Genomic DNA, 288358 nt, shown 5'->3' with positions numbered 1-288358 from the left:
TTAGGGGCCACAGCAGGTTCATAAATATTTCAGATGGGCTACAGGACAGGAAGTGGGGGGGGTGACACTGTACCCAGGAACAGTGACACTGGCACCCACTTTGATTCCATATGCATCTCGACAGCTACTGCTGTGCAACAAGGGTCCCAGTGCACACTGCATGCTGGACACTAAAAGACAGATGAGCTTTGCTTCTGCATCCTTCCCTACTTCCATTCTAAGCACAGAGTAAGGTGGAGCTTCCATGTGTGTGCCCCAAGATCAGTCTTGCTGTAGGAGACAGCATGTGTATGATAGCCACCAGCAAAATATCTCCCTGCCCACACCCTTCTTCCTCTAATCAGCCTTGGTCACCTGACTTGGATGTGGCTGTAGGGAGCAGAGATAGGGACAATGTGGCCACTGGTCCTGTCAGACACAGGGACAGCTGTGTCTTTCCCTGCCAGCTGGCATGCTGAGATCTAAAGGCACAGACCACACACCCTCGGCAGTGATTAACAAAGGAATCGACTGATCTTGGACTTTGGAACACAGAGCTGAGAAAAGAACCAGGAAGCAGCTTCTGAGATGTCCCAAGCAGCCCTCAGATGCAGAGGCTCCATTAGAGGTGGGGAGAGTCGTCTCACCTCAGTGAGTGGAGCAGGGGAGGTCCTGGGCTCACACTGCACGTTCCTCACACCTGCACTCTGCAGATTTGCATGCCCTGAAGCCACCACCCACTGAAGACACTGATACCGTCCTACTTTCCTAGCTGCCTCTGAAACTTTTCTTGTTTTACCCTGCCTGGAGCTACCCTGGGCCCTAGGTAACCACAGATGTACTTCCTCTTGCCTTAGGTTAGCTCGGCTTTTAAGAACTTTGTAAAAGTGGGACCACATGGCCATCTACTGTGCAAGGCAGCTGTCAGTCAGCATGATGATATTGAGATTCATCCTTATTGGGCAGACTCATTTACGTTTCCTTTCTCTACCACCTTCTCTTTCTTCCTGCCTTCCCACTTCCTGGCCCTTCCATCTTTCTTTCTTTCTTTCTTTCCTAAGCATGGTCCTTTTAGAGAGCTTTGGTACAGTGTATTTATCCATTCATTTGGATACCTTGTGGACACCTGGGTTCTTTCTAGTGTAGTCTGTTACAGAGAAAGCTGCTGGGAGCATTCAGCATGTAAGTCTTCACATGGACAAAGCTGTCCTTCATCTTGGGCACATACCCAGGTGTGAAGTATCTTTATTCCCCATTCAGTTCCTGCAAACCATTCTAACCAGGAGTCAAGGGAAGGTCTATCATTATCTACCCACTCCAGTCCTGATACATTCCTTACATCACTGTGCGCTAACACCAGCCCTGATTCAAGCCTTGGCCCATGGTGCAGTGTAGTGCTTGGCTTCTGGGCTCTCCATTCTCTTCAGACAAAAGACAGACTTTCTGAACCATGAATGTCCACCTTCGGGAGCCTTTAGTGCTCTTTCTCGGCTTTCCAGAAAACACCCAGCTGTGCAGGGTGATGTTCACGACCTCCTGACACCTACAGGGTTTTGTCATCCAAGTATCTTTTTTTTTTTCCCAATTTTTTATTAGGTACTTTCTTCATTTACATTTCAAATGCTATCCCAAAAGTCCCCCATACCCTCCACCCCTCTCCTACCCATCCACTCCCACTTCTTGGCCCTGATGTTCCCCTGTACTGGGGCATATAAAGTTTGCAAGACCAAGGGGCCTTTCTTCCCAATGATGGCCAACTAGGCCATCTTCTGCTACATATGCAGCTAGAGACACGAGCTCTGGGGTTACTGGTTAGTTTATATTGTTGTTCCACCTATAGGATTGCAGACCCCTTTAGCTCCTTGGGTACTTTCTCTAGCTCCTCCATTGAGGGCCCTGAGTTCCATCCAATACCTAACTGTAAGCATCCACTTCTGTGTTTGCCAGGCACCAGCAAAGCCTCACAAGAGACAGCTATATCAGGATCCTTTCAGCAAAATCTTGCCGGAGTATGCAATGGTGTCTGCGTTTGGAGGCTGATTATGGGATGGATCCCCAGATATGGCAGTCTCTAGATGGTCCATCCTTTCGTCTCAGCTCTAAACTTTGTAACTCCTTCCATGGGTGTTTTGTTCCCAATTCTAAGAAGGGGCAAAGTGTCCACACTTTGGTCTTTGTTCTTCTTGAGTTTCATGTATTTTGCAAGTTATATCTTGGGTGTTCTAAGTTTCGGGGCTAATGTCCACTTATCAGTGAGTACATATCATTTGAGTTCTTTTATGATTGGGTTACCTCACTCAGGCTGATACCCTCCAGATCCATCCATTTGCCTAGGAATTTCATAAATTCATTGTTTTTAATAGCTGAGTAGTACTCCATTGTGTAAATGTACCACATTTTCTGTATCCATTCCTCTGTTGAGGGACATCTGGGTTCTTTCCATCTTCTGGCTATTATAAATAAGGCTGCTATGAACATAGTGGAACATGTGTCCTTATTACCAGTTGGAACATCTTCTGGATATATGCCCAGGAGAGGTATTGCTGGATCCTCCGGTAGTACTATGTCCAATTTTCTGAGGAACCGCCAGACTGATTTCCAGAGTGGTTGTACAAGCTTGCAATCCTACCAGCAATGGAGGAGTGCTCCTCTTTCTCCACATCCTTGCCAGCATCTGCTGCCACCTAAATTTTTGATCTTAGCCATTCTGACTGGTGTGAATCATCCAAGTATCTTTGTCCAGCACTGTGTGTCCAGCAGCTGGGATGTCCCACTGACAAGGCTCCCTCATGAACATGCTTGCCTGCTCTGAATTTGGCTTCAGAATTCTAACTAGGTAGCAGGTGTCCCCTGAGCCCATATAAAACCCTGTCTGGGTCTCACAAGCAATGCATAATCTATTTATGTGCCCCCCTTCCAATAGATTGGCTGCATTTATGGGGAGGTTTCTGCTTCACTCCTCCATCCAGACATAGACTAAGTCCCCCATTAAAACAGTTCTAGGCCTGGAGAGATGCTGCAGTGGGTAAGGCGCTTGCTACGAGGCCTGATATGTGCAGATGTGCACTCCTGTGTGTTCCTGTGTGGAGGCCAGAAGTCAACTTTGAATGTCCTCCTTTTAAAACACCTCCACCTTGCTTTTGGAGACAGGGATTCACTGAATCTGGCTCACTGACTAGCTAGACTAGCCGGCCAGCAAGCCCCAAGAACCTTGCTGTCTCTGCTCCCTAATACTGAGATTACAGATGTGCCCCACCATGCCTGGCCTTTTACATGCATGCTGGGGATCTGAACTCGGGGCCTCGTGATGATGCAGCAAGGATGTGGCTCTCTGAATCTTCTCAGGTAATTTTATTGTGAGAAAGTGCACAGAGAGCATTAGGCCAAGAGTAAACAGTCCCCACCACCCTGCCCTAGCTCCCCACCTTTTCCATTTTGTTTTGTCTTCTCAAGCCTCTCGTTGTACCCAACGTTGTGCTTCTTACAAGACCTAGATGATGCAAGGTGATGCTGTCTTTTTCTTGCTGTGTGTTCCATTGAGTAATACACTTGTTGTCCTAGGCACTCAGAAGGCTGAGATAGGATGACCTCCAGCTCACGGGTAGCCTGGGCTACAGACTGAGTTCCTGTCTCAAGAAAACCAACCAAACAACAGTGCATTTGCGCTCAGCTTTGTGACCACTAGCAAAGAACAGAAGAACGGGTTTTATTTAAAGCCCATTAGCTGTTATTCTTCACCAAGCACATGGTGCTGAGAATGTCACAGGCAGGACATCATTTTGCTTGCAATTCTTACTATTCCCATTTCACAGATGCTAGAGACCGTAGGAACCATGCCCCCAATCTCCAAGAGTCTTGGCACCTATTCCTGCACAGCCCCTGGGCATCATTTAACCAATGGCAGTCTGAAGCAGATCCTGAAGTACTCTGGCCTCTGGCCAGCAGAGCTCAACAGTGAGGGAAGCACAGGCCTCTGGAGCCCCGGGGCCAGGCGCTAAGAGCCGCTCTCCTTTGGAGACAGTGAGGCTGCACACAGCACTGCAGTAATGACATGGGAAGAACAGAAGCCAGAGGTGCCAGAGCAAGACGGGGCCCGCCACCTGTTTGGAAGAGACCCATGGAGTTACAGTCACACTTGCCATTCATCATAGATGTGCTGGGCCAGGGCCAGGGTGTTGTTGGACTGGTGACAGGCAGAGAGTGGGGGGAGGGGGGAGGCAGAAGGGGGAGGGAGGGGGAGGGAGAAGGGAAGGGGGAGGAGGAAGAGAGAGGAGAGAGAGAGAAGGAGAGAGAGAGTGTGTGTGTGTCTGTGTGTCTGTGTGTCTGTGTGTCTGTGTGTCTGTGTGTGCTGTGATGTAACAGGTCTGCTGGGCAGCAGGGCAACAGAGCAACTGCTTGTGCCAGCAGCTCTCTGCAGAAGGAGGCAGGAGGTAGCATGACCCTCCTCCTGCCCACTACCAAGTGGCAGTGCTGTTCACCTCGACCTTGGATCAGGTGGACTGGCAGACAGAGAGCTCTGTGCAGAAAGAAAGAAATGTGACCCAGACCAGTCAAAGAAAAGGAAAGGAAGCAAGGCTCCCCCTCCCTGATCCTTCCCTCCCTCCATTCTTTCTTCCCTGTGCGTACAGGGCATGCAAGTAGAAATGAAGCTGTCAGGATTTTAAAGTTTCTCTTCCACCATTTCACACATGCATATAAATGAATGTATTGGGTCACATTGGCCCTCGGTACCTTCCTTCTCTAGCCTCTTCCCTTTCTCTGGAATCCTTTTTTTTTTTTTTTCCCAAACAAGTCTCCCTTTTATTTTTATGGTTTTTGGGTTTTTGTTTTGTTTTGTTTTTAATGTGTGTGACCCACTGAGCTTAATTAGTGCTGTTTACAGGTACATAGGGACGTTCATTCCCTGGAGCTCAACAACTGACCAATGGCCACACCACGAAATAAAGTGACTCCTCCCCCGGGAGCAGTTTCCATGCCTGAGCCATGAAGGTAAGGAGGGGGCATGAGAAAGTGACCAGTGACTGTGTCACAGCTGGATCCAAGTGCTATGTATGCCTCGTATTATCTCACTGAACCCTCGTTGTTATCTAATAGATTAACACCATTACCCTTAGGAGGAGGGGGGAGAGGAGGGGAGATTGTGGAGGGGAAATTGGGGACGGAGATAACATTTGAAATGTAAATAAATAAAATAACCAATAATAATATAATATCACCATTACTCGTTCATTCATTCAAAAATTTGTGAGCATCTCCCAGCTGCCACAGTGGCTTTAGAGGTGAGGAAGCTGAGCCTGTGACTTCCCCATAATAGGATCCAGCCCCTGAGTTTTCTTTGCGGTCAGAAGGCAGGCTTTCAGGAGGCTGCAGAGCCCATCAGGGAACAAAGCCACCCAGTTTAATGTCCTTCATTTGGCCTCTCCAACCCTGCCCCTACAATCACATGGCCTGTGGCAGGTACAGCCTGGCTTTCAGGAACCTGGTCCTGTACTCTCTGCTACCCCAAGGTGCTGTTAGCAAGGTGCTGGGGAGCCAGGTCATCTTTGTGGCTTCTTAGTTCTGTGAACTAAAATAAAAGTTAATAGTCTTTAAATGAGAACTTATTTATTTTTAGTGTATTTTAAGTGTGGGGGTGTTTCGGCTGTAGGTCTGTCTATGCACCACAGGTGTGCCTGGTATGCACAGAGCAGAGGAGGGCATCAGATTGCCAGGGGCGGGAGTTACAGATAGTCATGAGCTGCCACGTAGGTGCTGGGAAAGCAGACAGTGCTCTTAACCACAAAGCTATCTTCCCAGACCCTAAAGAAGAGTTTAAAAAGCATAGTGCATGTGTGTGCTGTGTATATGTATACTCATGTGTGTGCATATAGAGTGTCTGTGTGCCTGAGGGATCTAGAAGGGAGCATCAGATCGCCTGGAGCTATAGTCAGAGGATGTTATGAGCTACCCTACTTGGATGCTAGGGACTGAACTTGGGTCTTGAGTGTTTTTAACCAGCGAGCCATCTCTCCAGCCCCTAAAGGAGACGTTTAAGAAGCAGCAACCACACCAAGAATTCAGGAGAGGTGCGAACTGGGTCCAGGGCCCCACTAACAAGATAGGATAGAGATAGACCCTGGGCTTGTACTGCCAAAGGGGAGGATGGGCAAGCACCTATGCCCGTGGAGGCTGCTGCTTTGACTGGCCTGCATGAGTTCGGCTGTCAGTCCTTGGTGGACTCTGAAAGAAGGCCAGTGGTTCTCTCTGAGGGTCCTGGGGCAGCTGGGGTGTGTCTCACTGAAGCCTGGGTGGTTCTCTCTGAGGGTCCTGGGGCAGCTGGGGTGTGTCTCACTGAAGTCTGGGTGGTTCTCTCTGAGGCGGGGGTGGGGGTGGGGTTGGGGGGATGGGGGGAGACTGGGAGGCAGCAGCCAGTTATGCTGGTACGGAGACAACACTCCATGGCACCTCTCTCACAGTGCTGAGAGAGTTCCTGTAAACAGCTTAGGAAGGGCCAAGCACAGTGCTCAAGAAGAGTTAACCATCAGTATTTTGGCACAAGGCCTGCTCCTGATTACATGTTCAATTTCTGCCCCCAGCTGTACAGTAAGAGGCACTTCTGGGGCTGGCATGACAGCTTAGTGGCTAAAGCGCTTGCTGCCAAGGGCCGTGGGAGTTAGGTCCTTGGGACCCACATGGTGGAAATCTTGCAAGCTGTCCTCTGACCTCTGCATATGCATTGTGGCTGACAACCTCCCAACCCCACCTCACCCCCAACACCTCAACACAACACACACACACACACACACACACACACACACACACCACACAGATGTTGAAAGAAAAAAAATCACCTGTGGGCAGAGCTGATGGCACCTTATCTTCAAGATTCTACAGACAGATGGGCAGATAAACAGACCACAGATCTCAGATCAGGGTAGGAAGGTCTTTCTGATGGTCACTGAGAGAGCCACCTGTTTGCTATATGGTACCCCCTCATGGCATTTGATGAGGACAGGTGTTTGAGGTGAGGGCAGACATCGATTTCTGCCTACCCAGTCTCTTCCTGGCCATGCTGATGTGCAAGGTAGAGGTGGAGTTCTGGAAGGTGTGGCTAGGCATGTTTCAGCACTGTTTACTAACGATAAGACACTGGAGACATCTCCTGGGTGTCCTCGGGTTCCAAGTCCCTCGTGCACCTGTGGAGAGTGGCCTCCCGAGCTAAAATCCTGACACTGAGTCCTCTGACTCACCCTTAACTGCACCGTGCCTCGGTTTCCCCAGTTGTAATGTGGAGGCAACACTCAACTCACCTCTCTCATGGGGCTGTGGTGAACCTTAAATGAGATAATCTCTGTGAACAGTTTAGGGGAGTGCCAAGCACAGTGCTCAATAAAAATTAATTATTATTATTTGGCACAGGGCCTGTTCCCGATTAGATGTTCAATTAACTTTTCTCTCCTCCCCAGCCCTGGGGACTTACCAGCTGGGAGGCTGCCTGGCCTGGAAGGTGAGCACTCCATTAGTCAGAGGCCGGAGTGGAGACTCCAAACCTGAGTGTCTCTTCCCTCCCTCCAGGGCAGCAACGTCCAGAGTCCCCACACAGCTGGCACGGCCCCAGCTCTGCCTCTGCCCTACCTTGACAACCTGCCTCCTTCTTGCCCAGCTGTCCTGTTGTGTCTGTGACAATCACAGATGGGAGGGGCACCTGCCCTGCCTCCCTCCCTCCCTCCCTTCCTCTTTCCCTCCCTGGGATCCTGATCTTCTCAGATCCAATATCTGTTCCACTCTGCTTTTGATGGGTTCTCGGCAAAGAGGACCACCTCAGCCCTGGCACACAGAAGATGCCCAGGGCAGTGGGGAACGGGGTCCTCTGACCCTCCACACTTCTGTCTCCTCTTTCATGTCTCCACTGTCCTTCTGTCCTGGAACAAGAGACTCCAGGTTGGGTCTGTGCAGCAAGTGGAGACAGACGACTCTGCATGTGGATGCTCCCTTCAGGCCCCTGGCTTCTTTTGGCTTTCACTGGATGATGATAAACCAGAGAATGAAATGGGGGTAATGAGTCAGGCAGGCCAACTGCTCTGCTCTCAGGATGGCTAGGGTGGAAGGGCTCTCAGGATGGCTAGGGTCCCTTCCTCAGCCAGGCAGCTGAGCCATGGCTGGCAGGAAGGTCGGTGCCTATAGGAAGGATAGCCACAGCTGGACCAGCAGGACTCTCCTGGTGGCTTTGGGATGAAGCTTGGGGCCTTCTACTGGCACAGCAAGCCTTTAAGACCCCAAATCTGTCTGCCATCTTTGATGACCCCCTGCTCTTCCCAGTGCATAGGCTGGGGCAGAGTTCCCACCCACTGCTGGCTGCTGGGTTCTGCACACAAAGGACTAAGCCCTCTGCCACAGATGTCAACAGGCAGCTTCTTTTCTTCCCAGCCATTGCCCAACATCTGTCTTAGAACATTTGTACCACACATGCCAGTGGATTCTCACTGACTGTCAAAGCCTTCTAATGCCCTCAGTCCACCTCAGACAAGTGTGTTCCAGCTCTGGCCAGGCCTCAGTGTCCAACTTTGTCATTCAGTTCTTGTGTTGAATTCCCTCCCACTTCAGAATCTCTGCCTTGAACGATGGCCCTATGGTGACCTTGATTTAATCTTTTTTCCCCCTCCCTCCACTCCTTTCTCCCTCCTTTCACCTCCTTCCCCTTCCCCACCTCAGAGAAGAGCAGGCTCCCCAGAGACATCAGTTAAACACAGCATAACAAGCTACAATAAGACCAGACACATACCATCATATCAAAGCTGGACAGGACAAATCAGCAGGAGAAAAGGGCCCCACAAGTAGGCAAAGGAATTGGGACAGGCCTCCACGCCATGTTTAGGAGTCCCACAGAAACACCAAGTTACCCAACTATAACATATATGCAGAGGACCTAGGCCAGACCTCTACAGTCTGTCTGCCTGACCTCTCCTTGCCTCAATCTCAAAGTCACCTCACTCAGCCACTTGTGCCAGTCCCTGACCCAAACTTACCCCCTTAGAAATTGATGGATAGGGATGGAGAGATGGCGTAGTGTTAAGCGCACTTGCTTCTCTTGCAGAGGACCTGAGTTGGGTTCCTGGCACCCACATGGCACCTCACAGTCACCTGTAACTGTAGCTTCAAGGGATCTGACACCCTCTTCTGGCCTCCTTGGGTTCCTACACACATGTGTTCATGGACACAGAGCACAGGGACACGTGTAAATAAAACTAAAGTAAATCCTTTTTGTTTGTTTTGGTTTTTTGAGACAGGGTTTCTCTGTATAGCCCTGGCTGTCCTGGAACTCACTCTGTAGACCAGGCTGGCCTCAAACTCAGAAATCTGCCTGCCTCTGCCTCTCGAGTGCTGGGATTAAAGGTGTGCGCCACCATGCCCGGCTAAGTAAATCCTTTTAAAATTGATGGAGAGAAAAACAGAGACAGAAAGAGATACACAGAGACAGAGAGATACATAGGGAGAGACACATACAGAGAGACAGAGACAGACAGAGACACACAGACATTCCCAGACTTCATCACGAAACCCAGGTGACTTCAAGTCTGGCTCTTTCTAGATCTTATCTCCAAATATCAACTGATCTCTAAGGTCCCAGAACCATCATTCAGGTTGTCTTTATACCAGGAGGGATCTTCTAGGGACCTTCATTCACTACTATGCTGGGACTTTCAGGCTACCCCACTGCCACCCTGACCCTTCATACTGGATTGGTTGCCCATCCTGTCACCTTGCACATCTGCCTTGGGTTTGGCTTGCTTTTCATCTATCCTAGTTCAGGCCTCACTTCATGCTGTCCTAGATTCAGACCCATGCTCCCTATAGAATGATCTTAACTATGTAGCATGCTCCAAAAGCCTATTGCTTGACCCTAAGCCCTACCCTGGACCCTGGACACTGGACCCTGGTTTCCTACCCTTGAAACTCCACTGTGCACAGCCAGCGCCTTCTCAGGGTGTCTTTCCTGTCCTGACACCTCATTTTCATCCCTCAGACCCCTTTTCTCCACAGTCCTGCCCCATAAGGCCAGTGAGCATGAACCTGTCTGTGTTCCCATCAGCCTCTGCTCCTCCATACCCAGACATCAGACGCACCCTGTTCTAAGGGCTCCTGGGCTAGCAATGGCCATGTATCTATCACACAGAGGCAAGCTAAGGCTGCTGACCCAGAATCTAGGCTATGGATGAAAACGGGTGTCCAGAGAGAAAGAGCAAGAGGTCAGACAGCAGAAAGAATTCTACCTCTCACAATTAGGAGCCTGAGAACGTGGTCAAACCTGCCCAGGGCAGCAGTTAGCGTTCCAATTAATTAGTGAACTCTGTCAAAGTACTTTGAACATGAAACACGCTATATAAACATTAAGTATTATTATTAAAAAGTAAGCAGTTCCCTAATATGCCAGGCTGGAGAGCCCCAGGCTGGTTTGAATAAAATGAATGAACACAGAAAATGAAGCAATTATAAGGTGATATTTTGGGATTTTAAAAAGGCTGGGGGCCCCAAATGGCAGTATTTTGTTGGGGGGGCCTTGGTGGGGGGCTCTGTTTCCTTTCTCCTCAGCTACTTCAGACAGAGGCCTAGCTCTTAGTCACAGAGGCACATGTAGACAGTCAGACAGCAGGTAGACTGTGAGGTGGTGGGACTGAGGGACGCAGTCACTGTCTAGGGAAGGCTCTGAGACTGGCAGGCTGCTTGGAGCTTTAGTGCCTATGTGTGGCTGTGCCCTGGACTCAGGTTTCATCTGCACATGAAATTGAAGGTACTCAAAGCTCTGGGTTCTACATCTCTCTACAACACCCCCCACCCCAATCCCCTATCTTGCCCACGAAGTACCATGGGAGGTAGTGGGAAGAGGTACTGTGGAGGGAGTCAGGCTTCAATCCTACCTCATCTTTAGAGTGAGGTGAGCCCAGATGCTCCCACCAGGAGACCCTAATTTCCCCCTCACAGAACCAAGGTTAAGAAATGCAAAGGAGACTCAGAAGCACATGGAAAATGATACAGACAAGTTGCTGGGGTGTCTCGTTCCCCAGGCTCCAATACTGATGCCGTGTCTCCAATGTCTTCCTTGTGTTCCAGAGTTTGGCTGTACAGTTGGAAGGCAAGAGTCAAACCCCAGGCCCCACTTGGGGTTGTGAGGCTGTAGCCTCAGCTCTGCTCACAGAAAGCAGTTGAAAATCCCAACCTGGGCGCTCCTGTGAAGCCTCTAGCCTGTGTGGAGCAGAAGTATGTAGCCCCAGTATAGACAACCTTACCTGAGCTGAGGGCCTGAGAGGCTGCCAAAGGCCCTTTCACAACTTCCTACCCAGGGCTCCACCTGAACACAAGAACATTCTTGAAGAATCTGGCTACATACAGTTTAAGAAAAGACAGATGGGGCTGAGAACCACAGTGAAGTCTTGACTCTCTGTCCTTACTTGGCAATGGCAGACAAGACACAATTCCCTGGATTGTGAGCCTGGAGTCCCAGGTCTACTCAGTTGATCTTCTTGGAACTTTGTACTTTATTAGTCTATTATCTCTGTAAAAGGGACACTTTGGGCCAGAGACTGATATAGTCTCTGACCTCACATGCAGTCAGCATGAATCTTGAATTAAGACAGAGATGGCCAGAATCCTGGCCTGGCCTGCTAGCTTCCTTTCTGGTCAGTACCAGTTATTCAGTGTTTCTAGCATATGGGGGGAGGGGGAGCTTGCTCTTGGGGAATGCTTCCCAGGAAGCCCACTGGGTGGGGCCATCAGGGCTCCATGACTCCTCAGGCAGCATTAATATGTCCTAAAATTGATGGCTCAGCTCACACAGCAATCTTAGCCTTTGTACATATATTTGCGTGTTCGTTTATACAGCCCAGGACGGCCTCTGTGCTGAATACTTTTATGTGAACTTGACCCTAAAGTCATCTGAAAGGAGGAAACCTTATGGAGAAAAATGCCTTCGTAAGATCCAGCTGTAAGGCATTTTCTTAATTAGTGATTGATAGGGGAGGGCCCAGCCCATGGTGGATGTGGCCATCCTTGGGGTGGTGGTCGTGGGTTCTATAAGAAAGCAGGCTGAGCAAGCCATGGGAAGTAAGACTCTGTAAAAAAAAAAAAAAAAAAAAAAGCACCCAACTGACTTAATGTAACAGTATGAGAAAGTTATATGCTAGGAACAACTCAGAGTTATTACAAGGAAAACCTATTCATGCTCACAGTCTCATTCAGCTTTTCTCCCACTTAAGTATGAACGGAGGCTGGCTTCCCAAATAGCAACAATTTAAGTGCATTCAGGGTGACATGGCCATAGACATCCACCTAGCATCGTATTGGAGGTTATGGCCCGTGAAAGCCAGCAAAAAAAAAAAAGAGAGGGGGGAGGGAGGGGGGAGGGAGGGAGGGAGGGAGGGAGGGAGGGAGGGAGGGAGGGAAATGATGTAAGGCCCAGAAGTAGAACTGTCTTTCTTAGATACAGTATGATCTCATATAATCTCATATGTAAAAGGGCCTAAAACACACCCACATGCATGTTTGCATTCTTAGAAGCTTAAACAAGCTGATCAGGGCCACAGAGGTAAGTCAGTGTTTCCCTTTTGTAATCAGTAAGTAAGATGAATATGGGAAAAAGAGAGCTGTCTTACTTATGGCAGTTGGTATATTCAGGAATCCATTTATCAGAAGCCGTCCAAGCCTGCTCACCACGGACTATACAGATCACTCAAGAGAGAAGCTAGGGATGAAACAAATGGGAGCAGTCCCTGCCCACGGATTGGCAGTCAGTGTGCTCACCGACTGACAGAGCTGTTCCCCTGAGAGTGGACTGCACGCTCAACTCTATCCTTATCCCTGTCCCAGGAGACAATAACACCCCCCACCCCCAGAAATTGGCGAATTAATTCTAAGGTGTATGTGGAAATGCAAAATTCCTATAACCAAACCGATCTGGAAAAGAAGAAAATCCAGAACGCCTTCATGCTTTCTGATTTCATTTTCCCCTTTTATTTTGTGTGTGTGTGTGTGTGTGTGTAATTCTGAGCACTCACACTACAGCAAACACGTGGAGATCAGAGGCCAATTCTCTAGAGTCAGTCCTTCTGGGGATTGAACGTAGTCAAGGCTAGCCCAGCCAGTAAAGTAGGTCCCAGGCCAGGCAGGGCTGCCTAATAGGATCCTGTCTCAAAACAACACAAAACACAAGCATCAACAAAACCTTTGTGAGCTGAGAGGAAGAGTTCTTAGATACAGAACAACCCAGCCCCGGAAAGAAATTGAACTCGGTCAGAATAAACCCCCTCGGTGCTTCAGGAGACACAATGAGAAAGGTGAGAAGACAAAACAGAAACTGGTAGACAGGATCAGCAAACGCTCAACCTACTCCAAGAGCTTTACAATGTAATGGCAGAAGGCAGACAACCAATTAGAAAAGAGGCGAAATCACGCTGCTTAGCTCAGTCAGCAGAGACTCTTAAAATAGGCAAAATATTTGAACATAAATTCACAGACAAGTGGCTTCACATGCATAATAGATCCTCAGCACCATTAGTCATGGGAGAAATGCAAATTAAACCCCTGCTGCAGTGACAACTCCACACTGGGGAGGGTGACAGTGATTTTAAAGATTTGCAATTCTAAATGTCTGTTGGAGCTCCAAAAACTTAACCCTTAAGTAACACTTGGGTATGCAGAGCCCTTTCTCCCCACCCCACTTCCCTTTCTCCCTCTTGCTCAGGCCCATAGATTCTTTATTACTTGTTTCTCATTACAGAGGGTTGTGAACCACCATGTGGTTGCTGGGATTTGAACTCATGACCTCCAGAAGAGCAGTTGGTGCTCTTAACCACTGAGCCATCTCTCCAGCCCACATGCTTTTAGTTAAATGACAGTATAAGGCTTCAGAAGCAGTCACTGGACAGTGGCTGAGTTAGTAGAGCATTTGCTTATCATTCACAGAGCCCTGGGTTTGAGCCCAAGAACCACTTAAAACCAGGTATGGCAGCATATGACTAGAAACCCAGTACTGGGAAGGTGGAAGCTGGAGATCAGAAGTTCAAGGCTACCCTCTGCTGTAGAGAGAGTTTGAGGTCAGTCTGATCCTGCCTTGAGAGTCAAAGTCTTGCAGAAGCTTGAAAAGCAATAAAACAAACAAACAAACAAAACCAACTCTCAACATCAATTCCAGGTAGCTACACATGTGCACTCACATACATGCCAACATATCACACTCACACACAAATACCAGAGGAAAAACATATTTCCTAACTATAAACACATGGACTCAAGAACTAGAGGCCATTGTACAGAAGAGTGTCCCTGGGGAACTAGAGGCCCACCTGGTCGACCTAGTGAGCGCTGCAAGGACCAAGGTCTCTCTGATCCTACAATTGGTCTCTACTTCAAAACAAGCCCGAAAGGCAAACCCATTGGGTCAGCAGCACCCTGAGGCTGGGAATGTGACTTGGGATGGACTGGAGTGAGTGTGAGGAGGTGACAGGGATGCTCTAGAACTGGACAGTGGTGATGCTTGCACAGAGCTTAGAGTTTCCCTGATCACTACAATAACAACTTAAGACAGGTGGATTTTATGTCATGGGAATTTTACTTCAATAACACTGTTTTAAATCTATATATTTATGTATGTATATATATGCATATATACATGTATGTAGATATGTGTGTATAAATTATATGTGTATATGTATATATACTAAAATAGTGTCAGAATGAAAACCTCTGTTCAGTTTGGGCAATGAGGTCACAAATGGTATCTTTTTTTTTTCTTTCTTTCTCTTTTCTATAGTTTCTGCCTGTTCTGGAGTAGATCTGCCATTCTTAACTATGGCCACAGATTGGGTCTCAAGTGTCCCCAGTGGCCTGCAGGCTACACACTTAGTCCTTAGCTCTATGTATCAAGTGACAAGGGCAGCTTTAAGAGTTGGTGGGGCCCAGTGGAGGCTTTAGATTCAGGGCTATGGGCTCAAAGGCTGAGGAATCCCAGTCTGACTGTGACCTCTTTTCCATCTCCCAGCTCCTGCCATGACAACCTCAAATCCTCAAAGCAGTCAAGGCCAAGGAGTTGTAGGCCCAAAGTATCTTTTTCCCTTTATAAATTAATTATCTGGGATATTTTATCATAGCAATGGAAAGCAGTAATACAAATCATCAGACTTACGGTAGTGTGTGTATGAATATGTGTGCTCGTGTGTGAGTGTATGTATCGTGTGTGTACGCATGTGTGTGTGCACATGTGTATGTATTGATGCATGTGTGTGTATGAATGCATTTGTGTGTACGCATATGTTTGTGTAGCAGGATGCAGGTGAGGTATGGCTTGTTTGTTTGTTTGCTTTGGTTGAGAGGCTGTAATAGCCAAGTTTCCAACAGGATGTGTCTCCAACAGGAAAAGCAAAGCCCATCACTCCCTCCCCCCACTGGCCTCTCTGGCCTCGGCGGAGGCGGAAGAGTAACAGACATCTGTCCCCAAAAATATCTCTTGCACTGCAAAATTACTGCGTCACCGGCAGAGATGGGGACAGCTGGTAAACTTATAAACAGTGAGAGGAACCTTAGAAGTAAAGAGAGAGGCCTTGACTCCTTTTTTAAAAATATGTTTTAAACAGATAGTGTAAACCTGGCACGACGGTGCATGCCTGTAACCTCAGCTTTAGGGAATCTGAGGCAGGAGGATTACGAGTTCAAAGACAGTCTGGGCCACATAGCTAGACTCTGTCCTAATATTATGTTGATTGTAGCTATTAAAGAAATAATTAGGCTGTGCAGTGACAACTGTTAAGACACACTGTTGGGGCTTTTACTCCATTCTGTTCTGCAGGCCCCGGAGCCGCTGCAGGGAGTCCTCTGGTGGGCTAGGAAGCTGCTGAGGCATATGGGCATATAGAGCCACAGCAGAAATGTGTCAGACATTGAGGGTTCCTGATTAAACTAACCTAACCAGATTCCCATCAAAGGTGGGCCTAGGTGACCAGACTACCTCTGTGGATATGGTCCAGAATGAGGATCCCATCAGATATCAAGAATGTTTGGAGGTCAAGGTTAGGGAGTGTCAGCACAGCAACTCATCGAAGCTCTTTACTAATACTGGATTTTACAAAGACATGCAGAGTTGGGCCTAGAAAAAGGCTTTTAGATCTTGGCTAAAGTTTGGCCCAGCAAAGTATCTCTGTCATGACAGGTCATCAAGGAGCATGTGTCAGGGACAGCTCAATACATTTTCATAGAACCCAGCTCACAGACTAGTGATTGTTTATGCCTTTAATCCCAGCTCTCAGGAGGCAGACACACAACTCTCTGTGAGTTGGAGGCCAGACTGGTCTACAGAGTGAGTGAGAACAGCCAGGGCTATCAGGGAAACTCTTGTCTTGAAAAATCAAATCAAAACAAAACAAACACACAGACACACAAACCCCTCAAACAAACAAGCAAACAAACAAAAAAAAAAACCCAAAAACAAAACAGCTCAGAAGTTAGAACCAGCCGGGCGTGGTGGCGCACGCCTGTAATCCCAGCACTTGGGAGGCAGAGGCAGGCGGATTTCTGAGTTCGAGGCCGGCCTGGTCTACAAAGTGAGTTCCAGGACAGCCAGGGCTATACAGAGAAACCCTAGTCTCGAAAACAAAAAAAAAAAAGAAGTCAGAACCAGAACACTCCACGTGCTCCCTTGGTACTCCCCGCTAAGCCACTAGCTTCTCCATCGTTAACCTCTCCTCCAGCTTTGTCCAGCACAGGTTTGAACTTGGCCACCTGAAGGTATGCAGTGAGGGCTGGAGAAATGGCTCAGCAGTTAGAGTACTTGCTGCTCTTGTAGAGGACTGGGGTTTGATTCCCAGTACCCACATAGCTGCTCACAACCACTTACAACTCCAGTTCTGGGGGGACTTGGCCTGAAGTGACTGCTAGTATCTCCTCAGGGCACAGGCCTGTTGACCTGGCATCTGCCTGGATGTGAAAGTCTGGGACCTGGAAAACTCAGAGGATTTGTAGCAGGTGTTCTTGGTCTCCCATACAGCAGAGAGAGAAGGCATAGAGTAGGGGCTCAGTCATGCTGAGCAAATGCAGATAGAGGCCCCACATTCTTTTCTGTACCCTGAAGAGACAATGCCAGACCCGAGGGCTATTGCCTGAGCTGGTAGTAAAAGTAATGGACCATGTGAGACTCTCCTAGTCCTCTAATGACAACCTTCGAAGTTGCTACAAAACCAGTCAGTAAGGAAATGGGGGACAACTGGCCCAAAGGCGTGGTGTTTCTCCCACCAGGGGAACAAGAGTCTTTAAAATGCCAGGTGAGTTTCCACCATACACCACAAACCAGAGAAAAGGATTGTGGGAGATCTCCCTAGATCTCCCTACAGTGGTGTTGAGTATAGGACTGTCTTCCAGAACTGTCCATAGGATTTCAAAAAGTTAATAAAAATAAGAGTAGCAGGTAGATTCAAGCCGTGCTTACCACTAAATTTTTAAAGGGGTCATGTCTCCTCCAAAATCGATGTTTGGTTTCCATGTCAACCTTCCGGTTCCACTACGATAGAGAACTGCCCGCTTTGGCAGTGGCTGCGCCGTGAGGGTGGGCTCCAGCACATGTTTCTCCACAGACTCATTCTTCTCTGGGACAACCGCACTATGCTCAAAGATATCCAAAAGTCCGAAAGGAGGCCTCCCAGCCAAGTTAGAAGAAGGTGGGCCCTCACGCGGCTTTGCCTAGGGGATCCAACCACCATCTTCTCCTAACTCTGAGATTCCGTTCAGCATCAGAACCTTTTGTGGCCGCTATTCTCCATCAAGCGGATGACACTTAGTGCATTGAGTTGTCACAAGGACCCATCAGGAAGAGGCCAGGTCTCTTTGGAAAGGCAGGAATTCCCTATTGATGCCATGGCTCTGGTAATTAATGGGAACTGACTAACGCAGAGCCCACCTTCCAAAAAAGCTGAGAGACAGAACTTGGGGCTTCCCTTCCAAACCTAGCCCTCTTTGGAAATTTACACCCCTAGCGACGCTCCATTGTGAAACACCAAGACTCCGATGTGGAAGAGAGGAAGACAAAGGGCAGACTCTGAATCAACCGGCAGGTGTCTGCCCTTCAGAGGCTCCACCGGAGGGTGGGCCCGTGACTCACCATAGATCCTTTTACTTTTCCTAGTGACCAATCTGATTTTCCCATTACACGGCAGTGATTCACCGAGTGCTGTCTTGGTTATGTAACTGGGGCTGTTTTGATCTGTTGGGGTGTCTCTATCTCCTTTTCTATGTCACCTCGGTGATGCTTCGGAGACGCTGTGTCTTACATAACTTGGTCCATGGTAACAAACAGTTGTTGAAATATCTTCCCTTTGAGAACAAAACAACGTGCTCCATCCATCTCCAGGAAATGAGCATCTGGATGGTGGACGAAGGCCCAGCTTAGACCCAGGAGACCCCTCAGTAGGCCTGGCTTGACTGAAGACACCATTTGTGTTCCCCATCTTCTCTGACCTTAGTTCTTCCATCTTCAGTGAAATGGACTATATAAAACCTAGGCGTCGGCCTGTAAACAATTTATAATGTTAATGTTTCTCAGAGTCTAGACAAGAGCTCCAGAGATGGGAAATTTGATGTTTTCCATCAAAGTCAAAGGTGGACATAGAGACTAAATTCTCAAGCAGACTTATTTTAAGATAATGTAGTAGGGAGGGAGAAACAACAGATTTCTGCTAGACTTCTTACAAATAAAATCATCTAGCCCACGGGAGGGTGGGAATGGAGTTCCCATCATTTCCTCCATTATTTTTGTGCTATAAATGACAAACTGAAGGCTCAAAATGCACCAATGTCATTCTGACCTTCACATTCACTGACTTGGCCAGACCAGGAGTAGTCTTCACCACTGGGTGTTGCACACATTCTTGCTTGGCTCATCGTCAACAGGAGAGCATGTCCTGAGGTTGGTCAAGTTCTAGTAGGTCCTTGGATCCATCCCTTATGTCAGAAAGGCTCAACAAGACCTTTTTATTTCGAGTCTGTGGCATTTACTAGGGTTCTTACGTGGACATCAGCATCTCCCATCTGTTCTGAAAAATTCTCATCGACATTGTCTTCTCACAGCACATTTGCTGTCTTCTCTCTTGCTTCTTTTTCCAGAATGTCAGTTAGGTGTGTTTAGACTATTTACTCTCTCTTTTTTTTTTTCTCTCAGATACTCTGATGACTTTCTTTTGGACTTCCTACACTGTTGTTTGACTAATTTCTTCTGGCCTATCTTCCAGTTCACTGATTTTTTCTTTGTCTGTATCTAATCAGCTATTAAACTCATCTATTAAATTCAGTGTTCAGTAACTATACTTATATTTATTTTTCTACATGATCTCAGGTGGGTGTGAAGGCACAGATCTGTGATCCCAACAGTCAAGAGACTGAGGAAGGTCTTGAGTTCGAGGCTAGCCTGGACTCATAGTAAGATCATGTTCAAACAAAACTAAACAAAACAAAAACAGCTCTATTTTATTATTATTATTATTATTATTATTATTATTATTGGTTTTTTGAGACAGGGTTTTTCAAAAGTGTGAGTCACCACCGCCCATCTTATTATTTTTTTTAAGATCAGTTTTTGTTAACTTTCTGTTACCTGGATACACTTTAAAGTTTGTGTTCTGTGGTGCGTGTCTTTAATCCCAGCACTTGGGGGGCAGAGGCAAGTAGAGCTCTCAGTTTCAGGCCAGCCTGGTCTACAGATCAAGTTCCACGACAGCCAGGGCTACACAGAAAAACCTTGTCTGAAACAAAACAAAACAAAACAAAACAAAACAAAACAAGCAAACAACAACAAAAACAAAAAGAGGAAGATAGGAAAAGAGAAAAGGTTGTATTCTGTCTTTTAACATAACAATTTTAGCTTTTGTTATTTCTGATTCTATTGTGTGAAATATCTGGGGCTCAGTTTGTTGCTTCTGCCTCAATACTCTTTCCACCTCTCTATCCCGTGCGCATATTTATTTTATGGCTGAGCTCTGCTTACTGTGGAGAGTGTGTAACAGGGCTGTCTTTGAGGCCAGGGTGACCATGACACCTGCCAGAACAGGAAAGCACTTGCTCCCACTGTGATCTTGGGACTGACTCCACTCTAGGATCTCCTTAATGTAAGCTTGACGTGTGTGGGACATTCAGGTAAAGTGAGCTGAGATGCCAGTCTGCACAGGGGACAGTGCTGTGAACATATTCCTGTAAAGATTTTTCTTCTTATTATTATTCCTTGGGGACAAAAAGATTAGGAAGATTTGCATCTGGCTCCCACTAACCCAGCAGCATTCTGCCATAATGGCCAGAAGGCCTTCTAGCCAATGACTTTCTAGTCAATGGCTCCAGGGTTAGTTTTCTTCATCTGAGCATGAGATAAATGTACTGCCAGTGCACAAACCCTGAAAGCTCCTTGAAATGAGATGCATGACACTCTGCTAGAACCATCAGACATGAATGATGCTCTCTTGGATTAAATACCGCAGAACCAGAAAAGCTTCAAGCCAACATTTGGAGGCACAGAATGAAGTGGTTAGAGATGCCCCTCTGAGTAGAAAAGCATCTAAACAGGAACTTAGCGTGACATTAAAAAGAAGTCTGGAGCCAGCACGATGCCTGTGGGCTGAAGGTGGAGAGAACCGACTGCTTAAGGTTGTCCTCTGACCTCCACGAGTACACTGTGACACGTGTGTGCACACACATACACAGATACAGAGATAAATAAAATATAGTGCAAAATAGCAGGGAACTCAGAGGTAAAAGTCAGGAATGTTGGGACAGATGCTCAGCATGTCCTTGGGAAGAGGCTGGGGTTTGGGATTCTTTCTTGTTTTTTTTTTTTTTTGTTTGTTTGTTTATTGGGGTTGAGAGGTGGGTATCATGTAGCCTAGGCTGGCTTCCAACTCAAGGCTGTTCTTGATTGCTGATCCTCCTGCCTCCATCTTCCAAGGGCTGGAATACACAGGCATGTGACATCATGCCCAGTGTCTGGGTCATTTTAAATGTGTCTTACCACCACTGCACTTTCCATCTCACAGTTACGAATGGCCACTGTGTACTCCAGACACCACATCCAAGTCTAACGCAGGACCTAGAAGTACTAGTCACCTTTGTCTTACACAGATGTCCCCCAGTAGCAAACCGTTTTAAAGAGTCTTATTGTCCAAGATTTGAATGTGTGACTGGCCAGGTTATATGGAATCCCGAAGAAATAAAAATACCTTTGAAAGGTGGATTCACACTGAATGTAGACTCAACTCAGAGTTAATCTGCACTGGGCACACTCCTACTCTACTGCAGCAGTCAGGATTCTGCTGGAAAGGGAAACCACCAAGAGGACACAGTTGGAAGCTGACTGAGCCCACCTTAGCCCCCAGCAACGCAGCACCGAGTCAGCTGACTCTTCTTAGCTTGCAGAGCTCCTCTCAATTCTCCCTCCCTCTCCCCCGTCTGTCAAAGGAGATTGTCTAAAAAGGCTTCTTCTTGGATGCAGATGAAAGCATGTAGGCAAACACAGCATGAAGTTCCCAGGCCAAACTTCTGGGTGATGAAACCATCAGCTTTTCCTCTCTCGGTGCCAGAGAGAGGCGTCGTCGGTGATACTGGAGTGAGAGGAGGTTCCACCCTGTGGGCAGGATCACACCCATGACACCTGTGCTCCACTAGGAGCATCAGATGGGGCTGGGTCCAAGCGGACGCACCTGCCCTACTTCGATGATGAATTCTGGTAGGTACTGTACGGTCTTACCCTTCCTTCCAGGTAGAGAAAGTGCTTGGCCTGTCTTCTTCAGGATTAATGGCTGTCACTACCAAAGTCATTTTGGCAGTTCCTCAGGAATCTGAGAATCGATCTACCTTAAGATCCAGCTATATCACTCTGAGGCACACAGCCAAAGGACTACCACAGAGACACTTGCTCATCTGTGTTCATTGCTGCTCTGCACAACAGCCTAGATATCCATAAGCTGGTGAGTGGATAAAGAGAATGTGGTACATTACACAAGGGGATATTATTCAGCTATTAAGAAAAACAAAATCAGGGGCTGAAGAGTTGGCTCAGTGGTTAAGACTGCTCTATTGAAGGTGCTGAGTTCACATCCCAGCAACCACATGGTGGCTCACAACAATCTGTAATAAGATCTGATGTCCTCTTCTGGGATGTCTGAAGACAGTTACAGTGTACTTACATATAATAAATAAATCTTTAAAGAAAGAAAGAAAGAAAGAGAGAGAGAGAGAGAAAGGAAGAAAGGAAGGAAGGAAGGAAGGAAGGAAGGAAGGAAGGAAGGAAGGAAGGAAGGAAGGAAGGAAAAGAAAATCATGGAATTTACACATAAATGGATGGAGTTAAAAAAACTTATCCTGAATAAGGTGGCTCAGACTAAAAAAAGATAAATACTTCATGTTTCCTCTTATATTCAGATATTAGCTTGGTTTTGTTTGGTTTGGTTTGGTTTGAGACGATTTCTCTGTGCAGCATTGGCAGTCCTAGAACTCGCTCTGTAGATCAGGCTGGCCTTGAACTCATAGAGATTTGCCTGCCTCTGCCTTCCAAGTGTTGGGACTAAAGGTGTGCGCCATCACTGCCTGGTGTGGATTTTTGCTTTTAAATTTTTGACATGCATGTTAAAATTCAACCATCCACAAAGGTTAGGTACCTAGTAAGGGACCAGGGGAGGAGAGTATCTCCCAAGGAAGGAGAAATGAAATATGTTGTTATGGTGAGACAAAGGGGAAACTAGAATAGGAGGATTAAATGAGGAGAGGATGGGAGAGAAGAGTAAAGGAGGTGATGTGGGGAGGAACAACTAACACTATAGGCCATGTGGAAACTTAATAGTATAGACGCTTCCTAATAGATATATATGTATGCACACGCATGCACACGCATGCACACGCATGCACACACATGGTATATATGTGATAGATATCTATATGATATATATGTGTGGTGTGATATATGGTATATATGTGATATATGTGATAAATATACACGTGTGTGTGTGTGTGTGTGTGTGTGTGTGTGTGTGTGTGTATACCAGTAACAAACCCTGTAGCCTACAACACTGACCTGTCTGCAAGTATATACTGGTGCAAAGTGGTTCAAATGTTATGGGAGTAACCAATCACTTTCTGATGGTATTTAAGGCCCACTGTATAAAAAGGAACCCATACCTAACACTGATAAAGTGGACAAGAACCTGAGACTTGATAGGTCACAGACCTAGGGGAAACCTACTGCTATTGTTCACCTAAAGAAACATAGCAATAAAATATTCCCAATCACATTGCTATACCATTGCATAGATTGGTGCATTTAGGCAACCCTCATTGGAGAAGTTTCTTCTTGCACTAGATGGAAATTAACACTGAGATCCACAATTAGACAATGTGCAGAGAGTGAGAGACTCCAGCCATAAATAGAATGTTTTTGCCAAACCCCTCTGGTCAAGGCTCAGGAATCTATACTGAAGAGGAGGTGGAAAGAGGGTAAGATCCAGAGCTTGTGGCTGACTCCAAGGAAACTGTCTTCTAGACACAACAGTGATGGACATACGCACTCACAGAGACTGTGGCAGCACACACACGAACCTGTAGAAATTCAAGGCAGATAGGGTCCCACCAATGAGGGGCTCCCACTCCAAACCAAGATGCTGTTTTTCATTGATACCTGCTGGCAGAGAAAACATCCATTTTCTTCAGTGAAGCTACAACTCTACCTAAAAGGTTACCTCGCATCCACATGAGGCATGACCTGGCTTGCGTTCTTCTGTGAAGGCTTCTAATCTCTGTGGACATCAATCTTTTGTGGGCTCTTCTGAGCATGCACTCTGGATACATCTGAAGCACCCTGTCCGTACTGATGATCCAGCTTTCCTATTAGGTTGTAACCCACACCAGGGCTGGAACTAAACCTGTCCTGGTCAGTGTGTAGAGCAACACGGCATGCCCACAGGAGCCTCAGACACATATGTGTTAAACAAATGGAGGGATTAAAAAAACCAAGTCCACTGAATGGGAGAGGAGCTCACAGCCTAGGAAAAGGCTCATGCTATAAAATAAACAGATGAAAGAGATGTCGGACCAGTAAGATGATGGCTCAGCAGGTAAAGGTACTTATCGTTAAGTGCACTCAACAAACTGGAGGATCTGTGGTCCATCCCCACAGCCTGTGGAAAGAAAGAACCCATTCCCACAAGTTGTCCTCTGCCACATGGATACAGATATACATACACAGACATACACATGGAGACATACATACACACAGATGTATACACACAGAGAGACACATACAGACATATAGGCACAGAGAGAGTCACAGACACACACACACACACACACATACACACACACACACAGTGTAACAAAAACAAATCAAATCAATAGGAATTTTAAAAAAAGAAATACACATAAATAAGTGAAGGAGGGGCACAAATTATAAATGCAAATGAGAAAATTCTAGAATAAAAACTTCACACACAGGAAAATACTGGGAAAAAAGGAAGGACACATCAGGACACTATCCATAATTATTACGAATTAACTACAAGAGTTTAATATTTAAATCCTTCCTCCTAATTGGCGCTGGAGAAAAGGTTCAGTGGGCAAAAGTAATTTGTGAGTTCACGAGTGCCAGGACTTGAGTTCTGATTCCAGTGCTGGTGAAGCCTTGGTCGTGGTCACGGGTACCTGCAACCACAGCCCTAGAGAAGGTGGAGAGGAGAGAGGCTGGGGTCTGCTGGCTGCCAGCCCAGCTCTGGTTTCAGTGAAAGACCCTGACCCTAAAGAATTTGTGGGACACCAATAGAGCCAGACATCTCTGGGCATCCTCTGGCCTCTGTACATATGTGGATAGGTACATGTGCCTGCACACACAGGTACACTGTACACCATGTACACATATTTTACACACACTTAACTAGTCATCTCTAATCACAGCAGGACCCAGATAGTGGAAGTCACTAAAGCTCTCTGCCTTTGTGACAGGGAAACCCCAACAGGGTGCTTAAGCTTGAGCAGGTTCCCAGAAAGGAGCGCTCTATAGACTGGGGATGACAGATGAGCAGGTGGGGCCAGGCAGGCAGAGGGTTTGATCTGAGGGAGGGCCAGGCCCGAGGCATAGTGGGATGGGAGGCAGCCAATGCAAAGTCCTCGGGCTAGAGGCCTTGCAAAGGATGGAAACAGAATTCTGTCGGTCTGGAGCACTGGGGGAATGGGGTATTCAAGCCAGAGTGGATGTTAGTGGATCTCTGTTCTGTTTTGTTTCGTTGAGCTTCATTCTTGCCGTGTAGCTCAGGTCAGCCAGTTCTCATGCTTCAGCTGAGATTACAGTTGTGTGCCACCACCCTCAGAGCTGATGGATTCTGATGTGGGCTGAGCAGATATGTGGAGGAAGAAATGGAGGCAGGAGGCCAGGGAGGACAAGCTGCAGAAAGATCCCTTCAAACCAAAAAGGTGAGACTGGGAGGAACAGCTCACACTGGGCTGCGGCGCATGAGGGACAGAGGTAGCAACGACACCACATCTAGGCTCAGGAGAAGCCATATCCCATGCAGGGACAGGAGGGAGAAGTGTGGTCCTGAGCATAGAGAACCTGAGGTAGAGCAGCTTCAGGAGGGGTCCTCCTGCCAGATGAAAGACCCCGTGGTTGGGGCTGAGGAGACTGTGGGCTTAGGGCTTGGGAGCCATCATGAGGCAGGGGCCACTAAGCTGTGCAGGGCACAGGATGGGTAGACACTGAACTGTGAACCTGGGTGTGCGGACACTAAAGATGCTAGAAAGGGAAGAGTAGCTAAGGACAGAGGCAAGTAGGTGTGACCTTGGTGGGGAAACTGACAGGAGGTGAGTTGGGTAGGTGAGGTGCAAGGCTGAATCCAGCCCGTGCCTTGTCTTTGGACAAGGTTTAGGAAGCTCAGGCCTATCCAAGAGTGACATTAGTTGGGTCACCATGGTCACCACAGTCTATTGATTATTAGAGCTTTTGCTTTTGCCCTTTTTATGAGTACCTGCTGCATGCCTGACACTGTGCAGCCTTCTGTACACACAGTCTTTTGTGAACCACAACCTTGTTAGAAGAGCATCATTGGCTTGTGTGTGAGAGAGAGAGAGGGAGGGGGAGGAGGAGAGAGAGAGGGAGGGGGAGGGGGAGAGGAGGAGGGGGAAGGGGAGAGGGAGAGAGAGAGTGATTCCTAAGGGGCAAAAGCTAAGTTTGTGGCTCCCATTTCCACCATTCCCAGGAGCCATCCCAAATCTTGGCTACAAAGAAGGAAATGGTCCTAGATATTGGCTTGGGCCACCCCTTTACCCTCAGTCTGCAAACACAATGATTGAGGCCAGCTCTGTCTTATTCCAATTCCAGAAAGTGAGGCACTAAATGGTCCTCCAATGATGGTGGGGTGACCAATGGGATGCAGTAGGCAGGTCCTACAAAGGTGAGATTGGAAGGTCCAGGAGGATACCAGGCAAGTGGCCCCAAGCGGCGGCCCCAAGCAGGGGGTGCCAGGTAAATAGCCACTTTAAGGTCTGTTCTGCATGGGACAGCAGTTGTTTTTCCTTCATAGCACTCAACTGGGGCTCACAAAATACTAGACAGTCAAGCTGCTAGCTAGCTTCTTACCCTCCATGCTATGGTTTCTCTGAATCTTGTGAGGTGCTTGCTCCATGCTGATAGGAACAGGTTGCTGGCCTGTCTGAAGTGCCAGTGGCTCACACTTACAACGACTGTGAACTGTGGGGATCTGGGCCTTTGAACTGTGGGGAGCTGGGCCTGACCCAGAATCACATAGAGTGTCAGGATCCCAAGGAGGGTGCCTCTCTCTCTGTCACTCATGAGCTAGTGTGACTGAGGCACAGGCGATCGCATGGGTCAGTAACAATCCAAGTGGCAGAACGGACAGGAGTCTGTGCCCACAGGACAAGAACACCAACCTGTCTAAATTTTCCATGGGAGATTCCCCAGCATCCTACAAAGACTCTTATTTTTTTCAGCATCTCATCATTTAGCCTCATCTACCATTAAGCTCCCGAGTACATGCATTCATCCCTTTGACAAAAGGAAATGTCTTTGCCCAAGGTCATTGAGGAGCAAGCACTGTAACATAGGTAGGTCTTCGGATTCTTTGTCCCACCTCTTCCCTTGTATCCCATAACCAGCCTGAGCACCTGCAGAGTCCTGGTCATCTTGGGATGGGCTTTGCAAAGTACACAGACCCGTCAGAAGCCTTCTCTGTTTGACAAGCTGAGGCCTGTCCAAGAAGACACCATTGTGTACCGTAGACAGTGTGCAATTGGGATGGATGTTACGGACACAGCTGCTGTAGTAGCCACAGGTTCCTGAGCTGTGGGGTCTTCCTCCCTCACCCCCCACTTCTCCCAGGACCCAGGCTCCTAATTTGGCCACAAAAGCCAAGTTCAGCTCCAAGCACAGACCTTTGAAGACACAGTTCCTCCTAAAACCTCGGAGAAGCCAATTATAGTGGCGGGAGCGGTAATCACTGTAATAAAGGTAATGAGCGGATTTATTATAGCTGACTATGGGCTTTTTTTTTTCCTTGAGAAAGAAAAGAATTTACTGATATTAAAGCCTGATTTAAGTTTTCATTCAAACCCCTGAGAAATGGCTCAGGTTCTGGGTTCCTTCTCAAGACGAAGGCTGGTGAGAAATGAAACAAATAAATCGAGTGAGACGCTTATCTTCCAAAGCGAAGCTGGTGGATCAGGAGGCAGAAGACGCTGGGCAAACTTGGGAAGAGCAGATATGGGGGCCACCAGACCAGCACTCACTGTGTGTACTTGCTACTCAGCCCCTGGGAGCCTTGGCTTCTTCATCCATAGAATGGGGATAATAATACTAACGCTTCGGGGTTTGTAGGAAAATTAAATGAAGCTACATTACATTAAGTTTAATTAAAGTATGTGTACATGTCTGGCAAGCCGGAGACAATCCATAAATATTAGCAGCCTTCCCTAATAGCAGGGATGTTCTGTGGAAAGAGCCCAGGGCTTTAAATGCTCACTGTAGAGGGTGTGTATGCATGTGTGTGTGTCTGAGAGAGAGAGAGAGAGAGAGAGAGAGACACACAGAGAGACAGAGAGAGAGAGAGAGAGAGAGAGACAGAGACAGAGACAGAGACAGAGACAGAGACAGAGACAGAGACAGAGACAGAAACAGAAACAGAGACAGAGAACTTGAGTGTAGAAGTCAGAGGACAACTTGTGACACTTGGTTCCCTCCTTCCACCAAGTGGAACCAGAAATCAACCTCAGGTCACCAGGCTTGGTGGCAGGTGCCTTTACCTGCTGCCTCATCTCGCTGACCCAGTTTTTTTTTTTTTTTTTTTTTTTTTTTTTGTCTCTTGCCTATAAAAGCCTAGAGGTAAACACACCAGAGCTCCTGCTGTGTGTGCACAATCTGCTGGGGACCCAGGACTCTCCATACATGCCATTCTGCCAAGATCAGCAGGAAGCTGCCACCTCAAGGTCTCCTGTGACTGCAAATCTCCAGCAACCACATCCTATTTGCAGCCAGCAGGAAGGAGTAAGGTGTGTGGTGGGGCTTTCCAATTCTCTCTGAAGGGATGTTCCGAAGTTAGACATGTGCTGTCCTGCAAAGCTTTGGATTGAGTCGGCCACGTGCTCTTCTGAAGTATCGAGGCACTCTGAGGAGTGTGGTGTCTATTCCAGGAGCCACATGACCAGTTACGCTTGCGATCTTCTTTCTGAGGAAGAGACTATCGCTGGGGGAAAGCAGGCTGCCTTGGCCCCAGTGGCCCATGTGACAGACTGACACGTGGGTGGATGGGACAACAGGCATGGAATCCCTCAGAGCACCCAATCCTCAAAGCGCTCAGCCAGACTTCAACCCCTCTATCCTAGGCAGGCCTGTCTTCCAAAGAGTTCCTTCCTATGAGCCTCGGTGCTTCCAAATCTCTTGGTTTTGCCTTGCTTGAGCCAGCCAGGTTTTTAACCACTTAACATTTAAATTAAAAAATAAAAAAAACTGGGCAGTGGTGGCACACACCTTTAATCCCAGCACTTGGGAGGCAGAGGCAGGCAGATTTCTGAGTGCGAGGTCAGCCTGGTCTACAAAGTGAGTTCCAGGACAGCCAAGGCTACACAGAGAAACCCTTGTCTCGAAAAACCAAAGAAGAAAGAAAGAGAGAGAGAAAGAGAGAGAGAGAGAGAGAGAGAGAGAGAGAGAGAGAGAGAGAGAAAGAAGGAAAGAAAGAAAGAGAGAGAGAGAGAGAAAGAAAGAAAGAAAGAAAGAAAGAAAGAAAGAAAGAAAGAAAGAAAGAAAGAAAGAAAGAAAGAAAGAAAGAAAGAAAGAAAGAACTAGCAGCTTTGCTTTTGGATAATGTTTGTTGATGTGGAGCAATTTCATCATAATTATCAGCTTTCTTTTTAAGGAAGTCAATACACAAAGCAGTAGGTGACCCACTATGGCAATTTTGTTGTTACTTTGTTTGTTTGTTTGTTTTAGACTAGGTCTTACTATGTAACCCTGGCTGGCCTGGAACTGTCATAAAGACCAGGCTGGCCTTAAACTCACAGTGAGCCTCCTGCCTCTGCCTCCTGAGTACTAGGATTAAAGGATTCAGGCCTGACCCTGTAGTTGCTTCCACGTGCTGTGAAGACTCTGAAGATGGACATCTACCCTGGTTCCTTCCCTGAGTGATCATCGGGAATCTTTGTCTCCTTCCTCTCACCTTTGGTTTCTGCGTTTCTCAGGAGCCCCGATCCTTCCACAGTCATAACAAACAATACAAATTGTAAAGATCCCACGTGCATAGGCCCAGCACATGGTGAGGCAGGTGGGCTGAGCCTGGAAACCTACACTTCTTCACCCCAGGCTCGCTTTTAAGTTTGAGTCAGGCAGAAAATGAAGATCACAGCTGTAGATCCTGGGAGGCCTGGAGAATGTGGGCTGCCAGGTCCCCTGAGCTAAGGAGGAAATGGTCTAAATGAGCCACAGCAGGCTGGATGTGACCCTGTGACACTGAACAGTTCCTCCTCAGAGCTCTGCTTTCCTCTCTCCATTGGCTTGGGGTGGATGTGGGTGAGGGTGTTATCGTCCCAGGGGAAGACAGAGCTCAGAAAAGGTAGCTAGGCAGAGGGTAAAGGGCAGGAGGGCTAGGTTCTGGTCCCAGCTTCCGGTTTCAGTCTTTCTAAACGGTCAATGGAGAGTTGGATCTCAGAGCTCTTAGGCTAGAAGTGCAAAGGTTGTCTACTCAGCACACAAATCCACTGACCCTCCAGGCCAGGTTCATTCTGGGGAGACCTTCCTTTAATCAGAACAGTTACTGTCTCCTTTCAAATGTACTGGTAGCCAATCTTGCCCCAATTCTGCATACCTAGAGTCTTTACCATTGAGCTATGGAAGGGGCAAACTTGTGGTGTGTGTGTGTGTGTGTGTGTGTGTGTGTGTGAGTGAGTTGGCCTCTGGTTGAGGAGGTGAAGGGTTGGGAGTGGGCAAGCTGGTGGGAAAGGTTGCAGGAGAGAAGCTAGGCACTCAGTCATCTCCCCTCCTACTCCTTTTCTTCTTCTCCATGGTTTTTTGAGTCAGGGTCTCCTCTGTAGCCCAGGCTGGCCTGAAACTCACAGCAGTCCTCCCTCCTCAGCTTCTCAGGTACTGGGATTACAGGCATGAACCTCCTGCCTCTTCCTCCCCTTTCTTTGCTCTCTTCTTCCTGCCCCCCCCTATTCCCCCACCTCTGTTAAAAGATGCTCTGGTTCACAATTTCCCCCATCTTCCTCCTGGGGTGGGACTCTGTTCTCCTCCCTGATCTGGGCCTTGCAGCTCGGAGCCTTGGGCAGACCCTGCCTCCCCGGTCCTGAAGCAGCCTGCCCCCTTATTGGACACTGCCTGCCTTGTCTTCCAGGCACCCTTCTCAGCAGGCCTCTAATTTACTCAACTGCTCCCGAGACTCCCGCTCTCCTGTAATCACAGGATGACTCCCCACACAGGCTCCCAGGAGTCTTTCTGTCTCCTTTCTTCTCAAGTCCCTGAGGGCCCTCTGAGCTACAGCATCAGCAGGCCTCACTCAGGCTCCTTCACTGGGTCCTGATGAGGCTTCTCCCAATAGACCCTGACCCCATTGGACACAGCTATTCTAGGAACCTAGTGGAGATAGTAATTTTGTGTTCATAATTTTGTGTGTGTGTGTGTGTGTGTGTGTGTGTATGTATGTTTAAAACTGGGCTTTGGAAACAGAATAAACCTCAGGACCAGAAAACCTGGATCCACCCTGTCTCCTGTTCCTAGCATCTGTCACAAAGCAGTTCCTGAGACTGGTGTCCGGTGTTCAGTGTTCCTGCTAAGAAGCCAAATGTGGGAGTCAGAGCCTAGGATGATACAGGATATTCTGGGGAATATTTGAATTCAAAGGAGCCTTTCTTGACTCTTGATGAGCCTGGAGCAGGGGTGAGTCCCAGAAAATTCAACAGCCGCTAAAGCTGCCCAGAGCCAGTGAATGAAATTTACAGACCACAGAAAAAGTGTTTTGAAAATTTTTGGTCCCCACATACAGGGTGCCCTCAAGATGCTAGTAGTCTGGGTCTGTCTGTGGGACTGATGGCAGAAACTGGGGTGAAGCATGGGGAGGGGTCCGTGCCGCTGGCTCATCCATGAGCTGTCCAGCTGCTTCCTGTCAGGATTCCTCAGGCTTTCGCTGTAGCTTCCAGGCAGGGATGTGAGATAACAAGGAACCAGTTCTCTCTGCATCCTGGCCTCTAGCAAGGACATTCCAGAGCTGCTGCTTTAGGGTCCCTTGGCCTACTGGACCAGTTTCTATCTCCTGTTGTCCTCAAGGCCACAATCCCCTAACCTTGCTTTTTCTCCCCTCCCCCTACAGCAGCCCTAATAGAAGCTTTAGATGAAACCACACACACACACACACACACACACACACACACACACACACACACACACACAGCCCAGGGTCACACTCCATTTAGCTTCTCCTTTATCTATCCCTTAAGTGACACAGGAGCCCCCTCCCTCCAAGCTGCTGTTTGCAGCTACACAAGGTACACCGTGTTATTCCCTCCCACCTTGTTATTCACTCTCTTGATATTTGACAGAGGAAGATATTTCTTGCAAAGTGTCTGATTTCCAGAAGGTGAAAGAGCAAATCTGGATGGATGCTTTCTAGTCTCGTCGTGGATGTGGATCGACAGGCGGGCTGCTTGCCACCCTCAGAACTGGGCTTAAGGGCTCTATGAAGAGGCCACAGTGGCAGGTGTCACATCAGCTGGTCATTTAGAATCATCCTTAAACCAGGTCTAGATTTCTCCCCAGTATACACATGTATCCCACCCAAAGACCAGCTGAAGTCGTGACCCCTTAACACCTTGGAATGCAACCTTGTCTGTAAATGAAGTCATTACAGACTACCTGGAACATACCAGAGCCCTAATCCAGTATGATCTGTGTAGGAAGGAAGGAGAGCCAAGCACACGAGAGGCCTTGAGTGAAGGAGCAGAAGTCTCAGGGGACACTGAAACACACCAAATATCTCTGGTGCCAGCAGGAACTAGAAGACACAGGAAGAACATGCACGCAAGAGCACACATAGATTTCCAAGGGAATATGGCCCTGCCACACAGTGGTACCTCCATCGTCCACAGCTGAAAGACAATGCATTTTGTCATTTAAGTCATCGGACTATGGCACTTTGTTCTGGAAGCCCCCAGAAAGCTAATATACAAGTGGCTATTGTGACCTTCTTTGGGATACAGGTTTAGATCTAGGGAGTGTGAGCCTCTTGCTCGTTCAAATCACCTAGGACCTCAGTGCCTCTCTAGCCCAGCTTTCCCCTTCCCAGGGAGTAGCCAGTGTCTGTAGCTCCCTCACTCCTGTCACTGTCAGCTCTGTGAGGGGCTCACATTCAGGGAACACTGTTATTCTTGGGCTCCCCACAGCTGACATCCAGCCATGGATACATCTTTCAAATGTAGATAGGTGTTCTCTGATGAGTGCATGACTTTGCTCAGTCCCTCTTAGCACCCGTGGTTCCTCCTTTCCAGGGGGTTGGCCTCAGGCCTCCAGAGCCTTCTTGGCACCATCACTGGCTTTGCTGGACCACTGAAACTCCAAATGTCAGGAGGTCTGTGCCAGAAAAAAAAAAAAAAAAAGCCTGCTGCTGTGTAAGTCACAAACCTGAGAGACTTTGATTATGGGTGTTCAGGAAGTGGCACAAGACAGCCAGAAGGAAGTAGAAATGTGCTGGTTTGGGGGAACTGGCAGGGCTGAGTTCTGTTCCACGTGTATCAGTGGCTCTCAGGTTGTACTCAGCCTTGCCTTACATTCCTCTCTCTCTCTCTCCTAGAGCAACAGCAGTGGCCCCAGTTACTCCGTTTAGAGTGTAAGTTTCAAGAAAGAATGACTCAACATCTTCTTTAATAAATCCATCACACTTGCCAGGTGCCAGGAGGCGTGAGTTGATAATTGCTATCTATATGAGTTGATAATTGTTATCTATATCGGTAAATAAAGGCATTCAAGAATCTATTAAGTTATGTCTGGAATGCCAGGTATATGAGCTTGCCAATCACCAGACAAACCCCTCACCTTGAACGTGGAAAGAACACAGTACCTCTGGCAGGCCTTCTGGAAACCTCAGCCCCGGATGCCTCTGACCTCCTCTTCCCCTCCAGTCTCTCATTCCCCCATTCTACCTTGAGGATGGCCTTAGAAACTAAAATCCATCCCTCACACACACACAAGATGAGTCATAAAAATCAGCACCTTTCCCCACAGACAACAGTGACATCTAGAAATAGGCTGGAGATGTAGAGCAGAGGCAGGGGTGCCTAGTGTTTCCTTCCCAGCCCTCAGGATACAGCTGACACAGCCATAGGAACTCTGCTGTCTACACTCTGAAATTTGTGAATGTCATTGACCCAAGGTCCTGTCTTTTATTTTGTAATGGACTTTCAAGTTCTATAGCTGGTGCTAACTAGACTGGGTTGGGGGTGGAGGTCCTCACTATATCTAGAACTATCATCACAGCCCTGTATGTCATCTGGAAGGACATAGATTCCTGGAAAAGGATATCCAAGGGACCAGAATCACCCCGAATGGGATGACTTGGAATTCAAGGTCATGCAAAGTTCCATCCCTGGCACAGGCAGTAGTTAAGGTTACAGGTAGGGCATAGCTCAGTCTTTGAGAAACAGAATAACCATAAACAGGAATGAACCTAATTTGTTTTTACTCTAAGATGGCTTTTAAGCCTAAGATGGAGGTAGGCTGGTTCTTCCCTTCCTGTCGCCCAAGCTCCTTCCCTGTGGCTTAGCTGGGATGATTGATGTGTAATGGTTACTTTTCTATTGGTAGATCACCATGACCAAGTTAACTTATCGAAGGAAGAGTCAATTGGGCTTATGGTTCCAAAGGGACAAGAGTCCATCACCAACATGGTGGGGAAGAAGCAGGGCAGTAGGCTAGGCATGGTGGCTGGAGCTGTTCAGACCTCACATCCTAAACCATAAGCAGAAAGCAGGACGTGCACACCGGGAATAGAACGAAGAGGAGGACATGGCAAGTCTTAGGTTGAGAAGGATTTTATTGTATATGTGGGGGAGAGGACAGCCCGAGGCATCTGGAAGAGTTCAGAGCAGGAAGAGAAGACAGTAGACTAGAAATGACCATTTGAGTGAACTGAGCTATTGGGGTTGGGGGTGGGGTGGGAGGGGGAAGCAAGAAAGGAAGCAAGGAAGAGAAGAAAGATGAGAGAAAGCCAAGAGGACCAAGAGAGTGCCAAGGGAATCAAGAAATGGCAGGGTTATATAAGAAAGAGAAGCTGGGGGTTAGGATGGGGAGGGAAGCTCCTGGGCTTAAGAGGTTTAGGGTGGAGGGTCAGGAGAGGGGAGAAGAGCCAAAGGTACTGAGCCGGTGGCCATTGTGTGCTTCGGTATGCTAATAGGCACCATAGCTAGCCATTTTTTCCAGGGTTTCTTTGAGATCTGACAGAAATGGCAGAAACCTCAATGCCTAGGCCCTAGCATCCTTCCCCCAGCAAGGTCACACTTCCCAAGCCTCCACAAACAGAAGCCCCAATTGGGAACCAAACACTCAAACCCCACAGACTGTGGGGACATTTATCACCCAAACCAGGATTAAGTGTATAAGCCATCTGCCTACCCCTGTGAGCTTCTTCTGAAAACAGATGTGTGAACCTGCTTGTAAGCTTGTTTGTCTTTTTCTCGTTGCCTGCTCTGACAGGCTCCTTTGCACGGCTCCAGGTAGAGATAATCAGATGACTGACAGAGGAAAGGTGTTTTTTCCTCTGTGAAGTTATGCTTACATACCTGTAGTACCTGCATGTAGCCTCCCTCAGCCCTGAAGCAGGCTGATCCAGACTATGACCTTGCTGCCACTGAGAAGGAAATTACCTAAGGTGGAGCCTTCCAACCTAGATGGCTCTTTTGTTCTGCCACCTGCCACTGTTCTCTCCAAGACACTGCTACCTGCTGAAAAGCATCTGATACATTCCAGAGGAACATCCTATTCTGCACATCACCTACAGACTGGCTCCCAACACCAAGAATGGACTGGCGGGGGATGGGCCTTCCCCTTTTGTAAGTAGACTCTCGTAGTAAACTGGAGAGCCTTGAACAGAATCATGTCTTGGCTCCATTAACCTCTTGCCATCTAGGTCTCTTTCAGCCCCAGCCTGCCTCCCTGATGTACCTGGTCCTTGTAAGCTGCAGGCCAGCATACAACAGATTGGTGCCTGGGCCAGGGACCATGGGAACGGAGGGAAAACACTGAGGGAATCACTGTCTTGTACGGAGCTCCAAGGGAAGGAAAGAATCAGATCATATCGGGCACGGTGAGCAACAGGTATTTATGCTAGCGCTAGCTTTAAACTTCATTTTTTTAAAAAAGGGTTGCTGGAGGTGCGGAAGGATACGGGCTAAGTTTGGAATAGTGCTAACCCGGGGCTTTTTCCACTTAGGATTTGACAGCAAAATATGTGTGGGACTAGAAACTGTGAATCACACGGTTGTCCGCAGCTTTTAAAAGCTGTTTCAGGCGAGAGGAATAGGGTTTAAAATGATGAAACAGGCGGTTGTCCGCAGTCGAGAACTGTATCAGGCTAGAGGAATAGGGCTTAAAATGATGGAATAAAATATATAGAGGAAAATGGATTTTGAAACTGTCCCAGAGGCAGAGAGAATTCGGGGGACGCCCTGCTTTATTCTCTCTGGCTCTACAGCAGAAGTTCTCTGCCCTCTTTGTGTTGTCTAATGTCTGGTGCACTGGTCCGTCTACCTGTTCAATTCATGTGTGTTCATGTCTAGTCGTCTGAATGACTGAAGGTTCAGTGTTTGGTGTTGAAAAATAAAAGATGGCTGGTATAGACAAAGCCAAGAGTGGCTTTGATTGTCTGGCAGAGGATCAGGCACAGCAGGAGGGCTCCTGCTGGAAAAACTGTTTTTTACAAAAGGAGTTTGCAGCCTCTTGGTTTTGGGGCGAAAAAGATGATAGATAATTTTTTTCCTAAGAAAATTCTCTGCAATCGTGATAAATGTGTTTAGCAAATGACAAAGTACTTTTTATCTTATAATTATAGCTAGAAAAATTAAAATTCTCTGATTGGTCTAAGTGTAGCTGTTTCGTTTGGCTTTTTACTGGTCTTAGAGGTGTAATATGCTCTTCGTGTCTTCATCGTAGAGTATTAGCTTATAAGTTATGATCAAAAAGGCGTAACACTGGTTACTAGAAAGTTGGCTTTAAATTGGTAATCAGGTTTGGAGTCTTTCAAACCCGTGGCATAAAGCAGGCCAAAAAACTAGGCCTCTAAGGATACTTCTAGTTGAGATAATATTTAATGTGATTCTTATCCTAGAAAGTAAATTTGAAGATAATTTTTAAAGCAATATCTCTTTAATGAAGCATTAAAGCTTGCACTGTCATGCATTCATAGGTATAAATTGATAGCCAAACTTCCTAACATGATAGTAAGGCTTCTAATATTGATTCTAAAGGTGATAAATTGTTTTGAAATTGGGTTTTGCTTTCCCAAAGTTGTAGTTATGGTCTAATATTGTAAAAGAAACTTAGTAATTCTAAAATCGGTCCTCATGGCAAGAGGAACTAAGCTCAGTGCAGCTTCTGCTTGGTTTGTGTGACTTTCTTTTGTCTTGCAAATGGTGCCTAGGGAAGCTCTGGAAACTTGCCTCCAGGGGAAATTTCTTTTAGCTGAAAGAACACTATTGCAGATCTACCCAGATGTTATTCTAATAAAGTTTAAATTCTAAGTTTATAAAAAGGGTCAATCAGGCTGTAGAATTTATCAGGATATTGTGATTTGACTTGCCTACTTCATGTAAAGTTATTGTAGATTTAAGAGTTTGTTTTTTTCCTTTACATTCTGATAATTGTAAAGAATTTTGCTGCTAATGAACTGGAATCACTGGTAATCACTGGAAAATATTGCTGTAGGTATGGCTAACACAGCTTTACACTATATAAGAAAAATGTTTATCATTTCTGCTTATATACAAGAAGCTAAGAGTTTGAATCTTTCAGTGTATATTGTTTCCTAAGTGAAAAGTATCTTATTCACTAATGCCTCTCAAGGGCGAGGCTGAGGTGGCGTTCACCTCAAAGCATAGTTTCAGCATCCTATTAAGCCGCTGTGGTGCTAACAGAATTATAAGATAAATTCATATAGTTTGGGGAACTATAACAAAAATCGTGTCTTAAAAACCTGACTAAGTGTCTGTTTCTTGTTCCAAACAGCAATCAAATTGGTTATTACAGAATATTAATAATTGATCTATTGCATACCATCATTTAAAATAAAATTGACAATCAATATCCCAAAGATAAGTTAAAAAATTGTTTTTATGCATGCTTTTGTTTCTTCTATAAGTTCATGCATGCATGCATCCCAATTATTGTGTTTAAAAACAACCCCTCTATGGGAAATAAGTAGATGTGAATTAGATCACACCCCAATTCTTTTGAGCTTCCCCCTGCTTCAGCACAGATAATTTAGTTGTGTGCTGTAGATGGTGTTTTAAAATGCTGAACAATCAAACCTTAATTTGTATATTAATAGTCAATGTTATATCTCAGAGCTCACAATTGCTTAAGATTAATTAAGCATCCCTCAGATGCTATTAATTCTCAAATTTGCGATTGCTTATGCATATACAACTCATAAGAAAATAAATCTGTCCTTTTAAGAAGGCTGTTTTTAGACATTTAATAAATTGTTTTAGATTACCTAGACATCTTAAAGCAATGCCATGCTGGATTTATATCTCAGACAGTCTGTAGGTCCTACATATAAGATAGATTGGATATATAATCTCATTCTTAATATACTCAAAACAGTTATGGTTTAAGATAATATTTTAATATTCCTAGAAATTGTGCATATCAAATTATAAAAAATTCTTTGCTATTAGTGTCCTCAGTTACTACTTGTTTCCACATAATAGTGTTAATTCTTGAGGACTTATACTTAATAAATTGCTACAAATAAATGCTCTTATTTCTGATTTAATAAATAAATTATACTCATGTGACTATTAATAACTTTTCAAGCTTTCTAGTTACAACCGCTCTTCAAGAGAAACAATTGAAAGTGCTATTAGTCACTGCCCATGTTACATTAAAACTGACTATAACAGTCAAGTATTTGAGATGTTTTGTCAACAAATAGTCATAGAGACTCCTGGCCTCTCAGCTCAGTTAGCAGAACTGACAGCAGTACTGAATGTCTTTGAATCTGTAAGTGGTGCTTTTAATATTTTTACTGATAGTTTATATGTTGCACAATCAATTCCCTTATTGCAGACTTGTGGTACATTTAACTTTTAATATGCCAGCAGGATCTCTGTTTGCACAATTGCAAAACATCATTCTTGCCCGAAAACATTCGTTTTATATTGGTCATATATGAGCTCATTCTGGTCTTCCTGGACCTTTAGCTGCAGGCAATGATTACATCGACAGGGCTCTGGTAGCAGAGGCTTTAATTTCAGATCCTGTTGCTTTGGCTAGACGTGACCGTGATAAGTTTCATCTCTCTAGCCATACCTTAAGGCTCAGACACAATATCACTAAAGAGCAGGCAAGAATGATTGTAAAACAATGTTCTAAATGTATTACATTTTCTCCAGTGCCACATTTAGGAGTTAATCCATGAGGTTTTATGCCTAATCATATTTGGCAAATGGATGTAACTCATTATGCAGAAGTTGGAAAATTAAAATACATACATGTTAGTATTAACACCTGTTCAGGATTTCTTTTTGCTTCTCTACATATGGGAGAGGCCTCTAGAAATGTAATTGATCATTTTTTGCAAGCCTTTAATGCTATGGGATTGCCTAAACTCATTAAGACAGATAATGAGCCATCCTATAATAGCAACAATTTTACTTCATTTTGTAAAGAATTTGGTATCAAACATAAAACTGGAATTCCTTATAACCCCATGGGACAAGGAATTGTCGAACGTGCTCATGGCACTCTGAAAAACTGGCTTTTAAAAATGAAACAGGGGCAGTTATACCCCCCAAGGTCACCAAAAGCACATCTTGCTTTTGTCTTGTTTTAAATTTCCTGCAAACTGATGTTAAAAGTCAGTCTGCAGCAGATCGCCACTGGCATCCTGTTACTTCCAGTTCTTATGCCATGGTTAAATGGCGGGACCCATTAACTAATATGTGGAATGGTCCAGACCCCGTTTTAATCTGGGGAAGAGGTTCTGTATGTGTTTTTTCACAAAAAGAAGACGGAGTATGATGTCTGCCTTAAAGACTGGTTTGTCAAGTGGACACAGATCCTGAATCTTCTAGTAAGTATGATTTTAACCTCCTTGATGGCTGAAATTCCTTTTTACCCGAAAAAGTTAATTTGGAATACAGCCTCCATTTCCAGAGAATCTCTGGCCTTTTTGCTAATTCTAAAAGCCAGCTCCCCCACACCTGGAGGCTAGAGCCTGAGCTAGATTGTTGCTAATTTGCAACTGAATAAAGTACCTGAGCTTCCACCAAGAAGCTTTTATATTGTTGCTTTTCACTGCCCCACCTTTATTTCCGCAAGCAGGTCAGCCACTCCATTCAGCCTGACTACAGCAGATGTAAAACCTCGCCTCCAACAGGCAGGTGGCAGTTATTAATTTTCATCAAGAAGAAATCGAAGTACATATTGTGGCTTTGGTCTGATTTGGGAATAAGGCGTGCTATGAGGGCCAGTTAGTCAATGACGGGCAACCAGATCCGAAATCATGCCAATCTAAGATAGGGGTACATGCAAAAGGTCGTGGCTGTTGATAATACACCACAGAGCCATGTTTGTGTGAAATATTACACAAACTAGCTGCACATAGCCTCCTATGACGAAACTGGATGGTTTGAGAAGATCTGAGATCCTAAGGCAGGCACGGCAGCCAGCCACCATAATTCCCAGGCAGGACTATGGAGCATAAATAAATTTTATGCCTCGGTCTGGCTATTTTTATTATATAATCAGGGAGGAATTGTAGCTTCCCTCAGCTCTGAAGTAGGCTGATCCAGACTTTGACCTTGCTACCACGGAGAAAGAAATTACCTAAGGTGGAGCCTTCCAACCTAGATAGCTCTTTTGTTCTGCCACCTGCCACTGCTCTCTCCAAGACACTGCTACCTGCTGAGAAGCACTTGATACATTCCAGAGGAACATCCTATTCTGCACATCACCTACAGGCTGGCTCCCAACACCAAGAATGGACTGGCGGGGGATGGGCCTTTCCCTTTTATAAGTAGACTCTCATAGTAAACTGGAGAGCCTTGAACAGAATCATGTCTTGGCTCCATTAACCTCTTGCCGTCTAAGTCTCTTTCAGCCCCAGCCTGCCTCCCTGATGTACCTGGTCCTTGTAAGCTGCAGGCCAGCATACAACACCTGCAAAAAAAGGTGCCAAGGGCAAAAACAAAGCCATTGCCTGGGGGACAGATAAAGTGAGGTAAATGTGCAGTCTGTCACGTATGCAGGCAGGGGTAGTCCCAGGGGAATATGGGAGTGGGACACCACAATTTATTGTTGCCTTCACTTACAGATGCAGTCTCCATTTTCTTTCTACTGCTGTGATAAAGACCACGACCAAAAGCAATTTGGAGAAGAGAGGGTTTATGTGTGTAACACATCTGAATCTCTGTCCGTCACAGAAGGAAGCCAAGGCAGGATTCTGGAGGCAAACGCTGATGCAAAGACCACAGGGGAATGCTGCTTACTGGCTTGTTCCTTCTGGCTTGCTTTCTTAAACACCTCAGGACCATCAACAGCTCAGGTGTGGCACAGCCCAGAATAGGCTAGACCTTCCCACATCAATTATTAATTAAAAAAACAAACAACCCCCAAAACAATGTCCCATAGACTTGCCCATAGAGTAATGTGATAGAGGTATTTTCTCAGTTGAGGTTCCCTCTTCCTGGATGATCCTAGCTTGTGTCCAGAGGACAAAAGATGATCAGTAAACAGAGACAGGGATGGAATCCTAGAGTCTGAGATATAAGAAGACAGTGGGTTAAGCATCCTAAATATCTGTCTCTCATCTCATTTCCAGCCAGCACATTACACAGGGAGTAGGAGAGGGTGGGGACTGAGGTCAATCGTTCTGGAGCTAAGACAATTCCGTCTGGCAGGCGGTCAGCGTGGTTCTGAGACCTGGGATGCCTGCATTGCTCCTTATCCTCTTTCATTCTGCGATGTCTGGGGTTGGGCATGTCTTTATTTTTATGTATGTGTTCCATTGTGTGTCTGTGCACCATGCACATGCAGGTACCCATGTAGTTCAGAAGAAAGAGTCAGATCTCCTGGAACTAGAGTTACAAGTGATTGTGGACCACCTGACATGGGTGCTGGGAACCAAATGCAGGTCTACTGCAAGGGTAACCACCCACTGTTAACTAATGAGCCATCCTTCCAGTCCCTCAAACACCATGTCTTCTTCCTCTTCTTCCTCCCCTTCTTCCTCCTCTTCTTTAAGAAAAAAAAAAATTAGGTGTGATGGTGTATGCCTTTAAGCCCAGCACACAGGAAGTAGAGGCAGATGAATCTTTTCGAGTTTGAGGCCAGCCTGATCTATACAGTGAGTACTAGGATAGCCAGGTCTATGTAGAGAAACACCGTCTCAAAAAGCCCCTCCCAACACACCAAAATAAATAAATAGAAACTTTACTTTTATGTGTATGTTGTTGAACTTTTGTGTGTGTCTGTGTACCACCTGTGCACCTGGTTACTCTCAGAGGCCAGAAAATGGTGTCAGATCTCCCAAGATACTAGAGTCATAGAAGATTGTGAGCTGCCATGTGAGTGCTGGGAGTGGAACCCAGGCCCCCTCCCTGTAAGAGCGACCAGTGCTCTTAATCATGGAGCCTTCTCTCCAGCCCCTCTCAAACACTTCTTGAAAGGCTGAGTCAAGTCCGTACGCAGCTGTCAACCTTACAGTCCTCCAGGGGCATGTGGACCGGGAGGGGTTAACTCAGAGCAAACAAACCATTGCCTGCTGGCAGTAGCAGGTCTGCAGTGATTCCTTTTTTACATTATGGAATGCAAGTGCCTTTCTGATTAAGGATATGAATATGGCCTCTCCATCCCTGCCATCCTCATAAACAGCCAAACGGTCATTCAGAGGCGTCAAGGTCAGGACAGGCCTCTTGCAGGCATGCAGACATCCACCTACTCTGTAGACAGAAGGCTCCATCCTCTTGACTCTTTGGGCTCAGATGGCAGTGACTCACTACATGGGCAAGCTTGAAGTCAGAGAAATGGAAAAGACAAAGAAAAAGGAAGAGAGGTGGAACCTGCCTGATCAGGTACAAGCTGCATTTGCCTAATTGTGTCTAGCTGAGCCACTACAGCAAGAACTCCACAACCAATGAGGACATTAAGAATGACAGGCTCAGTCGGGCGTGGTGATGCACGCCTTTAATCCCAGCACTCAGAAGGCAGAGGCAGGCGGATTTCTGAGTTTGAAGCCAGCCTGGTCTACAGAGTGAGTTCCAGGACAGCCAAGGCTACACAGAGAAACTGTGTCTCAAAAAAACCAAAAAAGAAACAAAAAAGAAAAGAAAAGAAAGAAAGAAAGAAAGAAAGAAAGAAAGAAAGAAAGAAAGAAAGAAAGAAAGAAAGAAAGAAAGAAAGAAAGAAAGAAAGAAAGAAAAAAGAATGACAGGCTCAGGGCTGAAGAGATGGCTCAGTGGGTAAGAGCACTGACTGCTCTTCCAAAGGTCCTGAGTTCAAGTTCCAGCAACCACATGGTGGCTCACAACCACCCGTAATGAGACCTGACACCTTCTTCTGGTGTGTCTGAAGTCAGCTACATTATTCTTATGTATAATAATAAATAAATCTTTTTTTAAAATGACAGGCTCCACTTCCTGGCAGCTCTCACCTCAGCAACGCACCCACCATCAATACTCAAAACCTCCATATCCCAGGATCCATCTTACCCAACTTATACAATTCTGCATTCCTCATGTCTGTCGCTCTGCATTCTCACCCCAGCACGGGAGGCATCTCACTGGCCAGTGCCCGGGGGAGTGAGCCTCTAAACCCTACAGATTCCTTGGGTTAAAGAGTGTCATTCATGGTGGGCTCTTGGGACCACAGCTAACAGTTACTAACGAGGTAATTTTCTTAGAAAATTAAGCTAACTGGGAACTCAGGGAGAGAACTGGTGACACCAGAAGCCAGTGTGTCATTAGAAGGTTTTTTTTTGGTGTTTGAGCCATAAGAGGTCAAACCAATTTGGAATGTGAGGTAAGGTTGGTAGCTGAGTTCAACAATACCTGTGAGTATGTAATGGAATCTCTGTAAAACCCAGACATCGAGGCTCTGGCCAGAGGTTCAAGCATCCTTGAGTAACAATCGTCTTTGCACATCTCATTCTTTAGTTTAATGAGGCCCTGAGGACAGAAGCTTCCCTTTGGGAGCCTACTCGTTCCTCCCCAGTCTCTTTCCTTGATCAGTTCTAATTTGTACCCATTTGATACAAAACTAAAACCAACCCAAGGGGGGGTAGGGAGAACAAACAAGGCCAGGAGGTGACTTAGTAGGTAAAGGAGTGGCCTTGCAAGCCCAACCACCGAGATTAGTCTCTGGAAAGGGTAATGGTGGAGGGAGAGGACCAGTCCCAGGAGGTGGTTTTCTGACCTCCACTTGCACACAGTAGCATGTACCCACACACCCACATCCTACATCACCACAATAACTAAAGTTAAACTAACCCTTCAGGATAACAGTGCTTTCCTGAGTTCTGTGAATCATTCTAAGGGATTATAGAAACTGAGGGAGTCTGTGGAGACTTTTACAATTAGTCAGCTGGACTAAAGTGACATGGCCTGAGACCTCTGGTGTGGAACTAAGGCCATGGCTGACCCTGTGCGGTCTATCCTTAGCTTTGGGGTTGACTGACTCTAGGTAGCACCTCCTCTCTGGAGGCCTCCTCTTTGCCTCACTCCGAAACAATGCTGACCTCTCTCATTGGTCTCATGCCTCCTGGCTCTTCCTTGCTATATTTTTTCCACCTATTGAGAGAGAAATTGTCTTAACACTCACAGAGCCTGGTACTCCTGGCCTCCTCTGAATAACTCCTGTTACCCTCTGGGTAAAGTCAAAACTGCTCTGCGCAAGAAGAGCTGCCCTCTGACCTTTCTCTTCCTCCAGGCCACCTCAGCCTTGACTCCACTCTTTGCTGGTAGTTTCCTGAACCTTGTTGATTGATACAACATAGGTCCTAGCTCCACTTTGACCTTCAAAATTTAGCAACAGGCTTCACTTCCTCCAGGAAGTTTATCTTTAACCCTTTCCCTATGAGTCAGGACCAACCTAAAGTCACTTCCCTTGCCCCAGCTCCTCCAACCCCCAACTATTCTTGTATCCAGTGATGGAATTTTTGTTTGCCCTTAGATGGCTGAACTGTGGGCTTCTCAAGGGCAAGGGTGCTATCATCCAACCTTGTGATTTCACCCGGACACGTTCAAGAAGTGGACGGACCCATGAGTCATCCTCTCTTAAGGATCCTCCATGATTCAGTTTCTTTCTTAACAAAGTAAGATTTACAAATGTTTATCACATGGATTATTGCCAGTACCCTCTGGGACATAGGTCAAGTTAACATCGCACGAAGAAGACACAGACTCCCACCCACACCTGTCCCTTTGATTCATCATGTGACATTTATCATCACCTGTGTCCTGTGAAGAAGATTCACTATGGGGATATTAGATTATATTAGCTCATTGTAACCAAAGCAATTAAAATAGAGAAGAGGACAGCCCTGGCTGAGAGTTGGCTCTGGGATAAAGGTACCTGCTATCAATCCCCAGGATGCACAAGGTCAAAGGAGAGAGCCAACTCCCTACAGGTTGTCTCAGAACCTCTAAAAAGATGGCATGGCATGGCACCTGGTGCATATGGGGATCTTCATACACAGAGACACATACACTCACAGACACACAGATACACACACTCTCTCACACATACAGACACACATTCTCTTACAGAGACACACACAGATATACACATTCTCTCACATACACACACACTCTCTCACACACAGAAACACACTCACAAACACACACACACAGACATACACACACAGACACACACACACACACTCTTACAGAGACACACTCACAGACACACACTCTCACACACACTCACAGACACACACACTCATACACACACACACACACTCTCACACACACAGACACATGTAGACATACACACATACACAGACAGACATACATACAGACACACATACACATAGACACACATATACACAGACACACTCTCACACACAGATACACACGCACACATTGTCTTACAGAGGCACACTTACAGACACACACTTTCACACACACACAGACATACACACTTACAAATATACACACACATACACACACACACTCCACGCAAAATGTTTCTAAAAATAAAGCAAGATGACTAGCTGGTAAATTTAAATGTAAAAGACGAAGTTCAGAGTGCTTTCAAGTTGACTAACACATTCACATGCCAGAAAAGATGTTCTAGCTCGGGGGAACCCTCTGACCTCGCTGATGAACCTCCTCATCTGGTTGTGCTTCAGCATCCTCTGTGATAAATGGTGACGTGACAGGAAGCAATGCTTCCCTGAGCCCCGAGAGTCCCGAGAGCCCACCACAGCTGAGGGGTGGGGACTGGGGCCATAGGTGCTGTCAGCTGGGTAGGAGAGCTGACTCTGGTGACCCCATGTATGGCTGGCAAGTGACCTGAGAGGGTAGTCATTGTTGGAGTGAGGCCTTCCATTTCTGAAGTCTGGGGCCAACTGCAGGCAGATAGTGTCAGGATTGGATTAAATTGCCTGACATTAAATTGGTGTCAAGAATTGATTGTTGGTGAGAACAGACACAACTCAGGGGAGTAGGTAAGCTGAGCTGTGACTCACAGAGACCGTGCAGAGTAAAGCGGACTCGACCTCTATGTCGAATATGGCTTCATAGCTGCTCAGCTTGTTAAGGAGTTGCCTGGCTCTCAGTAGGTGCCGTGCTCAGGATGAAAACTCGTGGAGCCACTTCTATTAAGAGACTGGAGCATCTGAATCCGTGACAAACCTCAGCGTGGCTGCTGATGCCTGAAGCTCTTCATAAACTCTTAAGCACTTAACAAAAATTGTTAAGAAATTTGTTTGGTTAGTTTTCGGCTTTGTTTCACTTTAGTAGAAAATGTCTAAGAGACAATAACAGCAGGCAAGTGCTTAACATGCTCTAAATGGCAGGCTTGTCTGTAGCCCGATCGTAAGGTGGCACTTTCTTAATTGAGGTTACCTCCTTTCAGATGACTTTAGCCTGTGTTAAGTTGACATAAAACTAACCAGCACACTGCAAACATGAGGGCCCGTGTTCAGATTCCCCAGAACCTACATTAGGAGCCAGGCAGGGCTGTATGACTCAGTAATCCCAGTGTTGAAGGACAGGGTCTATAGATCCAGGGGGCTTGCCGGCCAGCCAGTCTAGCTGGACTGGCACGCTTCAGGTTTAGTCAGAGACTGTCTCAAAGAGTAAGGTCCAGTACAGCTGAGGAATGGCCTCCTACTCCAGCCTCTGGCCTCCATACTTGCTGGCACCGGTGAGTCCATACAGTACGTAAAAATTTAATTAATTAAAAAATTAGCAAATAAGCTACTATTGAGGGCTAGAGATGTAGCTCAGTTCGTAGAGTATTTGCCTAATGTGTACCAAGCCCTGGGTTTGGTCCCCAGAACCACATAAAACTGGTTAAAACTGGCTATGGGAGCACATGCCTGAAGCCCCAATACTCCGGAGATGGAGACAGAAAGACCAGGAGTTCAAGGGTCATCCTTAGCTACACAGGGAGTTTGAGGCCAACATGAGCTACATGAGACCCTCTTTTGAAAAGAAACAACAACCCACTATTGGCAAAGGGAACAGTCACAAAAGTACTCAGTGGGCACTTTGCTGTGCTGGAAATGCAATTGGAGCTGGCAAGGTTTGCTTTTGTTTCCAGTCAGACAGGGAGACAAAGTATTTTCTCAACTGTACCTGACCTCTCCAGGTAAAAACAATGTGTTGTTGAAATACTCAGAGCCACTGAAATGGCATTTGACCTGGAATTTAAAAAGAAAAAAAAAAAAATCAGGTTCCAATTACAGAGATAGGACAGGAATTCATGGCCTTGTCCCTCAGGCAGGGGGAAGGGGAGGACATGTACGCCGTGGGACTGTCCCTATGGTACAAACAGGAACTTAAAGCAGACGTGGATTTTTCCAACGCTTTGAAATGAGGGAAAGAGGGAGTAGAATCTTTTGTTCCAAAGAGTCACAGATGATCACAGGACAGAACATTAAAAAGATCCAGTGAATTTAAAACAAACAAAGACTGGCCTTGTGGACCCACTGACCTTTCCTTCGTGTTAGTTGGTGTGGGTAGCTCCCTAGAGTCTGAAAACACACAGCCATATGTGCTTGCCCACACATACATGGGCATGCATACACATGTATACGCACATTCACACAAGTACACACCTGTACAAACATACACATACATGAGCATGCTTGCACTTACACACACAGGCAGGCACAGAGGCACACACACACACACACACATGCACAGAAGTGTCCTCAGGGAAAAGTGATAGTCTCATTCTAAGAAGGGAATCATTGGGATAAAGATACAATTCAACCCTGGGTTCAATGTCCAGCACCATAAAACATTTTAAGTAGAGGAAAGCAACTGCTTTATTTGTACAACTGAACAGTTTGAAAAATCTGTTAAGAAATATTACCAGACTATGTTTCTTTTTTTTTTTTTTTTTTGGTTTTTCGAGACAGGGTTTCTCTGTGTAGTCGTGGCTGTCCTGGAACTCACTCTGTAGACCAGGCTGGCCTCGAACTCAGAAATCCGCCTGCCTCTGCCTCCCAAGTGCTGGGATTAAAGGCGTGCGCCACCACGCCCGGCCAGACTATGTTAACAATTAGCAATTAGTGTACAGTAAGAAAAATTCACGTCTGTGCACCTAAAACACTTGAGATCAACAATGATGGCAAACTGGGAAGCACAGTTCTCTGATTTAGAATCTATTCCAATGAAGAGAGCAGGTGGGTTTTCTTTTCTTTCTTTTTTTTTTTTTTTTAGACTCAAACAGGCTTTTATTATTCACATACTCGGTAGAAAACGGGGTTTAGTAAACAGGGTGGAACTGTATGGGAAGACTCTGGGTTGGCCCGATACTATTTACACGTGGTGGCAGCGCTGTTCGTCACATCAGGCACAGCACGTGCACTTGTCCATGGCACCTTTGCAGACACAGCCCTGGGCACATGTGGAGCAGCCCACAGGACAGCAGGAGCAGCAGCTCTTCTTGCAGGAGGTGCACTTGCAGTTCTTGCAGGCGCAGGAGCTGGAGCAATTGCAGGAGCCGCCGGTGGAGCAGGAGCAGTTGGGGTCCATTCGGAGATCTGGTGAAGCTGGAGCTACGGAGTAAGTGACGAGAAGGTAATCAGGCCGTTGAAGTCGTGGTGATGCTTAGAGGATGGCCTGCCCTCTTTATAGTCGTTGGACAGAGTCAGGGCGCAAAGGGTTTGCACCCAGCAGGCGGTTGCTCCAGCCTGCTGCGCATAGTCACGAGCCCTCAGAAGGTGGGTTTACAACACAGCTATTAAAAGTATAAAAACAGAAGCTGGGTATGGTGGCACACATCTTCTATTGTAGCTCTTGGGAGGCAGAGGCAGAGAAATCTCTGTGAAGATAAGGCCAGCCTGGTCTATATAGTGAGTTCCAGGACAGCCATTGGCTCTAGAGAGAGACTTTGCTTCAACACACACACACACACACACACACACACACACACACACACGAAAGAGAGAGGCAGAAAGACAGAGAGACAGCAGAGAGACAGAGAGAATCAGAGAGACACAGAGACAGACAGAGGCAGAGACCCAAACCTCCCTGGTCAATTTGCAAAAGTGAAAAGACTCATAATGAGGCCAATGGAAAGTTAACTCATCAAGTTTTTAGAGGAAAACAACTGATGGATTTAAAAAGAAGTTCAACCCGGTGAACAACCAAGCCCTTGCCACTTCCCTTGTCTGTATCTTTGGCTAGGTATTTTCCAAACCAAATCTGAAGTAAATCAACAACTTAAAAGCTTACCTTCAGCTCTTTAAGCAACACCAAGGTGGGGTGTCTCTCTAAGGAAGGTAATGTCCCCTGTGGTAGTGTCCCGCCACTAACACATCACTGTTGGTGTCTGAGGGTGAACGTTTTGTGCCATTAATGAAGACACACACTGGAATGATTACAAGGTATTACTACTCACCCTTACATGTCTCCCCATTTGGTGTGAATTTCATAAACAGACATGAGAAAAAGAACTTGTGTGCATAGTTTGCAATAAAGAAACACACATAAATATTGCTCCAAGAACATTGTTTTCTGACCCATAATAATCTCTATTTCCCTTACTTTAAAAAAAATTAATTTAGTGAGTGTGTCTGATTGTACATAAGTGCGCACACATGTGCAGTATCTACAGAGCTCAGAAGAGGAAGTGAGATTTCCTGGAACTGGAGTTCCAGGCAGTTGTGAACCATCCATGTGGGCTCTGGGAACCAAACCCAGGCCTGGGCCTTCTCTCCACATCTGCTTTTTTTTTTTTTTTTTTTTTTTTTTTTTTTTTTTTTGGCAAACTGATTTGACCTCTCTCCTTAGGGGGTAGTTTCTCACTTCACTTTGAACCCGAGGTTGTGTGGAGTAGTAGAAGGCGGTGGGCTAATATTATATGGTATTATAAAAATCTGGCTCTGAGATAGTCGAGGTCTGCATTAGTCACTAGGGGGAATTCATTCTTGGATCCAGCCAGCCAGTTAGCAGAGACAGGTGCTAGTCTTTGTACACCCCTGCAATCTGAGTTTCCGTGAGCAGAGCATCTTGGGTGCCCCAGGCTACATATGATAGCAACCCCACCTGTCTTAGTCAGGGTTACCATCGCTGTGATGAAACACCATGACCAAAGCAACTTGGGGAGGAAAGGGTTTATTCAGCTTCCACTTCCACATCAGAGTTAATCATCAAAAGCAGTGATGCAGGAGCTCGCACAGGGTAGGACCCCGGAGGCAGGAGCTGATGCAGAGGCCATAGAGGCGTGCTGCTTACTGGCTTGCTTCCCACGGCTTACTCAGCCTGCATTCTTATAGAACCCAGGACCACCAACCCAGGGATGGAATCACCCGAAATGAGCTGGGCCCTGACTGCCCCATCACTAATGAAGAAAATGCCCTACAGCTGTCTACTACCTTACGGAGGCATTTTCTCAATTAAGAGGACTTCCTCTTTGATGACTCTGGCTTGTATCAAGTTGAGGTAAAAACCAGCCAGGACACAAGCCAACAACACTTGGCACCAAAGAATCCCTGCTGAGCCCTGCCCAGATTCCTAGACCTGCAAAGCTGTGGCTGATGAAACAGCAGCTATTGGGAAACATTAGATGTTGAGAAGGCCTGCTGTGCAAAGTCCTCAGTATGTGGCACTTAGCCTTTCAGCAAATATATGTGCCACATGAAACTTATCACTACAGGGCCTCAAACCCATGGCCCCTCTGCTTCAATCACAGCCTATATGGCCCCCACTGTGTGTGAGTGTGTAGTTCATTGTCATGCAGCCATGGTCAACACCCATTTCCAGAACTTTCTCTCCTCATCTCACACTCTAAACCTATTCAATACCAATTCCTCATCCCTCCTCCCACCACCCCTGACAACTGCTACTTAGCTTCCTGGCTTTATGCATCTGGCCACTCTAGAGACCTCAGGTACCTCTTTGTCCTTTTGTGTACCTTATTTCACCTTGCCTAATGTCTTCAAAGGGAAGCCATGGTATGTGTCTGAATCTCCATCTTTTTAAAGGCTAAACTGTATTTAATTTTGTGTTCCACAGATCTCCCTCCAGGCTGTGCAACAAGCTTTTCTGCTCTGGGCAGGCTACTCCTGGCCATCTCCCCCTCCTCCCAACATGCCTTGCAAATGCCTGCCTCTGAGCTTTGCTTATTCCACTATTCCCCTCTGGAATGTTCTCCACCTTCTCAAGCCCTGCTTGTGTGTTACAGCTCAGCTCAGGCCCAGTTCCCTGCAGGAAGTATTCCCTCTACGACAGTTGTGTCCCTGGAGTGGCTTTCTCTGTCTCTTGGGGCCTCTGTACGTCTTCCATATGTGTTTGTTTCCCAGTCACATGCCAGCTCCTGGGATGAAAACTTGGTGTCACTTCTTGCTCACCTCAGCTGAGCTATGAGACTTTACACAGCCAATGCCTGGTAGGTAAACCCAGACCCCTGGCCTTATATGAATGTTGGGACCTCTTGCCCTCTCTAATCACAAACCAGCTTGTTTAATGGTTACCTTCTTTCTGAATGTGTTCATACATTCCACTGGTGTGCTTTGCCTGGGGAACCTGTTTGCTGAAGTCAAGTCCCCAAGATTCATGGCATGGCAGAAGGTACACTCCCCTCCCCACCTAAACCTGGATCTGGATCTTCCTCACCAGGAAGTAACCCCAGAGCTCTGAGGCTCTTCTTATGAGGGAGCTATAAGAGAAACTCAGAGAAGTAAGATCATCTCCAGCCCTGCCCTCACAACTCCCCCACCCCCCACTGCTTCTCCCAGGCACCGATGGGTCTTCATGGGCTGCCACCATCACCCAATTCCCAAGCCCACACCCTACCACTTGGTCTCAGTTTCATAAGAAAGAAAACCAGGAGTGAGCTTGGCTCCTGGTCACATGACAAGGGGGACATGTTGGGAGCTGGGACAGTCTTGTGTTCAAAGGAAAGAGCCATCTCACGCCTGTTTTGATGGGAACATTTTGCTCTAGTGACCTGAAGTGACTGGACTTTCTTTCCAGTAATATTTTGTCTGATGAACCACAAGGTTGTCAAGTCCCATTCTCAGAGAAGACAGTGGATGGGCTCTAGGAGTCACATTTTCCTTGTTACTGGAAAGTCTACACGATTCTAAGTGGAAGGAATAGCAAATAAACTTATAAAAAATATGAACAAGAGAGCTGGCTCAGCAGTTAAGAGCATTTGACTAGACTTGCAGAGGTCCTGAGTTCAATTCCCAGCAACCACAGGGTGGTTCACAACCATCTGTAATGGGATTTGATGCCGTCTTCTGGTGTGTCTGAAGTCAGCTCAGTATAGTCATATAAAAAATAATAAAAAATATGATCAATACTGATATGTACATAGAAAAATCCATAGCATCCCAACTTCCTCACCTCTCGCCAGCATCCGGAGAAAGAGCTCCAGCCAGGGTGGGATTCTAGCTAGTGGAAAAAAACATCCTCCAGGTATTTCACCTCTAGATTAGACCCTATGGCCCTGATAGATAGTGGCCTGTTTATTCCTGTCACTGTAAATGCCTTGCACAAGAGCAAGTGTCGGCTGCCCCAGGCATCCTCCAGCCTTCAGGGACTTCAGGACCGTATGCTGCAGTCACCCCATGTGTGGAGGTTCAGTCCACTGTGGGCTGTGCTTCTGTCTTGACCTCAGCCCTTCCTTCCAGGAAGCCTTTCTTTGCCCCCTCTCCAGCCTGACGTGTGGGCCTCACTCAAATGATCCTTCGACACGTAGCCAGTGCTCCATGCAGCCCCTCTCCCCCACTCAGGCCTTTCCATCTGGAAGATTAGATCTAAGAAGTGAGGTCATTTGGGCTTAGCCTGACCAGCAGGGACTAGGTCAGAAATGAGCTCTGCATCCCTCCAAGGGACTCTGTCAGGAACTGTCTGTCTCAAGGCAATTTTCAGGAGGAAAAAGGAAGGATTGTTGGAGATAGCAGGAAGTCATGCAAATTGTGTCATGCTTCAGATTTTACAAGCATACATTAAATCAAACCAAAGCCCTGACTATATGCTATATGCTACAGGGAGGGAAAGGAAACACTAGGCACTGTCTCCAAAGAAAACCAGCCACAGTGGTTAGGTCTGGCTGTCTCCAGGCAGAAAATCACCGAGTAGTGTCATCTTGTGTTCAAGAGATTATCCCAGCACTCGGGAGGCAGAGGCAGGTGGATTTCTGAGTTTGAGGCCAGCCTGGTCTACAAAGTGAGTTCCAGGACAGCCAGGGCTATACAGAGAAACCCTGTCTCAAAAAACCGAGAGAGAGAGACAGAGAGAGAGAGAGAGAGAGAGAGAGACAGAGAGAGAGATTAGGACTGGGTTGAGGGATATAGTTCAGTTGGTAGAGGGCTTGTGTAGCAAGCCTGAAGCTGGGTTTAACTCTCAGCACCACATACAAAATAAATAAATAAATAAATAAATAAATAAATAAAAAACAGGCATGATGGCAGAAGACTTATTTTGCAGCTCTTAAGATGTGAAGGCAATGCCAGGCAGTGGTGGTGCATGCCTTTAATCCCAGCACTCGGGAGGCAGAGGCAGGTGGATCTCTGAGTTCGAGGCCAGCCTGGTCTACAGAGTGAGTTCCAGGACAGCCAGGGCTATACAGAGAAACCCTGTCTCAAAAAAACAAAACAAACAAAAAAAACAAAAAAAAACAACAACAAAAAAGAAAAGAAAACAAACAAACAAACCCCCCCTCCCAAAAAAAAGATGTGAAGGCAGGAGCGACAGAAGTTCAAGGTCATTCTTAGCTCTATAGCAAGTTCAAATCTAGCCCAGAGCCAAGGAGACCTTGCCATACAGTGAAGGAAGGAGGGAAGAGGAGGCGGCTATTTAGTCTATAGCCTCTCAGTTCTGGCTGTACTCCCCCAGCTCTTGTCCTGCCCCAGTACAGCTGCTGGCACTATCTATGACCTTGACCCATGATCTTGAAGTTTCAATCATTGGGAAGAAAGGAGATATCAGAAAGGATCTTTATATCCTACTAAAGATTTATTTTATATGTAGGGGTGTTCTGCTGGCATGTATGTCTACGGACCATGTGAGTGCATGGTGCTCATGGAAGACAGAAGGGGTCCTTAGGGTCCCCCTACAACTGGAGTTTCAGATGGTTGTGACCTGCCATGTGGGTAGCTCACATGTACACAGGGTTTCTCTGTGTAGCCCTGGCTGTCCAGAAACTAGCTCTGTAGACCAGGCTGGCCTTGAACTCACAGAGATCCTCTTGCTTCTGCCTCCTGAGTGCTAGGGTCAAAGGCGTGCACCGCCAGTGTCTGGCAGGATGCTCACTTCTTTAGGAATACCAGCTTCCAGATGTGGGATGGTTCATTTTGGCTCAGGTCTCCTTGAACACAACAAAGATTGGAGGCAGTCTTTGCTCAGGGTGTGTTGGCAGATGGGAGGAGAGCCAGGGTGTAAGCTTTGTGACATAGGACACACAAGGAAGCACGGGTGTATGGCAGGCAGCTGGCAGAAGCTGACTGTCTGTCCTAATGCAGACTAGCCTGTGAGGCTCTATCACATGACTCTCAGAATCTCCACCCGTGAGGGCCTCTGTCCCCAAACCTGCTGTTTGAGGAGATCTGTGCATAGGCTCTTGTCACCTGTATATCCCAGTCTTGCTAGTTCTTCAGCTTGGTCTCCAGGGTGCTCTTAAGACTCCTTCACGGTCACAAGACACAGCCTGCTTCGTGCTCGGCTGGAAGGAGCCGAAAGACCTAAGGAGTGGTTTCCCATTCCAGTGTCACTCTAAGTCCAAGGGATAGTGACAGTTGGCAAATAGGCCTTTGTGATCTCCAAGGTGTTCACGTGTTGGACCTTGAAGGACAGAAACCCATAGAGAAGGTGAGGCTGTGAGGGGGCAGTGGAAGGGTGGCTGATGCCATCAGGAACAGCTCAAGGCTTGTCTCCTTGAGACAGGGTTTCTCTGTATGTCCGTGGCTGTCCTGGAACTCACTCTGTAGACCAGGCTGGCCTCGAACTCAGAGATCCGCCTGCCTCTGTTTCCCAAGTGCTGGGATTAAAGGCATGTGCCACCACTGCCCGGCAGGTCACTGCTCTTAAACACCAAGTCATAGGTCATTTCTCCATGGGAGCTCCACTCTGCATAGGTCCCATTCTGGCCCTGTCGGTTCTACAACGCTCATAACCCTGGAGGCACACAAAAGCACACATTGTTTCAGGCGCCATACCTGGAATGAAAACTCCCTTTTGTCCTACCAGACCCCATAGCTCTCTGGACTCTCCTGCTGCAAAGGTGGGGTGTGGAAACTAGAAACTCTAGTCACTGCTATGAGGTTGCCCCCAAGCATGAAGGGCTGGGGCCTGCTAGGGATGCAGCAGGGCCATCAGACTCTCAGGTGGGCTCCACTTTCAGGTGACCTGCCCAGGCTCTGCTGGCTTTTTCCATATTTACCCGTGAACTTTCCTTTAAACAATCAAGAGGAAATACGCTCGCCCCAGATGGCCAGGATACACGTGTCTGAAGCTTTTTTTCCAGGGAGGGAGCCCCTAGGCCAGGGGAGCTGGTCACAGGAAGGAAACCTAACCCTTGCCATCAAGGAAGCAATAATCCCACCTCGCTTTCAGGCCCTGAAAGAGAGGCATGGCAGGCAGCAGGCCACGTCTGCAAACCATGAACACTGAGTCCCTCGGGATACAACCCTTCTATGAACCAGCAAGTAAGTCTTGTTGGACTCCTCAGGGGCCTTTGGGCTCCCACAGCCTCGCTCCCTTGGATTTCTCCTCTCTAGAACATTCTTTTTCAGCCCGATTTACAGGGTGGAACTTCAGCTTCACAGGACCAGTCCTTTCTTTGCCCTTGACCCTTGAGGGATCAAAGCGGGGCAGCAACAAATGCCACAGGAACCTGTAAGGGTGTGGACAGGGTAGAGTGCTCTGATTAGGGTCTCTAGAATGCTGGTGGGCTCACTGTCACTGCTGTAATGGGTCTCTAACAATGGATGGCTTGGACACCAGCTTATTATGGTGCTAGAAGCCAGACTCTGATGTGGCAGGGCAGGCACTTTCTCGGACCAGCAGGAAGGATCTGCTCCAGCTCTCTCCGGGTGTGATGTGATGACTCAAGCTTATGGATTTCTTGTTCTGGTTTCTGCTACCATCTATATGGGACCAGCAGGAAGGGTCTGTCCCAGCTCTCTCCGGGTGTGATGCGATGACTCAAGCTTATGGATTACTTGTTCTGGTTTCTGCTACCATCTATATGGTATCCTCCGTGTGTGTGTGTGTGTGTGTGTGTGTGTGTGTGTATCTGGATTCAAATTTTACTTCCTTTGTGATACCAGGCACATGGGGTTGTAGTTCATCTTAATCACAGAATCTTGATTTGACTGTCTCTGTAAAGGTCCAGTTGCTGTTAGCATGATATATGATAGAGAAGAATTCAGATTTACATACAACCGACCAGGACCAATCCATCCAGATACTGCACTGCAGACATTGCTCACTATAGATGCAGAAGAGTTGGGTGGGCTTGACTCTGACATTGCCCCTTCTATTCCCAGGTTAGTCTTCAAGCCACCCCATTAATTGAGGGAATTTATCTTCCCTGTGAGGCAGGAAGAGAGAACTAGCAACACATGGCTATGAGGCATAAAAATGTTAACTCAAAGCCGGGTGGTGGTGGTGCATGTCTTTGATCCCAGCACTTGGGAGACAGAGGCAGGCAGATTTCTGAGTTCGAGGCCAGCCTGGTCTACAAAGTGAGTTCCAGGACAGCCAAGGCTATACAGAGAAACCCTGTCTCGAAAAAAAAAAAGTTAACTCAATGACTCCCAAACGACCTGTCACTCAGACTACCCTAGGCCACTACAATGATTAAATACCCTCCTCCCGGAAACAATGAAAATCCATCACCTCCAACAGCCAAAGAAGGGTCCACCCTTCAGACTCCGGACCCCAGACTGGGGCTCTTGAGTCACTTGTCCACTCGAGTCCACTCTCATTCTGTGGACTGCGTTCTCTGATTCTATGCCCACCTCTAATAAATCTGCATTTTAGATTCTACTCTGTTCTTGTTGGTTTGCCTGAAATACAAAGAACCTGAACACTGATTGTGAGATACCCTGGGGGGTCCCTCAAGTAACACTAGAAACAGAAAGGGGCTAAGAAGCCTTCTAGTCCACTCCCCAAAAATCTGACTTCCTGTTGCAGCTATAAATGCATGTGCAGGTACAAATTAAATACCAGAACAGGGGACAGTGTCCAGAGTATGTAAATAACTTCTGATGTGTTTTATTAAAAAAAAAAAAAAAGAACAAGGAATATGTTTGGTAGAAGGTTGGTATGGTGAGGTGGAAAGGAGTGCCTCAGTGGGCCCATGCTGAGCCATCCCTCCCCCCCCCAGGTATATGAAAGGTATACTATGGAATAGAGTTTATTTAGGTGGGGGGGGGTTGAGAAGGGAGTAGAGACAGAGAAAGGCAGAGAGAGAGAGAGAGAGAGAGAGAGAGAGAGAGAGAGAAAGGTCTAGAGGAGTAGAGTCTAGCCATGAACACGTGGAGAGAAAGGGAAGAGAAGGAACAAAGACGTAAAAGAGTAGGAGTGAGGAGGGGGCAAGCAGCCCCTTTATGCTGTCAGGCATACCTGACTGTTGCCAGGTAACTGTGGGGTGGAGCCTAGAAGGAATGCTAACAACTTCCATAAGGCAACAACAATAATGAAAATATGGACCACTGGGAAGTGATGGCTCACACATCTTTAATCTTGTCACTGGAGAGGCAGAGGCAAGAGGATCTCTGAATTTTAGGCCAGCCTGGTCTATAGCGTGAGTTCCAGGACAGCTAGGGCTAGACAGAGAAACCCTGTCTTGAAAAAACAAAAGAAACACACAAGTAAGTAAGTAAGTAAATAAATAATAGGACCCAACTGGAAAGCAGGTAAGGTCTTGGAGAGTGGCTGCTGATGGTCCCTTCACACCCAGAAAGAGGTGGAGCAGCAACAGGGAAATGCAAATCAAAGATACAGGAGGGGCCTACAAGGTGACTCAGTGGGTAAAGGGGCTTGCTGTCAAGTGTGTCTTGAGTTCGATCCTCAGGATCCCTAAGGTGAAAAAAGAGAATCAACTCCTTGGAGATGTCTTCTGACCTATATATGGACACACAGACATGCACACTAAATAAATATTTGTTTACAATGATGGGGGAGGCATTGTAACTCCTTACATAGTCGAACAGTGTTCACAACTGCATAATGCATGCTAAACAGCAGGGAGCGAGCCAGTGTCTGCAGTATCAAAGGGACAGATGGGCAGAATGTGGTGTGTTCGAGCAAACCGGATTATTACTCAGCCACAAGAAAGAGGGGCATGCTAGCATGCTACCTGGGAGATCAACCTTGAACACCACATGGTAAGTGAAATGAGCTAGACACAAAAGGTCAGGACTGGACAAGCCCATGGGATGAGGCAACTTCACAGTCAGCAACTAGAGCAAAGGTCGCCAGCAGCTGTCCAGATTAGCAGTCAAGGGGCACAGGGTGTCAGCAGAGCAGTAACGAAGCTTTGGAGCAGTACAGTGGAGATGCCACACAGTGGCACATACTTAGTGCCACTGAATTTCATGTTTAAAAGAGGGTTCAAGTAGGGGCTAGAGACAATGGCTTTGCAGTGAAAGGAGCTTGTGTTCCAGAAGGACCCAAGTTCAGTTCTCATTACCCACATGGGGCAGCTCACAGTTACTGCAAGTAACCCTCTTCTAGCCTCCCCAGGGACCTGCACACACACACACACACACACACGCACACACACGCACACACACACACACACACACACACGCACACATGCGCGCACACACACGCGTGCACACATGCACACACACGCACACACACGCGCACACACGCGCACACACACACACAGAAATTTAGATTTATTTCCATTTCATGTGCATTGGGGTTTTGTACATATATGTCTTTATGTCTGCATGATGGTGTCGGATTCTCTGGAACTGGAGTTACAGACAGTTGTGAGCTGCCATGTGGCTGCTGATAATAGAACCTGGGTCCTCTGGAAGAGCAACCAGTGCTCTAAGTGATGGGCCATCTCTCCAGTCCCATACATATAACATTTAAAAAATCTTTTAAAAAAATGTTTAAAAGGTCATATGACACATACCCCAAATGGTGGTTATTTTGTCAATTTGACAGAGTCTAGAATGTAGGAGAGAGACTTCTGTGTGAGTATGCCTGAGAGAGAGTTTCTAGATGGGATTGTTGAGGTGGGAAGATGCACCCACACTGTGGGCAGCACTATTCCCTGGCTGGGGTCCTGCACTGAATCAAAAGGACAAGGAGAGCTGAGTGCTAGCATCCACCTCTCTGCTTGACTGCAAATGCAATGGGATCTGGTGCCTCGGGAGTACCCCTCCACGATGCACTGACCTCCCTAACAGTGACCCCAATAAACCCTTTCTCAAGTTTTCATCATGATTCACCGTGGGAAGCAGAGCTGGGCCCAGGTGCCAAATGGAGGGGTATGGCAGTGGAGCGGGAGGCTGGCTATGCTGCCTGGCTCTCCCTGGACCTGCAGATGTGACTCCTTCAGGCACTGGCCTTTTGCATGGAAACCACTTAAGAGCCAGGAGGGAAATTCAAGTTGAGTCATTACTGCAGGATGTGCAAAGGCCGTACCGGCAGGACCCCTCCCCTCCCCCAACTTGGCATCCTCAGAGGAAATGATTTTGTTTTGCAGCCTCCCCTGTCACCTATCCTGCTCTTCGGGGACAACTGTATTTCCTATCTTAAGACATTTCCAAATGGGGCGTGCTGGCAAGCACTTCTACAAATACATCCGGGAGGAGCCGGCCACACTCCAGATCTGGGGCCCAGTGCCTCCAGGGCTTCTACAGGAAAAGGCTGCAGCTGGCAGGAAGCCTGGGGTCCCCTAGCTTGCTTCCTGGGCAATTAATTAATAATTAATTAAAATAAAAGGTACCAGAATAGAGCAGATTGGAGGCCACTCAGTCCCCAAAGGGTGCTCACTCCCCTTGCTCCCAGTGAAATCAAGACCCCCGGAGGATCCTGTTGTGTTTGCTTGGGCTTCAGCCTCCTCTTTCTCTTCCCAAGTGCCTAGAAACCCACAGATCCACCCACGGGATTCCCCTGCATGTGCCTTTAGCTCTGAAGGCCTACCAGGAGCAACAGCTTCTGCCCCAAGCCCTGTGGAGTGTTCTCACTGCCCCGCTTCCTCAGCTCCGTTCTCTATCAGCATTTCCCAGTCCACCGATGTCATTGCCTGACTGGGACCCTGGCCGGGAAGGATGAGAATAATATCCAGATGGGCATCCCGTCTCGTTTCCTCCAATATACCCCACTGCTACCTCTGTCCCCCTCAGTTAAACGCAAACCCTGGTATAAACCTGCTCATTGCCCTAGAGTGTGTGTGGTCATCACGGTCCTTGGGGTTCCATGGGTGAGGGCACAGGATGGGATGGCAGTGTTTCCAATGGGATCGCTATGGTTACTGGGAACCCTTGCCTGAATAGTTGGTAGCCCTCACCTAACTCAGACAGGTTGATGGCTTCTGCTCCCCAGAAAGGGGACATGTTCTGTTCCTGGCCTTTGCCCATTATCACCGTGGTCACCTAGTATCACCTGGCCAGGATCCAAACACACACAGTGTTCTGGGAACCTGCCATTGCTGGGGGTGGCTATAGTGAGGGTTAAGTCAAGAGCCAGGCCTGTCAAGAGGGGAGCTGAGATTTTAAAGAGTAAGAGTGGGGTGGGGTGGACCACTCTAGGATGGTGCCCTATGCACTGAATGTGGCCATGAGAACTCCCAGGCTGTGGGCACTCAGAGGAGATGTAGGTACAAACCATAGCAGTCTCATGGTACACACATTCCCCGCCCCTCTCCCTACCTCTTTTAACAGGGAGCTCTGCTTAGTTACATTAAAGGCAATGGCTCTGTGCTCGGCAGCACATATACTAAAATTGGAACAATATAGAGAAGATTAGCATGGCCCCTGCGCAAGGATGACACGCAAATTCGTGAAGCGTTCCATATTTAAAAAAAAAAAAAAAGGCAATGGCTCTTCACTTGTGAAGCCAACCCCTGAGGGGAAATCACATTTTTTCAGCAGAAATGTCTTCAGTGACTCTTCAAAAAGTGTCTTATTCTCATTCCCTTCATGGTGAGAAGCTCACAGGACTGGAACAATCCAGGCTTGAGACTCTTCACCAGCTAGTGCCCCAATAAAGGGGGCTCTCCCCACATCTGATCTCCCCAGTGAAGTCCCACCCGGGTCAGGCCTCCTGCTACTGCTTCTATTTCTCCCCTCTGCAGGATGTTCTGTTAGGGAGCCCCAGTGTTCTGTGCTGGCCTCAGCTAGTTCTCTCTGAAGCATACTTCCTCTGGGGGTCCTAGCCACACAAGGGACTTTACTGCCATTGCTCTGTCCAGTCCTCAGGACTTGCCAATTAGCCTCACTGCTTTCAAATCCCGGCTTTGTCATTTATCTGCCAATTCTTTCTTTCTTTCTTTCTTTCTTTCTTTCTTTCTTTCTTTCTTTCTTTCTTTCTTTCTTTCTTTCTTCCTTCCTTCCTTCCTTTCTTCTTCCTTCCTTCCTTCCTTCCTTCCTTCCTTCCTTCCTTCCTTCCTTCCTTCCTTCTTTCTTTCTTTTCTTTTCTTTTTTTTTTTTTTTTTTTTTCGAGACAGGGTTCCTCTGTATAGCCCTGGCTGCCCTGGAACTCACTTTGTAGACCAGGCTGGCCTCGAACTCAGAAATCCGCCTGCCTCTGCCTCCCGAGTGCTGGGATTAAAGGCGTGCGCCACCATGCCTGGCCTGCCAATTATTTCTTTGTCCCCCATCAGAATTCAGCCACCTCACAGATGTGCCAGGCAGCATCTCAGTCAACTGGGCTCCAGCTCTATCTACTCTGTCTCTCTGTTTTACCTGTGAAGCCTGAGTTTCTGAATCTCCAACACTTTGTGTCACTTAGATCTTCCCAAGGTGCAGTGGGGACCTTTACTCACTGATCCGTGTCCCTTGGAGTGCTGTAGGCACAGACATACTGGGGTGCTCTACGCCCTTTCAGTGAGCATAGCAGATGTGGCCAAGTTCCACACACATGAGCCCAAGCCCCACTGCTGTTTGCATAGTCCTACAGCCACGGTAAGCAGCCTCTCTGGGTGCTTCGTGAGCTCAGAGCAGCAAACCTGCTTGTGGTGAGTGCTCTGCTGTGGTGAGTGCTCTGCTGTGGTGAGTGCTCTGCTGTGGTGAGTGCTCTACTTATAGTGAGTGCTCCAGACTGGCTTGGGGTCAAGGCTCTAGCTTTTAAGACTTGGGAGGACTCTATGCGGCACCATTAAGTTCAGGTACACAGAATCCATTCCCTAGCAACAAGGTAAGAAAATCTCACTACACACCACACCAGGAGCTGCGTGGGGAGGAGCAGCCCTTGCTTATCTCTGATCCTGACCTCACCATCGTCATCAGTGTCACGAATTAAGAGGGCTGCTCTCTCTCTCTCCTCTCTCTCATTTTTGTTGTTGTTGTTTGTTTGTTTGTTTGTTTGTTTTTTAGACAGGGTTTCTCTGTATAGCCTTGGCTGTCCTGGAACTCACTCTGTAGACCAGGCTGGCCTCGAACTCAGAAATCTGCCTGTCTCTGCCTCCCAAGTGCTGGGATTAAAGGCGTGTGCCACCACTGCCCGGCTCAGAGGACTGCTCTCTAATCTGAAATTTCATTTCTAAATTCAGTGTTGATTCCTGAGTCTTACAGCTGGTTTCCAAACCTTCTTCACTGATTCACCAAAACACTGCACTGGTAACTGCTGAAGCCAGAGGGCAGGCTCCTCAGGGCCAAATGCTCGCTGATCCATAGACAGGCTCTATGAGCCTCAGTAGAGGAAGAACTTACTGCATGACACTCACCCCTGGGTCCTGAGGGAAGGTGGAGAAGGGGGCTGACATCTTGCTGCTCAGGATAAGCAGGCCACTCAGATAGCCTCTGATATAGGACTGTCACCTCAGGTTTGATTCGAGGAAAACAATGCTCAGAGAAGGCAAATGACACCTAGAGTTTGTTTGCTTTCATATATTTTCAGTCTTGGCCTAAAACATGGGGATAGGCTGGGAGGACTCTTAGGGGTAGGCTGGGAGGACTCTTAACTGCCTCCTCCACTGACGGGTGTGGTACCTGACGGGTGGTAACTGTCCACCAAACTCACACCAGCTGCTTTTGCCTGGCCAAATTTTCCCCAAATTCCTTACTTTCATTTTATTTTAGTATATTTAGATATTAGGAATCAAACAGGGTTGAGCCACACCTCCAGTCTCTGATTTCCATACACCCACATTCCATTAACACCAACTGTGCAGGCTGCTGGGCCACCTACAGCCCCACCAGCTGTGTGCTCACTGCTCCACCCTTCATCCCAGTCTTTGTTACCGTAGTTACCATAGCAGTGACAGTAGGGATGCTGCTGCAGTATTTGAAAAGGCAGGGCAACTCATCTGGCCTTAGATGACCCAGACCCTTAGGTGACTACTGCAGAGATAATCCAATAGGGTCTTAGAGGGGCCTGTGGATCCTGATTTGTGGAGGAGAAACAGGCCTTGGGCAAGGGTCTGGACCTCCTGTGACACACAAGGGTGGTGAGCTGGCTTGCTGTTGACACCTTGACCGAGTGTGACTTGTCCCATCCTACAGGTGAGGATATGGGGGTCCAGACAGGAAAGAACTTAGCCTCAGATCAATGAGCAGCATCAGACAAGATGGCATGGAAACCATTTAGCTCCAGGCCTGTCATGTTACTGGATTTGGCACACGTCAGTGTGATAGGAAGTCTATGTCAGCTTGACGGGGCCCCATCCACACACTGGATAGAGATGTCTATGACCTGTGACTTCCTCTCACCCAACCCATTGAGGGCCTGAGTGGATTGAGGGGTGTTGCTGAATGCCCTCCAGCTGGGACAGCACTGGCCCTTGTTGTAGGCAGAGTGGGTCTGAAACATCAGCTCTTCATAGGCCTGCAGCCGTGGCCAGTAAACCGCAACGTCTATCATGATTAGCTGTCCTGGATCTCAGCTTGCCAACTGCAGACCATGGAGGGTCCTCAGCCTCTCAGAACTCCATGTAACAACTTTCTAGCAAATTCTGTTTCTAGCAAAACATGTGTCACCCCCATGTGGCCAACAGCCACCCTCAGCCTGTGTGTGGCGTGTTGGGTGTGCTGGGGATTTACTGACGGAATAACCTTCATTAAGAAGCGCCAGGGGCTCAGGAGGGGTAACAAGGTCTTTGCCACTCAGCAGCAACAGTAGCTGTCACACCATGGCAGTCCCTAAATAGCTGTGAGATTCTGTCCCACCCCATAACAAAAAATAATGAAATGAAACTCACTCCTTACTAGAGACTTACAGCTATGTCTTTGAAACTCAAGTTTTTAAAGCAAACCCATCGTCATGGTAACCCTCTTAAAACAAGATGTGACCTGGCTCAGAGAACATGCAGGGTAATTACAATACTGCTTTGTATTTAGCTCCACCTTTCTTTTGAGGGCTTTAATGGACCTCACTCATTAAGCTCCACAAACACTCTCTGAAGTCTTCAGGGGACAGATACTATTAAACCCACTTTACAGATGCACACACCAAGGAATAGCAGTCTTAAGTGGCTGTGCCACTAACTGGCAACTTAGCCTTGAGCAAGTCTAGACGAGACCCAGGTCTCCTCTTGTTTCCTCTGTTGTCTTCTCTAACAGACTCCATGCTAGCTTTGGAAAGCCCTCCATCATTAAAGGATTAGTTTCTCACAGCCTGGTCTGGGGATCCCTGACTCTGCCATCTATGTACAAACACTGATGTGATGCAGAGGAAAAATGGTGAGCAGGGTTTGTGGCCATGGGACCACAAAAATGGGAAGATCTGCAGCCACCCACCCGTGAGGGTGACATGACCTAAGACTGGAGCATCAGCCATCCTGATGTCCTAGGGTCCACAATGCTGACATCAAGCCATTCCTGTTCTAGTCTAAGTCCTCTGTCCTGTGCCAGTCCCACTGGCCAAGGCTCTGTCCTCCCTGAGCACCACAGCAAAGTTGCCCTTTGAGCCTGTGCTGGAGCTCTTGGATTCCCGGGTAAGGCTCTGCGGCTTCAGAACTGTTTTACAGGTCTTCCTGGGGCGTCTGCTGTATGCTCTGGGGCCTATTCTGATTTCATTCATCCTTATTCCACACTACTCATTGTATTGCCTGTCATGTCTTCCTCCTCCTCCTGCTTTCGTGGATGCTGGGAGTAGAACCTTGGACTCCTGCAAGAGCAAGTGTTCTTAACCATCTGAGTTATCTCACCTCACCAGCCCTAAACTGTTTTGTTTGCTTCATTTGGTTTCTCTGTGTAGCCCTGGCTGTCCTGGAACTCACTTTGTAGAACAGGCTGTCCTTGAACTTAGGGCTCCTCCTGCCTTTGCTTCCCGATGCTGACACCACTGCCTGTCTATATTGCCTGCATTCTTGTGACTCTTCTGCTTTCCGGTGAAGACAGAAACTGCACCAGAGCAGGACATCCATCTATTTAGTTACTTGCAAGGAGCAGTCAATGAATCAACTGAACAAACCATGGCTTTGCTGTTGGGCCTGAGGAGGAAATAAAGATAACATGGGGTGGGGCAGTGAAGGAGGGGCAGTGATGAATTTTATTCTGAGTGACAAGAGGACCATAATACAGAGAGGAGGACGAGAGGAGGAGGGGGAGCCAGGGAAGGACCCCAGAGCCTAAGTGTAGTGAAAGGGAAACTGGGGGGAGGGGGGTATAGGAGGGTGTAGCACTAAGTCCAGAAGGAAAAGTCTCATTAAGAGGCAACCACCGGCCAGGCAAGGGAAGCTTGGCAAGACTGGAGGGACACAGTGGAGCTCCAACAGAGGAGCAGAGTGGGGCCCTGAGGAGAGATTCCAACATTCCACCCATTCTGCAGAACTCAAGAAGGAACTCAAGAGGAAGAGAAAGCTGCCCCCAGGTCAGTCAGGTGTGTGAGCAGAAACTGGGCAGTGAACTGAGGGAGGCCGGATGGGGAAATCTAACTGGGGAGGTGTTCCGGCCAGCTGGACTCGAAACGCCCTCAACTCCCGAGTCTAGGATTCATCATTCTGGCCTACATCTAAAAGAAACTCAAGGCTACTTCAAGTATATAGCTGGACTCTTTCCCACCTGTCAGCTTTGAAGTCCTATTGGGTTGGGCTGGGAGCAAGGATCATCAAAGGATGAGAACTTCCTCTTCCATCTGATGTGTGTGTGTTGGGGCAGGAGGTGTTGGGGGCATCTCACTAGTCAGGAAGCCCAGGAGCACAGCAGGCCTCCACCTTCCTGCAACTCCCATTCCAGGCTGCCAAGCCTCTATGGAAGCCCACTCACTGGACACTGCTGGACGCTTTCTCAACTGAGGTTCTCTCTTTGAAAATGACCCTAGTTGTGTTTAGTTGACTGCAAAGTATGCGGCACGCCATCCATTTACAGACACCAGATCAGGAACCGACTTCTCTAATGCCATGTTTTCTTTTTTACAAAAAGTTTTTACTAAAACATTTACTTGAGTTGTGTGCACATGTGGAAGCACACACACACACACACACACTCACACAAATACATCTTACGGGAGTCAATTCTTTCTCCCATGTGGATTTCAGAGCCTGAACCCAGGTCATCAGGCTTGGCAGCAAGCACCTTCACCTATGGAGACATCTCACCAGCCAGTCCCTCACCCACACACTGACCCTTCTCTCATGTCCTCTTGACCATATAAGTCCCATTTCTGTTTCCTTATGTTAAACTTTCCCCTAAGGGTTATTTATTTATAATGGATATTTTCAACTTCCTTTTCCCTGCCAACCTTTGCAATTTCATCTTTTTGCATCCCATCTCTGAAAGCTCAGGTGGGAATCACTCCTCAGGCATAAAGGTCTGACATTAAGTTGAATGTTCAGTTCCATCCAACTCAGTCATTTGTGACAGGGCAAGAGAACACAGCGTTCCTCCACCTTGTATTCTTGCTGAGGCCACTTTAGGTTTAACTAGAATTTGATCTCCTCGATGGAGAATCCTGTGGGAAATAATTACCCAACTCTAAGAGGTCAAGATGCTCCAGCTAATTTATCTTGGCTTCTGTTACACTGCTTGCTTGTACAGATCTTTCCCTGCAGTTGCCAAGTGAGATACCAGGATGTGGTTTTGCCTTAAAAACCCCTTATGCTAAAAGCTTGGTGCTGTACTGGGCCTCAAATACCTGAGTGCAGTCACCACTGGCTGGGAAAAGACTTTCGTTCAGCTATGAACTACGTCTGAGTGGTTTTCTCTGGTGGGCACCCCATAACGGCTTAAGTAAACATTGCGTGATGTGGTAGGCATTGTTCGAGAGATTAGATACACAGCCACAAACAAAACATACTGATTAAAACATTCCCCCTAGTCCATATTGAGTTGGCATTCTGGAAACAGGAGCTGACACTGGACAAGCTAGCTGAGAACTCACCGTGGGCACGTTGCACGCTGCTGGGGCATGCTGGCCCATTCTTGAGTGTACCCGACACTTTCCATAGTAAGGTTCTAAATTTACGGTATACTTACTTGTGTGTGTGCGTGAATGTATGAGCATGCATAGGTCAGCCATGATTTACCGTATTCGGTTTCCTTCTTCCACTCAAGAAGACTCTGTGGTCCCCCCCCCCCCCCCGTGGTGACGTTTTGAAAGCATATTAAATGGAGTAGCATTTATAAACGCATGCTGGCACTGGGATGTGACAATGTAAATGGGGCAGAATTGACCAGACAGGAGAGAAAGTAACCCGAGAGGCCTGGGGGAGTGTGGGGAGCTGAGGGAATGCCTGGAATGTTCTAGAAAGAGGAAGGTCGGTGTGGTGACAGCAAACAAAGGAGTCTGTGCCAGGCAGGGTCCTTTAGGGACTCAGGATGTTACTGAATGAGAAGAGAACCAGGGGAGGATTCTGAGGAAAGGATCTAAACTCAATCTTCTTCCCAGAAGCCCTTCTAAGTCCCGCACCCCTGGGCCTGTCTTTTCTGCTGTCTGCCCTGTGTTAATCCTGCCCCTCCCAGCATGCCTGCTTCCTTCAAAGGTTACTGATGAAAATACTTGAAACAGAAGATTTAGGCATCGGGACTGGGATACTGAAGCTTTGAGAGGGATCTGGAGCAGAAGAGCACACATCCCTCAGGAAGCCCAGTCCCCCAGGGCCTGGTGCCCAGCTTTGGTGCTACACTTCTCACACTAGCTCCCAAGTCTCACCAGGAAGGACAGCTGCTGGCAGGACTGGACAAAGCCACATCCTCGTGCTGGTAACGAACAATCACAGGTTAGGGTTGAGCCTGCAATGTCTCCCACAGGCCTCTCACTTAAACATCTGTCCCCAGATAGGAGTTAGGAGGTGTGTGTGGGGGGGTTCTTTGAGGTGGAGGCTAGCTGGCAGAGGTCAACCACAGGTTGCTCAGACAAGCCCTTTAAGGCCATGGCTGGGTTTCCATTTCCTGGCCTGTAGTGATGTGAACAGCCTCTGCACACCCTGACACCCTCTGAAACTAAGAGCCAAGATGAATCCCTTAAGTCCATATTGAGTATTTTGGTGATAGCTGTACAAAAGCAACTGATATAAACACAGAAAAATGACAGAGTAGGATACCAGCATGCACAACAATTTTAAAATGGGAAACTTTGAGAAAGGGAAGAGAGGGCACCAGGGGCTCACAGCCCTAGGAGGGATCTGCTTAATAGTTAATAAAGAGGTAGGGAGGTAGGAGTGTGTGTGTGCGTGCGTGCGCGTGTGCAGATTCATGTACCAACAGTCAGAAAGTTCTTGAGTACACATCACAGGCTAAAGAGACAAGGGTCCACAACACTGACTGCTAACTAATGTGTCCTGCCTTGTGGACTCACCATAGGTACAGCCTAACGACCTCTCATTCTATTTGTTTACATGAGAATCTCCAAAGTATGGAAGCTAAAGTGAATTTTAAATTTCCACAGGCAGGAGTCTTCCTCAGAGAAACTGTCCAAAGAAAAGCATCTACTTTCATAGGCGCTGCCTGTATCAAATAGTACTTCATCAGGAAAAAACTAGGTAATTTTGTGACAAGCTAAAACAAATAGCCAGTAGCATTCACTTATTATTTATTAATTTATACTCTTGATATAAAAATAGTTTAAAAACTATACAAAGGAATATAAGCAAGTCAGTCAGCCTGCCAACATACTCATGCACATAGGCAGGGCCACCCAGCAGTCATCAGGTGACTCAGTCCTGAGGGGCAGAAGACAGTGGGAACAGACACTCTGGCTGGGCCTGGTGGTGCATCCCTTTAACTTCAGCACTCAGGAGGCAGAGGCAAGTGGATCTCTATGAGTTCAAGGCCACAGATTGAATTCCAGGACACCCAGAGCTACAGGAGAAACCCTGACTCAAGTCTCAAACAAACAAATGACAAAAAAACCCAAACCATTCTTTTTTTTTTTTTTTGGTTTTTTGAGACAGGGTTTCTCTGTATAGCCCTGGCTGTCCTGGAATTCACTCTGTAGACCAAGCTGGCCTCGAACTCAGAAATCCACCTGTCTCTGCCTCCCAAGTGCTGGGATCAAAGGCGTGTGCCACCACGCCCGGCTGACCCAAGCCATTCTTACAACATGATAATGTCTTGTTCCAGTAGAGGATCAACTTTTCACTTCATGGAGGCCTTTCCATATCTGAAATGATGCCTGCTTCTCCTGATCATCAGCAGGGGAGAAGACAAGATTTAAGGGCGGGGTGGGGTGGGGGTGGGGAGAGAAAGGGGCAGCCACTTGGAAAAAGCACCCAGGGCCAGGGACTTCTCCAGGTGGGTAGTGGGCCAGTCAGACCACCACCACCATGCATACACATCTACACGGAGCCTGGTTATGATGTCCTTGTGAGAATCCATGGGGAGAAGCACAGCTTCCTAGTTGCTCGTAGGCACATTTCTTTGGTCAGTGAAAGGGCCGGCCTCTTCTGGGTCTGGACCTCAGATGGCTGGCCGACCTACGCAGCTTTTTCCTCTCCTGACGATGCAGTTTCTCAGCCTCCTGTTGCTTCTTTTGCTGTTCAGACTAAAAGAAAGTGAGGTGAGTAGAGGAAAGGGTCTGCTATAACCCTCAGGGAGGAGCAAAGGCTGCCAGTCACACAGTCCTGCAACCAACACTGTGCAGCTCAGCATCACGTCCTGGTGGCGGCAGGAGTTAGACGAAGAACAATTTTCACTGTCAAAGGAGAAATTCTGAATCCCTGGGCAAAAAGAAGTATCCACACACCAGCCTAACCACAAAGTAGGAGCCCCTGGGATGCTCTAAGAGGACTCATGCCTACTTCTGCTTGCACACTGAAACTCTGAATTCATTCACATAGACTTAAAGACAAATAAAAATGTTGCATTTTATCAAATACATATCAAATGTGTATTTTTATTACACACATATTAAAGTGCATTATGACCTACACCTGATTAGATAACTCATTAGGGCTGGCTCCAAAGAGCTTTTGGGTGCTAGGGAGGGAGAGAGAGAGAAAGAGGGGAAGAGGAAGGGAGAGAAAGAGGGAAAGAGAAAGGGAAAGAGGGAGGGTGGATGGTGGATCAAGCCTCCCTGGAAAGAACAGACTTGCTATTATTAACCCCTGGCAGTCTGGCAGGGATGGTTTCCACATGAGTTTTCTATCTTCATTTGCTTGAGAGGTGGCAATGCTCCCAGATCCCACTTTCTTTCCAGTGGCACCCCCACTCTCAGCAGACAATCAGTGCAGAACCTACTGAATAGAGGAGCTAAGGAGTCTGAAATCCATACCAATACTTGCTGTTGGCACTTGGAGCTTTAGCACACTTGGATAAAATGCAGATAGATATTCACCAGTGTTTCCCTCTTGAAAAAAACATCTGAGTTTAAAGAGTGGGTGTGGGGTGATATGGTGAGCCCACAAAGGGCCCATCTCCGCATTCTGGTAGCTTGGGTTCCTATATTACTCCAGGTCCATTTCTGATAACCAATATATCCTGTGCATTTTCAAAATAAACCCTGCCCAGTATGCCCTTCCAATTCCGGTGGAAGCCTCCCTCTGCAATTCAAGGGTCCCTTTCTCACTGGGTGGAGTAGGGGATGGAGATGTAACCACATTTTCCTGGTTCACTCCTATGGTCAACATTATGTCAGGCTGGTGAGGTGGCTCAGTAGGTGAAGGTATCTGCCACCAAGCCTGGTGACCTGAAATTGATCACCTGGGGGGCCAAATGGTAGAAGAGAGAAATAACTAACTCAAGTTGCCCTCTGACCTCCACATGCATGACACGGCACCCATGCACGTACACACACAAATAAAATATATAGAAAATACTGTGTCAGTTAGGCCTCTGCTTCCTAACACACTGCTTAGACTCTTTGCCATGAGCTCACAGGCACTTCCTCCACCAGAGCACTTACTTTGGGCTAATTTGGTAAATGTGTCATTTGCCCTATTTCCTTAGCAGAGAGAATGGGCTGAGCCTTGCAGCCAGTCAGAGCACTGCACTGGTTTCCTGTGTTAACAGGGAGACTCTGGAACCTAGGGACTGCACCTGCCCTGGAGACTAAACTGCACATCATCAAGACCCTCACAGAGTTATTAGCACAACTATTTAATTCTGACGAATAAGGCTCTGGGTTTGTTTCAGTGAGAACTCGGCAGGGGCAGGGGCAGAAGAAGGGGAGAATATTCTGCCCTACATATTAATAAGTTCCCCTCACTCCTCCCCACCCTCAATAGTGTCTGCGTAGCCAGACTGCCTTCACACTCATCATCTTCCTGCTTCAGCCCCAAGAGCAGATTAGGGTTGTGGGTATGCACTACCATGTCTGGCTTATAAAATGCATGTCTTGTTTTTTGTTTGTTTTGTTTTTCAAGACAGGGTTTCTCTGTGTAGCCCTGGCTGTCCTGGAACTCACTCTGTAGACCAGGCTGGCCTCAAACTCAGAGATCCACCTGTCTCTGCCTCCCAAGTGCTGGGATTAAAGGCATGTGCCACCACTGCCCAGCTAAAATGCATGTCTTTAGATGTGCTGAATGCAGATAGACAGGATGCTGGGAGCTCTAAGGATTTCTGGTGTGTGGCCCTGTTGTTACAGTATGAAGCAGGACTGTGGGCAGCTCTGGACAGCTTCTCAGCCTTCTCCAGGCCAAGAGCTGCCAGAGGAGCTGGGAAGAGGCCTCCATTGTTCTGTAGACAAAGCTCCCCACACACAAGGTCTATCATTAGCCTCTCTCCCCAAGGCTGCGCCGGGAGACCATGCCACTGTGTCACCCACTCATCAAGATTTACAGGGCAATTAGCTCTTTTCCAAGTCAGCTTTCCTCTTTCTCCTTGTTCCTGTGCAGCTGCAGCCTACAGCCCTCGTGGGGCAGGGGAGAGGACAGACGCTAGCTGTGGAGACATATGCAGCAGCTCTGATTCCAGCATTAGTACACACAGCCTCCCCGTGAGTTCTACGGGCACTGTAGAAAGCACCTATAGACATACTGGGCAACTCCATGATTTTGCCTCAGTGTATCATATACAATAAACATAGAACAAAGGGAAACGTCTATAAACAAATACACAAATATGTTTCTAAATATATATTTAACAGTGATATACTAAATAGTTAAGAACATGCCAATCAAGTAACAAAACTCATAAATCAAACATTAATTGACATAGCATATTCTCCCAAAGGGTTCTGAAGCCTACAGCTGATTCAGCTCTGATGTCACTTCAAGCAAGTCTCAGGGTATCTCCCCATCTTTTCATTTTACTACAAATCTACAAAATGACATTCAACTTTGTACATTTTGACTTGAAAGTTCTGTGGCGTGGAAATGACTCTGTCTTCTCACTGCCAGAGCCAGGCCTGTGACCAGCATCCTCCCACTGAGCTATCTCCCAGCTCTGAGACAAAAGCTTCGAGTGGGACGGTTACAGATCTACTGAACATACTAGAAAGCACTGACTGGCTTGTTGAGTGTGGGGATGGAGTTCGGCTGTAGTGTTACCTGCATGTGCATGGACCTGGGGAACCGCTAGTAAGCAGTAGGAGAGAAAAAGAAAAGAGAGCATGAGGGAGTAGCCCTTTTCTGTCGAGTTTTCCAACTTCACGGAAAGAACTGACCAGTGAGCAGCTCAGACAGCTCAGGCTTGTGCCAGTCTCACCGGGGCTACAAGGGGCTATGATTATGGAATAGAAGCAGTGCCGCCCTGCAGTCTGCTGGGCAGAGCCACACAGAGAAACTGTGGATCTGGTCCTAGAGATGGATCCTGTTTCAAAGGTGACACAAACTTGCCCCTTATAGATTACAGACAATAAAGCTAACAATAAGCTCTGTTACACAATAAGCCTTGTGTTGACAAGTCATACTCTGCTCATTTGATTTCAGGAGAAAAAGGCTAATATATCAAGTGGTTTTAGCTTAAAATTCTTATCTATTTAAAAGAATACATTACAGACTGACAGAGTTTTGGAACACTGCAAGAACCAACTGCTAAGTGTGTGTTCTTGTGTGAAATCCAGAGCTCCTCCTGTGTATATTGAGAAAAAGAAAACCTCGGGGATTTTATAGCACGTAAGTGGCATGTCAGTTTAGAGAAGCAGCCATAGGGAATGGCAATCACTTTTGCAGACACCCTTTTTTTACTTGATGACTTTGTTGAGGAATCTGACTGAGAAAGAGAAAATTATCTTTTTGAGAAAAGACACCTGTTGTTTTAGTTGTTAGTTAATGGCAGATACTTCAGCAACTTAGTCCCTCCCACAATGTGCAAAAGGCATTAGCACTACAGCGCGCATAAGAAATGGATCTTTGCTGGGCAGTGGTGGTGCACACCTGTAATCCCAGCTCTCGGGAGGCAGAGGCAGGTGGGTCTCTCAGTTTGAGGCCAGTCTGGTCTACGGAGTGAGTTACAGGACAGCCAGAGATACACAGAGAAACCCCACCTTCAAAAACCAAAAATCTAAAAGACAGAGAGAGAGAGAGAGAGAGAGAGAGAGAGAGAGAGAGAGAGAGAGAGAGAGAGAGAGAGGAAGAGAAGAGAAGAGAAGAGAAGAGAAGAGAAGAGAAGAGAAGAGAAGAGAAGAGAAGAGAAGGAAAAGGATCTTCAAGACAATTTAAAACAGATTATCACTGACTAAGAAATCACCCTGGGAAATGACTTTATCTGGGCAAGTCCCTTGGTAGTCCTTTCTAGGTAAGTACTGGGTGTGTCTATCCCCTTCCTTGCTCCCTCAGACAGAGCTCTTGTGTAGCTAGGTTGCACGATGGGCCAGAGAGACCCAGAGGAACATAGCAGGGCTACCTCCAGCATGAGGCTTTTCCCCCATGACTGTTTTTCTGTAGCTGTCACCCAGCTGGGGCTCTGGCTATAGGAAACACTGGAGTAGGGAACACAGCTTTCTCAATGAGAAGAGCTTGGGAGAGAGGTCCCAAAGCCATACACATACCTAGAGCTTTTCTGTGTGAATTAAAAATAAAGTCATGGAACTACTCACCCTCTTGAGAGTAAATGTCAACTGCTTGCTGCCAACAGTGGTGTCCGATACATTCAATGTCCCATGTTTTGCTTCAAGTTTCAAACGATCTTCCAGAGTTTTGCTGTAGGAGGTTAAAAGAACAACATATTCATTAACATGCTTTGATTGACTATTTGGAATAAAGTTTAATTAGGACTGATCATATGAACAAGTCTTTCATGCACATGATAAACAGTAACACTTGTCTAGCAGAGCCCAGAGTTGGCTGCCCTCAAACTGTCATTTTCCATAAGCACACTGTAAAAACAGTGGCTGACAAAAACACTAACTAATTCAATAGTTGAGGACCTCAACCTCAATGGCTGCCACTTAGTTCACTGGACTAAAATTCTGGAGCTAAAATGCAAGGAGCAATGTTTCTGGCCTGTGTCTCCTGGGGTAGTTTGCAGCGATGGTGATTCTAGGTCACTCTATAGTTAAACCAGCGAGGTGGATGGCCATGTAGGCCCTTGTTCACCTACAAGGAACTGGGTGCAAGTTGAGTTTCCAGTCACAGGGGGTCTCTGACACCTTTAGTTTTTCTTCATCAACCTTAGTCAATCCCCATGGACAACCGAACACAAATTCCTCTGTTCACACTGACAGGGAACAGAAACAATTTACATGTTGGGTAAATTCTACCTGATTTCTTTCCATTGAGATGTCTGCTGGTATCTTAAGGTTTTGACACCCTGTTCCAGAATTGAATCTCAATTCACTTCTTGATGAGGTTTTCTAAACTATTCTAGTCTCTTTATACAATGGCTATCTCCATAACTGTTGGTTGATCTGTAATTTTCTTCTTTATACTGAAAAATCCTTATGTGCTTCCAATGCTGGGGAGAGCGCGAGCGTGTGTGTGTGTGTGTGTGTGTGTGTGTGTGTGTGTGTGTATGTGCGTGCGTGCGCGCGCGCGCTGCACTTATACTAAGACAAAACCTTTTTTCTTTATAGTGCAAGCTGGTCTTGAATTCTAGGCAATCTGCTTTAGCCTCCCTAGTCTGCCTGCTCCAGAGCACAGCAGAGGGAACCAGAAAGGAAGAGTGCTGTTTCCCTTGTAGCTCTCTTTCTTCCTCTTCAAACCAAGTGAGTGCACAAGAATAAAATAAAAGCTCAAGGCCCCTTCCATCTCCCACCTTCCCTTGAGGGACCCCACTAAGGACCTCTTAAAGTCCCTACTAAAAACCTGATAGAACAAGGAGCAGGGCAGTTTGTGAGAGACATCCTCTGTCCCCTGGAATGATCTCTGTGACTCATTACGAGTGGATCCCTGCTCTTGAGGGAGCTACCACACAATCAAGTTCCTTTGAGAATTTGAAGCCAAGGTTTGATGTTCACACCATGAGAAGTTCACCGCACTCTATAGCTACCTGTAGCGTGCTAAGCACACCTTCGTTACACAGTCTGAGGCAGGAGTGGTTAGCAGAAAAGTGGCACTCTTTTCTAGGCGATCACGTTATTAAGAAGCACTTTTAAAACACTTTTCATCTTCAAAGTTCTTTACAGACTAACTAATTAATCCTTTCAACATCCCTGAGACAGAAGTATTTATCCTTTATAGATGGCAAAAGGGAGGTAAATGTTAAATGACTTGCCCCAGGCTGTATGTGGATCAAGTCTAAAGCCAGGGTTCCAGGAGGGAGTTTGCTTTTCAGGTGTGTGTGAGACCACAGATTTATACACATCTCTTCAGGAGACATGTCCATCAAGTGTTCCCAGTGACAAGCTTCCACATGACAAACTGGAAGGAATGAAAATCCAGTTGCAATTTTTTAAAAAACTCAAAAGTGAGGCACGAGCTGACTGGTGCAGCAGGCTGTCCATCTAGGCAGACTCCTCAGCCTGGTCACGGCTGCTCTTTTTACAGCTCGAAACGTCGAGCTTCAAAGTTAGCAGGAATTCTGAACTATGGAGCCACTGAGACAAAGTGGGCCACAGAGCACCTTAATTTGGGGAGTAAAAGACTTTTCAAGTCAATTGTGGGAAATTACTACTCTTTAAGAACACCCCGACTTCCTCCACACTAGGGCACATAACTGCCTTTCTCCCAATGTTCTCTCCTCCTGTACCTGTAAAAACTTGTTCTGTCTAGGCTGCTGAGAGAGGCAAGCTGAGTGTTAGGACGAGCCATGGCAGAAGATCAGAGACAGCTCGGATGGTGTGCAGACTTCTACATTAAAGCAAGCTCCCCTCCCCTCCCTTTGAACATCAGTGTGTGGCTGCTACCCGGCTGGTCATCGTCTGCTGCTGAGTGTGACTGGTCAGAGAGAAGATGCAGGACAGACACTGTGCAGCAGCACATGGGACAGGATGCAGGGAAGCAGGCAGGTAGGGGATGGACTGGCTTCCTTTACTTCAGGCCCTCCTTATCCCCCTGAGCCCAGGCTTCAGGTCACTTCAGACACTTTCTAGTTGGTACAATTACGTATTTCAGGAAAAAAAAAAATATAAGCAGGACAAGTTAATAAAAACATTATGCTGATTACAAAGAGAAGACACAGGAATTAAGATTAGAAGCTGAAACATCCAGCTATCCAGGGTAGAACATAAAGGGAAGAGCCTAAATGATTAGTAAGGATACCTTAATATAAAAAAGAAAACGGGCATAAACTACAAGGGGGAAAAAAAAAATCAAATGAGTTATTTATTAGCTGCCCCAGGAAAGGAGAACGACTTACTTCTTTGAGGCTTAAAATACACACATACGTTATAATTTCTTTAATTAGCAACATTTAATTAAAAAAAATCACTCTTCAACCAGTTTTTTAATCCCTCTGCAGGGGAAAGCAAGCTAAAAAGCAGAAGGCAACCTACCTCAGTGTTCCTCAGAACAGATTCTAGTCACATGGTAAACAGAATCCAAACATAAAATACAAACAGTGCTTAGTGTTTCAAGTTTTAATATTAGGTACTCCTAACTCACCAATGGTGGGGGCTCACTGGTTAAGAACATCTCTGTCAAAACAAAACAAACAAACAAACCGGAAAAAAGCCGGACGTGGTGGCGCACGCCTTTAATCCCAGCACTCGGGAGGCGGAGGCAGGAGGATTTCTGAGTTCAAGGCCAGCCTGGTCTACAGAGTGAGTTCCACAACAGCCAGGGCTACACAGAGAAACCCTGTCTCGAAAAAAACCAAAAAAAAAAAAAAAAAAAAGGAACATCTCTGTCCTTGCTGAGGACCCAGTCTGATTCCCAGCACACATCAGAGACCACATCTGTCTAAAACTCCAGGGTATCTGCACTTACATCATGCACATAAACTTAGGTAAGTGCATATACATGCACACTAAATAAGTGCATCTTTTAAATAACTGACAAAACTTTGCTTTTCCTATAAAAGTTTTCAAATACTCTCAATATTGCTAGTTTCCAAGTGGTGCTTCATAAGCTCCAGTGAGGGTGATCAATTTAAGCAGTCAAAAATGTGATACTTCAATCTCTCAGCACACTCAACTAAACAGATGTATGGCATTTATCTGACTCAACAAACATGTTTTCCCTGGGATTCTATTTCTTACTAAACATATCCTCAGTATTCTGTAACCTTGCACATCATACAAAAGGGCTAGCATCTCTCCAATGGCCACATAGCACAAGCCCAGCCTTAGGTCTCCATGTGCCCTCATGAACACAAGCTGCAACCCCAGCTCTATGCTCTGAATGTCAGACTTGCTTCACCTCACAGGGAACACGCTGGACATTTCAGCGCTACCTCAACTGTTCCATTCTGCTTCGGGGTTTAAATCAGTAGCCAGTGTTAGAGTTGGTGTCTGCCTCCCCTACCTTCACACAGCCTTTTGGGTGATAACTTGGCTCTGAGTCTGCAAGCTCCTCTTGCCCCTGGCCTTGGGTAGGGTCTAGGCACATGGACCTTTTTGGGTACAGGGGACAGCTCTATCTCTTCTCAGACTCTCTGACAGTCTGAGTGGCTCCTTGGAAGTACAGTCTCTCTCATACCATTGCTCTAAAGCTGAGAGACTTGACCATGGGTTTCTGAACAGGGGCCTCTTCTGCTTCTATGACTTAATTCTCCGATGAACATGCAGTATTGTTACACAAGCTGTTTGTGTTACTGAGGGAGGGACTGCTGAGGACAGGTCTGACAATGCTAATCTCAGCTGGACAGTTCTCCATGGCTTTCCAGGGGTCTGCTGGGACTTGTCCACACCCCACTGAATGCTCAGCACTGAAACACCTTTCAAAAGACCAGTTCCAACAGGACTCTCACAAACGGTTTCCTGAGTTTTCCCTAAATCAAGCCCCTTTCTTTCTTTTCTCTCTTCTACACCTCTCTGACTCAGAGGATATCTGCTAGGATAGGAGTAACAGACATGTGTCCTTCCTGTCCTCAGAGTCTAGGAGGGTCTTAGCTCATTCATACCAGGCATTCCTTGGATGTTTGATGAATGGATAGGGGGTGGGGAAGCTGATAAGTGGGTAAATAACTCACAAACACAGTTAGCAATGTGTAAAGCATAAAAATTTGTGTTGATGGACATGTGTATTTATCTAAAACCTGCTGACTATTGACTGTTTACTTTCTCTGCTACAAAAATAATTTTCAAGCTGGGCAAGTCTGAGTGAATATTTAAACACAATACATCCCATTTTGTTGCTGTCTTTCCTGGACTGCCTTGTGGTGACTCATGGGATAAACATAAGGAGTTATTTCAGTTCTCTAAAGGATAATGGTTCAATGCTTTACTAAGCTGTATTAAAATCTGCAAGCCCAGGATTTACCACAATAACCCAGTCAAGACTAGCACTCAGTAAACTGCTTTTGCCAGTGCTAGCCAGCCCCACTGGGTTAGCCCTTTAAGAAGCAAGCTAAGTAACCTCCCCAGCTCTTCTCATAGCGACTGTTTTACCCACCGACTGTGCTTTGCTGCAGGGATTCCCTCAGCTGCTGTTTATTCTTGCTTCCTGCATCTTATTTATTTAGTGCAGAGAAGGAGCATGTGTGGTAGTCAGACAGCTTCTAGTAGGCAGCTCTTTCATTCCACCATGAGGGACCTAGGACTAGACTTAGGTTGCCAGCAAGTGTCTTTACCCATTCAGGCACCTTGCTAGACCTGATGTTTACTCTTAAAATTTAAAAGTTACCGGTACAATCTGCATGAGTGTGTGCTGTATGAGAGTGAAGCTGGAAGAGGGAGTCAGGTTCCCTGGGAACTGGACTTACACATGGTTGTGAGCCTTCTGATGTCAGTGCTGGAAGTAAACGCAGGTTCTTTGAAAGAACAGCAAGCACGCTCCACCATGGAGCCATTTCTTCTGCTCTATTAAATAAGAATTTTTAAAAACCCTAAAAATATTTTAAAATTGTGTTTTATGAGTGTTTCATCTTCATATATATGTATCATGTGTGGGCCTGGTTCTGTGGAGTCAGAAGAGGGCATCAGATCCCCTGGAACTGGTGTTTCAGACGTTTGTGAACTACCATGTTGGTGCTGGGAACTGAACCCTATTTGTTGAAAGCAACAAAAAAACAAAAAAACCAACACATGCTCTTAACTTCTGAGCCATCTCTTTAGCCCCTAACTACAAACTTTTCTCCTGCTTGTTTGTCACGTGACTATCCAGCTCCAGCCCACAGGAGAATGATCTCAAGCTCAGTCATCCTCCACCCCCAAAGTGGCCTAATTCCTATGGCTACACCGAACACAATCACTGCCGTTTCCTACCAGGGTTTACCAGGACATGAAGTTTTCTTGAGAAGACCTGAGGGGCAGCAGCTGACAGGCTGTCCTTCCAGTGTCTATTCCATTCCAAGCACTAGCTGGGAGTGCATGAAGCAAGACAAATGCAACAGAAAATAAACAATAAAAGCAGTCTGCAGCAGTGGTCTGAGAGTAACCCTGAACAAAGCAAGTTGCACAGTTATGGTGTGCCCACCCTGCAAAGCTATTTAGCAGTTTCTCAAAAGGCTAAGGACAGAGCAGCAACATGACTGCAATTCCACTCACGTAGGTAAAAACACATTCCAGCCTGAGCTATGGTTAAGCCAGCTTGGGCTCTCTGTAGAGTGACTCTTGTCTCTAAAACCAAAACTAACCAAACGGCTGCCTCGGAAAAAACTCTATCCATGTCTGTCTGTCTGTCTCTCTCTCTCTCTGTGTGTGTGTGTATGCCACTAGCTTCTTTATAGCACACCTTTTGTTAACTGGAACACATGTGCTCCTTGGTTCTAAGGGGAAGGAGTGGCCTACCATCACTGTGTTAGATAAGCGACAGAAGTGTGAAGATGAGAAAAGACATGTCTGAACTCCAGAAGCAACACTGATGCCTTTCCCACCCCACCTTTCTCCCCCTGGACTTTGTAAAAATCCCTTTTCCTGAATGGAAAACCGAGTGCTGGAGAAGGAAGCTCAAGAGGCACAGTAGTATTGGCTCTGCCGAATGTCTCTGGCCCAACCAGCTGCTCCCAAGGGCATCCCAACTCTTCTCTCAGAGACCACTCAGAGTACCCAGTGTTATCTCAATGCTCTGCTTACGGAGTCTCAGAGGGAAGATGCACTTTGATACTTGACAACTGAAAATAGTTCAAAACAGGACGACTTTTCTGAGGGCTGATGCTCTTTCATGCTGGTGAACATTTAGAACAGAGCCACATACAGCATGTAAGGTGGACAGCCTGGGAGCAGCACGCATATCACATGCTGCACAGCATCTCCAGGGCATGCTTGGCATCCCACGGAAGCTTGGCACGCACTAAAAGGAGCTCCTCTCTCCTGTGTCTAAGGGCCTGGCAGCCACCACTCTTCCTATCTCCCTGCATTTGACTACTCTACTGATCTTCTATCTCTCCATTCAGTTGGAAAGGACTTAATATTTCAAGCAAAATTCTGAGTAAATTTCCAATAATCAGGTAACTGAGCTAGGTAAGGTTTGCTATGTTTGTCTCTCTCTCTCTGTGTATGTGTGTGTGCACATGTATGCAGAGGCTGGTGGCCAAAATTGAGTACCTTTTTCAATTACTCTCCATTTTTAAAATTAATTAATTAATAAATTACTTCTGAGACAGGGTCTTTCTGTACAGCCCTGGGATTTGCTAGGAGTTTAGGTTGGCCTTGAACTTGTAATTTTCCTGCCTTTGCCGCCTGAGTGCTGGGATTGAAGGTGTATGCCACTACACCCAGATTCTCCTTTTTTCTTGAGACATGATTCCCTACTGATCTTGGTTTCTGCAGATTTGGCTAGACTCACTGGCCAAGTTCCGGGATCAGTCTGTTCCAGGCATGAACAACTGCATCTAGCTCTTTTGCATGGGTGCTGGGAATCAAATTCAGGCCCTCACACTGGAACAGCAAACACTTTACCAAAATTGAATCCCCCAGCCCTTGGTCTGGGTGTTAACCAGAGGTTCTGTAAGCCTCAAAAGTGATGCAAGGAAGGAGAAAGAGCTTGAAGCATCCTGGGCTTCCTAACAAAACTTTCTCAAAACAAACAAATTAATTAAACATCACTTTTGTTAAGAGGCCTTTGCTATGCTGTCTGACCCGAAGGATGTGGACACAGCAAGTACCTAAAGGCTTGGGCAACCCAATGGAAAACAAGGGGACAAGAGTGAGGCTTTTAGAGATTAAAAGTGTTCTAACATATGTTAATATATGAAGACTTTAAAGGGCAGTGAGGGCCCAGTGGCTCTGCTGGTGACTTTCCTGCTGGGTTGCATCCACCACCCAGAGAGAACAGGTGTGTGAGAGCACAGGGAGGTGTGTGAGGAAGGAGCATGGCTGGACTCCACAGGCTACTCACTTCATCAGTCTCTGCTTGGTGGCAGACTCTTTGAAGCTCCTGAACTCTTCGCCTGCTTTGATCTCGTAGAACTGGGGCTTCAGGACTGTCTGCTGGTCCTCCTTCAGTTGCTCCTGCCGCTTCACTCTTTCTTCCTGCTGCAGGAGTCTGCGCTGCTTCCTGACTTCTTCAACCCAACCTTTCTCATCATCTGAGCTCTCTGAACTTTCTGCATCACTGGGTTTTCCTTCCGGTTCTTCCTCCTCTTCCTGAAATCAAAAATAGCAGGACGAGCTCTTCCCCCGGCCAAACATGGACCATTAGAGACATTAGCCCATCAGAGTACGTGACAGCTGCTCCATGGAGCATCACAAGAAATGCCTTTAATTAATAAGATACATTCCAGGCTGAATGTCAAGCAATTAGTATACAACTAATTACCTCTCATGTATAATCAGAGGCTGTGAGTTAAGAAAGCTGTAAGAAGCTGTAAACACACAGTATCTGTCTTTATGAAATGTCATGATTTCTCTCACTTGAGGCTCTGAGATTTTATATAGAATATACATGTGCAAACAGACTCGTGTGCATGAATAACATGAGAGAAGAAGTTCGACCGTTCAGTGGAACAACAGGACTAACAGGAGGAGAAGGGTGAGGGGGACACAGTAGACCGGGTCAAAGTGTCCTTATGCAACACAGGGCCATGTATACTGCAGAACAAAAGGTCTTTAAAACAGGCAAGCAACAAGCAGCAGCCATCCCCAGCTAACTGAGGACAGCTATGCCTTACATCCTTGAGCTCCTGCTGCTCCAAGAGCCTCAGCTGCTTCTTCCTCTTCTCACTAATCCTCGAGACGAGGGGGTTGAGAAGCCTGAACTCTTCACTGTCCTCGTCCACCTGGAAGTCGGGATTCTCAAACATAACTTTAAATCGATCATCCGTGAGGATATTAGGGAGGCTCTGCAAGAGAGACAGGGACCAGTCAGTGTCTGAATTTAAAAAAACAAAACAAAACAAACCACCAGAAAATGGTTTTACAACACTTAGTCCATAAGGTATAGACTATTAACATTATAAAATGTTCAAAATTTCTTTAGAAACAATTTCTAGAACTTTCTGATTGATTGTAGGTTTTACTTTCCAACAACAAAACAAATTCTATTCATAAATTTAACAGCTGATTAATAATTCTTGGCTGTTATACATAATGATCTAAAAATGAATCTTTACGTTAATATTATGCTTACTATATAGGAAAGAATTTTCTCCAAATTTTAAGATACGGCTTTATTTGTTTGAGTCAGGGTTTCTCTGTGTCGCAGCTCTGGCTTTCCTGGAACTCTCTGTAGACCAGGCTGGCCTCCAACTCACCGAGATCTTCCAGCCTCTGCCTCCCAAGTATGAGGACTAAAGGTGTGTGCCACCACTACCAGGACAGGATATGGCTTCTAAAGTATAGCTATCATATTAAAGTAAAATATGAAAGCTTTCCAATGTCACAGTCCACAATGGAAGGAGTTTAAGCTGTCAGTCAGTGTGGTGGTGTAGCTGGCAGTAGTACTTTACTGTCTCCAACACAGGAACTATGAAATTCCCAACTATGAAGCTGGAACACTTCCATGCATTATAAGGATAACTCCATTGGTTTTATTCCTTGGACCATGGATTACTCTTAACAGACAAGGTACAGTCTCTACATAACAAAGCTTTGGCTATTCAGATTCCTTTGCATCGTTCAGAACTGGCATTAAATTCCTTTTTATTTGTACTGTTTTATGTAGCAAGCTTCCTAACATGTTATACTGGCTAGTTTTGTGTCAACTTGACACAGCTGGAATTATCACAGAGAAAGGAGTTTCAGGTGAGGAAATGCCTCCATGAGATCCAGCTGTGGGGCATTTTCTCAATTAGTGATCAAGGGGGAAAGGCCCCTTGTGGGTGGGACCATCTCTGGGCTGGGGAAGCAAGGGGAAGCAACCCAGTAAGTAACATCCCTCCATGGCCTCTGCATCAGCTCCTGCTTTCTGACCTGCTTGAGTTCCAGTCCTGACTTCCTTCGGTGATGAACAGCAGTATGGAAATGTAAGCCAAATAAACCCTTTCCTCCCCAACTTGCTTCTTGGTCATGATGTTTGTGCAGGAATAGAAACCCTGACTAAGACACATGTATAAGAAACACATTTGCTCATTGACTCAGATGATGGTCATTTCACACTCAGGGCCTGGAAGCCAGTGGAAAGCAGCCACCCAGGAATGATTATAAATCAGAGCGCCAGCCTAGAACTGAGCTGGGAAGCGCCAGCCTACTTGTGACGGCTCTCGCTTCACCAAACTGGCTGATGCTCCACTTCTGAATTCAGTCCTGAATGCCGCATCTGTGTAGCAGAGCTACAGAAAAACACAGCAAATCAACGGCAAAGTATGGCCCCCTTATTACTTGTATGAAACTATAAACTATAATCCCTTAACTAAAACTCGAAGAGATACAAGTTCAAAAGTCACCCTTGAGTAAATATCATTTCTAAAATAGACCAAGGAAGGAAAAGACCTAGTGTCTGACTCCAACTTCAGAGGGAAGAAAAAAACCGCAAAGTGTTTGCTGCAAAGTTCTGTATGAAAAAAATGTTCAGAATGTATAAAGGGCATTCAGAATGTATGAAGGATGTTCAAGAGTGTGAAGGTACTCAGAGGGAAAAAAAGTAATTTAATAGAACTATATCCAAGAGAGTATCCTGGGGACACGGCATTGAGGAGACCTAAAACCAAATAGGTTTCAACAAGTAGAGATTGGAAAAGAAGGGCTGGATGATCAGCAGTTAGGAGAACTTCCTACTCTAGCAGAGATCTAGGTTCTGTTCCCAGTGCTTACACTAGGCAGCTCCCAACTAACCATCTATAACTCCAGTTCCAGAGGATCCACATCTTCCAGCCTCTGTGGGTACTTGTATGAGTGCGTGTGTGTGTGTGTGTGTATATATATATATATATATATATATATATATATATATATATATATTGTGTGTGTGTGCGCACATGTACACACATACTCAAGCCTACACTCATACACACAGTATATATATTTTTTTAATTAAAAAAAAAAAAAGAAATATGGTACGGGGCTGGCAATATGGTTCAGCGGGTAAGAGCATTGACTGTTCTTCCAAAGGTCCTGAGTTCAAACCCAGCAACCACATGGTGGCTTACAACGACCCGTAATGAGATCTGATGCCCTCTTCTGGTGCGTCCTGAAGACAGCTACAGTGTACTTATATATAATAATAAATAAATCTTTGGGCCGGAGTGAGCAGGGACTGAGCGAATGGGGCCAACTGGAGAAAGCAGTGCTGACAGGAGGGAACAGAGGTACTAAAATTAAATTCCCAACAACCACATGAAGGCTCACAACCATCTATACAGCTACAACGTGTTCATATACATAAAATTAAAAAAAAAAAAAAAGAAATACGAAGACAGCATATCAACTGACTAAGGAGTAGTGAATTATCTGACAAGTATGGAATTTGGAAAAGACATCCTAAAAGACAAAAATTAAAAACAACCAAGGCAGACTATAAACACTTTCATTACTCTGACTGTTCTTTGAAGACTTGGGGAGAGCCACTATTCAGAGAAAGTCAGGAGAGAGGAGGACACGGTGACAAACTGCTCTAAGAGGTGGCAGCAGCATGGTGCATGGCACAGGGCTAAGAAGAGACTAGAATCATTATAAGGTTCAGAGGTATCCTAGGAAGTGATGAAGAGGCAGGGCCTGCACTAAGGTGATGGAAATCAAAGGATGGGACTGACTCCAGCCAGGGAGCAATCCCTGTGAAACACACTTCTATGGAACTAGAGTAGCAGCAGCTAGATGAGAGGAGAGAGCTAAAGATGAACCATGGGGTTGGAAACAGCTCTCAGCTGCTTGGTCTGTGTGGGCAGACGCTGGAATGATGAGCTTGGAGCCATCATTAGAGCATCAGGGTAAAAGGTGCAGGCTAGAGCGAAGGGCGGGAGATGATGTTCATTTAAGACTTAAGTGTGTCACAGACATAATCCACAGTCTGACCGACACCAATAGGTGTCTTGGGAGCAGTCATTCATACAAGGACTCAGGAGAGAGGAAGGGGCTGCCAGGTAAATTTTGGAGTCACTTATAAATGTGAGAAAGCTGATATTGGCAATCAACCAATATTTCATATCAAAAGCCATGTGCCTATTAGGTTAAAAAACAAAGAAGGAAAAAATTAATATCTTGATGTATTTGTCAAAATTATCATATTTAAAATAACAGAGACTGTTAAATAGAGTATGTTGTTGGTATTTTAAAGATTTTTCTCCCCGTTAGTTTACAACAAACAAACTATCCTGCTTAAAGACAAGTATGCTTTAGATGAATGATTATAAAATAAAAACTCCTTTGACCCAGTTGTAAAGGTTTTTCCCCTAAGGACTTCTGCTTGTCTAATTGCTTATTTTCACAGCTGTCTTAAAAGAAAAAAGAATAAGATAGTGATGTTCTTGAAGTAATTTACAAGTGTCTGGCTAGTGATCTGTCTTACAAATACACACACATACACATGCTCAACACTTGCTTTGGTGTTTGGAAAATATGTGAATACCACCTTCAGCACTACCTCAAAGAATCACTTCTGTAGCTCCGAGCAGACACGTATTATTATCTTGTCCCAATATAGAAACATACAAAGACTACCTGCTACTTAAAACCCTGATTCTCTAGTCCCACCTCTAGCCTAAGGAAGGAGGGAGAGGAGGAGGTCTAGCGGGGCTGGGCGGGTTGTGAGAGGGAAGTGAACAGTAACAGGAGGAAATGAAGGCTGGCAGGCACACAGCAGGTGCTCTCCCAGCCTGCAAGTGACAATCCTCAGAGTGCTGCCGGTGGGTACTCCCCCAAATATCCTAGCCTGTCCCCTCCTCTGAATTTTCATGCAGCTCTCTAGGTCCCCACCCTGACTATGAACAAAGTATCAAGATCATGGCAGGAAATAATAATTTTTTCTTCCAAGAGAATTCCCTCTAAAGACCTAGGTTTCTAGGCTGAGTGGCTCAGCAAGCAGCTAGTGATCCATCTGGGCCAGAGTACAGCCTGGAAGGCACCTAGCATGGCACGGTGGTCAAGAGAGCTTTGCCAGGATAGTGCCTCTCCTATTTCAGGAGTAAGCCCTCTCAGTGCTGTGTGGAGGGTGCAGTGTGATGCTGCTGTGTCTTGTATTTACCTTCATGAGCCCTCACTGGGCACTCAGGTGGTGAATGCAAAGTATCTGGGTAGAAACTGCATTCCTTCAGAGACCCAGAGTTCTTCCAATTCTTTGTCCAATGCAGAGAACATTACATGAAACAGTTCAGGGAGACCCCAGGATTTGAAGGTGATCAATCCACAAAGACTTAGAAATGAGTTCTTCAGGAATGTACAAACAAATACATCTGAGTTACACAGATTCTTGCCACAAGGTCCAGACTTATGGTACAGAACAAGGGGCTGATTGGTGATAATGACACAGAAACTTACTCCAGGGGAAATCAAAGTCATGTGAGGTGACTTGGCTACAAATAGCATTTACATAGTTACAACATTGTAAAGCCCAATATTGACTTCACCAAAATTACCATCTCGCTCTAGCGGGAAGGAAAAGTCAAGACGCAGCACCACGGGCAACAGCAGGAGAGAGTTTTATACCACAATGGCCAGCTAAAGAGGGGAGAGTGGGTTCCCACAGAAGCACAAGCAAGGCAGGGAGGGAAGATAAGGGAATAAGAGGTGTGATGTTCAACCCTCCCTGGAGCCCCTGTGAAAACACCGAGTTTTGAGTGTTCATATCATTGTAATTGTAATTTGCAATAAAAAAAAAACTTTAAATGACAAAATTCTAATGTTAAAACTATCTGATCTAACTCAGTATGTTTGCACATAATCACATTTGTTCCCCAAAGCGATGAATTATTACTTTACTATAAAGTGTTAATGGCATTTACTGATTCCTGAGACGAAGACACTGCTTCTGTGGCTTTCTAGTCCCAGTCCAGTCAGCCTCTCTCACACAGAACCCAGGAACAATGCACTCAACACAGACCACAGCAACAGAGAGAAACTGAGCAAAAAGGGCTGGCATATAGAACATGCGCTGTGGGGGAAATGGTCCCACCCACTTGGATGGACTCTTACAAGCCAAATGGGGTACAGGTGCCTATGCATCTCAAAGATGCTTGAGCATACGGGAAGCTCAATTTGCATTTGTTGAAAGGTAATCTAATTAACACCACCAAGTTCTAAGTTCCTTCAGCAGCCAGACAGTGCTCACTGATGGTCTGCATGGTAGTCTACATGGTAGGTCACTTCCTGTTGTAGACTCAACATCAACTGTAGAGTATACAGCTTATTAGACTCCATGACGTTATCAGTGGGAACAGTAACTGGGAACAGCTCCGGGATCAGTCCAGGCAGAGCTTACTTAGGGTCAGGAGGCAGCATTGACACTCGGAGGCTCTGACGTGCCCTGCTCATGGGTGGAACTGATGGCCTGCTGTAGTTTGCAACTCTTTAAAATCTTCCTGATAAGGGGAGCTTTCTTTAATTTATGAACAAACAATTTGGTTTGAAGATTAAAGTATTAGATGATGAATTATACAACTCCAAGAACAGAGTTTTAAAAGACCATACATTATATCTGTATTTCAAGAGTAAGACTGAACTCTAATAATAGGACCTGATTTAGATTAAGTCAATAAAAAGCAAATCAGGGCCCATTTCATTAACAAAGCTTCCTAGAAGAATCTGGTGATCAGGTGATGTGGCTATAAAGACACAACTGGTTATAAAGAGCCAAGAAGAAGACACAGCAGTTGACAGAAGAATGTAGGCTTTGTCTTCTCTGAATCTAGCACAAACAGTACCAACCCAATAACTATCCCCCTAAGATAGATGCTGAAGGAAATGCATGCTGTCTTGGTTATGAAGTACACAACAGGTGCAAGCAAGAGTAAATGCTTGCCTGGAAGTACCATCCAGAGAGTCAGAGCCCAGATTAAGTTAAACACCAGCATGTCCTTAACACCACGATTCAAATTTCAGACTTCTGAAGTTACTCAACTGTGGTATCAGCATGAAGTGTAAACTCCCAGCACTCTGATGTGAACAGGAGGCAGGCTCACGAGCACCAGCCACCATGGTGTATCTTTCAATGCTCTCAGTGAGTGATGCTCCCCTATGGCCAGCAGTTTACACAGCACAGGAGCACAGCATTGCTGGAACTTGCATCCCATGTTAAACGTTCTTCACAAAGTTGGTAATTAAAGAAGAAAAAGATGAAAATGTTCCAGAGGGAGGAAGGGGAGGAGGGAGAAAGGAAGGGGAGGAGGGAGAGAGGAGAGGAGGGAAGGAGGAAGGAAGGAGGAGAGGAAGTACAGAGGAAGAAGCTGGGAGTGGGAAATGGGACACTGCCACTGGGTAGGACTTTATAGATACAATTTGAGAAACAGTGTGAAGCGAATGTCTCAAAATAAATTAGAAAGCAGTAGTAACAGAAGGTAAACATGTCACTTGCAATGACACCAGCAAAGGCTGTCATATTAAAGGAACTTTCAAAACAGCTAGGATGGGGCTGAGTGGCACAGAGCTTTTCTGGCACACATGGGACCCTGGGATAATCCCAGCACTGCAGAAATGAACTTGCTCTTGGAGTTAATGATATAAACAGGGCCTTGGATGAAACTTTGAAAAGCAACAATTTACTAGGGCAAAGAAAAACAATGGGTCCACATTGAAAGTGTGGGAAGAGAAAACAGCAAGCATCGTTCAAAATATTCTTGACAGTTTTTACAAAATAAGTTAAAAAGTGAAATACTAGGATATTTTCTACTGTTTTAATTAACAGTATATTTAAAAGGCTTCAGTTGCCTATTTTCATTTCCCTAGACCAGGAGAGAGTTCCTAAAGTTCTGGGAAAACCGTCAGAGGAGGAGCAATGTAATTCTTCACTAAAATGAGCACTGCTGTGTGCTTCCAGCTTTCTAGGTCATTTCTACCATCCCATACTACCCCGCCTCCATCCAACCTCAACAAAAGCCTCCCAGAGGAAGGGCTTTTCGAAAGGGGTGGCTCAGTTAGTTAAATATGTGCCCAGAACCAACCTGAAAATCTGGGTATGGGAGTGTGTCCCTATAATCTCAGCACTGGGGAGGGAGAGAAAATCTTCTGATTTTCCAGGACTCACTGGCCATCTAGCCGAGCCTAATCCCAGGCACCAGGGAGTGTCTCAAAACCCAGTGTAGCAGCACCTGAGGACTGCAAGAACATTCAGTGCATGAACACACACAAAGACCCTTTCCCCAACACACAGAGTCTCCCAAAGGGAATGTACCAACTTCTGCATCTTCATCACCACGACCTGTAAGAAGGCTCTGCCATACACCATGCTGCTCAAAACAGCGAAACTGAGTTTAGTCCAAGTACCCTATAGCAGGGTTGTGCCAAGGACTCTGAGCACAAAGCATCCCTGAAGTGCACACATCTATAGTCTGAATCTGCTCCACTCTTTTTGTAGGAGCTTCAGGAAGACGATACAATGATCACTTCCACGCGGCTTGTAAAATGACAGCTTTATAAAGCTAAAAAGTCAGGGCTAATCATCCTCACTCAGCTAACGAGACCAATGGGAATGCTCGGGGAGGACGTCAGCAAAGCCGGAAGCCACTATTTCCACCCTGTAGGTACACGCACTCAGGGTGCACACACTTGGTCACACACTGGCACACATAGCTACAGTAAAAAAATGTGAATTTAAATGAGTAAGCTTGCTCAGTATTGGTTTATTATTCATGCAGAGGACAGGGAAACATAAAACCATCCATGTATTTTACTTTAAAGGGGCTTCCAAAGATTTAAATAATTTACTTAAAGAATGTAATAGGCCAGGATGAAAGGCTATTGGGAGAGGCTACCGAAGAGAAGAGAGAGAAGGCAGCAGAGTGAAGCTTCTGGTCGGAACACCACAGAAGTGACAGCAGTAAGATGACCCCTACCTGTCCTGGGTTACAGGTGAAAGTGTAGCTGAGGAGCCGGCTAGCATCACAACCAGTGCCCAGCCAGCCTCAAATAAGAGCCTGGCTTCTGAGGAAGGCAGAGGAACCAAAGAGCACAGTAGGGCTCATACAACTATAGCTTACATTCACCTACCTGGTTGGAGAGCAAAGAATAAGCTACCAGACAAGGAGCCTGCATGGCCCAAGGCCACAAGGTTAGGCCCTTACTCCAGGTCCTGCATGCTCTTCTGGTGGGCAAGGGTTTGGGGCAGTGGATACTACACTGCTCTCAGCAGATGAAGGAACAGGGCAGGGGAGGACCCCCGACTCTTCATAAATCTGGAAAAACTAGGTACATCTTCCCAACTCGGGACAATACTAATACTGTGCTAACGTTAGTATTTTATGGCTGCTCCCTGTCTACTGTTACCTCAGAAAAGGCAGGCAGGTAGCAGCTACATGGAAGCACATACCTTCCCGTAATGCCATGTCAAAAACAAAAAGCAGTTACTTCTACAATTAAAAAACTCTTGACCTTTAAAATCATGCAAATCAAGAAGCTCAAATTTTCATGTTCATTTTCAGAAAATCCATGAAATTGCTCAGGCCATTAAGGGTGTAAGTATCTGAAAAGCCACCATGTGTCTGAAAGGTATCACTTTAAGGAAGCAATGTGTAATGGTCCACGACATAATGGTGCAGAATGAGGTCTGCCCAGGTCACAGTGGGCTGGACACAGATCTGTGGTACAAACAGTGCTGGGTTCAGAGAGTAATGATTATCTAGTCACTGTCCACACTGTGAGCTAACCGATGCACCACTGAACATCCAGAGCTCACAGTGGGTCAACTCTAATGCCAGCTATCCCGGCCATATGCACATGATCCTCACCAAAAGAAGTAAACTGTTCCTGAGCACAGAAATTCAGTTCAGCATAAAATAAATGCAAATAAAAGTAAATTATGAGCCAATAAACCTAGTCAGTACAAAAAAAAAAAATCAACAGCAATTTAGCAGCAAAGGATTAAGTAAATTTTAACACAGAATATATAGCCACTTAACATACAGAGAATTTAACAAATGTGAAACTGCTAATACAGTGTATACCTTTAAGAGGACTGATGTGGAGGAATCGGCCCAATACTAATGCTTTTCCTCTATAGGTGTGGGAGGTGGAGGTGGCTTTTAACTTTTTTCAATTTTTCAAACTTTCCATACTGAGCAAGTATGGAGGGTGGGGAAACCCCAATAATAAAAAGATATACATTACTACCCATGGACTGTAAATCAACTTACTGATACTTTCTGTGCCTTAGGACATCTTACCTTAACTTTCTTTTTCAGTGTAGACTTTTGTTTCTCCTCTTCCTCTTCAATTAATTTAAGTGCCAGTTCTTTGTTAACTTTTGGCAGTTTCTGGTAAAGAGGTGGAAATGAGATACACTGAGATAAATACACTTAACATTAAAGGTCAGCGGGGCTGTGAGTAGTGTAAATTCACAAAGGGAAGCTCACTCCTACTTCTTAGTTGACCGTCCATGGTAGGAAAAGAATTACCCAAGGAAGAGCAGCAGGTGGGCCAAATGGCGCAGAACGGTGAGCATGGCCTGTAATGGGAGCATACTGCCTTCCCAGCTCCCTAGAAAGCTGGCCACAGAGGGCCTAGGACCCTTGGAATTGCAGCCACCTGCCCTGCTCTCTGCTGCAGTTGTGGGAACCTCTGAAATGCTTCCTGGAGCGCTCTGTAAAAGGTGAATTCCTAGGGTCTAGATGGGAGCGTAAGGACTCTCAGATAAGTGGTGGGCTACCTACTGCCTTCTTTCACATCATGCTCACCTATTGTACTAAGTAAAATGTAGCTCTGGCAGGTACACAGCCCCCTTCTGCTAAAACTCATGCATACTCACAATCACTGCTGTTATAAACTCTGAGTAACTGTGGAAAATGGAACGAGCACTGAGGTCATCTCAGGAAAGTAACTAGTCTTTTGTAGGTGAGAGTGTGTATATTACATCCATATTTTAAACCAATGTTCAGTTATAAAGATTTTATCACGCAGTGATCTGACTTAATGGATGGGATGCCAGAGAGGCAGGAAGGCAGGAACATTCAGACAGGAAGCTCCACCCTGTCTGCTCATGGTCTGACTGAAATAACCAACAGCAGTTCTTTATACCAGGGGGCTAGCAGGTAGCTCTGGCAGCAGTGGTATTCACCCGTCTGCAGTTCTCAACACACCTAGGATCACCCTCAAATGCCAAGAGCACCAGCCTGCCAGTCCCTTAGGAGCCTGGGTCCTCCTGCGCGCGCCCATACCTTTCTTGCCGCCTGGATCTAAGTTACCATTCCTCTTCTCCTACCTCAGTGTTTCTGTCTTTTGGGAGCTCAAATGCCTTCCAGACACTAAATTCTCTCCATCAATACAACTGGTGTTGGCTGTTTCCTTACTCTGTCTACATCTCTGCATCCTGGGATGCACAGAAACTGAGAACCAAGCACACTTGCAGGAGATGGAGATAAGCAGATTGCTAACATCTGTCAAACTGAAAGCAGCTGGAACTGTTATCAGGTGTTTTCAGTGTGGCCCGCAGCAGCTCTGTAGATCAAAACTCCATAGCCTAGTGTGTCTTGGCCTTTTGGTTATTATCAAGTACATATTATTACCCAAACACCTAACCACCCACCCTCATGACAAAATACACCAAGAAAGCAAAAGATGTGAGCTAAAAGATGGAAATTCATGGATATGATAGCAGACTTCTTCAGAGTAACACACAAAATGAAGATTAACTATTTTCCCCTGATAATCGCAATGCTGACTAGATCTTTACCTTTAATTGGACTCTCTGTGCACGTGTTTCTTCTATCTTCTGTCGAATTTTCTCTTTCCTATATTCTTCATAAGCAAATGGATTGACCATCAATTTCACCTTTTCAAAACAAAGAATGAAATTAATCAGAATCAGTATTTAGTATCATATACATACCATGACTATTATACCAAAGAAAGTAGATCCCTCACAATGCAGAAGTATACTTTGTGAAGGCAAAAGTAGGTAGAGGCAGCTGTGGATGGCTTACTATCACCTGAAATATCCATAGCAGTACTTACCTTGTGGTAGAGTCTGATATCCATGAAAAAACCATGCATATATGCTCGGAGGAAAGGTGATCCAATGAGATGTGTGAGCCCTGCCAAAGTTAAGCAGAAGAGGATAAATCTCTATGATGTCTTTATTAAAAGACATTAAAAGTTTTTCTTTCCTTCTTTATTAGTGGTTATTTTATGTGTATGGGTGTTTTGTCTGTCTGTATGTCTGTGCACCACATGTATACAGTGCTTGTGGTGTCCAGAAGAGGGTGCTGGACCCCTGCAACTGGAATTACAGGAAGTCGTGAGCAGCCACATGGGTGCTGCGGATTGAACCTAGAAGAGCAGACAGGGCTTTTAATCATGGAGCTCTCTCCAGTCTTTACAATTTAAGCTTTTCTTAAACAACATTTTAATTATGATACGGTTTCCCTTTAAAGTAACATAATTAAGGACTGCTAATCTTACTCCAACTCATAGAGATCCACTCCCCCTGTACCCACCCCCAAGGTGGTTCCCAGGTATATACTGTTAGGTAGGAATGGTGAAAGCAAAAACTGGGGCAGAGTTGTCAACATTTCCAGAAACAAAGGACAATGTGATAGCATGGTCCTCCAAGCACAAACAGCTGACAAACTTGACTCACATACACACATGCTCATGCATATTAGGACCATTCCTGGCTGGGGGTACAGGTCAGATGGAATACTTGTATAGCACGCACAGTTTCAGCATCACAAACATCTACATTGCTGCCAGTACACAACTGGAGTTCATTATTAGTTTATGTTCGGGAATTTTCTCTTCCGTAGATTTTCCTTATGATTACATTTAGAATAGGAATCCAAGGGCTAGCTAGGAAGAGGATCAACAGGTAAAGCATCTGCCATGCAAGCCTGATAACCTGAGTTCCATCCCTGGAACCCACATAAAGGCAGAAGGACAGAACCAACTCTGTAAAGCTGTCAGTCTGTCGCCCACATGCATGCCACACAAGCACATTACACACACACACACGTGTAGGAATAAAACAAAAAATTTAGCCGGGCAGTGGTGGCGCATGCCTTTAATCCCAGCACTTGGGAGGCAGAGGCAGGCGGATTTCTGAGTTCGAGGCCAGCCTGGTCTACAGAGTGAGTTCCAGGACAGCCAGGGCTACACAGAGAAACCCTGTCTCGAAAAATCAAAAACAAAAACAAAAACAAAAATTTAGACTAGGAACACATTAAGTGTAGACACATTTAGGGAACACATATGAACTCTCTGCTATGTCACAGAAAGTTGCTTTTTAAAAAACATGTTTTTATGCATGTATGTGTTTATACATGTGTGAGTGTAGGTGCCTATGTTGTCCAGAAGAAGCTGTTGGATCCCCTGTAGCTTGAGTTATAGGTGTCTGTGAGCTGCCTGATGTGGGTGCTCCAAACCCAGCTCAGGTTCTCTGTAAGAGTAGTAGGTGCTCTTAACTGCTGAGCCATCTCTCCATTCCCTAGAAATTATTTAGGTGCAAATATTGAGGGAAGAGGAAGGAGGGAGGGGGGAGGGAGGGAGGGAGGGAGAGAGGGAGAGGGAGAGAGAGAAAACACACCATGGCTGTCATGAGACAATTTATCCTCAAAGGAACCATGTGTGAAATACAGCTTTGGTATAGTACCAAGTCATTTCCTTCCTTGGTGGTACCTGAACTAAGAAGAGTCTTGTGCTTGGTAGGTAAGCTTTCTAGCCATGAGACACACCTCTTGCCAGCCTTTTACTTCTTATTCTGAGATATGGTCTCACTAAGCATCCCAGACAAGCTTTGAACTACCTCAGTTTTTTGGGTGAATGAGACAATAGGCCACAGGCTATTTCGCTATTGTTCAATATTGACTTACATATTTAGACCTAAAAATTATACTGAAAATAGATCACATAGTTTAAAGTAGTATGCATACAACAACAGAAGGGAAAAATTAAACTTAGGATGTTCTTCTATTAGTTACAATAGAGTTAACGCACAATTTATTCATATGTCTGCATGGACTTAGCACCCAGCATTTTCTCAGAGGATGTGGTCTGATTAACTACCCAACATAAACTCTTTGTTAATGATGTCATCTGAAGGTCTTTAGGGAACTGAGGGTCTTACTCTTTAGTGCTGGGCCCCACTGCAGGTCTAAAACCATGTGTGCGCTCAGTCACAGACTGCAAAATCTACATATCTTGATCTAAAATCTCTTGGAAAACTAAGTCAGGTATTTGCTACAGTGATGGAAAGCTGCATATCCCTAATTTTAAAATCCAGACTCAAAACCCTGAAACTTTTGAGTGGCAACTCAGGACTCAAAAAGTTCTGAACTTTGGAGCACTTCAGACTTCAGGCTGGAATATCCAGCCTGCATTAAGAGTCTTTTCTATTTCAAGGTTTGAATCCCAAGTTTTGGATTAGATCTTTTATGAATAAATCTAAGAACCATATGCTTACAGTCTGAGAGAGTTTCAAGGTGTCATATTTATTTACATTCATCACACTCTCAAAGCCACATTTGACTCCCATCACTCCGAGAGACACCACTCTCAGGACAGGATGTCGGTTGCTAAAAGGGAGTCTCTCCCAATTAAAGCATAAAAGGCTTCAGCCAATTGATTTTACCAAAGCTTTTCTGAGCAGAGATTATAAGGTTGATCATTTAGAACATTTTGATATCTAATTTGGCAGAAATGGGACATTTGGAAAGATCAGATAAAAATGGCTCAGTTGATTCTAATGTTCAAAACCCACAAATGTGAAAATAAGACAATTTCATAAACATTTTATCACATTTTACCTAAATTTTCAAGGTCTTTCTTGGTGACAAATTTGTAATCATCATACACTGTGCTCTCTGGATTCTCTTCTAATTCTTCTGTCAAGTTGTCCAGGAAGGAACACCACCTGGGAGCAGGACCCAAAACCTGGGAGGAGACATTAAAAGGTCAAATACAACTCACTTTGCAGCCAAAGTTCTTTAACAATGGTTGCAAGTATTCCATTCAACCAGAGGAAAGAGCTACAATATGTGTAAGCATGGCAGAGAATACAATGGAAAGGGAATAAACAAAGTAGAAGAATTTAGGCTGGAAAGGGGAAAGATACAAAGGTACTAAGCTGTTACATCACAACTATCAAAATAGAGACAAGCAAGTCAGATACTTATAGTAACTTCTATCCATTTATTTATCATGTCCCTCACTCAAAATAGTACTAGAATTCTATAGCACACATTTAGTATCATAAATATGCTCTAACATACAGTTAGCTTGCAATTTCTGGATAGCTTTTTATTGTTAACAGTATCTTTCTCTGCACTGTGCCACACCCATTGAAGTCAGTGCTTATTCAAAGGAAATTTGCTCATTCCTAGAGGATACTACAGACAAGAGAACCCAAGGTCAGCACAATGGAACTTCCAAAGATAACCTACTTGTTTACTTCAGCAGTAATTATGGGGGGTGGAGGGCAACCAAATCATAGTGAAAGTTATGAAATTAAGTTTAACCTTTTTTGAGAAGGTAGGAGGAAGAGGCATAGCAAAGGAAAATAGCCTGTGTTAACACCTCTTCAATCAAAGGGGGACGATGGGGGCAGGGGCAGCCAATGCACTACTGAAGAGGCTACATGAAAACAAGTCTTACTGAGCATAGAGGAGCCTTATAGACCAGTTTCCCAGTACTACTACTTATGCTGTGTTAAATGATAAGTGAAATGCTTTCATTTCAAACACAGATTAACTTTCAAAATAAAAATGCAAGGCACCTAAAAAAATTCATGAAGGACCCTCTTAAAGGAACTGCTGTGGTTTTAGGTAATTGTGGGGTAGCAGCTTAAAATCAACAGGTACCTATACTCAACATTACAATACATAAAGTACTTCTTGGCCATGATCCCTTTAAAGTTGAAACTACACCTAGAGAAAAGGCATGGATGGTGTGTGCATGTAAGTGTACACACACACACACACACACACACACACACGTCACATGAAACAAAAGCAATGAACCAAATCTAAAGTGACTTCAGCTGAAATAAACACAGTGACAAGTCAGAAAGCTCGAGGTCCCTTGGAAACCTGAAGGAGAAAAGCTTTCCCAGCGAGGCCATCTTTCTTTTAGACACAAGAGAAGTACTTCACTGCTGCTTTTCTACAACACGAGGCCTCAGATATCAAGACTCGAGACCTTCATCAGTTTTGCTAATGCTGAAATCATGGCACCTAGGACAGTCTTCCAAGTTTTAAGAAGCATGTTCAGGTTTTACACACATGGACATTACAGTTTAAAATGTCTCTGGCAAAACTATTTCCAAATGGTCTCTTTTCCTTATTCAGATAAAAAAAAAATGTCTATGCAGCTTATAAAACTATCAGCTATAAGATCACTTTTGGGTGGACATCAGATGTAGTTTGACTCCAATGCAAGGGACTGTCATGCACAGGACAGCAAAACAACACAGAGTGGTGCCCTGGGTATCACCAGGAGACTGCCAATCCCTAAGACTCATGCCTATACCAAAATGTGCAGGTGCTGATGAAAACAGCACAGCTTTTGTTTGTAAACGAGACAAGCTCTTCTATGTAGTTTAAATCACAGTGCAAGACTGGCTGAGCAGATGGGTGGGCCTAGGTTTAATCCCCATCACTGAAAAACACCATCTCTAGATTATTTACAAAGTACTTTACTTTTTTTTTTAATTTTGGGGGTTGGGGTAAGGCTAGAGTACTTATTGCTCTTGCAGAGGATTTGGGTTCAGTTAACATCAGATGGCTCTCAATTGCCTGTAATTCCAGTTCTAGGGAACCCAACTTTCTTCTAGTCTTTTGCTCCTGCGTGAACATGGTATACTTAAACTCATGCAGAGGTGCACACACGCGCGCGTGTGCACACACACACACACACATACACACACACATTTAAAAACAAGTTTTTTAAAAAGCTAATCTAGTGCTTTGTAAAGAACTAGTACACTATATTGCTTAGGGCAAAGTGACCTTCAAAGCCCTGGAATCTAAAAACCCAAAACCCAAGTGTTGTAAAACAGTTTCCTCCAGGATTTAAACATTTCACCCTGCAGAGAAGTTCTACAAGTCAAAATAGCATCAGGAAGTCCCTGAAACTGACCAGATTCACTAGGCCTTCCCTACCAGAATAAGCAATAGAAGCTGAGAGTCCCTCTTAAACAAGCTGAGCTACAAAGAAGACTCTCAGACAAGCTGCAAAGAAGACTGAGACCAGACCAGCTGCCCAGAAGAGGTTTAGACCACTTGAGCTGAGACACCTAGGAAGACATTCTTCAACCTGTTGAGCTGCCTCCAGCTGTGTACTGTGCTCTAGGTTCCCAGTTTTTGTGAGTTTCTGGGGTGGGCTTTGGTGATGCAGCTGTCTTTTGAGTCATTTCTTTTCCTGTAAGTAATCCCAATAAAACTCGTGGCTCACCAAGTTGGACTTTGGTGGTGTTCGTACTTCAGTTTGTTATAGGATGCCTATTTGGGTGAGTAGACGTGTGTTGTATCTTCCCAGAAAGTTTTGCCACACGACACTAAGTCTGTATATACTCAGCATGTAGATCATATTTTGCAAGTATTTTCAATCTGTAGCCCACTGGCTGCAGGTGAGGGAAGCACAGATGAGGCTAGGTGGAATCTTAGCATCGAGGCAGCTATAAGCATGAACTTGAAGGACCAAGAATGGATTTATGGATTTCATGCTCTGATTTCTCTTAGGGATGGTGATAGGAATAACAATGTCAGACCAGATGCAAATCTAGTTTTCCATAGCCTCCTTAAAAAAATTACTATTACATTTATTTATTAGTATATGGGGGGGGTGTCCTACAGAGGTCAGAGGACAACTGTCAGGGAATGGCCCTCTTCCTCACAATGTGTGTCACAGGGACTCAAGTTATGAGGCTTAGTGGGAGACACGTTTACCTGCTGAGCCACCTCACAGGGTCCCAGGCTTCTTTTATAATGTCTTGTGACTTTCCTTTTGATTACTTACCTGGATTTTCATGGAATTATTTTAATTTGTTTCTCAGGAGACAGGCCTACTTATGATAAATAATCTCTACAAACAGATTTGTGGCCACTAAAATTTCCACCAAGTCCAGGATTAAACCTATCTGTGACTTTATTGAGCACATTTCCCACTTCCTTTCCAGACAGACCTCACAGCCACCGTTAGGAAGTGGAGCTTACTAAAAGCATTAACTCTGCACTTCTCCACACGAGGGCTTTCCTCACAGACCTATGAGTAAGTTGAAAAACCACGGTCATGGGTTTGTTATATTTACAATGACTGCATATTAACGTATCAAAGTCCCTTGCTGTCTTCCAAGGTATAATGTTACATGTCAGATAATCCTTAGACACACTAATTACTAAGTTTTGCTTTTATAACTTGAGGAAAACTTTTTTTTAACATCTGATGGCCTGTTAACTTTCCATCAACCATGTCATGCTTTCTGAGCTAGGAGCTGTAGCTCAGAGAATTCACTTAACACATTCCAGATCCTGAGAGGATGAGATGGCTCAATTGGTAAAGGTGCCCACTGTCTAGTCTGGTGCCCACTGCCTAGCCTGGCAGCCTAAGTTCTATCCTTGGGACCCACATGGTGTAAAAAGTTGTCCTCTGACCACAACATGTGTGTGGCCACATACATATACAATACACAAATAAGTAAGCAAGTCCAAAAAAAAAAAAAAAAAACAGAACTATAGTTGCTGACTTTCAGCAATGCTGATGCAGACTACAGAATAATCTTATCACTTGGCAGCCACTCAAGTTAAATATTAAGTTATTTTAATTGTTTTCAGGGCATTTTAAAACCAGACAGAAATAAAAAAAAACCAGACAGAAATATAAATTCTGGGATTCAAGCAATAAAACACCACCATTCCTAGTTCCTTGAATGCCAGAGGCCAAGTGCACACTGTTGTGACCTCAGTGACCACACTAGAGACCACTCGAAGGGATAAAGTCAGACTCCTGGGGCTTAAACCTAGGTCCAAACAGTAAACTGCCATTCTCCCCATGAAGCTATCACCTTCATCAGAAATAACTGGGCCCAGGCTTTACAGCACTGAACATTTGGCATCTTAAAAAATAGTAATAGAGCAAATATAACATAGGTTATATGAAATGTCAGGTGCTATCTGGGTTAGTGTCCCATTGTTAAACACATTAAGAATGTCTATAACAGAATCATATATATTCATATCACTGTGTTAAGACAAGACAAAATGAAGATAAGAAAGCCTCATTAATGTCAATCCAGGTAAAACTTGAGTCCTAAGGAATCAGGTCAGTTTTAAAAAAGAAAACAGTTTTTTAAAAATAAAAATTACAGGTAAGAAAGAGATGATGGTTCTGTACTATAATACACACACACACACACACACACACACACACACACTATTGTTTCCTGTAGCAAATAAATATCAAACTTAGCTAAGCTATAATATAAAGATTTCCTTCTATAGCTTACTCCATGTTGGCTGTAAGACCCACCAGCACCACTTGTGTTTCCCAATTTGACAGCTGAGGCTTTATAATGAGCGATCACAGACTGGGTGAGCCAAAGGGAGGAGCTGTCTTTGAGCATGTAATTGCATTTGCAGCATGATGAGCTGCCTAATTGCACATCCAAGTTTACAGGCATTAGCCTGAGTACTATGAGTCATCCAAAGGTGCACTGCTCTGCAGTAGCCCTTTGTCCTCTGTTCCCAAAACTCAGATTAACACTACTATAATTTAATCTCAGTGCTTATGCTTTATTTTATTTTGGGGAACAATCTGAGCCCAGGCTGGTCTCGATTCACTATGTTCAGAATGGCCTTGAACTGCTCATCTTTCTACCTCTGTCTTTCAAGTGCTGGGACCATAGGCATGAGCTATAATGCAGCAGTGTTTACTTTTGAAAAGGAGAAAAATTATCTGCCATGATTTACTTTTGATTTAGTTTAGAAACATATTTTGGGGGATGGAGAGACGGCTCAACCAGTAAGAGCACTGACTACTCTTCCAAAGGTTCTGAGTTCAAATCCCAGCAACCACATGGTGGTTCACAACCACCCATAATGAGACCTGACGCCCTCTGGTACATCCGAAGACAGCTACAGTGTACTTATGTATAATAATAAATAAATCTTTGGGACAGAGCAAGCAGGGACTGAGCGATAGGGGTTGACTGGAGCGAGTGGGCCGACTGGAGCAAACAAAGGTCCTAAAAAAAAAAATTTCAATTCCCAACAACCAGATGAAGGCTCACAACCATATGTACAGCTACAGTGTACTCATATAAATTAAATAAATAAATAAATCTTTAGAAACATAGTTTATATACTAAAAATAGGAAAAACAAGGCTAAATAAAACAGACCCTGTTTATGGTGTTCTCTCCCTGTCAGCTGGTCTATGCAAGGCTCTGACAGTACAAATGAGCAGACAGCATGTCTACATTTAAGAGCCAAGGAAGACTGGACATCCCAAGCAAACAGTTAAATACAAAAGTAAAGCCAATAGTAAGAATTACAAGTAGCTGTCAGTCACTAACAGCAGTTCCTACCCCCAAGCCTTGTTAAAATGACAGTATGAAAAGGACTTTAGGACAGAGGAGGCACAGTGGCTCAGGGAGCACACCTCGTCAGCAAGCGCACAGACAGAAGGCCAGCAGCAAGAGCGGGAAGACTGAGATGGTCCCTCACGGTGCGCCTGGGCAGACAGGAGGAGGCATGGCACGAGAAAGGGGGTGACAGGGCTGGGGACACCTAATTCCCACCATCTCTAGGGAAACAGAAGACACAGATCTCTGGTAAACCCAAGCTGCACTGCATGGCTTTGGGGCTGAAAGAGCAAAAGTGGAAATGACTCAAGCTGTGGGGCTAAAATGACAACTGTCCAAATGTCGGATCCTGAGATCCTTTGTCCCGGTCCCTTAAATACCAGAGGCCAAGCAGGCACTGCTGTGCTTGTACCTCAGGAAGAACCCAGGAAGTAGTCTCTGAAGAAAACCAAAGGTCCTGAGGCACTGGTATCTGGAAACAGTGGCTCAAAGGATCAAAAGGAAAACGTCCAGGGGACAAGACAAGGTGCAAAGGGATTCCCAGGCAGCAGTCCACTGCCTCACTCTCACACAGGGAACCCAGGAGCAGCCCCTGTTCATGGTCACAGAGTCCTCAGGAACACATTGCTCCACTCTTACAGAGGATTTATAGGCAGCCTCCACTGCCTCATTCTTAAGCAAGAACGGACTGCCAAAGGTGCCCTTATCCAACCAAGACCATCATTCAAGGATACCTTCCACTGTAGAGAAAGTGAGTAAAGCTAAGAAGAAACCCTGCCCTCCAGGAACCATGAGGAAAAGATTCTACTGTGAACAGGCATTGTGGGCAAGGCAGGAGGAGAAATGCAACTGGACAGAGGCCCAACAGGGAGAGACTGAGGAGCACATCTGCCAACTGCAAAGGCAGTGTACTCAGAACTGCGTGAGGTCCGTAAAAAGACCTGCCCAGCAAAGCCAAAAGGGGCCATCTTACAGGCTGCTCACATCTCTTGTACTGAGTGAAACAGAGGCCATCCATCAGAGGGCTGTGGCATAGGGTTGACACGATCTGACTTGCATTTACAAGATCACTCTGATACAGGCTAGGAGACTTGCTGATTCCAGGGATTTAAAGAAACTCTGTTCAGTCATTAACTGACAACTAAGCAAGGCAAACCCAGATTTCTGTGGCTCCTTTAACAAAGAAATCAGACTTTATAGTTAGTCCAGAAGCCATACTACATAAACAACAAACTGCATGTGGGGAGCGGAGTTCAATAATTTCCACATTATCTTTAAAGTTTCTAGCTTTCAACAACAAAAATGGAGGTGAGGGGCACACGGGGGTGACGAAGCACATGGGGGTGAGGGGCACATGGGGGAGAGGGGCACATGGGGTAAGGAACACCTTGTATGTGCTGGGGATGGACTAATAGAACCTGCCTTAGGCACAGCTTCCTGCATGCAGTCATAAAGATGCTTAGCAGCTGACAATGGGGGAAGGGTGCTGTACACACAGAATGAACTAAACCTACCACTCAGTACAAAGGGAAAGAGAGCAGAGCAGAGACGGACCCTGAGCACGGGGAAACCCCGAAGCAGCTATCAGAGCATTCCACTTACATGCAATGCTCAGAAGCAGCCCTACAGTGCTACAGTGGCTGGCGGTACGAGGAGAGAGGCAGCAGGCAGGGAGTTTCCTTTTGGTGTGAAGGACCTGAGAGTTAGACGGTGGTGACAACATGATTCTGGATACACGAGAAGCCACTGGATTATATCCTTTAAAGGACAGAGTTTCTGACAAAGTTGTTTTTTAAACATTGAATTAAGGCTCACATGATGCACTTATCTAGAAGACTTGACTCTACCATTCCTGCCTTCCAGGTGGGGACATTCTCTGGGGGCTGGGGCCAGCTGGACTGTCCAGACTCCCATCCTGAAGTGTGCTCCTCATAATGAGGTTGACCATACAGACTGTTGCTCCTCATGAGATCCAGTTAACATTTCTGGCAGGAGTCTTAGGGAGCGTGTGCCAAGATTATCACGGAAACACTTTCTGCATTAGGTGCTCAGCTTCATGGAACTTATATTTTTATCAATCTTTATATCTTTTCATTTGTTTCCAAATTTTGGTATTGAGTTGGAGGTAACAAGTTGGTTCTGGGAGCCAACTTGCAGAAGCCATTCCTGCAAAGCTGAGCCACAGGGGTCAGAAAGACCAGAGTACTGTCAAGGTCACACCCCACACCTGAGAAGACTGCCTACTAAATAGACCCCTGTCTCAAAAAACAAAATGAGGAGAGAAAGAGAGAGAGACACACACAGAAAGAGAGAGAGATAGTTTAAACCTAACTCATGAAGTAAAAATGAAACATATCTGTTTGTTTTACATTAAAAAATATGAATGGCATATTCATTTCGAGGCAAGAAGGGAGAATCAGAGCCCCTAGGGTTGAGTTACAGGTGGTCATGACTGCGTTGCATGGGTGCTGGAAATCAAACTCAGGCCCTCTGGAAGAACAGTATGGTTTTTAATTGCCAAGCCACCTCTGCAGCCCCACAAATGGCATATTAAATGACATAAAAACTCCTCAGCTTTCATTTTCCTTCAGCACTGATTGAAACAAAACAAAACAAAACAAGGAGAGCAATGTTACCACAGTTTCATTTTCTGTCGGCTAAATGAGAAGCACGTGTTTTTAAAGGTCTCCCATCTACTCTTTCCCAGGGAACCTGGCCTTGCATCTCAGCTACAGACTACAATTTGATGTCTATCATACTGCACTTGAATTCCAGAGTATTTCCTAGGTTTGTGCCCAAAGACTGCAGTAACAAGATGCTGAGTGATGTTGTATGCTTAAAGCCTTTTCCTCTTATACCTTCCTAACTGCTAAATTCAACCTCACAGGCCCCACAGACATGAGAGGCACCAGGCCGACTTGACACCAGAGAATGGAGTTCTCTCTTTGATCAAGCACCTGGAAGCGAGCACTCCTACAACCTTGCTTTGCCGGTTTAGCCTGCCAAGAATCACAGATGGCTTAGGATGTTGTCCTTGGTTGTCAGCACACCAGTTGCTTCCGTTCTACTTGACTTCCTGCTAGCAAAGGATATGCTAGTAAGTCTTCTGTACACCCTCTGTGCTTTCAGAATCAATTCTGAAGTTTATGTAAAACCAACGGTACTGTAACATACAAAACACCCAGGGAAGGAAACATCACACAAACAAAGGAAGAATAAGACTATTAAGAAGTTTTATGACATTTTCTCAAAGTTGTACATTTTAACAGTGCTATCCTAGGAAGGTCAAAAACTCTCTTACCTCGTTGCCTCCAGGGGGGCATGCATGGGGACTAGGAAATCCTGAAGGAGACATTTCAAACCCAGCAAAAGACTTCCTACATCCCCAAATACAGTCAAAGGAGAAATAGAAAACAAACAAACAAAATCCTCCAAACTAAAACAAAACCCACCAATCTGGATTCAATCAGATAAAATGTCAACTTCAAAGGTGCTAGAGAGACTTTAATGCTCACGTTTCTCTCTGAGGTCAACGAAGACTCTCACACTGACCATATCAAGGATCTGAAGATAGTAAATGTGTGTGCAAAGCTGTGAAAAGGGAAGAGTGTGTGTCCTAATAATCTTTTTTAGTGATGTCAAGATAGAGTCCAAGCACCATGCAAAAAACCTAACCATTATCATGGCTCTGAAGAAAGCTTTACATAAAAATAAATAAATAATCTCAGAATAAAAAGAAAGGAGAGGAAGTGGAAGGAGGAAAGAAAGGAGGGTGCTGGGAAGGAAGGTGGGAGAGGAAAAGCGGAGAGGGAGAGAGCTCTTGGGCAGGGAAGAACCATGCAATCTGTTAGGAAGCAGCTGTTCTGGGTGAAGCAAAGATTTAGCCCCCAGTGCTTAGCAACCAAAGCAAAGAAAGAGGACCAGTAGGAGGCGAACCCCACTTCTGAAATGGGACTGAGGCAGACTCTCACAGGGCCAGCGGGGCCTTTCAGAATGTACAGTGCCCTTTAAGCGAGGTTTACAAAAGCTTTATCTGCCTTGAGCTGTCATTTATGAAGACTGAAGCTGAGTGGTCTCAGTTACATGACTTAACAGCTAAGACTGACTCTGGGGTATTTAAGATGCACTGTGCAGCATTCCAGCATGTCACTGCTAGCCACATATGGCTATTTAAAGAAAAATTAACATGGAACAAAACTGAAAAACTCAGTCCTTTAGGCATCCTGGTCACATCCCAGGTAACCCTGGGTATAGTAAGGATCAGGGCAGACCCCAATCTGCTCCTTGACTATGGACACAATGTGACCAGCCTATTGTCACAGCAATGGGTAAATAAGGAATTTGTCAGCAGGTATAATAAACTGTTGCACATCTACACAGTCAGTCTTGACATAACAGATAGAAATAATCTAGTAAGTAGGCTGCAAGAAGTCAGGATACGGGAACCTGAATCAGATTACTATAGGAAAAGTCAGTCTGAAATGACTATGCAGTGGATAGATAGCGCTGTGTATTCTAGAAAAAAGGCAAGCCTATAAGACAAGTAGGAGGTCAGGATCTACTGAGGCCTGCAAGGCTGAGAGAGGGAGGAATAGGGTTTTTTTGTTTTGTTTTGTTTTTGTTTTTGATTTTCGAGACAGGGTTTCTCTGTGTAGCTGTGGCTGTCCTGGAACTCACTCTATACACCAGGCTGGCCTCGAACTCAGAAATTCACCTGCCTCTGCCTCCCGAGCTGGGACTAAAGGCGTGCCCCACCATGCCCGGCTGGAACAGGTTTTGATAGGACACCATCCTGGTATATAGTGGCACAGTCATCTGTGAAACTGTTCACCAATGCACAACACCTTGAGTAGCCAACTAATGCAAGTTGTAGACTCAGGCTGATGCTGTTAAGTCAGCGTGGCTTCAGCAGTGTAGAGATATGCCACCCTGTACAGATTACTGATAGGAAGGCAGGCAGGCATGAGAATGTCCTTCTCACTGGTCTGTTGTGAGCTAGAAAGCCGTCCAGAAACTGTAGTGAGGAGCAGATGAATGATGGCATATGGTTATGGGCAGCCATGCAAGGAACAGACAGGCACGCCGACCTTTCCTTCACTTCCAAACTGTCACTTGATTCCCACCCAAGAATACCACTGTGTTCCATAAGAAGGTGACAACATACTAAGCTGGGCGTGTACCTCTAGTCACAGATACAGAGGAGGCTGACACAGGAGGATTGCTTTAGAGCTGGAGTTTGAGATCACCCTAGGCAACACAACTGAGGCCTTATGTTAAAGAAAGTAAGTGGCCAGGGGGTTCAATGTCAGTCAGCTTACATAGCAAGACCCTCTGCCTTTAAAAAATTAAATAAATAAATTTTAAACAAACAAACAAACAAATAAATAAACATAAAAAAGCAAAGCCACACACAGCTTCTCCCTCACTGGGGATAATTCTGTGTTAAGGGGCCTAGAAGTCAGATTTGCAGGAGCACAGCCAATGGGAAGACAAGACAGTACACATCCGATTGCTGTCTCCCTTTGCTCTGTGTAAGCCCGAATATCTTCACCTTTCAGCTACATGTCTGGCCTTTTGCCTTCTATTTTTAAGAAAAGAAAATACAGCTACTGGGGATATGAATAAAAGAGACTACGTTTTGACTTCAGTCTGACATCCTCAGGCAGTTCCAGCCACTGTGCAAACACTGTGCTCTCTTGCTGCCATCTGAATGACGTCACTCACAGGAAACTGGCTTATAGGCTCGCTTTCAAAGGGATCAGCCAGGAAAGCCCCAAGATGGGAGAACAGAGCTCGTAGGTAAGGCTTGGGTCATCACCAGACTCAAACTACTGTCAGACAGGAAGTCATTCATTTCAAGAATGAACAGTAGACATGTGCTCACTTAAGAAAAAACAAGAATCATTTGATACATTAACATAATGTAACATATGCCATATGTGTATCAAATAGTTCCACATGTAAATTACATATTTTTAAACCAATCAGAACTGAAATCAATGTTTGAAAATGTGGCAGGATGCTCAGAAAATTACTTCCTGATTTATACACATTAATGCCTTAGGTATGTCTGTTATTTTTGTTGCCCAATAATTGTGATGGGAAGTGGAGAGGGTTTCCTCTGTTAAGAAAAATATCACAGATACTGTTACTGCCCAAGAGTGTTTAGATTAGAATAGGAAGCTCTCATTTCCTCTTTGGAAAGTTGAAAACAGCACACATTGCCATCTAACACTGTGTGTTTCCTCTCACTTCATAGATATAAACATAAATGAACAACAGTACCAAACGAGAGCATTGCCTTGGATAGCAAGCTCACACTTACACTTATTTACAGATACAATTCATTTACGAAGAAATGCAGTGAGCTTGGGTTAGTAAACAAAGAAATAAACAAGAAATCTGAAGACCACTCCTTTCTTTTGTTAGTTGAAAAGTTAGTGAAAACATTCAGAACTTGGATTCCAACTCCTTCACTTGAAGTGTGTTGCTCATTAGCCTCACATTCGCCCCCTTAAGTTAGCATCTACAGGATCCCCATCCTTCCAACCCCCCCCCCCCCAGCTTCCTTCTCCACCCTTCCTGGAGGTGAACATTAAGCAGCATCCTTTGAGGACATCTGCAAACTACCTGTCTCTAAACTCAAATCTGAATTTAATCAGAGCACACCATGTTTTCACTCAAATCCCACTTCTCTTTGCTCTGGCAGCTTCGATGTGTCTGTCCTCACACCCGAGAGCTCTTCCTACACACTCAATGATGGAAGATCTTTGCTTTAGTCCAGTTTGTTAGTGCTGCCTCGCCTTACGCACTCTGCCTTTAAGATCTCACTTTTCCTTACATCATGAAAACATGCTTTCTGTGAATGGTTATACCTGATAATTCCTGAACTTCTAAATTTCACCAATCCATAACTACCAGAAAAACTTCTCAATGAATACAAAGACTTTCAGGAGAGCCCCTCACTGTCCCCTCTGTCATATATCCCATGTACACGGGTGTCTCAAAGGCTCTTGGACTTCATCATCTGAACAAAGTCTTCTGCTGTTTTTTATAGATGTGGTCTTCCTTGCCCATTCTAAAATTTCTATCTTATAAATTTCCCTCCTTTTTGTATTTTGGTCATTATATGTTTTTTAGCTTCAATTTCATTGTTTTAAACTCTTTCATAGACAGCAGGTTTTAAATTCAAGTGAATATAATCAAATGGAACAGAAAATTAACTTAAAATGTCATGGGCAATGTGGTAGCATATGCCTGTACTCTCAACACTTGGAAGATGAAGGTGGAGGCAGGAGGCTCTAGAGCTATGATGTATGGTAAGACCCTGTCTCACAAAGAAAAATCTGGAAGCACAAACCTATGTGTAATGAGAACTCTAGAATTTTGGTTTCTTAAAAAACAAAAACAAAAAAAAAAACCCACAGAAATATAGTAAGAATGCTTTCTTTAAATCCCAGGAGTGAGGATAGAAGGCTACTTTATAGCAGCTATGACTTGCTCTCTCACTATGTCTCTCTATCCTTTCTCTCCTATCCAGTGATAGGGGGTAAAACCAAGGGGGGGGGGGAATAAAGGGTGGGAAAAAGAAGAACCTACAAAGTAGCAAAGACCAGCTATAAGCAAAGAAGAAACAAGAAAATAGAAATTAGATTTAAAGATCTCTATCTTTCTCTCTTCCCGGTATCCTTCTTTCGCTCCTATCTAGTGATAGGAGGTGAAATGGGGAGGGGAGATAAAGAGTGAGAAAAAAGAAGAACCTACAAAGTAGCAAAGACCAGCAACACTATTGTGCCAGCCACTTGGCTGACTGAGGCAGGAAGAATCTTGAGATTAAGCCCAGCCTGAACCACAGAGCAAGCCTGATTGCTAGACTGCAGAGCTAAACTGGACACTTAATAGGAATTTATCTCAAAATGAAGTGTGAAAAGGACTGGGGCTGCAGCTTAGAGGTAGCAGGCTCCTGGGCATGCATAAGAGCCCAGCATCCATCCCCAGTCCTACAACCAAACCAAATCAAACCTTAAAAACCCTTTGGAGCATTCCCTCAGTTGGTGCAACACTACACAAGCAGGTGTTGTGCACCCAATGATGAGCCATGCCCAAAAGCCCTCCCAATGTGCTGTCACTGTGAAAATGTGGGGAAACAACAGCATTTGTCCTGGGGCTGCTGCTCATCAACCACAGAGCACCACAGAAAGAACTGCATGGCTGCTCCTACAAGCTCCCAAGAACAACGCATCACTAGCTCTATCCTAGATGCAGAAGGGAAGGGACCTGGCAATCAAAGCTGAAGGAAAGAAGAAGTCACCACTCTCTGCTGAAAAAGCTCTCCCAGTTCAAGATTAGTCCAAGACAGGTGCCCGGAGAGCAGCAAAAGACAAGCCCTAACTGAAAGTGCTCACACGGTGTGCACATGCTCTGGTGGGATCCCCGCTCTCACCCTGATCAGGAGGCGGATTTGGGAAGACAGTGAGTGAGTGGTGAGGCCAGTACTCACTCAGTTCTACCTACTCCGAAACCTAAGCTCCTTCCTTCCCTTGGGCGAGACAGACAGAGTAAGGAAAGAAACCCTAGATCCAGCTTTGCTAACGAACGGTTATCTGACCTTGAACAAATAATCCTATGCCTCAGCTATAAATCAAGGTGATGGCTTAGCCGACCTCAAAGATTCCTTCCTGCTCTCTGTTCTGGGCTTCAAAAGCTTCCTCCTCCCTTCAAAGCACACCCAACATGCCTGTAGTAAGGAGGGCATTCAGCAGAAACTTGTCTTGCTTGTGTTCTGTCTTGTATATCCTCTGCTTGCTGGCAGAGTCCCTCGGGGATAGGGCTGTTTTTTTTTTTTTTCCTTTCCTTTTCTTTCTCTTTTTTTTTTTTCCTTTTTTGGCCTATAGCACTACTTCCCCCAAAGAAATATGTTGCTACTAGTCCTATAAAAATAGAGATTTCTAACACAACTACTTGTTACTGTATCCAACAGTTCTCAGATTCAATCAGCCTTTTAAAGGAAAATGGCATCAATCATTTCCAAAATTTACGTGCACACTACAGTAACAACAACTCAGCACATGGTACTGTGCCAATAGATAGCTCAGCTAGGGAGCTCTCTGGAGTATCAAGTTAGTGCTTAAGATGAGCCTTGCACTGAAGCAACTTCACAGGGCTTGTCCAGGAGGGGACTCAACAGAATTTCCAGAAACTCCTGTGAATAGCACAGGTCCACACATGAAGAAAAGCAAAGACCCTGTCTGGCCTTTCACACATGTGCCACAGCAGCAATCGTGCCTTACACGCAAAGCAACTTTTGCAGAAATGTCGATAAACATACAGCAAAAGCTCCGTATCCTTGGCTTTCGTCTCTCCTCGAGTTTTCCAGGACAAGGATGAAACCAATCAGTTCTACACTCAGAATCACCACCAGGTCTTTGGAATAAAGTCCTAGCTGTAGAAACCTGTCAAAGCTAATCTTGTTGAGTTTTAAACTACCCAGTGATACATAGTGAAACCCTGCCCCAAAGGAAAGGAGGAAGGAAAGATGAGGGCAGGGTGTGAAGAAAGGAAGAAGGTAAGATGAGCAAGCCATGAGGAACAAGTCAGTAAACAGCAGTTCTCCAATGGTTCCTCCCCCCCACCCCCCACCCCCGCCCCCTATTCTGCTTGAGTCCTGCCCTAACTTCACTCAGCGGTGGACTGTGCTTGGGACGTGTAAGCCCAATGAATCCCTTTCTCCCCAACTTGCTTTCAGTGTTTATCACAGCATTAGAAAGCAAACCAGGACACCTGGGGATTATCCCTAGGGCCTGTGCATGCTAGCCAAGCACTCTGCCATTCCCAGCTGTCTAAACAGAAAAACAAAGGTTAAAACAAAAGAGCAGAATTCTGCTGCTTCTTGGCTTCACCTGTGGGAGCCAGGCCCCATGAAGCCTGGACAAGGAAAGTCTATTCATGTCTGTCTGGGGGGGCAAGAGACCTCCAAAACTGTTAAAGGATAACTTTTTAAAAAATCTGTGAGTTTGACTCTTGCACATAGTACCAAATAAAATTGTGGTTTTTTTTTTTTTTGGAAAATTTAACAACCTATTAATTAAGCAAGGGAAGGAGGCGTATTACATAACCAGATCCTAAGAGAAGTATAGAAAGGTAGAAGTTCACATGGAATAAAGTTACATTGAGTGGAGATGCACAGAGGAAGCTTTTTCAGAAGTGTGCGGGGCTAACTGACCACCAGACAGCTTTTGGCATTCGTTTTGGGCAGCTCCTGGCTACCTGTGTCAGATCTCATCACACCAGAGTCAGACAGTCTTGATGCTGTACTGTATGTAGACCAGGGGCCTGGTGAGGACCAGCTACCTGTTTTGTAAGCAAGGTTTTATTAGAAAGCAGTAGGCTCCAGCATACTCACTGATGTAGCTGTGCTGCAGAGATAGCTGAGAGCCCTCTCACCCTGCTGTGCTTGCTTCCTGCATCCCTGTGTATTCCTCCCCCTCCCCCCTGCATAAATCATGGGTTGAAGGGAAGTTGTTGCTTTTCCCCAGCACCCAAAGCAGTTTTGTCTCACTTTAGATCCATCTGTGTTGAAAATCAGTGAACAAATACATGTGAGACATGTGATGATCAGATGTTGGGAGCGCTAGTCAGTGGATATATATTTTGACAAGGATGGTTTGCAGTGCAATAGTCATCTTTAGGCCAGATTGACATTTTGCAGTTTTCTTCTGCTACCATATTAAAATACAGAAGTAGGGCCTGTTCCTGTGGTCTGCTCAGCCTAGGCTCCTTTGCTCTGGAGCACAGAGCAGCTTGATGTGACACAGCACCTTTGTTCAGGTCTACCTTAAAGAACATCTTTAACTGTGCGAGCAGTTAGGACATTATTCTGGGCCAATGGATAGGTTGGTTACTGGACTAGTAACCAGTTTTAAGCAGAAGATTACAGGATTTATACTTGTTCTGTTTGCATTTTTACTGTTTAAGTCAATCTAGATGTTGTAAGAAAAACAGACTGCAAAGCCAGCTATGGGAACGCGCAATATGATCCCAGAACACTGGAGGCCAAGGTAGTAACAACTGCCTGGATCACATAGGAAGACCCTAGCTAAACAAACAAACAAACCAAACCAACAACAACAACAAAACCCAACCCAACAACAACACAAAAGGCAGACAGCAAGGTGGACAAAAGTAAAAGGAGAAACCTGGGTTAAGAGGTCAAGGCAAGCCTGGGAGCCAAGATCAGGCTGGCAAAGAGCTACTGCTGAGGTAGCCCTCATGGACACAGGACACAGGACATGCAGTTGAGACATCCAAGTGGAAGAGCTGAGAAGACCAGAGGAGACATACATCAGGTGAGGAGAAGGCTGGAGAGGAATCTGGTAGCTGGTCAGAAAGCATGGGACAATGAGCTGCCAGGGAGTGAATTCAGACAGAAAGGCAGGCTCTGCAAGCCTTTATTTAGAGGGAGAGAATAGAGCCAAACCCGGGCCCTGGGATACATCAATGGGAGAGAAGAGACAGCAGAGAATGAAAGGGCCAAACGGGAATGTAGTGTTACATATAACATAAAGCTGCAGGGAGTCACAGTCACCATGGAAGACAACTGATATGCACATGACATGCACATCAAAGGCGAGGGAATTTGACTGCCTGTACACCCGCTGTCCAGGAAGAGCAGAGCCTGGACCCTGGCCACCCTTACCCTGCTACTGTTATGTTTCCAGGCATTTACGATACAGACCCAGGTTTGTGCTGTGATCACAGACAAAGTCGAGCCTCGGGCCTTCAAAAGTTGAAAGTGGAGATGCTGCTTTTAAAGTATTTGCATACTACCTGTAAGAGGGACAGGGTTAATATCCAAGTATGGCAGAGACTGAGACAAGGCTCTGCTGCTGAGCATCCTGTCTCCTCTATGCACCAAATCAGTTTCACGCGAGTTCAAATGTCATTTCTCAGCAGAAGCACTAGTGCAGGTTAGACAGCAGTCTTTGGGTTCGGTTTGTTTTTAAGAGTTGCGTGCTTTCTTACTACTAGTGATTGTATGTGTGCGTGCGCATGTGTGTGAGTGCACAGCCATATAAAGGACAGAGGGCAGTGCAGGTATGCACTTGTTGCTTTCCACAGTGCTTTTTGAGTCTCTCACTGAACCTGGAGCTTTAGTTTCTGGCTGGACTGGCTGGTCGCAGGTTCTTAGAACCTGCCTGTCTCGGCATCCAGCACTGGGATTATAGGGACTCACCACAGCACCTGGCATTTATATGGATGCTAAGGATCCGAATTTTGGCCCTCCGACTTACACAGCAAGCATCTGCCAACCGAATCATCTCCCTTGCACCCCTACACCATCCTTCATGCTTTTAATCTGCCCTATTTGTAGGGTCAAAGTATTCCAAAAATACCTTCCAATTTTTAAATTAAATAGTAGATGTTAAAATATTTTATCAGTATATTTTGATGATTTATAATAAGCAATCAAAATACAGAGAATATAGAATTTTTTTCTAATAAACTATTTTGAAATAAAATAACTGCCAGGATTGAGGTATGTTAAATGACATTTCATATAATCTTTATAGCAGCTTAAATTTACATTTCAAACAAAATTGAAAATATATACCTCTAAGTAACTCAGTTATTTTGTTTTCTAAATCAAACAGCTTTCAAAACAATAATACATTTTCCTCTGATAAGCATGCACATCCATTATGGTGCAGGCAACTCTGGATGCAGGGGCTCCTGGCTGTGGAGCCTAGGAACTTATAGGAACTTGCTATACACAGAGCCTTGAACATCCGGAGCATTCCCATTGGAGTATCAATTTCATGGCTGGATTCCCTCAGGAGTCTGCAGTTGTCAAAGGTGTTCACTATGCAGAACGAACCTGAAACTGAGTCAGAGCTGTTCTTGCCCTGTATTACTAATCTACTGATCAATTAGATACTGAAGCAAGTGAGGAAACAAATGCAACTCCCCTGAGAGAGAACAAAGGACAGGACTGGGAAAGAGGGATGAGGATGAGGGGACACTCACTTGGTCTCCCTAGCTTATGTAAGGGGCGGGGCACTAAAGTCAGGAACTGTGTTAGTCTCCAGAGAGTCCAAGTATTCAGGAAAGATGGTATCGGCTAGAAGGGCAACCACGAACAAGCTAAGAGAACAACACACTGCCTTTTCTGTAGCACAGCCTGCAGGGATGTGTGGGACACCTGTACTGATTTATAAGATATTCGTACAAATCACAGGTCAGACCTCCTAAACTTGGCACAAGCCACGTATTAAACACACAGTTCTTTAGCTCTATAGGTCTCAAACAAGCTAAATGCAGCTCCTTAAGTTTGATATTAATCTTCCGGTAAATGGCAAGCTTTCAGCCCTGGGGCTTGCTCTTTGCTTTGAAGGAGCAGTAAAAAGAGCAGGTGCCAAGTGAAGACAAACGGTGCTGCGGAATGATTTGGTGCAAGAGTGGCAGGCAGACCATGGGGTCAGGAAGGAGAGCAGAGGCCAAGCTGCAGCTCAGCACTTGGCCTAGCAAGCCTGTGCACACTGGTCCCTGATGTGCAGGCACCTGGGAGAGTAATTTGGGCCCATTTCATATCTGCCTGTCAAATCTCAGCTACTAAGCTGGAACTCAGGGGCCTTGTGAGGCAGGCTTGTGAGTCAAGAGCACCTTCCTATCATCTAGCCACCATAGCTCCTCTTGATCTTGCTGTCCACAGTCCTCATTCCTTGGAACGATAGCAAACCTCTTCTGTCGGCTGGAGTACAGTTTGGGGGCAAAGTGCTTGGCCAGCACGAGGTGCAAAGCCCTGGTGTGATGCCCAATGCAAGAAAGGGCAGGAAAGGAGCATGCAGCCTCAAAACAGAACCAAAGAATGACATGGGTAAGAGGTCTCCTCAATTGTAAAATAGCCCACACACGCCCAACAATAAAATACAACAGAGAAACCAAGCAAGGTGGCACACACCCCTGCAAGCCTACTTACTATACAAGGCCTAGGGAGAGGCAGGTGGTGGTGGTGGTGGTGACTCACACCTTTAATCCCAGCATTGGGGTGGGGGTGGGGTGGGGTGGGGGCAGCAGAGGCAGAGGCAGGCAGATCTCTGTGAATTCAAGGCCAGTGCAAGTTCCAGGACAGCCAAGGTTACACTCGGTGAAACCCTGTCTTAAAACTACCACCACCACCCCCCAAAAGAAAGTAAGAAAGAAAGGAGGGGAGAAAGGAAAGGAAAGGAAAGGAAAGGAAAGGAAAGGAAAGGAAAGGAGAGGAGGTTGAGACAGGAAGACTAAGAGCTTGAGGCAGCACAGGCTACATAGCTCAAGTTCTAGACCAACCTGGTCAGGCAGTGAGATCCCATCTAGGAAAAGAAAAAAAGAAGCAATATAGTGGAAATGACTGCTATGTAGCCAAGGCTGTCTTACTGCCTCTGCCCCCGAATTCTGTAGTCGTGGGTATACCCAATGTGTCTGACAATTTTAGGTGATTTTTTTTCCTTCCAGTGTTAGGTAATGTACCCAGTGCCTGTGAATACTAGCTTTAGGTGACTTACTATGTTGGAGTTATTATACCTAAGATCGATTCTATAGGACCGGATACAATTTACTTATAGAACACCACGTCCCCATTCACAGTCAAGCACACTTGTTATGTCACCACCTTGGAGGCAAAGCCAAGATCAGGAGAGCTCTAGGTCATCCTTGGCTACACAGCAGATCCCTGGCCAGCCTGGGCTGCAAGAGACCCAGCCACACACACACAAAGGCAAAACTGAAAATTAAAAAAATCAAATCAAATCCACATATTTAACAATGTAACAGGAAAGACAGTGTTTCCAAATATGAATAGCATCTATGGGGGCAGAGTATGTATTTTTCCCCTTATACTTTGTAAAATACTGAAAATAAGAACATGGATATATATTTGTGTAATTAAAACATTTGTGCCATTTCTGCAAAAGGTCATTTCACAATGTAAAAAACATCAAAAGGAAAATATTTTTATTATTCACCCACTTCTTCCTGGACAGAAATGACATCAGCATGCACACATGTGCCCTGGCAGAACCTGCAGTCACCCTTGTTTCTTTCCTCTTCCTCACAACCCATATTTAAACTTATTACCAAGTCTATCTTCCTACCCACACCTGCCTCCTCTGTGCCACGTGGCACACGGGCTCTTGGCCTGTACTGTCCGCTCTGATACCACCCTGCACTCTGGAGCCTCCCTCTCGATGTGGCACTGGCTGCTCAAAAGTACCATAAGTATGCCCTGGGGAGAAGGAAGAGACTCCCCTTGACAGGAAGGCGCGAGCAAGAGGAGCATTTTCTTACAGTCCACCTGCGTCTTCACAGGTGGACATTAACTCTGACTCAGATCTGCTTCTTTACTGAACAGTCCTAGGACCTACCGAAGTCCTGATGCTGAAAAGCATAGCCTAGCACTGCCTTCCCTCGTGGGGACTGCCACAGCCTGTTCTAGCTGTTTCCAACTTAGATCCCATGCCATTCTCTTTGTAGAGACAACAACCTTTCCAAAGGGCAGCCCTGGCTTCCTCACTCTGCTGCTCATGATGGGCCAGGTTCTCACGCCTCCCTAGCACACACTTCCAGACCCTTCCCAATTGGCACTTGCTCTGCTCCATGAGACCCTCTCCCTGCGCTCTCAACAGGCACTCTCCTGCGGCTGCGATGCTACTCCCATTCTGTGGCTCACCCCATCCTTCCACCTAGTCTACAGACTCAAGCTCCAGTCTCTCCCCGAAGTCACTCTGGGTAGTTTACTAAATTTCTCACAGGCACCTAGCCCACTCTGGGGGAAGGGTCTCTCCTCCCAGGCACTCTCAAAGAGTCCTCCTCCTACAGCTCATGGTGCAGACCTGAAACCACCTTTCTTCCCGTTTTAACCCTGAGGATGAAGCAATGCTAATATATTATGTATTGTGTGCTGCAGCGTCTAGCACGGTGCCTGGCACACAGCTGATGCAACAAACAAATACCTATAAAGCCACAGAAATGTGGGAAGATGGGTAAAACGGCATGTGTGAGGCTGGGAAGAGGAGCATTCGACAATAGAGGAGAACAGCAGCTTCCTGTTTGAACAGCCTTCACTTTACTATCACTCAGAACAAACACTACAGAGTGCTGCAGCATCAGCCTCCTGAGACAACAGAAACTCAGTAGCAGGTGGAGGCTGGTGAAAAACAATCCACAGACAACCGAACTACTCCAACCAAGACTTCCATGATGGGAGGCTGGCAGCAGTGAGAGCCCACACTGCTCTCAAGTCTCCCTACTGGTAACACCCGTCACTTGTGCCAGCTCTACATGAAGGCTGCCTTACTGACTAAGAGAACACATCCCCATTTCTCTCCTTCTATAGACCAAAAGGTAAAGCACGGAAGCTCCTGGTGTAGAAGAACAATTCTTTAAGAATGACAATATGATAATCTAAACTACATGTCATTGCTGATAATCCTGATGATCCGGCTTCTTGAGTGTGCAACTTATTTCTAAAACATGCAAACTATAGTGAGTTAACTAGAAGAACACTAAGCCAGCAAGCTCTTAACCTGTGGGTCTCAGCTCCTTTGGGAGTTGAACAACCTTTTCACAGGGGTCGCATATCAGATATTTACATTACATAAATATCAGATATTTGTATTACGATAACAGTAGCAAAATTATAGTTATGAAGTAGTAACAAAAATAGTTTTATGGTTGGGGATCACAACATGAGGAACTGTATTAAAGGGTCACAGCATTAGGAAGGTTGAGAATCATTGTTCTAGACTCTTAGTTTTGATTTAGATTTCTGCTTAGTCGATAGTTTCAAGTTCTAGATTCTGAAATATTTCCCAGCAAAACAAGCAACAAAGCATATCTGAAGATTACTAGATTTCAAGCCTATGCTAAACAGCACAAACAACTGGCCAACAGAATACTGAGACATTACTCTACTGGGCCACAGAGCACACTATATCCACAGTGAATCTACAGTGCAGCAAAGCTACACAGAGCCCAAGGGCTGTCAACACTACCAGTTCAAAAACAAAAACTTGCTGTGCTCTTACCGGAATGTAGTAAATGCCCATCTTGGGGGATTCATTGGCAGTAAGAAGCATTCCTAAAAATAAATACAATGAACAAATTAAACAAGTGATGAGAAGTACTCATTTCTACAAAATGTAAAATGCTTGAGTTGCCCTTTAGCCAGTCTTGCCTTTTAGGCAAGAGACCTCAGTTGTGGGAGCTGCTGAGTCCCTGTCTGTGAACTACCCAGGCTTGATGAGCTAAAGCCATGAGCAGGCTCTGGAGAGGCACTCAGCTCCATACTAGGTCTGGGGAGTTTCCAGCTTCATATGTAAGGTGTACAATATGAGAATAATAATGAAGAGAAAGGCTCCCCTCCTGGAATCAGGAGTCAAGGAACCAAAAGGTCCAGCATCAGAATTTCTTCATTAAACTTCATAGCAGACTGCAGACTGAAATGATTATAGGAGTGTAATATAGAACTTACCTCAAAAGACCCACATGTCAGGGTCAAAGAGATGGTTCAGTGGCTAAAAGCACTTATTGCTTTTGTGAGGAGCCAGGTTCAGTTCCTGGCACACACTTGATGGTTCACAATGGTTCTGTACATGTTGTGCACATAGATACATTTTGGCAAAACATTCACACACATAAAATATTTTTAAGACCCATATGTCACTAAACAGCCCTTAGAGTGCCATGATCATTTTAGGGAGTTTTAAAAGAATGAACCACTAGAGAAATTAATTTTAGTTAAATTTAGTTTTCTAAAGTTTTCTGAAGCACCTTCAAGGTGGCAAGATATTCTACAGCTAACCCTCTCATAACTACACACAAAATCAGTTGACATCTCCTCAACCCTTTACAAGGTAATGCAGGATCCCTTATAAGCTTGTATGTGATCTCAGCAAGCATGGCACCCTTCAAAATAAATTCACCAGCCCCATATAATTTGGAGAATAAAAACTCCACTCAAAACAGAAAAGGCTTCTTATGTTATCAAATAAACCATTAAGTAGTCTAAATACCACCCAACAAAATGAAAAAAGAATTCCACCATCTACATGTACTGGCTCACCTTCTTGCTGCTTCTAACATAATGTCAAACAAATAGCAAAGGTGATTCCAAGAACAGCACAAAGGTCACTTAACACTTAAGACCATGGAGTTAACGTAGGCATTTTCTCTAATAAGCAGTAGTGGTTTTTGAGGAAACTGGCAGCATTACGAACAGCATTTCTACTAAGTTTCTCAAGATGCTACTGCTTATTGTTCCTAAGAGAAAACTTTTCAGAGAAGGAAAACAGCCCAGCAACTAGAGTCCAAGGCACTCTCCTCCAGTGTCAATGGTGACAGATCTGATAAAGCAGTGCCCTCCTTGGACACATGCCCGCATCAGAACTCATCTGGGTGTATGTCATGGAAAGGCTCACCAACACTCACAACACAAAACCAGAAACAGTGTTTATGGCAGGTCTGCTGGGGGGAGGGGGAGAGCTCCCTGAGCCATCTGCAATCCGCTACCAAGCTGGGAGATAAAAGCACAGAAAGAAAGGAACTTAAAGCTTGTAGGCAGCAGCTCAACACAGCAGTGTCAAGAAAGGACAGAACAAAACCACAGGCAGCGTTACACTTCACTAGGTATTCATCTTGACTGTAATGTACAAAAGAGTCAATCTGCAAAGGATTAGAAGGCTAAAAAGCGCAGGGATGAAAAGGAAGGCAATAGGCAGGTGGCTGGCTAACCATGTTTGAAAAGCACCACACTAAAACACACAGCTTCAATAGCACTCTCAATGGCTCAAGGCAGACATTCTGGGAAGAGGGGCAGCAGGGACACGTGTCATCTTCAGCTTCTCACTGACATATGAAGACTCCACTTTGTCAGTGCTATGTGCAAATGCCCCATGGTTGTTCCTCATGCCACCCTGTAGGAGGATGCTGACGGGGACAAGAGCTATGACATTTTCCACAGTCCTGCTTGTCTCCTGCAGCTCTCTCTGTGGTGGGTGAGAAAGCTGAGGGTCATAATGGGCATAATTAAGCCTGAAGCAGGTCTTTCTTAAGTCCAAAGCCCACCTTCTTCCCTTCTGCCAATGGCTCTGGACCTTTGGCCCTGCTTTAACAGGCTGGGGTGGGACTCACACATGTGTCATCTTTACATGCTTCCTGTGTCGTCACACCATGCACACTGGGTCCCAGAGCTGTGCTGCCTCTGACAGTGCCCTGACCTGCAGAATGGCTGGCTGCTCCATGTAAGAAACTGCAAAGAGCCGTGTGAGCAGTCATGTAAGGGCCAGGAAGGCAAAATCATTTCAATATTCTGAGCTGCCTTGCAAGTACAAACAAACTATTACTAAACATGTGCCATGATTAGGTCTGAATTATTCCAAAAATGAATGTGTGGAAAAGAATGAGGTTTTACCTTCTCTAAACTATGGTTAAGCACACAGTGATGAAGACAAAGCACAGAGTGGAGGGAAGATAGGTACGGTAAAGCCAGTGCAGAGCACAACCTCTGAGCACAGCAAGGAGCCCAAGCCAACCTGCGAGGCCAGCACACACTGTCTTGTGAAACAATTATTGGCCTGCCTGGCGTACTTCTCTAAGTCATTTGACAGAAAAAGCCCTTCCTTGTCCAAACTACACATGGTAAAAGAGTCCTGAACACACTGAACCAACTTTACCCTCCCCACAAGGATGATCTGCTGGAATGATACTTGGCATGCAGAGCCTGCAGCTTGCCTTGAGGTGCCTTCATGATTTTTTCCCCAAAATACAAGGTTTCTCTGTGTAGCCATGGCTGTCCTAGAACTAGGTCTGTAGACCAGGCTGGCCTCAAATTCAAGACATTTACTGACCTCTGTAAAAGTAATTTTTATTTTCCTGGTGTAATTGTCATCTTGGAGGCTGACTGCCTCCATGTGCTAACCTAGGCCTAGTCCTGGAAGCTTCTAATCTAGACCTAGAATGTTTCAGCCTCTGAGACTTACTGCTGAATAAGCTCACCCTTGCTAGTTCCTTCTGATCTCTGGCTGGCTGGTCCTATTCAGCTGTTCTGGCTCACTCCTCTTCAAGCTGACTGATTCAAGCTAGCTTCTCTCAGTTTCTTAAAAAATTGCCCTCACTTTGTCCATATGTTCTAATCTTCTGATTCTCTCTGCAGTCTATCTCTTTATTACTGTCCTGGTAAAACTGCCTGCCTTCTCTCTCTGCGCTCTCTTAAGTAGCTTCCCTTTCCTCCCTCTTCTCATGAGAGTTGGGCATATTCTATTCTATCAAATCTTTCTCTGGTTCATCACTTTGTCTGCCAATCAATAAGACATCACTTATAACTGGGGGTGCTTCCTTCTACAAACTAACTTTACCTTCATTGTTTAGGATTAAAGGTGTGTACTAAGGCATGTCTGTATTCCAGCCAAGAGGATTAAAGGTGTGTGCTAAAGAGCTGAGCCACATGACAAGTAGAAAAAGGGTTTTCAGTAAATATCACACTCTCAGGGTTCACAGTGTGATCACACATTCTGCTACATGCCTCTGCCCCCCAAGTGCTGGGATTAAAGGTACAGGCCACACCTGGCTTGTCCATAATCCTTAACCTAAACACATTTCATCAAGCAGGTAGACCTAACTGAATTCTATCAAGTTGGGGGACCTCACTACTAAATTCAATCAACCCTTCAATGCTACTTTAGGTTCAGCACGGGATAGAAAACAAGCTAAGTGACACCGGGAGGAACAACCACATATATTCAAGAGACATACACTCTACCAGACTAAGTCTGACCTTATAAAAGTTAACACGATGAGGAAGAGGAAATGTGTGTTTGTGCTGGGGGGAGGGGGGTATATTCCAGAGTGAAGTCCCCTTATTACTCTCTGCCGCCCTTTCAGACTGCTTCTCCCTCACCTACCAATCTTTCTCCTCCCCCTTTTCCATCTACTACTTCACTGAGCTCACTGAGCTTCTGTGTAGCCCAGAATCCACGTGAGGGCATTTTAATACCTCAGCACCTTCCCCTCAATGAGTCCCTCAACTTTGCAGAAGTGACCACACCCATCAGCATAAGATCCAGCAACTCTCACAAATGAAATGACAAGGCCCTCCACCGCCTGCCCCTCCCCACTAGGAGCATGTAACTAGAGTCCACTTCAGAAGGTTCTAACCAAGGCCTTGCCCTATACCAGGCAGGTAACTAACCCTGGTAAACTACCCTACTTCTATGACCACTTGTGGTGCAAGACAGAGGGCTGGATATGATGTCACCAGCCCACAACTGCAGTACGCAGAAGGCTGAGGCAGAGGATCATGAGTTTGAAGCCTGGTTGGGCAAGAAACTGCTTCAGGGAAGCTGCTGAAATATATAGGGAGAATCTCAATAAAACAAAAATAAACAAGCAAGCAAGCAATAAATAAACAAACCCAAAAGCCAGATAGAAAGAACAAATTCTGGGCCACTGATTACACAGGATTATAATACGATAAGTGATAGACTTGTATTTCTCACTCATACTCAAAGCTGTGAGTAGTCTGCTCTTTCCTCCAGGCCCCAGCTACAAGCCACAGGCTCTGTCTCAGGCTCGACCTGCGCATCAGTAATGCATGGTTCTTTGATGCTGCTGTATCCAAGCCTGTGAAGAGTCTCCATTCACTCTTCTCCCCATTGCTCGAAATGGAATGGCTTCTGCTATTTCAAGTCTCATATGTCCCCTTGGGTCTTCATACCCACTCTGGCTTCTTCAATGATCAATCTGTACTTACTTAAGAACATTCTTACCTGCTAACCTAGACATATACGTTACGGTGTACCAGGTGTTGAACAGTGGCAAACTATCACCACCCCTCGTTGTCAATGCCTAATACATAAATGCCAGAAACACACATGCTGGCTTGCTCAACTCAGGACACTATTTCATGGGTACTGCAGCTCTAAGGCAGCCCACTCTTTATCTGTGTGGGCCCTCTGGTGACAGATGGAGCCCAGCTGGTCAGGTGACCACCTGCACCCACCTGTCCTTTCCCTTCAGCCCTCCTACGACCCTGTTACTCTTCTGACATTGTCTTCTTGGTGAATCACCTTACCCACCAAGCCACTCTAATCCCATTCCATGACTGCCCTCCACATAAGACCCTGAAAGCCTCCCCTGCTCCTCCACCCCACCCCCAACTCTGGCTCACGACTCCCTGTGACATGCTGGCACAGTACTGTCCGCATGTGTGCAGTGGGACACATCAGGCTTTCCTCTCTACCCCGTCAACAGAGGACAGGGCTTGAGAGTGGGAGGGTTCTCTCATTCTTTTCTCAGACCCCATTTGAGACCTGCCCTGAAGGTACTGCTGAATTTCGAAACCTATCATATAATTTGCTGAACAGTACCTGATGCAGAATATCTCCAAACCTTTATTACCATCCTCCTTCAAATCTCTAACCTCAATTTCCACATGCCATTACTAATCACATAAAAGAATACACCAAAATAGCATTTCACCTGCCACCTGCCTACATTTGTTACTAGTTTCTACTAATAGCTAGGCGGGCTGAGCACTGAGTCATGAGCGCCCTTTCTGAATCATCCATACCACTTCCTGTCCTTTCTTCTTCCAAGTAGATGAAAAACTCAAGAACTATCCTGAGCAATCCAAGTGTGATCTTAGGACGCAAACACAGTTTAAAACTCAAGCGCAGGAGCGTGAGCCTACCTGAGCTGGGATAGAGGCAAACATCATTAAGATCATGTTCTGGCTCCAATGAAGTAAATATTTTCCCCTAAAACAGTAAGCAAAAAGTAAATTACTGAAATCATCAAAGACAGCTTTTAGCAATGGCACATAGAGAAAATAAAATGGAGACACAACCCAGATAGTGCCACATAAAAGAAAGAAGCTAATGGAAAGGACTCAGACTCAAAAATCTTCTCTGTCTTATCAGCATATCAGACGGTCTTGTTTTAGAAATGAATTGACCTGTTCAAAACAAAACAGAAGAAGACTCAAAGTCTCAGAGGGGCCAGGGCACAGTAGAAGACATTAGGGTTAAAGGGAAGCTACGTAGCAGTGCCACCAAACCCCAGAGACAACCAAGTACAACCCAGAATCCCGTGAGGCCGGAGCATCAGTCACTATATGGTGAAGGCTCCAACATTCCACTTTAAGTGTGGGGAAACATCTACTGTACTATTGAAAACTAAGAAGAAGGCCCAGAAGTAGGCAAGAGTGGAAAAAGACAAGAAAAAAGAGAAACAAGGAAAGCAGGTCACACAAAGCCAGGTAATCTGTTAGTCAAGAGGAAGCACTTAGTCTTAAGAAACAAAAAGTACCAAAATAAAATTGATTGCTGTAATTACAGTGTGATGTCTTCAAATGGGGATGCTGACAAGTTCTGCCAGCTCTTGCAGCGATAAGTCATTACCAGAAGACACCAGGATGTGGTGCACCCAGGGCAGAAGTGGGTGGAGCTGGAGACCAGGCAGGATGGTTATTTCGAGGTTGGTGAAAATAGGTAGCCAAGTTCTTGTTCAACAGTGAAGCTCGCCTAGCCAGCTCCCACTGAAGTGGGAAGGAGAGGGCAAAGAAAAGAGGAAGAGAACAAGAACTACGACAGCATGGGTCAACAGAGGCAAAGGGGTCATTGGTCCCAGAAACCCGGGGCACGGGAAACACAGTCAAAAGGGGTCTTGAAGGACACATCCAAATGGAGCTACTGCTAGGCTTAGGTAGGATGGGAGCCAGGTCAAACGAACACCTTTATACTATCTTGGGAGTTCTTGGAAATACGAGCTAGTACGGTAGCACACAAATATAATCCCAACATTCAGAAAGTAGAGGTAGGATGGTGAGTTTGAGGCTTGTGTGGGTTCCATACTGAGTTCCAGGTAAGCCTTATCTACATAGTCAAACTATCTCTAAACACACACCATGTATGTACTTATACAATGAAAAACAGTAAGACAACTGATTAGTGGTGTTGTTGTTATTATTATTTTGATCCAGAGTCTCACTGCATAGTCCAAGCTGGCCTCAAACTCTTGGTTCTCCTGCCTCAGTCAGCCTCTTAAGTGTGGAAGTGTGCAAGTACACTCTGCATAGGGAAATAGTGTTTTTCTATCAATTAGTTAGGGTTGCTGAAAAATTATTGATCTAAGATATGAAAAGTCTCCCAGGAGCCCTCAAAACCCTCAAACTCAAAGCCTACCAAGCAGAATGCTTAACCCCTGCAAGCATCAGGGTAGTGTTTCCAAGAACTCAGGAAAGCCTTGAGCTGGTCATCTGCTGCTAAGTTAAACAGTAACTAGAATGGATACATCTCAAGACAGAGCCAGAGGAATAAAGTAAGGTCACCACTTCTGGAGATTAAACTGCAATACTTAGAAATAAAATCTTTTTTTTCTTTTTTTTTTTTTTTTTTTTGGTTTTTCGAGACAGGGTTTCTCTGTGTAGCCCTGGCTGTCCTGGAACTCCCTTTGTAGACCAAGCTGGCCTCGAACTCAGAAATCCGCCTGCCTCTGCCTCCCGAGTGCTGGGATTAAAGGCATGCGCCACCACGCCCGGCAGAAATAAAATCTTGAGAACTTATTTTTATTTTATGTGTATTAGTGTTAGCCTGAGTTGTTAGCCTATGCAAACTGTGCATGCAGTGCCTGGAAAGTCCAGAAGAAGGTGTCTGCGCCTCTGAGAGTGAAGTTACAAAAAGTTGTGAGCTGTCATGTGGATGCTGAGAATTGAACCTGGGTCCTGCAAGAGCAGTCAATGCTCTCAACCACTGAGCCATCTCTCTAGCCCCAAAATGCAAAATTTAAAAAACTCAAAAGTACTGACTAGAAAAGCCAAAGTGACAGGTGGCTGGATTGTGCCTGACCTACCATTATCCACACCAAACACAACAGGTGCCTCTAGAACCCGGTATCCACTCCAGGCAGTGAGTGAGGAGGGAATAGGCCTTCTGCTCAGCGTCTTCTCAGGACTGTTTTTACCTTCACTCTTTAGCCTTTAGAATTAATATGTATATTGAAAGCAAAATTATTAAGAGTCTGTAAGGCTAAAGAGATGGCTCGGCAGTTAAAAGCACTTATTGCTCTTCCAAAGGTCCTGAGTTTAATTCCTAGCAACCACATGGTGGCTCACAACCATCTGTAATGGGATCCCTCTTCTGGTGTGTCTGTAGACAGCTACAGTGTACTCATATAAAGAAAGCAAATAAATAAATAAATCTTAAAAAAAAAAAAAAAAAAACTTTACATATATTAAGTGAAAGCAGAAGGCAGATTAAAATCAGCAATCCAAAACAGTGTTACTTTTAAAATAACATTTGTAGTTGAGAGGAAACACTAAAATATTCTTAAGAAAACACTATTTGAAAAAAAATGAAACAAAGTTAGCCAGGCCTTGAAGCACAGGCATGTAATACTACCAACTAGGGAGACTGAGGCAGGAGGATCACAAGCTAAAGGTCTGCCTAGGGTAGGGTGAGTTCAAGGTCAACTTGGGTAACTGACTGAAGCCCTCTCTTGAAATAAAAAGTACAAAAACCATTAAGGATGTAACCCAGTGGTACAGCACTGGCTAAGCACACACAAGGACCTGGGTTCAATCCCTAGAATTACCACCAGAGAAAGGCAGACAGACAGACTGACCAATACACAAAATTACTATGTCCTTACTATTTCTAGACCCTGCTTGTTTGAGATGGGGACAGGGTATGAATCTGGGACATGCACTGACTCTAGAATGGAAGAAAATCAGCAGCTCGCAGAACTCTGCTGGGGTAGTCAGTGAGTGAAAGGTCTCAGGATGGAGCCAGCAAGCTTGCTCAGCAGGTCAAAGTGTTTGCTGTGCCACCTGAATTCAACCCTGGAACCCATGGTGGAAGAGTAATATATCCAAGTTGTCCTCTGACCTCCATGTGCATTATAGCACATAGCCATTCTCACAGGCAGCAGTAATAAAATAAAATCAAGACGGTAGGGGCAGGACCAAAGGGCTCTTCAGAGGCAGATTCTATTTCACAGTGACTTCCTCTCCATCTAACAGGGGATAAAAGCCCTAACCACCAGCCTGATGACCTGAGTCCAAGCCCTCCTCATGCACAAGTGCACATAAGTCAGGATGCTCCGTAACTGAAGACAGCGCATGTCAGCTTTGCCCAAACACAGACATACCCTGACCTAAAGTGACTGATATGCTGGGTCCCAGATGGCTACTCAGCACCCCCTTCTCAAGGACCCACAGAAGCTGCCAAAGCACACAGAAAAAAAAAAAAAAAAAAAAAAAAGCAGCACTGGGAACAGGCAAGGAAAACAGAGAGCAATTGCAACAGAAAGTACGTACGGAGTCCTTGTTCCACATTTTGACAATTCTAGAGTCTGCAGACAAAACCAAATCTAGTGAATCCTGGAAATGAACTGACTTAATCGGCAGCCCATACTGGTGATCCTTAACTAGCAACGGCTTATCCGAGCGAAGATCATATAACAACACCTGGAAGAGAAAAGTTAATTCTAGTCAAACAAGCCATTTCCAAACTACACATTTAATATTCAGAGTAATGGGAGCTGGGGAGGCAGCTCAGCTACTAGAGTACTGACCCAGTACCCACAAAGCCCCAAGTTCATTCCCCAGCCCAGCAAAACCAGCCATGGTGGTACATGCCAGTAGTCTCAGCACTTGGGATATGGAGGCAAGAAAATCAGGAATTCAAAGTCATTCTTGGCTACATATCAAGTATGAAGCCATCATGGGGTATAAGAGACCCCTCCCCTCCTCATACACAGACATACACATGAAGAAAAACAAAAAAACAAAAAAGTTGGAATAATGACTGCCACCTATTTCATAACCTTCTATGAACATGACAAACACACTTAGTCAGAGCCTAACACTAAAGTCAGCTCTTGGAAGTTTTATGACTTTAACCCTGGGAGTAGTTTTTAGATCCACTAATTTGATAATTACTGATCTATACTAAGAAAGGGACGGATATTCATAAGAATGTTTTGCTTGCTAATTAGCAAATCTGTGGCCTAGGACACAGCAGGTGCTGCTGCAACAAGTGACCTTGAGTGAGCATTGTGGCACATGCCTTTGGGAGGCAGAGACAGGCAGAGCTCTGTGAGTTCAAGGCCAACCTCTTCTACACAGAATTCTAGGCCAGCTAGCATTGTATGTCAAGACCATCTCAAAAGAAAGAGAAAAAAAAAAGGCTCTTTACATGCACACATCTTGGAAATATTTAGTGAACACAATTCTTACTTGCAGGATTCCCAGGGTCTTCAAAATATGTACTTAAATCCACTGTGACTCTCCAAGAGTAGAAAGCTGTTAGAATTCCAAATTTGGGCCACACTGTAAAAACTACTGTTCCAAAGCCCTATCAGGAATGTCTGAGGACTACCTCGACTCAACTCTGACACCAAAGGACTAGACCGATCTTCCGAGGTGCTAAAAGGACCTAGTAGTCTGGAGCACCCACTATCCAAGTGCCTTCCAATACACATCCAAAATACTGGCTCACATGCTCACATGTGACATTTACCTGCCCTGTGGATGTTCCAACTGCCATGCTCAAGGCTCCATTAAACTTCAGTGCAGAGATGGTGGGTAAGCTGTTTATCCTGAAAAGCAAGTGTTTGTCCTCACTTCAAATCTAACAAGGAAAATCACATTACCAGCTATTTGTTTATAACTCTATCCAAACTTTCATAATAAAAAAGACATTTCCCACACAAATGTAATCCCATAACCCACCTCATCTTCCATTCTATTCAGATAATAGAACACTGTTTACAGAAACTTCTCTAGGATAGACAGACAGATAGATAGATAGACAGATAGATAGATATATCGTGTGTGTGTGTGTGTGTGTGTGTGTGTGTTTACATGTGCATGTGTGTGCAGGGGCACCAGGGGTCAACATCAGATATCTGCAATCCATGTGTGCTTTGGAATAGAATGTTCAGTGATTCTGGAGTTTGCTGGTCAGGGACTCCCAGGGACTTTCCTGACTCCATCTCTCCAGATCTGAGATTAGTGACTGGTTTACATGGATGCTGGGGATCTAAACTAAGTCATGTCTTTCACAGCTAGCACTTTATTGAATGAGCCATCTTCCCAGATCCCTATCATTACTCCAAACATCCCTGTCATTACTCAGAGAAACAATGTATCTTGGGATATGGGTGGGTATGCTTACTTCTGATGTAAAACCAACTTCACCAAGGCAGAAGAGATAGCTCAGTGGTTAACAACATGCAGTGCTTCTGCAATGAACTCAAATTTGAATTCCAGCATCCAAGTCAGGTGTCTCACAACTACCTATAACTCCAGCTCAGGAGATCTGACACCTTTGCGCTCTGCAGGCACCTGCACTCATGGACGCAAACACATATTCATAATTTAAAATTGTTTTAAAAATAAAATAGATCAACTTCATTCATCTAAAATAAAAGCCTAAGACCTAAATCTCAATGGTACTAAAGGACAAAAGGTACGGCTATAATTCTAGACGTGCTTCTCATGCACCAGCTACAGACACGAGCGCCAAAACATTAAGGAAGAAAAAAGAGATTAGGTCAGAAGTAGACCAGAGCTGGCTGTGCTGATGCCTGCCTGCAATCCCAGCACTCAGGAGGCTGAGGTACACTACACAGTGAGATCATGTCCCACAACAACAAGTAGAAACCAGGTCTGCATCCAGCCCTTCAAGGCCAGACCATGCCTGGAGCACTAGCAAGCCTCTCCTGCCACCTACAGCCTTAGCCTGGAGCTGCACTGAGCAGCGGCTGGAGGAGGCTGCTGCTCCTCAGACTCCAACACCTACTCTTCAAAATGAACTTCAGAATAACTGTTCATACAGAATTATCTTCCTACTCCTCCCAGGCTTATTTCATAAGGCAATTTTATCACTTTCTTCAGACAGGGAAATGAATCCTTCAATAATTGTAGTTTATGTTATGAGAACTTTTCTGCTGCCGCCTCCTCCTCCTCCTGGGGAACTGCTAAGATACCAAAGTCACTGACTTCCGTACATTCATTTCCTAACCAGCTTCTGTAACTCTCCTGTTAATTCTGCCTGGCTTCCAGGCAAGTCTGCTGACTTCCTCAGGCAGACAGTCAATCATGGAAAAGAAAGACAGTCTGCTCTATCCAGTACTTCTAACTTCTCTACCTTCTAGAATTTACTAAATAACACAAGTGACAAGCTACAAGGTTTGTAGGAAAAGCATAAAGCTAAATTAAAAAGAAAAATACAGGGGCTAGGGAGATGGCTAAGAGGTTAAGAACACTGGCTGCTCTTTAGAGGACCAGGGTTTGATTCTCAGAACCCATCCATAACTCCAGTTCCCGAGGACCCAACAAGCTCTTCTGGGTTTCATGGGTACTGTACTTATGTGCAGATACAAACAGACATATGTAATTAAAAATAAATAAATCTTTAAAAAATACAATACAATAAGATCACTTGAAACAATCAGCAAAAGAAAAACCAGCAATCTTTAACATTTTCGTATGCCTCTGGATGTTCTTCCGATGACAATAAACACATGTGGTCATGGTCATTGTCCTTTTATAAAAATGTTATAAGAATTTAATAAAACTCTATGACAAATGTATATTTTTCTTTCTCACTGAAAGGTATATATCTAAAAATGGGTATTTATATACTCTTCCCTACACTAACATATGTTCTGAAACATAATTCTCAAAAGCTGAACAATGAGTATGTCATTGATGGAGAGTGTTCTTTCATAAAACACATAAAATTAAAGTACCTAACAAGACGTCACTTTCTGTACATACAGAACTCACCAAAGTCTCTGGTAAATAAATATCAAGTACTAAGGTGGGATAGGGTGGTGTAATCCCAGCATTTGGGAGGAAAAGCAATTGGGAGGAAAAGCATTAGGAGTTCAAGGCCATTCTCAGCCATTCAGTAAGTTTGAAGGCAGCCTGACACTTATGTTTTAATATAAAAAAAGAAAAAAAAATCACTACTAAGCAGTCAGGTAGATTTAGTTAACTGCTACCTCTGTTCTTTCTAATAACAATAAATTGGGAGAGGTGTCTGTGTGTCTACTATATACCAGATACTCAGGAGACTTCCTTAGACCCAGGAGTTAACAGCCCACGTGGATAGGGGAGAGCCTAGCTCAAGAACTAACAGTAGCTAGACAGAGGGCTCAGTGAAGCCAACCATTGGGCACCTGCTCCCAAGCCTGACAACTGGACCCACAGGGAGAGGGAGAGAAGACTCTTTTCAAAGCTGTGCTCTGACCTCTACATGCATGGGTGTGCCCTGCCCGTGCAAAATCAGTCAATCAAACAAATGTAATTAACTGAAAAGAAAGGAAGAGGAGGGAGAGGAGGAGGAAGAAGAAGAGGAAGAAGAAAAGGAGGAGGCGGGGGAGGAGGAGGAGGAAAAGGAAAGAATGGTGAGGACCTGCTGGGGAGGAGCCTCAGCTGAGGATAGGGAGACAGTGCCCACTCAATAAGGTGGTAGATGCTTACATTTATATGAGGTTTTCTGTAAAACAATTTAGCAGGAACCCAAGAAACTCAGTTCTAGATGCTTGGGAAATAACCACTGAACTGCAAACATTGGATATGGCTCCTGGAGGCTCTGGTTGGCCAAATTCTGCTACACAGCAGGTGGGTCTCTGCTATTCTTTCTGTTTCGGATACTGCTTAGTGTCTTTTGTTATATTATATATAATTATTTTCAAAATATTTTATCACAACAGCTGAAAATTCCTTACCTCTAAAGAACAAAAAATCAGTACAAAATGTGAATTAATTTTCATCAAAAAACAAACAAACAAATTCCAATATTTCAACCATATACATATGTGGTGCACATCTTTAATCCCAGCACTTGGCAGGCAGAAGAGGGCAATCTCCCAGCTCAAGGCCAGTCTGGTCTACACAGTGAGTTCAAGGACAGCCAGGGATACACAGAAACACTGTCTCAAAAAAATCATAAACAGAAAAAAAGTACTCCCATTACTTCTAAAGACCAAAGTGAAGACGGCCTTTTTCCATCCTTGTCCTGAGACCGTGTAGTATCCCATCTCCTCTAGTTACTGCACTTATGCTGGAAATAGCCTTGAGATGTATTATCAGTGACTACTACACATCTGTTTGTTTTAAAACAAAACAAAGCGGGCTGGAGAGATGGTTCAGCAGTTAAGAGCACAGACTGCTCTTCCAGAGGTCCTGATTCAATTCCCAGCAACCACATGATGGCTCACAAACATCTGTAATGGGATCTGATGCCCTCTTCTGGTGTGGCTGAAGATAGCCACAGTGTACTCACATACATTAAGTAAATAAATCTAAAAAACAAAACAAAACAAAAAACAAAAGGAGAATTGAGTGAACACACGCAGGAATGTCCCCAGAGGTCAGAGGACAACTCTGTGACACTGGCTCCTCCTTTCCACCTCTGGGGACCCAGAGACTGAACTCAAGTCATCAGGCACACAACTCTGATCCAAGCCGTCAGGAGGCAGAGGGAGGTGGGTCTCTGTGATGTGAGGCCAGCACAGTGTATACAGAGTTCTATGCCAGGCAGGGCTGGAGTGAGACTATTTCATAAGAGAAAAACAAGAAACAACAACAACAACAAAGAGAAACAAAGTCAGGCTGTGATGCTAAGGGCACACGGAACTCAGAGCACACATCTCGACATAATTCAAAGACAAATCAATGCTTAACAGTGAGAGAAAATTAGAATGAGTAAATTTAGTATTATGTCCTTAGTATTAGTATATTTCCTGATTTCTTTTTTTAAACACTGATGGGTTAAAACAATGTGGCAACTGAGGAGCTGGCTCTGAAGGAAAGCACAAACTGCTCTGAGGGGAGCAGAATTAGGTTCCCAGCACCCACACAGGCTGCTCACAACTGCCTGTAACTCAAGCTCTGCTTCTAGGGGATACAGTGCCCCCCTCTGGCCTTTTTAGGCACCTGCACCCATGCACAGGCACACACCTTATACAAAAACAAAAAAAACCCTTAATATGCACCTTTTGCATTAGTTTATTCTATGTGGATGTGAACTTCCTGGCTTAAAGTTTCTTAATATCCTCTACACCATGCCTTGATTAGTGAAGCTGATTATCATTTTAAAATAAACCCCAAAAGCAATCAAGAAAAATGAATGTTTCTATTGTCACTTTAAATGTAGCAGTTTAAAACAAACACACAAGTTTACTTCTTAACACAGAGTTAACATTTACGTATTAGAAAGAGGTATCTTTCTAACTGTGTCATTAGTTCGTTATACACTAGATTGCTGCTCCTGTGATACGGAAGATTGACCCTGCAGCCTTGCATACTCCACAGGTACTCTCCTACTGAGCTGCATCAGCTGAGCCATTCTTTATTATTTTTAATCAAAGATGCTCCATGTAAACATCTTTTCAAAGGAGTTATGAGTTCCTACCGTAAAGGAAATCATGCACTAATTTAAAGGGTCCTTAGTGTCATTGCAGCCTGTCACCATCAGACGCTTTACCCTCCAACATGACATCAAGGGACAGTATATAAAGTCTCCCTGAAGTAAACGTGGATGTGCTGGAGAAGCAGTGCCCAGAGAAAGGCTTTTCTGAACAGATAAGCCTGGAGCAAAGACCTGCCTGAGGGTGGTCTGCCTACAGCCAGCACCTGGGCAGGGGTGCCAACCTGTGCCAGCCCATGCTGGTGAGTGGATGACAAAGACTCGTTCTTACTTGATTTAAGCTGCTACCTGTGTTGCATGTTTTTCCTCTCCAAGTATGCATTACTCTCTAAATGTTTTACGTGTAGACCAATAAGAACAAGAAAAAAAAAAGGAAAAGTCACCCTTTGCTTCCTTCAACATAGCATTCAAAGCACACCTTCTCACCTGCCCAGTCACCAATCCTGGGGGAATGAAAACTAAAAACCACGCTGCTCTGAGAAGTACTGGAGAGAAGGAATCTCCCTGGCTTACCCACAGCTTTATAGGACAACAATCCCCGACACCAGTCTCAGATGTGAGTCAGAAAGAAGAAAGAGTTCATCCTTTGGCAATTAATTTCACACTGACATGCTGACTTAAATCAGAAGGTTGACTGCCAGTTATACTGCAGATTGACTGCTACTTACTCTGAATCTGCTGTGACACTATTCAATGCACAGTCTAACACGCCAACCCTTTTTCTTACTCTTGGATCCCAGCATTCCACTCGACCCTGAACAGAGGAAAAAAACATTTTAAGTAAAAGTGTAACTAGAAAACTTTTGAACATTTACCAAAAATAAGATTTACCAGCATGCAGAATCAAAGCTTAGCTTTTAACCTGTAACCCCGGCAGTGTCGGGTATTTCACCACAAGGTGATTTACTTCATAACTAAGAAAAATGAAAAAGTCCCAACTAGACATATGACCCTTGCTTGAGTTGGCTCCACAGGAGGAAGACATTTCTATTTTATGAAAAAGGTCTTTACGGCTTTGTTTGAGTAATAGCCTCACTGTCATCCAGGCTAGTGTTGACTTCCTGGGCTTAAGTGATCCTCCTCTGTTAGTCTCCGGAGTAGTTAATGTCATCGGATAGGTCTTTTCTTTAATCTGAATTACTTTTTACTTTTTTTAGCTTTGGGAGGTTGGTTGTTTGTAGACAGAGTTTCTCTGTGTGGCCCTGGCTGTCCTGGAACTCAATCCTGTACAGCAGGCTGGCCTCCAACTCAAGAGATCTGCCTGCCTCTGCCTCCCAAAATGGGATTAAAGGCGTGCGCCACCATGCCTACCTTATTTTTTGGCTTTTTGAGACAAAGACTTTTATAGCCAAGATCAGCTTGCACTCACTGTATAGACAAGGCTAGCCTTCAGCTTCTAATTCTCTAACATCTATGAGGATGGTATGGTCTACCATCCTCAGCTTGAGTCCTTGTTTTTAAAAATTGCATTTCAAATATTTAGGCACGAAGTGTCCTAATGTTCATAATTTACTTTCAAATGGCTCAGAAAACCTTTTAGAAAATGACATTTTTATTTTAAAAAGGAATGTGTGGGATGCTATCACTGAACTGTTTTCAACATGTCTAAAGATGTAATTTTCTTAAATACATTAAAAGCTAAAGATTGATTAATTAATTGGTTTGACTGACTATCTGATTGTCTCACAGATTTAGACACCACTAGGGACCAAACCTAGGTCCCACAATGTTAGGCAGGTCTCTATTTTTAATTAGATATATTTGTATGTCTCTCTATAGGTATGAGTCTGTGGGTGCATGTGCCCAAAGGGCAAGATGATCTCAGATCCCCAGAGGTCAAGTCATAGGCTGTTGTGAGCTGCTCTACCTGGGTGGTGGACACCAAATTCAGGTCCTCTATAAGAGCAACAGTACACTTGTAACTGCTGAGTCATCTCTCCAGACCCCAGAAAATCTTTCTTGAAATAAAAAACAGTTCAGTGGGTAAGGGGACTTGCTGCCAAGCCTGACCATCTGAGATCAATGACTCACACAGAAGAACGGAACCAACTACAGTAAGTTGTCTTCTTATCTCTCTATAGGCACAGTGGCAAGTGTGGAATGCACACAAACTGAAACTGTGAACAAATGAAACATATTTGTTTCAGTGTGAACACGCACTAACCTCTATTGTTCCTGTGGCGAACAAGCCATGCACTGCATTTATGTCACAAACATTGTTCTCCCTAAACAGCAACGCAAACACAGGAGAAAGTATTAGGGAGCATCGAGCTCAGGGGAAGAGAGAGGCACTCAATGAAGGCTCTAAGTCTGTAGCGCATCCAAAGCCTGTGGACAGAAATATGCAGACTCTCATCCACAAATGAAATGCACCGAGGCATGGGTGAGTAACAGCATGGCTCACAGTCACCAGAGCCCCGATACCCAGGGGGACACTACCTGCTAGATGCCAGACAAGAGAGGCCCTCCTTCTGAAATACTATCCCACCATGAGAAGAAAGGTCCTTCTATTTTCTTCCAAGGCAAGGCAGCTTTCTTAAGGACACAGGCCATCACTATGGCAACCTCAAGACCTGGATGGGCAAACAAAACCTCATTTTCTTACTCGCTGGAGTGAATTTTGACCTTCCTCAATGGGTTACTGTGAGGATTAAATCACAGAACAAAATGCTCCAGAGTATAAAGGATATGTAATAAATAACAGAGGTTATGAACAGGAAATTAAGCAGCTGAAGAGCAGGTAATTTTTCATTACATAATAATGTATTTCTTAAAAGTTTAAGTTTCTGTATAAAAAGACTTGTAATTTAATCCCAGCACTCAGGAGGCAGAGCTGGGTGGAAGTTACAAGTTTTTAAACAAAAGTATTTTAAACCAGGAGAGAAGCAAACCATTTTTCCAGCTCGTGATTTTTACCACTCCATGTTCTTTCAGAAAGCTCTCATAGAGATAAGGCATAGGTAGTAAGCTCTGCATGTACAGATGGGCAGCAGTCCAGCTTCCACACCTGCCTAGCTGCAGGGCCCTGGGCAAGCCGCCTACCCCAGTGCAGCTGCCCTCTGTGAACGGAGACAGGGCGGGCCCTACCAGACCCTGCTGTCACTGTTAGCTGATACAGGTAGAGGGCTGCATGACACTCGGCATGGGGAGTGTGTCCACTCTTCTGCACATCTGCTACTCATCATTATAAGGAGGTAGACAGTAGGGTCACTCCTAAAGAATGTCTTTTTGAATAAAAGTGTAACTGAGCATGGTGGCAATGTCTGCCATCTCAGCTCTGTGGAGAGGGAGACAGGAGGATTGCCACAAGATGGTGGCCAGTCGATCTATATTAAATGCCAGACCACACAGGGTACATGGAAACACTGTCTCAAAAGGAAACAGAAAGCAAAATAAATGCAAAAGAGTGAGTATAAAACAATAAAATTACCAAAAAACTTTTTTAAAGGAAAAGGTAGCTTAGAATATGTAGCAAAAGAAAAAAAAAAGCAACTAAAAATTTAAATATCTACTAATCAAGAATAAAATGTTAAAGATTTCCGCAAATTGAGTGTGACAGTGCGTAACTTTAAGCCCAGCACTTGAGAGGGAGACTCAGACAGATCTCTTGGCATTCAAGACCAAGCTAGTTTACATAGTGAGTTATATAGGACAGCCAGAGCTATAAGGTAACAGACCCTGTCTTAAAAAAGGAATTCACAAAAAAAAAGAGTAACACAAAACAAATCATGGATGGAAACAGTAATAAAAGTGAAAATAATAAACTGAGTTTTTAAAAGTTTTTAGAAGTTTTGTTGTTGCAGTTTTAAGACAGGGTCTCTGTATAAAATCCTGGCTGGCCTGGTCTCTCTCTATAGCCCCAGCTGGCCTGAAACTTGCTATGTAGACCAGGTTGGTCTTGAACTCAAAAGATCCACCCAATTTTGCCTCCTTTGTGCTAGAATCAAATTACAAGTCTTTTTATATAAGAACTTAAACTTTTAAGAAATCATAGGGTCAGGTGGTAGTGGTCTTAGGAAAAGGAAAGAAACGGAACAACACCTTCAGCTCTGATTAAGAGCATAGTTAATGATATGCTTTTAAATGATGACCCAGGATGCTGGTTTAATGCAATTAGGTCATTTGATAACAACACGAGCCTCTGGCTCCATCTCATGGGGAAAATTCGTGCAGCAATAGAACTGGAGTACTCACGCAGCATCCGTCTGGAGAGGATTCAGGTACCGCCCTTGTTCTAAGTTTAATCTATAAACTTCAGAGCTGCAAAGGACAAAGGATCTCGTGAACTACAAGCATTTCCTGTGACTAAGTATAAACTTCAGAAGCTCACGACAGCACTCACTCACAGGCATACACTATGCTCAGAATTTGCCACATCTTGGTGGTTAAGATCTGAGATTCTTACAGGAACCCAAGTTCAGTTCTCAGCACCTCTCAGACTGCTCACAACCATCTGTAACCCCAGCTCCAAGGGATCTCCTTGCACAGTCCAGCAGTGGCGTCACTGGCCTGCACTGCCATGCTGAGGATCGTAACTCAGGTCCTCATGCTTGCAGACAAAGAATTTGAGCATTGAGCCACATTCCCAGCCCTCTAAGTAAGTTTTAACCCAACTCTACAACTACATATGCCATTAGTGACAAAATGGTCCACAGAGAACTTAATCATTGATACTAAACAAGACAAAAAAATTATAATTCCACCTATCGGGCTGGAGAGATGGCTCAGCAGTTAAGAGCACTGACTGCTCTTCCAAAGATCCTGAGTTCAATTCCCAGCAACCACATGGTGGCTCACAACCATCTGCAATGGGATCGGATGCCCTCATATATGAGTATAGTGTACTCATATAAAATAAACAAATAATTCTTTAAAAAAAAAAAGAAACTACATATCAACACATAGGCTATTATATATATGTACATATGTGTGTGTGTATATATATATTTATATATATATAGTGTTAATCTCTTTTTCTAAGATTGATTCCCTTTCACAGTAATGACACATCACTTTCTCTATTAAGGACACTTAAGTAGATAAAGTCTACAAGCAATCTAAGAAGAGAAGCCAGCTACCTGTGTAAGAGGTGGAAAAGAGAAAGCAAAAATAATCTGATCAGTACCTTGCCCCTACGAAGTACAAGTCACAGGATGGATAGTGGTAAGAGAAGTCTCGGCCGAACTTGGGAATTCTGGTTTTGTAGTAAAAGCCTGATTGTGAGTGAAATTCAATATATCTGTCATTATGTAAGAAGACAATCTGAAAAGGAAAAAAAAAAAAATCAAGGTTTGTTTGTTTAACTTTCATCATCACTAAAACAACCCAAGCAAGAAGAACTCTCATCTCTCCCCCTGCTCACTCTGTACAAATATAAAGATGTGTGTGCACATGTGCACATTTGACAGAGGTGTGCATGAAAAGCTAACATAGCATTTAAATGCATATCTATCAATACTAGAAAAAGTAAGTTATAAAAATCACCATACCAAAATCCTAGATAAACAGCTTCGACAGCTAAAAAGACAATCTGTGCCTCATAGTTGGAGGAACTGAAGCCAGAAGGGAAGCCACGTTAGCTACCAAATTCAACTTTGTTTAGGATGCATGTGACATTAAATTGTTTGTTGAAATCCTTTTAACTGGTGAATACTTAAGGGTTCCATGTACTTCCCATCATTCATTTCCATTTGAAATTGAGAAAGGGCTTCCCTAAGAATTGAAAACTACTGAAGATGACCATGAAAAGTTAAAGATGGACTGGTGGTATTAGGAAAAGAAGTCTATTCAGTTGTGCTCAGACCTGCACCACAGCACGCTACAACCTCTCGATGAATTACAAGAACTGAACAAACTGTTGGCTTCCTTATCTTGTATAAATAAGGAGACGAAGGCAAACATGCCTAGGCTAACATCAGTAATCAGAACCACAGATCGAGACCATAAGGTACCTAACAAAGGGTGACTGCTACCAGTCCCTTAGAATAAAGGTGAGGCCTGGAGACACTGACAACCAACTTGACGTTAGGGTGAGCAAAAGTTCACTCCCAGTGTTTTCTTTTCTTTTTTTAAAGATACTGTACATCATACATGTACTTGGCCAAAAAGTGACAGGAAATGATATATTACCTATTATTTCACAGTGATTTTTTTAATGCTGGGAATTATCATAAAAATATTTACTACAAAAATAAGTTCCAGAGCCGGAGAGACAGTTCAGCAGTTAAGAGCACTTGCTGTTCTTTCAGAGAACCTAGGATCAGATCAGCAGCTCACAATCCCCTGGGGATCTGATGCCCCCTCTGGCCTCCAAGGGCAACTGCACATGCACAGCGTTCACTGTCAAAGACACACACATGCATATAAATAAAAATAAAAAATAAATGTGCTATAAAACATACCTTTGAATAGTCATCTGATAAAATCTCAAAGGTGACAACTGAAAAATAGGAAAAAAAACCCACAATTATCAACCAGTGTTCAAACAAAACCACAAACTTCAGGTGAGGATTCTAATTGTTTTTGTTTTAAATGTATTCACCATTGCTGAAGAGGGCATCAGACAGATGGTTTTGTGCACCCATGTGGTTGCTGGGAATTGAACTCAGGACCACTGGAAGAGCAATCAGTGCTCTTAATCACCAAGTCAGATCCCCAGCCCTCTTAACTGGTTCTAACTGGTGAATAATTATATACAATTGCTGTGTTTGTCCTACCTCTCCATGCAACAGGAAGAACATTCCCACTAATACTAGATGGAAAGTTATTACATCTAGATTTTTTTTTTTACAGAACTAAAGTAAATTTAGGATGATCCTAAAAATTTTTGCCATAGTTTTGCTGAGATGTTCTTAGTAGTTTTTAAGATTTTCAAATATAATCTAAACAGCAGCCTTTAAAATGGGGCCCAGGCAGGGTGTTCCTGTGGTGGTGCAGGGCTTTACTCCTAGCACTTGGGAGAGAGAAAGGAAGACCTCTGCGAGTCTGAGGCCAGTCTGGTCTAGATAATGAGTTCTGAACCTGCCATGACTGCAAAGAGAAATCCTGTCTCAAACAAAAAGAAAGAAAGGAAGGAAGGAAGGAAGGAAGGAAGGAAGGAAGGAAGGAAGGAAGGAAGGAAAAAAGAAAGAAAGAAAGAAAGAAAGAAAGAAAGAAAGAAAGAAAGAAAGAAAGAAAGAAGAAAGAGAGAGAGAGAGAAGGCAACAGTAACTCTTCGCCTATACCAAGTTTACCTCTACACAAAAGCATTGTAAAAGATCTGCTATTACTAGCATACAAAGTTGCTATGTTCTCTAGCAGCAAGGGTGAGACTAGGAGGGTATGCTGGCAATTCTACACAGCACTGTATCCCATTTACTTCTCTCCCATTGTTCCTAAAACTCTGGGGTAACTGGTAATAGCTGATCCTTGCCATTTTAACTTGCTGTCTATATTAGACAGAATTCTGGAAATGACCCCTGTGACCTTTACAGGGCACCAGGCCCCTGCTGTGAGTAGATGCACTGCTCCCTGAGATTCCATTATACAGTATGACCAAGGGGAAGATCTGTTTAATCACATGAATCTCTTAAAAGAAGAGGTCTCTCGGGGCTGGAGATAGGACTCGGTGGTTAAAAGCATTTGTTGTTCTTCCAGAACACCCAGGTTCGAGCTAGTCCCAGCACCCACATGGACCACATCTGTAACTCCAGTCTATATGGATCAGATGCCCTCTTCTGGCCTACTGTGGTATCAGGCACGTGCATAGTGTACAGATATGCAGGCAAATAAATCCATACACATAAGATTAAAAAAAAAATGCTGGCAGCCTTATAAAAAAGCAAATGGAGTCCAGCTGAGACCCAGCAAGAAGGGAGACACTACCTTCCAGTCCCATAGCCATAACCTTTGTGAGGCTAGAAGCCTACTCTAGACCAGCCTTAAAGGTAAGAGCCCACCTGGCTGACCCCCTGAGAGCAGCCCTGTGCGCAGCCCAGAGCATGGCCAGTGCAGGTTGCAGTCTATTAAGTGCAGCATCATATTAAACTACTTAATCTACAGCAACCAAATCATACCACACAACTCACTCCCATTTTAAAGAGCAGTACAATAGACAATTATGAAAAGCTATTTATGAGCTCAGAGTTGGCATCTTACCTTCAGAATCCAAGCACCTTTCAAACTTCAGGGATAACTGATATGTGTCATAACACCGGACCCGAGGCTTATATGTTCCTATAAAAAAAATTAGCATGATGCAAAACCAAAGTTGCATAGCCACACCTTATACAACTGCTTTGTGTTCTTTCTGTCCTGAGGTAAGATAATTATCCCCAAATCAAAGAACCACAGAGAATGAATTAAAAATACCTTAGAAGATTCACAGTAATCCAGTGAAGAAGACAGAAACAATCAAACAGCTTGACAAGACAAAAAAGATGCTTAATATTTGTGTCAGTCAACTTCCCTGATAATGTCCAATACATGTAAGGCACGTGACAGAAATTCACCTTGAAACTGTATTTCATTTTACAACACTGGGACTACAGAAAACCAGCTACAAGCATAACAGCTACAGGAAGAATGTCACTGCACCTTGTGTCACACATGGCCAAAGATTAAAAGCAAACAGGCAGCCGGGCGTGGTGGCGCACGCCTTTAATCCCAGCACTTGGGAGGCAGAGGCAGGCGGATTTCTGAGTTCGAGGCCAGCCTGGTCTACAAAGTGAGTGCCAGGACAGCCAGGGCTACACAGAGAAACCCTGTCTCGAAAAACCAAAAAAAAAAAAAAAAAAAAAAAAAAGCAAACAGGCTCCACTGATAGGGCCCTGCTTAAATAAACGGTGGTAACCCCCACCAGGAAACATGGTGCACACAAGGATGAGCAGAGCTGTAGCACCAATAACAGACTCCCAATGTGTGCTGTGCAGTTGGTTCTCTTTCCACCATGTGGAGTCCAGGGATCGAACTCAGGCTCCTCAGCCAGCACCCTTACTGGCTGAGCCACCTCAGCAGCTCCCAAATAATAACAGAAGTGAGTTCGAAGACTGCAACACAGTGCATATGATCCCAATTCTGTGAAGCTAAAGGCAGCGGCATAGAGATGGTGAGTAGAGAAAGTGTAGACACAGCAACTGTCTGGGGATGCTCACATCTTATGCCACATTCTTCTATAATGTTTGCATGCCATATAAATGTACCATGCTTACCACTAACCGGTGAAAGATCATTTTTTAAAAAACCAAATGACATTATAAAAAACCAACCAAAAGGAAATAGTTTTCCTAGCATGAATCAAAACCCAGGATTTCATTTTAAAAAAGTAAAGTTTAAAAACCTAAAAATTCTCCCTAGCATGGTAATGCATGCCTATAACCCCAGCACTAGAAGGTTGAGGCAGACGGCACATGAGCTCAGGCTAGAGAAGGGCATCCTGCTTCCCAAAGCAACCGGACAGCAAGTCCTCCCAGAGCAGAAAAGCATGCAGACTTTTAGTCACCGCTGGATGATACTGTTTGATGGGCCTTAGGAAAAACTACTAAGATATACAGGTCCTTTGCTTTGAATTCCAGTTTCTTTTTCCATTTATTTCTGCATTGTCCACAAGGTTCACTTGCATTATCTTGATTCTTGGGAAAAAGAAATGTGGCAAAAACATACATTTGGATAGTATCAGTGTCTGTTTCTATTTCCATCCCTGTGTATCAGTAAAGTCTAACGAGGTCACTGAGGACAGATTTGCTGCTGAGACGGTGCTCGTTCACTAAAGCACTTGCATGGCACTCTCAAAGCACAGGGTTTGGTCCCCAGCACTGAAGAGGAGGAAAGGAGCACGTGTGAATCTGGCCTGACTCTAAACTGAATGCTTCCAAAAGAAGCCAAGAGGCTGCTTAGCGCTGTGACCGATCACAGCTTGCACATGCCCTGGTCTGATTCCTGTGGATAGTAAATGTCCTATCTTGACTGAAACATCTCCAGGAACAAATTTTATCCAACTTATTTTTAGCCACAAGTCCTAGAGCAGTGACAAAGATGGAGGCAGTGGCAGAAGCCAGAGATGAAAGGCCTAGCTCTACCACCCTAAGCAGACAGCAGTGGATCCCTAAATCCACTTCTATCTCCAAGGAAAGGGCCAGAGTGGAGGTAAACAAGAGGACCCTACACCCAACCACACTGTCCCATAACAGTCACTAGCTGTACAGAGATATTTAAATTAAAAGCAATTACAATCAAAAGTTCGGTTCTGAGACTATCAATGTTTATATATTATTGATGAAAAGTCTCTTTAAGTTAAAAGTAAACCTAGCTGGTGGTGGTGGTGCATGCCTTTAATCCCAGCACTCGGGAGGCAGAGGCTGGTAAATCACTGAATTTGGGGCCAGCCTGGTCTATAGAGCGGGTTCCTGGACAGCCAGGGTACACAGAGAAACCCTGCTTCGAAAAAACAAAAATCAACAATAAAAAAGTAAAACGAGGATTCTAAGAAAGCAATTAATGTTGTCAGGAGCAGAGAATGAGTCCATAAAAGAAAGTGTAATTTAACATTAAGCCTCTCTTGCTAGGCATGGTGATACATTTTTTAATCTCAGCACTTGGGAGGCAACTGCATCTCTGTGAGTTTGAGGCCAATCTGTTCTAGGACAGCCAGGTCTAGGACAGCCAGAGCTGCATAGTGTAAACCTGTTTACATCAAATAGTAACAAAACCCTCCCACTTGACCTACCCCAAAGAGCACTGGGCCCATCTTTCAGTATCTCTGGATCTAGAAGACCTGAATTAAAGGTCTAAGTTCCTTCCAGCTCTCAGTAACTATGTCCAAACATCTCAGGTCTTCTCAACTCTCTTTCTCAAAATAAACACAGAGGCTGAAGGTCTCGCTGTTAAGAGACTGGCTGCTCTTCCAAAGGACCAGGGTTTGGTTCCCAGCACCCACATGATGCCTACAACTGTATGTAAGTCCAGTTCCTGGGATCCAAAGCTCTTTTGGCTTTCTGGGCATAAGGCACACACACATTAAACTTACATGCTACTGCTATATATAAAATAAAAACAACAAATAAAAATAATAAACCCTAAAACAAACCCAACCCACAGGGTTACAGATATGGACAGTATTGGTACTGAGCCAGCCATCAATACAGCACAAAGGGATTGGCTGGGTATACATGAAGCCATTAAAATGGAATGGGCAAAACCTGGAATGGATGCACATGCCTGCAATCTCAGCACCTGGACGTGGAGGCAGGAAGACTGTGAGGCCAGTCTAGGATATATAATGAGGGCAAAAGTTAAAAATAAAATGAAAAAGCTGTTATCTGTGACCTACTCCGAAAATTCATTTTAAAAAGATATGGATTAATAAATAAACACAGTCAACTATTCAGTGCAGAATCTAGGTCACAGATAAATGAGTTCTCATTAAACTCTTCTGAGTATTTCTTATGTCTGAAAAGGTATATAATGAAACACTGAGGTAAACAAAGGGGTGACCTTTTCCTACTAGAGCACTTCCTGTTAGGAACACAGATGAATCGGAACCACCGAGATGATGCTTACCAGTTGCTAAAATATACTGTCCATCTTTTGACACCTTGATAGTAGTACACACAGTAGGCATTTCGAAGTCCTGAATAAGTTCAATTCTCCTACGAACATCTGCCAAGAGAGAAGGGGGAAGGATGGAAACTTGTTCCACACGTGCATCAGGGAAGGAGCACAGGGCACTCGGGACAGGCACAGCTACCGCAGGCAGCAGGATTCAATCCAATGGCTCCCAGCCCTGAGAACGACCCCAGCAGCCCACCCAGCTTTCTGCTTCGCTCCTACCAGGTAATAGTTTGGATCTGAAACCCCCAGGGACCCAACTGTCCAAAGGTCTGGCCCCTAGGCTCATGTTTTAACTGGGAGGTAGTAAAACTTTTGGGGGAGGCATAGTGAGGTCTTAGTCACTGAAGTCACGCCCTCAAAGGAGACTAACTATAGGATATTCACTGGCTCCAGCTCCTCTTGTTTCCTAGATTTTAAACAGTGAACAGCCCCTTCCACGAGTTCCCACCACCACGTGCTGCCTCACCACAGGCCTGAAAGCAACAAAACAACTTGTACAGACAAAAACCTCCAAAACCATGAAGCAAAACAAAGCGTTCCTCCTTTGAGTTACCTCAGGTATTCTGCTACCGTAATGGAAAACTGACTTTTTTCCTCATGCTTTAAAAAGAAAGAACATCTTCCATAACTGAAAAGAAAAAGTCCACAATGATAATCAGAAAGAGTTTAAAGACCTCAGTCAAGGAGGAACACTAACACATCATCAGTCACTGCTGCAACAAAATACAGCGTTTCCACTAAACATATCTAGGCATAGCCTCCAAAATCTTAGGCTTATCAAAGAAATTAGCATAGAGCTGATGCTTGCCTGTTAGCTCTGCCTCTCTGTGGCCAAGGGGGCCCAGGCTAGAGGAAGACCTAGTGCAGCCTCTGTGGACCACAGCACTAAGACCTACTCTCAAAAAACTCTATTTTTTTCTACCAGGGTTAAGAATTCTGACTTGAGCTGGGCGTGGTGGCGCACGCCTTTAATCCCAGCACTCGGGAGGCAGAGGCAGGCAGATTTCTGAGTTCGAGGCCAGCCTGGTCTATAAAGTGAGTTCCAGGACAGCCAGGGCTATACAGAGAAACCCTGTCTCGGAAAACCAAAAAAAAAAAAAAGAATTCTGACTGGTCACTACTGTGAACACAGCTTATCTATGACATATTTATGCCTTGCGTATAAAGCCCAGATATTAAGATTAGAGGAAGGCCTGTGGGTGTGCCTTAGTGCTAAATAGCACGCTTAGCATGTGTGAGGCCCTGGGTGCAATCCCTGGCATCACAAGGAACAAAAAAAAAAATCAAATACTGAACAAGTTGAATTGCTAGACACCTATTAGTCCTGCGCAGGCCAGAAAACAGTTTCTTCCCATAAATAACCTGAATCCATTTTGTTACACGTGAGCACCCTGGAAGGGGAGCAGATAAAGTCCCAGTCTGTAAGCTCCGGGCAGCATTTGTTTCCTCCAAGTTAAAAATCTCACTTCCTACCCGACTTTAGTACTATACAGAGCCCGTTTTTCCCAAGAAGTTTGCCAAAAGATCTCAATCTCATGCTGAAACCCTCCTAGCTCTCCATTTTTTGAGATTCGGCTAAAATCTGAAATCTTCAGGAAGGTAAGCCTCCTTTCGTGGCAACCTGAGCTGGAAAATGTTTAATGGGAATAAACTGTGAGTTATAAATGGGTCTCATTGTGTACATCCAGACATTTTACACACAAAGTTCTTCTGTTTAGAGAAAATTTTTACTGTCTGTCTATTGCAAAACACAGAGATTCAACTAACAGATAAAACTTCTGACACATTAGGAACAAAGCAGTTACAGAACTGTTTTGAACGACAGTCCTCCTTGGGCCACTTTGCTGAGTGTGGCAGTTCTGCAAGAGTCTGACCACTTTCACTTGAGCCATGTCTCAGGGCTGTTGGCAACTGAGGAATTTGACAAAGGAGGTCATAGAAGGGCAGGCCTGTTTTCTGCCTGCTACCAAAACAGTGGGCTTCCCACCTCTGGGCTCCTCTGTGAAACAATAGACTTAGTATACAGGCCTCATCCAAGCCATGCTGAAGCCATCCCAAGGGACTCAAGGGGCAACTGGGATAAACATGCTGAAATTCCTGCCATCTTGCCAGTCATGCGTCCTGAAGTTTGTGTCTCTAACCCAGGAGCCTCGCTGCCATCCATAAGAGAGGGAGAGGCTACCTTGTTAACCTGAAAGGGAGACACCACACCACCAGGAGAACAGTGGCCAACAATGTCAAAGAGAGAAGGCAAAAAGCTTATTTCCCACAGCCCACACCTGAGAGCCAGAGAACTGAGGGCACTGCCCACAGGCAGATGACAAGCTGGAACACCCTGCATACTCACCGACATTCTTCTTCTGCAGTGCTCTCTTCTTCCTGTCAGAAAGCCACTACGAGAAAGCAGACAGTGTGCTTTAAAACACACCTAAATTATCTTCCACATGCAAAATAATGTTCCTTTGAGAAAATGTATGCTTACAGGAAATAATAAAATGAAAAGTAGGACTATCCTATAATCTTAACTCCATGATAACATATATTCTGGATTTTCACTTTTTTTTTAAATGTATGAAAGTGCTCTGTCTGCATGTATGCCTGCATACCAGAAGAGGGCATCAGATCCCAGAATAAAATATTTCGACCCACCATGTGGTTGCTGGGAATTGAACTCAGGATCTCTGGAAGAAGAGAAAGTGCTCTTAACCACTTCCCAGCTTTTTTTTTTTTTAAAGACTAATTTATTTTATATATGTAAGCACATTGTTGTTGTCTTCAGACACACCAGAAGCATCAGATCTTATCAGAGACTGTTTCGAGCCACCATGTGGTTGCTAGGAATTGAACTCAGGACCTCTGGAAGAGCAGTCAGTACTCTAAGTGCTGAGCCATCTCTCCAGCCCTCATATTCTGGACTTTCTAAAAAATATATTTACATATACTAAACAATTTTAAAGCATCTGTTTTACAAAGAATTATAAAAGCATAAAATTAATCAATCTAAGCTAAGATAATGCAAACTCTTGAAATGATGGGTTTTAATTTCTATATGGAGTGAGTGCCCCCAATGTGTGTGCATATTCCTATGTTAAGATAGTCACACAACGTAAGCTCTGTCGCCCAGGCTGAACACAAGCTCACAAATGTCCTGTCTCAGCACCCTAAGCACTGGGATTATAAATGTGTCTCTTTGCCAGCCAAATGTATTTCTTACAAAGAATAGGAACAGACCTATGACTGGCCTAATAGACAACCCTGGATAAGAAGTGGTTTTTACCAGCACATTCACTGGAAGCTGATTTTCTTCTACAGGCAGCAGTTGAATGAACAGCAACCAAAGCACTTGTCAGTTACCGTGACACTGAGTGGCTGGGTCTCTACCGGGACAATTTTGCTTCCCAGATGGCTTATGGCAAGTCTTTACATTTTAGTCTGTCATCACAATTGGATCTTGTAGGTATGGACCAGGGATGCTGGCAAACATTATATAACACAACACTAGCAACAAGACTTGTCCAGCTTAAAACGTCAATAAATTTGAGGTTAAATGCCCCCCAATAGAAAAAAAAAATCCTTTCTAAAAGGGAAAAGTCAATGTACTATTCTTACTAGTCATGGCAAAATAATCTCTAAACATGTGAACTCACCTCCCTAGACCCTAAGTATACACCAAGGCAGTCTGCATTTGGAACAGGATGATACTTTAAACAAACTAAGGGTGAGCCACAGTCGTCCTCCTCTCTGCAGTCTGTGACTGTATTGCTCTGACTGTTTTCAGGCAATAATGTTTTTAATTAAAGCACGTGAGAGTAGTTTCTAAACAGTCAGCACGTTCTTACACGTGAACCCAATACAGGCAAAACAACAGTCTTGTCTTAGGGTTTTATGCTGTGATAAAATACCATGACCAAACGCATCTTGGAAAGAGTTTATTTCAGCCACACTTCTACATCACGGTCCATCACTGAAGAAACTCAAGACAGAAACTCAAACAGGGCAAGAACCTGGAGGCAGGTGTTTATGCAAAAGCCATGAAGCAGTACTGTTTACTGGCTCGCTGGTCCTGCTTTCTTATAGAACCCAGAGCCATAGCCCAGGAATGGCACCACCCACCATGGGCTGAGCCCTTCCCCATCAATCATTAAGAAAGTGCCCTACAGCTAGCTCTTATGGGGTATTTTCTCAATTGAGATTCCCCCCTTCCAGTTAACTCTAGCTTGTGTCAAGTTGACATAAAACCAGCCACCACGGTCAGCCGGTGGTAAGTTAGAGATACAAGCTCCCAGGGCGATGAGAGGAGCGGCGTCGGCGAGGGGGCGAGAACTCACCTCGGGAAGAGACTTGCCGCAGCTGAGGCTGTAAATCTTCACTTCGTTGAGGCTGGAGACCTGCATCGCAGCGCGGAGCAGCCGGAGCCCGGCACGCAGTCACAGAACGCCGGCCCACCCGAATTCTCCAGCATCCAAACCCTAGGAGAACCGGCACAATGTGCGAGAACTGGCGCGAGCTGATGACGCACTTCCTGGCTCCGGAAGTGCGCGCTCCCTAGGCTGCCCCAGGGCGGAGGCACTAGAGGCGAGCAGAGCGGGTCCGGAGAGACACGCAGTCGCTCTGGGGTTGGAAAAAGCGAAAATGAAAAGAAAAATCGTACGAGAAAGCATGAGATGGGGAAGTGAGTTTGAACCTGATATCGTTTGAGACTAGAATGTGACAGTTATAACCACTTACCGTTTTTAGGAAGTTCGTAAATTGTACTGCTCTTTCAGGACAGGCTGTCTCTGTTGTTCACATCAGAGGACTTGGGATGACTTTCTAACAGCAGAGGACCCTCGCCTTCTTTCTCTATATCCTCTTCCAAACACATTATGAAAAGACGAGTCTGGGAAAGAGAGAATGGTTAAGTAATGCTTTCTCCAAAGTCATGTGAAACCACTATCAAACCCTGGCTCCAGTCGACTCTTTGGTAGGCACTTAAACGCTCTCATAGTCAGGGTCCCCTCAAGCCCTCTCGGCAACTATGGTCGGGTGCTTTCATCTTCATTTGCCCCTGGGCCGTGGCTCACTAGTTCCTGCTGGCTGTACTCTCGTGGAAGCCTTTTCTTTCTGAGCAAAGCGATCTGCTACAGAACTTTTCTGTGCTGTTTCTCTATCAAAGTAGTGTTGGCACAGTCCCTGGACTCCCAGTTCTTAAGATAGTGCCATGTAGACACCATTCAGACCACCTTGTGCTGAGTTGCAGGTCCCTGTCAGCCCCTTATAGTTCAAACAGCTGCTTCAACTCCTTTCTGGGACGACTGATCTTTCCTCTGGGATCACCCATAGATGTGCTCAAGAATTTTTGACTTAGGTGATTGAGACAGTACCTTCTTGTGCTCGTATTCTTCCAAATTAGACTGAGGAATTGCCAATTCCCAAGCGAGGCACAGTGACCCCCACCTAAAATTCTAGTGTCTAAAAGACTGAGACTGGAGAATTACCAAGGCCTGGATTACAGTCTCAACAAAAATAAATAAATAAATAAATAAATAAATGTATAAAGAGGTTAGAATCCCAAAACTTAGCATGTAATATCTCAACTCAATCAAAAGTTATTTTGTGTCTTCAAAACTAGAAAATTCTCTGGCCTGTAGACCTTAGTTGTGATCTACTTATCACCACAATTGCTTGTCAGCACCATGACTTCCTACATCTAAAACCAGCTTCCTTAATTCACTGTCCCATCATGCACTTTTTATTAGCTCAATGCTGTCTTCATAGTCACCTTGGCTAAATCTGTAGAGTAGCCCGTTTCTGCTTCTGGTTCCCATATTGAAGATCTAAACCTTGACATCTCTGTAGTATTAAAAAAGGAAGAATGAAAAGAGCTGGGCATGGTGGTGGTGTGCATCCAGTCTCAGCACTTCAGAGAAGGCAAAAGGATGAGGTGTTGAAGATAATACCTATATAGTGAATTCAAGGCCACCCTGGGCAGAAGGCTCAGTAGGTAAAGGTGCTTGCCACCATGCTTGATGACCTGAGTCCTTGGAACCCACATGACAGAAGTAGAGAACAGGCTTCTGCCAATTATTCTCCGGCCTCCATATACCCTCAGTGGCATGTTCATGTCCATAGACAAATAAATACATAAACATTTTAAAAGAAAAATGGAAGCAAGAACATTGGACAGTTTGTTGATGTGTTCTGTTTCTAATGTGGTTAAAGATCCTAGGCCATTTTGTTTCAGCTCAGTACTGTCTCCTGTAGCACCTAGATGTTTGAGCACTTGGTGTCGTATCTGAAGCTTTGCTGTGCTGGACTTCAGAATACCTCCCATACCCTTATACCCAAGTTCTACCTGTTTATCAAGACTCATCTGTTAGATACATTGCTCATTTTTCTGTTCTGTATGAATGTCATTAATAACAGATTTGGGGGTTTTTCTCTGACTGGTTTGTTTTTATGAGCAAAATGTGCAATTATTTAAAATATCCTGCAACTTTGATAGTATTGAACTAAGTGTAATGCTGTTGTTTCTAAAGTTGGCTTTTTTCTATGGTTTCTATGGAACTATAGTTCCCTTAAGATGGCAGTCCATTTGAAGTTAATGGAATTCATTTTATTTTGTTTTTATTATTTTAAATTGTGTGTGTGTGTATGTATTTGCACAGATGTGCAGGTATCTACATCTAAAGACATTGGATCCCATGGAGCTGAAGTTACAGGTGGTTGTCAGGGTGCTGGGGACCAAAGTTGTGTCCTCTGGAAGAGCAGTAAATGCTCTTAACCATTGAGCCATTTCTCCCAACTCCAAAAATTGTCCTTTTAAAAGAACCTACAAGTCTTTACTCATCCTAGGATGGGTCTACTTTTATGTATTTGTCACTAAATATTAAATAATATATTAGAACCTCTATATGTTGCCCAGCCTCAACAATCCACTAGGGACCTCAGCATCCTTGGATTTTTGGGTACTTTGAAGCAAACCTATGATTAGCATCAAGGATTGTAGTTCTCTGAGCACCTCCCTCATCCTCAGTCAGTGACATCGGTATGGTCCCTGCCTGAGCCAGTACAGGTGTGTAGGACCCTCTCAGTAAATACTTGTTGATAAGATGAAACCATTGGCTCTGGCTGCTGTAACAAAACACCTCAGACTGGGTAGCTTATAAACAACAGAAAATTCTCGGAATTCTGAAGGCAAGTAAGTCAAAGTTCAGGGTACCCTCAGCTCTGGTCAGGGCTGACTTCCTTCATGGGCATTTTCTCACTGCTAAGAAAGACACATGGTAGAAAAGACCTTGAGCTTCCTAAAACCTACTTTATAAGAACTCCAGTTACAGCCTAGCAGTGGTGGCACACGCCTTTAATTCTAGCATTTGGGAGGCAGTGGCAGTCAGGTCTCTATGAGTTTGAGGCCAGCCTGGTCTACATAGTGAGTTCCAGGACAGCCAGGGCTACTCAGAGAAACCCTGTCTTAAAAACAAACAAAACAACAACAACAAACCCACCAATCATATTTATAAGAACTCCACCCTTAACCCTATCATCCCCCACTATAGTTTGAATATGAACTGTTACACTCCCTAATATTGTTCATGTGTTGAACACTGATCCCCAGCTGATGGTAATATTGAGAAGTGATTGGATTATAACAACTCCAACTCGATCAACAGATACCTGAATAGGCTCTTAAGAGTTGGGGCCTGGGCTCAACAAGTAATAGCCCTTGTACCCAACCTGGTGATCTAATATTGATTCCCAGCACCCGTATAGTGAAGGAGAGAGATAGATAATTCTGGCAAGTTGTTCTGTGGCCCCCAAACACATGTGCACCCACCCCCATGCAAAGTAAATAATGTAAAGAATTTTTTAAAATTTTAAGTTGGGGCCAGCTTGGAGGAGTGGTTCACTGGGGGCATGCCTATGGAAGCTCTCTCCCCCTCTTTTTCCTCTTTCTCTACCTTCTTTTTCTCCTTTTTTTTTTTTTTTTTTTTTTTTAATCTCACTCTTCCTGACAGCTTGAGGCACATATCCCCTCCTGGGCTACATGTTCCTGCCACCATGGAGCCTCAAAGCCATGGGACCCACACCTCTGAGAATGAGAGCCAGTGTAAACCTGTCCTCTTTTCAAGTTGCTTTCTTAGGTGTTTAGTCACAGCTTCAGAAAGCTGACTGGCAACCACCCCATTCCTCAGACCCCTTCCTCTAATACCATTTCCCTTCCTCTAACCATCCCCTTGAGGATTTCAACATTCAAATCTGAGGGAAGAGATGCATACAGAACATAGCACTCTTTGCTGGGAATTTAGTTCAGTGGGTCAGTACTTGCCTGCAAGCTCAAGGCTGTGGGTGTGATCCCAGCGCACGCACACACACATAGAAAGAAGGGGGAGAAGTCATCCTGACCCAAAGGCCTTCAGCGTTTCATACGCTTTAGCCCTTGTTGATACCACATAGCTCCACAAAGATGGTTTTTATTTCAAACACATCCACTTGTCTCTCCAACAGAAACAGCACAATTGATAGTCAGCAACTGCACAGAAGAGAACACAGGCTTTGTTTCAACATGAGCAAAAAGTCTCTGTGCACTCAACCCCACAGGTCTGCCCTACCTTGCCCAGCAGACAGCTGCTGAGGAAGGAGCTGGATTCAGAGAGTGGCTGCTCCAGTGCTTTTGACATCTTGTCTAACAAGGCACCCAGTCGCCCCCGTGTGTGTGTGGGGGGGGGGGGGCAGTGAACTTTGATGAGGGGCTGTGGAACACAGACTTCTGAGCTAGACTGCTTGGGCTTCACTGCTAGCTCTAACATGTGCTGCTGCATAGTGAGAGTTAGCCCCCTGCCTCTGGTTCATACTGCAGCTGGCTGTTATGAGAGTAAAATGTCCCAAATCACTGATTTCAGAGTGTCTGCCACTCAGACCAGGCTGGCCTTGGACTCAGACATCCATCTACCTCAGATTCCTGAAGACTGCGATTAAAAGCATGTGCCGCCATGAGCTGTTTAATTGTAGAATCCTTTGACAGAGGGCCATAGAAGTAGCTCATAGGGTAAATGTGCTTGCCGCTAAGCCTAGCAACCCTAAGTTTGATCCCCAGGTGGGAGGAATAAACTGAGTCCAATAAAGTATCCTCTGACCCCACATATCTGTCTTCCCATTTCTTTATCCTAAAATGCTTTAATATGTATTTAAAAGAATCCTTTGGCTAAAGAGTGTCAGATATTCCCTGAGAACAAGAGCAAGCTAACTAATTTCATCTGTGAACTACAATCTGGCCACAAAACTACATGTGCTTTCCCCAATCCTCACCCCTGTCCTTATGATGAAATTGATGCCTGACATTGTGACCATGTTTGAATTCATTCCCTCAAAACTTGCACAGCGGGTCACTGCCTGTTCTGCACAGCCCTGGAGATGACCTCTAATAGCCATACTTTGGGGTTTGAATGAGTGAGCTTATTAAATATAAAGTAAGCAAAAGTAAAAACAACAAATAGCAGGTAGCCGACAGAAGACCAGATAAACAAGAAGACATCAAATCGGGTGTTAAAAACACCGAGATGACTGGAATGGCCCAGTTGGGAGAACAATGTGTCCCATTATCAAGATCCCCACCATGTTTGTGCACTTATAAACATCCAACAGAAGCCAACTAAGAAGGGTAAGGGAGTCAGCTGGAGTTCTCCACTGAACTCACCACGGGTGAGCTCTGGGCCCCTTTTCCCACTATAGATAAGCTAAACAACAGTAACATCTGTTAGAAATACTTTACCTTGTAGCTGTTCTCAACTATACAAATTCCTTAAACTATTTTATTAGTTTTTAGTTATGGTTGTGTCTGTATTTAGGTATGTGAATGTTAGTGAAGGGTAGAGGTGTTGGATCTTGCAAGACTGGAGTTACAGGCAGTTGTAAGCTGCCCAGTGTGGGTGCTTGGGCCCAATCCCAGGTTCTCTGCAGCAGCAGTTTGTACTCTTCATGGCTGAATCCTCTTTCCAGCCTGACAAGATGCTTTAAATTCTCTTAGATGCTTATTTTTCTCCTCTTCTACCCCCTTACAGAGTCAGGTGATCATCAGCCTGACCCAGGCCACCAAGTTTTGGAGGAGACAAGTTTTGCTCCCGGGGTGAACTTTCAATAAATGTAAACAGCAGTTGGCAGTTTAACAGTGTAATGTGCACAACACTGGTACATGCTCACCATTTAACTCTGGTGGTCAGACCTGAGTAACTGAGCCACAGTACTGTGAATGTTTAAGTTAACCAGACTAATCATAGTGAACAGGCTATGACAAAAGACAAAATACACAGAAGTTCAAGAACACAGCTCCTTTTGTAGATGATTTAGTCAGGCAGAGATGATAACAAGGGCCTACTACACATGGCTTAGCACTTTCCCATCACTGTTGCTGAAATGAGAGATGATAGCCAGTGGTCATTAAAAGACTTGTTTAAGAAAACGAATAAGATATATCAAGACTGAGGCTCAAGAGATGGCTCAGCAGTTAAGAACACTAACAGCACACCCATGAGGACCAGAGTTTCTATCTCAGCACCGGCACAATAAACCTCATCCTCGTATCCTGTAAAGACCTGTAACTGTGGTTCCAAGGGATCCAGTGCCTTCTCCTGATACCTGCGCACTCACAGACAAGCCCACCTGCACAAATAGGTACATATGCATTCACACAGATATACACATATGTAAATAAATGAAAATAAATTGGGAAAATGTATTTAGACTGGGAAAAATATTTACAAAATACACATTTAACAGACTAGTGTCTGGGGTCTGTGAAGAGCCCTTAGCCAGGCATGGTGGTATACCCATGTAATCCCAGCCATGGGGAGGCTAAAGAGAGAAGATTCTGAGTCCGTGGCTAATTTAGGTCACCAGGGAAGGCTGGAGAAACAATTCTGCTGCTCCTCTGTTCCCAACAACCACATGTGGCAGTTGACAACTGGAACTCCAGCTCCAGGGGATCCGATGGCCTCTTCTGGCCTCTAAGGGCAACTTAGGCACACATTTCTTCTACACAGACACACAAACATACAAAAATTTAAAATAAATTAGCTGGGCATGATAATACATACCTTTAATCCCAACACTCAGGATGCAGAGGCAAGCAGATTTCTGAGTTTGAGGCCAGCCTCGTCTACAGAGTGAGTTCTAGAACAGCCAGGGATACACAGAAATCCTGTCTCAAGGTGTGTGTGTGTATAGGTGGGCCTGTGGGGGGAATAAATTTTTTTTAATTAAAAAAACAAAAGCCAGCCTTGACCACAGACACCCCCCCCCCATAACCCCAACAACTCAGGAAAGTGGAAGCTGGAGCAAGAAAATTGCAGGTTTGAAGCCACTCTCGTATATATAGTTCAAGGCCAGCCTAGGTAACTTAAGGAGATACTGCCTCAAAACTGAAAAATATAAAATAAAGATGACTGTAGTTGTTGGTAGAACACTTGCCTAGTATATGAGATCTTGCGCTCAATCTCCAAGATTGTAAAGGAAACAAATATAACTTCTAATCAAAACCAAACAGAACTCCTGGTACTCAATAAAGATAAAGGGATCTAATAAAATATATGATAGTATTTTTATGACCAATAAAAGCATGTGGATGTTGGCTACATGAGTAGTCATCAGGAAAGTAGGACCAAACAATGTACATAAATATCTGGTTGTTTAAAATAAAAAATTTCTGGGCCAGTGAAATGGCTCAGTGGGTAAAGGTATTGCTGTCAGGGTCACCACCTAGATTTAATCCCTAGAACCCTCACAAAAGTAGAAAATGGACTGATTCCACAGATTTGCCCTCTAACTTCCACATGACAATGTCATGTATGGCCTACCTCACACACATAAAACATGAACACATTACATATACACAACAGCAATAACATTAAATTAAATGTTTTTAGTTCTAGGAAGCCACTGTTGTTTGTTGCAGTGCTAGGGATCAAGTCCAGGGCTTTGGCCTGACATGATAGCTGATGTCTATAATATCAGCACTTAGAAAACTGAGGCAAGAAGATTAGGAATTCAAGGTCATTATCTGCTGTGTAACACTTTAAAGGCCAGCCTGGTCTACCTTAGACCCTGTCCCAAACAAAACAGGTCTGGAGAGGAGAGATGGCTTAGTAGTTAAGAGCACTTGCTGTTCCAGTAAAGGACCCAGGTTAGGTTCTCAGCACTCAGCAGAGGCTTCTAATTGTCCTTAACTCCAATCCAAGATTTCCAGACCCTTCTTTTGGCCTCCTTGGACACCAGGCATGCAATATGCATATGTGCATGTAGGCAGGAGACTCATGCTCATAAAAACATAAGCCAGTTAAAAAAAAAAAAATAAACCCAGACAGGTGGTGGTGGTACAAGCCTTCAAGCCTAGTGCTCAGGAGGCAGGCAGATCTCTTAGTTCGAGGCAAGCGTGTTCTACAGAGCAAGTTCCGGGACAGCCAGAGCTACACTGAGAAACCCTGTCTTGAAAAATAAAAAAAACAAAAACAAAAACAAAAAAACAAATGAACAAAGAAACAAAACCCCAAACCTCCAGTTGCAGGAGACGACTGCTCTGTTGTCATGATGAGATCAAACCTGGGGCCTGGTGACTCATGCCTGTAATCCCAGTATTTAGTAAATGGGGGCAAGAAGGTCATGAGTTCTAGAAATTGTTATGTTCAAATCCAAAATGTCCCCCCTGATAGGCTCGTGGTTTGACCATAGTCCCTAGCTTGTGGTATTAGTTTTGCAGCCTTAAGGGCGTATAGACTGGCTGGCAGGTGTAGGTCACTGCAGCCTGGGCTTTGAAAGTTGTCCTTGCTCTGATTGGGATCTGTTCCTGGTGCTAGTCAGCTCATTAGGCTTCCTGGTCCTCAACAAGAAAGAAACCTGGGGGCCTGGAGAGATGGCTGGGTGGTTAAGAGCACTTGTAGCCCTTGCAGAGGACCACATTTGTTTGCCAGCATCCATAATGATAGCCCACAACCATTTGTGACTCCAGTTCCAGGGGATACACCACCCTCTTCTGGTCTTCTCAGGCACTGCATGCATGTGCTTTACTGATATCAATGTAGGCAAAGCACCCAAACACATTTAAAAAATAAAATAAAAATAATTGTAAAAAGAAATAAGAAGCCTCCACCACAGACCCCCCACTACTACCCAGGCATGCCCCCATGCCTTCCTCACTATGATAGACTAAATCTCTGAAACTGTAAGCTCTTCTCTCCTTTTTAAAGTTCTTTTCAACCTTTTTCTTATGTATGATAACCACTGACCACATCCCTTAATTCTGCCCCTTGATCGTGATTATGCATCTATTTACTGCCTCTCCCATTAAGAGGTCAGTGCCAAGATCAGGGCCTGTGTTGACAATAACTGTGTTCCCACAGTTTCAGTACTGACCCAAAGCAAGTGTGCAACATGTATTTGCTGAATGCATGAATGGCCAAGTAGCCAAAGGAAAGGGACAGCCAGAGAAAGGTCCTGTGCCAATAGCAGGGCCAGTTGGCCCAGCAGTGTGACCCATTTCAGCATGACTGAGATGGAGGAGGAGAACTCTAAATAAGAGGCCCTTACTGAACCAAGGCAGGGTGACTAGCAGAGACTGTGGATGCATGGAATCCACATACTGAGGGTACTGGGTCATGGCTCAGCTGGAAGAGACAAGCAGAAGATGACAGAATGCAGACTGTGTATGCAGGATAAGGGGAGGTGCAGTCAGGTAAGCAGAGGGTGGGAGGAGCAGCAGGTTGTGGTGAGAGAGTGGGATACTGGAATTCAAGATTTCAGAGGTGGAGCAGTTTCAGCTGCTGATGAGGCACAGGGTGTGGCCATAAGGAGTGGGCAGCTGAAATGACAGGAGGAAAAGGTCTTGGAGAGCGTAGCTCAAATGCAGAGGGGCCAAGTGTTTTTTGTGGGAGCACACAGTCTCCCTTTCTTTGGCTGGAGAGAAGTAATTGATTAATGTCAGATATCTGAGTCTACAGTGAACTGAGTGAGTGACTGGATGAAATGATTCCTTCATTCAGTAACCATTTCTTCATCCAGAAAACATGCATTGTTTATTAACATCAGCCCATAGTGACCCAGGCAGCCTGGGATCTATTCTGTGTAAGTTCCCTATGCACGTGTCTTCATAGAGACACACTGGCTTTCTCTCAACCCTTCCTAGCAGGAACAGAGTGGGTAAGGAGATGGCAGGATTCTTGCCAAGCAGGGCCTTCTGTGCAAGCATGGAAGGAATAATGGTGTTCTGGTTAGGAGGTGAGATGGGGTCAGAATGTGCTGTCCCCACAGTGCTTAGGCAATGCCTCACCAGGAAGCAGAGTCAGGTGGGAGATAAAGTGGAGTCTACCTGCTTTGGAAGTTGGTCCTTAGAACCCTGGTCTTGGGATAGCACCCTGGGAAGAATGAGTGGGGCAAAGGTGGGGATGACTGGAAACCAAGGGACTGGACAGGTCTAGGGAACAGGACATCCCCAAACATGCTCCATGCCTTTGGAGCTGAAGACAAGCCCATACCCACTGCAGAAAATTAAAAAACAGTTGCTGGCCAGGTGTGGTGGCGTACGCCTTTAATCCCAGCACTCGGGAGGCAGAGGCAGGCGGATTTCTGTGTTCGAGGCCAGCCTGGTCTACAGAGCGAGTTCCAGGACAGCCAGAGCTACACAGAGAAACCCTGTCGCGAAAAACCAAAACCAAAAACCAAAATAAATAAATAAATAAATAAATAAATAAATAAATAAAAAGCAGTTGTTGTTTCATGACATATCTCTCTCTCTCTCTCTCTCTCTCTCTCTCTCTCTCTCTCTCAATCAATCAATCAATCAAAACAAGAACTTCAATGTGTTCTAGGCAAGAGCATTCTGCCACAGAGCTATATCCCCAGCTCTCATAAGAATTTTAGGGATTTGCTTTTTGTTTTGTGGGATTTTTGTTTGTTTTTGAAACAAGGTTTTCCCATGTATCTCTGGCTGGCCTTGAACTCTACACAACCGTCCTACCTTAGCCTCCTGAGTGCTGGGATTACAGTTATATGTGAGTTTCTTTCTAACCTCTGTATCTAAAGTTCAGTTACCAGTTTTCGTCTTCTGAAAGGTTACTCTGAAAAGGGAGAGAAGCTGCAGTCCACAGCACCTATGTACCAGGTTGTCACTCTAAGTGAATTAACAGAGAGGAGAAGTTTCTCACCTTAGATAGAAGCTCACATGTGATTCCAGCAGTTCTAAAGGGGATTTTGGAAACTTCTTTAAGAAAATAGTGAGGGAGCTGGAGATACGGTTCTGTCCATAGTGCTTGTTCTTCATCTTAAAGCTGCTCTGCAGCACGTGCCTGTAATCCCGGCACTGGGAAGGCAGATGGCAGGATTCTGGGCACCATAGACAGTCAGTACAGCTACGTTGGCCAGCTCCAGATTTCAAGATTATCTCAAGGGTAATCAGGAGCAATCCAGGAGGACACCTGACAATGACCTCTGATTTCCACACAAATGTATGCCACATATGAGCAAGGAAGAATCTTATCTGGCACCCTAAGGAACTGCCTGAGTTGTCCTCCCAAGGTGCTGGGGTGAGGGGGTGTGACCTACCCCTCAGTGGAATAGAAGGACAAGGATGACAGGACCTGCCACCTCTTCCCCTCCCATGGTCTTGGCCTGTGTCCATAGATTTCCTCCCATTGGACTTTGGCCAAGTAGATGTTTTCTTCCATTAGGCCAGGTGGAACAACCCATCGTGTGGACCTTTCTGGAGAGCCTGCTCCACATGAGATGCTGTGCCAATACCAAGGCACAGGGACAATTCAGAAATAGGATTGGAAGGAGCTGTGTGGCCATCAATGGATGCTGGCTGCAGGGAGGAAACTAGGAAGGGAACTGGAGGTTCCCAGTGTCCAGGTTTAGCTACTTCAGCACCTTCGTGCTGACCATCTGCTCTCTAGAAATGTTGGCCATCTATTTGGAGAATATAATATCCCTGACCTCTGCAGTTATTAATCTCTGTTGGTTCCCAGAATCTTGGCTCCAGCAGTGTTTGTTAGTGTCTTAGTTAGGGCTCCTGTTACTGCAATGAAACACCATGACCAAAACATATTGGGGAGGAAAGGGCTTTAGTTGGTGTCTTGGGGTTTCTATTGCTGTGAAGAGGCACCATGGCCAAAGCAACTCTTATAAAGGACAACATTTAATTGGGGCTGGCTTACAGTTTCAGAGGCTTAGTCTGTTATCAGCATGGCAGGAAACATGGCAGCCTACAGGCAGGCACGGTGCTGGAGAAGGAACTGGAAGTTCTACATCTTGATCCGAAGGCAGCCAGGAGGAGGCTCTGTTCCACACTGGGCGAAGCCTGAGCATAGCCTCAAAGCTCACTTGCACAGTGACACACTTCCTCCAACAAAGCCACACCTACTTTAATAAGGCCACACCTCCTATTAGTGCCACTCCCTATGGCCAAGCATTTTAACACATGAATTCATGGGGGCTAAACCTATTCAAACCACCACACTTAGCTTATATTTCCATATCATAGTCCATCAAGCAGAGCAGAACATAAAGGCAGGAGCTGATGCTTACTGGTTTGCTTAGCCTGCTCTCTTCTAGAACCCAGACCACCAAACCAGAGGTGACACCACCCACCATGGGCTGGGCTCTCCCCCATCTAATTAAGAAAATGCCCTACAGCTCACTCTTACGGAAGCATTTTTCTCAATTGAGGTTCCCTCCTTTCAGATGACTCTAGCCAACCAACACAGTCAGCCATGGTAAATTAAAGATATATCATTAGAGTGGTGAGTAATATGGACTTATCAATTGATTAATTTATATAGTTATTAAATCATTCAGTATTACACTGTTCATCAAAATCAGCACAATAATTTAATCATTAAGCAAACGTATACTGCTTACCAGCTTTGTGCCAGGCATGGTAATGACCTAACTAGGCAAGACTGAGATCAGTGATGCAAGATCAGTGGCCATGTGGTTCTCATTGTATTCACACGCTACCTTATTTCCTTGAGGCAGGGTCTCTCACTGAACCTCGAGCTAAATTAACAAGCCCCAGACGATTTTCCTGTGCACCCTCAGCACTGGGGTCACAGATGTGCAGCCACTCCTAGCTTTCTACATGGGCACTGGAGATTTGAACTCCGGTCCTCATGCTTATGCGGCCACCAAGCCTCATCCCCCAACAAACATTTTTGAGTGAAGTCCTTTTTATCTTTATTCTGTTGTTTGTGAATGCTGGCATCATATTGAGACGATTTCCTAATTCAAAGTCACAAATATTTATTTCTATAACTTTTGTAAGAGTTTTATTGTTGTTCTCTAACAATTCAACCTATGATGATTATGGTGAAAGGGTCTACTGTGACTTAGAGTTGGTAATCAAAGTCCTCTACTAAAGATGGAGATGGAGAAGAGGTGTGGTGTACATGAGAAGATGAGGGGAGGGGAGGGGAGAGAAGAGAAGAGAAGAGAAGAGAAGAGAAGAGAAGAGAAGAGAAGAGAAGAGAAGAGAAGAGAAGAGAAGAGAAGAGAAGAGAAGAGAAGAGAAGAGAAGAGAAGAGAAGAGAAGAGGGAAAGGAAGGAGAGGAGAGGGAGAGGGGGTGGGGGAGGAGAGAGGGGGAGAGGGGAAGGGGAGGGGGGGAGAGGAGAGGGAAAGGAGAGGAGAGGGGCTTCAGAGGGCAGAAATAGAATGGATCAGAGAAATTCTGTATAACTTGTCTATGAACTGTATCAAAGGCTGGACATAATCCCAAATCAAAAGCTTGAAGGAGACTGGGTGAGTATAGAGTTGTGGTCCCTAGCCACAGGCAGCTTGATAGCAGTGTGAGACAGGCAATGGGCAGGTTTCCTCGGGGCTGGCTATTTGCCCATGAAGTAAACTATGAAACAAAGCAAATTAGGATAACATGCTTGGGAAGACCAAGAAATGACGGCATGTTCTGGGTGACTGTGTATGGAGGATAAATTCAGGTCCTACTGGGTCTGTGATGGTTGGTACTGGACATAGTGTCATGGCTTCCTGTGATGGACCTCAAGGTGGAGAGGGAAGCCAACAATGGGTGGGGGTGCTTGCTCACACACATGAGGGCTTGAGCTTGAATGCTCAGCACCTGTGTGAAACACAAAGCATGACTATGTATCCTGGTAACCCTAGGGGAATAGAGATAGGCAGATCTCAGTGAGGTCCAGGCCAGCCAGCCTAACAGACACAGTGTCCTTTTGATTCAGTGGGAGATCATATCAAGGCCATAATCTGGAGAATGACAGAGGAAGGCATTCAGCGTCCTGCCTTGGTTCTGTGTGCATATGCAACATTCACATGCACTACACACACACACACACACACACACACACACACACACACTGGGGGGGAAGGGGGAGAGAGAGAGAAAGAGTAAAGAAAAAGCTGTGGGCTGGAGGGTGGGGAGCAGGAGAGTCAACAGGTAAACAGCTCTACTTGCTGAGAATGTAGGAGCAAATATTTAGCTGTAACATGAATGTTCCAATAGTTCAGACCTGGCTTTCCAAACATCATTGCCCACAAAAATGGCCCTTGATAACCTCACCCACTTTGTCTGTCTGTCTGTCTGTCTGTCTTTTTCCATGCCTTTTAAAAATTTTTACTGATTGATATTTTTAAGATGAGGTATGGCCTTTTGTACCTCAGGACTCAGACCTGAGGGGCCTCCCATCTTCACTATGGTCCTGAAAGGTCTAGTTAACCTTCAAGTGACAGCCATCAAAGATAGTTGGAGTGACTCCAAGCCTGACAACTGGAGTTTGACCCCCAGAACCCACGTGGTAGAAGGAAGAGCTGTTCTCTGACTTCCACACACATCATGGTCCCTGAATGTCCACGCTCATACAAACACATAAGATAAATAAAATGGAAAAAGGAACAAAACAAAACCAACTAAATGAAGTCCAAAGTCTCCTCTAAGACTAAAGGTAGCATTGGCTTTAAGCCTTTGTACAAAAGATAAAAAAATTTACATAGCCCAATATACAATAAGGTAGCAAAAATGTTCCCATCAAAACTGAGAAGAATGGGGACACAGAAAGAAAGCCTTTTTAAAAAGAAGAAAAGCCTTTCTTTTAAAGAAAGAACAAAACTTGAAAAACAAATGTTAAATCCTGCAGCTCCATGTCTGGCCCTGGACCACATGGCATCATGATGTGACTTCTCATTCCAGCCATGCGTGCCGTCGTGCCACTTACACTACATGTGCCCTTCCTTTGAGACAGGATCCACCCATCTTCTGGTTTTCTTGGCCATACATTGTCCTCTGTTCCTGACACCCCAGCATCTCCAAGTCTCCATTTTAGCTAAGGCTTCACATCCGCAGCTTTACAGCTTCTCTTGGGGACTGCCTCTAAAATCTTGACTCTGTCACTCGCTGCCTGACCTCCAGGCCTTCCTCTGAAATAGAGGTAAAAGCCTCCGTAACCTCATAACTCATGAATTTCGCATGTCTGCACAACAAGCATTGTATGGATGACACAATAGTCTGCCAGTCTTCCTTTGGACCTTGACTGGAGTTGCCTCTGAGTCCCTGAATGGCTAAACCTTGACAAAAGCAGGGTCCAGCGGATCTCTCTGCTCTGATACCCAGGAGCCTGCTGAAGGTGGGCTCTAATGAGATGCCCTCAAGTTATCTTTTTTATTGCCTCAATGCAAATTCGTTGGTTTCTTTTTTTAAGGCCCTAATTTCTTTCACAAGCATGCCCTTACTGTCTATAACTTCATCCTTTTTTGACCAAACTGATCGTTTTTAAAATATTTATCTGTGGGGCTGGAGAAATGGCTCAATGGTTAAGAGCACTGGCTCTTCTATCAGAGATGCTGAGTTCAATTCCCAGCATCTACATGGTGGTTCAAGACTATCTATAAACGGATCTGATGCTCTCTTCTGACAGGCAGGTGAACATGCAGTAAAGCACTCACAGATAAAACAAATACATAAAACAAAAAATAAAAAACAAATCTTAAATGTTTTAAAAGTATTTAGTTTTTTAGTTTGAGTGTACATGCCCATGGGTACGGATGTGAGTGTCTCACTGTGTGTGTATGGAGGTCAGAGGATGACATGTGGGACTATAGTCTCTCCTTCCATGTCGTCCTGAGGATTACTCAATCCTGTCAGTAGGCTTGACAGCAAGCACCTTTACCCAATGAGCCATCCTGCCAGCTTCAAACTGCAATTTAAAAAATCCTTTCTGTTTTCGGGTTGGAGAGATATTTCAGTAAAGCACTGCACATGTCTGGTAGTTCACAACTGCTGTAACTCCAACTCTAGGTGATCAGATGCCCTCTTCTGTCTTTTGGGGGTCTCAAATACACTCTATAGCCAAGGATGATCTTTTACTAATGACCTCCCCAACCCGACCCCCGCCCCTGTTTCACTTTCTGAGTGCTGAAGTTGTCATCATACATCTAACCACACTCTCATATATACGGTGCTAGAGACTGAAGCCCAGGCTTCCTGCATGCTAGGCAGAGCTGCATTCCCAGTGGTTTTACTTGGAAATTCAGCCTTACAAAGCCTCCAGACACAGATTAAATGTAACTCAAATCTTTGTTAGAATGTAACCTGAAGCAGACTCTAGTCTATTCCTAATGGAGCAGTCTGCAGGAACCTTCATCAGCTTGCCTTTCCTGTAGGTACCTTTATCTTCTGAGCCACCAACCACTTATGTGTGTACAGTATTTCAGGACTTCTCTAGCAAACATCTCCTAACACTTACAAGTTCTCCCTTCATACCAGCTCCAAAGGCTCAAGAAGCACATGGGTAGGTTTAGTCACAGCTACCACTCTGGCTATTGATTTTCTTTAATTACTTATTTTTGCATATCTGTCACTGGAGTAGTGAGAACAATGTAAAAGGAGTTGTTTATTTTGTTTGTTAATTTCAGAAGTCTCAGTCCATCATGGTAGGGAAGGCATGGCAGCAGAATCACTCACACCATGGTGGCCAGTTAGTGGAAAGGGAAAATACAGAAGGGGTCTGAGCAAGATTATATACCCCCCAAGGGTGTGCGTGCCCAGGAGGGACCTACACCTCCAACTAGGCTCTACTTCCTTCTTTTCATCACGTCCCAACAATGCCATTGAATTATGAATCCATGCAGGATTAATCCATTATGTCTACTTGTCTCTAGGAACTTCACCACAGACATACCTAGTGGTGTGCTTCACTAATGCCCTGGGCATCTCAAATCCAATCAAACTGACAGTTAAGAATAAAGATCAGGGTCTGGAGATTGCTCAGTGGTTAAAACCTTATACTGCTAAACTGTGGATGTAAATTCCAGAAGAATCGGGGCTTTATAGAGAGACCCTGTCTCACAAACAAAACAAACAAACAAAGCATGCACCACTTTTGCAAACGTCCTGAATTCAGTTCTGAGCACCTGTGTTGGTTGGCTTATGACCTCCTGACACTGCAGCTCCAGGGGCCCTGTATCCTCTTTCAGACTCCGCAGGCATCTGCATTCATGTGCACATATCCAAATGAGACATGTACACACACACATAAATAAAACATCTTTTTAAAAAACGATAGACCTGTGTTTATAATCTTCCATGTTTTAGAACCCACTGCAAAAGTCCACTGAAGTCAAGAGAATGGTGAGCATGTGGAAGAACTGGCACATAACTGTAGATAGGGGCAAATAACTGGGTCTTTGGACAGGGCCAGAGAGGGGGTATTTTAGCTCTTTTGTTGTTAGTTCGTTCGTTCGTTCATTCATTTGTTCATTTGTTTTTTCCAGACAGGGTTTCTCCGTGCAGCTTTGGCTATCTTAGAACTCTATCTGTAGACCAGGCTGGCCTTGAACTCAGAGATCCACTTGTCTCTGCCTCTCAAGTGCTGGCATTAAAGGTGTGCGCCACCCTTGGCTCTTGTAGAACAACAGGAACTAGGAGGTAAAAGGATAAATTTCAGGTCCCATGTGAACCACCATCCGTGCTCCAGATCTGAGAGAGCCCTTAATCTCCTTGAGCCTGTTTCCTCATCTGTGAAATGAGGATCACGACATTTCTCAAATATTTATACCTCATTTTTATGCAGGTATCACTTTCTACTTTGTGTTCAGTGTTCATACCTTAGAGAGCTGGGGCTGCCCATTACTCTGTTGTTAGCATGCCTGCTTTGCTCTGCTGTAGTCTGGAAGGTGGGCTATTTTTGCATGCCTCAGATGTGAGGGAGGAAATCATGTTAGAAGAGGATCTGAAGAGAGGAGTCCTATGATACTCGGGAGAAGAAATCACAAGACTCTCCAGGCTTTATTTTATCCAACAAAAAGTGGCACTGGGACTGGGGATATGGCTCAGTGGTAGAGTGTTGCCTGGCAAAAATGAATCCCTGGGTTCAGTCCCAGTACTGGAGGAGAAGTTGAGGAGACACCAGGCATGGCAGCACACGCCTTTGATTCTAGCACTGAAGAGGCAGAGGCAGGGAGCTTTCTGTGATTATTGAGGCAGCCTGGTGTACATAGTGAGTTCAAAGCCACCTGGAGCTACATAAGGAGTCGCTGTCCCAGAAGAACAAAGTGAAACAACACCACTCTCAGCAAACACGGCAGGCAGCTCCAGAGCCAAGAGGGGTTTTGACTGAGAGACCTCAGACCAAACCCGAGTCCTGTACTTCTTCTATTGTAACCACAGTGTGTCACACGAAGCTTATAACACACTGCTGAGCTTATAAGGGTGTAGAAGAGCGATCAGTGTGGGGACTGAGCCGCAGGTGTTCTTGTCAGAAATAAGCTCTCTCTTACAGTCCCCATGATAGGCAGAAAATGTGGGTGTAACCGAATTCCTTTTTTGAGTGGGAAATCTGAACCACAGCATGGGTAAGTAGTTTATCTTGTCTGATTCCAAAGCCTAAGCTCTTTCACCAGATCTGCTCTTGTGGGTCCATCCCTCCATTTCCCCCAGCAAAGAGAGGGCAAGAAAAAACTTTCTAGAAAAGTCCATAAGCCTACCGAGGCTCAGTGCTGTCTCTGTGAGTTTATAAAATACATCCTTAGATCTGTATGAGGAAATAAAGAAGTCCCCAAGCCTGTCATCTGGGAGTGGCCAGAGAACAACAGACTAAATAGGCCAGCCTTGTCCTTCTGGTTCCCAAACCTGAAGGGACTGTTCGATCTTGCACAGACTTTAGCTGGCTCAGTACACGATCCTTGCCAACGTTTCAGGAATATCTCACAAAGTAGCAGGCTGGAGATGATCAAGGTGGGTGACTCTGGCTAACACATTGAAATGCCCTGGGAACAAGTAGGAAGCCATGGTTTTCATAAGCCCTGTCTGTGCTCTTCACTGTTTGCATCCTGGAGAGTGTTGTAAGAGCAGTGACCATGATTTAGTAATAGATTTCAGATACTCAAGAGACATGTGGGGAAGGGGAGAGGAAAAGGGCCATTGCAGGCATAGAAGAGAAACACTTTGCTTATAGAGCAGAAAGGCTGCTGGGGACCAGAGACTCGAAGAACAAGCTCTTCATGTAACAAGGAGGCAAGACCCACAGCTGACTTATTTCTCTGTTAAAGTGATAGGGAAACTAATGGATATAGACATGTTTGCCCTTGAGAACCACAAGTCAAAGCCTCTTGAGCAAGACTCACTCCCACCCCATCCCATCCTAAGTTCTCTGACAAGTCAAAGCTGCAAGACCCCCTCCCCCATTACAAGTCTCTGAGCTGCGATAAGTGTGGATGGGACTGATTATCCTTCACTGATAAGATACAAATGATAGTTTTTAGGCTTTAAAAAGCAGTATCGGGGCTCATGCAGTAGCTCAGTCTGTGAACTGCCTGTCTTGCAAACCTGAGGACCTGAGCTTAATTCCCAGAACATGCATTTAAAAAATGAAGAAGCCTGTTGTGGTGGCATACTTTTGTAATCTCAGCACTAGGCAGATGGAGATGGAAGGATCCTGAGGGTTCCCTGGCCCAGTAGCTTAGCAGAATCAGGGATAAGTCTGTTTCAAAAACCAAAAGGATGTCACCTGAAGGCAACATCACAAGTTGATCTCTGGCCTCTGTGAGTGAGAGAACATTTCTTTTACACACACACACACACTTAATAGCAAGATTTGAAGTTTAAGTATAGCATACAAACCTGTCTGTATTTGCATATATGAATATGTATTAAAATTACAGAATTTACATGTTAACAGTGATGATTCTCACATCTCAGAATTACAGAGTATATTTTCTCTACTTTTTAACATTTTTGTTTCAGTATTTGGAGACAGGGTTATGTTACACAGCCCAGGCTGACCTGGAGTTTGCTATCCTGTTGCCTGAACCTTGGGAGTAATATTACAGACAGACACCACTTTGCCCAATTTCCAGATTCTTTATAATAAGCCCTGAAGTGTCTTTGTAAACAGAAAACTGAAGAAAGGTTACTTGGAGAAAGTCAAGCTGCCATCGCACACAGCAATTGTCTCCATTGTAAATGTAGATGTTGAACAAGACATTGATAATAGGGCTGGAGAAATGGACCTGGGGTGAAAAGCATTGGCCACTCTTCCAGAAGACTCAGGCTCAATCCCCAGTACCATATGGGTTAACCATCATCTATGATACCCAAGGGCACTACATGTAAGCGGTACAGATATGCATGCAAGGAAAGCATCCATACATATAAAACAAAAACAAGTACATCTTTAAAAAAAGAAATTGGCAATAAAAGGCTAGGAGTTCAGATTTTCAGGAGAAAGATGTGGTAGAAAACACAGCTCAGTAGTTCTTTATTGGTTTCTCCTTCAGATTTCCCAGAGTTATTTGACTTTGAAATCATATTGATCCATGTGTGCATATGTGTGTGTGCCTAAGATAAGGATTCACTGTGAAGTTCAGGCACGCTTGGAATTCAAAATCCTCCTGTCTCAGCATCCCAGACAGAAGTGTGTAGTACCATGACCAGTTTGAGTTACTTACTGGTTTATTTATTTCGAAGCGCTGATAATTAAACCAGGGCCTCAGACATACCATGAAAGTGTTCTACACTGCACAACATCCCAGCCATGTCTTGACTCTTTTTTTTTTTTTTTTGGTTTGGTTTTTCCAGACAGGGTTTCTCTGTATAGCCCTGGCTGTCCTGGAACTCACTTTGTAGACCAGGCTGGCCTCGAACTCAGAAATTTGCCTGCCTCTGCCTCCCGAGTGCTGGGATTAAAAGCGTGCACCACCACGCCTGGCTAATGTCTTGACCTTTAAATCACAGCAAACTCAGATTTATAGGAAGAATGAATGGTATCAAAAAGTCAAAGACACTCTTAATATTCCACCAGTCTTGAGGAAGCTAGGTCAGTGGCTTTTAGCAATACTGAGTAGAAAAATGTTGACCGTAAAGGATTTCATGGGTTCAAGCGATGTCACAGTCCTGTGGGCTTGCTGGCAAGTGTGAAGACACACTTCTCAGACCACCAGTACAAAGTCCATTTGTAGTTATTCCATTAATGGAGCTATTCATCTAACTCCCTGGGCTTCCCTCCCCTTTGTCAGTGATCTGGTCCCAGGTCTATCATATTGGTTTCCCTGGCCTGGAAAAAATGGAATGATTTGAAGTCTAAGATTGAGACCACCCCAACAAATGTTCACCAAGCCACTCCTTTTCTGGAATAGGCACTCAGACTCCTTGTGCACACAGTGTTTCCTCATCCCTCGGTTTCAGGTGTCCTCCCTCAGGACATGTTGCAAGGACTGACTAATGCACAGTAGTGTCTCAACACTGTGATGTGCAGTGCAGGTGCTAGGAGCTCCAGCTACAAAGCATGGCAGTGGGATCACCTTGACCTCAAACCACAAGTGTCCTGGATCTGGCTTCCCACCCACCACGTGTCACAGCAAGTCACATACATCAAGTTCTTTCCCGACATGAATGGGTTCATATGACTAGTGTGATAGAGCAGAGAGAAGAATCCTTTCTCAGGCAGCAACCGATGACTTCTTCAACAACCCCTTTGGCATCATCTCTTCCATTGTTTACAGAGAAGGACAAGCTGAGTTTCTTCTTTTAGGGCCTAGAAAATGGATTCTTGGGTGTGTTTATTTTTGCCTTGTTTTTTAATGTATGCATGCATAAACGTGTCTGTCTGTCTGTCTGTATGTATGTATGTATGTATGTATGAATGTATGTATCAGACAGGGTCTTGCTATATATGTCTGTCTGGTCTGCAACTTGATATGTAGTTTAGTTTGGCCTCAAACTCACAGAGGTCTGCTTGCCTCTGTCTTCCAGTGCTGGGATTAAAGGTTTGTGCCACCGTATCTGACTCTTGTCTTGTTTTTACATTCACAAGTTAATTCCCTTTTTAGTTTCAAGTATTCTTTCCTCCCTCCCTCCCTTCCTTTCCTTTCTTTTCTTTCCTTTCCTTTTCTCTTCTCTTCTTTTCTGTTTTAGTTTTTTTTGAGACAAGGTTTCTCAGTGTAGTTCTGGCTGTCCTGGAACTCACTCTGTAGACCTGATCTTGAACTCAGAGATCCACCTGCCTCTGCCTTCCAAGTGCTGGAGTTAAAGAGATCTATCAATCTGTCTGGTGTGCGGGTGTGTGTGTGTGATGTGCAGCCCCCCCCCCCCAGGGCACCTCTGTAGAAATCAAAGGATAACTTTTGTGAGTCAGTTCTCTCTTTCCACTATGTGGGGTCCTGGGATCAAATTCAGATTGTCAGGTTTGGTAGCAAGCACTTTTTTTATCTCATGACTTCACTTTCTGATTACAGATAAAATATGTACTTAAGCTTGGTCTTAGTAGAACCTATATTAATCTGTCAGTCAGTCTGTCTGTCTGTCTACATCGTCTATCTATCTGCCTACCTACCTGTCTATTCATCCATCCACCTACCTATCACCTATCTATCTATCTGCCTGCCTACCTATCTACCTACCTACCTACTTACCTACCCATCTGTCTGTCTTATTTTGCTGGGAACCAAAATGAACGTTGGGCTGGGCTAGTAAGAGCTCATTAGTCACACTGAACGCCTATGCAACTTTTTTCCATATTATTTTTTTCTGTCCTAGGGCCGGAACCCAGGGCCTTGCACCTGCTAGGCACGCAGTCCACCTCAATTATGTCCCTCAGCACGACTTCAGCAGCTTTAAATCCCCTCTGTGTGGGTGGGGAGAGATGGGTGTTTCCTGGGCAACCAGGGGCAAGCTGGCACCCACGCAGACTGTAGAGAAGCCTCTCCTCCCTGCAGGTGTGTGTGTTTGTGTGTTGGAAAACATCTGTGAACCTGTTGCGCTGCTTTCCGTGGGTCAACCCGGTCTCTCATGCATGGACTTCGGATACTCCCTGGAGCAGGTGAATCCTTGGAGACAGGGCCGGGCTGCGGTGGAGTGGGAATGGGAGGCAAAAGCTGCAGCTGGGGGACCCTCCTTTTGAGAATCCTGTCTTGTTGCTGCCTCACGGAGGTGGCTCTACTAGCACCCGGCTTTTCTGTTCTGCGGATGGAGATCGGGTCAGGCTCCCAGCTAAATCCACGCGCAGAAGGGATCAGGGCCCCCCTGCATCTACTAGTATCCCCTCTGTACCCTGCCTGCATAGTGTCTTTCCGGAGCTTGAGCTTGGGTCCACAGCAGCGCCACACCAACACGGACATCAAGGGAGGCGGGCAGCCCGTATGCAAATATCAGAGGGGCCCAGGGTTGCCCCTCCCGCTGGGATAAAAGGCGGGGCGGGGCGCGCACCGGACCATAGAAGCCGCTGCCTCCCGGGAGCCGGCCGTGCGCTCCCGCGGAGCCTCCCGCACGGTGTCCCCGCGTGTCTTCTACAGCTCAGTCTACCGTCGCTCCTGGTAAGGACTCAAGAAGCCTAGCTGCGACAAGGATCAGGGATGGGGAGCGAGCTGTCGAGGCCGCAACGAGCAAGGGGCGAACACGCATTCCCTCGGTCGAATCCGTACTTCCGTGGGTCCTTGTGGTCCGGGTGTGCACTTTCTCAATGGGAACATGGGAAACCGGCGCCCACACCGCACTCTCCCTGGCTTGGCAGGTGGCAGCTCCCCAGTAGCTGCTCACTGGCCAGTTTGTCCCCAGGCGATATTCACTCAGGTCGGAAAGAACAGCATTTGGTTTGTGCAAGGTTAGCAGGGACAGGGATAGGCAGGGTCTCAGGTCCCTATGAGATGGTGAGATGGGAGGAGAGAAGAAAAGGACTCAGTGGGGGTACCCGTTATCCCGCGGCGATTCTCCAGTTTTCTGCAGATGTCTCAGGATGGGATGTACTAGGGAGACGACAGGCACAGAGGGGAAAGGTGCAGGTGTGCACATATTTGAATGTGCAGAAGACTCTAGCAGCCCTTTGAGACACTTCTTTGAAGTTTGTTTCTAAAGCTAATTCCTGGCTTAAGATTGGCTTGTTGTACTTTATGGCATCCAGGAAGACGTGGATGACGGTGGGAGACGAGGGATTTTCCACAGTATAACATCAGATCAAGCTGAGATCTGGTCTTGACCTGATGTTATACTGTGGAAAATCCCTCGTCTCCCACCATCATCCACGTCTTCCTGGATGCCATAAAGTACAACAAGCCAAGATGAGAAAATATCCTCCAGAAGCCTTCTATGCTTAGCTTTCTGTCTGCCCATCTTAGAGCTGCTGGACACTGAAGCTGGGGAGTGCAAGGAACCAGTGTGGGCCAATCAAAGCCCCCTAGGGAGGGTAGGTGAGAGGTTTCCCTATGGCGGGGGCTTCCCTGGGGCACAGACATATTGCTTGGTGGCAAATGTGTGTCCTTAAATGTCCTTAAAGCTGCTGAAAATGAACTAGAAGGTCAAGGAAGCCAGGCGTGACAAATGGAAAGAGTGGCAGGGCCCAGAGAGGATTAGTTCTGAGGTAAGGAAAAGTGAAGTAGACACCAGACACATCTCTGCTCCTGTTTCTGTTTGTGTGCATTAGTCTTGGTACCTGTCGGTAACTAGATAACCGGAAGACTTGCAAACATGTCTGAGTTTTGGCTTATTTCGGCCCCTGGCGATAAGGAAAATTTACAGGCTCTGGAAAGGATGAACAACGTAACTTCAAAGTCTAACTTGTCCCACAACACCAAGTTTGCCATCCCAGACTTCAAGGTAAGATATCCCAAGAGGAGGGAGGAGGCTATGGATTGGAGGAGGGCAGGGATTTCTGAGCTTGAGGTGGCTTCTCAGAAGTCAGGGATAAGGACTTAACACAAATGTAGAACAGTGACGAAAAATAAGCCTGAGCTAGAAGATGACAGAGGTGTCAGTGGGACTTTATGCCATACCCCCAGGTTAACTGTGGCCCTTCTAGACCTGAAGCCATAGATAAGCATGGACAGGACAGGCCACATGGATGGAATGTAGGTGGGAAGTGGAAGGGCACTGTGTATGCACACTCTGATCCTTCGGAGTGGTCCTCAGGGTCTGCTGCATCTAAACAGACCCACTGCATAGCTGAATGTGTACTGTAGGAGCTTTGATGCTTTTCTTGGCCTAGAGGTAGGTAGTCCAGGAAGTCTAGGTCTTTCTGATTCTGTTGTGGGGGTCAGACACAGTGGGAGTTTCAAGATCTGAGAGGGCTCTTGTAGACAGGGAAGCTCAGATGAAATAAATGTTAAAGATGAGGAAATAGGAACCATCTTTTAAAAAAATATATTATTTTGTTTGTATCAGTTTTTGCTTGCATGGATGTATGTTTGTGTACCATGTGTGTGCCTGGTGCCTGTGGGCATTAGCAATCTTAGAACTAGAGCTACAAACAGTTGTGAGCTGCCATGTGGGTGCTGGGAGTGGAACCTGGGTCCTCTGGAAGAGCGGTCTGTGCTCTTAACTACTGAGCCATCCTCAGGAATGATCTTTTTTTAAAAAGACTCGGCCAGGCCAGGCCAGGCCTCGAGGCTCACAGCCACAAACCCTGCACTCGGGAGGCAGACGAGAGGGTTGCTATCAATTCCAGGCCAGCCTGCTCTACAAAAGGAGTTCCAGGACTGAATTGTGAGACCCTATTTCAGAGAGAAGGGTTAGGGGAGAGCGAGGGAGGAAGCTTGGGCTACAATCAGTTGAGGACCTGAGTTCAAGCCTCAGCACCCAGGTAAAAAGCTGGATGTGACCTACCTGTAACCCTGCTCTGAGGAGGCAGACATGTACTTCCCATCTCTCTGAAGGTCTTTGGACATTTCATTTAGTTTTATACTAAGAAACAGACCTTAAATAATCCAAAAAGGGCCTCTATAAATTGGACTGAGGTCAGGTCACCAACATGATAGTCCCTCTTATGAGAGAGATGTGTCAGCTTACTCTGTTGTCATTCTGTCCCATAGGTTTATGTAGTAAACTGCTCTATGTACAACTGCAAGAAGCTAAGTTTGCATCCCTAGCATCCGTATCAGGTTCACTGGTGTGCACCTTTAATCGAAGCATGGGGAAGACAGAGGCAGAGGTCCATGGTCAGCTGATCTAGCTGACCTGAGGAGCTCCATGGTCCAGTGGGAGACTCTGTACCAAAAAACAAGATAGAAAGAAAGGGAGGAAGGCACCGTATGTTGACCTCTGACCTCCACAGGTATAAGTGTCTGCACATACATGCATACACACATACTGACATGTAATAAAATAAAAATATATAGCTCTCAGTCTATATGTTTCCCCAAAGTGTTTTTCCACTTTTTAGTCTGGTCGTTGGCTAAAAAGAGCCAGCTCAATGTGAAGTGAGAGTCCCTTGTGCAGTCGTCTCAAGAACGCCTTACACTCATTGGCCGGAAAGTACATGAGCATAACTCCTTTATGGATTTTTTCTAGGTGGGGACTTTGGATTCCCTTGTTGGCCTCTCTGATGAGTTGGGGAAACTCGATACCTTTGCAGAAAGGTAAACTATTTCTTATTTACTACACACAAGTAAGAATTTGACATTGTTGTCAGAGGACACAGTGTTCTTGCTTTGGCCAAACCAAAGTATGACTTGTCTAAACCTGGTCTCAGAAGCCAGAAGAAAGAACCCATGGGGTCACTTGGGCATGTTGTGTCAATAGTGCTGGGTCCTCTGGGTCCCTTGTGGCTTTGAGTTTTGGAGACCACTTCTTTCCTTCCTTTCTTCCCTCCCTCCCCCTTCCTTCCCTCCCTCTCCCCTTCCCTCCCTTCCTTTCTTTCTTTTCTCCCTTCCTTTTGTTCTGAGTCTCTGTACTGTAAGTTGCCTAGGTTGGTCTTCAACTGTTAGCAGCCCTGGCTACCTTTAAACTTCTTCAGCATGCTAAGTGCTAGCCAAGGCAACATGTCTGCCTACAGTTTTTGTTTTGTTTTATTTTGTTTTGTTTGTTTTTAGTTTTTTTTGGTAATGTGTACACATAAGAAAAAATTCCAAAACAAGACAACAGAGTGAAATTAAGTTTTCTTTGGGTCTGTTTGCTTCCTCCATGTTCCCTCATCTCCTCATTATCTCTCTTGAAGCTTTGTTATCATAACTTACTAGATGAGGCTTCCAGAGGTAGCTTATGAAAGTACAAGTCAATATATATATATAGTCTTCTGGGTACAATGACACATGCCCGAAGCCCAGCACTCAGGAGTCTGAGGTCAGAGGATTACTTGAGTCCATGAGTTCAAAACCAGCTATGTCAACATAGCAAAAATTTTTTTCATTTTCTTTTTTCCTTTATTTTTTTCTTTCTTGATTTGGTTTTATGTTGTTGTTTGTTTTTTGTTTGTTTGTTTGTTTTACTTAGTTTAAGATAGTGTTTCTCTGTATAGTCTTGGCTGTCCTGGAACTCACTTTGTAGAGTCCTGGGATTGAAGGCCTGCACAATCACTGGTCTGGCCTTCTTTTCTTGTTTTGTTTGTGTGTTTGTTTTTGTTTTTTGAGACAAGATTTCTCTGTGCAACAGCCCTGGCTGTCCTGAAACTCTTGTTGTAGATCTAGCTGGCCTTGAACTCACAGAGATCTGCCTGCCTCCCTCCCTAGTGATGGGATTAAAGGCATGTGCCACTACACTCAGCCCAAAATAGCAAGAGTTCAATAACAAAGTATGCTGGATGTGATGGCACTTGCCTAAAATCTCAACACGTGAGGCAGAAGCAAGAGGGTCCATAACTCAAGGTCATCTGCTTTGCATAGCAAGGTCAGCCTGGGATGCTTGAGACCATCGCAAGAGACTGTACAAAAAAACTGGATAGCCTGAGAATAATCTTATGTAAATGATAGCATATACTATGTATCTTGCTTTTTCTTTCCTTTTGCTTAATAATATACCTCAATGAAAGTTTCATGTTAGCTCATGGCTGGCTGCCTGATTGATTGTTTGTTTGTTTCTGGATGTGTTACTGTGAGCAGCTGTACTCCAACTTGCTTGTCTCTTTATTGCTGGACACTTACATCTTCTAGTCTTTGGCCCTTTGCCAACAGTGCCTGTCTTCTTGGTGTACATTTAAAGAGATGAAAATAGAGATATGAGTTCAGAGTCTATGCACATACAATTGTAGGTATGCCCCTGTTACCCCTAGAAGAACTGTCGATCCCACTTATACTCTCATCAAAATGTGTGAAGATCATGCCAAAGAATTGTGCTTTCTGCCGGGCAGTGGTGGCACACGCCTTTAATCTCAGTGCTGTCAGGAGGCTCTCTGAGTTCCCAGCCTGGTCTATAGAGCAAGTTCCAGGATAACCAGGGCTACACTGTCTCAAAAAAACAAACAAGAAAATTGGGTTTTCTGAACCTTGATTAGTCTTTTTGCCCTTTGTGGAAGGTTGGTTTCATATAGGTAGAGGCAGCCCTCACCACTGTAGTCTGCAAAGCCAGGAGACCACATGAGCCATGAAGACAGCTGAGATATCTGTGGCCACTGCTCTGCCACCGTGGCTGAGAGAATGGGACAGGTGAAATGCCAGTCTTCAACCTGTGAAAGCATGTCAGTCATCCAGGAAAAAGGAGCAGAGTCCCCTGTGTCAACTTCCTTTAGAGGCTGCTTCGACCACACTCAAACCTGACCAGCCTCAGATAACCCATGTCTAGCTGGAAGGCTAGGTCCTAGTCAGTCAAAACAGGTGATCTGCACAGAAGCAAAGAACCTGAGAGCAGCCCCCTGCAGTAGACTGCCTCGGGCTTTCAGTTTTCTGTCTCTGTGCAGGCTGTAGTGTGTGCTGCCATGTACAGCTGCCTTAGGAGGCGCGGGCTGTTTCCCGATGGCCTGCACAAATGGCAGCTGCTCAGCAGTTCCTTTTTCTAGACCATGAGATCTTTAGCTGCCCCTCGGAACACACCTTAGTGCCTCCCTCCCTCCCTCCTGAAGTCCAGACAGTGCTAAAGCTGTGCTGCAGGATGATTCTGGATCTCGGGTTACTTTTTTGTTTGCATGCTATTTCCCACTAATAGGCATTCATATTTTGTCCTCTGCCTTTTGATTATGCAAGTCTCCCCTAATGGTAGTGCAGCATGTGCTTTAGAAACACTCACGTGTGAGCAGGATGAGGGTTGTCACTGGGAAACACAGATGCCATAAAACTATCTTTAAAAGCAGGCGTAAGGTGTAGTCAGAATGAAAGTTTATATGCACCATGCATTGTTTTCAGTTTCCGTGTGTGTGTGTGTGTGTGTGTGTGTGTGTGTGTTCCCAGGCACTTTCCTGCAGGGAAGGAGGACAGTTGTGTGCTGTGAGCACCCCCAAGTACAGTCTCAACCAAGGCTGTATTTAGGAGTCTGTACTAGAGCTTAGGGCAGAAAGAATGGCCTCATAAGTCCTTCAGTCCTTTGGAATGGCCTCCCTAATTCTTTGAATGGTACTCAAGTGTTACTAGATAAATAAATGCTTGCGGGGCCTGTAAGCCATGCAGCAGGAACCTGTCAGCACTGCCTCTGCCCAGGGGAACAGAGAAGGGACAGTTTTCAAGGTGTATTGTTTCCATATCCTTTTATTATTTATTTACTTGGGCACAAGAGTGTTTTTCCATGTAGCTGCAAGGCTTGCGCTTATGAGAGCATTCGGCTTTTAGAAAAGTTTATTCCTTCATGATGCCCATGTTAGTTTACTCTGTAAATCATTTAAAAAATTAATTTAAGAAATCCAATGATTTTACCTTTAAAAGGCCTCCCCTCTCCTTCTAAAGAGTTGAGTCCTTCACAGCCCCTCGGCCTGTTCTGTGGTGCTGTTGATACACTGCATTTCACAGGCATGTGGCCACTCAGCTGTGCATCATGGGCTCCTCTGACATGTTGTTGCCTGCCACTTGCCCTTGGGTGCGTCACCTGTCATGTGGAGTAACTGGTGGCTTTTCTTTTCCCGAGTGATTCCATGAAGCTGTCTCAGAGTTGACTGATGAAAGATTCCATACTTGAGGGTGGACGTCTGTGCAGCAATGCCAGAGAGTTCTCATGAGGACACTGAACCTAACGGGTGTGGGCAGATTCCTAAAGAGTTCTCTAGGCTCCCTTCTCTGCTGGTGTGACCTGTGACTTCTAACATTGCATATAATCTTGTTCCCTCTTGCTTTATTTGGGTGCTTTTATTTTCTTTTCCCAAGAAAGCACACTGAATGCTTGTTTAGTTTAAATTTTTTATTACATTTTTGTTTGTTTGTTGTGTGTGCACAAATGGGTCAAAGGACAACTTATGGGAGCCATTTTCTTTCTTTCCACCATGTGGGCCCCAGGGATGGAACTTAGTTTGCCTGGATTAACCACTGAGCCATCACACCAGACTTTGTTCATTTTGTTCTTTTTTGAAATGCCAAAAGCAATGAAATTTGCCTCTGTATATTATCTGCTTTCAATTGTAATGTGCTGTGTTGTCTTTTTTTTTCCTTCCTTCAGATTTCTAAGATGGGTTTCTCTGTGTAGCCCTGGCTGTCCTGGGACTCTCTCTATAGACCAGGCTGGCCTACCCCTGCCTCTTGAGTGCTGGGATTAATTGTGTGGACCACCATTCCTGGCAATGCTGTCTTATTTTTAATTTAGGTATTCTACAGTTTTTAATCCTTATATTTTTGGAAGGTTTATTTTTAAAAATTGTTATTTCTGCTTTCTTTTCTTTTTTTAATTCTATGGCTGTGTTGTTAAAGAATGAATCAGGAGCCAGATCATCTACCTTTGAGATTCTGAAATTTTCTTCATTACCTGACCCACTGCTGACTCTTTTTTAAAGATTTTTACGTGTGTGTGTGTGTGTACGTACATGTGTGCTCAATGACTGTGTATGCCAGAAGAGGACATCAGATTCCCGGGAGCTGGAGTTACAGGCAGTTGTAAGCCGCCTGACAGGGGTTCTGGGGAACACACTTGAGTCTTCTGTGAGAGAAGCAAGCCTTTTTAACTGCTGAGCCATCCTCCATCCTCTATTTTTGCTTTATAAGACAGAGCCTCCCTTATAATGTAGCCCAGATTAGCTTTGAACTCTCCTAGTCTTACTCTTTCAACCCCACCGAGTACTACTAGGATTATATAGGTTTGTACCACTAAGCATTCCCTCCCTCCCTCCCTCACTTTTTCCTTCCTTCCTTCCTTCCTTCCTTCCTTCCTTCCTTCCTTCCTTCCTTCCTTCCTTTCTCTCATGGTCATAGAATACATATTCCATTCTATTATAATTAACACATTGAATTTGTTAACCATCTTTGTGCTTTTAGGGTTTGCCTTCATCATTAATGTAATTCTGTGTAGTTTTTTTAAAGATTTTATTTATTTATTATATGTAAAGTACACTGTAGCTGACTTCAGACACTCCAGAAAAGGGTGTCAGATCTCGTTATGGATGGTTGTAAGCCACCATATGGTTACTGGGATTTGAACTCATGACCTTCGGAAGAGCAGTCAGTGCTCTTACCCGTTGAGCCATCTCACTAGCCCAATTCTGTATTTTTGATTACCCTAAAATTATACCCTCAGATTGCAATTATAGGTTCTCCTTGGGTTTGATTCCCAGTAGCATGCTCACACACACACTCACACACCCACCACCCACCCCCCACACACATGGAATATTTAAGCTGTTTGTACACATTGCTAAACTGTTCCTGTAGTGTGGCAAGAGGCCCTTTCCTCACCCCATCAGCTAAGTGTCCTTGAGAGAAGGCGCGTTTACCTGGCAGAAGGAGGAGGCTGTGTGATTGTTTTTGTGCGTATTCTTGGACTCCTAGCCAGACTAAACACTTTCAAGTGCCTATTAGCCACCTGTAGTTCCGCTCTCTTACTTTACCTGTTCCCTGTGTTTGTTCATGCAGCCCCTGGGCACCTCCCCAGGGTGCCCTTCACTTTGTGTGTCCTGGAGCCCAGCTCTAGGGGAACAGGACCCTGCGTCAGGGCACAATGGTCATGCTGGTTGGTGTTCAAAATATAAATGTCTATGTAATGACCCTTTACTTTCTCGATGCTTAGGGGGTGCTAAACTCATCTTAAAAGGCCTTGGGACCTTAGAACATTTCTTGACAGTCTTCTGGGAGCTGAGTTCAGATCTAGCAGCCTTCCTTACCTGTGTCTCCTCTGGGGAGCAAGCAAACAATAGCTTAGGGTGCTTTGGCTTTCTGTTGTCTTTAGTTTTTTGAGACAAGGGTTTCATGTAGCCCAGGTTGTCATTGAACTTGTTATACAGCCGAAGATGACCTTAAACTCTTGATCTTCCTTCCTCCACCTCTGGCGAGCCTACTCTGCTGCTGGGCCATAGTGTCCAAGTTCTAGAATGCCAAAAACAAAACAAAACCAAAACCAAAAACTGTTTTGCATGGCAAAGGGAATTTTGTTGAGTGGCTCTACAGTGTAGGGGATTGGGGGTGGGGTCTCTGAAAAGACTTTTTTTGTGTGTGTGAACTGGAATTGAACTTGCAGCTTCATGCTTGCTTACCAGGCAAACACTGAAGTCTGTCCACAGACTTTTTCTTCCTCCCTTAACCCCCCATTGCTCCCAAACAAAATCTCACAAAGTTGTCCAGGCTTCCTGCCCTTCAACTCACTCTGCAGTCCAGGCAGACCTTGAATTTTCCATCCTTTTACTCCAAGCCTCTTGAGTAGCCAGGATCACAGGCATGCCCCTCCAAAGTCAGCTTCTTAAACTTCCAGTGTCTGTGGAAGTTGGTTGGATTTAAAGCAAGGTGAGTCTTCCTGCAGCGGAGAACCTCTAGACACCTCTAGAAGCTTCATTTGACCTTTGTTTTTACATGAAGAAATTCTTTGCTACCTCTTCCTGATGGCTTTGCAATTGACTGCATGCCATTGTCCTTTGGCTGAGGTGGAAGCAGAGTGACATAGAATGGAGTGAGTCACATATCCCACCCTCTTTGGAAGCTTCTAGGATCACTTCTTGGGCCAGGCACTTCTCCTGGATGGTATTTCCCATCTGGACACATTGGAAACAGTGGGACACAGGGTAACTTTGGAGCTTTTGGTTGCCCTGGAGACATGTCAGCACCTGTAGCAGAGGGAGACCTGTCTCTGTGATAGACACATGGAGCTTAGGACAGGGGGTGCGACTTGGGGTCAGTTTTCCTGATTCTCTGCCTCAGTTTTCTCAGCTCTCAGACTTTGTCTTGTTCAGTGAGGATTCAGGTGATGCTCTGAGGAGTCCCTTTGGCAGACCAAAGAAGGCTCCCAAGGTGGAACTTGTTCTTTGTGCTTCAAGCCCTGAGAAGCTTCGGGTCCTATAACCTGTTTTCTCTTCTCCAGGCATCTGGGTAATGCAGACCAACTCTATCCTGCTTTGCTGAAATTCTCCAAAATGAGTGAGGGAGTCAGAGAGGATCTCTCTCTCTCTGTCTCTCTGTCTGTCTCTCTCTCTCTCTGTGTGTGTGTGTGTGTGTGTGTGTGTGTGTGTGTGTGCAACATCAGGTGGTGAAGGGCTACAGGATACAGACATTTTTTCTTTTGAGTCAGAGCTTTTCACTGGGACCTGGGTCTGTCTCACGGAGTCACTTATGCTGGTTGGCCAGGAAGTCTGAGGACCCTGTCTACCTCTGCTTCCCCAGCACTGATTATAAGCATGCACTGTCACACGGGTTTATTTTATGTTTAGCATGAATTCTGGGGAATCTCTGAGGCAAGCACCTGACCAGTTGAGCCCTGTCAGGAGTTCCAAAGCCTGGCCTTTGCAATTCAGATTTGCCCTCAGGAGCTTGGCATCTGCCAAGCTGAGAGCTGAGAGATGCAGCAGGCTAACACTTCCTAACTGAAGGCTGGAGGACTGGGCTGCAGCTTCTGGGGAAGGCGGGGTTCCAGATGACAGCTTGTCTGGCAGAGCTGCTCAGACACTGGGACTTTGCTGTAAAATATGCACAGAGAGATCCCTTGGGGCCACTGTGTCTTAAGGCCACTTAGGAAGAATCTGCTCTGTGCTTGGGTCTTGGGAACTGTGACTCAGGTGACTGAGGAGGAGTGAGCCTTCCCTTTCAGATCCATCCAGTTCCGCAGCCTCTGCCCTCCTACCTACTGACAGACCTGGGAGGGCCCCCGGGGTCTCTGCGCAGCAGGAATTTCCTAGCTTGTAGTTACAGAAGCTAGGGATCTGTGATTTCTCTCACCGGGGGGGCTCATCTGTGCTGCAGTTCCATGCTTGAACCCCAGGGAAGCTTCTTTGGGGGCCATGATTGTGTGTGTGTGTGTGTGTGTGTGTGTGTATGTGTGTGTGTATACTCTTATTGGTAGAATTATCATTCAACAATTAAACAAATATTCTGTTACAAATCAGTAAATGTGTATGATACAGTTCAAATGAGAATATTAAAATAAACTAGAGTGGTGGCAAACACCCTTAATCCTAGCACTGGAGAGGCAGGTGGATTTCTGAGTTTGAGGCCAGCCTGGTCTACAGAGTGAGTTCCAGGACAACCAGGGTTGCACAGAGAAACCCTGTCTCAAAAAACAAAACAATAATTAAACCAGGTCTGGGGAGATGGATCAGTAGTTAAGAGTACTTCCTGCTCTTCCAGAGAACCCGAGTTCAATTTCCAGAACCCACATAGGTAGCTCACAACTACAACTCTGTATTTTCCACTTTAGGGGATCTGACCTTCCCTTCTAGATTCTGTGGGCATCTTCACTCACAGGCATATATACCCATACAAATACTTGAATAAAGATCAAATAAATATTGAAATGAAAATTATAGAAAACTGCATTACACATGGCTTTAAAATCTGTCTTATGATATGAAAACAGTCAACCTTTCCTTTTCCTTTTCAATAGATTTGTACCTTTTTAAAAAATGTTTGCAGCTTTGTATGTATGTGTGTGTGTGTTTGTGGGTGCATGTGTGGGGGCAGGATCCCGTGTCTATGTGCCTGTGCATGTGGAGGCTACAGGCCCACCTCCCCCAGTGCTGTCCATTATTTTGGTTTTTCTTTTGCTCACACAGGCTGGGTAAGTGGTTCAACCTGTAGTCACACTTCAAGGGGTGGCACAGAACTGGAGGACCTTGGCTTACTGGTCAACCAGTCTTGCTGAATAGTTAAGCTCCAAGGTTAATGAGAAGCACTGTCTTAAAAAGTAAGATGTAGAGTGATTGAGGAAGATACCCAAGGTTGACCTCTGTCCTTTACACATGTGGCCAGATGTTCACATATGCCTGCTCACAAACATGCACCCTCATGTACATATGTGTGCACACACACAGGCATACACCCATGTACAACATTTACACGTATACACATACACATGCCAGCTCACATGCATGCACATGCACACACACATACATGCACACACACACACACATAAAAAAGAGAGAGGGGTTATATACAGTGAAATATGTACATGTTCAGTAAACAGATTGGTGAGTTTTCACAAATATGTCTATTCATGTGACCAAGTAATATCATTACATGTTTTTTGCAGTTGATTTTCAGTAAAAATATGATCTGTGGGCTAGCACTCATTACATTTTTTAAAAAAAATTAATTACATTTTATAGTGTGTGTGTGTAGAATTCACCAGAATTAAGTTTCCAAAACATGGAGGCTCATATAAATCAGTGAAGGAAGCAAGAGAGGAAAACAAAACAAGAGCTTGGGATGGATTTGAACTTGTGATTCACAGAGGAAAGCAGTCTTCTGTATTCAGCAGACCTGAGAGAGGGACATGCAGCCTCCCTGATGATCCCAAATATGCAAATCAGGATGACAGTGTGGAGTAGGTTTCCAGTGTCAGATGGGCAGGGACTAAAAGGATTTATAAGGATTCATTAGGCTGGTGTTGGTGAGGGTTAGGGCACAGGCAGGCTTCTGTGTCGCTAGGGGAATGAACACTAGCTTGCTGTATTTAGAGGTGACTTTGGCTTTACTTGCCATTATAAATGACCTTTATTTTAATCCCAGTAGTTTCTGTCTTGTAGAACCCCATTTCTCTCTGTCTGTCTGTCTGTCTGTCTGTCTGTCTCTCTCTCTTTCTCTCTCTCGCACATGCCACACACACACACACACGCACATACGCACATACGCACACGCACACCTGTACAAAGGGTAAAATGTATGGATCACTGCAACATCAATTCAAACAAGAAGCAACCTAGTGCTATGGAATGCTGCCGTGGCCGGGCAGGGCGATGGGATTCTACACTGTAGATGCAGAAGCTGCTCGCTTCTGACACGAAAGGGATATATACACACGTAGTGAAAAGGGTGAAAAGGAAATCTGAAAATGGCACGAGACCCTTACATTCCTTTTGCTGAGAAAAACAATGTTCTGGTTAGGTGACATGGTAATTCTCTGGGGACTGCAGTTTCTGATCACAGCAAGTTGCTTTTGTTCTGTGGAACAAGAGACTTTTCTAGCCATTGAGCTTCATCGGAGCATGTTATTCTGAGATGTTCCAGAACCCAGGTACGTGCCAAGGGACCACATTTGCTGCAGCGGTACACTTCAAAGGGGCTTGGATGGAGACCAGTAGAAAATCACGGCCGGGTGAGAGGCTGTGATGTGCTGGTTTTGTTTATTCATCCAACAGACATTGCTGAGCAACTGCTGAGCCAGGTGATATGATATGGTAGCCATCAGAGTCTTACCGCCTTCATGTAAATAGGTCATTACTGAATAGGCTGCAGTGGTCACAATAATAGGATCAACTTGCATGTGTTGCTATGGTGATTTGTAAAAAAGAAAAGGAACTTTCAGTAGCACTGAAACTGAAGTTCTGTGGCAACAGGGGCTTTGCTTAGTCAGCACCTACAGAGTGCTAGGTGCATAGTAGCTGATTAGTTAGTATATATATAAAATCTCTTACTGAATTGGAGTCCCAGCAGATGACAGGTGGCACACCCATTTTAGGGTAACTGGAGGAGGTCTCCTTCTTCTTCTTCTTCTTCTTCTTCTTCTTCTTCTTCTTCTTCTTCTTCTTCTTCTTCTTCTTCTTCTTCTTCTTCTTTTTTTCGAGACAGGGTTTCTCTGTGTAGCCCTGGCTGACCTGGAACTCACCTTGTAGACCAGGCTGGCCTCGAACTCAGAAATCTGCTTGCCTCTGCCTCCCAAGTGGCTGGGATTAAAGGTGTGCACCACCACGTCCGGCTTGGAGGAGGTCTTCTTGTGACAAAGAGGCCCAGGGTTATGTGGGACTATAGCGAATCTTACCAAACAATGAAGGGACCTGGGCTGAGACAACCCTGAGGCTGCAAGAGTTGAGAGCTCTGCTGGAGGGAACCAGGCTAGACATTAGGTCTCCCTTTGATCTGATGAACCCACTTGGAAGCCAGAGGGCAGAGAACCCAGACCAGTCAGCCAGGTGCCCAGAGCACATCTCTAGGTCTCTCATGGCAACACCTGGGACTGCATCCTTTTCTCTGGAAAGAACCTTTGACACTGTTGGTACCACCCCAGTCTAAGGCCCAGAAAACAGCTTAGCTAGGTTCGTGGCCAGTGCTGTCCAAAGTGAGACTGTTAACCTCTAAGTAAAGAGATGCAGGGACACTGGTGGGCGTTGAAATGCAGGGCAGGCCACAGTGTCTACTGTGCAGCATGAGATAGTGGCCAAGAGCCTTGTCTTTGAAGCCACACTTGCAGACTCTTGAGGGGGGAACAAATTGTTTCAGTTTCCTCATCTAAGAGGTGAGATAATACTCAACTTCCCAGAAGCCTTTCAAGGCTAAATCAATGATCACAGGAAAATTGGAAAGTTGACACCTGTTGACATCTATAGATAAGAGTTCATATCAAGAGAAGCATTGAGCACGTGACCCACGTGGGAGGTAGACTCTGGAAGAATGTGTACATGTGTCTCACTATGTAGCCCTGGCTGGCCTGGAACTTGTTATGCAGACTAGGCAGGCCTCAAATTGAGAATTCCCCTGCCTCCGATTCGCAAATGCTGGGATTAAAGGGTACACCACCATGCCTAAGTTTACTTATTTTTGAGACCTGGTCTTATGTATCTCAGGCTGGCCTCAACTTCACTAAGTAGCCAGGGATGACTTTGAACTTTTGATCCTCCTGCCTCCACTCCCATCCAGAGTGCTGGCATTGCATATTCTTTAAGATGCTAGAAATTGAACCAGAGCTTTGTATCTGCTAGGCAAGTCCTTGAGCTATATCTTTAGCCCTGTTCATTTGTTTGCTTGCTTGCTTGTTTATATAGTTTAAGCAGTGCTGAGGATCAAACCCAGGGCCTCACACATGTTAGGCAGGTTCTGTGGTTGTCCATTTTATACTTGTGTCTTCTAGTTTCTGTCAGCTATCAGTTCTATTACTTTGGTGAAGGGAACATACCTACCTTCTTTCCATTTCTTGCTCTCAACAACAGAGTCCTTCAAGGTGTTCTTCTGCCTCAGTTTCTATGGCAGGCCCGAGGGTCCACACTATGAGTGGTCAGTGGGACTTGTGCCTGCCAATAATGGAAGACTTGGAGCTGGGGACATAACTCAGTTGGTAGAGTACAAGGTCCTGAGTTCAATCCCCAGCACCACAAAAACTAGGCATAGGGATATATGACTGCATTCCCAGCACTGGGGAGGTGAGGACAGGAGGATCAGAAGTTCAAGGTCATTTTTAACTACATAGTAACCTTGGGGATATCCTGGGGTATAGGAGACATTGTATCAATTGGAGTATGGTGAGAGAGAAAGAGAGCAAGGGAGAGAGTGAGGGGGAGAGAGAATGAAAGAGAATGTATTGTATCCCCCATCTGTGATCTGTATATGGTTTGAGGTCTTTTAGTATGTTTACTGGAGGCCCACGGTTTGGCTTTTTGATAAAATGACTACCAGATTATAATTTTAAAAAGTATCAAGTAGAAACATTTGCCATTGCCCAGCCAGTGAGCGTCTTACTGTCTAAGTGTCTGTCTTGTGTTTTTCCATCGAACATTATAATACATGCCTTGTTCCACGGTATTTAAAATTCTTTGTAAATCTTATTTTCAATGTCTGCCTAATAATCCCTCTGCTGGATAGACCATCCTCAAACAATTCTCTATTGTTGAACCTCCAGGTTGCTTCCAATTTCTTATTGTCAGCAACTGTGCCGCAAAGAACATATTTTTATTCAGAAAGCTTTTCTCTATTATTTTTCCTGTTTCCTCAAGATGGTTTCCCAGAAGTGGAATGACTGGTTCAAAGGTTCTTAGTGTTTTAAGTCTCTCTTTACAGATTGCTAAATTGCTGCCCCCAGAGGCTCCTTTCTCTGCCAGCAGGATGGGTGGAGTGGGCCTGCCAGCAGCTCCTCACCTCACTGGCTCTTTCTTCTCTCCTCAAAGCCTCATAAAGAGAATGGCGCAGAGTGTGGTGGAGGTCATGGAAGATTCCAAGGGGAAAGCACACGAGACCCTCCTGGCTAACGGAGGTAGGTCCACCACAGTTCTCTTTCTCAGGGGCCATTTCCCTCACCATGGCCACAGAGGAAGCTCTGAACACCCAGCTCTGTTAACCCTTACTGTCCCACATTTCCACCCACTTACCATTTTTATTTTACCCACCGAAGTGCCAAGTAATGCCTCCAGCCAGAGAGCACGGGGCTGCATCTAAACACTTCCCAGTCCAAAATTGTGCTGATAGACACATAATCCGATGCCATCCAGTGTTGTTTTGGCTGTTAAGTGTGCACATGCCATTTGGGCTGTATTTTTCAATGTGTAGCAATAACTTGGAGACTTTGGAGTCCAGTTGTGGTGGTGTACACATATAATCCCACCCCTGGGGAAGTGTAGGCAGGAAGATCAGGCTGTCAGGGTCATCCTGAGATACTTAGTGGGTTCCAGGACAGACCAAGCTATTTAAGACTCTAACTTAGAATGTATATAAAAATAACACACACACACACCAAACCCTGGACACTTTGAAAACTCTAGAATTAAATATTTAGCTATCTGTAGAGGAAATTAACTGTAACTCTCTACATGAAAATGAGAGCATATTTACAATTATATCATTTGGGATAAGTATCACACACATGCACACATGCCCCTGTTAACGTTAAAAGGCTTCTGCATTTACTGGCCTAAGGCAGTAAATGGGAACACTCATTCCCCTCATTCTGGATTCACATGTCTTTGTGGTTAATAACCCCATCTTATATTATGTTTCAGGTCTGAAGGAAAAGATGAAATGTTTAAAGAGTAGGTTGTGTCTTTTTGCTGTGCACGTGCTCAGTGTGCTGCTGCATGCCCTTGGGAGGGCGGGGCCTCAGGCTGGTTGTTGGGTACAGTGATCAGGGCTCAGCAGTTTCTCAAGCAACAACTTTTAGAGCTTGATCACCATACCCAGATGATGCAGCTCAAAGTTGTTTCATTCCTGTCTTCCTTTCCCTCCCGTCCCTCTCTGCCTCTCCTGAGCAACCTGCATGCTACCTGGAAACTGGGCTGCATCGACATCGTGGGGTTCGGGTAAACCTCAGCATCCTTTTGCTTGTTATCTTCCTAGTCTTAAAGTCTGGTACCTCACCCTCTCTAAGGATGTCGGCTTAGTTGCCAGGCCTTGCTCTTGTGGCCTGGATGAGGTTTGTACACATCGTGAGTCTTCTAGAATAGGCTCCTCCTGGTATGACAGAAGGGACTGCTGGCTTTGTATTTTTTTTTCTCGTCTGCTGTAACTGGTAGAATGAAAGAGCAGACAATATTATTTCATTTTACTTTTTGAGACAATGTCACATGGCCAAAGCTGGTCTCAAGTGCACTATGTAGCTCGGGTGATCAGTGTGTTTCCACTCCCCAAGTGCTAGGATTGACAGGTGTGGCCCACTACACCTGGCTTATGGTTCATGTGGTGCTGGAGATGAAACCCTGGTCTTTGTACGTGCCAGCCTACATTGGGCTACATCCTCAGGCTAAGCAAGTCATTTCAGAATGAACAAAAATCCTAAGAACAAAAGACTCTAAGAAGTTCACCAACTGATCCTGTTTCCTAGCAGGTGACCTGAAGGGCCTCAGACTGAGAGGCTGAGGAGGGTTCTTTTCTGCATTAAAATCTCAACAGGTCTTCTGAGTGAGAAAGAAGGAAGAATGAGGATTTAAGCATACGCTCAAATGTTGATCAAAATGCTCACACGGTCCAGGGCCGGGATAGGGATCACCGGCTGTGTTTGCCTAGCAAAGTGCCAGACCCTGAGTTCCACCCTAATAGGGCACTAAACCAAAGAAACCATGGGAAGCAAACAAACGCATACACTTAGCTCTCACCACTCAACTGTTCTGTGTGGGACCTACCCTGTCTGGGTGCACTGTTTCTAAGAGACTGCACACTAAGAAACAGGGAACTTGGTCTTTGTTGCTTGGTTAGCATGTATCATTATCTCTGGGCCTCCTGCAAGGCCTCTGTGTGTTAGTCCCAGTCACGTCCAAAGCTATTTCTGAGCATGCTCTGTGAACCAACACTGCCAAAGGCCTACCAGCACCATGAGGCAGTGCCTGACCATACATCTGAGCATCAGTGCCTCCCAAAAAGTCCAGCTAGGGTCAAGAGACCTTTTAAACTTCACTCAACCCAAAATCTTCCAGAAGCCCTTTCTTCTGCAGGGCACCCTTTCTTTCTGCAGGAAACTGGGGATAGAATTTCCTAGAGTTCTTAGTTGTTCTGCAAGTGGGATTTTAATCCCATGCCATTTGGGGAATTTAGGGGATTGATATCATGAAGGCCTGAAGTGGTCAGACCTGGTCATGCCTTGTTGTCCATCCTGACCTTGGCCGGGCAGCTCTCTGGGGGCTTACTTTTCTCACATGCAATGGACTTAATAACAGTCACATTCTAGAATTTTAGCCTTTACTTTTGTTTGTCTTTGCTACCATCTGAGGGTGGAACATGGTAAGACCTAGACCCATGTGAATCCAGAAGAAGCAGAGCAGACATGCACGTGTCTGGCTTGGACCGCAGAAGACCTGTTGGGCTAGCCAGGAATTGGCCTGCCGCCTGTGTAGTTAGAATTCTGTATGCTGGCAAGGCCTTGGCCCGGTTTTCAGATGAAGTCATTGTTGCTTAAGAGGCAGCCGCCTTTGGGGAGTATGTTTTGAAAGGGAAGGAAGACTGGGATGGCAAAGGCCACTCTGGGACAATATTCCTGCCCAAGGTATAGACAGGAAGGACTTTCAGGTTGTATCTGGAGCAAAGGTTAGTGTCCAGAGCTAGCACTGACGTGGGAGACATGGGAGAGGATCCAGGATAAAGAGAGTATAGCCACCAACCCAGAGGCCCACTGAGCTCCTGCAGATCATTGTCATCCTCCAGAGTGTCCCTGGGAGTTCACAGGTGGTGGGAAAGAGACCCACGGTGCTCGGCATCTGAGGTAGAATGTGAAAGCCACAGAGCCCTTGGACTTGGTGGCAAAGCATAAAGAACAGAGCTTGCTCTGAAGCGTCTCTGCTAAGCAGCCTGTAGGGTGTACATTCCCATGGCTATCTTGGGTGTGATGAGCATGGCTGTCGCTGTCTTGAGCATTCTGTGGAGCACTGGGTTCTGTGGGGCCCTGTGATGGGCTCTGGAGACACTGAGGGAAGGGGTCAGTTAGTACAGCAGATCCAACCTTAGCATTGACTCATTAGAGCAGCTGGCAGACGGGGTAGGCTACTACATGACCTGGGTGGAAGGGTGACATGGCTGGAGGTGACAGCGAGGGTGGGGAGGGTGTGGCCCTAAAAACACATCACTGTGACATCTGTTCTGGCTGCTGGTTCCTCACTTTCAGGAAGGGCTTAAGATCACCAGTGGGAGGTCTTTCTCTTGCCCAATGCTCTCTCACAATTAGCAATGCTATCTCTGGGAGGCTTCCTGTGACCGTGTTTAGTTTTTGGGTCATGGTAAGGACAAAACTTGTCCTAATGCTAAAACCTGGATTAATATCTGTCAGTCTAGTTAGACCACCATCCCCAAATTCCACACAGTGGGAGGCTTCCACAGCACACTCGAACTCTGTGGTCCAGGCTGGCCTAGAACTCACCATGTAGTTCAGGCTAGGCTCACATTCAAAGCAATCCTCCTGCCTTAACCTTCTGAGAGTTGAGATTATGGCCATGCCCCATTATACCTGGCCAGGTGGTTCAGCTTCTAATGAGGACCCTGCCTGGTTATGGGAGGCCACTGTCTTATATCCTCATAGTCTTTCCTTGGCTGCATGTTGGGAGACAGTGAGCATGGGCAGAGCTCTCAGATGTCCCCTCTTCAAGAACATGAATCTCATCAGGTGTTCTACTCCCCAGCATCTTAGAGATTTTCTGTAAATTCTAACACCAGTGCGGTTACTGCATGGTTGCAGTGTGATTACACATAGAGATTCTCTCCACAGCCTCTGCCAAGTCCAACCACTCTGGGAAAAAAAATCAAGAGTGTGGATCTTGTGCAGGGACCAGTGAGGAGATAGCCTTCTTCCCACTGCAGCTTAGCTATACCCTGATGCTGGAGGTGACAGCAAAGGTGGGGAGTTGGACATGATGGGGGGAGGAACCAAGGGCTTTCCTTCGTAATGGACAGGGTGTTGGGTGCACTGTTTCCTTTCTTCCTGCTGTAATGGAGCATTGTATATCTTCCTGTGGGCTAGAGTTTCCCCATGGAGACAATGACATTCCTCAATAGGGCTGAAGAGTAAATGAGATGAGATGATTCATGTATCTGGGCCCAAGGTAAGCCTCAGTCCACATCTCCTTATTGGTCAGCACCAACGTCTTCGTTATTTTAAGGCATTCCTGCCTGTTGAGTACCAGGGCCACTTCCCACTTGAATCTCATTTGGTTTCCATCTTCAAAGTTGGGCTTCCCCCAAACTGAATCCAGCCTCTCTGTCCTATTCCTTCCACTGCTCTATGGTTCCCAGGTAAATTAGTGTCCCTCCCTGCACCTAGCCACCCAGCCTAGGAATGTGGGTATCACTTTACTTAATGGCCCGTGTGTCATTGGCCCTACATCCTGTTGAGTAGGTCCCCTCCTTTCTACCCCCAGAGCTTCTCCGGCCCCTCTCGGTTTTCTCCTCTCCCACACCCCCATTGGCTTCCGTCCACTTCCAGTGTGGACTCTCCCACTGTGTATAGTCCTGCCCTACTTCTCCATGTCAGCTCCAGGAAGGAAGGCACAGAGATGACCTCATACCTCATCTGTCTTCCTGACTAGCTCCTGCCCTCCTCCCCACTCCAGGAGCTTCATCCAGACTCCTAACGTTACCCTCCCAAGTGCCCACCATGGTCATTCTGACCCTTGACCCTTGACCCTATCACAGCTGCACACGGCAGCCTCTGTCAGCTTCTTCAGGGTCCCTGTCCAATTGTAGCCATGGTGGCTTCTCTGGGAACATGATATTGTCTCTCACCATTGCCACCATTGCTTACGTAACTGCCTCTGCACACATATGAGCACTTGGGGGTGCGAGGGAAGGTTGTCTGCCCTGAATTCCCAAGAGCAGGGAGCTAGACTCCACACAAGTTCAGAGGGTGATGGCAGGTTCTCTCCATGTGTTTAAGGACAAGCACACATAGGGAAGGGCTGGCATGTATGGACCCTGTATGGGAATCCCCTCACCCCAGGAAAGGGTGGTATTGTGTACCTGTCATTCCAGTTACTTGGGAGACTGGGGGCAGGAGGATGGCTTGAACCCAGGAGTTCAGGCCAGAGTGGGCCACACAAAGAATTCAGAGAGAGAGAGGAAAGAGAGAGAGAGAGAGAGAGAGAGAGAGAGAGAGAGAGAGAGAGAGAGAGAGAGAGAGAACAAAACAGGAAGGGGAAGGAGAAGTTATAAGGTCCCATAGCTCTCTCTGGATCTGAGAGTATAATAATTAATCCCTTAGGCCAAATGTGGGGGTGCATGCCTTTAATCTCACCATTTAGAAGGCAGAGGCAGGTGGATGCCTGGAAGTTTGATTACAGCCTGGTCTACAGAGTGAGTCCCAGACTAGCTGGCACTGTATAGTGAGACATTGTCTCAAAACAAAACAAACAAGCTGATAAGAGGTGAGTGGTCTGACCACTTTCTCAGGGAGGAACAGTGACTCAGTTTCTCTCTTGCTTGGGGTCTGGGGCTTAAACCAGTGTCCTAGTTCCATTTGTGATAGTAAAGAAAGGGTTTACTTTCCTGACAAAGGTCACAGTGCATCCCTGAAGGAAAGTCAAGGCAGGAACTTGTATCAGCTAGTCATAGCCTCAGGCAAGAATAGAGAGAAAATAATTCATATGTACTTCTTAGGTTTAATTCCCTCTCTGCACTTCTACAGTCCAGAACCCCAACCAAGGGAATGGCACTGCCCACAGTGGACTGGGTCTTCCCACATCAATGACTTAATCAAGATGATCTACATGCAAGCCCACAGGCCAGCCTGATCCAGACAGTCCCTCACTGATTCTCTTCCCATGTGATTCTAGATTGGGTTAGTTAACAGTTAAAACTAAGTATCACAGATGAGCATGGTGGCTCACTGAGAAACAAAGACAGGCAAATCTTTGAGTTCAAGGCCAGCCTGCTCTACATAGTGAGTTCCAGGACAGCCAGAGATACACAGTGAGACTGTCTCAAACACTCAAACATGTAAAAAAAAAACACCCCTAAATATCATAATCAGCCAGACTTCGTGGACTAAAATTCATCAGCTCCTCCCATTCCTCTACTGCGCAGCTGGCTAGGGTAGTCAGGAACATCCTTCTTTACAGTGGGATTTGTTTGGTTTTAATGAAAATGCAACAGGTATGCGCTGGATGGCGCCTATGGCTCCAGGCGGAAAAAGCCAGTCACAAGCAAGCTCCAGTGTGTGGCTGGGCTGTAAGAGGTCTTCCTGAAAGTGGATGACGTGGGCTAACATTGTCTTGCTCTGTTGAGGCTCAAGAATCAGGGAGACTATCCCCCCAAGCAGCTGGCACCTATGACAGGCCATGGCTGTGCAGTTTGGGGGCTGATATGATGCTTTCTAGAGTGCCCTTGGGATGCCCTAAAACAGCATCAACCCAGTTAGGGAGGGTAAGCCAAACAACTATTGAAGGTGAAGTTGCCAGTGGCCACAGAATGTTACCTTCTTGGTTTCAACCTCTAGGGAGAGCAGGCTTCATAGCAAACTCCAGGCAGAAACTGCCAAGGGAGACCATGGGACTCAGAGATCACCTGCTTCAGTGTCCTTCCCTCAGCTTTGGAGTGTTTTGATGGCAAGCTGGTGGCTCCCATTGTTTTTGAACTGCTCCCTCATGGAGCATCTGCACTTACAGAGCCCATGCCTATTTTTCAGCTTCTCTCTGACTGCTTCTTCGGTGTGAGGAGCAAGCTCAGTTTGTCTCAGCTTGGCTTGGTTCTGGGTTCCAGTCTTAGTCCTGGGAGGCAGGAAGGCTGTGTTCACTTGTCAAGCTGTCTTTGCTCTTCCAGTTGACCTGACATCCTTCGTGACGCACTTCGAGTGGGACATGGCCAAATATCCCGCCAAGCAGCCACTGGTGAGCGTGGTGGACACACTGGCCAAGGTGAGGAGAGTCTGCTTGCAGGCACCTGATCATCCAAGATGACAGGCACGGGGTTGGGACTCTGACAAGGTGGAGGGTGAAGGGTTGGGATGCTAGCCCCTGAGTGACCCTAGGTAGGTCTCCTCTCACCATGCTCTGGGTAACATTAGAACCCAGGAGAGACCTGTACGTACTCTTCTCCTGAACCTGTCACCCAGAGAACTGGCCATAGTCTCACAGGGCAGTCCCCTGGATGGGCCTGAGGCCTTTGACTTTTGACCTCAGACCTAGACACCAATTCAGTTCACTCCCCTACTTCTTTTCAAAAATGATGATGGGAAGAAGCTTGATCTTTCCTCCCTCAGTGTGCACAGGGGAACCCAGTGCCCCTTGGATGATTGATTTTGTGGTACTGGATATGGAACTCAGAATCTTTCACATATGAAGCATTATACCACAGCCCCCTTTTAATTTTGATTTTGAGAATGGGTCTCACTAAGTTGACCAAGCTGGTCTTGAACCAGCTTTGTAACTCAAGCTGGACTTAAACTCATGACCCTTCTGCATCAGCCTCCCTAGTAGCTGCAATTACAGGCCTTGGGTACCAAGCCTGGCTCCCTCGGGAAGAAACCTAATCGTTTTAGAAGATAGTTTGGCTGAGGAGCCCCACCTCTCAGTCACACTGTGCCAAGTGTCTTGTGATAACAACAAGCTAGTCCCATGACAGGGTGCCATCTTTAAAGCCATGGTCTCCAGCTTGCTCACACTGTGTACAAGCACCATAGCAGAGGGGTCTGCATGGACATTGTGGGCATCCCATAACCAAGGCAGCTTCTATATGCTTTCACCATGGGTAAAAGCTGACTGTCCTGCCCTGTTGCTGATGCATACAGAACCCCATTTATGTCATGTCTCTGGCTGGCCTGATGGCTGGGGAGATCCCAGCTCTACACTGAACAAAGCTGCCCTGTTCTCTAAGTGAGTAGCTGAGCTCCCCTGAGGGCAGTAGGCAGGTCAGGACAGGAAGGGTGGCTTTGAATCTTTTCTTCTTCAGATTTCTTGGGAATCTAGGTGTGGCTCCTTGGGTTTACATCCCTTTCCAAGACAATCAGGCAGAGGCTCTTAAAGGTATTTCTACAGGGGCAGCCTGGGCATTGTGCCAAGCGTGGCTTTCAGGAGAGCCTCACACCTGTCCCACTGAGCTAGAGAATACATTTTTATGAGATTGGGCACCCCAACTTGGGATTTTGAGTCCCAGAGACACTAGACATGGCTTTGGGGGAGTCAGAGAGTAGTAGAATTATAGAGGAGAACTGGCTCCTCTCTAGTCCAGGGTTCCCAAATGCACAACTGTTGAAGCATCAAACTGGGAGAGGATGTGGGTAGGAAAGCAAATCCCACAAGCTGTGCTGTGTGCATGGCTCCACTCTCCAGCACAGGCAACCTGCAGGCCAGCAGGCCAGAGGTTGTGGGAGACTGGGTCTTCAGTCCTTGTTGCCACAAGAGCATGTGTCTCAGCCCCAGCCTCACTTGGTTCTTCTGAGGTGGTGGTAAGGCTTTTTACTGTTTGTATAGCAGTTTTTCATGTAGTCAGATGGTGTGGCCGCCCCTTGAGTGTGGCGTGTGGTATGATCCGAGTGTATAGTGTAGCTGTGCAACCCTTGTAGCCTAGTGTGCAGACGCAGTAGGATGCCATCAGTGAAGAAAACCCCACACGGCACATAGATCTCTGCGAAGCATTTTTGTAATGCCCTGGGAATATATTACCGTTCTGAAAAATGTTTTTAAAATGTAAGGAAAAGATAAATCTCATCCCCATAATCAATGCAAAGACAGGACATTGAAAATCCGCTACTGCTTGAGATCCGGTTCCCTTTCCCTCTCTCAGTGATGGGCGCTGAAGGTTCAGAGAGGACCGCCTTTTTTGGATGTCTGTTCTGAGTATTTAAACTCAGAGCTTCCACAGTGCCGTGGGTTTCATCTCATGATCTCAACATCTCCTCCATCAGCATTGTACCCTAGATCATAAACACACATTGCTGGACCAAGCACTCTTACCACCGCCCACTGCCAAACATTAGCAAGGAGATGGTCAGATGGCTTGTGTGTAAAGGCTGCAGTGGTTTTCAACCTTCCTAATGTTGCTACCCTCTAATACAGTTCTTCATGTTGTGGTGACCCCTCACCCTCTATCATAACATTATCTTCACTGTTGCTTCATATCTGTAATTTTGCTAATGTTATGAATTGTAAATGTCTGATATACAGGATATCTGATATGTGACCCTTATGAAAGGGTCATTCAACTCCCAAAGGGGTCACAATCCACAGGCTGAGAGCCACTGGGCTACATGCACAGTTGTGAAGTATCCACCACTGCCTGTTAGCTGACATGCATCCATGCATATCAAATACACACCCACCTATTTGTAGTTATGGCTACAGGGCATGGTTTACTGTCATGCTGTGTCTTTGCAGGGCCAGATCTCTGTGAGCCCTTGGGGGAGCAGAACTTTCTTTAAATTAGCACAGAGCTCAGCCTGTGGCTTTGAGTCACTTGTTGCTTTCTGGCCTCCGCTTAGTTACCGTAGCCGTCAACAACTGCTCTTCACTGTGGCTAACTGTTCTTGGGGCTCTTCTAAAGGTGGCATTCCTCCTCTGGGTAGATGTGGAGCCTAACACAGGGAACAGAGGTGCTCAGTCATTGTGTCCTGCAGCTCGGGAGGAGGCTGCAGTCAAGCCTGGCGAGGTGGATGCCTGAGAGGCTGAACATGGAAGGTCACCATGGAAGACAGGATACTTCACTGGCTGCCCTCTAACAGGGCCAAGGCAGGCTGATGTGGGCCTCCCCAGTCTGCCATTGCTTGCTAGGAAGAAGCCCAAGCTAGTGTTCACTGGGCAAGCTGTGTGGCTCGTACCTCAGCACCTATAAAGTGAGGTCTTGTCCCTTCTGCTTCCCCATGTGGAAACTAAGCGGGCCGGATGCTTGAGAGTTGGAAGACTCAGGAGGGAGACAGGTAAAGCCACCCTGGTGAGTCAGTAGGTTGCTGGTTTTCTTTTCTTTTTGTTTTTCTTTTGTTTCTTCTTTCTTTACCCTGAGACAGGGTTTCCTGTGTAGTTGTATAGCGGAGGATGATCTGAAACTGATCTTCCTGTCTCTGCCTCCCAAGTGCTGGACTTACAGCAATGAGCGCCCATGGCTGGCTTGGTCACTGTTGTTAAGTGTCCATGGATGCTTGGTGAGATGTTTGAAGAGTGTCACTAACTCCTCAAGGTCACCAGGAGAGTCTCTCCCCCCTCCCTCCCAGCAACTGGCACAAATCGAGACAGACCTGAAGTCCCGGACAGCCGCCTACAGCGTTCTGAAGGCCAACCTGGAGAACTTGGAGAAGAGATCCACGTGCGTACCATGCTTGCTGCCTTCTCTGTGCATGTATGTCGTGGGTTAGTGTGGGGAAGATCCCCATGGCTGTGGCTCCCGAGCCAGGTGGACAGATGGAGCCACACACTAGGAACCTGGAGTAGATGAAGAGAGAACAGAGCCAGGTAGGGTGGCTGCCCTGCCTGTGAACACAGAGGAGCATGGCGTTTCTCCTGCTCGTTCCTTCTTTCCTTCCTCCCCACTCCTCACTCAGTTTATGTGGCTCTGGGGAGTCTGCCCAGGCCTCTCACTCCATCTCCTCTCCAAGGGGAGCAGGTAGGGTGGGATGTTAGACCCCAACTGTCTTCTAGGGGCAGATAGGATCAGCAGCCACCCAGGGTGGACAGATGCAGGGACTCAGCCACAAAACTGTCTGCTGGCCTTATAAGGACAATGTATTGTTCAGGCTCCTGACAGACCAGGCTCCAGTGTGGTGAAATCAGTAGAAAAGCAAGCCCAGGGCCATCAGAGACTATCTTGGGGGTGACAGTAAGCACCCAGGAAGAAATAGTTACATACAAACCTGGACCTGCTCCTGTGTGAGAGGGAAGGATGAATAGGGCCAATTAGCATGAAGTAGTGCCCATCCCTTGCCTCTAGATCCTGAATCTGAGGTCAGAAAAGCCGAACAGCCCAGGAGCTCAGAGCTTCCCTTGGTACTGCCAGTTATGTTTCCCTCTTTAGGGTCCCTAGGCTAGATTTGCTAGTCACAAAAGAAACAAAAGTTGACCATTCCTAATCTGAAAATTCAAAATGAAAAATGCTCCCAAAAAGGGGAGAAAGGTTTTTTTTGTTTTTGTTTTTTTGTTTTGTTTTTTTGGGTTTTTTTTTTTTTTTTTTTTTGGTTTTTCGAGACAGAGTTTCTCTGTATAGCCCTGGCTGTCCTGGAACTCACTCTGTAGACCAGGCTGGCCTCGAACTCAGAAATCTGCCTGCCTCTGCCTCCCAAGTGCTGGGATTAAAGGCGTGCACCACCACGCCCAGCTGGGGGGAAAGTTTTAAGCATCATTATGATTCTTTAAATGAAAAGTTCTGTACCTGACCTCATGGCTCTGGCCATGGCCACCACACAAAGACTGAAACTGCCATGTAAGCATGCCTGGAGCTATTGTGTGAGTACTGTACGAAGCCAGTGGGTTTCTGCTTTAAACTACCTCCTGCCTGCAAGAGAGCTCATTGTTCTAATAAAACATTCACATGTCCAAAACAACCCCAAGTCCAAACTGAAAGGATGCTGAAGCTGCTGTCCATCTGCGGTGAGAAAGTCGGGTTCAGTTGCCCCAAGGTAACGGGACATGAGCAAAGGTGGATACTAGTCATAAGGTGGGCACGAGTTGCCTTGAGCTCAGGATAGGTTGGTCCTTCTCGAGCCTGGAGTCCAGAACATGGTAGGCTACCCACTCACTTCACCACCAAGTCATAGACAGCTTGGCAGCTGGCAAGATGGATCAGTGGGTTAAGGTGCCTGCCACCTGCATGATGATCTAAGTTCAATCTCTCCCTCTGATAGAGGGAGAGAACTGACTTCTGCAAGTTGTCTTCTGTCATCTACACATGTTCTATAGCACACACACACAGTAAATAAATAAAAAGTGTAATTAGAAAGAGAATTGGGAAGCCTGGTGATGGTGACCCATGCCTTTAGTCCCAGCACTCAGGCAGAGGCAGGCAGATCTCTGTGAGTTTGAGGCCAGCCTGGTCTATAGAGTGAGGGCAGCCAGGGTTACACAAAGAGAACCTGTCTCAGAAAACCAAAGAGGAAAACAGAGAATTGGGATCTTAGCAGATGACTGCTCCGTGTTCTCTTCTCTCATACAGTCTCCGATTCCTCCTCCTTCACCAAACATGCAGAAACAGTTTCTACTCTTGAAAAGTCACAGTACTCATTCAACAGGTCTCCTAGAAGGCTAATGTGTATGCTATGGTGAGAGGTGGCTGTGCCCAGGGTGACTCTGGAGGGGATCCACCGGCATTTGTCCATGACCACACAGTTGTGTGGTGTTGGTTCAGGCAGGAGAGGAGAGGCCCTTGGGGGATAGAATTTTTCTCTTGCCTTTGAAGCTTTGCCCTTGGCTCTGCCTGGGAAGTGGGAAGCTGTGGGCTAATACTGCAGCCCTCATGCTCTCTGGGCTCTCTGGCTAGGACTCTGCAGTCTGGATAGTCACCATGTCTTGGTAGGCACATCTGTCCATGCTACAGCGTAGTAAGAGTACCATCCATGCTTTTCATCCTAGCCAGGACTGGTGGCATAGACAAAGCTATTTCAGGTGAGTGTCCCCAGCTGCTAGACCAAACAGTGTAAAGTGACACGGAGCTAGCTCTATCTAGCTCTATCTGTCCTCTGCAACTCGGAGACCTGGCTGCTGTCTTGATACTTGAATAACTTTAGCTCCTGCCACCTGAGTTCCCCTCCCAGCACTTGGGTTGGCTTTTGGGGAGAGTGCAGGTCACTGAAGTGTTGAATTCAGCACCCCCTTGAGGGACAGGTGATAGCTGCAGAGGCTTTGCCAGCCTCCCTGCCCCTGAGGGAAGAAGTACTAGCTCGCTTACCATTTGGCTGTACCTGGCTCTGGCAGACGGGGCTCAGAATCTCCCGTGAGCCTGCTCCATTTCCCATTGTTTGTCTGGATGCTATAGGACACATGGAATTGGCAATTCTCTCTCTAATAGTCTTATCTGTTGTCCCTCCACCTTCCAGGGGGAACCTCTTCACTCGGACACTGAGCGATATTGTCAGCAAGGAAGACTTCGTACTTGATTCTGAATATCTCATAACCCTCCTGGTCATTGTCCCCAAGTATGTAGATAGAAAGGCTGTGGGGTGCCTGGATCTTGTCAAGAGTGAGGTGGGCCCCTTGTGACATTCCTGCACAGGGCCTGCGGCGGGCCAGCGGCTCCACAGAAGTAGGAGATGGTAGCAATTGCAGTACTTCCTGTGTTGTGCCCATAAGAAGAACTTTGAGCTCTACTGTTCCTTTCACCTGGAGCTAGAAGGCCATTCACCTGGGCCCAGAAAATTATTAGTGACCTTCAAAACATACCAATACCTAGGATCTTCACATAGGAACCTTCTGGGAAGTCCTCAGGCCCTTGCAGTGGGCTCAGCATGGCACCTGGCCACAGCAGGACCTTTTGGGATGTTGGGAACACTCCCTGGTTCTATCTCATGACTTTCAGTCTTCAGGAGAAGGGGCAAATAGTTTACTGAGACAGTAGAAGCCCTGTCTTCCCAAAGCACCCCACAGTCTGTGTCTCTACAGGTCAAGCTTTGCACAGTGGCAGAAGACATATGAGTCCCTATCGGACATGGTGGTCCCTCGGTCAACCAAGTGAGTGAGACCTTGCTTCCTCTATGTCCCCAGAAAGGAGTGTGTAGGTGTTCATGGGGCACCAGACATGTGCCAGGGAGGGACACCTCATAGCACCAAACCTGTTCATTGAGTCCGTGTGGCCAGGAATTCCTTCTTGTCACCTTGGCAGATTCCTGTCCACTGTTGTCTTTCAAAGCTCCATGTCCCTGTCCCTACTCTGCGAAGGCTGTTCTGGCTGCGTTCAGCAGAGACTCTCCATGTGTTTTCTGCCTGTCTTCTCTGTATTCTCTTCTTAACATCCATTCTGCTCTGCCTAAGCAGATGGGTGCAGAGATTGTTCAGCAAATGCCTGGATAGAGCAGCAGCCCAGGGGCTGGCAACAGTCTGAGCAGGGAGAACAGTCTCAGTGTGTGGCCAGTTGGGCTCAGAAAAGGAACATTAGGAGGGCACAGCAATAATGAAGGGTAGGACTGGGTTGAACCTGTGTAGGCCGAGGAAAACCATGGGAAACCAGCAACTCAGCTGTACACATCAGAGCTCACTTTGAGAATGGGCAAAATGTTAATTGTTGACAGGTGTCTTAGTCAGTGTTTTACTGCTGTGAAGAGACACCATGACCAGGGCAACTCTTATAAGAGAAAGCATTTAACTGGGGCTCACTTAGGCTTTCAGAGGCTTAGTCCATTTTTTTTTTTTTAAATCATGGCAGGGAGCATAATGCTGAAGCAATAGCAGAGAGCTATGTCCTGATTCATAGGCAGAGAGGCAGGCAGGCAGGCAGGCAGGCAGACACACACACACACAGAGGGAGGGGGAGAATATGAACACATGCACACCGGGCCTGACATGGGATTTTGAAACCTCAAAGCCCCCCCTCCCCAGTGACACACGTCAACAGGTTACACAGACCCTGACAAGGTTGTGTCTCCTAATCCTTCTCAAATAGTACCACTCAATGGTAACTAAGCATTCACATAATACGAGCCCTGGGGGCCATCCTCATTACCACAGCAGGGATACACACAACCATGTCATTTATATAAATGCAAAAAACATGTGACAAGAATGTCTCGGTGCCTGGGCCAAAATTCAAGCAGAGTCATGGGGACCGTGGAGACAAGAAAAACCACCCGCGGGGTCATGAGATTAGGGGTCTCCAGCCTAGTTAATCGGGCAGAGCTAGGAGACTCTTAACCATGTGGAACTTATTTGTGATCTCAAACCATACACCTTTATGTATGCCATAAAGGAAATTTAATAATGAGCCATAAATAACATGAGCTCAATTATCTGCCCCATCACACTGCACCCAGAGCTGCCCACTTCACACCCCCCCCAACCTCATCCGGTCCCACCCCATCCCCCCACCTCATCCCACCTCCCCTATTCATCTCATCCCCCCACCATCCATTTACATCCTACCCATCCTATTACATCCCACCCCACCTTCATCCACCCCACCCTTTCCCAACACATCGTACCCTTCCATCCTGTCTTACTCAGTCCCCAACCCCATTCTACCCCAACCCCCTTCCTATTGCAACCTGTTCATTCCTGAGATCTTGGCCTTGGGGAGCATACCACTTACTCCCAAAACACAACCACCAGGAGCTAAATTGTGGCTTTGCAAAGAACAGATTAGTCACAGTCTAAGGTCTTGGGAGAGACAGAGCTTGAAGAGGCACATCTCTTTTTGGGCAGGTAGCACCAGACAGGAGCTGCCTGGTAGGCAGAGAGGTCTTCTGTTCTTGAGGCTTGCCTCTAGAGGAAGGTCAGCTCGGCAGGGTGCTGGGCCACAGAGCAGAGACCTTAGGCCTTTCATGATTAAAAGAGTACTTAAGTCTGTACCAACCAATTCTGGAAAGGTCTGAAGCTTAGGGAAAGTTCCTATGGGTACAGACTCTGAGACACAAGTGAGGGGACCTGCCAACCAGGCATGCCTAGGCCCTCAAGACTTCTTGTTTTGACCACTGTCTACGAGTTGCTGGGGACAGTGACTCCAGCAGCCTGTGCTACATGCTGGCAATGACGTGTCCAGTTAGGGCTTCATGATATCGGAAGTGGAGTGGCCCTTGTGGAATGGCTTCTGCCACTTGCTTCACTGGAACTTGCATAGCCAGCAACAGTGTCTGCGACCCTGTGGGGAGCTGATGATATCAGTCAGCCATTTGAGGAGCACAAGACGAAACAAGTTGCTGCTCCCAACCAGAGTCTCTGCTGGAGCTTGCGGGCTGATCCTGGAGGGGTGGGTAGTGGGAAGTTATCAGGACACCCTTGGTTCCCAGGTCCTGGTCCCAGCCAAGGGCTGAAGCATATGCCACCAGGCCCATGGAGCCTGACTGCCAGTGGGGATGGCCTCCTGAGGCTGATGAGGAGCCCCTCTGAGCCCAGCTCCAGCTCAGAGCCCAGGGGAGTGATCCTAGATCATCCAGCTAGCAAATGCTTCTCCCTAGATTGATCGCCGAGGACAACGAAGGTGGCCTCTTCACGGTGACTCTCTTCCAGAAAGTGATTGAAGATTTCAAAGTCAAAGCCAAAGAAAACAAGTAAGGGTATGGGTCATAGGTTCCACCAGGTTTGGTGTGAATCCCTGGGCGGTACCAGCCTTGTCTAGATTCTGCCCAGTTACAAGTCTAGTTGCTTTTTTAAAGGTTCATTGTCCGGGAATTTTACTACGATGAAAAAGAAATTAAAAGAGAAAGGGAGGAGATGACGAGGCTGCTGTCTGATAAGAAACAACAGTATGTGAGTACCGGGCTGCGGGAGGGCTCTAGACAGCTGACACGCACTCCCTAATATTCTGTGGGTCAGTCTCACTTTCCCATCTCCTGAGCTCATGCTGGGCACAGGTGAGTTCAGATGGTGTATGTACTGAGCGCCACTCCCTGACGCAGCTCACCACCCTGTCCTGGATCACTGTCCTGGAAGAGCTTGTCTGTTCCACAGTAGTTGAGATGCTCAAGTGTAGCCTGGCCAGGGGATCACTGTGGACTTGCCACAGATCAGCCAAAGCAGGGGGCACCAGGAGGAAGCATCTGTGCCCAGAGTGGATAGTGCCACTGCCTCAGAGATTACACAGCCACCAGTGTCCTTATGCTGACTGTAGATTTCAGGCTGCCCCTGGCACCCCTGTCCTCTTAGGAGCCCGGCCACAGACACTTCGTGGAAAGGTCAGCCTCTGTCACTGGGGCAAAACTGAGAACTTGGTGTTGAACTGGAATCTGTAGGTCTGGGACCATCAGGCCAGTGCTCTGCAAAAGTGTGTTCCAGGCTCTGGTGTCCTGTGATGGCAGCACCTGGCTCAGTTCCGCACTCTCAAGGCACTTGCCTAGGTGCACGTTTTCCAGTTCCTTCTTCTAAGCCTCTGCAGAGGAAGGCTTCATCCGAGTACATTCTGGTAGCACTTCAGTGGTAGGTGGAGAGTAAGCAGAGTGTCCTTGAGCCTCAGGAAAGCCAGTGTGTGCCACAGCTATAGGTCCATGTAGGGAGAGGCGGGGGCTGCAGTGTGAGCCACAGCTATAGGTCCATGTAGGGAGAGGCGGGGCTGCAGTGTGTGCCACAGCTATAGATCCATGTAGGGAGAGGCGGGGCTGCAGTGTGTGCCACAGCTATAGGTCCATGTAGGGAGAGGCGGGGCTGCAGTGTGTGCCACAGCTATAGGTCCATGTAGGGAGAGGCGGGGCTGCAGTGTGAGCCACAGCTATAGGTCCATGTAGGGAGAGGCGGGGCTGCAGTGTCGGTACAGTGCTTCTTTCACAAGGGGCTCAGTATGTGCCCCAGGCCTCCTCACACATTCTGCAGCTAGCATGAGCACATCCAGGATGACCTGGCTGAGTGAGAGGCTTTTCTGAGTCCCCCCAAAATTGTTCTTAGAGCCCTACCTGCCTGCTCTTCCCTTCGCAGATGGAAACTGCAGCTGATGGTAGTTCACAGAGTTGGGGACTTAATGTTGTTTTTCGTTTGTTTTTGAGAGAGGGTCTCATGTGACACAGGATGGCCTCTAACTTGATATGTAACTGAGGATGGCTTTGAACTTCTGTTTTTCCTGCTTCTACCTACAAAGTACTGAGATTATAGGTGTGTGCTACAATGCTCAATTTGTGCTCTGGGGATGGAACCTAGGGTATTGTACATGATAGGCAAGTGTGACACCTTCATTTTCTAGCCCATGTGGATACACACACACACACACACACACACACACACACACACACACACAAGTCATGTGTATGACTTGAGCCCGCACCCACAGTGCCCAGATCCAAAGTCAACTGGATCCTAGCCAAGGCCTGGCCCCTGAGCTTCTGAGGGTGCTCAGCTTCTTGGAGCAATGCCATAGACATGGCACATTCTGGCAGGAATGGCTATCACCAACAAGAACAGAAGCCACAGAAGCCAGTGCTGCCTTCCCTGACCTCAGCTTCCTGGGATCCTGTCCATCACAAATGCCTAGCCTTCCCTTAGGTGGAGATTTTCCTTGGTTGTTGCTCTCCTGACTGAGTCCCTGCAATGTCCCTAGATGGGGCCAGATCATAAAGACTCTGCCTGTAGGTGAAGTAGGACATTTGTTGCCCATCCTGTGTGTTTGAATGACACAAATGAGCCTGCTACCTGCACCTTGGGGCTTAGATTGCTAGCTGGTGGTATCTTTACCCATAGACTTCTGTGACCCCAGCTGCCCCAGAGAACCTGCTAGGGTTTCCCATGTGTATGGGAAACAGAGCTCCTGGGAGACACTCAGGAACTGTGCTGGTGAATGGAGCTTCCGGGACGGTCAGTGAGAACCCCCACCCACCCCAGCACTGAGAATCTCTCTCAATTGGTCTGATTGAGAGTGGATAAAGCCAAGCATTCCCTATCCTTTAGTTACTGGGGCTGGCTTACTCTGTGAACACAGGGTTGAGTTGCCCTGTGTTTTCTACTCTTTTACAGACAGGTGATAAAGGGTGAAGTGGCCTGGCTGTGTGCTTTTCTAGTGTCCTGTATGTGATATAGGTCCTATGAATGACAAGGAGGAAGCTGCTCCTGAGTGTAAATGAGCTCCCTAGGTGAGAAGAGTTTAATAATACAGCTGGGAGCTGTCTTTGTCTGCTGCTGCTGGGGGCCTGACCCAAGCAGGCACATAGACTTGGCTCTTTTCCCTAGTATCCAAAACCATAGACCTTGAACCCTTGCCACACCTTTCTGTGAGCAGGGATTCCAGATCTTGCTTGCATATTGTTTCCCAGGCCATGAGAATTATTTGTGTTCATGATACATACTTGCTGAAAGATTAATAAATCATTTCTGTACCTTTAGCAAACTTCCTGTGTTGCTCTAAAAAAGGGATCAGCCACCTACCGTGACCACAAGGTTAAGGTAACCCCGCTAGGTAACCCTGCTAGGCCTGCTGCGGGGCAGACCGACAGAGACAGAGAGAGTGAGGGCGAGGGTGAGGTAAGCACCCCTGGGAACCCTGGGGGTTCCTGGCTCAATTCTCTCCCAGCTGAGGCTCTTCTAAGGATCAAATCTATGCAATCGGTGTTGTTTGCTCTTGCTTGTGAGGGCTGAAACTGGAGCCTAGAATCCTGCTGTCCTAACCTTCATGGACTTTCTGGAGCTGACTCTCTAGGCAGGGAATGGGGCTTGTCATCTGGAAGGGATGCCTGTGCCCTGGCTGAAGGTGGCTGGAGCTGGTGACTGGTGATGGGCAGGGCTCTGGCTGGAGGGTGGGTGGTTTGATCGCTCAGCATTCCTCCCTGACTGTCCTGGCTGGGCCATCTCTGGCCTTGGCCAGCAGTTTAAAATGTCAGGTGGAGGCTGTCCCTAAGGAACAACCACATCAGGCTCTGCGGCAGCAACAGATATGGCCTAGATGGGGCTTTAAGAGCCCTGTCAGGTCAACTTGTGGATGGTTGGGCTGGACTCTGAGGGCAGTACCTTCCGATGAGGTGGGCTTCTTGACTGTTCAGTGTCAGACAAGAGCCTTGAGATGCCAGTGACAGACTTGAGGTCAAGAGCTGCCCAGCTTCCTACCGCTGGTCTGAGGTGGCCTCTTGCATGTGCCGGTGGCTGCCCCTAGAGCTTTCCCAGTGTCAGGTGCCTGCATGCAGTGGTCATGAGCCTCCCTAGGTTCTTCCAATTATCTCTGCTTCTGCTGGTTCCTGGGCCTTTCTTCTCATCTCAGGGCATGCTCTGTATATAGCAAGCCCCTTTCTTGGTATTTATTAGTTGAAGTGTCCAGAGGCTCACGTAGTTTTCCCATCTCTGCAGGGACCTCTGCTGCGCTGGCTCAAGGTGAACTTCAGCGAGGCCTTTATTGCCTGGATCCACATTAAGGCCCTGAGAGTGTTTGTGGAGTCTGTGCTCAGGTGCGTGGCAGGGATGCTGGGCTGGGCAGCATCTCTCTCTCTTGCCCTCCTGCCCTTTGCTTTCTGTGGCTACATCTTAGCAATCTTTTCCATTCCGTCAAAGGAATCTGTTGGCCATGTGTGCCCTGCTCTGCCTGCCTCACTCACCTGTGTAACCCACACAGACCCTCTGCTATTGCTCGGCCCCAGTGGTACCTAGAAGACTTTCCCAGGCTGTCTTATTTCTCCACCCTCCAAGGGTAGAAAAGCTACACCTGAAAAATGATTTCATCTTAATTTCTATCATTTTAAAATAAAAGGAAGACAGTCACTGTGGAAAATGTGGAAACCATAGGTTAATTCAGGCGTGAATCCAAATCACCTGTCAGGGATGGTGTGTACTCGGTGATTGAGAGCATCAGCCTGGCATGCATGAAGCCCAGAATTCAGTCACCGGTGTCATAGAGCAAACCAAGCACATGTTGTTTTAAGAGCAAACACATCCTGAGCAAAAACATCATTCTCAATGTTTTCATGGAAAGGGAATCACACAGCCAGGGTTTTCCAAAGGCAGGCAGTGGATGAAGAATGAATGACACAGGACACTGGGTGTGAAGACTTGACTCTCAAGGGACAGTAGGCCAATCACAGTGGGATGGGGAAGCCTGCATCCAGAGACAGCAAGATGCCATCTCTTGCTAACCTCACCAGAGAGGAGGCAGCTTCTCTACTGAGTTTAGGGAGCATGCTGGGGTATGGCCTTGAGGCAGTGCGAGAACCTGCCAACCCCGCTGAAATCATACTCTGGTGGGATGATGTTCATCTTAACTGTCACAGGAAGGTTAGGAGGTTGGATGTCACTGACAGAGAAGCCAAGAGACCTCAAGGACTTAGGAGGATGAGATGGCCCTGAAGCCACATGTTGTATTCATGCTGTAATTGGCCAAGGCAAGAAGATCACTTAGAGTTTCTGGCCAACGATCAACTAAGCTGTCAGTACACCTGGGATTTGCCTATGAGTTATGATCACTTGGTTAGCCAGTATAGCTCTTGTCTTGAGGAAGGACAGTCAGTACAAGGGGTCCTCTTTGGCCAACAAAAGCAGAGGCACCAGTGGCCCCTGCAGACATAGTGGGAAGGGCAGGGCTGTACTCCAGGAATACTTTGCCCACAATGAAGTCTGGGAAGGTTTAGGGGCCAGGGAGGAATTCGTGGACATGCTGGTGGTATCCACAGATTCCCCCGACTCATTTCCACAGCACAGACACTAGTTAGGAAATTCTGTGCTAGGTAAGAATGGGCATGGAGGACACTCCTCTGGGGCACAGACTGACTAGTACAGCCACACTGGCCAGGCATGGAAGTGGAACCTTGGCTCACTGATGCATTTGAATGCTGCTCTGGAATAATGGACACCCCAGGCACAGTGATTCTTGAGGAAATGATTGGTCAGATTGAAGCTCTTTGCTATGCACCCAAAAGCTGAGCAAGAAGAATATACCTTGAGAGGACTTCTGCTGTTCTCCTTTAGTGGGCACAAGTAACAGCTGAATGGAGACCTGTAAAGTTCAGATCCGCTGCTTGAGCAACTCAAGTACAGGCGGCTGGAGCCATGAGCTCTTGGTTCTTGTCATAGCTGTGACCTTCAGAAATGGTTAGTACAGCTCAGAGACTTAGTATCATTTTTTAGCCTTTGGTTACCTGGCCCTGTTATTTATTTATTTTTTTTTGAATTGTCTTTTTTTTTTCTTTTATTGGATATTTTCTTTTTTTTTCCATTTATTTTTATTAGATATTTTCTTTATATACATTTCAAATGCTATCCCGAAAGTTCTCTATAACCTCCCTCCACCCTGCTCTCCTACCCACCCACTCCCGCTTCTTGGCCCTGGCGTTTCCCTGTACTGGGGCATATAAAGTTTGCAATACCAAGAGGCCTCTCCTCCCAGTGATGGCCAACTAGGCCATCTTCTGCTACACATGCAGCTAGAGGTACGAGCTCTGGGAGTACTGATTAGTTCATATTGTTGTTCCACCTATAGAGTTAGTGGATATTAGCCCAGAAACATAGAACACCCAAGATACAATTTGCAAGACACAAGAAAATCAAGAAGAGGGAAGACCAATGGGTGGATACTTCATTCCTCCTTAGAATAGGGAACAAAATACCCATGAAAGGAGTTACAGAGACAAAGTTTGGAGCTAAGATGAAAGGATGGACTATCCAGAGAATTCCCCAGCCGGGGATACATCCCATAATCAGCCACCAAACCCAGACACTATTGCATATGCCAGAAAGATTTTGCTGAAGGGACCCTGTTATAGCTGTCTTATATGAAGCTATGCCAGTGGCTGGCAAATACAGAAGTGGATGCTCACAATCATCTATAAAATGGAACACAGGGCCCTCAATGGAGAAGCTAGAAAAAGCACCCAAGGACCTGTTACCTTTTTTTTATAGTTTTGCTTTTCCAAGTTGTGTCAGTTACAGCCATTCATTTTTTTTTTTTTTTTTTAGGGTTTACTTTTATGCATGTGTAACACATACACAAGCGCCCAAAGAGGCCAGAGGTTATAGGATCCCTTGGAGCTGGCGTTATAGGCAGTTGTGAGCCACCTGACATGGGTACTGGGAACTGAGTTGGAGCCCTGTAGAACAAGTGCTTAGCCACTGAGCCATCTCTCCACCCAGTCACTTGTTGCTTCTCTACTTTGGCCAGACCCTCTTGGCTGGTATTTACACTAAGCACTCAACTGACCCACCTTGTCTGAGCAGGTATGGACTTCCAGTGAACTTCCAGGCTGTGCTCCTGCAGCCCCATAAAAAGTCAGCCACCAAACGCCTGAGAGAGGTGCTCAATTCTGTCTTCCGGCACCTGGATGAAGTTGCTGCAGCAAGCATACTGGATGTAGGTATCACAGGGACTCAGATGCAACACCACAAGTTGCATGCTGTCACTTTTAAGCAAGGGGATGTGTGTGGTGGCAGGGCAACTGCTCAGGACAGAATGAGTGCCCACAACCCAGAGAGTTCTCTTTGTCAAGAGCCTTTCTTTGCCATTGCTCTGCAGGCATCCGTGGAGATTCCTGGACTGCAGCTCAGCAACCAGGACTATTTCCCCTATGTGTACTTCCATATCGACCTCAGCCTTCTTGACTAGGTGGCCAGCCTGTTTCACTGCAGCCTCAGACCTTGCCAGACAACCGAGTCCTGCAGGATTCTGACTCAGAAGATACTCACAGACGTTAGTTAGAGTGTATTTATTTTTTTAAGTTACAATAAAGTGCTCAGTTCTGAGTCTTTCCTTGTGTTCTAATGTTAACTCCAAACTTTCTCTCAAGAGTTTTCCGTGAAGTTACGGGGTTGCCTGTAACTTGGCAACCCACTGGGGTTTTTAATGGGAGATTAATGAGAACACCCTGAATACCTGAGCCTAATAGTGAAGCCGCAGACAGACTTCGGGACATGAAATGCTGTTCTCGCTTAGTACCAAGTTTTCTACACAGAACCACATCCTTACCAAAAGGTCTGCTTTTCCACTTACAGCCACTTCTACAGGAAGGTGGAGATGTAGCCATCAGGTCGCAGTGCTAGTAGATTTTGGGCTAAACCTCAGACTCTGGTTTTATGATGTGCTACTAATTTCATACATTTATCAGCATTGTCCAAAATATCATTTTATTCTTTAATGGAAAAAGCCATTAATATTCAAACAAAGGAATCACATTTTAAAAACCCTATACATAAGAAACAGCCTCCAGGAACATTCAAGCAGCAGTCAGGAGGGAAAAATGTTTCAATAGCCCAGTTTTCTTCAAAGTATGCCAGAGAATACAATCCAATTCACTGCTACAATTCATAGAATTCGTCAGTGTTTTCTTGAGACGCTGAGGTTCACTGTTGGCAGTTTCCAGTGGCCGCATGTGTTGCTTGGAAAGGCCAGCGGCAGACAGCTGCCCGGAAGAACTTTCACTGCTGGAAAACTGCTCGCTCCCAAGGAAAGCCCAAGGAAGGCTGGGCCGTGGCTCACAACTCATCCTTCTCCAGGTCATCCAGCTCCACGTCACTGAGGTCAATGTCGTCCTCCACAGGGAGCTGGGGCACAGAGCAGCAGTTAGAGCCTCAGAAGACTAGAGGTCTCAACAGAAAAGCAAATTCCAGCCGGATTCCACATTCCAGCCTGGCTCTTACACCAATTATAACCCCACAGAAATTCCAAGATCCAACCACCTGACTCCCACAGCTGACTGCACCTCACCTAGGTTTTCTGTTTAAAATAGCACTTCATTCTTTAGCTCAGTTTAGTCTGGTCTCAAACTTATGTCCATCCTTCTGCCTCAGCCTTTCAAGTGGCATATGTTCAATTATAGACATGAAACCAAGCACACTTGACCTTTAAACTGTGATTTCTTAAAAAATGTATGTGTATGAATGTTTTGCAAGCATGTTATGTCTGTGTGCCCTACCAGGTCTCAAGTTACACATTGTTTTAAGCCATTATGAAGGTGCTGGGAATTGAACTCTGGTTCTATTGAAACCGTAGCCAGGGTTCTTAACTGCTGAGCCACCTCTCCAGTTCTAAATTGTGATTTTAGTTGAACATTCTTTCTCTAAAAGTGAAAGCCAGGGCTGGTGAGATGGCTCAGTGGGTAAGAGCACCCGACTGCTCTTCCGAAGGTCCAGAGTTCAAATCCCAGCAACCACATGGTGGCTCACAACCATCTGCAACGAGATCTGGCGCCCTCTTCTGGAGTGTCTGAAGACAGCTACAGTGTACTTACATATAATAAATAATAAATAAAATCTTTAAAAAGAATCCTATCTTAAAAAAAAAAAAAAGTGAAAGCCAGCCAGGTGAGGAGCATGCTGCTAATGCCCCAGGCAGGACAGTAGGAACACTGTCTGATGGGGACTTGGTTTCCAGAGATGCACAAAGTGGGCAGAAAGCCCCTCGATCTACTCACCTCACCATCCTTGCCATCCCAGGGCTCCCTGGGAGTGATGGTAGGAAAGGAACCACCCCCAACAGGTGCTGTGGAGCCACGCCCGAAAGACAGTTCCCTTGGGAAGAAATACCAAACACACATTTAGATATAAACAATGAATGAGCCAACTGTCCAAAGGAAATGCATCTTTAATGAACAGAGGAATGCTGCCTAGTACACAGACATGGAGCTGTGGAGGCACTGCCTAAAAAGCCCTTTCAACCATTGGTAATACCGTAGTCAGGAGTGATGCTTTCCAGGCCTCTCACTGATAAAGCTAGCACTACTACTAAGTTTAAAGCCAAAATACCTAAACTATGAAAGTGTTTTAAAATGAGATGAGAGCATATTATCCAAGTTCACTCTGAAGAAAGGCTGCCTATGACCCTTGTCTGCTAAGCCTATGAACTTGAAGAGCAAATCACTAGTGAGGTGAATGGTTTCAACCATCCCAGCCTGGTGCTAGGAGAATGCTGGTGGACAGAGCAGCTTAGCAGTGAGACCCAAACGTCTATCCGTAAAAAAGACTTATCTGGCTACTCGAAAACAAAAGATACTGTAAGAATACACAGGCTGTCTAATCCACAAAAAAGTACAAGGTGACAGGCAAGAGAGGAAGCCATGAATTGATGTGGCATCAACTGTCCAGGACAAAACCAAAACTCGAGTGAGATTATTCTGTATGCAGAAACTCCCGATCATCAGATCCTCAAGATTAGCTCATTAACTTCATTACCACTAACACAGCACGACTGGGGAAGGAGGAAGTCATTTGTCTTCTAATGGTGCAGTGACTGTAGGGAGGTAGTTTGTTTCTTTTCTTGTTTTTTTAATAGAGTCTTAAATAGCTCAGGCTGATCTTCTGGCCTCTCTACCGACTGCTAGCTTATAGGCACCACAATTTCCAGCTCTAATTGTGTTCCTGAAAGCTTGCTTGTAGAGTAAGTATTTTTGTTCGTGATGGTGTTCTGAGACTACTGTAGCCCAGGCTGATCCTACTGCGTTCACCTCCTAAGTATCCAGGCAACAGGTTAAAAAAGAAAACCAGTAAAAAAAAAAAAAAATGTGCTGGGTGGTGGTGCACGCCTTTGGTCCCAGCACTCCAGAGGCAAGCAGATCTGAGTTCCAGGCCAGCCTGGTCTTCCAGTGAGTTCCAGGATAGCCAGGGCTACACAGAAAAACCCTGTCTCCAAACAAAACAAAACAATCAAGCAAACCAACCAACTAACCAACAACAAACCCCCCAAAACAAAACTAGGGGCTGGAGAGATGGCTCAGTGTTTAAGAGCACTGACTGCTCTTCCAGAGGTCCTGAGTTCAATTCCCAGCAACCACATGGTGGCTCACAATCATCTGTAATGGGATCCGATGCCCTCTAGTATGTCTGAAGACAGCTAGCAAAACAAAACAAAAACCACACAAAACCCTAAAACATTACTTTGGGTTCCATTTATTACCATGTTTGAGGAAAATATACACTCATTTCATGTTTTACTGAAGTTAGAGGACTTACAGGAAAGTTCTTGATGTAACATCCCTCAAAGTGTTGGTAATCATGGTGCAGTGTCACTTACAATTTACTTGGTCTTAAAAACAACAGCCTCAGTATGGCCCCTGATCCAGGCACTTATAGGACAGTGGGTTTATGTACAGAGGCAGCCCTAAACTTTTGTATCAAAGAGGAAGTTCAGAACTCTCAAGTATCCTTTGTGCCAGGTGCCTTCCCCATGGCCGCTGAGAAATGAACACAGAAGAAAGCAGGGATGGAGAAACCCAGCCTTTTAGGTCAATGCCTTGTATTTGCCCAAGAACTCATGGAATGAGTCTGAGGAAAAGGTGAACAGAGGGCAGGCTGGAGAGCTAGCTCTGCAAACTGGCTTTTGAATTAAGAACCAAGCATGTTAGCCCACAGCCGGAGGATCACATACAAATACCAAGTACACGGTAAGGGTGGGAATGGGTGAGACATGATTGCCCTAAGCATGTCTAAGACTCTGTGAGAGTTACAATGGGCCAGGATAATGTGCAATATGACAAACAGCCTCACCCTGCACATGAACAGTTACTGCCGCAGGAAAGAGTAATGATTTAAAAGTTCAATTTTACAAACATCCTTCTTGGCTTACATAGAATATTAAAAACAAAACCCAACAGATCAAACAAACAACTAAGAAAACAATTACCTGAGAAACTCATTGATGCCTTGTTCACTGAAAGACCCCTTGAGAAGAGCAAATTTCATCTTGCGTGCATTGATGGCTGCCATGGCAGGGTACCCGAACCCTCCAATCCCTAATGCGTTCTCCAGTTCATACTGGGCTCCAGCTTCTGTCCACAGCCACCTGGAAAAGCAGACTGGTTTTAGGGTAAGGATGCTTTTTGTACTAGACTAAAACTACATTTAAACCTTCAGAAAGGAGCGTTGCACGGGGTGTGCTCAGATCCCACCAGAGTGTCCACTTGTGTTTTCCTTCCCGTGTCACACTTGCACACCCTGAGTCTCAGAGCTGGTAAGCAAGGGGCAGACAAACACAGGCACGTGCTACAGACAGCACTCACAGCAGTCACCAGGCATGCCTCGATCTCTCAGAGGTGAGCGGGGCTTCAGAACTCACCCCCACATCTTCTTCTTGTACTTGTCAGCCAGTTTCAGAAGAACTTCCAAGTAAGAGTTTCTGCCTGCAGCTCCTGGTTTACAGTAAAATATTTTGAAGGTGAAATAACATCAGTTCACTTAGGAAGTGCTTTAAGCAGCCAGCAGTGACAGCAATGAGAAACAGCCTGTGCTCACCAGTGTCCAGGATGTGAGGCAGTACAGCCACCACACAGAGCTGGTGCTCCTCACATGTCTTCTTGGCTATGTCTTCGTTGATTATCTGCACGGAAGACAGGGCAGTGGGAAAGCTGATGTAATACTCAATATGTAATACTCAAGAGACTCCTTCCATACAATGCCGCCTAGTACAGACAAGCCATCAAGAAACGGCTGGAACAAAGTGCCACCGCTCATTCCCAAGCCACCCAGCATCTGTAATTACAGTGCCCTGACCCAGCCTGGCTTGCCACGGCTGAACACACATCTGTGCATGGCCATTTACACAGTGTGAGGCTCTTGGCTGTCTGCTTCTCCAGAAGTCTACAAAGACGAGAATGACGTTCCCCTTTGGTGGGGCTGTAAGACCTGAAAATGCCTGCATAAACACCAGGGCAGAGCCGCGGCCATGCCAGGTGACCCGACAGTCCACGTGTGACTGAATCCACTCTTCACTTTTAAGCAGCTTAGTGAGCTTTAGATCACAGTGTAAGTATTTTAATGCCAGAAAGTTATGAAAAGCAGTCAATTCAAAAAGGAGGAATGGAGTCAATTACTGGGGATGCATGCTGTAATCTCAGGCTTTGTGGGGCAGAAGCAGGAAGACTGCTGTGAAGTCAAGGCTCGCCTGGGCTACATAGTCAAACTGTGTAAAAAGCAAAGACTTCATGTGAACAAGGGGTAGTGCCATCAGCTGACCGGAAGCTTCCTCACTTCTGGGGTAAGTACTTTACCTCAAGCAGCTCTGGAGGTGGGGCATTATCAGAGAACAAATCGAGGGCCCTTGACACTATGTCAGATCTCGTCCGACCACCATCATAGTCCACAGGAGACTCGCCTTTCTGAAATATCTTGATTGTAGGGAATCCTTTAATCTATCAAAGTACAACAATCAGAATATTTAAAATGAAAACTTGGATAAACTCAAAAAAACCCCAAAACCCAAGCCCCAAAATCTTTATGGTTTCTAAAACCACTTCGTAGACATTTCACTATCACAAAAGTATGCTCCAGCCAAGCATGGTAACATCTGTAATTCCAGTTATTTGGGAGGCTGAAGCAAGGCCCACAAGTTGGAGGCAACTCTGGGCAATGAAACACTCCCTCAAAAACAAGTATGTAAGAGTAGGGACCATAGCTCAGTGGTAGATCACTTGCCTAGCGTATGTCAGTCCTGGCTTAAATCACCAAGATGGGGAAAACATCCCAGCTGGAAGCGCAGACAGAGGTTCATGAATTGTGGCATTCAGGCAAACCCTGTTCAGGCTCTGGGTATTTAATAATACAATGTGTATACTGCAGAGCAAGAAGATCAACTTTCAAAAGCCAGGTGAGTGCTGATGAATGAACCCACAAGTCCTGGGTTCTAGACTTGACAGTGAGGGACACCACCTCTTCACCTTCAAAACAAACATCTCCCTACCTACTTTAAAGGGAGGTCAGGAGCCAAATGGCTACTGAAAATCTTGAGTATTCCTCAAAGTAAATGACTGTAGACACACTCACCCCGTATCGGCTGGCCAGAACCTGATTCACAGTGGCATCCACAGCTGCCAGTTTCACTTTTCCCTTTGTTTGCTCCTTTACTTCTGTAGCCGCAGCAGCCCATTCTGGCTCCAGGCTGTAGAAACAGTGACCTCATAGCACAGGTTCTTACACTGAGCTACACAGCCTAATCCCTGTCTTATGTCACAACTCAAACACACCATGGTAGCTTCACCAAAGGGATGATGCTAGCCTTTGCAACGATCCCAAGGATGCTATCATTACTCCAAGCCTGGACACTAGCCAGTCTTCTGTTATATCTGGAAACAGTACAGCTCCTACTGAACGAGCTGCATGAGCACACTGGAAGTGTCGTGACCGAGTACACGCTCGGTTGAAGGCACTTACTTTTTGCAGTGTCCACACCACGGAGCATAAAACTCAACCATCCAAACGTCTTCACTGTCAAGGACATTCTTATCAAATGTGTCATCCGTCAGCTCTACCACGTCTTTCTTACTTGAACTATCACCTCTCCCCTGTCAGAGCAACATGACAAATATGAACGCCACTTCTACTACATATACCGACAAAACAATCATTTCACAAGGCAATCAAATTTTTTACTTGTTCACCAGCAAACAAATGAAAATCATTATTCACTCGGACTGCACTGGAAGCTTGGTAACAGTCTTAAACAATTCCTGCTACATTTAAACAACATATGATCTATACCTACTATATTTTATGAAGCTCTCAAGTACCCCACAGCAGGGATGAATGCAGACTCTGACAGAGCATTCTGTGTAAACATAACTGTTTCTCATTTTCATATCTGAAATCCAGATCATTCGAGATAGCTTAAACATTTGTTTCATCTCCTTTCCCAGGCTGTGTACGTGACAGGCAAACACTCTGCAACGAACCTACACCCTCAGGCCTGAATTCTCTTCAGCCGAATTTACATAATGTTCTCTCTGCTGTGCTGTGTCATCTGTCACCTGGCTAACTGTCTTGGCAGGAGCAAGACAACAGGGTCACCACACGGATGGTGCTGAGACTATGGCCTCTTGAGGGGGTGGAGAGCCATGTTATAAAGAACTTCAACACTTCATTTCTAAGGGTGCTTCAACATCTATCAAGCTTCACGCTTTATACACAAGCATGGCAACAGCCATCCCTACAGCATGACTTTCTGCCTCTTCCTCTTTATCCTACAGAACTTGCCACGTGTTTCAGACTCACTGCCACAGACACAGCCCAGAGCTCATGCAGAGTCCATGACTCTCCTCTTGGAACTGGGAGGGTCATGAAATCTCAGTGCTTGCTGCCCTTGGCACAGAGCTTCTTCACTCTCTGTGGTTCCAATTCTCCATTCCAGCCCAGGGCCCAAGACACCTATTTGGGAACCTCATTCTCAGACTGTGGCAAGGTGTTCTGGGGCTCACTAGGTATCACCCTGTAACTCTAAGATGGCAATGAACAAGCTGGGTAGCTGATTTTCTTCTCTGAGATCTGATGAACCACTTTTAATAATACTTTAAGAGAAATTTTACCAATTTATAATATCAGGGGGAACTGTACAGGAATTGTTCGTTCACTCCTGTAATTCCAGAATTTGGGAGGTAAAAGTAGGAGGATTAGGAGTTTCAGGTCATCCAAGGCTAGCCTAGGTTACACAACACACATCCAGGAGAAAGCAAGACACACTGAAATAACAGCCTTACCTGCTTTCCAGAACTGTACCCACCACTCCGTCCACCAAGGCGATCCTTGACGAGCTGGCGCAAGGCACTGAGGGCGGCATCTACAATGGCTTCTCCCGTTCTGCCACCTGTGGGACAACAAAGGACGGGCAGATGAAGGCAGGCCATCTCAGGCTGGTGTCTGTATGAGTGCCTCTGGGAGGCTCGGGAGGACTCGAAACTATCCATGTCAGAGGCAACTGGTGGCAATTAAGTGTCCCATGCACTCACTGCTGCACATTCTCTTTCTTTAGTTTATTGTTACTAATGTGAACGAAATCTTTCTGTTCTGTCTGGAAAATAACATCTCCTGATAAGAAAATGCCACGTTTACTGTATGGACAACATAGACACAGAAGAGCAGCTTAATTTCTAGTCAGGAAAACAGGGGGAAAAAAAATCCCCAAATACATGGAGGAAAAGGCGACAACCCCTTTTCTAAGATGAAGAATAGACAGAAATGTGTGGGAAGAGTAGAACATGAGACATCTCTGAAGCCAAGTCATGAGAAAACTTTCAAGGGCTCTCTTCTTTTTTGCTTCCGGTTTAGCTGTTAAGAGCAACTCAGTCCTAAGTGACAACCTCATTACAACTCTGAAAGCAGCCAGGGCTGCATGGGACCCTAGCTCAGGAAAACAAAACCTCAACCATACAAGAGCGCAGTAAGTATGGAAGTCTATCCAAAACTATAGACTTAAGACCCCAGGCGGGGCTAGAAACTGGCCCAGAGGAGCAGGGATAATACATGTCTTGAAGCCATCTTCAAAGGCCAAGGTCTAATGGACTTTCCACTATCACATTAGAAGGACAACAGTACAGGAGCCACCCTGACCCACTGCTCCCATCTTCTATGGTCTACTTAACCTCAGTCCAAGAGTATGCTTTGTCTTAACTCTTTCAGACCACAGTCAGTGACCTACTGCTCTATTTACTGCTGCTGCTGGTAATCTCCAACTGCCTAATTTATGGGTAGGAAAAGTCTACACTGACTGTTTATGGTCAGGCATCTACTCGAAGTCTTAGACCAAGTGTAAGGCGGGAGCACTTCTCAGGAAGTGCTCTTCTAACTGAAGGGCCAGACTCAGTATGAGAGCAGCCTTGCACTCTTTCTGCAAACAGCTCTATGTACGAGCCAGTCCTTGTCCCACCTTTTGTACAGAATATACTCAAGCAGAGCTCATCTAGGGAAAGAGGGTTTCCCACTGTGAACCAGTGTTGACCTGATCTTCTTGTAACAGGCCATATGCATGCAAGTACTCTCCAGCTTTGAGGCTATACTGCCTCCTGCTGCCACCCAGCCCTGCTGTTGGGTGCAAAAGCAGTCTTGCCAATCCACAAAGCTACAGATGCAGCCGGGTCCCAAACACCCTATCCAGGACAGGTGAGATAGCTCCAAGTCTGACAATCTGAGTTTAATTTCTGAGACCCACATGGTAGAAGGTGAGAACTCCTGAAACTGGTCCTATGGCCTTCATGTGAGCTTTGAAGTCCATATATGCCACCAATAAATACATGCAATAAAAAACCCACCTTGTTTACAAGTAAATATGGCAGCAGAAGAATGCTCTAAGCATTCCACTTTTGTCAAACAGCAAAACTATAACCAATTATCATTCCAAAGAAAACAGACAGGATGTTTACTCTGGAAAGCAACGTTCATCATTTCACAGATCTTTGCAGTTTGGGATATCAAGAAGAAATGATGCATCCAAGGCTTGATCTCTAAGGATTCTGACCTCCCAAGTATGGAGATTTACCAAGCAGACTGGTACCTGTTACCGGGTATGTGTCATCTATCCTTTAAACATACTATTTTAACTACATTTCTGGTAGCCTGAAGCAGGCTTTACCACACTGTTTACAGAGAAAAGAAGCAAGGCAGAGCAGAGCAGTTAAGTGCTGTGTGAGGCCTGAGCATGAGACGGAGGGCAGTCATGGGAGTCTGCTGCCTTGAGCTTACTTCAGACTTCATAATCTTGGCCCTCCCCATCCTGTGTTTAACTGTGATTCTCCTCTCAGCCCACAGGCACTTCTGTTCACCTAAGCAACCATCAGCCAGATTTGCTGTAAAGATTATATTCAGCACTTTAATTAGGACCATAATCTGTCCCAATTCAACAATTCTGGTTAGATACTGTTTGTGTGTATGTGGCTAACGACTGATGGAGGACCCTGCATGTGCACGCGCTGAGCATAATAAGCTCACCACTCAGCCACCACAGCCCGCTATGCTTTAAGAAGAGCAGCGTGACTAAGACAACATTAATTCCCTAGAGTTCAGGGCCAGAACTCTCCTCTAGCTGTCTCTGTGACTCCTAACAGACTTTCACAAGTTTTGCATCTCTAGAACTGGGAGAATTTGGAGTACCTATTGCCAATAGTTTATGACACTAACAACAGTTTCATAGCCAACTGCGTATGTACACAAGGCATAAAGATTATGAGCCAAACCATGCATGTTTCGCCAGACCCTAGTCTTACGGTCAAGGGAGGCAAACAGATCTTTATCAAATATTAAACAGCTATAATGAAAAAGGCAGGGAGGTAAAAAGATGTGGGTCTTCACTACCCTAAATAATTCAAGCACATACGCCTTTACCTACAAGCTAATGCTCGAAACGTGGAGGAGATATTAAGTGCTCTAAGCCATTACAGAAAACAACGTTAAAATACTGCAGGAGCCAGCTAACTGTTTGAGAAGGGAATGCCTACAGGGGAATGGAGCAGGAAGAATCCTTACCCTGATAATCTTCTGGCTTGTTTTTGTTAGCTCCAAATATCTTGATGGTAGGAAATCCCTGGACACCATACTGACCTCCCAGGGACTGATGTTTATCTGCATTGACGGCCCCGACTTTAACAACATCCTGAGGAAATGCAGAAGGATTACCTCTTTTTCCTACTACTACAACCTCATCACTCAAGTACACAGGTAAAGGCTGAGTGCAGTTGTAAGGACCACCTCAGACTTCAGCCTTGAAAACCAGGAGAGGAGTTGTACATTGTGTGAAGGGCAAGTCTAGTCAGGAGAGGAACTGTGGAGAACCAGCCTGGCTAAGATCATTACATAATTTAGCTTGGAAACAGAAAGCCCCACGCCCTTCCCCAGCAACACAACCAGCATGCGGGGCTTTATTATGCAAATTGCCTCCCCAGGGTAAACTAAGTCATCTCCAAATTTAAACATACAATTTAAGCACACAAGTGAAGGAGACCCTCTGAGACTCACTTTCAAAGCAGTTGCTGCTTTCTTCCATTCTGGTGTTAACCTCTGGCAGTGACCACACCTTCAGAGAGACAAAACAAATATGGTGACAGTTAAACCCTTTGACCTTCAGCTCATAAAATAGCTACCACTGTCTCCCCAGGAGGATGCCTTGGGCCTGGGAGCCTGCAAGGAAGACAAGTACCAAGCCACCCAATGACTCTACATAGGACACTGGCTTGTCCTCAACCTGATGAAAGCTCTAGTACACCACCCTCATTAAACAAGCTCCAGCTCTTGCCCACTGCCTGGAACAGGCCTATTAGAACACAAGGGGAAAGGCCTTTGTCTTGCAGGCACTAAGACTGTAAAACAACTCAAACAGAACTCAGTAAGTCAGGCAGGGCAGCACACCAGTCATGCTGGCATATGAGTGGCAGAGGCAGGAGGACCTCGTCAAGGCCAAGCATACTACATGACAGAGACAGAAACCCATTTCTATTGTCCAATAAGGCCATGGGCAACTGCACTGTTCATTCTCACTGCTGTACAATGCCCTCTGGATGCAGACAGTATAGTTTACCTATAGGCAATATGGTTCATATTCTAAAAAGGTTTTATTAGTCTCTTCTACCCGGGTCTCTAAAGACCCACCTTCACTTTCACAAAGGATGTCGCTGGACCTATGGAAAGCTGAGGACAAGCCTTCACTATCTTCACTCTACAAATGATAAAATAGACAGGCAAATGAATTGATTCCAATGCTGGCCAGACTATGTCCACCACCTTTCTGAATTGAGCCACTGCCCCATCGTGTTCCCACATAAACACTATGTCATGTGATCAATAATACTCTAGAGGGATCTGAACTCAGTCCCAACATTTTAAGCGAGATTATTTTTAAGCGATCCCTTGAGTTGGTGCTTTGACATACTTGTACATGCTTTGTTGTTTAGGTGAGACACAATCCAGAGGTCAAATTTTCACAAGGCTTAGGTTTCAGTTATCTAAGAAGGGAGGACTCACACTGTTAAGAGCACAAACCCCTTCAGTCTGATGTTAGGCACTATGCACAGACCCCATAAAAATGAATTCATTTTTGCTAAGCTGTAATAGAAAACATAGGAGTTCTTTCTAGAATAAATGCAAACATCCCACAATTGATGAAATTACTAAAGGCTGCCATGAATAAAAACCACAGCTATTCTTATTATAAATGAACATACAACTGCTGCAGACATTCTAACATCATTATGTCCACAACTACATTAGTGCTACATAGTTGTTAGGCTTACTGACGCCTCATGGTATCTGCTACTCTAGAAAAGAAGTACAAGTGAAGTGTCCATAATGCTGAAATTTTAATTCCTGATGTAGCTCAGGACCTAGTGTGAGCAAAGCCTTGGTTTCACTCCTGGCACTGCAAAGAGTAAAATCCAGCAAAACCACTCAAGCACGAGCCCTTCTGAGCACTTTGTGACACCCAGTTTGGGGTTTTGAATTTTAGAGTTGTTCAACAATTAAAATCTGTGTAAATATTTCAAACTCTGAGAAACTCCAACCCCCTCCCCCCATCCCCAAGCACTCTGGAGGAGACATCCGTCTGTACTCTCTCTCACGCTATAGCTCTCTATTCTTTTATTATTTTTCAAGTCTCATATAGTCCAGAGGTTGATGCTGAACTTCTGATCCCCTTGCCCAAACCCCTCAAGTGTTTTGTTATTTCTTATTTAAGAAAAGGCTTTGTTTGCTATGCAGCCCTGGAACTACTCACAGCGCTCCCACCTCAGCTTCTGGGGTGCTAGAACCGATGGCATGTGCCTGACTCTATGCTCTGCTCAACATCTAAAGCCTTTACTGTATGAAGGAATCCAAGGCTCAAGGGACTGTTCTAACTAGACATGTCTTACTTAGAATAACATTCATAAGCCTGCCAGCATAGTCATTACCCACCACACCTAGAACCCGCCTTCAAAATCACACCATCGGGTAAAGTTTCACAGGGAAACTGCACTGAAGCTATCAGAAACAAATCAACTACCCACAACACAAGAGGTAAGAAGCTGAATGTGAAAAACGTCTCACAGAGCTAATTATTAACAACCTGTACAAGTAGTTATTTGATGGGCTAACCACAGAAACCAGCAACTGGATTTAAAACCGTAAGTACCTTTATAAGATAGTCAAAGCATTAAAAAGAGCCAGGTTCACATTGGCATGAAGGTTGACACCACACCTCCACTTTCTACGCTGGCCCTTAAATCTGCTGAGAAGCAGTGCTAAGTTTCTAGAACTATTTCAGAATCCACCAAAGGACCTTTATCAGGAACACCCAAAAATACATCCACTTAGGGTCTCAGAATTCGATGGTAAGACTTTCACGTGAGCCCAGGTCATGTAGCACAGGTCTGTGATGCCAGCAATTTGGGAGGTTGAGGGAAAGGCTTCCCTGAAATTTGGAAATGAGTTCAAGGCCAGCCTAGACAACCTGGTAAGAATCTGCCTTAAAATTAAATAAAACTCATGTTATATCCTGTGGTGACTCAAGTGAGATTCCCCTTCCCTAGTTTCAGACACTGAAATACTCAGTCCCCAGTGGGTGGCGCTGTTTGGACAGGCTTAGCAGGTGCAGCCTCGAGGAAGTACATCACTGGGGCAGGCTTTGAGAGTTTAGACTCATACCATTTCTAGTTGGCTCTCTCTGTTGCCTTTTGAACCATGCCTTTTGTCTGCTGCCTCTAACCCTCTGGAGCTGTAAGTCTACATAAATTCCTTTTTTTAAAGCTGCGTGGTCACGGTGTTTTACCACAGCAATAAAAGTAACTTAAGAACATCCATTTCCAAAGCTTACAAGATGCTGTTCACGGTTGAGAGTTCAACCCCTGGTGTTGGCTCATTTTCAGAGGCATGTGGTTTGCAGACTAACTTCTCTCAGGGTCTTACAGTCTGCTGCTTTACCACTACAGCCCTGACACATTTCACATACTCTCCACTCATCATCAAACGCTGTAACTAGTAAACAATGCAGCACTGTTTACTATGTATGATTACAGACTGTGATGTACAAAAGCCCCTGGTCTCCTTCCACCACGTGGGTCCTGAGGATTAAACTCAGGCCACCAAGCATGGCAGCACTTGACTCAGACACCTTGTCAGACCACCCCACAACTGATTCAGCCACCATGACTTTCAAGAGACCTGACATGTGCAAGCCAGTCTCCTAGTCTCCATTTCTACAACTGTTTGGACATAGTGGTACTGATCTGTAATCTCAGTTCTCAGCCAGTCTAGGCCACATAGTGGAAGTTCCAGACCAACCTAGACCACACAGAAAACCTGCACTCATGTGCAGGCCTGGTGGTACATGCCTTTAATCCTAGAACTCTGGAGGCAGAGGTAGGCAGATCTCAACAAGTTCAAGGCCAGCCTTGTCTACAGAGTGAGTTCCAGGTCAGCCACGGCTAATGATCCTGTCTCAAACAAACGAACAACAAAAACCAAGTAAGTCTTTAAAAAGTATAACTATTTTATAATACGTACCATGGTGCATAAAATTCTACAAGCCACAGGCCGTCACTCTGAATAACTTCTCTGTTGAAGTTTGACGGCGTCAACTCGATGACATCATCACTAGAAGAATACAGACCGCTGACTGCTAGAAAGAAGGTGCAGCTCACCAGACCTGAACAGATGACAAAAACACAGCAGTGTCAGCACAGTCCCCAGCACGAGGCTCTCCCCCACCCAAAGCCCCTGCAGAAGAGGGTGGCCAGGCCTGCCTCCCTCCGGCTCTTTCCTTCCTCTCGCTGCAATACTGAGTATGAAGGGCATAGAACTCACAACCATTACAGCTGCTGCTTCTAACTCTGAGTGCAACCACTTGAGTCTTCACAGCTAGTCAGAATCTAGGAATCTTCATTTTTTTAAAAATAAGCAACCACAAGAAGAAAAGGACCATGTATATTCAATGCAAATATATCAGAGTAGCTCTCTAACTCCTGTTTCCAAGTTATTGATCCAGTAAGTCTTGGCATGAATAAACAGATACATTATTTAAGAACATTGTATCTGATGGAATCCAGTTAATTTTTAAAAAAGACTTATTTATTATTATATATAAGTATACTGTAGTTGTCTTCAGACACACCAGAAGAGGGCATCGGATCCCATAACAGATGGTTGTAAGTCACCATGTGGTTGCTGGGAATTGAACTCAGAACCCCTGGAAGAGCAGTCAGTGCTCTTAACCGCTGAGCCATCTCTCCAGCCCCTAGTTTGTTTGTTTGTTTGTTTGTTTTTAAAGATGTGAAAGCAGATGTGATGGCTCAGTGAATAAGAACACTTGCTAGGCAAGCGTAACCATCCATGTGTCCTTAGTGGCCATATAAAGAACTGAGCATGGTTTTATATGTCTGTAACACCATTGTGGAGGAGGAGAGGGCAGAAGTAGGAGGATCCTGAAAGCTTGCTGGCCAGCTGAAAAGAGAGCTTTTAGTTCAGTTACAGACCCTCTCTCAAGGGAATAGGTAGATAGAGGAAGACACTCAACATGTCCCTTTGGCCTCTGCAGGTTCAGACACCTTTACACTCAAGAGAATGTGCCAAATATGCCCACATCACACACAAATACAAAGATATCACAGAAGGGACTATCGAGAAAGGGGAATGGGACCCGAGAAAGAGGGAACAACAGTGGGTAATGTGTTGTGTGTAGTGAGTAAAGTCAAAGTACACTACGTACATGCATGAAAATGTCATGCGATAGCTGCTCTCTGTACTGTGAGTGTATGCAATCTAAATGTCTAAGAAGTACACTGCATTTGAATTTAACAACTAACACACAACCAGAAGGCAGAGCAGGGAGGGCTGAAGCTGCTACTGCGTTTAATGACACTGTTGTCTGTGAGCACCTGGGCTACTGTGATAGTGAAAAGAACCAGCAGCAGAGGACAGAGGATTGGACAAGCGGAGGGAGTAAGTCCAGAGAACACAGATAACTGTTTAAATGAGTTTCATTATGAAGACCTACCTAGGAAGAGCAAGAGCCATGTGGGGTGGAGGGAAGCATCTCCCCTAGAGATGCGAGTGGTCTGCGTGGATATGTGCACATAGTAGGAGAGGCCGAGGACCCTGAGGGTCTGAACAAGATGCCCTGAATCAGAAGCTCTGCAAGGCTTCCAGTACTTTCACTAAGTGGGGCAGGATGAGTATGTTTCGATGCTGGCTCAGCCAGTGGGACTGTTCCCTCAAACTATTATCCCCTCTGAAAGCCACCAGCCACATGTGGTTACCCCAAACTGAAAGCTTCTCCAATGGTAAGGAAGCATATTGGTTCCAAAGACTTGAAGAAAAACAGAAACAAATTTCTATTAATATTCTCTCACTGGTTATGTGCTGGAATCATGACGGGTTAAGTCCACATGAGTGTGGCTTAAAGACAGGATGTGCACTGTGAAGCACGCATGGAGACTATCTCACCACCAGGTCAAAGCCACAAACAGGGACAGCTAGCTCATCATTAGGGGGATATAATCCAGTGGGGTTGCCATCGTAAATGCAGTTATTATGTAAACTTAGTTCAAAGCACTGTTAGCTGTTCTGCTATGCCTTTTTATTTGTGGCTCCTAGAAAACTTAGGATATTACACACAGTTTGCATTGTATTTCTATTGGATGGTAATGCTCGCTGAAAGGAATAGTAGTGCTTGCCTCCAGAGCGTTGGGATTAAAGACACGGGCTACTATGCTCAGTAAGTTTATCTTGTTTATGAAATTGTCATGAAGCCGGGCAGTGGTGGCGCATGCCTTTAATCCCAGCCCTTGGGAGGCAGAGGCAGGAGGATGTCTGAGTTCGAGGCCAGCCTGGTCTACAGAGTGAGCTCTAGGACAGCCAGGGCTACACAGAGAAACCCTGTCTCAAAAAAAAAAAAATTGTCATAAATTCATATTTGTTTGATACAGTGAGTCTTGTGAAAATTGAAAGGTAGAAAAAAAAAAGTCTAAAGTAATAGACACTTGGAAGGTAAAGTCATTACGGACTATCAATCGCCTCCCATTGTAACCTTGTTGTAATCTACTTCTCACTGATGGCCAGCCTAACTTTTAAGGTGCTTAGGTCTTAGATAGGGTGTTTTTATTGGGTCGCCATCTGTTAAGAGAAGCTCTCAAGGAACTAGGCAAAGAGTAAAGACAGATACTATATCAACCATGGAAGAGGAATGCCTTCCTGTGGCATGGAGCCTCCATCCCTGTAGGTGCCTGCAGAGAACATGTATGCTCCCCTGATGCCCTAATGGCCAAGAGAAGCAGAACCATCCAGTTCTGCCTCAGTCTACCAACTGATGGCTCTAAGATAACCTAAAAGGGTTAGGAAGAATCAAATACACTGTTCCTTGCACTTGCTCTCCAAGCAACAGCCCCACCCCACCCTCACTGGCGGGGGTTGGGGGGGTGTGTTACTATGGCTGAATAGGTCAATGCTGACCCATCAAATCCTGCTTCTAAAATTCACATGGCCACTCTACACAGTGATAATGAGCACCACCGGGAAAAAAGAACTCCCAGGGTCCACAATCTATGCGTGCAGATGGTTTTGCCATCTGTGGCTTCCCATTCAATCTCTGTAGCAGTTAAGGGTGTTATATATTCACACCAGTAACATTTCTGCCTGGCAGCCGCTGGCAGCAGGATAGCCAAAAAAGGCTGACTACCTTATTAAAATAATGAGTTAATTGATAGAATCACTTTTTCAAAGGCACTCATTGGAAAACCAAAGATTAAATCTTTCCCTCTCATCTGCTCTCTACAGTAACGCAGAAAGCAGTATTTTTCTTGATTACTCTCTTTAAATATGTACTATAGCTCACGGGGTGAACACGGTTGAAAAAAGCTGGCATAGCAGTGAGAAAATATGCTCCGGGTCTCAACTAGTAAATGGAGGGAGAGGAAGAGTAGGGATCCACCTCCCTCTCCTACTTTCTAGCCAGGATCAGCTGAGTTAACTAATGTCAAAAACTATAGGCCCGTTTACAAGGACAGCCGGGAGATGGGGACCCTCAGATTCGCCCACCGAGTCGCTAAACATCATTCCCGGACACCTGGGTGGACGTCCAAGGAGCATTTTAAGTGCTCAGGAGTTGTGAGGCCCTCCTCAGTGAGCACTGCCCACTTCTAAGACACCTTCGGGACAGGCCTCTGCTATCTGTCTATAAAAGTGAAGGCTGAGCTGGACGGGAGGCGGACCGCACTCGTGGGGAGCAGAGGCTGCAAGTCTCCGACTCCCCCGGGCCTCCCGTAGTGGGCCCGACCTGGCCTCTCCCACCCAGCTCGCCCCGAAGTCCCCAGGCAGGCCCGGCAACCCGTCCCTCCACTCGGCCCTGTTCGCGGCCCCGGCCCTTCAGGCTGCCTCTGACCGGCTTCCCACCACAGGCCGGCACTTACCGAGCACCAGGCGAGCCATGCCGATCACCCGCATTCTGTCCGTGCCGCCGCTGCCTCAGCTCTGCCGCGCCCACGTCCCGCCCTCAGCTTCTAGCGGGCGGTGCGCCGGCGCGCGGAGGCGGGCCGGAAGGGCTCGCCACGCCGTGGCCGCCTTTCATTGGTCTCTGTGGACTTCGCTCATGTGCGTGGCCAATTGAAAGCGGCCGGGTAGAGGTTACCGGTTTGTTTTTTTTCCTTGGGGGTGGGGGCGAGCGGAGTAGCGGAGTGGGGCGGGGTAGGGCGAGGATGGGCGGGGAATGAAGGGGCGGAGTCAGGGGACCTCTGGCCCTGTTCCTGCCGGGTACCCCTTGTTCCCCTGATTTTTTTCTGAGTTAACTGAAACAAAACAAAAAACCCAGGACTAAGGGGTCTTCATTTCTTCCTGGCCTTCATTCTCTTTCTTCTTTGCCTCTCTCTGGCCCCTTCCAGCTCTCATTCCTTGACCTGTCCCTTTATGTCGCGAGAATAGTCCTAAGACTTCAGTGTGTTTGAGATCCTATTTATTCTTTTGTACGCGGACTCAGCATTCAGTGAAAACCATTTGCCAAACTTATTCTGTATATAGTATCATTCCAAACTTTATTTTGTTAAATTGATTGCAAAGCCTTGTTCACTCATGTCCCCTAGACCCTCAGAGTATAAATTGCGGGGTTTATCCTTCTTGGCTCTGGGGGTGAGGGCTAAAATGTTTTGCTTTGCAATATTTACAAAGGTGTTTAAGGCTAACAGAGTGAGACACAATAGAAAAATAATGGCAGGGGATGCCTTTCTGTTGGTGTGCTTGAGTAACATGCATGAAGCCCTGGCTAGGATCCCTGGCATCACAGAAACACAGCATGGTGACTTTGGTGGCTAGTTTTATGGCAACTTGACTCAAGCTAGAGGAAACCTCAAAAAAAAAAAAAAAAAAAAAAAAGCTTCTATAAGATCCAACAGTAGGACATTTTCTCAATTAGTGATTGAAAGGGCCCAGCCCATTGTGAGTGGTGCGGTCCCCGGACTCGTGGTCCTAGGTTCTATAAGAAAGCAGGTTGAGGGTAAGTCCTGAGCAGCGTCAGTAAGCCACATCTCTCCATGGCCTCTACTTCAGCTTCTGCCTCCGGGTTCCCACCCTGTTTGCCTTCCTGCCCTGACTTTCTTGAATAATCAACATGGAAGGATAAACCAAATACACCCTTTCCTCCCCAAGTTGCTTTGGTCATGGTGTTTCATCACAACTACAGTAACCCTAACTAAGACAGTAACACACCTGTAGTGCCAGCGCTAAAGAAAAGGAAGCAAGAGAATTAGGGGTTCAAGGCCAGCTTTGGCGACACAGTGAGTTTGTGGCTAGCCTGGACTACATGAGATCCTGTCTAAATTCTTTAAATGCTAATAAAAATTTTAACAACAATAATAGCTTCCTTTTACTGAATGACAAAACAACGCTGACCCTGGCCAGAGCTCTCTTGGGCAACGGGCTCCAGGAGAGGTGGTGCCCTGTTGGAAGGTGGAGCCCTAGGACTACCTTTGGAGAGACTGGGAGGCAAATGAGGCTCCAAGGAGCACCAGAACCACAAGGCTGACTCTTGTAAGCCATTGGCAAGCTTTCCTGTCCACAGCAGGCACACTGCTTATTTTGGGACAGGAAGTCCCTCTGGAACCTTGGTTAGCTCCACCTTTGCAGGAAGGTGCTTGGAGAGCGCCTGCCAGTGATCACAGAGCTGTGTGTGGAGTCAGAGCAGAGGTGTGTGAGGTCTGCGGAGAGACATAGTTGGGCCAGTGTGTTCTCCTGGAAGGCCCTGAGGTGAAATACTACTTGCTCTTCTGAGGCTTGCCTCAGCTTTCTGTGTTTCCCCCTGAAATATGCAGCTGTAGAAAACGGAATTCCAGTGAGATCCTTTCCCTTGAGGCGTAAGGACTGGGAATGAAATCCTGTTTTCATCCAGACGTAGGAATTTAATTCTGATCACCTGCAGGGAATCCCCTCATTTCTTATTCCTTAACCCAGCCTCCTCCTCCTCACATGAACCATCAAGCTGCCACATGTCAAAAAGGGGCGTGCATTCTGAAGCGACCAGCTGACTCTACCTCTTTAGGCCTGCTATGTGAACAACACCATAGTCCTAACTCAAAACCAGTCCTGATAGAGGTAATAGTTCTGGTCCATTTCATGACTCATGAGGTCCCCATTCAATCTGTTGCAGAGTAAGGCAAATGTGGACCTTTCCATGAAGCCTACTGTACAAAGAGACTGGCTTGCAAATGTGTACCAGGATAAGCAGGAACCATTCCCTTTTATTAAAAGCAAAGAGGATATTAACAGTCTATGCTGGTCAGCTTTTGTCAGCTCAACACCAGCTAGAGTTACCTGGGAAGAGGGAATCTCAATTAAAAATTTGCTTCTATCAGTGTGGCCAGTGGGTATGTCTGTGCAAGCATCTCTTTTTCCTTTTTAACTGCTAATACATGGAGGAGGGACCAGCCTTCCATGGACAAGCGGTCCTAGGTTGTATAAGAAAGGTGACTGAACAGGAGCAAGGAAGCAAGCCAGGAGGCAGAGTTCCTTTGTGTTCTCTGATTCAGTTCTTGTTTTCGGCGTCCTGCCTTTGTGTCGCTTGAGCATGGACCTGTAACCAGTAACCCAAATGAAACTTTTCCTTACAAGTTGCTTTTGGTCAGTGTTTTATCAGAACAGGAAAAAAAACCAACAACAAGCAAACAAACAAAACCACCCTAAGGCACAGCCTAACTGTGCCAGGTCCTGATGGAGGCACAGCCCCTGCCAGGGAGCACACCGCCCACACAGAGGCTAAGGAGACAAAGGCACACTATATTGCTGTGTTCCTTGGGTTCTGATTCAGTGAAGACCCTGGTACCACGGAACCCAAGATTAACCTCTTTTTTGTTTGCTTCCTCACTGTGATAAAATGTATATACAATTCGCTGCTTTGGATTTTTTTCACAGTGCTGAGGATCAGACCCTTACACATGCTAGCAAGCCCTCTGCCTTGGGGTCACACCCCCAGCCCCCACTCACAATGTTCTGCAGCCACCATCAGTATCCACATTCAGAGTTTTTATTTTTCCAAACAAGATTCTGCCTACAAGAACTTGATCTTTCCCCCTCATCCCTGGTCATCATACTTTCCGTTTTTAGAATTTTGCCTAATGTAAATGCTTCATACAGGCTGGATCAATTCTGTCCTTTCAGAGTCTAGCCTATTCTCTATATTCAACATGTCATATGAATGTTGCCAAACATGTTTTCAAAGTCTCTCCATATGGTAGCATGTATTAGAATCTCATTTCTTTCTAAGGTTGATTTGATTTCCAGTGCAGCGATGCATCATGTTTTCTTTACCCATTCCTCTGTTGATAGACAGTTGGGGGCTTTTTCCCTTTCATTGTTAATATTCCTATAGTCACTGATGGTCAAGTATCTTCAGTTCTTAGGGACTATAACTAGGAATACAATTGCCTGCTCCTGTGGTAATTCTGTGATTTATGTTAGAGGCATTGTTACAATGTTTTTCGTAGGAATGGCCACACTTGATACTGCTGCTGGCAACTTAAAATTTGCGTCCTGCTTAATTGCACCATTGTGAGTAAAAGTCAGGTGTGTGGCCTCTACACAGATTGAGAGCCAGTGTGGGAGTGGGCTGCTGTCCTTCCTCGCTGCCATGAGATCTGCAGTGCTCTGAGGGACTACTCCATCCTCAGGTTCCACGATGCCCTGTGGAGCTGAGTGGAAGCTGGGCTATGACAGGCACAGTAAATGGGAAAGAAACAGCCTCTCATTGAAATAAGCCACCAAAGTTTGGCTCTGTACTTACTGCAGCAAACCCCAGTCCATCCTGACTATTGTTGCATCTGAGCTCTGAGGCTCTGGGATGCCAGATACATTTTTCCCTCCCATTCTTCTTCTTCTTCTTCTTCTTCTTCTTTTTTTTTTTTAAGTCTAAGAGATGTGGTCATTCCTTCCCACTAGAATTGATTCTTTCACTAGGCACAGATTTCCTGAGTGCCTACTGTGCACCACAACTGTGCTCTGCACCATGTACGTGGCTTCATGGACTTTACCAATAAGACAAATGGAGATGTAGCTCAGATGATGGAGTGCTTTCGTAACTTGCTAGGAGGTCCTGGGTTTGAACTCCGGAACTGAATAAATAGCATGAAACGTTCAAAAGCCATTTTCTATTGTGAAAATTCATTTATGGATATCGGTTGATAAATAATGATGTTTGTAGTACTGTTTATTGTCTGGGTCAGTTGGAGAAAGAGACTTAATCCTTTCTGTTAAAGATTTCTGTTAAAAGAATTTCACTCTTTCTTCATGTGGTACTTCTTGTACTGCTCAATACTGTCAGAGTCAATACACTTACGCCTGCACTCAACTTTATTTATATACAGTATAGGATTTCCTATATAGGGAATGGTGCCACCCAAAGTGGGCATGTTTTCCTTAAAGAACATAATCAAGATAATTCCCCCAGATATGTCCTCAGACCACTTTGATCCAGACAATACCTCACTGAGACTCTCTTCCCAGGGGATTTTTTTTTTTTTGTATCTGTAGTCAAAGCCTCTTTTATATTTAAACTTTCCTATGCAAAAGCTTTGTTTAAGAAGAACCTAATCATTCTAGATTACAGCCAAGTGTTAGTAGAAACTTTGGTTTTGTTTGTTTGTTTGTTTGTTTGTTTGTTTGAGACAGGGTTTCTCTGTATAGCTGTGGCTGTCCTGGAACTCACTCTGTAGACCAGGCTGGCCTCGAACTCAGAAATCCACCTGCCTCTGCCTCCTGAGTGCTGGGATTAAAGGTGTGCGCCACCATGCCTGGCTAGTAGAAACTTTTGATTTCTTTCATGTTTCCAATAGCATCTAGATCCATACCTGTTACAGAATAACCAATGTGTCTCCTTCTATGATCCAGCCACTTCTGTCATAATTTAATGTAAGCCCTTTGCTGTGATAGGCACTGTGGTGGTTTGAATATGCTTGGCCCAGGGAGTGGCTCTATTAGGAGGTGTGGCTTTGTTGGAGTAGGTGTGACCTTTTTTGAGGAAGTGTGTCACTGTGTAGGTGGGCTTTGAGAGTCTCCTCCTACTCACATGGGAGACAGTCTTCTCCTATCTGTCTTTGGATCAAGATGCAGAATTTTTGGGTCCTCCAGCCCCATATCTGCCTGGACACTGCCATGCTTCTGCCTTGATGATAGTAGACTGAACCTCAGAACCAGCAAGGCAGCCCCAATGAAATTTCCTTTATAAAAGTTGCTTTGGTCATGGTGTCTTTTCACAGCAATGGAAACCCTAACAAAGACAGTCACTCATCGATGGCCCCAGGCTGAGGATTTGTACATGTTTTCCTACACTGTGAGTGTTTGGGAGGTATTGGCAGAGCTGGGTCTCTTAAGCTGGAATGCAAACAGTCAGTCATACATGATATATCTCTTTGCTAATGGTCCATGGATGGGCAGGAGGACTGTGTGTCTGGGCCTTTTGCCACTGAGCTCTGCCAGCCTGCTGATAGGTTAGGGAAGCCAAGTGCCCATCAGCAGAGACACAAAGAGTGCGAACCTTTGAGCTACTGAGTTTGCTGACAACTGTGGTGGTTTGAATAAGAATGGCCACTATAGTCTTACGTATTTGAATACCTGGTCACCAGGGAATAGCCTTATTTGAAGGGACTAGGAGGTATGGCCTTGTTGGAGGAAGTGTGTCACTTGGAGTGCACTTTGATGTTTCAAAAGCCCAAGCCAAGCTCAGTGCCATTCTCTTTTCCTGCTTTCTGCAGATCGGGATGTAGAACTCTCCGCTAGTTCTCCAGCATCATGTCTGCCTGTGTGTTGCCCTTGCTTCCTGCCATGATGATAATGGACTAAACCTCTGTGTGTGCAAGCCAGCCACAGTTAAATGGTTTCCTTTAGAAGAGTCACTATTGTCATGGTGTCTCTTCACAACAAAGAACACTTACACCATGGAAAGCCCTTGAAGGGGATGAGACATGAGACAGGCCACCACCTCAAGACTCTACTCTTTTCCTGTGTCCAGGGCCTCCATTCCCTCTGGCCCTATAGAAAGCACAGGGCTCATTGGCCTTGATCTTCTCGCTCTTCCTGGCAAGCGGACTCTGAAGCTGATGATGGCTTCTATGGAGGCATGAGACAGGCAAGACAGCCTTCCTCTCTGGGGGGTGAGTGAACTCATCCAGGGACCTGACAGGAAAAGAGCTCAGCTAGGTCCTGCTGTTAGACTGCCTGCTTCCAGTGATGACTCTGCTCCTTGTCGGCAGTGTCCCTATGGACTGTAGACTTTCTAGGCCTCAGTTTCCATAGCTGCCAAATAACTACTGTAATCATTGCATCTAATCTGTGAGGCTGTTAACAAGCTTGGAATGGTCTGTGGACCAAGCCTCATTGCAATGCCCTCTGGATCAATAGCAGAGTCTGAGCCAAAAGGGGGAAAATGCAATAATCTTTTTAAAGGTTGTGTGCATGTGTCTCTGTTAGGGTTTCCATTGCTGTGAAGGCAATGGAGCATGACCAAGGCAACTCTTATAAATGATAACACTTAACTGGGGCTGGCTCACAGTTCAAAAGGTTCAGTCCATTATCACCACAGTGGGAAGCATGGCAGCATTCAGGTAGACATGATGCTGGAAGAGCCAAGAGTTCTACATGTTGATCCTCATGCAGCAAGAAGGAGATTTTCTTCTGCACTGGGCAGAGCCTGAACACAGGAGACCTAAAACCCCACCTACACAGAGACACAGTTCTTCCAACTAGGCCACACCTCCTCCAATAAGGCCACACCTCCTCCAATAAGGCCACACCTCCTAATAGTGTCACTCCCTATGGCCAAGCACTCAAACACATGAATCCATGGGGGCCCACCCCGGGTGTGTGTGCATGTTCTCCTGTGTAAGATACCCACAGGGAAGCAGGCTGTCAAGTGCCTTCCTCTTTTGCTCTCCATATGGTCTCCTTGAGATAGAATCTCTCACTAGCCCTGGAGCTCACAGTATTTCCATCTATGCTGGCTGTCCAGAGCATACCAGTAGCAGTGATCCTCCTGGCTCTGACCATGTCTCTTCCCCATCACTGGGGTTACAGGTGCATCCAGCTGTGCTCAGCTTCTCATAAGAGTGCTGATGTCAGACCTCAGGTTCTCATGCTTTCACAGCTAATGCTCTTACCCTGTGAGCCATTTCCCCAGCCTCTTGGCCTTGTTTTTTATGAAAAAAAAATCTGCCTTTAAACAAAGATTTTGTTTATAATGGAATTTTTGCACTGGTATCCCTCACTCACACCATTTTCTTCTCTCTCCTTTTCTTTCTTCCGTTCAGTATTTTGAGATAGGGTCTTGCTAGGACGCCTACGCTGTTCTCAAATTAAATTGGTGATTCCCCTGCCTCATGCTCTCTAAGTCTAGGATTACAAGTATAAGCTATCTGGTTTGACTTGGTATGTTTTGTTTATTTGTTTTTTGTTTGTTTTGTTTTGTTTTTAGTTTGTAGTTTGTAGTTATGTGTTATTTTTCTTTTAAAAATCTCTCTCTCTCTCTCTCTGTGTGCTGGCTAATATTGTTAATTGTCAGATCTTGAGTCACCATGGACACATGTCTGGGCATGTCTGTGAGGGAGTTTCTAGATTGGGTTACATGAGTGGAGATGATCGACCCTCGATATGGGCAGCATCATCCCCTGGGCTTGGGATAAAGTCCAGAAATCAAGCTGAGCACCTGCACCCACTCTCTCGACTCCCAACTGCAGCTGCAGCGCAGCCAGTTGCTGCACACACCTGCTGTCATGCCTGAGTTATGCCTGAGTCCCATGGACTGTGCCCTCAAACTGTGAGCCAAAATAAACCGTCCTTTATCCAGTTGCTCTTGTCACAGCACCAAGTAAAATAATCAACACACACTCTTCTGCAGGGCAGCAAAGACAGTGGCTCTTCTACCGTGCCTCATGGTGCCCCTTGGCCAAGCAGCCAGAACCCAGTTCTCTGAGCACGCATACACACCTGTTTCTCTGCTATGGCCTGGATCTTTGCCAAAAGCCACAACAACAAGGATGTTAGCTTTGGGCTTTGCAAACAAAAGATCCTACTCCACCAGAATCTACTGTTGTCAGAGACACAGTACATTACCAATCATTTTCCTCCCCATCCACAGAGCTGGGACATTAGCAGATCTTTCTCCTTCCTGTGCGTACAAATCCCCCTTCAGTTGCCAGAGTGCTTGCCTAGCAGGCAGGCAGGCCAGGGTTGGACCACCAGCACCGCACAAAACGAGGCAGGGTGACACATATACATACACATACACATTACAGTGCTGTAATCCTAGCACTCAGAAGGTGAAGGCAGGAGGACCAGGAACCCAAGGTCATTCTTGGCTACCTAGTAAGTTGGACGCTAGCCTGGCTACATGTGATCCTGTCAAAACAAAACAAAACACAAAAACTGAGTCAGGCATACTGGTGTACACCCTTAATCCTAGCTTGGAAGGTAGAGGCAGAGGCCAGCCTGGTCTATATATTCAGTTCCTGGACAGCCAGGACTATATAGGTAGGCCCTGTCTCAAAAACCAAAAATAACAAACTAAACAACAGGGACCCACAAAGGATAAAAGTATTTTCTGAAAGGCTGTGCACCTGAGTTCAGTTTCTGGGGCTTTCAGGAAGGGTGGAGAGAAAGAACTCCTGAAAGCTATCTTCAGGCCTCCAGAGGTTCTCTCTCTCTCTCTCTCCCTCTCTCTCTCTCTCTCTCTCTCTCTTTCTCATACACACACACACACACACACACACGTGCACACACACGTACATGCACATACATACACACACATGCACATACACATACATACATACACATGTACATGTACACGCACATACACATACATACACACATAGACACACAGAAAAACACAGACATGCACAACACAGACACACACCCCTACATGCATATACATATATGCAGACACATACATACAAAACACATAGATACATACACATATATGTACATATTCACATACACACACATAGACATATACATACATACATATACATACATGCACATATATACATATACAGACACATACACATACATATATACACAAACACACACACACACATGTGATTAAAAAGAACCTCTAAACAACAACAACAAAAACCAAATCCACAAACCGCCTAAATCCTCAGGCTTTGACATCTCTGGCCTTGGCAGTGCAATGGCTCCCTCTTCCATTTCTGTTCCTTCCCCTTCTAACTTCCCCAGAACTTTCTGGAGACCGAGAGAGGCCCTGCCCTACCCTTGTTCTATTTTTTTAAAAAAAGATTCTAATCAATAAAAATATATCAAAGTATGGTAAAGGCTGTGCCTGTTTTATTTTGTGCTCTGAGGATTAAACCCAGGACAAGAGCTGAGCTATCCCCAGCCCTGTGCTAGATGCTGTGTTTATTTTGAGCAGAATCAGTTCTTTACATGAAAGAGATGCCCCCCTCTCCCGCTTTTTTTTTTTTTTAAATCTGAATGTCCAGTCCAAAAAGAAAAAGACAGTTGCAGAAAGCAAAGCAGGTGATGTGCCACAGGACAGCAATCCGCGGGAGCATAGGCAACTGGCCTTTTTCCACTCTGCCAGTTTGTCCTTGTGTTTCCACGATCTCACTTGGAACAGATGAACCTTGGAGTCTTTTGAAGATGAGAAGCCTGGCTAAATGGGTCATCTGGAAGGGCACACACCATTTTCTGTGCCTTGGTGGCTTCACTGAGGGAAAGCTGCTAGCTTCAGCCAAGGGTTCTTCTGAGGTCTGGTAGGAAGCCCTCTTTGTCTGTCCCAACCTAGCTGCTTGCCCCCTTGTTGCTCTTGGCTGACTTTCATTAATCTTTTAAATCTAAGCCCAGATGTTAACCTGTTGCCCTTTCTAGGAAGCGTCCCTGTTCCTGAATCACCAACCAAAGAGCGAGCACGGGCTGGACCTAGACCCCATGCACAGTTTGGTCTCCAGAAGTGTAGCTTCTCCCTGAATCCTCTGTGGAGCCCGTTTCTCTAAAAGGACTGCCTTGTTTGACCTCAGTGGGAGAGGATTTTCCTAGTTCTGCAGCGGCCTGATGAGCCGGAGGTGGGGGGTGGGGTTGGGGGAATGGAAGGCTGGGGGTGAGGAGGTGATACCTGGTGGGAGTGGGGTGGGGCGCTCCCCCTTCTTAAAGGAAGAGGGGAGGAACGGGTCAGGGGGAGGTATCGCACTAGAGGTATAATCATAAATACCACTAGGTGGCGCCAAGTGCCCTATGCTGGAAAGTTTCACGCCATACCATTTGCAGAGCCCTGGGAGCATCGTCAGGAAGAGCAGTAGTTGACTTTCCTTTTCTTTCCTTTAAAAAATAGTTTGTTTGTTTGCTTGCTTGCTTGTTTGTTTGCTTGCGTGCGTGCGTGCGTGTGTGTGTGTGTGTGTGTGTGTGTGTGTGTGTGTGTACATGTGGGCCAGAGAGCTTGCGTGGAGGCTGAAGCACAACTTTTGGATTTTGGGGGTTGATTCTCTCCTACCGTGTGGTTTTGGGGATAGAACTCAGGGCTTGACAGCAAGCACCCTTACCCCCTGAGCTATCTCACTGTCACACCCCCTTCTTCTTAATGCAGGCACATGTGTATTGGTGTGTGTGGATTTGGAGTCTGGGGAATTAACCTCCAGTGTCCTCTGCCTCCTGTCTGCCTGGAGTGCACCATTTCATCAAGGCTGGCAGGCAAGCAGGCCCTTGTGAGCCACCTGACCCGCTGGGCAACTGTCTCTTCTGGCCATGAAGCCACTCAGAGCTTTTAACAATGGAATGCCTTTGACCTTCCCTACACAGCCTCTTTTCATTCAGAGAGGGCTTCCTTCCCATATGGGCACCTTCTTGGAAGTGGGGGTGTTCTGTTTAATCCAGAGAATGATTGACAATAGCCATACTTCCTGTTTTGAATGAGTGAGTTTACTAAGTATATAGCAAGCCCAGGGTAAAAGAACAACTAGCAAGTAGCAGATAGACAGCGAAATATTATCAAATCATGTGCTCAAAACAACCAGCAGAAATGGACTGGGAAGTTGAAGCAGGCACCCCAGAGGGAGTAATAACAGGGACAGACCACCAGGAGGCACTTCTGCCCGCTCTGTTACTCAGTCTGAGCTGTGGAAACTGAATTGTCTGCCCATGATTTGTGCAGTTTTCTTTGTGTGCCAGGCTTCAATAAAATGTTTATGTCATTAAAAATAGATGCTGTGGTAGAGATTTCAAACCACCTATGCTACACAGTGTGGTCCCAACCTCAGCGTCCTGGCTTGGCTGATTCCCACTGTCGGCATCTTCTTGGGTGTAGCAGGGTCTGGAAGCTGGGTGGGTGGGTGGGGGGAGATGAGGTATTCTGTTGAGAAGCGAGGGTGGCTGGAAAGGTTAGGGATAGAGAAAGGAGCTATAAGGGGAAACTGGGATGTCCACGGCCATCTTTGGGACCCAGGCCCCCCCTTTAGCTACAGAAACCCAGTGACATGGGGATCAGAATCCTCGGGGCTTCCAGCTCTCTGGGTCGCTTTTCCTTATAAGATTGTGGGAGGGGGAGGGATACGGCAGGAGAGTGAGGGCATGGGTAGTTTGGGGGCATGGAGAGAAGCCACGAGTCCTCACTCTCCTGGGGCACAGAACTCCTAAACATCTCTCTTGGGGCAAGGTCAGATGCAGACCCTGGCTGTATGTTCAGGACAGCTGAGGCTACAGCCCTACACACCCAGCCCGTGATCAGGCCAGCTTCATAGAGGGACAGACATCAACCTGGACCAAACCCAGGACTCAGAAGCAACATTCTCCTTCCACAGTCTCATGCCCTGTTTACCACAGCTACCTCCCCCTAGAATGAAGCCAGGCTCATCTTTAGCTGCTCTCTCTCTGTGTCTCTCTGTGTCTCTGTCTCTCTCTCTCTCTCTCTCTCTCTCTCTCTCTCTCTCTCTCTCTGTGTGTGTCTGTGTGTTAGTTGCTCACTGCAGGAACCCAGGCGGCTTGCTCTTCTAATTCTGCCAGGTAGCGAGATCAAGGTTACCACCATCTTGGCTTTGTTTCAGTCTCTTAGAAATTTCAAGACTGCTGGTGCACCTGCACCCATGAGTGTAGACACACCCTTCTCACATGAATGGATGGATCAGTGCTCAGGAAGGTAAGATGAACACTCAGGCTCACGTGTGTCCCTAGGTGAATGCCTGGCACACAACATAGTCCAGGAGACACATGAAATAAAAGATGTGGGAATCAAGGCTGGAACGGTGAAGTTATATCTCCAAGGATCGATACCACCAGGCGTCTGAAAGTGGGACTCGGGCTGTCAGGACCTGGTTGTCACACCTGGGTCTCTATACTCGTAGAAACACCTGCTCTCTCAAGTCCCAGCAGCTTATACAGTGAGCACATCACAGATCTGGGAGGAACGTTCCCCGTGAATGGTCTGTGTCTGGCAGCCTCAGGCCGCAGGCTTTCAAAACCAGGCAACCAGCTCCTCCTGGGGCCTTTTGGGCTCCACTCTGTGATCTGTGATTTAAAATGTAAAGTCTCTCCTTCGAGACCAAAGGCACGCACTCTGTGTGAGCCGGGGTCACTGCTGCCCTCAGCACTGGGCTCCAGAGAGAAACATACTCTATGGACAGAGAACATTCTGGAGCTTTCTGGATTTGTGTGCCCTCCTCCTCTAAGAGGCTTTCCCCCTCCTTCTCTGGGGCTGGGTCCTCCACTGTGCCCCCCCCAATTCTGTAACAGATCACTGGTAGACATTGACCCCATCACCTCATCTCTCATTCCTTCAGACTGGGGCTCTGAGAAGTCAAGCCTTCCTCAGCTCCCAAATGCTGGCCATGGACCATGCAAATTCTGGCTCACTGGATGATAGACAATGCTCCCTCATCATACGGTTGTCTTAAAAAAAAAAAATTTCCTCCTGCACAGCAGACTCTAGAAGACATAAGGGAATTAAATTTAAATTTACACTGTTTGATTATAATGTGAACTCACCCCGTGGGGGAACAGCAAGGAGCATTGCCAATTCTAATGCGCTTGTGTGTATTCTGCTGGGCCACATGGGTCCACCTCAGGTAGCCTCCCAGATACGAGGCTTGGATGGTGAGTTCCCTCAGGTAATAGAGCTTCCAGAAAGCGCATGTGGGCTTTCTGCAGGTCAGGTGAACTCTAGAGCCTGCAATCAAGACCAGGAGTTGCCCTGAATTCTGTCACTCAAGATCAGGAAGCCCCTGGCAGCTTTTGTGACTTTTCTGTGCCTAGACCTTGTGGTCCGTCCTGTGGAGACGGTAACGGTCCCCATCTGTAGGGTTGCCAGGAGGATGGAGTGACTTGCCAGATTTGCTAGCGCTCCAACATCATCCTGCTAGCAGCTGTGCTGGGGAGAAATGGTGACCCTCCCTACCAGGCACCGGGAAGAGCAGCCCACCCCTCCTCCAAGACCTAGTGGTCTCTTCACTGCCCTCTACTGACAAAATGTAGCATTGCACCAGCTGACAAAGGGGAAGAAGGTTCCATGGGCCCAACTCCAGCATCCTACAGCAGGTGAAGAAAGGTAGATTTGAAGACTTAGTAAACTGACAACTGGCAGAGGTGACAAGAGAGGCGGGAATATGCCATTCTCATGGCTGCGCACACGTAAACATGGTAAGATGAACTTCACAGTACTTAGTCCCACTGTGTGTCTCCTGGGCTGTCCCCCCCACCCCCACCCCCGTAGGGTCACTGTTATCCATGCAGCACGGGTGAGTGAAGAGAGGCACGGAGGCGTTGAACGGTGTGCTCAAAGTCATGCTGTTCCTCAGGTGCTGCTCTCTGCTTTGGAGACTTTGTCCTTTCTGCTGCCCCCTGATGTCTCACTGTCATGGAGGACCAAGCCTGGTACTCTATCTTGAGAACTTCCTGTGGCCTTCACTTTATCCTCTGTTGCGGCATGGCCCTCTCTGCTGCCCATGTGGGGCCTAGCCACTGGGGACACTGACCTCCCCGCCTCAGGCTCAGGGGCGTCAGTGGCTGAGGAGGTGAGGGGATCCCCAAAGCCTGCCTTCCAGGCCCACCCCCAGGCACAGTGCTAGAGAGAGCAGAGCCTGCCACAAGCTCTGAGGGCTCAGGCTCAGGCTCAGACTCACAGGGATGGGAGCCACGGCTCATCTCTAGGTGAGTCCGGTTCACTTCTCATGATTACTAATAAGGGTGTTCACTTATAATGGAAGGGTGTCTCCTCAGTAGGTAGTTGGAGGCATCCCCAAGTATCCTGTCCTGAAGGACATGGTCTATTTGGCTCCTTGTCAGCAGCTAGGAAAAGGCCCGAAAAGTTAGATGGACTTGTCCTAAGTACGGAAGGATCTGGCCGAGAGCCTTGGGTCAGACTTCCCATCCTCTGGGCAGGAGAGTTGAGCCTTCTGGAGGGATCCAGCCCTCTGTGGAGAGAGCCTGTGTGAGATTCGATTGCTTCAGGAGACAAGGTTGCAGCTGTACCCTTTGGGGGACATTCCTTCTGCTGCCTGGACCCTGAGTTCAGTGGAGCCAGTCTCATCTTGGAGACCTTTAAGAACCTTCCAGTTCCCCAGTCATCACCATGTTTGCTGCTCGGTATTGCACCTGCTAGGGGCTGGCCTTCCTGAGCTATTTAATCACAACAGCTTTATGGTGCTGGCATGGCTGGTATCTGTGTTTCAACGTGAGGAAGCTGAGGAAGTTGGATAATCACTAAGCAGTCAGGCCTAGCTGCATAGGATGTGAGGGTCTGAGACAGGAGGATTGCTTTAGCTAAGCCTGGGTAACACAGTGAGACATTTCAAAACTAAAATAAAACAAGACACCAAAAATTGAAAAAAAAAAACTCTCAACACACACACACACACACACACACACACAAAACCATTACAAGGGAAAAGGTTCCAGACGTCCCCTGTGATGCTCAGTCTTTGTCTGCGCCATCATCTTGGACGGTTTCACTGCTGTTTGGTAGTATTTGCTTGCTTATGTCAGCCCTGCCTCACCCCAAAGCATGTGAGACAACACAGTGAAAAGAAAGAGAAGAAAAGCAGATGGGAGAGAAGAAAACACACCGGAGTCGGATGAAGATGCCTGTAGAAAGGGGAGATGTGGACGCGCAGTGACCTGTCAGGATGGGAGTCCCTGAGAAGGAGAACAGCCAGCACCCTGGAAAGTCAGGTTTGTTATTGCTGAGCAAAACAAACCAACCCCTCCCGGGTGCACACACATTCATAGAACAAAAGAACGACAACAGCTATGCATTAGTAACATAAAATTAGAGAGTTGCAGTGTGACGATCTGGATTGATTGTCAACCTGACAGGACCTAGAAACATGTAGGGTGGAGTCTCTGGGTGCACCTGAGAGGGATTTTCTCCATTAGCTAGAACCCACCATAAAGGTCCTGGGCTGAAGGAGAGAAGGCAAGCCAAGCACTGAGCACCGGTATACACCTCCCTCTTTATTGCCCAGCTGTAGATGTCACGTGACCAGCTGCCTCTCACTCTGGCTGCCACGAATTCCTGCTACGATGGACTGCACCCTCAAACTATGAGTCAAAATAAGACTCCCTTCCTGAAGTTGCTTACGCCAGGGTGTTCTATCATGGTGGCAGGAAAACAGCTAAGACAAGCAGAAAGGATGGCTCAGGGAGATTAAGGAACTGGCTTGAGTTTGCACAGAGAGTAAGTGGCAGATGCAGGATGGAAAGCTGAGTGCCCTGACCTCCAGGCTGGTCCAATTCAATATATCATTTCCTTCCATTTCAAGCAAGGACTTGAACAGGAGGGGAGAAAATGGGTGTGTGACACCTCTGTAAGAGGTGTGCTGGTTGTGTTAGGGCTGTGTGTGTGTGGTGTTGGTGGGGGGGTTTCTGAGCAGGGCAGGTATAGGTGTCAAGTTAATATCTGTGTTCTGAACGGCTTGTGGCAGGCTGTTCCCTGAGCTGGGGCTGGGTAGGCATGCCAGGCATTCCAAGAGGAAGGTATAGAGTGAGGAAAGGCTGAAGGGTCAAAAATAGACTGTGTTCAGGCAAGCCCCTAGGTTAGTGTGCCTGGGGTTAGCAGAGCTGGCCAGGGCCAGGATAAGGTGAGTCTGATGGTGGACGGGACATGGTCCGTCCATGGTAAGGTGGGTGGATTTTATCTGTATGGCCACAAGAGAGTAGAAATAAAATTAATTGCTCTTACCAGGCTACGTTTGAAGTAAGAAGGTGCTAAAAAATAATTAACAGGTATTAATTGCTCTGACAGCTATATAAACTGTGGCCCCCCCTGAGACCTCCTTATGTAGAGTCCCTGGGGAGGTAAAGCAGGGGAGTGTCAGGAGGGGATTTACTCTCTAAGGTTGCTGCTTATAGTGCAAGACTGGAATTTACATTTTCTCTTTCCAGGCTGGGCATTGAACTCAGGCTGTAAGATCTGGAGGGAAGTGCCTTTTTTTCTCTTCCCCCCTTCCCCCTTAAAAAAAAAAAAAGCCCTGTTTAACATCAACTTGATTCAAGCCAAAGTCATCTAAGAGGACAGAACCTCAGTTAAGAAAATGACTCCATAAGATTGGGTTTTAGGCAAACCTGTAAGGCATTTTCTTGGTGATTTGGGGGGCAGGGTCCAGCCCACTATGATACCATCCCCGGGCTGGGGGTCTTTGGTTCTATAAAAGCAGACTGAGCAAGCCATTATGAACAAGCCAGTAAGCAGCACCCCTCCATGATCATCAGCTCCTGCCTCTAATCCCTGCTCTGTTGGATTCCTGCCCTGACTCCCTTCAGTGATGGACCACAGTGTAGAAGTGTAAGTCAAATAGACCCTTTCCTCCTCAGTTTGTGTTTTGCTCATGGTGTTTCATTGTAGCAATAGAACCCTAAGGCAAGTTGGTACCAGGATTGCGACAGACCTGACCATGTTGTTTTCAGAAGGATGGTGGAAGGACTTTGGAACTTTGTGCAAGAAAAGCCATTGAGTGTTTAATGCTTGGTGAGCCGTTTCTGTAGGAGCTTGGAGAGTAGGAATGTCGAGAGCAATGCAGATGCTAGAGGCCTGGCTTGTGACGTTTCAGAGAGAAGTTTAAAACCCCTATGGGTCCATTTGTTATTTTGAATAGGAGTTCGTGTTTCTGGCTACCTGGGGCTGAAGAATCAACTGCGATTAACCACTAAAGAGTTAGAGCAAACCACCTTTGCTTTGCTAGGATACTTGATGCCTGCCAGCTGGAGCTGATTAAGTTGATTAAGAAGAGACCAAGGTTAAGGAGGTGAAATCTTCTGGGAAGCACATCCCTGGGGTCAGCACACACAAGCTGTGTTCTGGAGGTAGCCAAGGTTGTATCTCGTGCTGGCAGCCTCTCGGTAGTATAAGAGTCACCCAGGCGGTGCTGGTTTTGAAGGCATGAAGAGCAACTGAGGCTCGGCACTGAGAGGCTAGGAGAGGCCATTGGTAAAGGTGTAGCCTCAGTGGCAGTTGAAGGTCCAGGACTACAGGGATCATGCAGAGAAACTGAGGCTTGGCACCATGAAGAGAGCCTCTGAGAGGCTACTGGTGAATGTGCAGCCCAGTTGCAACAGAAGACACCAGCATTAGGAAGATGCCAGTACCATGGGATGAGCACCAAGAACAGTAGCAGCTATGGAGTGGAGTCAGCAAGAACCTAGGAGACAAGCTGTGTGTGCTGCAGGGGGCAGAGCTGGCGAAGTGACCCAAGCCCCTTGGAGGAGCCCAGGGGATGGTGAGTGAGCCCCAGACACTGGGTGTTGGGTTGTTTACACTGTTGGAGTTTGGTTTTGCTTTGATTGTGACCAGGCCCTGGTTCTTCCCCTCTTGAAGTAAGAAAGTATTTAATTGTTTTGATTTTAGAGGAGCCCACAGTTGAGAGACTTTGGATTGTAATAGACTTTGGATTTTAAAAGAGATGTTCTATTGTAAAGAGACTGAACTTTAAAAGTGTTTGGATTTGTAAAGACTGGGGTTTTTTAAGTTTTAATGTGAATTCTTGGGGGATGAATGAGAAAGGAAGGATGTGGCTCAACAGTGATATGTTTGTGTTCGAGTTGACAAGAGATCAGTTGTGCTGGATAATTTTATATCAACTTGACACAACATAAAGCCATCTGAGAGGAGGGAACCTCGATTAAGAAAATGCCTCCATGAGACTGGGCTGTAGGTTAACCTGTAGGGCATTTTCTCAACTAGATGTTGACAGAGGAAGGCCCAGCACATTATGGGTAGTGCCATCCCTGAGCTGGTGGTCCGGGGTTCTGTCGGAAAGCAGGCTGAGCAAGCCAGTATGCTACACCCTTCTGTGGCTTCTACATCAGCTCCTGCCTCCAGGTTCCAGTCCTGTTTGAGTTCCTGTCCTGACTTCCTTCAGTGATGGACTATGATATGGAAGCATAAGCCAAATAAACCCTTTCCTCCTCAACTTATTTTTTGGCCATGGTGTTTTATCACAGCAAGAGAATCCCTAACTAAGGACAAGCTCTTCAAGTGCATCTTTATATGAAAAAATGACATGTGCTCCACACAGAGAGCTGGGTTGGTAGGGAAGCACACACAGGCTAGCCAGTTCCCCTGATGGAGGAAGCCAATGTCCCCTTCTTAGAAGCAATCATTATCACAAGTTTAAATCCTGGACCAGTCTGAACACAAGAGCTCACATATATCTGATTTCTAATTTTGTATCTCTTGCCTTCTCTGTACTCTGCTTTTTATTTGTGGGCCCCATAAGTCTTCTATATTGGTGAGTTCTAGAGCAGCCTCAATCTTTTTATTGTTCACAAAATGCTCCATGGATCCAGCATATTGTACCTACCACCTTCCCTATCTATGGTCATTGAGGTGGTTTTAATCTCTTGCTATGGCAATAATGGCACAATTGACACCTATATGCATAGGAATGTGTGTGTGGACTGGACCTCCTGAAATGGCATTGCTGAGTGGAAGGGCCTATAAGTTTTATTGGTTTTGAGACAGGCTCTCACATAGCCCAGACTGGCCTCAACCTTGCTATGTAGTTGAGGATGGCCTTGAACTACAGATCCTCCTACCTCCCACTGCAGATGCTGGGATTCTAGCATGTGCCACTATGTTTGACTATGGCGATTATGGGAATTTGGGCAGAGTGATGAATGATACATCAGTTGTGAGGGGTGCTTGGGAGAGTGGAGTAGGATATAGGTAGGGTTGAGGGGGTGACAAGGATGGTACCCAAGAGGTGAACCAGGTGGAGGGATCCAAAAGTCAGGGATTGGCACTGTGGAGTGGTTGTGGGCTGCAGACACAAGCTAGTGAAGCCCTGTAGTGGGTCTGGAGGGTGCAGCCTTGAGATCTGTTGGGTAGCCTAGGAAAGTTAGGAAGGGGGCAGGGCTAAGACTGGGCTGGGACAAGCCAGGGGTTTTGGGGTGTGGGACACAGGACACAAGGGGGCAGTACCTCAACATGAGGTCTGAACTTGGATACTTAATCTGAGGCCCCAAATAGACCTGGAGTGAGGTGTCTCCTTGCTGCTGCCTGGAGCCTGCTTTACCCCACCCTATCCCAGCTTTGGTGGTGGTGGATGTTGGGTTCAGCCCTGAATTTGGGAAACGGGCTGAGAGTGCCTAGAAAGAAGATGTTGCTGTCAGTGTAAGCCCAGAACATTTTAGTTGGGCTAACTAGTGACCGTTAGTTGGCACCTGAGGGTGGGAGCGCGCAACTGGTTTAATGCAGGTATCATGCTGGTATAACACTGGCGGCTTTATAGCCATCAAGACTCAGATGGTCTATGCCACGATGAAACAATAATAGAAAGTCAGGGTGTTTGCTCATTGGCTGTCTCCTAGCAGCAGTGTGCTCACAACAGGGTAAACGTTCTAGATGCAGCATCAAATTATACAGGAACACAGTGTTCTAGAATGCCTGTGCAAGTCAGCTGGCCCCTCTTACTCAGGAGATGAAGTGAAATTACCCATTACCCTCTCTCCTCTTACATTTCCAGGTAGTCGGTAGCAGGCTCACATAGCGGTAATAGACTTTAAGGGCTTTGCTGTTATCAAAGTCAGGCCAGGTGGACAGGCTAAAACAAAATGAGCCCAGTTGAACATCTATACATCTGAACCTTTTATACAGTGTCATCCACTGTTCACCCAAATCCCTGAGGACTGTCTGTTCTCTGGAGAACATTGACAATACACACCTTTCTCTCCCCCCTGGAGTCCTCCCCACTCGTGGTAGATTTAATCCAAGTTCATTTTCTGATGTTCCAAAAAACCCAGAGAGTTCTAATTTACCTCTTTCGCCTGTGTTGTCCTTCTGTTTCCCAAGACTTTTCCACACATCTCTTGGGCATCACAGAGAGTATCTGGCACACCAGTGCCTGAGCTGTGTTTAGTTCAGTGGGAAGGCTCAGTCCCCTTTGACCCATGTCCAGATGCTGTGCCTGTAACTCAAGGCCTCCAGGCCAGTAGTTGTCAACCTGTGGTTCTCAACTCCCTTGGGGTCACATGTCAGATGTTTATATTGCAGTTCAAAACTAGCAAATTATAGTTATGAAGTAGCAACAAAAGAATTTTATGGTTGGAGGTCACCACAACATAAGGAACTATATTAAATGGTCACAGCATTAGGAAGGTTGAAAGCCACTGTTCTAGACAGTGCTAGTTGATTCCTGCGTGTCAGGGTGTCTTCAAGCTAGTTCTTCATCTGTGTCTTCATAGCTCGCCCCTTGGTCCCACCTAAAGTAGTCCCCAAGTTCCAGCTGTCTCTGAACTATCCTGGTGTCTTCTCCCCTTCTGATTTCCTTGAACAACACCCACTTTTTTCTAGTACAACTTCTACCTAGTCACAAGGCGTGATACCCTCAGGATGGTCTTAGAATCATGAACATGTCTGCATCTCTTTTTGCTTGTCTGGGCGGGCATTCCAGTTGGTACACTGCCAACAAACTTGCTGGAACCCTAGGTCAGCAGAGGGTGCTACCTAGGAACAAGGGCTGGATTGTGTGTGTGTGTGTGTGTGTGTGTGTGTGTGTGTGTGTGATAGTTGTAGGGGAGAGAGGCTGGGCTGAGTGCCTACAAGCATACACACAGTAGGTGCTCAAAAAAAAGTAATAGCAAGACAAAAATGTTCAATCTATTTTAATATGAAACTATCTCTAGAAACCATGTTTTTTTTGCTACCCTAGGAAGATAGGATTTGAATATTCTGTCTCATGAAATAGGAAATTGAACTGTAGTTGTTTTGGAAGAAAATGGAACCATTTTCAGCTATCCTGGACATAATGGACTACTGAGGTCTGCTGTAAGAGAACAAGAATTACTAGGGGTGGGGCACTCAACTGGTGTATAGGGATGAAGGACAGCTCCAGTTTTAGATGGGGTACAGGAAGTGAGCTCAGGAAGGTAGTTAGGGCAGGAGATGTGAAGCTGGATCCAGAGACTTCACCAGCCAGGGATGTGTGTGTTCTAGGTGCATACACTGTGATGGTGCTCCTAACTCTGAGAGCCCATCCTGGGAGGCATCAGCACTGACCCAAGAGGGTTATCCCATTGTGGTCAAAGAATCTCCAGCTCTTGATGGCACATTTAAAGGAGCTAGTGGCCAAGGGGTTCTTATGTATGCATATGAGTGTGTGCTAAAGTGAGCAAGCTTGACTCTTCAGTTCTGGGATGGTAATCACTGATGCATGCATTGTGAGCACACACACACACACACACACACACACACAAACACACACACACACACACACACACACAGAGAGAGAGAGAGAGAGAGAGAGAGAGAGAGAGAGAGAGAGAGAGAGAGAGAGAACAGTTAATACTGACCTTCAGGTCAGCCTTCCCTCTCTCTCTACATATATATATATATATATATATATATATATATATATATATATATATATGTATGTATAAACTGAAATACCAAAAGACTCAGTGATTTGGCTCCAAGAAGATACACTAACCTGGGTTATGAACTCAGGGGTTTGAGTTTAAGTGAACAGTGAAGATCTGTATTTGAAGGCGATTTCATGGCAGACTTGAGGAAGACTCTGGGACTTTTGGCTGGAGACTGTCCTCTGGGTCTAGATGACTGAGATTGAGGGAAATTTCAGATGAGAAAACTGCAGTTAAGTGAGGTCGGGTGTTTTGTTTTGTTTGAGATAAGAATCCCACCATATAGCATAGGCAAGCTTGAAACTAGGTGGCCCAGGCTGACCTGGAACTCTCTGTTCCCCTGCCTCAGCCTGCTGAGTAGCTGGGATTACAGGCATGCACCACTAGGCCCAGTTAACCTATTTTGAGCAGAAATAAAAACAGTTTAATTCGAGATATTTGAGACATAATGTTCAATACAAGACAGTACATCAGGCTCTCCGGGAAACATTAGCAGAGAGCAAGCTGGCCTGTTGCTGGCCCCTGCACACACGTGGCTTGTGGCTCAGGATACTAGGAAAGTGTTCCTTAGGCATTATGGATTCTATTTCTGTGTGAGAGCCTTCTCGGAAATGTAGATACTGGACAAGCTCTACCGACAGCTCAGGGACTGTGTCTGCTGGGCTGTTTTCTTCTCACTGAACCAGCGGAGGTGGGGGTGGGGGTGGAGAGAATAGTTGGGGTTTGTTCCTGTTTGGGCCTCAAGGGGGAACAAAGTTAGGCATAACCATGGTAACTAACAGGCAATTAACGCCAATCAGGGCTGCTAATCACTGGGTTAGAATTTCCCTGCAGGAAGTTTTTCTGTGAACTTCATTAGAAGTGGATCACTGGGCTCTGTGGAGGCAGAAGTTCTGCTGTTGGGGGAGGTCCTAGGACCATGTTGCCTGGTGACATTGCTAGGTGAAAAAGGTTCCAGAGAGGAGCTTGGGCTCAGGTCCTGGCCCAGCTGTCCAGCCTGTGTGATCTTGAATAAGTCCTGTCTGTCCTGGTTCCCCACAATCCCCATATGGAAGTGGTTAAGACCTCAAGGCTGCCCTGAATTCTCATGAGGGTAGAGACAGAACTCAGCAAATGCATAGGCATGTACTGCATGGGATTTGCATCTGTGAGGGACCAGGAGAGAGCTTAACCACCACTTAGTATTCGTCTTCAAAAGATTATTTCAACTAATTAATGACTTAATTATTTTGAGACAGGCCATTGTGTAGCCCAGGCTGGCTTGAAGCTCTCTATGTAGACCAGGCTGCCCTCAAACTAATAGAGATCTGCTTGCTTTTGCTTCTCAAGTGCTAGGATTGAGGCATGCATCATCATGCCTGACTGATCTCTCTCTCTCTCTCTCTCTCTCTCTCTCTCTCTCTCTCTCTCTCTCTCTCTCTCTCTCTCTCTCGTTTTTGTCTCCAAAACAAGATCTCATGTAAATCTGGCTGTCCTGGAACTCTCTATGAAGACCACGATGGCCTAAAACTCAGAGATCCTCCTGCCTCTGCTTCCTAAGTGCTGGGATTAAAGGCGTGCACTACTACATCCCACCTGGCTGAATTTCTATATTTTATAAAATTGAGACAGTATTCTGCGAAGCTTAGGCTGGCCTCAAACCCCTTCTGTAGTGGGAGATGACTTTGAACTACCGATCCCTCTGCATCTACCTCCAGCGCTGGGGTTAGAGGTATGCAGCACCATACTTGCTTTGCAAGGTTCCAAGGATCGATCCAAGGGCTTCATATATGCTAAGCCAACTGAGTGGCATCTCCAGACCCTTGCTGAGTGTTCTTACTGTGCCTTTTCTGTGTGTAGATACTAATGTGTACCAGCACTGCTGTGCTGCAGCTGCCTGCAGCATCCAGCGCAGCGTCCAGTGCAGTGTTATCCTGTACCGCTTCTAGCCGTGGAGTGACCTACAAGACAGGGCTAAAGATAGAGCAGAGACTGGGGGAACAGCCAACCAATGACTGCCCCAACTTGAGACCCATCAGATGTGAGAGAGCCAACCCCTGACACTGTTAATGATGCTCTGCTCTGCTTACAGATAAGAGCCTAGTATAACTGATTCCTGGGAAGCAGTATATGGCGGCAGATGCAGAGACCCTCAGCTATACATCAGGAGGAGCCTGGGGAATCTTGTGGAAGAGTTGGGGATAGAAGTGAACAAGTCAGAGGGATCAAGAACACCACAAAAAAGACCCACAGAGGCAACTAACCTAGAACTGTTGGGGCTTACAGAACCAGGGAGCATCAGGAGCTGGACCTAGATCCCCTACACATCTGTAGCAAATGTGCAGCTTGGTCTTCACATGGGACCCCTAACAAGTAGAGCAGGGTTGTCTCGGACTCTGATCCCTGCTGTTGGATCCCCTTTCCCCTACCTAAACTGTCTGGTTGGGCTTCAGTGGGAGAGGATGTGCCTAGTCCTGCTGGGACTAGATGTCCCTGGGTGGGGTTGTACCCAAGGGGGGCTTCCCTTCTCTGATGTGAGTGAAGGGGAGGAGGTGATGGGAGGAGGGACTTGTAAGTGTGGGAGAAATGAGGACTGTGATTCTGATGTAAAGTGAATAAAAAAAGGGAAAGAAACAGAAGCCAGGAATTAACAGCTATTCATACATCTATGTTCATGTCACCATTACTCACAGTAACCAAATGTAGAAATAACCTGGGTCCATCAGCAGATGCGTAAGAAAACACAATGCGGCATGTAAAACTCTGAAACCTAGTCAACCTCACACCAGGGTCTCTCTTTACACAAAATACTAATGACATCAAATGGGGGTGGGGGTGGTGCTGTCTTCCACATCAACAACCAGTCCTCCCGTTCTCTAGGCACTAGCTGGGAGCACAACCATTCGATTCCATTTAGACACTCGCTCACTATAGCTTGGACATGCACTTAAAAGCCACTTTTGCAAAAAGCCTTGACCCCTAACTCGAACCCACAAGGTAATTAAAGCAGGATGAAGGCTGCCCGTCTCTGCCTTCCCTTTGTGTCTGTATTTTGGCAGAAGGCTCAGAGATAAGTGATGTCCTTAATCTTGTCTCTTGAGTCACTTTGAATCCTAGCAGAAACAAAATCTCCAAGGGACACACACACACACACAGCATTCGTATGCATGCAGTGTTAAGACCAGTCTCTCCCCCCACTGTAATGGACTGCTATACAGTGCAGGACAAGCATGCTACAATCCACAGACCTGAAAGGACTGACTAATAAGGAGGTCTCAAGGGAAGATGCTTGGATCTCACTCAAAAGGGGAAACTAGATAGTCATTGGAGATGGATGGAGAGGGGGAACTGGGTAGGAGAGGAGGTGAGGAGAGGAATGGGATGGTTTCTGTTTCTTTTAGTTGCCTGCTTACACACGGGACTGCTGGATCACATGATCATCTTTCAGTTTTCTTTTGTTTTTCGAGACAGAGTTTTTCTGAGTAGCTCTGGCTGTCTTGGAACTTGATCTGTAGATCAGGGTGGCCTTGAATTTGAGATGCACCTGCCTCTGCCTCTGGAGTGCTGGGATTAAAGGTGTGCACCACCACCATCTGGTGGTAATTTTATATTACACTTTTTTCAGGGTTTGAAGGATTGTTTTCCATAGTAGTCGTATCATGATGGCAACACCAGCAAAGGACGAAGGTTTCTAACTTCTCCACATCCTCACCAACACTTGCTCTTTCAGTTTTTAAAAGTAACCACCAACTTACGGGGTGTGTAATGACATCTAAAGTTTTTCTTAAATCTGTATGTGTGTAGATCTGCAACACGCATACATACTTCAGGTGTGCCTGGTGCTTCCAAATGCCAGAAGAGGGCATCAGATTCTTTGGGACTGGAGTTAGAGGCAGCTCTGGGTCACCAGGTGGGTGACCAAACCTAGGTCCTCTGCAAGAGCAGCCAGTGCTCTTAACTGCCAAGCCATCTCTCCAGCCCTGTAGTTGTGGCTTTAAATTGCTTTTCCCTAATGACACTGAAGGTGAGCACCTTTCTTTACACTCATTGGCCACAGTTGTGCACCTGCTTCAGAGAAGAGAATGTCGGTTGAAGTCCTTAGCCTTTCATTTGCTTCATTAGATTAGGGATGTGTTTTGTTAATTTTAAATATACATTTTAATTGTTACTCTGTCTGTCTGTATGGCGTGGGAGCATGGGCAGGTGTGTTGGAGATCAGAGGACAACTTTATGGGGTTGCCTCTCTCCTTCCATCTTTAAGTGAGTTCTGGGAATTGAATTCTAATGATCAGGCCTGCATGGCAAGCACTTTACATGCGAGCTCTCTTGATGCTCTCCCCCCATTTAAAATAACAAAACAAACATGGACTGGTGAGGGCTCAGTGAGGGAGGCTGAGCAAGCCTGATGACTTGGGTTTCAGCCCTGAGGAGCCTGATGAGCTCACGGTGAAAGGAAAGAACCGAACCCTGAAACTTGTCCTCTGATGTCCAAGTGTGCACCCGGGAATGCATACATATCACACACACACACACACACACACACACACACACACACACACACACTCGCTCACTCACTCACACACTCACACGCACACACTCACTCACACACACACACTCACACATACACACTCATACACACACTCACATACATACACACACTCACACATGCACTCACTCACACACACTCACTCACTCTTGCATACGCACACATACACACACACTCACGCATACACACTCACTCACGCATACTCACACACATATACACACTCACTCACACACTCATACATACACACACATACACTCATATACCCACACTCACTCACAAACACACACACACTCGCTCACTCACACACTCACACGCACACACTCACTCACACACTCACACGCACACACACACTCACATACATACACACACTCACACATGCACTCACTCACACACACTCACTCACTCTTGCATACGCACACATACACACACACTCACGCATACACACTCACTCACGCATACTCACACACATATACACACTCACTCACACACTCATACATACACACACATACACTCATATACCCACACTCACTCACACACACACACACACACACACACTCACACACACATACACACTCATACTAATAAGAATAAGGAATTTTCATACTCTCACAAATAATTCTTGTTAATTCTTCCTTGTTTTTATGCATTATCATTTTCCCCAGTATTTTATCTTTATTTTGAGTATATAATTAACAATTAATTATTTAATAACTACAATAATAATTATATTAATAATATGATTACAACATCTCTCTCTTTTTCCCACTTCCTTCCTCTAAGTGCTTACATATTAACCTTCCTTGCTTGCCATCAAATTCATGGTCTCTTTTTCATTGAGTTTTGCATGTACATATATGTCTATACAGATGTATTCTTAAATATAACCTGTTCTGCATCTATAATGTTGTTTGGGTGTGTTTTCAGGACTGAGAGTTTGGCATTGATTAACCCGTTTTCAGTTTTGAGGTAGTGCTATGCCCCGGTCGAGTCAACTGGACAAGCCGAGAGGCTTAAAAGTCACTCATGAGGCAAAAGGGCTTCAAGGAAGCTCTCCTCCTGGAGTCTAGCGTTCCCTAATTTTTCATTCCTGAGTTCCATTCCCGAGTTAGTCTAGTGTATGGATCCACATGCTCTCTCTCAATATTTTCCTATCATACGTGCCTTTTAAGATTGAATTCTGACATAGCTAAACCAGTGTTCCAACAGTCCTAGTTCGTCCTTAGCAAGACCTTGGGCTTGGATTTCAGTACTGCCCCTGGTATTACACTATCTCTTTGAGTAAAAGTTAGGTCCCTGCCCTTCACAGGAATCTACCATCACCTAGGAAGAAAGAAGTTTCTGACTGTAGGGGAAACCAGAATAGATGCTTAGTATTATAGCTGAGTTACACCTATTTACAGGAATTTACTATGGTTTAGGAAACAGATCGGGCTGTGGTTTTAGAGTATTGCATTATTCATGAGATGGTTAGCTAGAACGGAACTCCCTAGTTAGAACCATGACTTGGGTGTGAAAGCCCTTGCCCTAGGAGTGAAAAGTTCTCACACCTGGCTTCTATGACTATAGCTGACCTTAGATAGAGCTGACTTTGTCTCAGTTATTTTACTGCCCAGTTCCTTCCGATCTTTGTGTTTTCATTCCTCTGTTCTGTGTAAGAGTCATTAAGCATCCGGTTACCTCATTTGTACCTTGCGGGTATGTCACCCAACTTCTTTATTGTCTTCTGTATAAAAAGTCTGAAGCTCGAATTGTAAAATTACATTCAGATTCTACACACGAACTCTCCTGTGTGTGTCTGTTTGTCACTCGCTCATCCACGCTTTGCCCACCTGCGACGAGAGACCCCGTTCCACGCAGACACAGGGACCCAGAGGGTCTGCGGCAAGGTAGAGCCTCATACTGAACCCCAGGTTGGGTTTCTAGTCACTCTCTTCCTGCACTAGACTCCTAAGGCTGGGCTTACAAGAGGACAGTCCCACACCTGGCTTCATCTTCTTGGCTACATGTGGTCTTCCAACACATCTGCTTCACCAGTGAGTAATGTCCACAGGCTCTCTTGGTTTGGAAGTTATCCTCTTTGGAACTCTGGTTGCTTTGACCTGTGATCTCAGGCTCTGTAAGGATGCCGGTTATTCTATGTAAGGGCAGCTCAGGTTGGTAGGAAGAGTCCAGGGTGGGGCCTTTGCTGGTCAGAGAGTGCTATAGAGAGAGCACCCAGATGAGACTGGACTAGGGGGGCCTTTCCTGTGTGCCATCTTCCTGCATGATGCCTGCTCTGATAAAGGCTGTTCCACTGACCCCCTCAGGGAAGAGAAAACTTGGGACAGCCATCCCTTCAGAATTCAGTACACCTTGGGGTATATGCATGTGTGTGTGTGTGTGTGTGTGTTAAGGGGGGGGTTTCTGTCATCACCTGTTTTTGTTGGATTCCAGAAAGGTCCCTGCTTTTCTTTGCTATCATTTCAGAATCTAGACGCAGCAGCCTGACTGAACAAAGGTTCATAGAAGCAAGAGACAGGAATTAAGAGACTCCTTTTCCCTTGGACAGGAGAGGTGGCTCAGTGGTTAAAAGCACTCCTTGCTCTTCTAGAGAACCTGGGTTTGATTCCTAGTGCCTAAACGCTGGCTATCAAATGTCTTTAACTACAGATCCATATGATCTAGTGCCCTCTTCCAGCCTCTGTGGCCACTACATGAGCATGCAGCCAAAACACCCACACACATAAAATAAAAATAAATGAGGAAGTCGAGTGTGGTGGTGCACACCTTTAATCCCAGCACTCGGGAGGCAGAGGATTTCTGAGTTCGAGGCCAGCCTGGTCTACAAAGTGAGTTCCAGGACAGCGAGGGCTGTACAGAGAAACCCTGTCTTGAAAACCAAAAAAGAAAAAAAAAAAAAAGAAAGAAAGAAAGGAGAGAGAGAGAGAGAGAGAGAGAGAGAGAGCACGAGAGCATTCTTTTCTGTCCCTCTTTGCTGTTTCTCATTGGTTATCCTTTAGACTGTAGCATCCTAGTCCGTTACCCCAACATCAGAGTTGAAACCACCATCAGCCTTCATCGTAACACACCTTGGTGTTGCTCTCCTGTCATTTACGTAGTTTTATTTTCCAGACTCCCCAGCACAGATATGATGGGTCTCCCCAAGATTTTCAGAAGGAACAGTTGGTGGACTGTTTAATGGAAAACACCAGTGGGCTGTCTGAATTCTCTGCCTGCAGAGACCTTACTTTGATGTTTCTATCAGCTGTGGCTGCTGTGGCTGTTACTTAATGCGTATTGTGTTTTCCATATGTGAAAGACCCAACTTAAATCAGTTAATCTTCTGTGTGTGTGTGTGTGTGTGTACACAGGTGTATATGTTTGTGTATATGCATGTGTAGGTACATGTGCACCTGTGTGTGTGTGTATGTGTGTGTCAGAGGTCCTCAGGATCTCCTACTGGCCTGGTGTTCAGCGGTTAAGTTAGGCAGTTTGGCATGCAAACCCCAGGGATCTGCCTGTCTTTCCTCCCCCCCCCCCCCGGTCGGGTCGGATTACAATGTGTGCCACCACACCAAATTTAAGTCCTCAGGCTTGGATGGCAGCACTTTAACTGAGCCACATTCCTAGTCCCACTCCATTCTGGTCACGCCTTTGGTCTGAGCCCCTGTCCAGTGTTAGGAGTGTTCTGGGCTGTGGGAACGGGCTAACTTTGTCTTCTTGGCTGCCTGAGACACAGCTTCAGATGCCACCGGAGGCAGCCTCTGCTTCACTCTTGCTGTTTGTTTTGGTCCTAGGGTTTCTCTTTCCTTGAAATTTCTCATGTTGCTTCAAGGAGATGACTGCCTGCATCCTTCAGTGTGCTTCCCCTAACTCACACTCTACCTTGTGGATGGTCCAGGACAGTGCTTTTATGCTGCCATCCCCTGCATGCTATTGAATCAAACCCTGCTTCCATTTACCTTGTTCTGTGGTGGACCCTGGGATCCAGCTACTCTCTATGGGCATTCCAGCCTCAGTCAAGAAGGGAATTTGTTAATTGTGGGACTGAGACACAATGCTGCTCTAATGTAGGAGCACTTGTGCCAGCTCAATTATTCATGCTCCTTGCGACTATTTTTAAAAGTATAGTCTGTAGGCAGTGAGTAATTATACACCGGTAGATGTTTCAAGTCTTTAAAAAAATGTCTTATTTTCTAATTCTAGGTATCTGGTTAGGGTAATGGGCATTTTTATTCAGATGCAATGAAAAAGCCAAGTATTTGCACAAAAAATTAAATATGGTATTGAAGTCATAGCTGTTCCAGCTTGTAATTACAGGCTATGATAGCATCCGCAATATCCCTCCTGCTAAAGTCTGAGTCACTGCTGCCGCCCTGACCCTGGGGTAGAGCCAGCAGAAGAAGAGGGCAGTGAGGATTTGTGGCTAAAGAGCTTGGCTCATGTCCTGGCCATGTTCATTACCACAGGCCTTGCCAACCAAGGCTTGCAACCTTCTGGTGCCTACTTTCCTCCAGTGCAAGTCTGGCTGGAACATCCTCTCCGTTCCCTCCTCTGCCTCCCCTTCCTCTCTCCACTTCCTTTCCATTTGATGTATGAGAGAGGCATCAAGAGCAACACAGTCAGAGGACCAGTGGAAAGTGTCCTAGTGTCAGAGGACAGTGGGGGACTCTTCTGACCATGGGCTCCATATAACCAAACAGCACATGAAGAATAATGGCTGGTGTCATCGGGAATGTCCTGAAAGGACAAAGACCCATGGCTCCCATGGCCCAGGCCTGTGAGCCTCAGGCCTTTCCCAGCCCTCTGGCCCACTTCCACTTCCAGTTTATTTCTCTTTATCTCTTTTTAAAAAAATCTGTGTGTGCCTATGCACGTGTGCGTGTGCGCATATATATATATTTCATACAAATGTGTGTGTAGTATTTCTCTTTTTTAGTTAACCTTTAAGATCCATCATTATCCATGTGTCTCTAGTCCAGAGCTTTTTTTTTCTGGTATACAAGAACCTTGACAATTCAGTGGGTACCGTCCAGGCTCTGGTCCATGTCTGTTATCTTCCCTTCCTTCCTTCCTTCCTTCCTTCCTTCCTTCCTTCCTTCCTTCCTTCCTTCCTTCCTTCCTTCCTTCCTCCCTCCCTCCCTCCCTCCCTCCCTTCCTTCCTTTGTTTCATACCTTCCTTTAAAATATTTATTTTTATTTATGTGTATGTGTTTGTCTAAATATGCTCTCTCTCTGTCTCTGTCTCTCTCCCTCTCCCCCTCTGTCTCTCTCTGTCTCTCTCTGTCTCTCTCTGTGTGTGTGTGTGTGTGTGTGTATGTGCTCTCGCGCATATAGAAGTTTGAAGTATATTCTGGAAATCAAGCTCTTGTCCCCTGGAAGAGCAGTAAATGCTCTAACCATCAAGCCATATTTACAAACCCACCTTTTGTTTAAGACGAGATCTCACTTTATAGCCTACATAATGGGCCTGGTGCTCATTATGTAGCCCAGGCTGTCTTCCAACTTGTGACATCTTTCTGTCTTAGTCCCTCAAGTGCTGGCATCTATTTTGTAGTAGGATTAACAAAATGATGTGTGCTGCTATTGTTCACTTGATTATAAAGTGGATCGATTAAGATCAGCAAAGCCTGTGTGTTAAAACCTTGAGATGCCCTTTCTTACCTAGCTGATCCCATAATATAGAATATAGAATACTCTTTTAAAATAGAAGCAGAGATATTTCTAATATAGGAATTACTGCAGTGGAGGTAGATCAGTGTGAGACAGGACTATGGAAAAGCTCAGCTTCTGCCACTGTCCCTAAGAAGAGAATTTGGGGCCCCACTCAGCAGGAAGGACCTGCTTGACTGTGACCAAGTTTTTACAAGGGAAACGTTTATGTGGTTCTAGTTAAAAGGAAGTGGGCAGAGAAGCTGAGAACTTCATGTCCAGAAGGCCTTGTCTGAGGGACAGCACTCTGGCCAAGATGTCTCAGGCAGCATGTAGCATTGGGCTGGGTAATAGCTCCCCAGAACTACCTCTTCTCCATCCTAGACTCTGAGCTCTCTCAGCCAGCTCCCTTAGCTCCCTCATATCCTGTCTGAAGAGTGCTCCTTGTAGGACAAAAGAGGCTTTCTTTATAATATCAGGATGCAGGCTCCTAAGTGGGCACGTGCAAGAAGACTCACTGGAGACAAAGAATAGAACTGCCATTTGTGCCCGAGTCTGTCTGTTGTTGATCGCCCCCATTTTTCTTTGGGACAGGGCCTTCCACAAGCTGATCTGAAACTCAAAAGCTTTGTCTTAGCCTTAGTGCACGGGCACATGAGTGTGCATTTGTATAGAGCGAGAAGAGAAGGAGAAATCTTAGTTTTAACTATCATTCCTTTAGAGAAATCTATTTTCCTGTTTTGGTGGGAATAGTGTATAATCTCCCATTAGCCTTTACAACAGACCCATGAGACAGACAGACATTGCCAGGTGTGTAGCCATACCTGCTATGTATACCTATTAATATCATTTCCATCTACTCAATGCAAATGGAGGTTCAATCACTTGAATTTGGAAGGCCACATTGCCATTAGGGGTCCTTGGTCCACCTCATGTAACTGTTCCTACTTGATCTATTGCTGTGGTTCTCAACCTGTGGGTTTTGGCATTTTGGGGATTGCATCTCAGATATCCTGCATATCAGATATTTATACTACAATCCATAACTATCAAAGTTACACTTATGAGGTAACAGTGAAATAATTTTATGGTTGGGGTTCCCACAACATGAAGAGCTGTATTAAAGGCCCGCAGCATTAGGGAGCACTAGAGCCACTGCTCTATCAGCTAGCCCTTATTTCTGCATATGGTATTTGCATCATTATATCAGGGCCATCCCAAGGAGGGAAGCAGAAAGCAGCCTCCCTGGGAGGCTGTCTTGGACTTTCTCACGGTGACTGTAGGATTGAGGAACTATGTTCTTCTAGAGCCCATCTGGACCCTTTGGCCAGGAGCAGGCTAGCCAGGCTAATGCCCTGCTGGGAGACACTTTTGCTCATATATGAATCACCAGACAGCCCACTTTGTGAAGAGACAAGGATAGAATACAGAAGGCTGGTGTACCATGCTTCCATCTTACCCATGGTTGCCAAGGCAACCAGAGCCTACTGTTTCTTAGTAACCACGCCTCCCAAAATAGCCTCCATTGGTGCCAGCCAGGGATCTGTATCCACAACACAATCATTTTTACATGTTTTGAGGAGAGAAGGGCAAAGGGCCCCTTTATATCGCTTAAGGTTATACAATATGGATGCTGCCCTTCCTCATCTGAGTTTGAGCAGGTGAAGGATTACAGCCTCCACCCCAGGAGACCAGCATAAGCTCAGGGAGAGAGAAAGGACTTGCTCAGGTGATTGGCAGGTCTCAGAAGTGAAATGGCAGCAGCAGCTACAACCACCACCACCACCACCACCACAGCAACAACAACAACAAACTCAAAACACCAGACCCTCTGAGATCACTGGCCAGAATGCTGCCTTCTCCCAGCTCTGTCTGTCTTTTTAGTCACAGGTGGAGGAAGTGCTGAATCTAGTCAACCCTGTGGCTAGGGTGGGCTATATTGAAGTCTGGCTTGTCGGTACCATCCCAACCTTCAGACTCTTCTTGTCAGTGGGTACCATCTCCATCTTCTAGACTCGAAAGCTGAAGGTTTACAGATGTAGAGGGGTGGATGACTTTTAGGACCTTCCCTAGCCCAGGGGTGAAGACGGACTTGTTATAATGATAAATCCTCCCCTCTGGCTAGTACACAGGTGACTGGCCCCAGCCAAAGGAGGTGGGAGCTGATCTTTGAGGACCTGGCATTTCTCTGTAAAAAGGCATCACCAAGAGCAACTTCCTACCCTGGCAAGGATTCCTTTTGTGAGTGATGTCACCTATGTGATGGTCACGAGGAGGAGCACTGCTGGTCGTGCTAAATGAAGGTGGAGATGGCTTTGAAGTCAGGTTTCCTTCCTCTAACCGTATTGTTGGGTCCCTGCTGTTGCACTTGTGGCCTCCTGCAATGCACCAGAGTTCTATCCAGTGTGTCCTTCACTTTGCCTTGGGCCACAAGCCTGTTGGTGCTGGCTGTATGTTCCTCACACTCTTCCCCTAGTCTAGGGGGCATGGAAAGGTCACTGAGAGTCAGGCTGGTTCTCCAAATGCTTAGCAGTGGGAGGCCTCTGGACCCCATCGCAAGGGACTCAATGTTTGTTGGGAAGTTCCCAGTATTCCGCTTTGCAGAAGTATGACAGCATCCTTCATATCACATCTTCAGGGCTGGGCTTGCATTGGGAGTTCTTCCATATGAAACCCCTTTGCAATGTGGAAATAATTCCAGCAGTGGTATGGAAGGATGTATGAAGGGAGTTCTTGCTTCATACAGGAGTCTTGCTTCTTTTACACTGACATCTACAAGTGTGTTTGTTAAGCTTTGGGATCAAAGGCCAGGTAAGTAGCTGTGATGTGGCTGCTAGCTCTCTGCACCCTGAGCCCAACAGCGTGGTACATACCACAGAGGGACCCTCAGTGACAGAAAAACACATCAGGGGGATCTGGAACTGTGATGTAGGGGAAGGGATGGCCATCGATCAGGAGCAAGTGCTGATGGATGCTCTGAGACTGGAGGAGGCAGGAGGTAGGTGTGTAGAAGCATCACCGAGTGATACCAAGAGGCATCTGAGTGAGTCTGGACCCTAAGTGCCTGGCCATTAGGGGAGAAGTTAGACTCACGTTTGGCTTGGAGTGATGAAGAAGATGCTGAGTTCAGGTGGAATGGTGGGATGTCAGGAGCTCTGAGGAAGTAAGTGGTTTGAGGGAGTTTGCAGGGTCTGTGGCGTGCTGGTGCTGTGTGGGGGTGGTACATCCCTGTAATCCCAACACTTGGGAAATAGAGGCAGGAGGATCAGTAGGTCAAGGGCAGCATTGGTTACATAGCAAGTTTGAGACCAACCTAGGCTATAAGAGAACTTGTCTTCAAACCAAACAAAACTCAGCCCAGCCCAGAGAGCAGGAATTAAGGTGTGACCAGCTCCCATCCATCAGAAGACCAGCCAAGGGCTAGAAATAAGGTTTTCTCCACTAGCTTTTTTTCTCCCTGCTCCCCAAATGGCTCTGGGGGATGCCCAGCTTCTTCCTTACAGTACCCTCCCTTCCCCCCAGCCCCTCTGCAGCTCATTTCTGTGAGGAAGCAAGACCTGGTTTAGGGGGAACAGGGAAGTGTCCTGGGTCAAAACCTCAACTTATTCTTAGAATAATAATAATCCCACTGCCAAGTTCATAAATGTTTGAAATTCACAAATGCACGTGTCTGCAGTTGCTTGTTTTTCTAGCTGTTTTTAAATTTCTTTGCCTGATTCCCAAGCACACATCAGAGTTAATGAAGCAATTCTATTATTAAACCACTTAGAAATTTAGAAGACAATGTACTGGGGTTTGAATGGGATAATTAGATATTGGGGAAGAAACATTTGTAAGTGGGTCCCATGTAAACCTCGGTGCTATCCCTCACACCATGTTCCTCTAAACGCCAGACTCCTCAGGTCTCATGAAAAGGCTGTTTGTGCATTTTGGGGAGCAGCAAGAGTGTTTCTGCTTCTATCATACAGCCTTCAGAAACACCCCAGAATGCAGCTCTGCAACTCGATGGCTGCGTTCATGTTTATGTAGAAGGTTAAAAACAGTTTTTGATTTGGAGAAGTGGATAATGCTGCCATAGGGCTGGCACCTGACAAGGGGCTGGGACACCACTCTGTCCTCTGCTGAGAAGCATAGGATACGTTATCGCTATGCTGAGAGAGAAGCAGAGGCTTTCCGTTATGTTGAGGACACAGCAAGGACAGGATGGAGACTCACTGGGTAGCGTCTGGAGAGACCCCCCGCAGGGTCTTGTTCCATGACTCTGTGCACAGATTTCCTGCTGGTCAGCAGGCACAGAGTGATCTTGCCCTTGGCAGTGGCCCATGTTTGAGTGGCTCAGCAGATTTCAGGGCTCATCACAGGCATTTGCCAGTTTCACATGGCCTGCGGTGACAGGTGCAAATAGTTTCCTTCAAAGGACACAAATTGCTCACAGTTCCGGGGTGAATGTGAGAGGATTCTAGATCCAAATTTGCCCAGATGATGTGCCAGGCTGGACATATGTATCCATGGACAGATGAAGTCTCTGCCAGGAAACTCAGGAGCCATTTGGAAAGAATCAGGAAGATGACAATTCAGGCCTTTGCTGGGTAACTTACTAGCTATGTGACCTTGGACAAGTTCCTTGATATCTGGGCGACATACTGTCCCCATTAGCTAGCTTTTACTTTCCGTGACCGAGACGCCTGACAAACAGCTAAGAGAAGTATTACTTTGCTTATTTTGCTCAGAGAGTTCAGGCAATCATGGCAGGGATAGCATGGTGGAGCAAGGTGGTTCTCATCAGTTCAGGGTGGAGAGGATGCAGAGTATGGATGGCCAGCCCTTGGGGTGGTGTATCCTACACTCAACGTAAGTATTTCTCACTCAGCTGATTTTTGTCTAGAAACAGAAACACCCAGAAGTGCACCTCACCAATCTCCTGGGTGACTCTAAATCCAGCCAAGTGGACAATGAAGATTCACTATTATGGCCCCCTTCTGCACAGCAGAGCTGGGTACCATATGTCCTAGCTTTTTTTCCCCTGTGATGTGATAGGATGCAGACAGAAGCATCAAGGGAGAAAAGGTTTCTGTCAGCTCACAGTTCCCAGTTACAATCTACCCTACCAAGGAGGCCACAGTGGTGGGAACTTGAGGGAGCAGGCAACACCAAACCCATTGTCAGAATCAGGGGACAACAATGGATGCAGTTAGTGCTTTTCTGTTTATCCACAGCCCAGGTCCTATCCATAATTAAGGTGAGCATGTTCCCACATCAATCAAAGTGGTCAAGACAACCCTCTCAGGCCTGCCTGTGACCCGGTCTGCCAAGTGATTCTCGGTTCTGTGAGGCTGACAGTGAACACTGACTACCACACTGCCCCACCTTCTCAAGCGTGAGTTGAGGCAACCACATGCCAAGGATTGCAGAAGCCCTTTGAACATGATGAAGCATGCTGCACACACTCTGGGTACTCCTCATGTGCTCTGAGGTTGTTAGGATGAGAATGTTGGGGAGCTCTGCGTTCAGTCCACATATGTGGTGACAGAGTGGTTCCCTGCACCCCTGTCTTTCTGGCAGCTGTGCCTTCCTTCCCACTCTCAGGTTCCCATTCCCAGGTTCTGCCTAGATAGTTAGCACAGCTTAATGGAATTGCCATAAAGTGTGAGTCTTCCAGAGACTTTGGCCAACTCGTCTTTGAGACTTAGCAGTAGCCCCGTGCGTGTCTATCGGTCCACTGTCAATGATTGCAAGAAGAGTAGAATTGATCGATGGCCACCAGGAGCCTCCCTGTGAATAGGGAAAAGCAATTTTTTTCCCCTTCTTTCCCCCCTTTTATTTCCCTCTTCTTGCTCCCTCTCTCTCACTTTTCCCCTTATTTTTGGATTATTACTGTTTCTGGCTGTTGTTCAAATAGCTCTAATTACTTAGTTGTCATTTTGCCGATAATTGTTTGCCCATAAATGGATTCATTTATTTAACATAATTTACTCAAATGTACATGTTTACACTGTGCAATTGTACTGCTTACTGTTGGGCTGATATGGAAACTGGAGGCAGGGGTGGATGGAGATCAAAGACAGATGATGAACAGCAAGTCAGGTGACCCCGGGGCCCAGCTTCCTGACTGTGAAAAAGGGGAAGATGAGCCTCCCTCCTCCGACTCAGTGTGATGGTATAGACCACAGTCATTCTACACTACCTGGGAAGATGTGAGGGAATTCTTTACAGAGTGGGTGTATCCAGAGAAGACACGAAAGTAGCCTCTGGGGGACAGGGCTGAAGGGGGCCTAGGCATTGGTAAAGGCAGAGTCATCAGACTGGAAGAATGGCTTTAAGGGTTTCTCACAGCTCCTGGGAGCACTAGTGCCTTGTTAATTCTTTATGAGGCAGTTAAACCAATGGCCCCAGGTCCCAGTTCTTTGTAAACTCTATGATGTCCTTGGGAGACATTAAGGCTTCTTTTTCTCTCTCTTTCTAAAAGACTGAGGAGTAGGGAGGGGGTTTCCATCTGGGTAGAGAGCTTGTTCACGCAACACCGAACTATTTGGTTTTTGGAATGTTTTTTGTGCCTAGGCTGTCATAATAATATGAGAGGTTTACATGCTAGTTGGAAGTTTGAGACCAGGGTACTAATGTGTCTGGATTCTGATGAAGACTCCTTCTGGATCCCAGATGCCACCTTCTTAATGTGTGTTCACACTATGGACAGAGAGAATACAGTGTGTGTGTGTGCGTGTGCGTGTGCGTGTGCGTGTGTGTGTGTGAGCACAATGTGAGAAACGGTATTAAAGTGTCACAGCATTAGGAAGATTGAGAGCCACTGCTCTAGATTTACTGGCTAGCGAGCCATGGGGATCCTCTTGTTTCTGCTGCTCCAGTGCTGGGATTACAGGTTCAATCTGAAGGTAGAAGATACTTCAGCTTCATAATAAGGATTTGGGTACGCTATCCCTCCCAGAGCAGATATAGTGTCAGGACTGCAAAGGTGGATGGAGCTGGAGTCTAGGATTCGAGTGCTTCGAAAACTGTGTTCAAAGCCTTCCCTGCTGCCTATAGTTGGGATGCTTGGAACAACATGTTTATTTTTCTGATCCTAAGAGGAGACTCACCATCTTAAGAGTATTAGAATTAACAGGAGCTGACATTACACCTATTCACCTACAGGGGGCAGCACTGCCCCCACCCCCTTTGCTGCTGAACAGCTTTCTGTTAGTCCTGGACAGGCTCAAAGTGGCAGTCTCAGGTTCCACATTTGCTCCTCCGTGTTGGGACTCAGTGTTTATGAGGCCATAGCGTAATGGTCTCTGTCTCTAGTGGGTGTCCCTAGCTCTAAAGCTCATTAAGATGACAAAGAAACACCATGTGGAAATACTGGTCCTTCTGGGGCATACTACTCAGTCCAGGTTCTTGTACTATGTCCACAGCTACAGGGAAGGAAGCAGGCTTGGGAAGATGTGGGTCAGCAAAGATTCACCGAACCCTGCCGTGTGCCAGGCATTGGGAATACAGCAGAGGATTCGACAGGGATAGTGTCTACTCTAACAAAAAGGTTTTATTCTATGTGTGTGACTATTTGCATATATGAATGTGTACCATGTGCATGCATGGTGGCTGTGGAGGGCAGAATTGGGCACTAGACTACCTGGGACTGGAATTATAGATGGTTGTGAGCTGCCATGTGGGTGCTGGGAACTGAACAATACTTGTTCTTAACCCCTAAGTATCTCTCTCTGGTCCCACAGTCCCTATTTATTTTTAAAAGGGACTTTGAATTAGGGAAGAAAGGACATGTTAGTAGATAATTATGAAGGGTAATTTTGAATTCAAAATAGAATAATTTTGAGTAATTAGGAAGAAAAAGATAAAAAAGAGGATTTTAAAATAAGACAAAGGCTTTATGAGGGCTCGGAAATTATTACATGTGGCGGAGCTTGAGCCATGCTGTGTTCACCAGAAAAAGGGAGTGTTTCCCAGAGCCACACTGTGTTTACCAGAAAAAGGAGTGTTTCCCAGACTCTCAGACCAGGGGCAGATTACTTCCCAGGTTCTCTATCTTGCTCTTGATCTAGGAAAAGCCAAAAGTTCTGGGTGTTCTGTCTTTGGCTCCCTCTAAGCCAGCCTTGGAAGCTGTGGTCTTGGATGGACCTAGTCAAGTGCCTGTCTCTGGGTTTTGGGGACGCTGTGTGCTTGAGGTCCCTGAAGTAGTCAGCTGTGCCCAGCATCCTACTTGGGCTTTTATGTGTGATTTCATTTTGTTCATATCCAAAAACCTGGGAAGGAGCCTTGATCACCATCTGTAAGAAGGGGATATGCTCAGCCACACAAACTGACAGGTACCTGGGGGCTCCAGGGTCTCACTTGTTCCCCAGAGACCCTGGCCTCTGGTCCTGTGGGAATGAGGGCGGGGGCTTTCCCCAGGACACTGGGCTCACATCTGCCTAGGACCCCTGCAGATTTTGCTGTTGCACTGAAGTATACATCACTGGGCTCTGCTGGCGCCTGCCAGTCCATCCCTCTGGGAGGGGTGCCCCAGATTGGATGTGCAGGAATTCTTGCCTAAGTCCCTGGCATCTCATCAAATGCCAGCTCAACTTCTAGCTATGCATCTCTGAGAGCATCTCCTGTTTTGGTGTCCTCGAGGCAGCCTGTTCAGGTCTCCATGAGTCACAGAGCCACTTCCTAAGCCTCGGCCCAGAGCACAGCATTCCATTTGTAACAAACATGCTCACAGGAACCAAGGAGCCTCCTTTGTTGATACATCTGGCATTGTGGCTGAAGGTGCTTTGCACTGAGGGGATGGGAAAGTCATCTGGTCCCAGCTTTGCTGGGAACTTACTAGGTGGCACAGGCAAATGACTAGCCCTCTTGACACTGTTAAAAGTTTGACAGTCTATGACATGCACCTGTATTCACACACAAGTGTGCATATGAGGGAGACAGAGGGAAGAGAGAGGCAGAGAGAGGAGAGAGGCAGAGAGAGAGAGAGAGAGACAGAGACGGGGGGTGGGGAGAGCACTCACAAACATACCCACCAGTCATGTGACATATATTACAGTTACTGCACAGTCAGAAACACGGCTGTGTCTTATCGAGTATTGTGAACATGTTATTGAATACACTGTGGGCTTCTAGAAGATGAAGCACCATAGGTCTGCTTACACCAGCATTGCCCCAAACACAAGAAGAACGTGTCACTTTACAATGACACAGTGGCTGTGACATTACCAGGAAGAAGGCCATTGTCATCTCCACTGTGATCTGACAGGATCAGTGGTGTTTTCATCTGTTCTGGATGGGGTGAAGGTTGTCAGCCTCCCCTCTGACATTGTACTTTTGGTTTTCTATTTGCCTCAGGTTTTTCCTGCTCAATTATTCCTGTATCTCTTTCATTGAGATTCAGTGAATATTTCTCAATCTGGCAGTTTAATTACTTGCCCCTATATTTAAAAGATTTGAATTTAATCTGTTGACAATTTCATACATATAGTCACGTATATAGAATACAGGTTATATCATCCCAACCCCCTCCTTTAATTCTCCTGGACCCCCCTAAAATGGGCCTCCCACCTCCATGCTCTTTGTTTTAAATCTATTTTTATTTATTTATTTTTATTAGGTATTTTCCTCATTTACATTTCCAATGCTATCCCAAAAGTCCCCCATACCCTCCCCCCACTCCCCTACCCACCCACTCCCACTTTTTGGCCCTGGCATTCCCCTGTACTAGGGCATATAAAGTTTGCAAGTCCAATGGACCTCTCTTTCCAGTGATGGCCGACTAGGCCATCTTTTGATACATATGCAGCGAGAGTCAAGAGCTCAGGGGTACTGGTTAGTTCATAATGTTGTTCCACCTATAGGGTTGCAGATCCCTTTAGCTCCTTGGGTACTTTCTCTAGCTCCTCCATTGGGGGCCCTGTGATCCATCCAATAGCTGACTGTGAGAATCCACTTCTGTGTTTGCTAGGCCCCGGCATAGTCTCACAAGAGACAGGGATATCTGGGTCCTTTCAGCAAAATCTTGCTAGTGTGTGCAATGGTGCCAGCGTTTGGAAGCTGATTATGGGATGGATCCCCAGATATGGCAGTCTCTAGATGGTCCATCCTTTCGTCACAGCTCCAAACATTGTCTCTGTAACTCCTTCCATGGGTGTTTTGTTCCCAATTCTAAGACGGGGCAAAGTGTCCACACTTTGGTCTTTGTTCTTCTTGAGTTTCATGCGCTTAGCAAATTGTATCTTATATCTTGGGTATCCTAAGTTTCTGGGCTAATATCTACTTATCATTGAGTACATATTGTGTGAGTTCCTTTGTGATTGGGTTACCTCACTCAGGATGATGCCCTCCAGGTCCATCCATTTGCCTAGGAATTTTATAAATTCATTCTTTTTAATAGCTGAGTAGTACTCCATTGTGTAAATGTACCACATTTTCTGTATCCATTCCTCTGTTGAGGGGCATCTGGGTTCTTTCCAGCTTCTGGCTATTATAAATAAGGCTGCTATGAACATGGTGGAGCATGTGTCCTTCTTACCGGTTGGGACATCTTCTGGATATATGCCCAGGAGAGGTATTGCGGGATCCTCTGGTATTACAATGTCCAATTTTCTGAGGAACCACCAGACTGATTTCCAGAGTGGTTGTACAAGCTTGCAATCCCACCAACAATGAAGGAGTGTTCCTCTTTCTCCACATCCTCACCAGCATCTGCTGTCACCTGAATTTTTGATCTTAGCCATTCTGACTGGTGTGAGGTGGAATCTTAGGGTTGTTTTGATTTGCATTTCCCTGATGATTAAGGATGTTGAACATTTTTTCAGGTGCTTCTCTGCCATTTGGTATTCCTCAGGTGAGAATTCTGTGTTCAGCTCTGAGCCCCATTTTTTAATGGGGTTATTTGATTTTCTGGAGCCCACCTTCTTGAGTTCTTTATATATATTGGATATTAGTCCCCTATCTGGTTTAGGATAGGTAAAGATCCTTTCCCAGTCTGTTGGTGGTTTTTTTGTCTTGTTGACGGTGTCTTTTGCCTTGCAGAAGCTTTGCAACTTTATGAGGTCCCATTTATCCATTCTCGATCTTACTGCACAAGCCATTGCTGTTCTATTCAGGAACTTTTCCCCTGTACCCATATCTTCGAGGCTTTTCCCTACTTTCTCCTCTATAAGTTTCAGTGTCTCTGGTTTTATGTGGAGTTCCTTAATCCACTTAGATTTGACCTTAGTACAAGGAGATAGGAATGGATCAATTCGCATTCTTCTACATGATAACAGCCAGTTGTGAAAATGCTGTCTTTTTTCCACTGGATGGTTTTAGCTCCCTTGACAAAGATCAAATGACCATAGGTGTGTGGGTTCATCTCTGGGTCTTCAATTCTGTTCCATTGGTCTACTTGTCTGTTGCTATACCAGTACCATGCAGTTTTTATCACAATTGCTCTGTAGTACAGCTTTAGGTCAGGCATGGTGATTCCACCAGAGATTCTTTTATCCTTGAGAAGAGTTTTTGCTATCCTAGGTTTTTTGTTATTCCAGATGAATTTGCAGATTGCCCTTTCTAATTCCTTGAAGAATTGAGTTGGAATTTTGATGGGGATTGCACTGAATCTGTAGATTGATTTTGGCATGATAGCCATTTTTACAATGTTGATCCTGCCAATCCATGAGCATGGGAGATCTTTCCATCTTCTGAGATCTTCTTTAATTTCTTTCTTCAGAGACTTGAAGTTCTTGTCATACAGATCTTAAACTTCCTTAGAGTCACGCCAACGTATTTTATATTATTTGTGACTATTGAGAAGGATGTTGTTTCCCTAATTTCTTTCTCAGCCTGTTTATCCTTTGTGTAGAGAAAGGCCATTGACTTGTTTGAGTTAATTTTATATCCAGCTACTTCACCGAAGCTGTTTATCAGGTTTAGGAGTTCTCTGGTGGAATTTTTAGGATCACCTGAATATACTATCATATTGTCTGCAAAAAGTGATATTTTGACTTCTCCTTTTCCAATTTGTATCCCCTTGATCTCCTTTTGTTGTCGAATTGCTCTGGCTAGGACTTCAAGTACAATGTTGAATAGATAGGGAGAGAGTGGACAGCCTTGTCTAGTCCCTGATTTTAGTGGGATTTCTTCCAGCTTCTCACCATTTACTTTGATGTTGGCTACTGGTTTGCTGTAGATTGCTTTTATCATGGTTAGGTATGGGCCTTGAATTCCTGATCTTTCCAAGACTTTTATCATGAATGGGTGTTGGATTTTGTCAAAGGCTTTCTCTGCCTCTAACGAGATGATCATATGGTTTTTGTCTTTGAGTTTGTTTATATACTGGATTACATTGATGGATTTCCATATATTGAACCATCCCTGCATCCCTGGGATGAAACCTACTTGGTCAGGATGGATGATTGTTTTGATGTGTTCTTGGATTCGGTTAGCAAGAACTTTATTGAGGATTTTTGCATCGATATTCATAAGGGAAATTGGTCTGAAGTTCTCTATCTTTGTTAGGTCTTTTTGTGGTTTAGGTATCAGAGTAATTGTGGCTTCATAGAATGAGTTGGGTAGGGTACCTTCTGTTTTCTATTTTGTGGAATAGTTTGTGAAGAACTGGGATTAGATCTTCTTTGAAGGTCTGATAGAACTCTGCACTAAACCCATCTGGTCCTGGGCTTTTTTTGGCTGGGAGACTATTAATGACTGCTTCTATTTCTTTAGGAAATATAGGACTGTTTAGATCATTAACCTGATCTTGATTTAACTTTGGTACCTGGTATCTGTCTAGAAACTTGTCCATTCCATCCAGGTTCTCCAGTTTTGTTGAGTATAGCCTTTTGTAGAAGGATCTGATGGTGTTTTGGATTTCTTCAGGATCTGTTGTTATGTCTCCCTTTTCATTTCTGATTTTGTTAATTAGAATGCTTTCCCTGTGCCCTTTAGTGAGTCTGGCTAAGGGTTTATCTATCTTGTTGATTTTCTCAAAGAACCAGCTCCTCGGTTGGTTGATTCTTTGAATAGTTCTTCTTGTTTCCACTTGGTTGATTTCGCCCCTGAGTTTGATTATTTCCTGCTGTCTACTCCTCTTGGGTGAATTTGCTTCCTTTTGTTCTAGAGCTTTTAGGTGTGTTGTCAAGCTGCTAATGTGTGCTCTCTCTAGTTTCTTTTTGGAGGCACTCAGAGCTATGAGTTTTCCTCTTAGAAATGCTTTCATTGTGTCCCATAAATTTGGGTATGTTGTGGCTTCATTTTCATTAAACTCCAAAAAGTCCTTAATTTCTTTCTTTATTCCTTCCTTGACCAAGGTATCATTGAGAAGTGTGTTGTTCAGTTTCCACGTGAATGTTGGCTTTCTATTATTTATTTTGTTATTGTGAATGTTGGCTTTCTATTATTTATTTTGTTATTGAAGATCAGCCTTTGTCCATGGTGATCTGATAGGATGCATGGGACAATTTCAATATTTTTGTATCTGTTGAGGCCTGTTTTGTGACCAATTATGTGGTCAATTTTGGAGAAGGTATATCCTTTTGTTTTAGGGTAAAATGTTCTGTAGATATCTGTCAGATCCATTTGTTTCAAACTTCTGTTAGTTTCACTGTGTCCCTATTTAGTTTCTGTTTCCATGATCTGTCCATTAGTGAAAGTGGTGTGTTGAAGTCTCCCACTATTATTGTGTGAGGTGCAATGTGTGCTTTGAGCTTTACTAAAGTTTCTTTAATGAATGTGGCTGCTCTTGTATTTGGAGCATAGATATTCAGAATTGATAGTTCCTCTTGGAGGAACCTTTGATGAGTATGAAGTGCCCCTTCTTGTCTTTTTTGATGACTTTGGGTTGGAAGTCGATTTTATTAGATATTAGAATGGCTACTCCAGCTTGTTTCTTCCTACCATTTGCTTGGATCATTGTTTTCCAGCCTTTCATTCTGAGGTAATGTCTATCTTTTTCTCTGAGATGAGTTTCCTGTAAGCAGAAAAATGTTGGGTCCTGTTTGTGTAGCCAGTCTGTTAGTCTATGTCTTTTTATTGGGAAGCTGAGCCCATTGATATTAAGAGATATTAAGGAAAGGTAATTGTTGCTTCCTGTTATTTTGTTGTTAAAGTTGGCGTTTTTTTTTTTTTTTTCCCTTGTGGCTGTCTTCTTTTAAGTTTGTTGAGGGATTACCTTCTTGCTTTTTCTAGGATGTGGTTTCTGTCCTTTTATTGGTTTTTTTCTGTTATTATCCTTTGAAGGGCTGGAATCGTGGAAAGATAATGTGTGAATTTGGTTTTGTCGTGGAATACTTTGGTTTCTCCATCTATGGTAATTGAGAGTTTGGCTGGGTATAGTAGCCTGGGCTGGAATTTGTGTTCTCTTAGTGTCTGTATAACATCTGTCCAGGCTCTTCTGGCTTTCATAGTCTCTGGTGAAAAATCTGGTGTAATTCTAATAGGCTTGCCTTTATATGTTACTTGACCTTTTTTCCTTACTGCTTTTAGTATTCTATCTTTATTTAGTGCATTTGTTGTTTTGATTATTATGTGTTGGGAGGAATTTCTTTTCTGGTCCAGTCTATTTGGAATTCTGTAGGCTTCTTGTATGTTCATGGGCATCTCTTTCTTTGGGTTCGGGAAGTTTTCTTCTATAATTTTGTTGAAGATATTTGCCGGTCCTTTGAGTTGAAAATCTTCATTCTCATCTACTCCTATTATCCGTAAATTTGGTCTTCTCACTGTGTCCTGGATTACCTGGATGTTTTGAGTTAGGATCTTTTTGCATTTTCCATTTTCTTTGATTGTTGTGCCAATGTTCTCTATGGAATCTTCTGCACCCGAGATTCTCTCTTCCATCTCTTGTATTCTGTTGCTGATGCTCACATTTATGGTTCCAGATTTCTTTCCTAGGGTTTCTATCTCCAGCATTGCCTCACTTTGGGTTTTCTTTATTGTGTCTACTTCCCTTTTTAGGTCTTGGATGATTTTATTCAATTCCATCACCTGTTTGGTTGTGTTTTCCTGCAATTCTTTAAGGGATTTTTGTGCCTCCTCTTTAATGTCTTCTACATGTTTAGCACTGTTGTCCTGTATTTCTTTAAGTGAGTTATTAAGGTTCTTCTTCATGTCCTCTACCATCATCATGAGATATGCTTTTAAATCCAGGTTTAGCTTTTCAGGTGTGTTGGGGTGCCCTGGAATGGGCGAAGTGGGAGTGCTGGGTTCTGATGATGGTGAGTGGTCTTGGTTTCTGTTAGTAAGATTCTTACGTTTACCTTTCACCATCTGGTAATCTCTGGAGTTAGTTCTTATAGTTGTCTCTGTTTAGAGATTGTTCCTCTGGTGATTCTGTTACCCTCTATCAGCAGACCTGGGAGATAAGCTCTCTCCTCTGAGTTTCAGTGGTCAGTGCACTCTCTGCAGGCAAGCTCTCCTCTTACAGGGAAGGTGCACAGATATCTGGCATTCAGACCTCTCTTCTGGCCTAAGATGAAGGCCCAAACAGAACCTTTCCCAGAAGCTGTGTTGCTTTGGCCTGTCACAGAAGCTGTTAGCTTCTGTGTGCACACTCTCACCTGTGCAGACTACTTTTCGGTGGAGTCCCGGAACTAAGATTGCTCCCGCCGTTCCTGAGGCAAAAGCCTTCCAGGCCAGGTGGACACCTGTCCTCTGGCCGGGGAGGTGGTCGGATGTCTGGAGCCCGAAAAGGGCGCTGCTTCAGAAGCTCTGTGGCTCCCGCCTGTCTCAGAAGCTGTCTGCTTCTGTGTGCACACTCTCACCTGTGCAGACTACTTTTCGGTGGAGTCCCGGAACCAAGCGAGTGCTGCTTTCTCAACCTCATCTGCCAAATCTATTTTTTAATGGAGTGCTGCTTTCTCAACCTCATCTGCCAAATCTATTTTTTAATGACCCATTGGATTTAATTAGTGCTGGCCATGTAAGCATGCACAACCACCCAGTGGCCATACCCCTGAAGAAAAATGACCCACCCTTTCCTCCAGCCAATCAGGTGCCAATGACTCCTCCACTATGATTAGAGCCTTGTGTGACCTTCCCCTCCCATGCTGGAATTATCATTTGGCTTTGTCTTATGCACAGGTAACTGGAGGTGTTGTGAGTTCACGCATGCAGCAGTCCTGTCATGTCCAGAGATCACGCATGCAGTGGCCATGTCATGTCTAGACATCACCCATGCAGTAGTCTCGTCATGTCTAGGGATCAGCATTTCATAGCTCTCCTCCCCACCTTACATTCTTTTCACTCCTTCCTCTGAGGGGTCATCTAGAGCCCCCTTTTCTGAGGGGTGATGTAGATCAACCATTCAGGGTTGAGAACTCAGCAATCACTTATTCTTAGCACTTTGACCAGTTATAAGTCTTGGCACTGACTGCTGCCCACTGCAAAAGGAGCTCCTCTAACCAAGGTGAGAGCAGCGCTAATTTATGATTTCCTCCAATATATGCTCTTAAAGTAATTTACTTAGCAGTCATGGTTTGGGATGTGTGTGTTTGTGTGCTAGTGTGTGTCTGTATGTGTGTCTCTGTGTGTGTCTCTGTGTGTGTGTGGGTATGTGCCTATGTGTTGTGTGTCTGTGTATGCCTGACTGTGTGTGTCTCTGTGTGTCTATGTGTGTGTCTATGTGTTGTTTGTCTGTGTGTGTGAGTGTGTCTGTGTTTGTGTCTATGTGTGAGTGTATGTCTGTGTGTGTGTGAGTGTGTATGAGTGTGTATGTGAGTGTGTATATATGTCTCTGTGTGTGAGTGCGTATATATGTCTCTGTGAGTGAGTGAGAGAGAGAGAGAGAGAGAGAGAGAGAGAGAGAGAGAGAGAGAGAGAGAGAGATTTGATCAGAATCTATTAGACAGCTCTGGTGACAGATTTAGGAATTTCATTTAATATAATTCTACTTCTCCTTCTTCCCTAGTATTACTGTTCAACAGTGTTACACCTACATGCATTACAAACCCAATAATATGTTGTTATAGTATTATGTTATATAATTTAATGTCTTTTAAAGAATCTGAGAGAAGAAAGGAGAGCAAGTAAATATGTTTATAGCCTTCATTATATTAAGTTCCATAGTCCCTGGTTCTGGTTCTCTTCATTTGTTCCTGTTAATTGTGTTGCCACACAAAGCTGCTTTCCTAGCTTAGTCTGCCTTTGTTCTCATTTGCTCCCTTGCACTGCTGTTGAGAACGTTTAACTTATGCATGGTGTAGCTAGAAAGACGCAAGCTAGTGCAGTGAGTGGGACAGAGAAAAGCACTTTACAGTGTCTCCCATGCTGACTGGACTATCTCCACCCAGGTTCTTAATTTCTCACACAGAGTCGAATCACCTCCTTGGGTTACTCTCTTGTAGTGTGAAGGACTGGCTTGATCCTTCTTGTAAGCCAGGCATTCTGTTTCATGTATGTGCTGATATCTTTGGATTTCTGTTTGGAAGATAACTTTGCTGATTGAAGTAGTGTGTGTGTGTGTGTGTGTGTGTGTGTGTGTGTGTGAGTGTAAGGGGTGCAGTTGTTTAATTTAAGAATTTAAGTGCCTTCAGTATTGTCCTATTGTGCCCTAGTCTCCATTTTTTCTAATAAGAAGTCACACTGAGGTCCCCCTCTGAGGTTTTCTCTGCTCTGCTGCTGATTTTAAGGCTGTCATGTTTCTCTCTCTTCAAGTTGCATAATCTCTGTTATGTATCTTCAAGTTGATTTTGTTTGCGCATGGAAGCAAACAAGGGCTCTGTTTCCCCAGCCCTGAAGTTTGGCAGTTCTTTTGCCAAGTGAAATCTACTGTTGAGCCTCACTTTATAACCCAGATTTCCCTCCAATATATGCTCTTAAAGTCATAAAGTGGAATCGTTTTGAAATGTCCATCTCTTCATGGACAGTCCCCTTTGGTGGCTTGTGAAGTACCTTTTGGATTTATGAAAGTTTATCCCCAGGGAGGATGGTTTCTGGTCAGATCTGGTAATTAGACATTTTAGATCATACAGCATTGCGTCTGATCTGGGTATTGGTCCTCAATGATGTATTTATGTCGAAGCTACCTGTACTATTTCGGTGGGTCTCCCCACCATCAGTTGCTCAGCACAAGCCTTGTGAGAATGTAGCACCCTGGGGTTGGTGCATGCTTGGCAGTATCCTTTAACTATCTCTTTCCTTGACCACAGCCACACATAAGGGTTCACAAATCACTGCCTGGCTTTTCACTTTACCCTGAAATCAGTTTAGTGATAGATTTCATTAAGTTTCTGAAGCCCATGCTTAAGATTTGTTCTGACTCCTTAACCCTGTATCTCCCTGGTTCTTTCAGAATACCTAGGCTAGGAAGATACTATGGCCTGGGGGCTGTCCACACTGAAGGAAAGGGCGTGGCCAGAGCACTGAGTCTTTGTCTGGAGTAGAATCACAACAACCTCCAGCTAAGATGGACCAAGGGCACGGGCCTTGGGTTCAAATGTCACAAATTCTCACTCCTCTTGCTGAATTCTATAGATTTTCTTAAATGTCTCTTTATTTGATCAGTGCCTTTAGGATTGTTTCCAAGGACTCTAACCTTTTTTTTTTTTTTTTCCCTTCACAGGATTTCTCTGTAGGCCTGGCTGTCCTGGAACTTGGTTTGTAGACCAGACTGGCCTCGAACTCACAGAGTTCCACCTGCCTCTGTCTCCTGAGTGCTGGGACTAATGATGTGTGTTGCCACCACCTGGCCTTAAACTGTTTTTTTTTTTTTTTTTTTTTTTTTGAGATGGTGTTTCTTTCATTATATAGCCTCGGCTGACATCAAACTCTTTTCTCCTGCCTCAGCTACCTGAGTGCTGGGATAAACATTCTTTTTTTAAAAACCTAATTTCACCAGTATCACAGGGCAGCCGGTCTCCTCATTCCTTGCAGGGTCTCACTCAAGAGTGGAACTTTCTTTTAGAAACTCTTATTTAAGGCTTTAATTGTCCCTGAATCCCTCAGCTACAGAACTTGAAGATGTTACTGCTTATGCCGATAGCTTAAGTATTCTAGATATAGATGTGATATGAGTCATATAGATGCATATATATAGAGTGCATGGATATATGTGCAAGTAGTTTTTCAATAACTTTTTGATGTTTAAGGAGTTGAGGATTCCACATAGATTTTTCAGGCAGTATGAGGACTTGGAACTTGTGTGGCATTAAAAATATTTTATTCATGTTGTGTGCACATGTGTGGGCATGTACATGTCATAGTATGCATGTACGGAGATCAGAGGACAACTTAAAGAAGTTGCTTCTCTCCTTCTGTGAGTCATGGGATTGAACTCAGGTCAGGCTTGGTGACAGGTCCCCCTATCCACCGAGCCATCTCACCAGTCCTTATATGATATTTAAAAGAAGAGGTCATGTTCCCTCCCACCCCCGTGAGACTTTCTGTTGATCTAAAGATGAACTACCAGGGGCTTGGACCCTGGGATCATCTAGATAGAGTTTGGCTCATTACTTACTACCCCAGTGTCCCAGCCCAGTTCTCTGACCTTCCTTTGGTTAAATGTTGGTAGCACTACTTCAGATAGGGGAGAAGAATAAATAAGTCACCCATGACACAGGCTGAAAGTGCCCCATATCCTCAGGATCGCAGTGATCTGGAGTCAGGAGCATTGGAAGTCCCTTTCTTCTATGCAAGGCTCAGAGGCTGCCTGAAGAAGGCCGTGTCTCAGCCAAACCATAAAGATTGTATTTGTGGGTCTTGATTGTCCCTTGGTTTGCAGAATCTGATAGAAGAGTCCCTTACTTAATGTAGCTTCTCTCTGTTCCCTAGAATAGCAAACTTTTATGCATATCTCTGTCCCTTGTTGAGCTCTCTCCATTTAGTTCCTGCTGCTGGCCAGTGGGTGAGGTAGCTGGCCTTGACTGTTTCCGCCAGGGGAGGAGGGAAAGCATGCACAATGACCATGACCCTCTTCTGCACAGACAGCAGCACATCCTTCCTCAGCCTACTTGATAGTCCCCAGAGAGGCCTCGTCGATCGCTGCCTACTTCCAGCTGTCTGTCTTGCTCCCTAGGCAAAAGGTTTTTTTCCTTCAGAACAAGAAGCCACAGATTTGTATGAGTCTTTGATTAATATCACTAATATTGGTTTTAGTTGTCAACTTGATATAATTTAGACTCATCTGAGAATAGAAACTCGACAAGGGACTGTTTAGATCAGGTTGGCTTGGGAGCATGTATGTGGGGGGTTGTCTTGACTACTAGGGTTACCTGACATAATAAGACCCAACCCACTGTGGATCCCTAGAAAGGAGATCTTGGACTATATAAGTGTGGAACTGAGGCTAAGCATGAGTACACATGAACACATCCATCTGCTCTTTGCCCTATGGCCATAACTAGCTGCTTAAAGTTTATGCCTTGTCTTACCTGAGATGGTGGGTCATAATTTGAGATTTTAAGACCTTCGTTATCTCTCATTTTTAAATAATATATATATATATATATATATATATATATATATATGTATATGTATATGTATACTGTCACTGTCTTCAGACATACCAGAAAAGATCATCGGATCCCTTTACAGATGGTTGTGAGCCACCACGTGCTTGGTGGGAATTGAACTCAGGTCCTCTGGAAGACCAGCAAGTGCCCTTAACTGCTGAGCCATCATTCCAGCCCATAGGTACCTATGGTGGCTAGAGGTGTCATGTACCCCTAGATTTTTGAGTTACAGGTGGTTGTGAACCACTGAAGAGGTCAACTAACTAAAGACTGTTGGAAAATTCCACCAGGCCTCAAAATAGCTTAGGTACCCTCCCTTCCTAGGAGAGAGAGGTCAATGGAGCACATCAGCACCCCTCCCTTCTCAGAAAGGAAAGGCTGATTATATTCCTCAGAAAGACCGAAGGGTAGAACAGCCAGCCATTGGCTACCTGCAGGACCAATCAGTTTAAAAGTCATACTGTTCCACCAATCATATTGTGCCTAGTTGCTATTGCTCCATTCTACCCCTGAAAACTGTATAAAAACTGGCTGAAGGGGCAGCCTGGAGTCATCACCTCTCCTTTGGGTGTAGGACGGCCCCAGCGTGCTGGAACAATAAACTCCTCTTGCTTTTACATCAATCTGTAGATCTGTGTGGTCCACTGGGGTGGGGGGGGGGGAGTCCCTGGTATCTAAGGCTCAGCAGAGTCTGTTTTTGTTGTTGTTGTTGTTTTTGTTTTTGTTTTGGTTTTTTTTTTTTTTTTTGACAGGGTTTCTCTGTGTAGCCCTGGCTGTCCTGGAACTCACTTTGGGGACCAGGCTGGCCTCGAACTCAGAAATCCGCCTGCCTCTTCCTCCCAAGTGCTGGGATTAAAGGCATGAGCCACCACCGCCTGGCTGGCTCAGCAGAGTCTTACACCACCAGACCTGGGTGCTGGAAAGTTCAAGTCCTCCAAAAGGGCAGTACTTGCTCTTAACCACTAGCCATCTCTTCAGTCCCAACCCCTCCTCTCTCCTAAAGATTTATTTTATTTTATGTGCATGAGTGTTTTGCCTGAGTGTATGTATTTGTACACATGTATGTACTGCCTTCCTGAATATGTCAGAAGAGGTCACTGGATCCATTGGAACCTGAGTTATTGTTAGTTGTAAGTGACCATGTGGGTGCTGGGAACTGAATTCAGTACTCTGCAAGGGCAGCAAGTGCTCTTAACTGTAGGGAGAATTTCTTATGTCTGTATGGTTGCAGCACCTGTCAATAAATAATAAATCTGATGGCCTATGGCTTAGGCAGGAAATAGGAGGTGGGACATTTGGTAGGAGAGAGATTTCTGAGATAGAGCCAGGCGTGGGGAGATCTGCCCAGGAAGATTTGAGGAGATGAACACATGGAACCTGAGCACAGGTAGTCAGTCATGTGGCAGAATGTAGGTTAAAATAGATGGGTTATCTAAGTTATGATCTAGTCAGAGTAGAGCCTATATGACCAAGCTATTTGTAAATATACTTTGAGTTTGAGGACCATGAGGTAGGGAGGTAGAACCAGGCCTAACTTCTACACTTAATCACTGAGCCATTTCTCCAGTCTCCCAACCCTTTTTCTCTAGAAGTTGTTTTTTTCTCAGGGGAATACACACACACACACACACACACACACAGAGTCACAGGACCAGAAATGAAGCTAGGACAGTGTCTGCCCCCTTCACTTGCATGTAAATGCCACTAAGTGCTCTCTTTGGCAGCAAGATTTTCACTTTGTTTCTGATCACTGTGGCACCCTTGGCACTTATTCAGGCAGAGTGGATGCTCAGAAAGTGTTCACTGAATGAATAAAGGAGTCATTTAGAATAAAACATCTCTGAAGAAACCATAACTCTTTCAGAATAAGGCCCAACCCAAGTGGGCCTCATTGGTATTCTGTCACCTTCAGGAAGGAAGTTACAAGAGGGATTCTCAATGTGCCCTCCCCTTGGTGAATTATTGGGACTGACACTGCACTTGGGCTTAAGGGAGTAGAAATGTAAACATGCTTCCTGGATAGCTTACTAAATCTCTTACGTTCTGAGCTTTACCTCTTCTTGATGAGTAGTTGAAATTTAGCAACATATAAAACTTTTTTTTAAGAATTGTTTGTTTTAGTACTCATGCTGATGTATGTGCCACATGTGTGTGGTACTCAAAATGTTGGTGTCAGGTCCTGTACTGGCTAGTTTTGTGTCAACTTTACACAGCTGGAGTTATCATAGAGAAAGGAGTTTCAGTTGAGGAAATGCCTCCACGAGATCCAGCTGTAAGGCATTTTCTCAATTAGTGATCAAGGGGGAAGGGCCCCTTGTGGGTGGGACCATCTCTGGGCTGGTAGTCTTGGTTCTATAAGAGAGCAGGCTGAGCAAGCCAGAGCAAGCAAGCCAGTAAAGAACATCCCTCCATGGCCTCTATATCAGCTCCTACTTCCTGACTTGCCTGAGTTCCAGTCCTGACTTCCTTCAGTGATGAACAGCAATGTGAAAGTATAAGCCGAATAAACCCTTTCCTCCCCAACTTGCTTCTTGGTCATGATGTTTTGTCCAGGAATAGAAACCCTGACTAAGACAAATTGGTACCAGCATAGTGGGGTATTCCTGTGACAACCTGACCATGTTTTGGGGAGGACTGTGGAAGGACTTTGGAACTTTGGGCTTGAAGATCCATTCGTTGTTAAGAGCTCTGTCAGATATTGTGTAGGAACTTGGAAGATAATGTTGAGAACAGTGCAGAAGATGGAGGCCTGGCTTGAGAAATTTCAGAGGGAAAATTAAAGACTCTTTTTAGAGCCATTGCTGTTTTGATTGTAAAGATTCTGTAGTTCTGGTTAGCTGGGGCTGAAGAATCAGCTGTGATTAACAAGACACCAGAACTACTAAAGCAAAAAACTTTGCATTACTGGGACTATTGATGCTGGTTAGCTGGAGCTAAGAAATTAGCGGTGATTAAGAGGAGACCAACATCGTTGAGGTGACATCTTCTGGGAAGTGTTTTCTGAA

The 288358-nt window shown here is 45.7% G+C and overlaps 3 protein-coding genes, 1 non-coding gene and 1 pseudogene across 9 annotated transcripts; 2 read left to right on the top strand and 3 right to left on the bottom strand.

The window, feature by feature from the left end:
* Positions 1-48717: 48717 nt before the first annotated feature.
* LOC110307222 (metallothionein-1 pseudogene) lies at positions 48718-48987 on the bottom strand (annotated as a pseudogene).
* A 12302-nt stretch (positions 48988-61289) lies between these two features.
* On the top strand, positions 61290-61391 carry LOC115032906 (U6 spliceosomal RNA). Its single transcript, XR_003838553.1, has one exon. It is a non-coding gene; the product is annotated as a U6 spliceosomal RNA (small nuclear RNA).
* An 8101-nt stretch (positions 61392-69492) lies between these two features.
* On the bottom strand, positions 69493-151912 carry Nol10 (nucleolar protein 10). The gene is made up of 21 exons (XM_021178984.3): positions 151739-151912; positions 149758-149803; positions 147360-147458; positions 143961-144038; positions 142226-142263; positions 140950-141086; positions 140019-140084; positions 137989-138049; positions 136493-136578; positions 130902-130980; positions 129698-129847; positions 126074-126140; positions 120414-120466; positions 97584-97710; positions 94798-94877; positions 94517-94615; positions 93012-93101; positions 83439-83609; positions 82667-82914; positions 74887-74989; positions 69493-70452 (listed from the first exon to the last, which is right to left on the bottom strand). The coding sequence occupies exons 1-21, from the start codon at positions 151802-151804 to the stop codon at positions 70333-70335; spliced, it is 2064 nt and encodes a 687-aa protein (XP_021034643.1). The 5' UTR covers positions 151805-151912; the 3' UTR covers positions 69493-70332.
* Positions 151913-152063: 151 nt separating this feature from the next.
* On the top strand, positions 152064-214499 carry Atp6v1c2 (ATPase H+ transporting V1 subunit C2). Of its 6 annotated transcripts, none has more exons than XM_085830212.1 (15): positions 152064-152082; positions 176304-176476; positions 178166-178233; positions 191007-191092; positions 191835-191864; positions 198064-198158; positions 201446-201537; positions 204257-204355; positions 204819-204887; positions 207323-207415; positions 207521-207614; positions 210168-210305; positions 211122-211219; positions 213975-214107; positions 214270-214499. In XM_085830212.1, the coding sequence occupies exons 2-15, from the start codon at positions 176348-176350 to the stop codon at positions 214357-214359; spliced, it is 1314 nt and encodes a 437-aa protein (XP_085686338.1). In that variant the 5' UTR covers positions 152064-152082; positions 176304-176347; the 3' UTR covers positions 214360-214499. The 6 variants fall into 6 exon arrangements, with proteins under 6 accessions (XP_085686338.1, XP_085686337.1, XP_021034496.1 ...); XM_085830211.1 differs by lacking the exon at positions 152064-152082 and adding an exon at positions 174613-174707; XM_021178837.3 differs by lacking the exon at positions 152064-152082 and adding an exon at positions 175090-175200.
* Positions 214500-214860: 361 nt separating this feature from the next.
* Positions 214861-232990, bottom strand: Pdia6 (protein disulfide isomerase family A member 6). The gene is made up of 13 exons (XM_021178836.3): positions 232871-232990; positions 228972-229113; positions 225456-225513; positions 224967-225093; positions 222209-222315; positions 220890-221020; positions 220503-220617; positions 219731-219871; positions 218976-219060; positions 218800-218872; positions 218368-218526; positions 216164-216260; positions 214861-215294 (listed from the first exon to the last, which is right to left on the bottom strand). Exons 1-13 carry the CDS (start codon positions 232902-232904, stop codon positions 215226-215228), a joined length of 1338 nt encoding a protein of 445 aa, XP_021034495.1. The 5' UTR covers positions 232905-232990; the 3' UTR covers positions 214861-215225.
* Positions 232991-288358: the final 55368 nt, after the last annotated feature.

The sequence above is a fragment of the Mus caroli genome, unplaced genomic scaffold (genome assembly GCF_978045245.1).
Source record: "Mus caroli unplaced genomic scaffold, Mus_caroli_1 scaffold_14, whole genome shotgun sequence".
Taxonomy (NCBI): domain Eukaryota; kingdom Metazoa; phylum Chordata; class Mammalia; order Rodentia; family Muridae; genus Mus; species Mus caroli.
This window is presented reverse-complemented; position numbering and strand designations above follow the sequence as displayed.

Excerpts from the sequence above, each read along its gene's own strand:
- Nol10 (XM_021178984.3), bottom strand. The coding sequence starts at position 151,804 with ATGCAGGTCTCCAGCCTCAACGAAGTGAAGATTTACAGCCTCAGCTGC. Across the intron at positions 140,085-140,949 it reads TTGTACTTCGTAGGGGCAAG|CTCTGAAGTTTATAGATTAA; the intron begins GTACTGATCAGA and ends TGTCCTTTGCAG. Across the intron at positions 70,453-74,886 it reads TGACATTTACTCTCAAGAGG|TCTGAACAGCAAAAGAAGCA; the intron begins GTGAGTAGTTCC and ends ACTTTCTTTTAG.
- Atp6v1c2 (XM_085830212.1), top strand. The coding sequence starts at position 176,348 with ATGTCTGAGTTTTGGCTTATTTCGGCCCCTGGCGATAAGGAAAATTTA. Across the intron at positions 198,159-201,445 it reads TGGTGGACACACTGGCCAAG|CAACTGGCACAAATCGAGAC; the intron begins GTGAGGAGAGTC and ends CCTCCCTCCCAG. Across the intron at positions 214,108-214,269 it reads CTGCAGCAAGCATACTGGAT|GCATCCGTGGAGATTCCTGG; the intron begins GTAGGTATCACA and ends ATTGCTCTGCAG.
- Pdia6 (XM_021178836.3), bottom strand. The coding sequence starts at position 232,904 with ATGCGGGTGATCGGCATGGCTCGCCTGGTGCTCG. Across the intron at positions 229,114-232,870 it reads CATGGCTCGCCTGGTGCTCG|GTCTGGTGAGCTGCACCTTC; the intron begins GTAAGTGCCGGC and ends TCATCTGTTCAG. Across the intron at positions 219,872-220,502 it reads TTCTGGCCAGCCGATACGGG|ATTAAAGGATTCCCTACAAT; the intron begins GTGAGTGTGTCT and ends GTACTTTGATAG.